At 36.5% G+C, this 248,329-nt stretch overlaps 4 long non-coding RNA genes across 5 annotated transcripts, besides 3 other annotated features; 3 read left to right on the forward strand and 1 right to left on the reverse strand.

The window, feature by feature from the left end:
* Positions 1 to 21,896: 21,896 nt before the first annotated feature.
* On the forward strand, positions 21,897 to 23,290 carry LOC107985821 (uncharacterized). The gene is made up of 3 exons (XR_001739214.1): positions 21,897 to 21,993; positions 22,118 to 22,235; positions 23,206 to 23,290. It is a non-coding gene; the product is annotated as an uncharacterized LOC107985821 (long non-coding RNA).
* Positions 23,291 to 75,866: 52,576 nt separating this feature from the next.
* LOC105373643 (uncharacterized) lies at positions 75,867 to 220,339 on the forward strand. Of its 2 annotated transcripts, NR_188040.1 has the most exons (10): positions 75,867 to 75,982; positions 165,117 to 165,262; positions 171,928 to 172,419; positions 180,448 to 180,529; positions 183,797 to 183,911; positions 200,647 to 200,761; positions 205,647 to 205,764; positions 208,133 to 208,222; positions 209,488 to 209,678; positions 220,104 to 220,339. It is a non-coding gene; the product is annotated as an uncharacterized LOC105373643 (long non-coding RNA). The 2 variants fall into 2 exon arrangements; NR_188041.1 differs by lacking the exons at positions 183,797 to 183,911; positions 200,647 to 200,761 and having other exon boundaries at positions 180,448 to 180,601.
* LOC105373641 (uncharacterized) lies at positions 100,620 to 105,346 on the forward strand. Its single transcript, XR_923372.2, has 3 exons — positions 100,620 to 101,190; positions 103,113 to 103,321; positions 104,459 to 105,346. It is a non-coding gene; the product is annotated as an uncharacterized LOC105373641 (long non-coding RNA).
* Positions 100,633 to 100,927: an enhancer, noted in NCBI's record as "tiled region #11055; HepG2 Activating DNase matched - State 8:EnhW". NCBI's record gives its function as "activates a minimal TATA promoter and a strong SV40 promoter by Sharpr-MPRA in HepG2 cells {active_cell/tissue: HepG2}" and the evidence as "EXISTENCE:reporter gene assay evidence [ECO:0000049][PMID:27701403]".
* Positions 210,678 to 211,217: an enhancer, noted in NCBI's record as "OCT4-NANOG hESC enhancer chr2:140127054-140127593 (GRCh37/hg19 assembly coordinates)". NCBI's record gives its function as "activates a minimal SCP1, AML or CMV promoter by ChIP-STARR-seq in primed H9 embryonic stem cells {active_cell/tissue: H9 hESC(primed)}" and the evidence as "EXISTENCE:reporter gene assay evidence [ECO:0000049][PMID:30033119]".
* Positions 211,218 to 211,756: an enhancer, noted in NCBI's record as "OCT4-NANOG hESC enhancer chr2:140127594-140128132 (GRCh37/hg19 assembly coordinates)". NCBI's record gives its function as "activates a minimal SCP1, AML or CMV promoter by ChIP-STARR-seq in naive and primed H9 embryonic stem cells {active_cell/tissue: H9 hESC(naive and primed)}" and the evidence as "EXISTENCE:reporter gene assay evidence [ECO:0000049][PMID:30033119]".
* Positions 220,340 to 225,918: 5,579 nt separating the features above from the next.
* Positions 225,919 to 230,092, reverse strand: LOC105373644 (uncharacterized). The gene is made up of 3 exons (XR_923377.3): positions 229,419 to 230,092; positions 227,617 to 227,793; positions 225,919 to 226,067 (listed from the first exon to the last, which is right to left on the reverse strand). It is a non-coding gene; the product is annotated as an uncharacterized LOC105373644 (long non-coding RNA).
* Positions 230,093 to 248,329: the final 18,237 nt, after the last annotated feature.

Genomic DNA, 248,329 nt, shown 5'->3' on the forward strand with positions numbered 1-248,329 from the left:
AAGAAAAAAGCTAAGTAAGGCATGACTGGAGATGGATAAACCTATCTGGCTTAGGCAATGCTATATTTAGTGTCTAAATTTGGAAGGCATTAAGTGGAAGGCTAAGAGCTCAATATTTCTCTTTTAGGAAGTAGGGAGCCATTAAAATTTTAAACAGAGAGGTGGAATAATGCATGCAGTGCTCTAGAAAGCTTCTCTGCTTGTGTACACAGTATATATTAAAGGTGTAAGGACGGTAGTATCAGTTAAGAAATAATTCTGTCAATAGTCCAGGTTTCAGGAAAAAGCCTCTCTTGCATTGTCAAAGTTTCAATCAAAAGTCTTGAAGATACATTTGGATTTTAGCTGATATTCAGGATGTGCTAATATGAAAACATAACCAAAATGCACCTCTATTAGTTTTTCTAATAAGGAAGTTTCTATCTAATTGTAACTTTTTACCTGTTGACCAAATCTCACGATCTCCCCATTCTCACCACACTGCCTAGCCTCCGGTAACCACTAATCTACCCTCTACTTCCATAAGATCAGCTCCTTTGGCTCCCACATATGAGTGAGATGATGCAATATTAGTCTTTCTGTGCTTGGCTTATTTCACCTAACAAAATGTTCTCTAGTTTCATCCACGTTGCTGAAAATGGCAAATTACATTTTTTAATGGCCAGATAGTATTTCATTATGTATGTATACCATTTAAAAAACTTATTTAACCTTTGAGAGAAAAAAAATTTGGTATTCTATTATGCTGCAATGTGACTATGGTTAAAAGAATTGTATTATATATTTCAAAATAGCTAGAAGACAGGATTTTGAATGCTCTCACTATAAAAAATAATAAATATATAAGATCATAAATACAGCTAAATACCTTGATTTCATGATTATGCAATATATGTTTGTATTAAAACATCACACTGTATCCCATGAATATGTACAATTGTTATGTCAATTAGAAACAAAATAAAAATCATGAAGTCCCTGAGAAGTAAATAAATCCTGTTCTTTTGGTATTAGTTAAGCTTACGAATAACCCTTAAAGGTAAAATAAATAAGAAAGCACACACATTCAAAACTGTGTAAAATGATAAAACAGGCAACAACAGTAAATAGAAAAGAAAGATAAGGTATATTACATTACTATGATATGCTGTGAAGTAATCGTTACTCTCTCTGGTGGACTAAGCAATCCAGCTACTGAATTTATTGGTGAGCTACAGATGATGGGTTACTCAATGGTATGACTATCTATCCTCAACTATGGCCTGGCAATTAAAGTAATTTTGATTTCTGTAGCTGGCCCATCCCCTTTCTTCCAAACATTCGAAGATATATATTTCTCTTTTTAAAATATTTTTCAAAGTAATCTTGACAATCTCAAAATGTTGATCAATTTTTACTTTTGGCAGAAAAGACGAAATATATAATAAGAAGACTCTATGCATTAGCTAAAGAGTGGGTCTACATTTTATATCTCTTAGAGTGCAGGGTTCTCTCTCAACTGTTCTTTTGAGGGAAATATGTTCTCGGCCTCCAAAACAGGAAAAAAAAATGGAAACAAGTTATGGACTTACAAACTCAGTGATGAGATTCCAATCAGGCACCTGGGCATGTTTTAGATTGGCTATAGCCATTATCATTATTTTGGACTTTGCAGCAGACATGGAAGGAACAGGGTCACATGCCGGGTTGATAGTTACAGCAAACCACCATGGCACATGTATACCTATGTAACAAACCTGCGTATTCTGAACATGTATCCCAGAACTTAAAGCAAAATTTTTTTTAAAAAAGAAAATGTATGTCAATTCATCCATCAATGGACATTTGCATTGTTTCCTATATATCTTGACTACTGTGGATAATGTTGCAATGAATATGGGGTATAAATATCCCTTCAAGATCCTGATTTTAATTATTTTGTGTAAATACCCAAAAGTGGGATTGCTGAATCATATTGTAATTCTATTTTTAATTTTGGTATGTACATGGAGTAAGATATTATTGAGCCATTAACAAAAGGAAAATCTGTGAAATGCAACAAAATGGATGAAGCTTAAGGATGTTATGCTAACTGAAATAAACAGGTCACAGAAGGACCAAAAAAAAAAAAAAAAAAAAAACAGGGTCACATCCCATGAGTCATTCAAGAGTAGACAGGGCTGGAGCAATATTTGTCAAAGTGAATCCCATGATGACATCAGAGATCTTCTTAAAATGGATTAGGCTCTCTGAGGTTGGGGCCTAGCATCTGTATAGTTAATCAGATCCTCAAGGGAATTGAATCATGCTGAAATCTGAAACTTACTAGTGTATCTTTTCCTGACATACATCCTTCTTTTCCTCTTAGGACTCACTGTATTTTTTCGTCACTAAAAATAAATACTTACTAGAGTGGTAGCTCCATCTGAGACATTCAAATTTGTAAATGTCAAATTATATGTATGTGTGTGCTTTTGTGCACATATGTGCATATTAAGTCTATAGAAAATCCCTCACCAACTGTTACTTTGGCTCTGCATAAAAGTTTCATCTGTTTTGTACAACTTTTTATGTCTTATTTTAAGTGACAAAAAGTAGGTAAGCCAAATGAAGAGGACATTTCCCAGGCTTCCTTGCAGGAGGTTGAGAACTTGCAGCTAGGTTCTGACCAAAGAAATAGAGGGAGAATTTATATGTAGAATGTCCAGGATTGATTTATAAACTATTTTTTTTAACTCTGTCTATGTGTGTCAGAGCCAGTCAATGAGGGATTGTACTATGGAGTCATAACTTGTGACTTATCTGTCTGTCAAAACTCACTTCTCTTCAGGTCCTTGAGGTTCTTAGGTATTCCTAATTATTCTCATCATACACAGAAACTTGACTTTTTCATACAATATACTATTCTATGACCCCTTCCATCAGTGTCATTACCCTGGTTAAATTTACTTATGTCATTGTTTGTTAAGGTAAAGACTAACTAGTCTGATAAACTTAATGGGCAGTGAGAGTTAATGGCTTAATTTTCTCTCATTATTTAATTAATGTGTTAAGTATTTCTCATTAATTAAATAATAAATGGATTTAAACAAAGTTCTTTAACTTGAAGCCGTTTGGAGTTTTTTCCTGACTTTCTTTCTATCCCCAATTCCCATTAATGCTCAAAACCACACTTTGCTCAAGCCAAAGTCTTTGTTTATTCACGGTGTCTGTTTCCCACTCTAAACTTTCTTCATGTTGGATGGGCTGCTCACTAAGACTCTTCCCCAAATGTAATTCCTTCCCAGACTTCAAGGTCTACCCTTATTCTCAGCCTTCCTTGATAAACCCTAACAAAGGCCTCTCTCTTGCTACATGATACCTCTAATAGGATTTTTCCAACAACTATGTGCTGTCCATATAAGACACACCAGGCTGTGGGGGTATAAGAAAAATAAAACTCACTTAATCTCTCTCGTCAAGAAATGCGTCATGCCCTGAGTATAAATAAAGAAATATAATAAAAAGAGATGACATATAAGGAGTTACATTTAGTGGAGAAGTGCAATCTATAATCAATTAACATCTAAGGTGTATGACTTTGTTATGCTAGGTATCTATTACACATGCTTTTCTAAGGTGTACTATGTGTGGAAATTATGGATTACCCTTTATTAGATATGCCTAGGAATGTGTTATAAATCTAGTGAAAGCTAGAAAGAAACAGGGACAACTGAAGAGGAAATATATTTTTTAAAGCATCAGGGGAGAATAAACTAATATATGTATGAGTGGTGTGCTATTTATAAGCTTAGAATTCAAGAGGCTTAGCCCATTTCCACAAACCCTCATGGAATCTGCCTCTATCATGTGAACAGGCCCAAGCTAGCCTGCTGGATAATGAGACAGAAGACCCAGAACCACTGTCGTCCTGATGACAGCCACTGGCCAGACCCCCTACCAGCTGACCAAAGACACAAGAGCAAGCATGTCTTGCATCAGCAAAGCCTGCCACACATCCACAGAATTGCTCAGTTGCTCCATAAACTTGCTAACAATAATTAATAATTTTTGATTTACGCCACTAAATATGGAGTGGTTTGTTACTCAGCAAACAACAAACATTAACATATATTTGATTAGTAGTTTAAAGGGCTTAAAATGGGAAGAAATGATATAATAATAATTATTAGTAATAGCATACATTTACTGAGCATTTACTATATGTGAATTATTGTTTGTATATGTACTGAAGGATACTGTGGGTGGGAGTGTCTACTGAAAACCATCCTGAATGGTAATGCATTATTCTTCTCCTCTTTATAGATGAGGAAACTCAGACCAAAGGTAGTTAAGTAATCTGAGCTAACACGAAAAGCTCTAAAGAGCAAAGTCAGCATTTGAAGCAAACTTCTTATTTCCTATCTTTGTAACATCTGTCTTGTATCTTGTATTGCCTTTTAGTAAAAAGAGCAGATCAGAACTAATGTCAACATGTGTTAAGATGCTCCTTTAATGTGCTTCTCCTGCATGTTCTCACTAACTTCTGTGGCTTCTTAATGAATCATATAAGCCTTAGTATGCCAAATACCTGTGACAAATTCCATTTTTGAAGAAACATAGTTCCCATCTCAGTTTCTTGTTTTAGTTACTTAATCCAGAAGAGAGATATTGATGAAAGTTTCATGCCCAGTGGTGAACCATGGAGGAAGACTTTGGAACAGGCTGAGACTGAGGTTCTTGAATACATGGTTGTACGAGTAGAACTTTTTTGCCTTTACCCAAGGCAGTCCCTAATATTCATTAAGATAGCTCTGGAGCTTTGAGACAACCAGGTAACAATAATGACATTTTTCATAAGTGGAAACTAGTATGCCATATAGGCCATTCCAACACTCACAAATTAATGTTCTGTTTCCTTTTTAACACATAACAATTTTACTGGAGTTACAGTTGATGTCTATTAAAAGGAGTTTTCTAAGGGCATCCTGCGATCATGTTAGTCATCTAGGTATTTTTTAATGCTAGCTTTTTTTGAGGTAAGATTTTTATATAGATGCAAAATTTCATGCATTTTAATAAATGTATATAGTCATCTAACCACAAGTACAGCCCCTGGAAAACACTGATTGATTTCTGTCCCTATAGTTTTGACTATTCTGGAATGTCACATAAACAGAACCGTATGGTAGTAGCTATCTATGCCTGCCTTCTTTCACTTAGCACAATGCATTTATGTGACAACCACATCACCCACATTGTGACATGGATCAACAGTTTGCTGTTTTCATTACGGAGCAGTGTTTCATTTTATGGATGTACCACAATGTATTCATTCATCCCCCAGTTAAGACATTTTTATTGTTTCCATTTTTTTTGTGATTATGAACAAGGCTTCTATCTATAAACGTCTATATACAGATCTTTCATTTTGGGGAGAGTAAACATGTAAGCATTAGATTTCTGGGTTATGGTATTATGGACTGAATGTTTGTGTCCCCTCAGAAACAATCATGGGTTGAAGCCATAACCTTCACTGTGAAGGTATTAGAAGGTGGGGCTTTGGGCGGGGGGTGTAATTAGGCTTAGATAAGATCATAAGTGTGGAACTCCCATAATGGCATTAACGTACTTAGGAGACATCAGAACTTCCTCTCTCTTCCTTAGGAGAACACAGCAAGAAGATGATCATCTGCAAGCCAGAAAGAGGGCCCTCATCAAGAACTGAATCTGCCAGCACCTTGGTCTTAGACTTTCCATCTTCCAGCACTGTGAGAAATAAATGTCTGTTGTTTAAGCCACTCAGTCTGGTATTTTATTATAGCAGCCTGAGCTTACTAAGATATATGGTAAGTATATATTTTATGTAGATTTTTGACATACTTATCTTTTAATTTTTCTGCGGAGGACCAATTCACTTATTTTCATCAATTACATTTTATTTGTACCTAAAATTTAAAATCTTTTCAAAAGTAAACTAAATATTAATATATTCTAATTTTTGCTTGCTATATTAATGTTCCCAAATAACTCTTAAATTCAAACATATGGTCTATACCATATGCCAAATACATGTGAAAAATTCCATTATTCAAGAAATAATTACATATTACTTTATTTTCTCCCAAATATTTAATTTATATGTTAAAACTTATGCTTCACATGCTGAAACCAAAGTAAACATCCTATGAAAGAAAATGGCAGGCAGGATTAGTGGAAGAAACTTACATAAATGTAAAATTTATTCAACACTTTTTCACGAGGGCCTAATTTAATCAATGCACCTGCAGTTGATTGCTACCTTTTAATGTGTATATCATATATCGCACGTAGAGTGAGGGGAAGGCACATCACTGTTACACCTTAAAATATGAATAAAGAGATAAAAATAGGAAAGAGAAAAAAAGGAGTTAGATGATTACAACATTTTGCAGGAAGCTAGCCAGACAGGCCCTAACTATATTTTAGATCTATTGAATTAAATCATAAATGAGTCATTGTCTGGGAGAATAATTTATAGTAAAGTATCAACTTGACTTTGTTGGCATAGAAATTACTGATATAATGCATTCTATAGCAATCAGGACAAAACATTTATTTGGAGTGCACTTATATCCTAAAGGAAAGGTAGATAGTGCTTTGCAGAAGAAAAGAATAACAAAATGGATACCATTAGAATAAATTTCACAAGTTTAAAACTGCATTAAAATCCAGTAATGAATGTATCAATTTAGAGACAGTCAAGAATAACTGCCCTAAAATAATAAGAAAGCTGAATCAATTAATTGGAATGTCTATCTCACTATCTATCTATGTGCCTATCTATCTATCATCTATCTATCTATCTATCTATCTATCTATCTATCTATCTATCTATCTATCTATCTATCTATCATCTGTGTATTAGCTCAGAAGAATTCCCTTTGGAAATTATCATGTTATCCCATTCATTCAGCTTTTGGGCCACAGCAGATGGTGGAGCCTCTGTGTTTCTTACAATCCCAGGGAGGACGGAGAGCCAGCATGATGGCTGGCATTGTGACAGCCTGGGCCCTGGAGTTCCTGAAGTGATGCCTGCTGGCACTGGATCTATACAGTTATTTTCTAAATGGTTAAGTCTCAGTAGATTCTGATGAACATCTTTCCAGGATAATTAGACATATTTTAGAGATTACCATTTGCTTTTCCTTGAAATAAATCTACTCTCTTAGCTGCATGTCTGCACGTAAGTCCTCCACATCACAGTCCATTGTACTCATAACAGAATGATAACAGAAATTTCTCCTTTTTCTTCTCACTAACTTTTTTGGAACAGGTGACTTTGTCCCTTTATACATGTCATACTCTGTGCTAAATTGTACCTATATATTATTTCCAATCATCATATCTATCCTGTGATTTGTAATTCTTATTTTAAAAATGAAAAAGAGAGCATCAGGCATAGATAATTTATAATATGTTAAATTGGTTGATTTGAATTATATAGTCAGGTATGTCTTGAGGTTATTTCTGGTGGGCACTTTGGACCTTATACAAGAACAATCATTTTTCTCTTCTTCCTCATTAGCAGGTACCTTGATATTATTCAGGTATTCTTTTTCTTTCCCCCAACTGATAGCACTGCAGAAATAGAGCCCAGTAACTTTAAAGCATCAGGACAAAACTTTCCTCTGGCAGCTTGTGTTAGATAGGGAATTTACACCTGATTAAGGTAGACTCAACCAAATCCAAGAAAATTATTAATATTCAATGCTGAGGATTTTTTTCCCCAATGATTATGAACGGGAAGATTCTGCCTCTATTGCTCTGGAGCAGGTATCTTGTGACAACAAGCAAAACTAGGGTAAGGATGATGCCAACCAGGAATGATGGGTAAGGAAAGAGAGCTAGAAAGAAACATGGACCTTGGTAACACCATTGAGCCACTGACTCAATCAGCCCTGGGACACACCTTTGCCCTGGGCTTCTTGTTACATGAGATAATAAATATATTTGTATTGTAGGCCAGTTTGTCTAGTACTTAAATGTAAAAGCATGCTAACTTATAGCCAGTATAGTGTATTCTCCTCAATAAGCAAACGCCAATCAATAGCTGTCTCCATCCCCCGTATAGAAGCACATTAACTCTCAATAATGTTTCTGCGTATCTCTGTGAAAAAGAGCAAAAGATGGAGATCTAGCATGTGGCCTATTTCAATAGTAAAGCAGTTTAAATAATGATTGCCTGTGCAGGATTCTCATTTTATGGAACTAAGTAAAGCTATATACACATGTTTAGGGCCATGGCCATATATTACAGTTTATCCCTGCACAGAGCTCTATGTAATTTGAAGGCAGTAGCAGATAAATGATGAAGATTGCTCTCCTGGAACATAACTGCAATGAAGATATCCAGAGCTGAAGCCCTCGTCACCAGCAGACCACCTAAGGTGAAAGCCTGATAAATTAATTCATCTTGTAGCAGAAGGTGGCATTCTTTGCGTTTAAATATATTCAGTTTATCTGCCATCATCTGTGGGAATGGATCACTGGACAAAAAGCTATCTCCAGAAACATTTTGAGATAGGATGATGATTTTTCTCTAAAAATTGTATTTTTATGTAAACCACAGCCCAAATATAGTTGAATTGCAGTCAGAGAGCATATTCATCTCCAAATTATGCATTGAGATGCAGCTGATGACCTTGAAAGTATATCTATTTGGAAGGGTTTAGTGCTGCTCTTAAATAGGTCTATATTTTTAAATACATTATGTTTCCATGCAAAATATAACAAAATATGTGTGCCTATTAAAAACTTAAAATCAATGTTTCAAGTTTAATGCTATAAAAATGAATTTTCATAAATATGCATAACAGAGACATGGATGCTAAAGATAGAAAAGCAGTTTTTTTGTTGAAATACAAAATGCTTATATCACTCTGAGGATTTTTTTATACGTGAAGTTTTTTTCCCCCTTAAGCTGCTGAGGCAGCAATGCATATTTTTATTACTGTTTTCTAATTTTGAAAGGAATGACAACACTGTGGACAGTCCTATTAAAACAGTCATCTTTTAATAGTTATAAGTAGATAAATTAATTGAAATTTTTTCCTTTCCCATGTTAAGAAAGCTACTGGTTCTAGGGCCTGCCCCCAGCATGTGGACTTTCATGTATATGTTCGGAGAAATGTTCGTATACAATTAAATTCCCACAACTGGTAGTTTTTAAATTGTATTAATTAGTATATTGATGTCTGCTATTTTCTTTAAAAAGCAAGTTTTCAGTGAACCCAATTCAGTGTTGTTTTCTGCCACAGCTTGAAAATGGGAAGTTATTTTTTGTCTCCTTTAGTTATAAATTAAACAATTGTAAGCACTAGAGAAATTCGACTCCAATCTAGTATTTTATTACATGATACTAAGAGAAGAAAAGTAACTGGGTCATCTCATTATTACATCCCTGAATTTCGAAGATGTCTATAAATTCCTTGAGAATATGCTGAGCTCAGTCCGTCAGGTACCTTTTAAGTCTTTTAAGGACTCTTCAGGAAGAGCTTCTTTTTTTTTTTTTTTTGGACTAAAGGAGACATTTTTCGCAATTACTCTCACAAATGCAAGACGTCTTTAGAGCAGCTCAGAGTGGACCAATCCTATTTATTACCATAACTGCCAAATTCTTGTTAAGGCCTTTATTTTCCTGGTTGGAAAAGACATCTCTGCACATGTGACTGATGTGCAAAGTACTCCCTGAGAATTAATATTGACCAGAAATTTTAGAAAAGTTTATTTAATTTTATCAATCAAATACTCTCCAAGACGGGGAAGTCTCTAATTTGTGGTTTTGAAAATAAAGTAGAAGTATTACACAAAGTAGGTCAAACCTACATTCTGGCTGGTTCTCTGCAATTTTAATTTGGAGTTAATTTTTGTCCTTAGTGAACTCCTTAGATGCTTCATTAGTTCTTTCACCATTCCAGAATTGTGAAATTTTGTGATCTTTGCCCAAAATTATTTTTCATATCAACCATTTATTCAACCCTTTATTCACATGAAGCATAGGCATGGTTCATTTACTATGAACAAGGAACTCATTTGGACCAAATAGGCAAAAAAAAAGTTAAGGAGAAATCCTAAGTTTTAGAATTGTTTAAACTCCTCACAAATGAATTCCATTGGCCTAGAGATTCCTGTAATACTTAAGAAAGGTTTGCTTTGTGCTGGACACTGGTCTAAGCATTTTGACTATATTGACTCAGTTCACAGCTCTACAAGTTAGAATTTATTGGTGTTACTTCTACTATGTGTTATAACTCATCTTGCAGGTGAGGAAACTGAGGCAGAATCAGAATTTAAATTCTAGCAGAACAGCTCCAAATTTTACATATTTAATCATTACCTAAACTTTCTGCCATAAATATTTCTCTGCAAGTGAAACTTGACTTACTGCATAGACAGAACTAGCAAAACTCTATTTGCCCTTTAATTCTTTCTTAGTCTGGGTTCTATTTTAGAACAATTCTTTGCTTGTTATAATTTCAGAGGTTTTAGATGCATTCCATGAATTGAAGAGAATGGGATCCCCTTCCCCTTGTGGAATATCTCTCTCAGTATTTCCTCTGGGTGGCAATGGAGTTTTCTAGAAAAAGAAAATAAATTATATATGCAGACCCTTCTTGTATGTCAAAAAAGATATACAATGGGTAGAGGGACATTCAGTGATGCATTTAAACCATACTAAATGCTAAATGGAAAGGTGACTATTTGCCAAAGTTATGTATTATTTTTTGGCTGTCGTCTTAAAGTTGCAATTAAATCCCAAGGTTGATATTGTCCTCTCGAGATACTGACCTATTTAGTTAAAAGTTTGTAGTGAAGCAATTGTATGTTGATTACATTATTAGGTATGAAAGATACTGTCAGTAAGTGTAAATCATGGTTTTTGTCCATGTATAGTTCAGTAAATGCATGAACCACACCACACATGCAGAAATGAGAGAATATATGGCATGACTGTATTTGCCTCTAAATGTTAGAAAATCTAGGAAGAAAGTACTGAATGTATGTGAATCTTGGGCAAGGGATGGATAAAAAGAAGTCGGCATCAAAGGGAAAAACTGTAAGGAGAAGTGACACTGAAGTTGTCTAAATCCAGATTTAGAAGACAGGACACTTCTTGTTTGTGTGAAAATATATGAGGAAAACTATGAATATGAGGGTAAGCACAGTTCATTTAGAGCATATTTAAAGTAGACGATATGAGACTGAACAAGTACAGTGGAGCTAGGGTGAGCAAGATTGTCTTTGGTTCAAGACATTTGGCTGTGCTGTGTCTTAAATATTCTGTTCCCACCTTGTCAGCCTTACCTGAACACATCAGATACACAAAAACACCTCTGCACCTTTGATCAAACTATTCCTGTAGCCTACAATTATCTTTTCTCTATCTCCAGCTTATTAAAAGTCATATACCCTTCAAGGTTCCACTGAAACTCTTCTCTGAGTCATTTGATAATAGCCCCCCAATTAAACTTAATTATTCCATCACCTGCACTCTATAGTATCTGAAAGCTGCTGTAATTGGGCTGTTCTGTTCTAACACATTAAATGTGGTTTGCTGTTTGCAATGACTCTCTTTCCCAGAGAGCAGAGTTGGTGTTTTGGCATCACTCCATGGCATAGGTATATGTTTTTGAATAGATTTTTCTCGATACTATGTGTTGAATTGAGAGGAAACAGTTTGAAAAACAGCTCTGGGGTAAGATGTAATCCTAAGGGTAGATGGTGTCCAAAAATAAAGTGGAAGAAAGATAGCTTATCTATGGCCAGCTCATTCTTAGAGCATGCAAAGTACAGACATCATGGGCCTGGAATGACATATCCGATCCTTGTGTGATGTGCTAGCTTTATGCTGCCCCATGGTGATAAACAGAACTCTTTCCATTCCAGCCAACCCTTTTATGTATTTGTGTTCCATGAACAGTGCAAATCATTTCCCAGTATTCCCAGTAATGAAAAAACAAAAATTACAAAAAAGATTCAATCTCCTGCCTTCTTTAGAACATAAAAGTCTATTGCACATAAGAAGGGCTGTTCATTGTTATAATCCATGTTTTGTTTTTAAGTTTAAATCTTCCAAAGTTGGATGATTTTTAAAAGTACATATCATCTCAGAGAAGCCACATAAAAACTTTTATGAAATATACATTTATTTATTTAAGTACCTCTTAATTCACATTTGGCCTACTATATAAATGGATCAAAATGTGATTAAAGATAGTCTCTTTCTCTCAGAGACTAAGAAAACTAACTGAAGCATACTGTGGAGAGACCTTTACTCCTAATAAACGACTTCCTGAGCCCAATGCAAGCCCACAGCACCCTCATCTGTAATATATTCAGCAGAAATGCAATGTAACACAAATTTTAAAAAATTATTATTAAATATACAAAAGAAACTATAATACTAAAATTAGTAGGTTGGTGCAAAAGTTAATTGCGGTTTTTGCCATTGAAAGTAATGGCAAAACCGCAATTACTTTTGCACCAAAATATTTCCATTTTTGTTCCACAGAGCTGCACTCTATTTTTGATTTCCTTGCAATTAAATGAGGCTTTGTGACTGAGTTTCAACAAAGTCACCAGTCCCCATTTCACTAGGCATGTGGATGGATAGCTTGTGCTCCAGGTCCAGGCCTGTCTAGTGGAAATCTACCAGCCATGTTCTTCTCAGCTCTTTTCCACCTGCTGACTGTGTGCCAATGGTCAGGGCAAACACGAAAGTGGCAGGGCCCAAGTAACCTCCATCATGGCATGAGACAAGCCTTACAATCCAGACCCATATTAGACTCTTTTTAGAGCAAGAAATAAACTATTATGTTCAGCCACTGGATGTGTGTGTGTGTGTGTGTGTGTGTGTGTGTGTGTGTGTTGGTAACAGTAGTCAGCCTGCCTTAAACAACAGAACCTCAAAAAAGCTTATCTGTTATGAACAGTGGCTGTCCATTCAGGGAAATTTTATCCCCCAGGGAAGACTTGTTAATGCCTGGAAACAACTGGGAGAAAGTCCTGTTGGCATGTAGTGGGTAGAGGCCAAGGAGGCTGCTAAACATTTTACAATGCATGGGACACACCCCACAGCAAAGAATGATATGAACCCAAAAATCAGTGGTGCAGAGGATGATAAACCTTGCATAATGAGGGCGAGCACTAGATAAAGTGTCACTCTTATTAACTGTTGAAAAACACATCTTTATCTTAAAGTGAGTTCTATTGCAAATATATTAGCAATTAAAGACCTTGACCTAATGGAATTTGAAATTTCAGGATATTCTTTATGGTCTGAGTCTACACTATACCACAACAATTGCTGGATAAAACTTGAAGTAATTTGAATTTGTCATCAGAGCACTTCTTATCCTCCCCATTGTCTTCCTGAACTCAATTTTCAGTGCTTCTTTGTCATAGCATGCATGCATGCATATATACACACATACACAGAAATGCACACACCGCAGTAAAACATCCCTTGCTATCCTAATGTCTTTTTGCTTACTCCTGACAAGCTGTGATATCTCACTGAAGAACCATAATTGAGTAAATGGTCAGGCATCAATCTACATTTTCTATCATTCAATATGTCACTTTTCATATATTTGATTATCCAGGTCCCATTCTCTCAAGACTTTGCACTCTTATAAGTATCTAATACAATTTTAAAAACCACATATTAATGATTTCATGTTGTTTTTCTTCCATAAGAATACACTAAGTTTTTCATAGGGTCCTATTATTCCAGGAGGACAATACCGTGTTATGAAAAGAGCCATGGACTGAGGATATGCAATCTGTAGCACTAGCTAGATGACTATTGATTAACTAGCAGAGTAAAAGGTAGGCAATATGTTCTCTATAAATCAGTTTTGTTGCTTGAATGGGAAGAAATTTAACTGCATGGTTTCTAAGCTTCATTTTAATAAATTTACTTGAGCACATTCACGCCACAAATACTAAACACTGCTTTTTTTTTTTTTTTTTTTTTTTTTGAGATGGAGTTTTGCTCTTGTTCCCCAGGCTGGAGTGCAATGGTGCGATGTCCGTTCACTGCAACTTCCGCCTCCTGGGTTCAAGCAGTTCTCCCGCCTCAGCCTGCAGTATAGCTGTGATTACAGGCATGCCCCATCATGCTTGGCTAATTTTGTATTTGTAGTAGAGACGGGGTTTCTCCATGTTGGTCAGGCTGGTCTCGAACTCCCAACCTCAGGTGATATGCCCGCCTCAGCCTCCCAAAGTGCTGGGATTACAGGCATGAGCCACCGCACCTGACCTAAACGCTGTTTTTGTATAGGCACTGTGCTGGTGTTGGAAACTTGATGATGAATAAGGTAAACATGACCTTTTCCCTAATGGAAATCACAGTCCCAATTCCTGTGTGCAGAGCTTGGTTCAAGGCACTATGGAGGCTCCAATGATGTCACAGAAGGCACTTGCTTTTAAGGACTGGAAGTGCACTAAGAAAAATGACAGGTATACCTATGACTGTAGTATGTGTTGGGCTGTGGTAGTTACTTTATTAGAGTCAAAAATAAAGTGCTATTGGTGACCAGAAGAAGGATTATCTCCAAGTTCATGAATCTGAGATAACTTTCAGAAAGAAGGGAACATTTGAGCTAATTATTTAAGAGTACAACAAATTCAGAGACAGAGAGAAACATTAAATATCAGCAAGAATGTACAAAATGGTGAGCAGAAAATATTGGAATAATGTTTCTGTAACTGGAAAATACTACAATGTTATTAAGCTTCAAAGTGTATGTCTTTGTTTGTTAGAGTTGTTATAACAAAATATGACAGACTAGGTGGCTTAAACAACAATTTATTTTCTCAGCTTGGAGGCTGGCAGTTCAAGATCAAGGTGTTGGCAGGGTTAGTTTCTTCCGAGTTCTCTTTTCTTGACTTGCAAATGTCTGTCTTCTCCCTATGCCTGCATATGACTTTTCCTCTGTTGCACAAGCATATCTGGGCCCTGGTCTTCTTTTCCTATGAAGAGATAAGTCAAGGCCGGGCATGGTGGCTCATGCTTGTAATCCCAGCACTTTGGGAGGCAGAGCAGTTAGATAACCTGAGGTCAGAAGTTCAAGATCAGCCTGGCCAACATAGCGTAACCCCATCTCTAATAAAAATACAAAAAGTTGCCAGGAATAGTGGTGGGTGCCTGTATTTCCAGCTACTCTGGAGGCTGAGGCAAGAGAATCACCTGAATCTGGGAGGCAGAGGTTGCAGTGAGCCAAGATCACCCCACTGCACTCCAGCCTGGATGACAGAGACTCTGTCTCAAAAAATACAAAATAAAAACAAAAAATAAAAAATAAAAATTGGCTGGGCACAGTGGCTCACGCCTGTAATCCCAGCACTTTGGGAGGTTGAGATGGGTGGATCACCTGAGGTCAAGAATTCGAGACCGGCCTGGCCAACATGGTGAAACTCCACCTCTACTAAGATACCCAGGAGGCCAAAGGTTGCAGTGAGCCAAGATTGCACCACTGCACTCCAGCCTGGGCAACAGAGCAAGACTCTGTCACCAGAAAAAAAAAAAGAAAAGAAAAGAAAAGAAAAGAAAAGGAAATACAAGTCAGATTGAATTAGATTGGATTAGGGCTCATCCTAACAGCCTCACTTTAACTGAATCACCTCTTTAAAGGTTTATGCTGCAAATACAGTTATTCTGAAGTACTAGGGGCTAGGGCTTCAACATGTAAATTTTGGGGGGACACAATTCAGCCCATAACAGTGTGTGAGGGCTATCGTGAGAGATGAGGCTGGAAATGTACCAAATAGGGATTTAATAAAATTGAAGTAGATGGGACTTTCTCTGTAGGTCCCATTCAGGATGTAGAGCAAGGCATTAACATCATCACATTCTACTTTAAAAAGGTAAATCAGGCAACAGAAAGAATAGTACAGATAAGAATGAACAGACAAATCTCTTTGAAAGGTAAAATGGAAAGACATTCAAACTTATCAGATGTGATTTTTAGAGGACAGAGAAGGGTCAAAACATAACCCAAATTTCCCTGCGTCTATCATTGGAAGCATGGGATCCAGTAATAACAGTATGAGAGTCAGAAAATACATGGTTTTGTGTAGGATGTGATGCCTTGGATTTCAGGTACATAGACATGGAGGTTTTGCTGACTGTCAGAAAAGGTGGCCAGAAAGCACTTGGTACACATATTTGGAATTGTAGGCAGGTGAGGAGGGTTGGTCCAGCAGCCTAGAGGTGATGTAAGCAACTTCAGAATGAGTTAGGATCCCAGTGCTTCCCATGTGTCCAGAGGAAAGGAAAACTGGCCTGAGACAGGGAGTGATGGCATGATAGGTTCTGACACCATCACAAGAAGGGGTTTTCAAAAGAAGGGGACGCTTTACATCCTCTAAACTGTGATACCATCTCTGCTCACAAGAGTGCTGTCCACCTGATGAGTATTGAACTAGCCAGATCCCATCTGTCTCACAGTGGAAGCCCTGCAGTTTGAATTTCCCAAATTCCCAAGAAACTTTCTAACATTTGTCAGAGAGGAATGGCCCAGCTAGTGTTGATTTGGAGATTTCCTTTAATCAAGCATTTTCATGTAGAGTAGACACAACCCAGAGATTCTTATCCAGTAACCCTGAAGGCAGGTGGTAGTGGTCACCCTCTGAACTCTCCTCTCTGGTTTCCAGCAGGGCAAGTCATGTTTTCAATGAAAGTTCTTCTATCTGACCCCATTAGCATTATCCTAGTAGATCTGGCATCGACAAATTATTATTTAGTCTGCTGGGGAATACACACTCTAGTCTATTTAAACTGCAGGAGACTTGGACTCTTGCCTTTGTTAGTCTCTGAAATGCTATTACATTAATTGTTTCACCCCGCCCTATTTGATATACTATTCACAATGAGAAGTGGGTGCCTTTATGCAAATGCATGCAGCATTATCTTTCCATTTTCCCACTCAGCATTCCATGTCTTTTCTCCTCATCTGTTTCCTGTTTTTGAATGCAATTTATTTTTTAAGTACCCAGAAGAGATACTTCAACATTTGTTGATACTAACTAGTTCTGATCTTTCCCGCCCCCATCCAGAAGCTCTGTGGAAAAACTCCAATTGCAAAATAGCAAATGAAAACGTTATGAAATCTCTCAGGAGAGCTAAATAAATGATTAGATGCTCAGGCGGCAAACTAAATTACCAGAATCCTCTCAGGCATATGTCTGAATTTGACAATCTTCCTGCTTCTCTGACTCTCCTATTGAACTGACCTCTGGACACCAATTCCAATGTATAAGTCTTTTCACACTGAACCAGTATATACATTATTATAACTGGAAGTCCTAGACTTGGATTACCAAAAAAAAAAAAAAAAAAAACTGAAAATAAAAGCAGTGTTTATCACTCCATTACAAGTTTAAGTGCTATGCAGACACCCTCGGGATTTAAGATCAGAAACTTTCCCCAAATTAGAATTGACAATGTCTTCGTTGCTGTATTTGGGTTTACCACTTTGGAGCACTGAGCTATATGATGAAATTATTGAGCAGGTAGAGCGATGAAAGCAGTTGAGTTGGAATAAAAGGCAATAAAGAAGAATATTACTCTCTTTTTGAACACAAACAGAAATCTGTGTTTGATAACTGTGAGATATGTACATTTCAAAGGTTAAGATATGGAGGGCATAAGAAAATAGCTCTTTCATGATTGTTTAAGTTAAAACTGTAGAAGCCAGCAAATATAAAAGATGAATCCTAAAAGGACAATTGTATAGAAGTCAACAACATCCTTCCCCTTAATAAAAATAAACTGACTAAAGGCAGTATGCGGCATTTCTGCTCTTTTAGGTTGAACTATATGTTTCCAAGTACTATATAATAATAATATTTCCCACACTTCAACACAGGAGTAGAGAAATCTGAGTGAATTGTTATCTAAATGAACAGACCTCAGGAAATGGAAAAGCTGTTCAAATCTAACATGGCAGCTTAAGAAACAAATTCCTTCCTGGGAAAACTTTGTAAGCATGATGAATGGAAACTTCTCCATTATCTCTTGCATCGCTGGAGCTGAAGCCTCTCCATTTTTAATTTTTAATTGGCTGTAATAACCTGAACTGTTGGTCAGCCACACTAAACAGCTTGGTTTAAAAGGAAAAAATAAATAAACTCCTACTCAGAGCAGATGTAAGTTCTCTGTAGGGAGAAAAATAGTCACAAAATGTTTGTGGAATATAAAATTCCAAATAAAAATCCTTTTAATTTGTTTTGGATGTTGAAGTAGGGGGAGTGCAGCAAGCAGAGTTTGTGTGCTTTGCAAGCAATTTCTGAAAATGACAATGCCAAGCCTATTTAGCTCTTATAATTACCTGTCATCGTGCTTCCAGGAAGTGGCTGGAGACAAGGGAGCTACACGCCTGGCAGTGCAGTGCTGCCTGGGAGATAAAAAAATGGGGACATGCCTGGGGCTTGCTCATCCTGATTGTGTTGTGTGGGAAGATAAGCCCACTGACTCAGTCCTCCACTGTAGGTAAAGCAGTTATGTGGCCCCAAGCAACTGCACCTCTGCTCCAGGGTGAAAAAAAAAAGCGTCAGACAAGTTTGACTGCACTACCAAGACTAGAAATCAGAGATACTTCTATTTTTAGATGCACTCAATTTTTTTGAAAAAGTATAAATCTTATAAATTGAGTTATTTGATTTGTTAATTCCTGCTAATATCTGCCTTTTTGATGTAATATTTAGTTTGACTTTAAACTTTGAGACCTTCCTGCCATCCTATGTCTCCTCTCAATTGCCAGCCCGGTTGTTGGGGAATATGAATGATTTCTTGGAGTGTCTTATCTCACTCCTTGGATATATTTGGCCATTTTCATGACCTAACCCTACCTCCAATTTTTGGTGTATTATAATATGGGTACATTAACTTTAATAAAGATATTGCTGTAGCAAACAAAAGATATTCTAGGAATACCCAAGGCTGTCCAAGCTCCACTGGACTTATCTTTCAGTTCTCTTCCAAAATATGAGTTAAGTGAAAGGTATTAACTCAAGAATCAGAAGACTTTATTTTAGTATATGCTTTATAGGGTGAATTCAGAAAACAAAACAAAAAAACAAAACAAAACAAAGAAAGACAATTTTTTTTGTTTCTTCATTTGTAAAACATGAAGTATATCTTTTGCCCCTCTGCTTCTGAGTGGGCTGTCAAGTATAAATGAGATACTATAAGTGAACTCATATTTTGATCTGTAAAATGCTGTGCAAGGCGTGCATGATGATAATAGTAGATATGCAAAACCTTATTCATGGTAAACAAAAAGCGCCTGGATGACAGGGGAGTCACACACGTTGTCCTGTTCTGGTTTGTCGTTTGGATGTGTTTGCCTTCTGTCCAAAATAAAAGGTTAAGGTACATTGTTGCCGTACGTGGTTGTGAAATCATTTTAATAAAACTGGCTAGAATAAATATGTGTGTTTGATCATTCATTTATTCACTTAAGATATATATGTGTATTTATTCATTTACTTATTCATTTGTTCTGGAATGGAGTTTTGGCCCTCCAGAGATTTTAAATCCCTTCTTCAGGTCCCTCTTATACCATTCCAGAACTTTGTTTGAGATTGCATGGAAATCTAGCCTCTCAATTAAGACAACAGCTGCTTTGTACAAGAGAATAGATAGGACATCTGCTTTTCGTACTGAAAGGTAATCCTTCTGTCAAAGGGATTTGCAATGTGTTGCAAGGAAATGATATTTATTGAGAATAGCGTTGGATCTGTATCTGTAGGGAGAATAAGTAAATAAAATTATACTAACACTTTGGTTGAGATATGGGGACAAAAAAGAGAGAGGCATATATGGGATTGTTACCTCATCATGTGTCTGTCTGTTTCTGCATTTGAGGCTTTGCCTAATTTGGATATGACTTTGTTTTGCAATTGAACTGATATGGTACATATCATAATGAGTTCATGGAATGCTAAGGGGCTGCATTGTGAAGCTTTGGACCCCTAGGGAGCCTTTGGTGTCCTGATATAGAAAGGATTTCTATAGGTGAATGGCCTCATGATACATTTCTTCCACAAGAAGAGACTGGTGAAACTACAAATTACTTGCTTCACAAGATCAGCATATTTTCAGAAGAACAGAAGATATGCAATGTTGTCAAAGTAAAATGAACTTCTGAGCCAAATTAATTACTGTCTGAAGTGTTGACATGCTTGAAACTTGACATGAATATACAACTCGATCAGACTTCATTTTGGCTTTTCGAAGAGTTGTATGCAATAGTTTTACTGTTCACTTGAGATACAATAAAACTTGAAACGAGAATGCAGTCAATTAAGCTGCCTGAAAATGAGATGATGACTATCGTAGAAATATATTGGAAAAGATAGAAGGGAAGAAAGAACATTTCTTCAGTGCGCACTGGATTCTTTCATGAATCAAATCAAGTGCTTACATGCTAGAATTAGGACCAGGTTCAATCCAAGTAACAGTCATCTTGAGACACTATGTATACATCAGTAGGACATGGGTAGCATTCTTCAGAAATCACAGCCAAACTCTGATCCCTCATATTCTGTATATCGATGGTTACATAGCTCAGCTTCTTTTTTTTTTTTTTTTTTTTTGAGATGGAGTCTCTCTCTGTCTCCCAGGCTGGAGTGCAGTGGCACGATCTCGGCTCACTGCCAGCTCCGCCTCCCGGGTTCATGCCATTCTCCTGCCTCAGCCTCCCGAGTAGCTGGGACATAGCTCAGCTTCTTTAAGGGTATGTTGGGAGTGCAATGCTCATACAGGGATGGAATAAGTAGAAATTATCATCCTTGGAGATGTACCACAAGGAATATTGACAAGAAAGATATTTTTAACTTGCTGAATTAATGACAATCATAGAATAATTTATGCCAGAAAATTCAATATTTTATGGATTAAATACTTAAATATAATTCTCAATTGTTATATCTTTTCTCTGTCTCTTTGTTTCTCTCTCTCTCTCTCTCCCTGTAAAATATGGATATAACTTTATTATGTGTGATATTAGAAACCAGGCTTGCCACACTAGGGTATTAGTAAAACCTTATCTTTGTTCTTATTCAGGTTCTCTTGTGTACTCTGAAAACTATATCATCCACCAATATTGACTAGAATTTATAGCCAAGTGAGGTTGGCAAAGAAAACCACTTAACTCTCCAAGTACTGATTTAAACCCAGCTGACCATACATTGACTTTCCAGCACTTACTATGGCAGTAGGCACTCAATATATATTTCCAGAATGAGTTAATCAGCATCTTACCTTTGTCTACATTTATACATCTCAGATTCATCATTTTATTCCTTTGCATTAGAATGGATCTATCAATGACAAAGCATTTCTGTCACCATTGCCTAGATGTGTCCAACATTCAGGCCTCAAATTACAGAAGTTTTACCACCCCAAATTGTATTTCTGAATGTTTTTAGTGCCCTGTCTAGGTATTTCCAGTCCTTTCTTGCTGTGTCAGATTCTGGGCAACATAGAACATGTATGCTATTTTGCTTTCCTCGAATGTGATAATGATGTACAAAAAGCCTGCAGTTTATGAACACCTGTAAAAGGCTGATGCAGTTGCAGAGGAAAAATATTGGTTGTTGTCATTTCCTAGACTAAGTGTTCACTGGACAATTTCTCTGTTTCCCTCTATTAAGTGATCCCTCTGCTGCTGCAGCTGGTGTTAAAATCTATTCCTTTGCAAACAAATGCTGCTTTCCCATGGTATTGTTGTTTATCTAATTTGGTCTGCTTTACATGTTGATTATAGCAAAAAAACCTCAATGTCAAAAGATCCTGGGAATAAGAAACAGAGCTTGTGACATGCTTCTTTTCTTTCTACAGTATCTATCCTTTTGCTGGCACCTCCTGTTCATTTTGGGAAAGACTTTTTTTCACCTGCTGAATTATATTCTTCTGTGACTATTCTCTTTATTGCAGTTGCTTGTTTTCAATTCACCACAAATGGGAAGTCATCATGCTGATAGGTGGGTATTACTTTGCTCAAGAAGAGGGTTACTGTGTGGGGAGGATAGAGCAAAGAGAATGCAGCACTAAGAAGGAAAAACCTTTTCTATGTATGTTTACGTATGTTTTCATTTTCCTCTGCAGATTACTTTCAAAGCCTTTGAGCTCACATTATGACCTTTTGTTTAGACATGGTTTTGTGGTTCTGCATTGATCGAGCCACTGCTGCATTTGGTTGACTTTTCTTCCAGCTGAGAAGCAGGTAAGGCACAGCAGTACAATAGAACAGAATTGGAATTAGGCAGCATGCAAATTGTATAAGTCAGGCCCATGGCCAGACAATAGCCCTTCACTCTGGCTGTAGTTGATAACCTAGTGAAGGAAAGCTGTCCCTTGATTGGATGAAGCCTGCTATTGCACATGCACAAAAGACCAAAATTAAAAAGAATTGACTGTGAAACAAAAGGAGGATTTCTGAAAATAACCAGAGAAAAGCACATTTTCTTCAACACCTTTTGCAAAGGAGAGAGCCAGTCTAAGAAGAGCTTGCATAGTCATTGGAATGTATATTTGACAGTAGGCTTGTTCTTTGACCAAGGGTAAACTAATGGGGTGAACTTTGGTCAAACAATGGAAATAATGGTCCATAAGGAAAACAAAACACTGTTCTATATGAGGAAGGAGCTTGATTTGGTTAGCAACCTAAAGAACTGAAATATCATGAGAAGTTCCACAGAGTCACATTTTTTAAAGGGTATTTTAAATTTCCCATGGTAAAGCCTTTTTGCTTGGGTTTGATTTATGTTTGCCCTTGGAGCTTAGCTATTAACTGTAAGGTTCCTTAACACAGGTCTCAATTTGTGGGGAAAAAAAAATTTCCAATTGAAGACTGGCAGAGTAGAAAGAAAAGCTAAGAGCCAGGAATAAATAATACTAAGATAACTCATAAGATCAAATCGATTCAACTAAAAATTTTTAAAAAATTAGTATGCTTTAAATATTTGACATTATGATAAATACCTCACATATATTATGATATGTGGTCCTTACAGTATAATCATTTGTAGCTATTTTGATTCTTATTTTAAATATTATGAATCTCATTAGGGCTATTTTAAGGTTCAGTTCAATAATTTACATAAGGTTTCACAGCTAGTAAGTGGCAGAGATAGATTGAACACAGCCCATGGTCCAAATTCCATATTCTTGACCACTGCACTATATTTCCCCAGATGAAGTCTTTGAAACTCGGTCCTTGGAAGCAGTCTGAAGAAATATGATGGCAATATGATGGCAAAATAAATTAGAGAAATACTGTGAGATACAACAAGTTCTCCTATCCCTTGGTGATCCACCACATTAGGTGATTGACAAACGTGCCATACATTTATCAATTGAAGCATGGTAAATTCTAAAGTTACAAAGTTTATTATATACTTTTAAGAAATCTAAAATTTTCTCAGGATAATTGATGATAAGATTCTTCCTTTCTCTATTACACCAAGCTTCAGCACACTCATTTTGCTATACTTTGGAGAACGATTCCCCATTTTAACAATGATGTTTCAAGCACCTGTAAAATCAAAGACACTGTGCTAGGCTTTGTTTATAAATTTAGTCTCTGCCCTTAAAGAGCATATGATCAAGTGAGGGGTTCAGGGTACGGAACACAGTGCACTAAAATCCATAATGACGACTGTAATTGGATAGAGAGAGGCTAACAGCTATGGGAGAAATAATAAAGGGGCAGTTCAGTGATTTTGAAGAACTGTTATCAACTGTTGATAGTGGGTGGCAAATAATTTGCAGAAAGACTGTCATTCCAGTATCCACAGCATAGGTATATGTTAATTGCCAATGACTTCAGTATCTTCTAATAAGGATAAAAATTTTAAATTTTGTTCAATCAAATGGGTTACAACCAGTAATGGAGCATGATGACTATATGGTGTTCAATCAGAGATTAATGTTAGGAAGATGATTGCTACCATTAATATGTTGGATCCATTCATAATATGTATGTTGACTATGCCAATGATTTTCTTATAGGATTAATAAAGAAGCTAATTCACAGGCCAGACATTATTATCTTTACATAGGAAATAATAATTATGAACAATTTTATTCCACCAACAAACAGGAATCCTTGCATTCTACTTAATAATGCATTTAATGTGTTTACCTATGTTGATCTAAAGGAGTACATAAAGGTATACATGCTTAAATTATACTACATAATGTAATGATTATAAAACCATATCGGAAATTAGTCTCTCTTATTAAAATTAAAAATATGTTTTAAATAGATAACTCTCAAGAATTTGTGATTGAGGTCAAATAACAGATTAAGAATTAAAAACCAACATCCTAAATAAAAGAACTAAATCAGATATTATGAAAGGCGTGACTCCAAAAATAAAACTTAGATGCAATGGAAGAAAGAATTGCATAAGTCAGATGATATGCAACAGAACGTTCATTATACCTTAAACGTTCATGTACTAAGGGTCTGTTTTGGCAAAATCTGAGAATAATTAGTCAAGATAAGCCTTAGAATTTTGCAGTGTATTCAATGAACAAAAATTTTGTTTTGCAAGAACTGATAGGAGGAGGGAAGGTAGTTCCTCAGCAGTTAAAAGTAAATTGGGCAGAAAAACACAACAGATGTCTAATTCTGGCACCAATTTGCAGTGCTTCCATTTTTGTGACCATTGGGTATAAGGCAATATACTGTCACAATCATGAATTCAGCTGGTTGACTAATACTAAGACCTATGGCAAGTAAGGTGTCTCTCTCTCTCCTGCTCTCTCTCTCACCCCACATGCCTCTCCCTCTCTCTGTCTTTTTAGACAGAGTCCCACTCTGTCACCAGGCTGGGTGCAGTGGCGCGATCTCAGCTCACTGCTACCTCCACCTCCCTGGTTCAAGCAATTCTCCTGCCTCAGCCTCCCAAACAGCTGGGACTACAGATGCGTGCCACCACTCCCAGCTAATTTTTGTATTTTTAATAGAGACAGGGCTTCACCATGTTGGTCAGGATGGTCTCAACCTCTTGACCTCCTGAACCGCCCACCTCGGCCTCCCAAAGTGCTGGGATTACAGGTGTGAGCCACTGCGTCAGGCCAGTAGAGTGTTTTTTGAGGGAAAGCTGAGAAGTCAAACTGAGTCTCAAGGCATCATTTGAAACAACAAAGATGTATACAGCATTAGCCTCAGTCTGTGACCAAGTTTTAGTCCTGTGGAGAGTTCCCTTCAGATCATTTCCCCAGAGACCAGGGCCAGCTTCTTGTTACTTTATATCCTCTGAAACAGTTGCATTGAAGCAAGGTTTTATTTCACATTGATGTAATTCTTTTCTTAGTGAAATTTAGCAGCTAGAGAAACTAACACATTTTCTGGTAGGCAGTAATGATTACAAGCCTGTTACATCTGCTTTCTTATCACAAAACTTGCAATTCTAGAAGCAACTGGATACTCGCTCTTCTTTATCTCTGGAGGTAAGATAATCACAAGTTGAGTACTTAGGAGTTTTGAATACACATGCTTCCTTCTAATGAATTTTGCATCTTCCTCTGATCTCTGTGATACAGAAATTGTGATGTGTTTTGTTCATAATCTAGAGCTTACCAAAGTAGTTTAAAATAAACTTGAAGATAAATTAAGATATTCAAGGCTGCTTCAGCAGTTGAAGTGTATTTACAGATCTGTTAATTAACTGAGGGTACTTCCAACTTTGGACTTCACATGCAAAACGTCTCTCAGTCCTCTGTATGCCTTTGGAATGTTCACTTTTTGATATCTGTCTTTTTAATTTTATAAGAATTTACTTCATTAATTTGTATGCGTAAGTCCCCATGTGAATGGAAAGTAGAGTTAAAGATCAGGAAGTGGGTTTCTTGTTTCAATTGTTGCCTTTATTTCCATCTGTTTTAGTGACTGGATTTAGAATTGTCATGAACAGCACACAGCTTTCTCATCTAGCCCCATTATATATATATATATATATATATATATATATATATATATATATATATATATATATATATATTCTCCTAACCCTTTTGCAAATTTAATTGAAGAAATAAAAGAGGAAAAATATCTGTCATATCGCTCACTGTAGCTAAGGGACTTTCCCAGAACCTTAATTTCTCTTAAGTGGACTATGTCTTCAAGATTTCTTTCCATCAGCATAAGAAATAAGAACACTGTAGTACAACACTTTTTTTTTTTGTAAGGAACTAGAGAAGATCCCAATACTCATAGAGGACTGTCTAGCCTCTTTTTCATGCTTTAATAATAATAATAATAAAAAGGTGGAGGTTTTATGAGAAAAAAATTAGAACAGGACTCCGAAGTTAAACATCAAGTACCCAGTACAGGCCTACATGTAATTGGCAGTTTGAAAATTGCAGTTTATACAGACAAAATGAACATACAATTGGGAATATATACTGAGCCATTTCTTTGCATTAAATTTTAAGAATTTTGTCTTTTTTGATATGGGCATTATCAGGATGCCTTTTTATCACTTCTTTCTAGTGGACATATTTGTTGTAGGTCTGTAAATGACCTTCCCTTGCCTCTGGCTACAAATTCTAGATGTGGGGGATCCCAACTAATGTTTATCTTTAGGTGTCAGTGTTTCTTTAACTGTCAATAGACATCACAATAGCTTTTATTTCATTCTGTTATATGCTATGCTTTATAACATTCAACATACAGTGGGGTCTCAGTAAATATTGCTGACAAAATGGGTTGCCTGCAAAAGCCAAAATTTTCAAAATGCCAGCTACATGTAGTCCCTGTGCTGGAGCTTTTTTTTTTTTTTTTTTTTTTTTGAGATGGAGTCTTGCTCTATCACCAGGCTAGAGTGCAGTGGTGTGATCTCAACTCACTGCAACCTCCAACTCACTGGTTCAAGCAATTCTCCTGCCTCAGCCTCCCGAGTAGCTGGGATTACAAGCACGCTCCACCACGCCCAGCTAATTTTTGTATTTTTAGTAGAGATGGGGTTTCACCATGTTGGCCAGGATGGTCTTGAACTCCTGACCTCGTGATCTGCCTGCTTCGACCTCCCAAAGTGCTGGGATTACAGGTGTGAGCCACCACGCCCAGTCTGGAGCCTTTTTGTTTTGTTTTTTTTTTTTTTTTGGCCTGATTGCAGGGTGCAGTTTAACATTCTTCTCACAAGTTTTTCAAAGTTTGCCTGATGGCCAGCTTTGTGACAATGTCTGTCTCGGTGACATCACTTTGCAATTAACATTAGTTCTTACAGTTCTGATAATGGCTCCGAGATTTATCCGGAGTGAAATGAAGGAATGACTATTTTCTTTGAAAACTAGTTTGTGAATCCAACAGAGCTCTTCTCAATGAATGTCCTTGATGTGGTTTCAGACCATGATTTTAAATTTGTCTGTCTCAAAGGGGCTGTATTGTGAAGGTTGCAAGCCACTGTTCACATACTATGTTTATTGTAGTGCTACAACAAGTAGTTTTCTTAATATTGCTGTTCACCTCATCTTTGTTGTTATTGTTCATGCACCTGGAGGCTACTTGGCAATGGGTGTACACATAGAAAATAAGAAACCAGCAAATTTCATTGCATAATAATAATCTAGGAAAGGCAAGCACTGTGACAGAAATTATTCTCATCATATTACTCTGCTTTCTATGAAATACACATGCTCACATTCACAAATTGGGTTGCCTCAAGCTTTGAGGATAAGCATTGCCCTGTTCTGTCTCCAAGGAGAAACACAGTAAAAACCTGAGATAGTGCAAGCATTATGCATGCTCAATTCACTCAGCTGCAATTTGGGGGAAATTATAATTGTATTCCAGTCATAGAGCATATTAACTCACTTTTACAAATTATTATATTTGCTGTGTTTCTGTGTGTGTGTGTGTATACACATACAGGCATGCATGTGTATGTGCAGTATTGGAAAATGAAAGAAATCACTTTTTTCTTTTTTTATTAACAAGTATCAATTGTATATACTTATGGTGGACAACATATTTTGATATATGTATCAATTGTGGAATGGCCAAATTAAACTAATTAGCATGTGCATTTCCTCACATAGTTTTTTTTTTTTTTTTTTTTGTGGTGAAAGCTCTTAAAATCGACTCTCTTAGCAATGTTTAAGTGTACAATATATTGTTATTAAATGCAGTTACCATAACATATATTAGATCTCTTGACCTTATACCTCTTGTCTAGCTGAAATTTTGTATCCTTTGACAACCTCTCCCATCCTCCCACCCCCAGCCTCTGGTAAACACCATTCTACCCTCTGCTTCTCTGAGTTCAACATTTTTAGATTCCACCTATAAGTGAGATCATGAAGTGTTTGTCTTTTTGCTTCTGTCTTATTTTACTTATCATAATGTCCTCCCGATTCATACATGTTGCAAATGACAGGATTCTCCCCTTTCTAAAGGCGGAATTGTATTTCATTGTGTATTTATACCACATTTTCTTTACCCGTTCATAGTTGATGGCTAATATAATTGGAATATTGCATCCTCCAAATCATAGGTCGAAATTTGCTTTCCAATGTTGGAGGGGGGCCAGGTGAAAAGTGTTTTGGTCATGGGGGTGAACCCCTCATGAATGGCTTGGTGCCGTTCTAGAGGTAATGAGTGACTTCTTGCTCTATAATTTCCCTTGAAAGCTGGTTGTTAAAAAGAACCTGCTACGTCCTCCTCTTTCTTGCTTCCTCTCTCTCCATGTGACATGCCTCTTCTAACATAATTGGAAGCTTCTGGGTTATGTACCAGAAGCAGATGATGGTCCCACGCTTCTTATACAGGCTGCAGAACTGTGAGCCAAATAATTTTTTTAAATAAATTACTCAGGTTCAGGTACTGCTTTATAGCAGCATGAATGGACTAAGATAATGGACTGAGATTGATTCTCAGCTATTGTGATAGTGCCACAATAGACATAAGAGTGCAGATGTCTCTTTGACATACTGATTTCATGTCTTTTGGACTTATACCCAGAAGGAGGATTTCTGGATCCTGTGGAAGTTCTATTTTTAATTTTTTGAGGAACCTCCATACTGTTTTCCAAAACTGTTGTACTAATTTACATGACTACCAGCAGTGTACAAGAGTTCCCTTTTCTCCACATCTTTGCCAACACTTATCTTCGTTTTTTTGATAGCAGGCATTGTAGCAAGTGTGAGGTGATATCTTGTGATTTTAATTTGTATTTCCCTGATGATTAGTGATGTTAAACATTTTTAACATACCTGTTTGCCATGTGTATGTCTTCTTTTGAGAAATGACTACTCAGGTCCTTTGTCCATTTTTAAATTGGATTATTATTACTTTCTTACTATTGAGGTGTGGTTCCTTATATATTTTGGATATTAATCCTTTGTCAGATGTATGTTTTTCAAGTACATTTATCCATTCTGTAGGTTGTCTTTTATCTCTGTTTGTTGTTTCCTTTGCTGTGCAGAAGCCTTTTGCTTTAATGCAATCCCATTTGTCTATTTTTGCTTTCGTTGTCTGCACTTTTGTGGTCATACCCCCCAAAAAATCATTGTCCACACCAATGTCATAGAGTGTTTCTCCTATGTTTTCTTTTAATATTTTATAGTTTACAGTTTTACAATTAAGTCTTCAATCCATTTTTTGTTGATTTTTGCATATGGCATGAGATGCGTGTCTAATTTCTTCCTTCTACATGAGGATATCCAGCTATCCCAACATCATTTACTGAAGAGACTGTCATTTTCCCATTGTGTAGTCTTGGTACTTTTGTCAAAAATCAATTGATGGTAAATGCATAGGTTCATTCTTGGGATCTCTATTCCATTCATTGGTCTATGCATGTATTTTTATGCTAGTACCATGCTATTTTGATTACAATTGTTTTATAATATGTTTTGAAATTAGGAAGTGTGATGCCTCCAGCTTTCATCTTTTTGCTCAAGATTACTTTGGCTATTTGGGGAATTTTGTGGTTTCATACAAAAAAATTGTTTTTTTCCCCTATTTCTGTGAAAAGTGTCAGAAATTTGGTAGGGATTGCATTGAATCTGTATAGCATTTTGGGTAGTATTGACATTTTTACAATATTAATTCTTCCAATCTATGGACAATCTAGATATCTTTTCATCCATTTGTGTCTTCCTCAGTTTCTTTCATCTATGTTTTATAGTGTTAAGTGTACAGATCTCTTACACTGTTGGTTAAATTTATTCCATTTGATGGTATCTATTGTAGATGAGATTATTTTATTGATTTCATTTTTGGAAAGTTTTCTCTTAGTATGTAGAAGTGCTACTTTTTTTGTGTGTTGATTTTGTGTACTGCAATTTAACTGAATTTATTAGTTCTAAAAGTTTTTTGGTGGGGTCTTTAAAATTATGTCATCTGCAAACAGACAGTTTAACTTCTTTCTTTCTTATTCAGATGACTTCTACTTATTTCTTTTTCCTAATTGCTCTGGTTGGGACTTCGAGAAATATATTAACTAGAAGTGATGAGAGTGGGCATCCTTGTCTTGTTCTTGATCTTGGAGGCAGATCTGAAGTTTCCCTGGATCCCCTTAGAAAAGTTGCTGAAAGAAACTAACAAATACCTAATCCTCCTACTTTGTTTTCTTCCCAAGTTGGATGGCCAACTAAACACATTGCTTCTTTTATTCTATCATTCTGTTCATTGATTAATACTCTCTGTCCCAATGTTCAAATTCTGTGATTTAGTGGACAGGCAATGGGTTTTGGCATTATACTGACCTGGATGAGAATATGACACTAATGTGTGTCACAATTATCTTAAGACATGCTAGAGGTAAGCTAAGTATCCAGTTTTGTAGTCCAGCAGGTTGAATGCAAAGATTGCAACATAATCAACAACAGGATACAAAGTGTTCATAAAGAAGAACCAGACAAAGCAGGTTGTTGGAAGGAGAGTTTATTGTTCTTTTTGCTTACTTTTTCTAATTGTATGAATTGAACTTAATTTCTACCATTAATACGCATAAAATAAACATGGTATAACGCATGGAACAATGCTCCTAAGAACATGTACAACATAAAAAATAATAAATTTGTAGGGCTGTTTCTTTTAATTCATTTATTATCCATAAGTATTTAATGCGTAACTAATACATGCCAGACACAGTGTTTAGGACTGGGAATATGATGTTGGTTAAGTCAAGGTCCTAATTTCAGAGAATACAGAGTATAATCAAGGTGATAAACTACAACAGATCATGTCACTAAAGTGACTTAGGTGTAAGGATACAAATAACTATAGGGTTTAATGGGTCCTGGGAAATAAGGAAACAGAAAGAATGGTAGACTGTGATTTAATGGTATGCTACGGAAAGATTTCTGAAGACTGTGGTTTAGCCTTAAGAAATGTATAGGAAACATTCAGTAATAGCAATAATAAAATTTGGTGGAACATATGGAATTTCATATAATTAAGGCAATACTCTGTGAATGTTATTCTACATAACTATTTTTAATACAATTTTGGCATCAAAGAGTTTAATATTTTAAACTTAAAGTAAAAATATTTGTTTTACCCACACAGTTTTTTTTTTTTGCATCAATAGTGAGTAGGCAGATAATTCTGTCATGTCTATCAACAAGTTAGAAAATAGGCTATGTAAAAATCTACTTATTCAATAATTTATTTATTCATTATTTAGATATTTGTTGAGCACCAGTAGGTGCTGTGTCTAATTTCTGTTGGCAGACATAAAATCAAATGCATAAGTTAAAAATATAAATAAGATAAAAGATGTTATTCTTGCAATAATTAAATACAAAATCTGGATTATAATCAGTAAAATTTTGGCTGTACTTTGTATTGATCAAATTGATAAATTGTCATTTAGTAAGGGAAAAATGAAAAAATAGAGCATATTCAAACTTATGCAATCAGAGTGATTACAAGGGAGAAAAACACATTCCTTTAATGGTTGACTCCAGACTCAAGTGATTGAAAAATAAGTCTTTTGAATGGTCAGCCATTCAAATTATTTTCTTACATGCCTGACTCACTTGCTTAGATTTGGCACAAATTCAACCAAATTAAAAATAAGTGTATTCATTAATGCATGTTTTTCCCAAAAGGAAAAACTCAGGGAAAAAAACCCTATTTTATTTATATGATTGTGAAATTAACATGATCTTGTCTGCAAAAGAGAAAAAGATGTTGATTTATTATTTCCTCTCCTAGTGTCAATTTTATATTTTTGGTTTGCTCATTTGTTATTTTATTTTTAATTTTTATCTCTAAATAGTAGGTATATATACTTATGGAATACATGTGATGTTTTGATGCAGGCATACAAAGTATAATAGTGATATCAGGGTAAATGGGGTATCCATCACCTCAAGCATTTATATTTCTTTGTGATAGAAACATTCCAATTCTATTCTTTTATTATTTTAAAATGTACAATAAATTATTGCTAACTATATTCCACCCTATTGTGCCATCAAATACTAGATCATATTCATTCTATCTAACTATATTTTTGCATCCATTAACCATTTCCACAACCCACCCCACTGGTGTTAGCTACTTCAGATAGTACTTTTTCTTAAAAAAAAAAAATGATTTGGCTCCTGATTGGAAAAGAGGTATCTGTGGCTAATTGCTCCTTGAGATAAATGGTGGAGAGGATACCTGAGTTTTACTAACAATGCCAGTGACAATCAATGTTAAATCCAAAGGCAATTTCTGAGCCCTCATCTTATTCTAATTGTCAGTGTCACATTTGTGACTGCCACAATTTTTTTTACACAACACTCCGAGTTTACTTCCTCCTCTATCTCTATTTTTTGTTTGTTTGCTTGCTTTTTTTTTTGTTTTTATTTTCTTCATCCTGGACTCTAGATGCAGAAGCACCAAGAAGTTTGATCTTTTTCTGTCTTTTCTCTCTAGACTTACTCTTTTAACTGAATTCATATAGTCCCATAGCTTTAAATATGACCTCTACCTGATCATTTCCATTTTTTTCTTCCATCTGGACCTCTTTAATAAAATCCAGTCATCTCTATTGTGATGCCTAAAAGAGTCAGATTTAACAAGTTCAAAAATAAACTTTTAATTCAAAATGTACTTAACCTACTCTTTCCCTGGTTGAATAGGTCACTATGCGGATCTACATTCTATCATTTGATGGCAGTAGAAACCAAGGCTACTGTCTGTCTCTCTCACTTATGAACATGTCATCAATTATGCCTTTAAATGATACATAAATGTGACCACTTCTCATCACTTTCAACCAGTTTCAGTTTTCACCTGGCTATTTGCAGTAGTGCCTCAAATAGTTTCCCCAAATCCTCTCTTGCCTGCTATTTTCTTTCCTGCCTACATCAGCCAGAGTGATGATAATGCAACAGATATGCGGTCATATCACTTTCTTCTCAAACCTTCAACTCGCTGTGGTCTTGGTCCTGTATGTTTCAGTTCCAGCTGGTTTTCTGACTACCTCTCTGATCACTTGATAACTTCATCACTCTAATTCAACCACACCATCCTCCTCCTCTTCCCTTAAACACACTCACCTTAGGCCCCTTGAGTGCTAAATGCTCTGGCTAATAAGCTCTTCCCTATGTTTACTCATTGTCTCTTCCTCACTTTCTGTAGATATCTGTATAAATATTCCCTTAACAAAGAAATCTTTGCTGACCACCCCATACAAAATAGCATTCCTCACTCTTACTTTCTATCCAGTTATTACCACGTGGTTCATTTTATAAATGTATTTATTTCTGTCTCCCACCGCTAGAAGGTAACCTCCATGAGAGTGAGGACTTTGATTTTATTTACTGTTGTGGCTCAAGCACCTTAACTAGTGCACTAAAAAAAAGTGGGCACTAAAAACAACACATAACTTATTTTCTGAATCTATGAATTAATAAAAGTATACTCAAACTTAGAGCAGACTTTATTTGTCTCATTGCTTTTGAGTCAGATTAGTTGCATAGGACAATATTTTTTATTTTCAAGTTTAATCAGGGTGGAAGAGATAAAGATACGTTAATTTCAGATTTAAAGGAGTAGTGATGCAGGATTAGCATATTATGGCTTACTGTTTGGGTAGAAGCTTCATGGGGTGAAAGTCCATGCTGACAAAACTCCAGAAATGATTAATGTGGCTCACCTGTAACTCACAACCAGCAATTTCTCATAGTTCTAGTAAGCAAGTCTGCTGACTCTCAAGAATTATCCCAGTAAGTAATAAATCACAAAAGCAATTAAAATCCCCCTTAGAGTTCAGTAGACTTCTTACATTCGACCCCACATCCAATTGTCTAGGAGAAATTATTGACTTAAGTTTAAGATCAGAAAACAGTGCAAAGCAACTTACGTGAAGTATTGTAAGATAGGTTATCTTTATTTTTTTCCCTGTCTGTTTCTCAGCTCCCATGTTCAAGAATATAACCTTGCCAGAGAATGACATGCAAAAATGTTGGTTATAGAATTGACAAGAAATAGTCTACCTTCTTAAGTTGTAAATCTACCCACTTAAAACTGGAAAATAAAACTTGATCTGATATCAGACTTATAATTGAGCCCGTTGTCACCTTAGTCACAAATAAGGCACTGAAAAGAAATGTATTACTAGGGTTGATGTGTGTCATGATACTGGCTCTGACAAAGTCTGTGAGGCAGATAATGTGCTGGGATTCTAGAAGAAGAACAAAACCCTTCAAGTTGCTACTCGCTTTTAGCCTTACGTCTCTTTTTCTCTTCCATGTTTTCCCCACACAAACACTGTAAAATTCCAGGAATTGTACATTGCAGCTTCTATATTCAGACCTATTGCTCTTTTGGGAGTATATACTTGCTCTGAAAATTCTTCTCTTTTACTATGAGGGATGGGGGAAGGTTTTTCATTTCTTTTTGTTTTTGGTACCTATTTAGTTCTTCTAAGGTTCACATTCTTTTTTTTTTCTCTTGGTACCAGGAAGAAGAATTGCTTGGAAGTACAATGAAATAGAAGAAAACCTCAGGAAGTAGCCTTTTTAAGGGTACTGGGCACCCACCTGCATGTCTTATGGCAGAAGTTACAGGGCAGAGACCTGTTGATCACTTGCCTTCCCTATCTCTTATCTATCTATACTCATCCTCCTTTCACCCTCCCACAAAAAATGATGGAACAATTATGTGAACTCTTTTATTGTTCCAGGTTCTCACTATAAAAATTGTGAAAAGATCAACTAAATAATAAATAAGAAAAGACTGTGAGATGCTGAGGAAAAGTGCTGCATTTATAGAAAGTGCCATGTTATGATATTTTTTTCCCTACAAAACGCTCTGCACTGCCATAAAATACCCGAAGACTTTAGTAAAAGTGTTAGTTATTTCTGTACACCTCTCTGGGAATATTTGTAGGTGTTTCACCCCTTTTATTTTTCTCTTTTCTCCCACACCATTTTCTTTCTTCTTAGTCTGTTTTAGTTCCATCCTTCGGAACTCTCATTATAAGAAATTTCTTCCTAGATTGCAGTTTAATATCTAAGTCAATCAGACACTCTCTAAGGTTAGGAAAGAAATTAGAGGTCACCTAAAGTAGAGAAAATGAAGCAAAAATAGATGAATCCTTGAAATAACATTTTATTGTCAAATTATTTATTATTCATACTGGGACAAAACATTAAAAGAGTCAGAAATAAATACTCAAGGTCTAGGTATATATACTTAGAAAGCAAAATATGGCACACACAGCTGGAAACAGCCAAACTAAAAAAGCTAGACAGTTTCTAAGGTAGATGATTTTACTCTCCTAAAGAAATCGTCTCAAAAATTCATCTGCCTATCTTAGGACTGTTCATTTTCTAGTTTTAACGTGGAGTTCACAGCCTGAGTCGGCATGAAGAAAACGACCTCTGGGACTGAGTAGCTAATCTAATTGATGTGAACGTGGGTCCATAGTGGGTACTGTGGTGCCAGTATAGGCACTGGAAAAGGTAATTTGTTAAATGGCTCCCGGTGCTGTGTTAATTTGTCTCACACCAGGAGCTTTTGCTCTCAGAATGTAGCATATACTATTCTCCTGGCTCATGAGGCCTGGGCCTAGGAAGTAATGAAGCATGGTGAATTAAGCCGCTTAGGGCATAATATGCAAGAGGAGGAGCAAAAAGAAAGCCTTGGGGAGGTTCTTATTTAGTATTAATTATTTTTATTAGACATTGCCTTTGAGCCAATATATACCTATATATTAACCAACATTTTGAACTTGTAGCTAAGATTTTGTCATGTTTATAGGGCTAACAGGCCCTTTTTGACTCAGACCCTACAAAATAAATTAGTAACTTACTAGTTTATGGTATATGTAAATATGTATTGTGTGTTATGTATAATATGCAATATTATAGATAATTAAGATAGTCATTCCTTTATTAGTAGAGGGACCACTTATATAATAAAAAATAATTCCCTTATTAGTGGAGTATTTCTGAGCACTCTGACTCAAGTAAAAGGACATCTAAGGCCATATGTACAAAAAATTTAGAATGTTTTTAGTTATTGCCAGAATTGTTATCTTTATTTTGTAGAGAAATTTAAGTTCACGCGGCTACTAAGGGGCAAATTCATAATCCACATTTTTTACTCCAAACCCTGTGCTATTTACTCCAGGCACATATACAGTCTAAGTGAAAAACAACTTCTTACCTGACCAATGATACTTAGCCATACTTTGCTAAGTATCGGGAAGGTAATTACAGCAGTTGCTTGGCATCAACTGGGTTCAAGGCAATGTTGCACAGAGGAATGGATGCGCAGTGAATTTAATACTGACCTATTTCTAACTTCTTGCTCTTTCATTAACAGGCTGTGTGATAATAGAAAAATTACTCAGCTACTCTGTATATCAGGTCACAATTTATTAAATCAGTAAAGGTGTTGGTTTATTCCATTACATGCTAACACTTTCTGAGTACCTATCGTGAATTGGGCACTACACTGTGTGCTAAGATTCAAAAGAGAAACAAGGTACCATGCCCCAAAGTGTTTAAAATATTGTTGGAGAAATTAGCTTAGATGAATCCTGAAGTCCCTTCAGGCTTTACATTCTAGGGTCTAACAGAGTGCAAAAGACCACAATACAAGCTGTTCATCACTGGCAATCCTGACAGGCTTTTGAGAATTTAGAGAAAGTCTGACCAGAGGCATTGCCACCAACAGAAAGATTCCATAGACACAAATGGCCACCTGGTATCGGAATAATTTCTCCTGAGCAAATCACAGCTACTTGACCAAAAGAGTTGATAAAAGAAAGAAGGCTCTAAAAGTGTTAAAAACAAGCTGTGCAATGGAATTGGAATAAATGGAAAGAAAGGAGTCTCTTTGACAGAAGCAAGACACTCAAGACCCTCCAGGCTTGTTTTCATTGTTAATTGCTCTGCCATGTTTTTTCTCTTTCAATGTAGGAGAGTTCTGGGTTAAGAACAAGACTTTCCCCCAATCTCCAAACACCTAGCAGTTGTTTTATTCCCTCTAGCCAGAAAGATTCTACCAGAAAGTCTTCATAGTCCCATAGGCCACACAGAATGTAACACTTTTACTGCAAGCAAGAAAGCAGGATTTCAAGTCTGGGAGGGCTATTTTTCATAAAGTTAAGGGAAGAAAAGTAATACCTATTTATCTACATATCATACATGTGTGTAGTTGTGTGTTTCTGCCATGAAAACAAAAATATTTGCCAGAGGGTGTTCAGAAAAAAGCACTGTGAGAATATGTAGCTGTTCCCTGCTAAAGGCAGACTTCCCTTGACAGATTTGAGCTAGCTAACTAATTTTCCCCTGGGTACAAAGCGGACTTCATGGATCTCAGAACATCTAACATTGAAATGCATGCTCAGGATTTGCCAATGCCAAGACCACAAGACTTTCATATGAAGATGAGTCTAGTAATTCCAAAAGGCAAGAGGCATAGCTGGTGAGTACCTATGCATTTTCTTTTGAAGGGAAAGGACTGCCACTTAATGTTTTTAAATATTAGGATCACCATCCCAGGACACATATTTAATTCTGTTTTCTCCACGATGAATTTGTATGAGTATAGTTAACAATAATTTCTAACTATGGACACACTATTCAGTCTAAATCCAGTTAAGCACATAGGCCCGAGTCTACTAATCATTTTCTCTGAGCATATATTTAGCAAAGGAGTATTTCTACTAACCTACTGGTAGCAAGTGTAAGTGCAGGTTCAGAAATAGGAGTCCGTGTTCTTTGTATAGAGGTGGCTGGCTAATATGCCACGTTATGAAACCAGAATATTAGAGCCAAAATTAATCTAAATGCTCTACTTAATATGTATGTGAGAGAAATACAACTGGTGTCTAGTTTAAAAAAATAAGAAATATAGTAGGGAAATGGAGACCCTTTGCATGATAATGCCCCTGTGAGAGGACACTTTTGTTCTTAGATATCCTATATTAATCTTTAGTTTTCCACTTCCTTAATACCAATGTAACAAGATATAAAGCTACACAAATGAAAAAGAAGGGACTAAGAAAAAAGGAGATTTGGAGTTTTACAGCTATTTTAATTAGAGGATGAAAACTGTTAATTTCATTTCTAAAAGACCATGGTCTTGTTTTGACAGAATTAGAAGACTGAAATACATGGTGATTGACCTTGGAGAAGATTATTGAATATGTTAATGGTTAAACATTTGCTTAGCCCAAGGTATGCTCCTGAAATAAAACAAATATGATGACAAGGCCTTCCTGGGAAACATTAGCAAATATTATACTTCACATAAACTGAGTCTATACAGGAAAAGCTGATTTAGGTTAAGACTAACATGATGTTTTTCTTTTGCTCATATGAGGAGTTTATGGAGTCTATTGTGTAAAAATAAGTGCTAGAATATAGTCAAAATTATTAGATGCAAGGTTAATTTTTGCTGATTTTGATAGCTGTTCTGTGATTATATAATGTCACACACTGAAACATTTAGGATTTTAAAGGCATGGCTCATGCAACTTATTTTTAAATAAAATATATACAAAGAAGGAGTGTAGGGAAGAGGGTATTAGGTGTAGAGGGAGACAAAAAGAGGAAGAGGTAGACACTCATAAAGCACATATGGGTGAAGGGTTTACAAGAATTCTTTGTGCTATTCTTGCAACCTGTGTCTATGTTTAAAATTGATTCAAAATTTAAAGTCTTTATAAAACATGAATTCTTCTATGTGAATATATTACAAAATAATTTTCTGGGAAAAAACAGAGTAGCAAAAGCTTACACCTATTAAGAATATCAATCATGCACATTCTTTGGTTTCCTCTGTTCTATGTGGCTACTACTGATCAACAGTGGCTCATTTCACTAGTGTGTTCCAGAAGAAAAGTTGCACTTTCACTGGCTCCCTTGATATTCCTGAATCACTGTCATAAATACGGACAGAAAATTCCTCTCTATTCTTCTATGTATAGTTTTTATAGAGAATGTGAATTTCTTACTGGATGTAAACCAGAGAAGAAGCTGGTTCTTTTAGAGGTGTGTGTGTGTGTGTGTGTGTGTGTGTGTGTGTGTGTGAGAGAGAGAGAGAGAGAGAGAGAGAGAGATTGAGAGACTGAGAGAGAGAGAGAGTTGCTTTTGAGAATGGTTTGGACCAGTGTACAGTAGAAATAACCCTGTTTTAGGCTTCAGGAGACTTGGAATTTACATGGGGTTGTCTGTCAATCTAGCTGAATAACTTGGGAAAATCATTTAACCTTCCTGAGACAGTTTCCCTAATCATGAAATAGTTGGGTTTCCGTACATTAGCACTGAGCAAGAAAATTTTCTGTGATGAAGTAAATGTTTTATAATCTGTCCTGTTCACAGTGACAACAACAAAGCCCTGTGGTTATTGAACGTTTGAAGTGTGGCTAATGCGTCTAAGGAAAATAACTTTTAATTTTATTTAGCTTTAATTAGGTTAAAATAGTCACACACTGCTAGTGGCTACCACGTTAGAGAGCATAGAACTAGATCATTTAGATTTTTAATAATGACATATCTATGTTTAAGTTCTGGTTTTACTACTTAGTGATTATATAACATTGGGTACATTGTTTTAATTTTTGGGTCTCAGTTTTCTCATGTGGAAAAAATAAAAATAAAGGTGAATCAATATCATATACACTGTTTTAATTCTAAAAAAGTGCTTTCACTCACCCATATTTTCTTATTTCTGAAATCAGATTGCATTTTCTAAACAAAGCAAAAAAAGAGAACACCTTTCTGGCCACCTGAGCAGTTGTAATCTCAGCTGCACAGAGAGGAAAGCTGTTTCTTTATTTTTACCTAAGTTATATTATTTGCTTTGGTAAGGACCTAATGTTTATATTAGGTTTGCATTTGGATCCATAATTCTATCTTAATATGCTTTGAAAAAGATTATTTCCAAATATAAAATAAATAAAAGTTACTGTATTTCCAGAAGGTAACTTCTATTATAAGTCTAGCAGTAACATCACAGGTAGAAATTCCAAGTCTCAAGAGTAAACTGAAAATGTTCAAATCTAGGAGAGATTAAAACAAACAATCTATGTGTCAGGAAGTCCTGACACTTGGTAACTTGGTCTATCTCTTAAAAGCTCCAAGTGGTTTTCAGAAGAAGCTTTTTCAATTTAAGGGGAAAAATAAATCTATAAATCTAATAAAATAATAAATTCCTTAATCTATACTGTCATCCTAAGAATGGTAAGTAGATAAAAACCATGAACTTGCACTGTGACCATCAATGTCACCATGTCATTATTTATGAATACACATGACCAAGAATAATTCAGAAGAAGCTTTGAACTCAGAATGTAAGTGCACAGACTTTGACCAAAATGTTAAAAAAAGATAGAAGTTACATGTAATTGTGAACCTAAATGTATGTTCTTCTCTGCATTTCATGTGCACATATAATCTGTGTTAAATTTGAATGTTTGCTGTTTATTTCCTTTTCTTTACATGTTCCTGTCCAAATTCCCAGGAAAAATATGTGCTGTCTCATGCTAAGTTTTTGCACTGGGCCACACCAGGCCCCCTAATTTGTTATAAATGAGCTATCCAAAAAAGAGGGAAACAAGAAATAGTATGACGTGCTCTTCTATCTTTTAGGAAACAGATTTTCCAAGTGAGGACTAGAGTATACTACTTGTGCCTCAGTGCTTCACAGAACTCTTTGTGAAATGAACTGATGAATTGGCATCTATTTGTTGTTTCCCGAGTCTACCTTTTCATCATTCTTTTTTTTTTATTATTATTATACTTTAAGTTTTAGGGTACATGTGCACAATGTGCAGGTTAGTTACATATGTATACATGTGCCATGCTGGTGCGCTGCACCCACTAACTCGTCATCTAGCATTAGGTATATCTCCCAATGCTATCCCTCCCCTCTCCCCCCACCCCACAACAGTCCCCAGAGTGTGATGTTCCCCTTCCTGTGTCTATGTGTTCTCATTGTTCAATTCCCACCTATGAGTGAAAATATGCGGTGTTTGGTTTTTTGTTCTTGCGATAGTTTACTGAGAATGATGATTTCCAATTTCATCCATGTCCCTACAAAGGACATGAACTCATCATTTTTTATGGCTGCATAGTATTCCATGGTGTATATGTGCCACATTTTCTTAATCCAGTCTATCATTGTTGGACATTTGGGTTGGTTCCAAGTCTTTACTATTGTGAATAATGCCGCAATAAACATACGTGTGCATGTGTCTTTATAGCAGCATGATTTATAGTCCTTTGGGTATATACCCAGTAATGGGATGGCTGGGTCAAATGATATTTCTAGTTCTAGATCCTTGAGGAATCGCCACACTGACTTCCACAATGGTTGAACTAGTTTACAGTCCCACCAACAATGTAAAAGTGTTCCTATTTCTCCACATCCTCTCCAGCACCTGTTGTTTCCTGACTTTTTAATGATTGCCATTCTAACTGATGTGAGATGGTATCTCATTGTGGTTTTGATTTGCATTTCTCTGATGGCCAGTGATGGTGAGCATTTTTTCCTGTGTTTTTTGGCTGCATAAATGTCTTCTTTTGAGAAGTGTCTGTTCATGTCCTTTGCCCACTTTTTGATGGGGTTGTTTGTTTTTTTCTTGTAAATCTGTTTGAGTTCATTGTAGATTCTGGATATTAGCCCTTTGTCAGATGAGTAGGTTGCGAAAATTTTCTCCCATTTTTTAGGTTGCCTGTTCACTCTGATGGTAGTTTCTTTTGCTGTGCAGAAGCTCTTTAGTTTAATTAGATCTCATTTGTCAATTTTGGCTTTTGTTGCCAAAATTGACAAATTTTGGTGTTTTAGACATGAAGTCCTTGCCCATGCCTATGTCCTGAATGGTAATGCCTAGGTTTTCTTCTAGGGTTTTTATGGTTTTAGGTCTAACGTTTAAGTCTTTAATCCATCTTGAATTGATTTTTGTGTAAGGTGTAAGGAAGGGATCCAGTTTCAGCTTTCTACATATGGCTAGCCAGTTTTCCCAGCACCATTTATTAAATAGGGAATCCTTTCCCTTTTCATTGTTCTTATAGCCTCTCTTTCTTCTACCACAATCCCTTCAAAGACTATGGTGCTTTTAGATGCTCGCTTTGGAAAACATACTCATACCTTTCATATCTAATCCCTGACAACCAATTCTGAGCAATAAGTTTTTTAAATCAGTTTCATCTTGACTGTAACATTGTTTTTCCTGAGGTGTGACCATGCACTGTTGACATAAATCCCAAGTGCATCTGTGACAGGCCTGCCAGAGAGACCAGCTTCGCCTCACATGTGGGTTAACAGGAAGTGGGGAAAAACTTGAGAAGCTAAAGAAGAGCCATCTACCAACACTTGCACACACACATTTAAATAACTGTATTCTGTGAAACAACTACCTAATGGGAAAGAAGTTAATAACTAATGTATAATCAAAGTTGGGGATCTAATGGGGATCTAGGAAGGGTTCGGTGTAGCTTATGTTTACTGAATGAAGCTGGAGCTGGTGAGAAATAACTTGTTAATGTATCAGCACATGACTCACTGACATCATAAACATGTAAGGCATTATGTGGCTCATATGATTTAGAGACTGAAAAATATCTGGAAAACAGAATAATTGATGTACAATGTGCATATCTTTGAACTTAAGAAGACTGCTGGACTTTGAGATGCAAAAAGATAGCATATTGTGAAAGACAGTCAATTAAATTCATGCTTTTTGAACAATTTTTGGCAGATGTATTTTTATTTTTAAGGTTAACATTAGTTATTACAAATAATTGGTTGACTACAGCTTTAAATAAATACCATGTAGGTCATGCATGTCTTGAAAATAGATCATGTATATGTTAAAAATATTATACCTCTAAAACATATATCTGAGGTAAAAAAGAACAGTGTTCAAAATGTATATTATGTATAATCATCAGTTGAAAATCTCCTGCATCTATTACAGAAGATTTTTTTTTATTTCAGGGGAAGACTGCGAGATTCATTGTAAAAATATATTTTTATGTTCTTAAGAAGAAAAAAATTGTTATGATAATACTTTACATTAGGTTGATGTGAAAGTAACTGCAATTTTTGCCATTAAAACTAATGACAAAAACCACAATTACTTTCACACCAGCCTAATACATAGTAATCACACTATTTAGTAAAGAAATGAATGAATTATTCAATTTTTCAACAAATTAGTTCAACAAATACTTATTAAATACCTACTGTTTGACTGGAATTGTGTTAGATTTTTGCAAGAGAATATAAATGATTTATGTGAAATATTCTTTGAACTCAGAGAAGTTGTCATTGTTTAGTGGTACTGTCAGGTGTACAGAAAGGCAATTTTACATTAAAAACAGAATAATCCTTGGAGTAAACAATGAAGTGCTAAGCATTATTGACATCAAAATATAGGGTATGTGAAGTAATTACTGTATGTCATCACAAAATGGAGAGATCAACATGAAACATAAAAATCAACTTTAATATTTGTTTCTTAGAAAGGATCACATCCTACTTGCTCTTTTTATCTTGTTCCTAATGTGATTGTCATACTTCTGACCACTATAAATACTAAAGTAGAAATTCACTACCTTGAAATTCCTACCTGAAATATGAAAAGGTTACTGAAGTTTTATAAAGAGTTCTTAGTCTATCAAGTTTTTGACATTATTTTCCAAAAAATCTTTAGAATATTCAAACGTTCATTTTCAGATCTGAATTAACATTTTTCCCGTCATGCCCAATTTGATATTTAAATTAGCAGAAAGCATCGCAGTAATGAAACTGTAAGTCACGTTTTATAAACCAAATAATATATATAGTATTATAAATATATTTAGAAGGCTTTACATTGTATTCAAATATGAATATTAATGATTTGGCAGTGGGTTATGTTTGCAGTCCCCAGGTTAACATTATCACACTCACCCATATATTTTGAATCTCACCAACATTATTATAAATAATATCTTTTTTACCATGGGAACTCTTACATTAAAAATGTTGTTATAGAATGTGCATATTTTTGCATAATACAAATATGCAATCAAAAGGAAAATACCTTGAAAAATAGCTTAGTCAGTTTTTAATCTTAAGTGTGTTGAACTTTGATTTTCCAATTCTCTTTAATCACAATGTTTAGTAAATCATGAAGTGAAGAAGAAAACATGTATTTGATTTTAATTTCATTATTACCATTCATTGCAAATGAAAACATTTGTTAACAGAAAATGTATAAACCTTAGTATTTACTCATTTGTTTAAGAAACACTTACTGAGTACCTTTACAACTAAATTAAGAGCCCATTCATGATTTCCTGGGTGAGTATTCTTTGACAGTTTTGGCTACCACAGGTGGCTGGCTAGTAAAATTGTTTAGAAAATTGACTACAGTAATGTCAAGATTATTGTTCCATTGTTTTTATAGATCAATTAACCTTGATCTTTCTAGTCCTTTAGTCTTAGTTATCATTCTCACAGATATTGGCTTGAAAAATATTAAAGAAATCAAGGATAAAGAAATAGGGAAAATATTATGAATGGTTCAACAAAATTCTGTGATGTTTACAAAAAATACTATTTTAGAGTGTGTAGCCTCTATCTCTAGACAGAGAGCATTACGAGATTTGCAGTTATTAAAATAATTGTAAAAGGTTGAAGCTGATAATCGGGGGAAAATTGAGGTGATTAAAATAAATGGTGTAGCATGAGTAGAAATTTATGCGAGAGAGCCTTGAGTCAAAGAATTGAAGTTAAGCATAAAACACCTAAGCCCAAAATCTAATAAACCTGTGCTTCTATGGGTGGTTGGGTGAGAAAGGAGTCAGGGAATCAATGGAGCTGAGATTATGTTTGAAGGGCTGCTTTAGCAGTCAGAACATTTTTATTTCAGGTCATGGTCTGCAGGCACCATAGCTGACACTCAGATATCTGGCCCTGTGTGAGGAAAAGGATGGAACCACTGAATGGCTGAAACCAAGATGATCACAGGCAGAGTGCAAAGACAAAGATGCCTTGTTTTCTCCGTCCAAATTATATCTTACAGTCAAGCAACAAAACTGTCTTACATAAGCACCATTCTATCTTTCTGTTTCACAGTTAGAATCTATAAGGTTACGAGCAAAAACTTCTGACAAAATAAGCTCACTCACATTCAGGAGGGTAAGCACATGAGGTAGAAAATGTGAGTTAATGAGAGAGTGAAAGTTTTTCCATCTCATGGTGTGCAAGAATTAAAGACTTCTGAATAATTAGAGTTGGCAAGAGCATAATGTTCAGAGGAAGAATGTTCATAGCAATGGAATTAATAAAAGTTGCTTATTTGTGGTACAATATTAGCATTATTTAATATACTAAACTAAACAATTGAATGAGCTGGCAGTGATTTCAATCATATAAGTGATTTGATTCATCTTTTCACTGAGAAACACTAACATAACAAACTATATAAATTAAGTATGAAATAATTGTGCTCTTGCTGAAAAAGAATCAATTCTTCAAAAAAAAATCCATTAACTGATGAGCTTGTAAAAATAGTTCCTACATATAAGGATTTCTTTAAAAATTATGTATAAATTCTATTTTAAATGCCGATAATTTTTCCTTTACTAATTCAATGACTACTCCTCAAGAGCTTGTGTCTTCAAAAGCAATTCCAAATGCAGATTGTTTCAGTGGCTCACAACATGTTTATGCGATTTTCATGGACTCTGTCAGTAGTCTTGCTATTGGTACTGTGTGTGTGCAGAAACTGGGGGGCATGAGGTGTTTGTCAGGAGGTCTTCTGAATTTAAAAGGAAGAGGAATCTTGATTTAAACTGTGTATCAGAGACTGTAAAATGACAAGTGAAGGTGACTTACAGAAGCAATTAGGGTTTCCCAATGTCTAAAACAAAACTAAAACTAAACAAACAAAAGTAGAGAATTAATTGTGAACATTTGAAATCAGATTTCACCCCCACAGTTGGCTAGAACCTAGTGACAGCCATTACCTTCAAAAAGGTACATGTTCTCCAGCCCTGTTGTTTCTGTCATCTCTTGGTCTCTAGACATATGAGTTTGCCACTATCAATATTAGTTTTGGGAATGACTCTAACAAATATTATTAAAGGAGTGATTTATGTACGCTTAGGAATGAAATCGGTAATCATCATTAAGTGTAAGTCATACCAGACTAAACTAATTTCATCTGATGATGGAGAAGCTAGTCTGAGGAATCAGAAATAATCATTCAGCAAACAACATTAACTTCTTTCATTCTATTTTCCACCAGTGTGTTTTGGTGGCATGCATAGATAATCACATTTTTAATAAGAAAATGCTCTCTTACTTTTAGTTCAAGAAATGGATTTGTGGATTTTTATTATATGTTTATTATATTTGTTACTGTGTTTCTTTGCCAGTCATAAAAAAGTGGTTGCCTTGCTCAGTTATAAATGATACTCATTGTGACAAATAGCTCATTGAATAACTTCCTTCCATTTTATAAATTTTCAGAAATTGAATTCTACCAGTTTCTTATCCTTTCCATGTTATTATCTAATAGGAAAGTGGAATAAAATAATTAATACTTATTTTTATATTCAGAGAAATTGAATATTTGTCTTAAGAGCTGCAGTTTCCTACCACTGATTTGCTATTAATGACATATTACCAGGGATATTAAACTAAGATCTCAATATTAAGTGCTTTTCTCTTTATTAACAAAATGAATATGTATAAAGTGGATATATCAGTACTTAATGTAATTAAGTTTAGAATATATTCTTTTATAAGCAATGCTTATAACAATCTACAAGCTTAGCTGTTATAGGCAACTTCTATATGAAGTTTCTCTATAAATGATTTATCCATTTTTTAAATATCATACTTCTTAGCAACATCAACAAAACAATTATTAAACTGTAGTGTTCTTGAGATTATACAATAAGTTCCCAAACCATGTTACCTTGTTACAATTTAATGTCATAATTTTGGTGGTTCACAAAAGAAACACTCATAAAAATTATTGGTAATGGATGTGTAGAACTTTGGCAGCTTTTCCCAACAAATTGGTTTTCAAGGAAATCAAAAGGTATGTTGCTGCTCTACATTTACATTTAACAGATCATTTTTACAGTAAACTTGGTGATTTTACAATTTACATTAAAAATATTTTCATTTTTGAGGAAAAAATAGGAAGATAGAAATATTATATATGGGTACTTACAAGAGGGCAAGAAAACCAGGGATAAAGTCACAGTACTACAATGAGTGAAAAGAAACGGGTCTGAATCTGTTTTTAAATTGGATATTGTGAAATAGAAAGCATTGTGAAATAGAAAGCATTGTGAATGTGAAGAGAAAATGAGAAAGGAATTAAAGATGAATTGAAGACTTTGAACCTGGGGAATCGACAAAGTGTCTATGCTATTGGAGTAATTAGGGATACGTGATTAATCGCGAATGGAGGGAGTCAGTGAAGGATATTTGTGTTTAGTCTCCTAGCTACTGAGATACACAAAATGGATGCACCTTCAGTCAAAAGGACTGAGAGGCATATATGGATTTTCAGTTCCTGGAGGGTAGTGACCATGTACATTTCACCATTTTTTCACTCTGAGCCTAATGCGTACAGAGTATACAGTAAATATTTGTGTAATGATTGAAGGAGACACACACAGTCCGGCATACATACACACACATTACACAATTTGTGTATAATCATATGTATCAAACACATATATTATACTACAACATATCATATATCTATATCCATATATACATTATACTACACTATTTAAAATTAAGGGCACTGAATGTGGCTTTGAGATCATGGATGAAATTAAGGGAAGTATGAAGATGAGAGTAAATTCTTAGAGGTGACTAAGTAATGAAAGTATAACAGTGAAATAGGAAGAAGTGGATTGTTAACCTGACCAACAATTCAGGTCATTAATCAAAAGGCGAAGATTTGAGAAAACTCTTCTAAGGACTAGTTTAACCTAAGACTGACAATGTTTAATACAGCAGTCAGTGTCCACATGTGGCTTTTGAGCACATAGAATCAGGTCAGTCAGACTGAGATGTGCTGTAACTTTAAAATATATACAAAAATATGAAGTTAGTAACAAAATGTGCAATCCCTCATTTATGACTTATATATACATTGTATTAAATATAACATTTAAAACTAATTTCACCTATTTCTTTTTGACTTTTTAATGGGGCTACTAGAAAATTTCAGTATTCAAAGGTAGTTTATGCTTCTGGCTGACATAGAAAGCACAGGCTGAGAAGTGTCTTGAAGCTTCTCTTTTGATATTGAAAACTTCCAAAATATTGACAGGAGTTAGAAAATGTTTTTAGATTAACAGATTTATAATCCTACTGAGTATATTTTTTTCCTGCGAGAATGTGTTTTATTTCTCATTTGTAGAAATAAAACCAAATTTATTAGTGTTAATAACTTTATTTCCCCTATGCTATGAAAATCTAAAGTACAGTGATAACAAATATTTATGATAGCTTTTCATTAAAATTATTTAACCTAAGGAAAATGTTAAAAGTAATCTTAAAATAACAATAAATTGGGGTTGTTCAGTCAAGAAAAAAATATGTTTAAAAGGAAGCAAATTAATTTAGAGCAACTCACTGCTAATAAAAATCAATCGAACACTGAAAATATTTAAGATTTGTTGACAGGTATCACCTCAGAGGGTCCAATGAATGAACTTAAATTATTTTCCCCAGAAGATCACCTGAGTACTTTCAATTGATAAAATAATAAAAATAAAATATTGTTTCATTACAGTGAACATTAATACTAAGCTGGGGGTTAGGTAATCTAATAACTATTCATAGTTTAATTTGCTATGACTCACCATTTCATTCCACTCTATTTAAGTTTCTACACTCAATTAACCAACCCTGAATGCTGCCTCCTATCCATTGAATCATTGTGATGGTTAATACTGGGTGTCAAATTGATTGGATTGAAGGATACAAAGTATTGATTATGAGTATGTCTGTGAGGATGTTGCCAAAAGAGATTGACATTTGAATCAGTGGGCTGGGGAAGGCCCACCAACCTTTAATCTGGTGGGTACCAAATAATCAGCTGCCAGCAAATGTAAAGCAGGCAGAAAAATGTTAAAAGGCGAGACTGGCCTAGCCTCCCCTCCTGGATGCTTCCTGCCCTTGAACGTCAAACTCTAAAGTTCTTCAGTTTTGAGACTTGGACTGGTTCTCCTTGCTCTTCAAGCTTGCAGACAGCCTGTTGTAGGACCTTGTGATCCTGCAAGTTAATACTTAATAAACTTCCATATACATGTGTGTGTGTATGTGTGTGTGTATCCTATTAGTTCTGTCTCTCTAGAGAACCTTGACTAATGCAGATTTTGGTGCCGGGAGTGGTTCTAGAGGAACAGAATATTAAGGATGGAGCTCTTTCATTGGTTTTGGGGTTTCTGGAGTTGGTTGCTTAATATGATTAGACCCCAAAATGCTAAGGACTCTACTTCTATTAGTATGGAAAACACTGATAGTCCTTGGCATGAACTGTTCAGAGAGTCATGCAAAATAAATGCATTTGACATTCCTGATTCACCACTCTGCTTGTGAGAGGCAAGGTGTTTAGTGGCTCTATACATAATATCTTTGATCATATGTGGAGAACCAAGGAACATAATGAAGGTGGTTGGTTTCTCCTAAATTCAGTGGACAAACTGATGAAAGAAAATGATGAACTCAGGGATTCTGTCTCCTGTCTTCACAAGCAAATACTGAACCTCAAACCTCTAAGTTGCCATGAGTGAGAGTCTTATCTCCTGTAGAGAAAAAGCTGAAATTGTGGAAAGACAGACACAAGCTCTTATCATGAGAGTGGCTGACCTGCAATGAAAGGTGCATGCACAGCCTCGCCAGGTGTCTACTGTTAAAGTGAGGGCATTGACTGGAAAAGAATGGAACCCTGCAACTTGGAATGGGGACGTGTAGGAGGACCCTGCTGAAACTGAGGATATTGAATTTGTAAACTCTGATTAAACTTTTTTTTTTTTTGCTAAAAGGAACAGTTTTCCCACCCCCAGTAGTGGAAACATCCCCTCCCCAACCCATGCTGCCATCAGTCTTTCTACCTTTGCCTGAGGAGATAAACCCTGTGCTGCCTGAGGCAACATTGATGGCCTCCCCTGACACATAGTCGCCATGCAAAATAATGTTGATTCTTTTCAGGAGCCACCCCCAACACCCCTGTTTTCTTCTAGACCTATAGCTAGACTAAAGTCCAAGCAGGCCCCTAGAGGTGAGGCTGAGAGTGTGACCCATGAGGAGGTACGCTGCACTTGAAAAGAATTGCTTGAGTTCTCTATATAAATAAAAATCTGGAGAACAGGCATGGGAATGGATATTAAGAGTGTGGGATGATGATGGAAGGAACATAGAGTTGGATCAAGCTGAATTTATTGATTTGGGCCCACTAAGTAGGGACTGTTTTTAATGTTGCAGCTCTGGGAGCTAAAAATGGTTCTAATAGTTTATTTGCTTGGTCAGCGGAAATATGGATTAAAAGATGGCCCACTGTGAGCAAGCTGTAAATGCCTGATCTTCCTTGGTTTAATGTAGAGGAAGGGATCAAAAGGCTTAGGGAGACTGGGATGGTGGAGTGGATTAGTCACTTTAAACCTACTCATCCCAGCTTGGAGGGTCCAGAAGATATACCCTTGACCATTGCCTTGCAAAATAGATTTGTGAGGGCAGCACCTGCATCTTTGAAAAGCCCTGTAATTGCTCTTCTCTGTGTGTCAGAGCTAGCAGTGGGAATCACAGTCACTCAGCTACAAAATTTAAATACTATAGAAAAAATAGGATCCCAAGGTGGCAGGGGCCAAGTGGTGCCACTCAACTGTAAACAGCAAGGTGGGCATGGCTACATAATGGGCAGCAGAGACAAAGCAGCAATCAGAATAGTCTGACCCATGTAGAACTCTGGCACTGGCTAATAAATCACGATATTCCTAGAAGTGAAGTTGATAGAAAGCCTACTGCATTCCTACTTAATTTATATAAGGAGAAAACTTCTAGGTCAAATGGACAAAAGACTAATTTGAATTATAAAAACAGAGAATCACAACCCCTCTATCAATTTCCAGACTTGAGCCAGTTTACAGACCCAGAACCCCTTGAATGAAGGGGAGGCCGGGTCCCCTAGAGGAAGGACCTCACTACATTACTGACAATTTATGCAGTGAATCTTTTCCCTATCCTTCCCCAAAGAGACTTCCAGCCTTTTACTAGGGTAACTGTACACTGGGGAAAGGGAAATGATCACACATTTGAAGGACTACTGGACATTGGCTCTGAGCTGACATTGATTTCAGGAAACCCAAAATGCCATTGTGGTTCTCCAGTTAAAGTAGGGGCTTATGCAGTTCAGGTAATTAATGGAATTTTAGCTCAGGTCCCACTTATAGTGGGTCCCCGGACTCATCCTGTGTTCATTTCCCCAGTGCCAGAATGCATAATTGGCATAGACATACTTAGCATCTGGCAGAATCCCCACATTGTCTCTCTGACTGCTAGGGTGAGGGCCATTATGGTGGGAAAGACCAGACGGAAGCCATTAGAGCTGTCTCTACCTAGAAAAATAGTAAATAACAGGCTGGGTGCAGTGACTCATGCCTGTAATCACAGCACTTTGGGAGGCCGAGGCAGGTGGATCACGAGGTCAGGTGATGGAGACCATCCTGGCTAACATGGTGAAACCCCATCTCTATTAAAAAAAATACAAAAAAATTAGCTGGGCATGGTGGCGGGTGCCTGTAGTCCCAGCTACTCGGGAGGCTGAGGCAGGAGAATGGTGTGAACCCAGGAGGCGGAGGTTGCAGTGAGCCGAGATTGTGCCACTGCACTCCAGCCTGGGCAACGGAGCGAAATTATGTCAAAAAAAAAAGAAAGAAAGAAAGAAAGAAAAATAGTAAATAACAATATTGCATCCCTGGAGTGATTGCAGAGATTAGTACCACCATCAAGGACTGAAAAGACACAGGGATGGTGATTCCCACCACATCCTCATTCACCTCTCCCAATTGGCCTGTGCAGAAGACAGATGGATCTTGGAGAATGACAGTGGATTATCATAAGCTTAACCAAGTGATGACTCCAGTTGCAGCTGCTGTACCAGATGTGGTTTCATTGCTTGAGCAAATGAACACATCTCCTGGTACCTGGTATGCAGCCACTGACTTGGCGAATGCCTTTTTCTCCATTCCTGTCCATAAGGCCTACCAGAAGCAATTTGCCTTCAGCTGGCAAGGCCAGCAATATACCTTCACTGTCCTACCTCAGGAGTATATCAACTTTCCATCTTTGTGTCATAATCTTATTCAGAGAGAACTTGACCACTTTTTGCTTCTGCAAGATATCACACTGGTCTGTTATATCAATGGCATTACACTGATTGGATCCAGTGAGCAAGAAGTAGCAAACACACTGGACTTATTGGTGAGACATTTGCTTGCCAGAGGGTGGGAAATAAATCTGACTAAAATTCAGGGAACTTCTACCTCAGTAAATTTTCTAGGGGTCCAGTGGTGTGGGGCCTGTCGATATATTCCTTCCAAGGTGAGGAATTCCTTCTAAGATGCTACATTTGGCCCCTCCTAAAACCCAGAAAGAGGCACAATGCCTAGTGGGCCTATTTGGATTTTGGAGGTAACACATTCCTCACTTGGGTGTGGTACTCCATCCCATCGAGTGACCTAAAAGGTTTCCAGTTTTGATTGGGGTCCAGAAAAGAAGGCTCTGCAATAGGTTCAGGCTGCTGTGTAAGCTGCTCTGCCACTTGGGTCATATGATCCAGCAGATCCAATGGTGCTTGAGGTGTTAGTGGCAGATAGGGATGCTGTTTGGAGCCTTTGGCAGGTCCCCGCAGGTGAATCACAGTGGAGGCCTCTAGGATTTTGGAGCAAGGCCCTGCCATCTTCTGCAGATAACTACTCTCCTTTTGAGAGACAGCTCTTGGCCTGTTATTGGGCTTTGGTGGAAACTGAACGTCTGACTGTGGCTCATCAAGTCACCATGAGACCTGAACTGCCTATCATGAATTGGGTGCTTTCTGAACCATCTAGCCATAAAGTGGGTTGTGCACATCAGCACTCCATCATCAAATGGAAGTGGTATATACATGATCAGTCTCAAGCAGGTCCTGAAGGCACAAGTAAGTTACATGAGGAAGCAGTTCAAATGCCCATGGTCTCCACTCCTGCCACCCTGCCTTCTCTCCCCAAGCCTGCACTAACCGCCTCATGGGGAGTTCCTTATGATCAGTTGAGAGAGAAAGAGAAGACCAGGGCCTGGTTCACAGATGGTTGACAATATGCAGGCACTACCAGAAAGTGGACAACTGCAGCACTATAGCCCCTTTCTAGGACATGCCTGAAAGGCAGTGGTGAAGGAAAATCTTCCCAGTGGGCAGAACTTCGAGCAGTGCACCTGGCTGTGCATTTTGCATGGAAGGAGAAATAGTCAGATGTGCTAGTATATACTGATTCATGGACTGCAGCCAATGATCTGGCTGGATGGTCATGGACTTGGAAAAAGCATGATTGGAAAATTGGTGACCAAGAAATTTGGGGAAGAGTTACGTGGATGGACCTCTCAGAGTGGTCAAAAACCATAAGATATTTGTTCCCATCTAAGTGCTCACCAATGGGTGACCTCAGCAGAGGAGGATTTTAATAATCAAGTGGATAGGATGACCTGTTCTGTGGACACTGCTCATCCTCTTTCCCCAGCCAACCCTGTCATCTCCCAATGGGCCCATGAACAAAGTGGCCATGGTGGCAGGGATGGAGATTATGCATGGGCTCAGCAACATGGACTTCCACTCACCAAGGCTGACATGGCTATGGCCACAGCTGAGTGCCTAGTTTGCCAGCAGCAGAGACCAACACTGAGACCTCAATATGGCAACGTACCTCGGGGCGATCAGCCAGCTATCTGGTGGCAGGCTGATTACATTGGACCTCTTCCATCATAGAAACAGCAGAGGTTTGTCCTCACTGGAATTAACACTTATTTTGGATATGGGTTTGCCTATTGTGCATGCAATGCTTATGCCAAGACTACCATCTGTGGATGCACCAGACTGCCTTATCCACTATCATGGTATTCCACATAACATTGCCTCTGACCAAGGCACTCACTTTGCAGCTAAACACGCATGGCAGTGGGCTCATGCTAGTGAAATTCACTGGTCTTACCATGTCCCCCATCATCCTGAAGCAGGTGGATTGATAGAATGGTGAAACAGCCTTTTGAAGTCACAATTATAATGTCAATTAGGTGACAATACTTTGCAGGGCTGGGGCAAAGTTCTCCAGAAGGCCATGTATGCTCTGAATCAGCATCCGATATATGGTACTGTTTTTCCCATACCCAGGATTGATGGGTCCAGGAATCAAGGGGTGGAAGTGAAAGTGGCACCACTCACCATCACCCTTAGTGATCCACTAGCAAAATTTTTGCTTCCTGTTCTCTCAGCATTACATTCTGCTGGCCTAGAGGTCTTAGTTCCAGAGGGAGGAATGTTGCCATCAGGAGACACAGCAATGATTCCATTAAACTGGAAGTTAAGCTTGCCACCTGGATACTTTGGGCTCCTCCTACCTTTAAGTCAACAGACTAAGAAGGGAGTTACAGATTTGGGTGGGGTGATTGACCTGGACTATCAAGATGAAATCAGTCTACTATTCCATATCAGAGGTAAGGAAGAGTATGCATGAAATACAGGAGACCTATTAGGGTGTCTCTTAGTATTACCATGCCCTGTGATTAAGGTCAATGGGAAACTACAACAGCCCAATCCAGACAGGACTACAAGTGGTCCAGACCCCTCAGGAATGAAGGTTTGGGTCACTCCACCAGGAAAAAACCACAACCTGCTGAGGGGCTTGCTGAAGGCAAAGGGAATACAGAATGGGTAGTAGAAGAAGGTAGTCATCAATACCAGCTATTATCATGTGACCAGTTGCAGAAAGGAGGATTGTAACTGTCATGAGTATTTACTCTTTCTTTTGTTAAAAACATGTTTGTGCATGTATACACTTGTACTAAGAAAATATCTTCATTTTATTTCTTTTTCCTTTATCATGTGACATAAGATTTATTGACCTCATATCAGCATTTAAGTATTGTTAACTTTATGTAATAGTACTTGGGTTGGGGATTGATGTGTTTCCAGTTGTACAAAGGATAGTTGTATTATGTTAGGTGTAATTAGGACCTTATTATTGCCTTTATTTGAAGATTATGTATGATCTCAGGAGATGTATGTGGGTTCAAGTTGACAAGAGGTGGAATTGTGATGGTTACTATTGAGTGTCAACTTGATTGGATTGAAGGATACAAAATATTGATCCTTGATGTGTCTGTGAGGGTGTTGCCAAAAGAGATTAACATTTGAGTCAGTCGGCTGGGGAAAGCAGACTCACCCTTAATCTGTTGGGCACCATCTAATCAGCTGCTAGCGAATGTAAAGCAGGCATAAAAATGTGAAAAGGCATGACTGGCCTAGACTCCCAGCTAACATCTTTCTCCCATGCTGGATGCTTCCTGCCCTTGAGCATCAGGCTCCAAAGTTCTTCAGTTTTGAGACTTGGACTAGCTCTCCTTGCTCCTCAAGCTTGCAGACAGACTATTGTGGGAACTTGTGATCGTGTGAGTTAATACTTACCCATTCTCTAGAGAACCCTGACTAATACAATCATCTAGCAGTCTAATTGAGTAAGTTGAAATAGCAAGCTCTTTGTACCTTTTACATTAGTCACTCCACTGACCCTCTGCATATTCTCTTCATAGAATACTCTCGCTTTCCCCAGTCTTCCTTAACTACAACTAATGCTTCAGAACTCAACAGAAGTAGCCCTATTCTACTTTCTTGTCAAATTCCCATATTCACAACTTTATTTGTGGAATTTATTATAATTACAATGTTTCTTGCATCTGTGTGGTATTTTTATTAATGTTTGTCTCTTCCAATAGACTCATCCTAAGGTCAGAAATGAGGTCTTTGTGATGCTCAGTGTTGTACCCACAGCATACCACATTGGTGTCTGGCACATAATGGGGACTCAGTAAATATTTGCCAAAAAGTAGAGCATCTATGTTCAGAAGCTTTAAAATAAAGTACCTGAACTCTTTCTTGGGTTTCTTACCTAATGGCTACTTTTAGGTAATACATTTTGTTTAGGCAATTAGGAATTCAGTTGATATAAATTATCAGATCTTTGTATTGTTATATTCCTTTTTTTCAAATATCATTTTATTTCTGCACTTAGGGTTATATATTTTGAAGGGTAATAAAAATAATTTTCTCCTCTTGATGAGTAACTCTTACAAAAATAAATTAATCAAGTCTCCAAAAATATTACATGCTAGTGGTTATAGAGGCTACAGATAGATCTCTTTTTCTCCCTGAGCATATAAAAATAGAGAATGCAGGTATGTAATAAAAATTCTGGTTAGAAAGTGATATTGTTCCTAGAGAGGTCCAGGGCTTTTCAGCACAGAGTCTGGGGAGACTATCTTCAATTAAGGTAATATTCAAGGAAAATTTCAAAATAGGCAGGATTTGGGCCTGCAGAGTGTGTAAGGTAGAAATGTATTTTCTTTGAAGAAAGACTTATAAGTGGTGGCATGGAGGCCAGGCATTGAGGGACACATATGGATGATGATTATTTCACCATCTTTCTAACAGGAAGGGCAAATGAATGCAGAATGGTACAGTTGTCTAGAATGTAGACTTAGAAGGCAAGATCATGATTTCAATTCCTAGCTCTGCGACCTATTGTACATGGGACCTTATGCAAATAATGCCTCCTCTCTAAGCCTCAGTTTCTCCACATGAGAAAAATGAGAGTAAGAATAATATCAATTTCATGAGATCATTGGGAGGACAAAATAAAATAATGTGTATTAATAATTTAGGACAGAATATCCCAAATAAATCATTAAAAATGGGAGTTAATTTTAAAAAGCAGTTTGGGACACAGTTTTATAAAAGTTCTTAAGTGTTTGTCATTTTATTCTGTAGGCATTTTTTCTATGAGGCCTTAGAAGTCATTTTAGTATAGTGATTAGTAGCACAGATCTTGAAAACAGGCCACCTGTTTGATTTCTGATTTGCTTGTTTGTAGGTATATAATTTTAGGTGTTTGTTCTCATTTATGAAATGAGATGATTATTATGAAGATCAAACAATTTTTTATAATGCAAAATCTATAGGTTAGAAGCTGGCATGCAAGAAGTAGTGTAGATGGATAGATAGATGATAGATAGATACATAGACAGATAGAGAGATAGATATGTTATCTATTACTATTGCTTAGTCATCAAAAGCATTTTAGAAGAATGTGTCTGAATCAGAGATGTACTTGATATTAAAACAATGACCTATCCCTGTGTAGAATAAATTGAAAAGAGAAACACATTAGAAAGCATCTGCAATCCTCTTAATTGGAGGGAGTGAGGGCATGAATTAAGATAGAAATAGTGAGAAATTAGAATTGAGGGAAGGATTTACAAAATAAATAAACCTTAGAATAGAGAGTACTTGGAAACTAATTGGATATGGGAAAATAAATACATGAGTGGTAGATGTCAATATTGAGATATTCAGTCTGAGCATTGACAGATGATGCCTCAGACAGAAATAAGAGATTGAGGAAATACACAGATCTGAGATGGATGTATTTTGGACATGTTGAGCTTGTGCTGCTTTTGGCACTTTTCACTGAAGATGCCTACGAGGTGAAAATGAAGATCTAGGGCTAGAGCACTGAAATATAGATTAATAGGTGCTAGTTGAAATTGGAAAATAACAAGGAAGAGAGGTGAGAGACATAAAACAATAAGACTGAGAGAAGTTACACATAAAAAATATATCTAGCAGGATGAAAGAAAAAGTAAAGTTACAGAAGAAAGGGATAGGAGGGAATCTAAAAGGCCATAGTTTTATAGAAACTAAAGAGGAGTGTTTTAAGATAGAATTAGGCAAAATATCAACTGCTACGAGGAGGTTCACATATAATGAGAGCTAAGAAAATGTCATTAAATTATAATGAGGAGACCCTGACATGGATCACATAACATCTCAGCCCTTCTGGTTTTAGCATCCCTGGATGGACAGTTCCAAGCATCATTAACAGTGACACACATAAAAGCCAGGCCAAGGTAGTTCTCTCTTCTTCACTTCCTCCTAGATTACAGATGGTTCAACAACCTGAAGGCCAACCCAGGAGTGTGGAGGAGTGAAGGTCTGAAAGAAAACCCTCAATCAAGGGGGAATGTAGTTTCAGGATGATATGGTTTGGATATGTGTCCCTGTCCAAATCTCATGTTGAATTGTAATCCCCCATGTTGGGGAGGGACCGGGTGGGAAGTGATTGGATCACGCAGTGGATTTTTCCCTTGCTGTTCTCATGACAGTGAGTGAGTTCTCATGACATCTGGTTGTTTAAAAGTGTGTAGCATCTCCTGCTTCACTCTCTTCTTTCCGCTCTGATCACATAAGGAGTGCTTCCTTCCTCTTGGCCTTCTGCCAGGACTGCAAGTTGCCTGAAGCCTCCACAGCCATGCTTCCTGTACAGCCTGTGGAACTGGGGGCCAATGAAACCTCTTTTCTTTATAAATTACCCAGTCTCAGGTAGTTCTTTACAGTAATGCAAGAATGGACTAATACAAAGGATAAATGCCCCAGCTCTACAGTCCTCTGTGGGAAAATGCTGAGGCCTGTTGTACATGTCTTCTCAGAGGATATCTAGCAGGAATGAACCCCAGTTTTTCACATAAAAAATCAGCATATTAGCACACTTTTCCCTTTTCTCTCTCCCAGGAATCAATGGTCCCACTTTCTCAATTCTGTTGCAAGAGACCCAAATGTATTATCTGCATCCACTTCCTTGTCTAAGCGTTTGTTTCCAGGACAAAAACCTAAGTTAAGACAGTTGATACCAGAAGTGGCTTTCAAAATCAGATCTTCATGATGAAATTATGGAATGAATTTATCCCACAGTCAGATGACAAGTAGGGTTTCATTGCTCACAGCAAAGGAAGTGGTTGTAACTCTTGGCATGCATTGACTAACATGAAACTGTGGTGGATTGGAAGGAGTTACAGATTAAAAGAAAAGCATTAGCCAAGCCAAATCTTTACCCATTGGTATTCATGGCCACACAGGTAATTATAAAAATTGTGTGGTTGCCTGGCTTTTATTAACTACCTTGGTATCTTGATGAAAGGTGATGACAATTTCAGTTCAGCAAAATATCTACTCAGAGAATGCTGTGAAAGTTGCATGGTAGTATTTAGAGCTATCTTTATCTCCTACGACTAGATTGCAGACTGTACTAAAAATAAGGCTTTCAAATGAATCATAAAGGTGGCAGAACTTGCAAAGAAGACTGACTTCCTTTGGTTTTAGTATAAATGTAGAAGTTGTCGTCAAGGAATATCATTTTAAAATTGAAGATTTTGGCAGTGGATCATTGCTCAGAGGTGGTGAGATTCAAGGTATAAAGCCAAGATTATAGGCAGCTGACTTGAAACAATAAAAAAAGATAAAGAATTGAGAAGACGAAGAAGCTACAAGACTGTAGTGCTAGAAAATTTATTGATGAAGGCTTGTGACTGTGACCAGAGAATTCAATGCATTTTATCAGAGTGAATGGGGGGAGGAGCTCGTAAAAATATGTAGCATGGGGCCTGTAGGCCCTTTGTTTTGGCCAATTTGTCCCATTTGGAATGGCTGTATTTATCCAATGCCTGTACCTCCATTGTATCTAGGAAGTAACTAACTTGCTTTCGATTTTACAGGCTCATAGGTGAAAGGGACTTTCATTGTCTCAGGTGCAACTTTGGACTGTGAATTTTTGAGGTAATGCTGAAATGAGTTAAGACTTTGGGGGACTGGTGGGAAGGCATTATTGGTTTTGAAATGTGAGGACATGAGATTTAGGAGGGCCAGGAGCAGAATGATATGGTTTGGCTGTGTCTCCACCCAAATCTCATCTTGAATTTAGCTCCCATAATCCCTACGTGTCCTGGGAGGGACCTGAGGGCAGGTAATTGAATCATGGGGTTCGGGTTTTTCCTGTGCTGTTCTCGTGATAGTGAATAAGTCTCACGAGATATAACGGTTTTAGAAAGGGCAGTTCCTCTGCACCTGCTCTCTTGCCTGCCCCCATGTAACTAGAAATCTCTGCCTACTTTACACTTTTTGGGTCAATCTGCTAATGAATTAAATTCTGATGTTAAAACAAGATTTGCTTCCTGCCACTGTATGCTTCTATACATCTTTGTGCTTTCTATGTCCATATCTTTTTCTACACACACACAATTATGCAAAAAGAGATATATATGTAGCGAGAGAGAGAGAGGAGAGAGGCTGGAGAACTAGATGGACAAAAATGTCTTTTCAAGTAAGAAAGTAAGTAATGGGGGCTGGAAACACATTCTTGAATAACATAAGAACATAACTGAAAAAGTAGAGTAATGGAGTAACCTGCAGGAAAATTTCTACCTTGGAATCCTTGTAGAAGTGATATGTGTTCACGATTTCCAGTGAAACATAGAAAATGTGCAACTGAGAGTCTGCATGGTGGTCTGATTCAATATGCTTGGAGACCGCAGTCATTGTAACTGACTACAACTTGCATTCTTAAGGCAGGTGGCAGGATGTAGGCTGGGTTTTCTGCCTCCCTCCAGGGCTCAGTGACCTTGGTGTATGAAGTCAAGAGTAAAAGAACTGGTTTAGATGAAAATGTATGCAGCTTGGGCATTGGCAAGAAATGAACTTGGCTCTTTTAGTTGAATTCTATAATAGCAGGATGAATTTTTTTTAAAGAAAGAGAAAAAAAGAAAATAAACAACAACAACAACAAAAAACCTTCAGGTGCTGAGAGGAATGGGTTTTGTAGAGTAAATTTTCACAGGTTAGGTCAGCATCTAAACACTTATTCAGAATTTTATTTCATCACTTAAACAATGGGGAGGCATTGAAGGGGTTTTACTTTAAAGAGATCAATGTGATTGCTGTGTCAGGGTATGGAGAAAAGAGTCACCGGAAACAGAGGGAACATGAGGAGCTTTTTATATTCTTCCAGAAGAGAAGTAATAAGGGCTTCGGCTCTTAATATTAGATGTATATGTTATGTACCATTTTCTGTTAATTAAGCTTCTTAGTATAACAGTGCAGAAGAGTTCGTTTTATGGATATCCTGGAGTGCTAAGAAAAGGGGAGAATACTCCACCCCACAATAGTTCATTAAAAATTAATTTCTGCAAAATTTCTTAAAAGCTTGAAGGGATTAAATGGTCATATATGTACCTTAGGTAATCATTCTGTGATAAATCTCTTTGGTTATATGCATCTAAGAGTCACTTAGTAAAATGAGGAAAATATAGGTAATATCTATATGTTTAAAAATCTGATCATATGGTAAACTACAGGCATTTGATGTTTATAAATTCTGAACAGGTATCCTCTGTAAATAAGCTATATTATAGAGAATACATACAAATTCTCCTAATGCAGTTGAGTATTAACTTCCCATGCATGGGTGGGCAGATTATTAAACAAATCAGGTATAACTCAGAGACTAGGAAAGTGGGGACAACTGAAATTAATCTGCATCAGATTCTTAAAGAAAAGTCTTTAGAACAATATAAAATGATAAGTTAAATTCCACCTGTTGGAAAGTTGAATTCTGCTGACTTAATTTGCAAGCAAAAAATGTGGATGTAGAAAGTAAATCAGAAAATCACATATTTTCATTTAGCTTTTCTATATACCTTATCAGAAAAAGGAAAAAGAAAGCCATGCAGAAAGGACTGGAAAATAATCCTTGTGATGCCCCTGGTTTGAGCATTCACAGCAAAATCTCAATCTGTAGTAGTGCTTAAAACTAAGGAAATGAAACAAATAAACTATTTTACTTTTTTTTTTTTTGCTTCAAAACTAGGAGTATTTATATTTTAAACTTGTAGTTGGAAAGATGAATAAAATATCCAACAATGCATTCCTTTATTGCTTCCATTTTAAATAGAAATATTTATAAGGGCATGGATATGAAGTTTTGATGTAAAAGCTTTGTTGGAACCTTAAGGTCATGTGCAATGAAGACAAGCTACGCACTGTAGCTTATAAATTAAACAGTACACATTTTTGCTTCTGTGGGGCCCTGGCTTCTACAGCAGGAAGTGAAGAATCAAGTGACTTCTTGTAGTCTTCTATATGTTGACTTTTGCTGTACACTTTGGTGAAAACATTTCTGTTCTCCAAACTAGATCTCAAAGGAATGGTGTTGAAATGCAGTCTACAAGTAGCATATATTTATTTCTGTAGCAGTCAAAGGATGGTTTCTCTTAAAAACACGTTCTTGACCCTCACTTCCTTTTTTTTTTGTTTTTAAATGGGGTCTCACCCTTTCACCCAGGCCGGAGTGCAATGGCATGATCAAGCAGATTCAAGTGGTTCTCCTGCCTCAGCCTCCCGAGTAGTTGGGACTACAGGCACGTGCCACCACACCCAGCTAAATTTTTGTATCCTAGTAGAGACTCGGTTTCTCCATGTTGGCCAGGCTGGTCTCGAACTCCTGACCTCGTGATCCACTCACCTCGGCCTCCCAAAGTGCTGGGATTACAGATGTGAGTCACCGCGCCCATCCACTTCCTTATAAATTGAAAAATTTCTATAAATGCTTGACATAATGAAGGCATTTACTCCAACAGGCACTTTTTAAATTTCTTTTTATATTGAGGGTAATTTTTGTTCCAAGTTTTGCCTTTTCTGAAATGAGATAAAAATGTGATGCAAATTCCTGAAAGTTAAGCAGTTCACAGCTCCATTTATAACTAAATTTACACAGATTTAAAAGTAAATTAAATTAGTATGTATTATTTGCCCGAATGAACCATATGTCTATACTCAATAAACCAAGAAAGATAGTTTTATGATAAAAAAAGTTATGTTTTATATGTAATATCCTCCTAAATTTAAATTTAAATTTTAGGCAATTTAAAGGGTAGTGAAAAGCATATATTTGAAACTCTCAGAAAACTGAAACAATTATAATAAATCATATTCTTATGCGACAAGTAAAATAAATGAAGTATAAAGCACAAAGTACTGTGGAAATTTCACAATAGTGCATCTCACCTATGCAGACTCCACTGTACTGCCCAGATGATGAAGAGAGAAAAGGAGATAGAATGTTTTTAGTATGGGAGACTCAGCTTATCTTTTCACTAGTCACCAGGGATGAACTTGGGAAGAGACATGTTACTTGATTCCTCTCGGAGTGTATATAGCTCACTGTATTAAAGGTAATTTAGTGCTAGAAAATACTTACCTACTTTTCATCCAACTTGGCCCCTAAACACACGCTAACCACTAGATACGATGCGCAATGGAGAAACAGTGACCCACTCCAAATCTAATCGGAAAACAAATGCATGTGTTGGATGTTTGTAATTTGGGGCTAGTACTTTATTCTCTAGAGCAGTGCTTCTGTATGGGATCTATATGAGTTTTCTTGGCTGCCAAAATAAAGTACCACAAACTGGGTGTCTTTAAACAACAGAAATATATTCTCTCACAGTTCTGGAGAGTAGAAGTCTGAAATCAAGGTGTCAGCAGGGCCATGCTCTCTATAGGGAATCTGTCCCCATGCCTTTCTCTTAGCTTCTGGTGTTGCTGGCAATCTTGGGCATTTCATGACATTCACCACTCCAATCTCTGCCTCCACTGTCATGTGGTTTGCTCCCCGTGCCAAGCTGTCTCTCTCCACTTATAAGGACACTAGCCATATTGGATTAGAACCCACCCTAATGATTTCATCTTAACTTAATTACATCTACAAAGACCTTAATTACCAAATACGCTTCCATTCACAGGTTCTTGGAATTAGGAATTCAACATATTTTGGGGTAGAGGGACAAAATTCCACCCACACCAGGGTCTTAGAGTTAATTTTTACTATGGTAGATTTTTATTTTTAACCGTCTATATTGATTTTGGACTTCAATTCCTGTTTAGAATGTGACTCTACAGGACGTAAAAGTAAAGGTACCAGAAATATTTCACAAAAAAAGTTGTTTTATCTTCTGTTAAATTTCTCTTCCAGTAAGAAACATTAATTATTGTGGTCTATGAGTAGATAATAAATTTTCCTAAATATCAACTTGTAGTCAGAATTCTGAAGAAGGTACTAGATAGTAATTACTTCACTTGTGATATGTCCTTAGTTTTTCACCTCATCTGGTGATATTTGTTCTGCCTTCATCTGAGCTGACAGTACAAGAGGCAAATATTTAAGGCTAGTTCAACCACAATTAACTTTAATCCAAGTATATAACTATGCAAAATGAAAAACTGATCCAAACTAATATTAAATATCCTGAAAAGAAATAGCTTTCCTGAATTCAATCAGTTACCACACTTTGTTTTTAGGCAGCTTTAAATTTAGTAAATCTTAAAAAGATAGGGCAAAATCTCACAGACTTATGTGAAAATAAGCTATAAGCAGAAACATTATTCTTCTTTTTCAAAAGACTAAATGAACACTTATGTTCTCCGTAACAGAAGTATTGGTTATAACTTGGGTCAAACAACCCAGGTATAAATTCTAGTTCTGTTACTTACTAAGACAGATTTTACTTCTGTAAAATTGGCATAATAGTGATACAAATATCATAATGTATTAAATGAAATAACGGAAGGAGAAAACTTAGCACAGTTCCTGGTACAAAGTAAGTGTTCAAAATGTTTGCAATAATATTTATCTAAAAATAACTCCAGTGAATATTTATTTAATATGTAAATTTTTCCAGGTGGCTTCAGGCTAGATGCTGAGGTAATTAATAAAAATAATTAGAATATTTTTTTCTGAGTTCAAAGATCTGTTAATTTAGTGGGAAAGCTTATAATTTTAAAAACCATCACAATCAATATGTTGCAAATATGGTAAAAAAAATAAAGTAAGTAAGCAGAGTCTAGAAATATCTTATTTTCTAGGAGCTTTGCAAAGAGCAAGTTATTGGAAATTAAAATCTGAATGTTGTTCTTAATTGCTTCTGAAGTGCCATGAAGAGAACATCTTGAACGTGTTCTCCAGTAAAATTACATTGGCGTATATGCTATTTCCAATTTATTTACATAAAACCAGGCACACTGTACTTTATGAGATATAAAATAATTTCCCAGAGTGGTTTTGGCTACACGTGATCTTTGCCTAATGCCCTGACATTAAAATCAACCTCACTGTATAGTGTAATACTCCTATAAATTAGCCCAATCTTACTGAGGGATAATTTTACATTTTTGCAATTCATACCAGAAAAATACCTTGACATGCAATTCCACTTTCATAAATTTAGACTCAGTAAAAAATTAAGGATATGTACCAGTATTTAGCTATAAGCATGATTATTTCAGGCTTATATTCAATAGTAAATATTGGAAAGACCAACATCAACGTTCAAATACAGAGGATTTACGGAATATGTGTTTTTATTTCAATATAATCAATAGAAATACAGTCTTTTAATAATATTGCAAAATTATATGTAAAAAAATTGAAGTATAATTATGATATTTTCAGTAATGGGAGCAGATTGCAAAATAGCAAACACAGATTCTATTAATATTTATGAAAAAAGTATAAACTATATATACACAGGAAAAAGTCTGTCAGAAGATATGCTAAGAGTGATTTCAATTTTCTTTATTTTGCTTGTACACGTTTTCTAATTTTTCTATACATACTTAACAAGCACAGTTTTAAAATCTTATTACAAGTGAATTGTGTAAGAATCTGTAGCCACGATCTGAAACTATGGATTCATTTAGTAGAACAATTAGGTTTTGCTGATTTTTAAAAACCTTATGGTAAAATAGAGCACATATTTTATTGTGAAAACTTTAACCCTCTTATTGTAAAATAAAACATGGATAAAGAAAAGTCACACAGAAGACATATGCACCTTAAATAGTTCTTATGAGGCAAACACCCTTGCAACCACCAACTTTGTTAGTCACTTCAGAAGCCTCTTGTACCCTGTTCCAATCACAATCCTTGTCTTCTCCTAATAAGTAACCATTATCTTGATTTACAGCACTTTCTTGTATTTCTTCCTCGTGTTTTATCATCCAAATATGCATTTCTAGACAATCTTGTTTAGTCTTGCCCATTTAGATGTTTAGTTTAAACGTTGTTGATGCCGTGAGAATATTTGACATGTTTCTCAGTGCCCCGTATATCCTGAGATTTGGCTGCTGGATTGAAAGTCCTCATTAGGCTCAGGTTTAATACTACTCTCAAGACTGTGGGGTGACGTGTTTTCCCACTGGGGGCTCATAATGCCTAGTTGTCCCACTTACTGTATAATTAGCAGCTGCTGATGCTCTATGATTCATTTATTCACTGACAGTTGCAAAATGGTGATATTCCAGCTCTATAATTCCTTTCTCATGTATTAATTGGACTAATTGCATGTATTGTATGGATTTTTATAAAAAGATGCTTCCCTCATCTATTATTCAGTAACCCAGTGGTAAAATTCACATAGGAAAAATAAGATAAATGCGTGATTCTTCAGTTTTTAGTTTGCTGACTTTTCTAAAGGGGACCAATTCATTTTCTGTCTTTTAAATTATTATTTACAATAGATTTAACCATATTTGGTGGGATTCAATACATTGCAATTCCTTGTTCTGAAGCTCATATTGCCTCATTTAGAGTCTCATGTACTCCACTGTCTTTAACAGTTAGATCTTTAGCAGTTGTAAGAAGGTTCAGGCTCATCTTGCACATTTTCTGCTTTGTAAATGGATTTAGCCATTTCCTTAAGAAGGAGGTAACATTGTGAAATAACTTGGAAAAGAAGCATTTTAAGACCACAAGATATTTGGATGCTAGAGATTCTCATGATATTGTGTTGGTTGTTGCTTCTAGGCCTTTTGAGTGGCCAGGCTAGAAAACATAACGGTTAATTCATACATATTAAAACATACACATATACAGTTATCATACATATATACGTATATATGATAAATTCAAGTTCATACTGATAAGTCAAATTTAGAACTATGGAGTTTTTTTTCTTAATCTCTTCTATATTACTTCTATATCTCCTTTCTTCCACACTAAGAAACCTACTTTTTAAGGACACAGGGGATGGCTGAATCAGACTATCCCGTAATTATTCATTTACTTTATCTCTCATTACACACACACTCATCTGAGAATAACTGTACTAATATTATCCCTGTCAACATAACATTTCTTTAAATATGCATTCTCCATTCTTTCCCCATTGTAATAGTTTTACCATACCCACATTACCTGAACATATAGCCATTTCATATTATATTCTTTGCCTCTTAGCCCTCAGCTAGTCTTCCTTCTGCAAGTAGCCTTATCACCACCCAGCCTTATGTCAGTCAAGCTTGTATGGAATTCAGTCTCTGTAAGATTTGTAAGAAAGATTCACAGAAAAAATATTCGGTGGGTTCTTACATGTTGATATACATTTGGGTCCATATTTTGAAAGTCAATTTTGCTGGATACAAAACCATTTATGCATATTTTAATTTGGGGGGATTACTTTAGTTTGTAACTGTTTTATTCTAACATAAAATGTCACTGTTGAAGTGCTTAATGATGACCTAATTCTTCCTTACTTTGTAAATCACTAAATGTTTTTGCCAGAGGAAAGAATCTTTCTTTCTTTCTAAAGCACATTTAGTAATTTTAGTAAAATATCTTTTTATTAGTTTCAGGTATGTGATTTGCTTTTTCAATATGGAGTTTCTTTATTTTAATTTCAAAAATGCTTTCATGATTTTAGTTTTTATTCTGTTCTCTTGCAGACTCCTGTTTCCATACGTTAGATTTTTATCTATTGTTAACATTTGCCCTTTCTTTCCAGTCTTTCATACCTTTTGCTTTATTTCTTTTTGATTAAAAAAAATCTTTCATCTTGTACTTCTCTTAAGGCACCATATTCTTTGTATTCCTTCTTGTGTTCCCTCTAATTTAGTCTTTATTCAAAAATTGTTTTTTTTCTTTCTGTTCCAATTTTTTTCTTATAGTTCTATCATCTTTCTGAGTTTTTCTAATTTTGAGTTTTGTTATTCTTTAATGTGTTGAATCATTTCATAAATGTCTTTCAACTCATTCTGAAATGGAATGTTGTAGACCTCCAATCGGTGGACATGTCTTTCTGGTGTTTTGTAATCGTTAGTAGGGATTTTATTTTGCTCTTCATTCTCTCCCTCTTTTCTGTGGTAACACTGTTCAGATTTGATTTTGATATTTTTCTGTTGCTCATTTTTATGTGAAGTCAGTTTCCTAAAATTTTAGAAGAAAGCATGGTTTAAGGTAGCTTCTCTCACTTCATAGACATCTTCTGTTGTTTTTGTGAAATGTTCAAAATTATGATGGCTTGCTTACATTTCTGGTTCTTTTCCTCATCCTGTCCCTATCCCCTGCCCAGTCACTTTCATCAGCATATTATTATTATTTTTTTTTTCAGAGTTTCACTCTGTCACCCAGACTGGAGTGCAGTGGCACAATCTTGGATCACTGCAACCTCCACCTTCCAGGTTCAAGATTCTCGTGCCTCAGCCTCTGTAGCTGGAACTACAGGCATGCGCCACTGTGTCTGGCTAATTTTTGTACTTTTAGTAGAGATGGGGTTTCACCCTGTTGGCAAGGCTGGTCTCCAACTCCTGACCTCAGGTGATCCGCGTGCCTTGGCCTCCCAAAGTGCTGGGATTATAAGCTTGAGCCACTGCTCCTGTCCTATCAACACATTCTCTTCCTCTCCTCTAATTGGCCCCTTTCCTGCTCCACTTTAATTTTACACCATCAGTTTCTTCCCGGTGTAAATCCTGGTTCTGGAAGAGAGCCAAGCTGGCCAGTTTCAAGGATTTGTAAGATCTAGACTTCTTCTTTTTGCAGACTTACCTCAGGCCCTTAGCACTGATTGGTTCCTGGATTGGGCAACACCTCTCCTGTTTTAACAGCTGTTATCAAATTGGACCAATGCGATTTCCAATAAGCACCTGCAGGATATTTTAAGATTATTCTGTTCTCACCGGCATCCCTTGCTCTGTTGCTTCCACACAGATATTAATACCATGCAAGTCTCCTGGCTGTTGGTGATTCACCTCACCTGCTTAAATACTGTGGTTTGTGGAGAAACCTTGTGGCCTTGTTTTCTGGTAAATACTGTCTACAGGTTTTATTCTTTTTTTGTTCTTGTTTCTTGCAATATCATTGCTCTATTCTTATGTGGGATTAGGAGAGAGTCACAAATGTGCCATTGCTTCTGCCCCACCTTCCTTAATTTTTAAACTGCACAGAAGTCACATATATATAGATAGCCTTGATAATTGGTTCCTTTCCTCATTATTAACTGGTCAGTCATTATTAACCGGTTAATCATGTACTATGTTCTTCAATATGGACTATGGAATTAAAGTAAGGATTTGCCTTTCCTTTTGCATTTTAATGAAATATGGAATCACAGATTGAAACAGGTTGTATGTTTTCCGCTATGATATAACATATTATGTTTGAAGAAGGCAATAGTCAAAGGACACTAGTATTTTTCCTATATTATATTGTAGCACTTGGGATGAATTTGGGTTTTAGTGTTTTATCTGCATATCTTAATTAAACAAATTGTGATGGTTAATTTTATGTGTCAGCTTGGCTTGGCCATGGTACCCAAATATTTAGTCAAACACTGTTCTAGATGTTTCTGTGTAGGTATTTTTTTGGACGATCTTAACATATTAATCAGTAGATCTTGACACCTTGAGTAAAGAAGATTGCCATCTATAACACGTCATCCTGTCAGTTGAAGGCCAAAGGAAAAAGGCTGACCTCCTCCAAGTGAGAGGGATTTCTTCCAGAAGAGTGCCTTTGAACTTGAACTGTAAGTCTTCTGTGGATCTTCAGCCTGCAGGCCTGTCATGCAGATTTTGGACCTGCCAGCCTCAAAAATTATGTGGATCAATTTCTTAAAATCTCTCTCTCTCCTCTTTGTCTCTCTGTATATCTATAAATATGTAGATATATCTATATCTATATATGTGTGTATATATCACTATATCTATATTATCCATATATAATGTAGTATATCTATATAATATATAGTATATAGATATCTATACTATATGTATATCTATACTATATATGTATAGTATAACTAGATCTAGTATCTATGTATATATACTGTCTATATTGTGATAGATGTAGGTATCTATGTTATATCTATATAAATTAGTCTGTCTATACTATAGATGTACTACACAAAGGAAAGTTTACTAGAAAAGTAGTATGTGCACACCAATGTAAAAATTCTATAATCTTTGACTACATATGAATAATTTGTATATGAGTCAGGATTGTTTAGAGACAGATCCAGTAGGGTGTGTGTATGTGTATAGATAGATACATCTATACTGTATCTATATCTTATCTATAGACATAAATCTATATCTATAGATATCTATATTTACACTATATATATCATATCTAAGATATAGAATATCTATACTATATAGATATTTATATCCTGTCTATACTCTAGCTATATCATATCTATCATATCTATAGATAGATATGATATAGCTAGAGTATAGATAGATATATCTATCATATCTATCATATCTATAGATAGATACGATATAGCTAGAGTATAGATAGATATATCTATCATTTCTATCATATCTATAGATAGATATGATATAGCTAGAGTATAGATAGATATATCTATCATATCTATCATATCTATAGATAGATACGATATAGCTAGAGTATAGATATGATATAGTACAGATGTATCTATGTATACACACACACACACACACACACACACACACACACACACACACACACTCTATTGGTTCTGCCTCTGGACACCCTAGTAGGAATCCATACCAGATAAGAAGAGCACTAGGACAGTTCGGCTTTAGGCTTCGAGAAAAATAATTCTTTTTTTATTTTCCTTTTTAAACTTTATTTTATTTTGGTAAAAACACTTAATCTGAGATCTACCCTCTTAACAATTTTTAAGTGTATAATGCATTATTGTCAACTATAGGTACCCTGTTGCACAGCAGCTCTCCAGATCCTATTCATCTTCTTTAACTGAAACTTTATAGCTACTGATTAGCAACTCCTCATTTCCGCCTCCGCCAGCCCCTAGCAACCACCATTCCACTGTAGAAGCCTGTGAATTTTATTATTGTGGATACTTCATGTAAGTGGAACCATACAGTATTTGTCCTTCTGTAACTGGCTTATTTCACTCAGGCAGATAAAATGTAAGCTGTGAGGGACCTGTAACAAGGTTGAGACATAAGGAAGAAGTGAGGAAGCAAAATTCCCAGCTTGCCTCCAGCCTAGACTCTAAATAAAAGTAACAAAAGGAGTCTACATAGGTCGCTTGTGACATTGCCATGCTTTCCAGGGCAGGAGACCAGAAAAGGATTTGGAGCTAAAACCCCTTATAGCAAAATATAGGATATATTTACGAATCTATGTCTATATCTATAAATTTATATATGTATAATATATACTATGCATACACATATATGTTTATGTATATACACACATATTTGTATATATTATACATATACGTGTGTGTGTGTGTGTGTGTGTGTAACCAAACATAGATAGGGAATTAACCAAGGATACATGATACTGGGATTCTGGCTATTTTCTCCTAGAAGGCGGAATGACAGTCATAAGTCCTGTCCGGAAAGACAGTCATAAGTTAACATGACTGTCATGTTAACAATTAACATGGTTCATTGTTATTAATGATTAAAATGAAAAAGTTTGCCCAGAGGCAGTCCCTGTGCTATTCTATCTATATGAATTTATTTTCTTAATCGTTGCAGGAATTGTACTGAAGGAAGCATTATTGTCAACATTTCATAAACGAAGCAACTGAGTTTCAGAGAAGTTACATAACCAGTCCAAGGTTATGTGTGATTATCTTTGAAGAATCATCTTGACATTTCTCCAAACTACATCATTAGCTTCAACTTCTTTCTGTCTTTATTCTTTTTTAAGGGCAAGGGCAAGTGCCAGGACAGATCTTTTAAAACACTCAAGTTTCTAATCATGCTGCTCTGACTCCCTTTGGTCCACTTAGCTTGATTTCCTGTACATATTTCTCTAATACACTTCTGATGTGTTTTGTAATGTTTCTTGACACTCACCCTGATTAAGCAACTGGCCCGAAATTGCACGAGGATTAATGATAGAACTATAAATTAAAATTTTTCATTCTCCTATTCTTTTAGTTTATTGAGCTATATTGCTTTCCCAAAGATGCATTATAGATTACAACATCTTTTCAAATAAAGGAAACTCATTTGTGTTTCCAGTCCTACAAATCTAGGTGAGAAATGCATGGCCACCATAGGCAAAACAAAGTTTTAAGGTTAATATTTTCATGCTTACAGTACTCTCAAGAAATTTTATCTGTTCTCTTGTGCTCATTGTCCAAGTAATCAGAAGGATATTAATGTTAAAGAGTGAAATGAAATATATTATTATACACTAGTTCTGTATTGCCCAGGGACTGTCACTCCTTACTTTAAAAGTTCATTTGAATATTTGCTGAATAGAAATTGTAGCTAAAATAAAAAGAATCCCTCAGGCAAAATTAAGCATGAGGTATTTTACATGCATAGAAAGAAAAGGGTTAATTAAACCATCACATTTAGAGCCACTTTTCTAGGACATTTCCTTTTACAGGAGCTATTTGGGTAAATGTATGCAAATTGTACATGGATTTGGTGAGCAGTAAAAGGATATTGTAAAACTTCATTAATTATAAATTCTAGAGAAGAGACAAAATGGACTTTGAATGAACTGAGTCCATTTGCTCCATTATGTACATTTATCTGTATAGATGTGGAATTTACAGAATTCAAACTCCATTTATTGGACACCTGCTACATGTCACATGAGGCTAAGTGACTTACATTTGGTTTCTCACTTAACCTTCACATTTAATCCATGAGAGTGCTACTCATATCCCTCACTTTTTATGTTAGAAAAGTAAGGCTCAAGTGTATCTCACACAAAGATGCACAATATGAAGTAGCGACTCAGGCATCCTAAAGAGTTCTGATTTAGTCTCCGGACTTTTCAAGTGATATTCTTTCCAATACACATCCCTTCTATACATTCATGTGCTTATTTTTACATAGATGTAGCTATTCTCACACATCTGAGGTATTTGCATTTCCTTTTTTGATACGAGTAGAAACACCAATGTTTGCTGTATTTTGAACAAATTACTATTAGTCCAATTAATGGACCAAAATTAACCATTTATCTGGCCCCTAATTTCTTGCTCAGCCAATAATGGACAACAGGAAATATGTATAGTGTATTTTATAAATTTTTTTCCATTTCTACCTTATCAAGATTTTTAACAGGAATAGGTAATAAAATGTATTAAATGCTATTATGGTACATCCATTGAGATGAATATGTTTTTCTTCATACTTAAACTTTCATGTAGTGAGGAAAATCAAAAGACTTCATGATGTTAAACCTATGTGGTCATGATATTTTATTTAAAAATGGACTTAATGTCTTATAATGTTAGATTTAATTTGTGAATATTGTATTGATGAGCTTTTACATTTGTGCAGCTATTACAAGAGGGACAGTGACAGACAAAATAATGCAAATATGAATAAAAGATGTAAAACACATAAATACACACAGATGGCTCCTGAGAGCATGACACTTGGTCACCTTACCGTTTGGATCAGCCAAATTACCAGTCTTCAAATCCCATGAAAATGACCTACAGCCTAAATGGAGTGCTGGAGTGCTAATACATTAAAGAATCACACCTTCTGGGGGTGGCGTGTGTGTGTGTAGGGGTAGTTATATGTATCCCTGTGGCCATTCCTAAATGCTCTGAGGAGCATGAAACATGTGACCATTCTGGCTATGAATCCACCAGCTGATTTGGAAACTCAAAAATAAAAAATGTATCTCTACATATCAACTGAAATCAGGGAATATTTTTCTGTCTTGGCAGCATTGAAGTTATGATTAGCCAATTCCAAAATACTAATCAGCAAACACAGACAGAGTTCAATCAGAAGTCCTCAAAAGTCAATTCCACGGGTTCCCCTGAGTTAATGGAATTGTCTTTTAAGACCAATCTCACAGCATTTCTGTTCATTCATGTGGGTATGCACTTATGAATTTTTAAAATCAGTTTTAGGTTTTCTTCATGGATTGACTTATTACAACTATTTCAAATATGAAGAAAAGTACAGGTAATAATATCATGAACACCTGTTGGAAGGAATAAACTATAACAGAATGATTTGAAGTTTTCTTTGTACTCTGCTTCCCATTTTCCTTTTTTAGAGGAAAGCACCACGTTCAAGGTGGTTTGTATTCTTGCTATTTGCATTTCTATACCGCAGTGTTAGTAGTTTACAAAAGTGGTTTTAACTTCTCCTTTAATAACAGCATGTTGTAGGTATCATTTTGCAGTTCACTTTTCTCACTTGATATGACAATTTTTCAAAATTTATTCCTGTTGATATTTGCAGACCTAGTTTCTGCTCTCTAACTTTTGTATCAATTGTAAATAATTGTGGTTGTGGTTATCACACAGTGTTTTGTAACAAGGACATTTGGTTGTTTTTATTTTATATTTTTACAACAAAGGTTGCAAAGAGTTATTCACAAATGGCTTCTATCTCTTGCATGAGAATTTCGCAACTGAAAATAGAGCTGTTGGCGGAAGAGTAAGCTCACATTTAGGTTTAATGTATCTTGCCAAATTGCTCTCCAATAACAAAGGTGGTCCCACTGTGTGTCAGCTGGATTGGGGGATATCTGCTTTGTATTGAATTAAAAATAGCATGTTGATCAATCAAAAGTAACCTGAGGGGACTGAGGAAGTGGTTTAAGCAAGACAAATGGTAAACAACTGCCACTGAAAAAAATCTTTTTGATGTTGCAACTGTACAAAGAAAAGACACTGCCTATGATGCCCATGACAAAATGGAGCCGTGTGCTTTCCCTCATGTTGACAGGCATTTCTATAGCAGTTTCAGTCATGCAGAAGCATCAGTTCAATTTTTACCACAATTTTATAAACAAAAGAATGAATCAGAACATACCTAATCGGAAAGTATTTCATGTGATTATTATAAATTATGTTCCTCTGACCCTCCTCGCTCTGCACAGAGCTTCATCTTCTGGAACAGATCCACCAAACGAGAGCCAGAAGATGCAGCAGCCCAGGTCTAATTTGTATGCAGAGACCCTGGTCAGACAGGCAAAATATCTTTGTCCAAAAAACCTCAGAATTGAATATCCAAACCCCTATCTAGTTAGTGTGCTTCTTAGAATACAAATAGAATTACAAAATGTTTCAGTAATCAAAAAGGGACAGCATCGGCAAACAGTTGACATCAAAATGTAAGCATATTTATTTTAAAACTATTTACCCTTTATTATAGCTTTTATTGGAATTTTGGGCTTTATATTTGAAAGTATGTGTGTGTGCATGTGTGTTTGGAGAGCGAGAGAGAGAAAAAGCCTGAAAGGACAACGGAGATATATAGATATGGGCATTGTTGGGTACTGTCAAAGTTAATGTGTACTAATTTCATTAATCAATTGGCAGCATTTGGGGAGCAAAGTTAAATATATGCAGAGATCAGAAAAAAATCACCACATAAAAGCTGTGAACTTACCTAGTTTCTCTTCAGCCATTTTATTTATTCTGTGGACTTGGAAATCTGACTTTAAAAAAAATTTTCTGCATGATATAAACATCAAAATATTTAACAAACATTTATTGACCAATTTCTCTTTATTGCATGCTTCACTTTGTGCAGAAGATTTTATATCAATAACTACAACCAACTGAGCTTTTATTCTCTGTCAAAATATTTGTATACTTTTTCAATAATCCTAAAATAATTCTATAATAACACTGTAAGGATGGAATTATTAATCTTTCTTTTCAGCAAATGAGAAAGTTGAAAAAATATTCAAGGTAATCCCACGGTAAGAAGCAGATCTGATATTCAAAACCAAGACTATCTGATTCCAAAGTTTGTGTTTTTTCGGCATATAATTTTTTTTCTTAGCTGTAAATATATTTCCACCCTTTGTTCAGGCATCTCAGACACAAATGAGGGGAAATATGTAGAACAAAACAGTATTATGGTATACCTTAGCTGAATTTTTGTTTCTTCTCTTGTATCACTCCATTTGTAACAGCAGCTAGGTGATACTGTTAAAAATATAACCTAGATCTTAGGAAACTTCTTCTCAGACTGTCCGGTGCAAGTCCATTCCCACTCAAGTCAAACCCAATGTCCTTCCAATGGGCTACCTGATCCCACAGATCTTCTCATTTTTCTGATCTCCTGTCTTACTCTCCTTTCTGTTATTACTGCTGCAGTTACACTGTCCACCTTGGTGTGCTTTAAACACACAGCCAGCCTCTTGCCTCTGGACTTGCACTGCCTGGTCTTTTGCCAGAAGGTTCTTCCTGCCCAATCTTTCTTCTTCTCTATATCCTCACCTCCATGAAATGTACCATGGGTTTTTATCTTCTTTTTTCACTATGATAACTCCAATCCTAAAGGAATGCTTGGCATACAGAAAGCATGTATTTAGTATGTGTTGGATGAAGATAAATGGATGAACAAGTAATAATCAATGAATACATGAATAAACAAATACAAACATTGATGTAATTAGGGTATGCACAAAAAGTTAAGGGCTCTCCGAGTCTGATCATGAAGGCTAGGCAAGGCTTGACAGAAAAGACACTTCAAACAGGGACCTGAAAAATGAGTTGTGGTTATTCCAGTGACATATTTTAGATGTTTGTCCTCATACAAATCTCATGTTGAATTGCAATTCCCAATGTTGAAGGTGGGGCCTGACAGGAGCTGTTTGATCATGAAAGCCGATCCCTCATGAAGGACTCGGGCCATCCCTTTGGTGACAAGTGAGCTTTTGCTCTGAGTTCACAGGAGATCTGGTCATTTAAAAGTGCGTGGCACTTCCTTCTTTCTCTTGCTCCTGCTCTGGCTATGTGAGTGACTGCTTCTGCTTTGCCTTCCACCATGATTGTAGGCTTCCTAAGGCCTCCCCAAAAGCTGAACAGATGCTAGTACCATGCTTCCTATAAAGTCTGCAGAACCATGAGCCAATGGAAAGTGTTTTATTTATAAATTACACAGTCTTATGTATTTCTTTATAGCAATACAAGACCAGCCTAACACACTTGGTGAATAAGGAAGAAAAGTGACCTGAAGGCAGAATGAAAAACATAAGCGAATGTATAGAGAGTCTTAGAAGAGCATACTTTTTTGGGGAACTACAAGCATGACAATTTAGTATTGAATAATAAACATGAGGCTTAAAGGAAAAAACTCAAATACTATAAGGAAGCAAGATGATGAAGTACCTTGGATGCCATGCATATCAACCAATGTCTTAGCAAGAGACCCTGCGGAGATGACACACTTGTAGATGATACACTCACCAGGTCCTAGAGGACATATTAATGAAGGGGCCTCTTATAAAGGTATGAACAGGTTAAGGGAAACTAATAAGGTATGGTGAAGTACTCCTCAGCTGGCATCACACATAGGCCTAAAATGGAAAGAGAGAAAGTGATAACAAAAGAGTAATTACAGAGAGCTAATTGCAGCTCTAGGAAAGGACTCCCAGTCAGTAGAGAAATACAACCAATTTACTACCTGGGAGAATTAATACCCTAAACTCATTCTTCTCTCACTTCCAATCTCCTGCCATTACCTCTCATTGCTAAACCCAACCAGAAGCCAGAGGGGAAGGAAGCCAACTGATGATGTCAGTATAGATCAGGCTCCCAGGGCACACAGAGCAGGGTGATGAAGGGTAGACCGTGAATCAAAGTGAAATAGGAAACGCCCAGTAGAGGAATAAGAAATTTCACTGCATAGGTGTTAGAGAATCATTAAAAAAATTTTAGGCGGAAGTATTGCAGGATCAGATTTGAGAAAAGGAAAGATGACTCTGGCAAGAGAAAAATAATAAATGTAGACAACTAGTGAGTCAGTAGAGAGGGGACAGTATTAAGTGGGATTACAAAGATCCTGGTGAGAAATTATGAGGATCTGCACAGAGCAATGACTGTTGGCGAAGGAAGGAAAGAACCAAAATCAGAGACATAATAGCAATTACATCACAGCTAAAGGCCTGTCACGAATGTCTGCAGGCAGAACAATGATCAATCCCCTGAATTGTATATTAGCTTACGTGTCTAATATGAAGGATAACTCCTTTTCAGCTTCAGTAAGACTTTGCACCTTGTGTAGACAGGATATTTTCTCTGAAATTCAAACAGTCCAGAAATGATTTCAGTCTAGGCAGAAGGTACCTCTTTAACTAAATATTTGATTTGATTATTGAACTGTGAAAAGTATCCAAGTTCATTTAATTGCTAGCATTTTTCCTAAGGATCAAGAATTAAGGATATTAACTGTTATTGTACCATTAGCTAGTGTGCTAGCTAGTTGTATAGATAGAGATTCTAAGTACATGCAGCAAGTGTTGTTTTTGTACCCATGCTCCTTGTACAAAAACAAAACAAACAAAACAAAATACACAAAAAACACCAAGTCTTCCAAAAACTTGTAAGTTGAAAGAAGGCCTCTAAATGTAGCAAATAATAAACTTTGTCTAAAAGATTCAAATCATAGTAAAAAAAAAAAAAAGAAAAGAAAAGATAAAAAGAGCTTTGAGTTAGGCCAAACTATAAAGCCTGGTCAAGACATGAGAATTGAGAATAATGAGCTGACCTTCTTGACCAAGATTACTTTCAGTGATTGTGGATTTAGCACACAATGCGAAGGGTAAGCAGGTAAGCAGGAGATCACACACTCATGATGCAGACAGGAGCTGGGGCTCCCCAGTGCCTCTCCTGTTTCTTACTGAGGAGTACCTCAATGTTAGGAGCTTCTGCAGCCTTATTCTCCATACCTTGCCCTATGCATCTCTTCTTCAGGGCTGTCAGCTCAGCAGTATATTTTTATAATTGACAATTTCCAACAGGTTACTTGGTGGGATTTCTATTTCTAGCATTAGTGTTAGGAAAAGTGAAGGAATTCTCATCTTAAGTTAAATGTTATTTAACCCCTGGACAACTGTATGTAGTCTTTGATTATCAGTGGTAAACGGTACTAGAATTTCTAATGCTGTTGTTTTGATATTGGACACTTTTACATTATGGATAGTTTGGGGAGGGGTGTATATCAGCTAATTAAACTCTTAGAAAAGTTTTAATTTCCTAATAAGAGCTTAATGAGACAGATATAAGCATAAAACTAGCCAGACTCCTTTACAATTTCAGAATATTCAAAAAGGGATACAAAAATGTAAGGGGTAGGAAAACCAAGGAGGGAGTGTATAACAAATAATTTGGAAAATCCTTGATGTTTCAGTTGCACAGGTGAAACTTTCAGGCACTGTGAGGGTTAATACTGAGTGTCAACTTGATTGGATTGAAGGATACAAAGTATTGATCCTGGGTGTATCTGTGAGGGTGTTGCCAAAGGAGATTAACATGTGAGTCAGTGGGCTGGGAAAGGCAGACCCACCCTTAATCTGGGTGTGCACCACCTAATCAGCTGCCAGCATGGCCAGAATATAAAGCAGACAGAAAAACATGAAAAGACTAGACTGGCTTAGCCTCCCAGCCTACATCTTTCTCCAGTGTTGGATGCTTCCTGCCCTCAAACACTGGACTCCAACTTCTTCAGCTTTGGGACCAGGAATGGCTTCCTTGCTCCTCAGCTTGCAGACAGCCTATTGTGGGACCTTGTGATCGTGTAAGTTAATACTCTTTAATAAACTCCCCTTTATATATGTATATATATATATATATACACACACACACACACACACACACACACACAAACATATATATGTATATATTATATATATAACATATATAAATATGTATTACATATAAATATGTTCATATATTACATATATATGTATATATGTATATCCTGTATATATATCCTGTTAGTTCTGTCCCTCTAGAGAACCTTGACTAATACAGACATGAACCCATTTGGTTTATACTTTCAACTATGCCAGAGGGACCATAAATTCCTGAGGTAAAAGACTTTATCAGATCTTATCTGATATTTTTCCACCTTAGTATACATTATCTCCCCTTCCAACATGACTTTGTTCTTTCAACCCCAGTTAAGTTAGCCCATCAGATGATGCAAATGTACTCTAAGTGTTCTAACTCACCTTAACTCAGCAGAACTCACTGTTAACAGTAGAAAGGAGACTCAAAAATACCTTACAATCAGACTGGCTTTACAAACTGGTATTTCAGTGTCTAATCATTCTATAGAAGACTGTCATAATAGAAATATTTTAGAGAAATTATTAAAATATTCAAAGAGAGTCTATAGTGATGTGCATGGCATACTTTAAGATTCTATTTTAAACCCACAATTCATGGAAGTAGAACATAAATTATGCATCAATGAAAGGGCCACCTTTTTATCTCTCATGAGATCCATTGAATAATCTTGTATATCCATGAATAGGGAAGAGGTGTATGCCTACTGCAGGGTGTCTCCCACCTTGGTGTCCTTCCCAGGCATCTGGGAATTCTGGATAATTCTTAACGTTAGTGCAATGTTTTTTTTGGATATCTGTAGCTTCTTTGGGTCCTCATTATCTGTTGGGATATAGGATGCCACAGAAAAGGAGGGGGATAGAGGCTGACATTTCTGTAAAAGGAAAAGTACGGCACAAGAGAAACAACAACTTTATTCTACTCATACCATTTACAAAGTTCTATTTGACCTTAACAAAGTAGACATGAGTATTGGACAGAAAATTAGACTCAAAGATATTTTATTATCAGAGCTGTTTTTTAGGATTGTTATCCAAGTTCATAATCATTCTACAGAATGTCATCATTCTGAAAGACTCTAGAGAAATGCTATTAACATATTCCAGGAAAGATTTTAACAACTGTGCACAGCAGATTTCAGGATTCTCTCCACTGTATAATGATGCAGAAGGTATCTAGTAAATGTCTTAAAATAGGCATTTTTTTTAAATCAGAAAGCTAATGAATAATTTTCATTATAATTTAAAGAGAAATTAGAAAAGAGAAATAATTTAAAGCCTACTTAATTCACTCTCATTTCTGATAATAAGTCATTCTCCACTGAGCCCTGTCTCTGCCCTTGCTTTTTAAAGGGATGTTTAGTACACAGTCCTTCTGATTGGGTAACCTAACTGGAGTTGTTAGTTAAGTCATGAGAAAAGAAAATGAGGTCAAGATTCTTAAAGACCATTTACTTGCTGATCCAGAAGATCAGAGTTAAAGGGGCACTAAAATATATGAGAGCGTGCTGGTGATTTGATTTAGTGTCTTCTTTTCCCCTCACATTGCATGAGTATCACTCATGAGTCAGAAAAAAAAAATGATCCCAAAGAGAAAGGGCTTTTGGGCATAGGCAAGGACGAGTTTCTACAGGGCACTCTTGTCGGAACTCGGGGACATTAGCTGGGATGGTCTAACATCCTTTCTGTCAATATGAACACACAGACTGCTCACCAATGCTAAAAAAAAGTAATGGGAAGGGTCTCTTGAAGATCTGGATAAGCTCTTGGTAGAACAATAGGCTTGAGCTCAGGTGCTGTCGTCCAGTCATGAGTGCCAGGGTGTTTTCAGGAAGTCAGACTACTATCCTACCTGTAAATCTGCATAGTTGCAGTGAGGCCAGAGTTAGTCCAAGATAAACTATCTCCGGAGTATTCATAACATGCAGGAAGGAATTGAAAATACATGTGCACTGAAGGGAGATCATTATGTCAGCCTTGTATAATTAGTGAATCATTGGGGTTCAATCTTGATAGTTTAAGACAGATTGGAAGATTTCCATATGCCTAGTATATTCCATAAAAGTGAACTATAACAGAGAATCTGCTACAATATGTTTCTCCAATGAGTCAGGCCTGTTTAGGGTAAGCTACACATAAGGTAAAACATGTCGTCTTTGGAAGCATTCAAGCTTGGAATGACTAGGGTTCATGTGTTGATTCTGGTACTTTGTAAGTGAACACCTCAGATGCATTAATTAAACACACCATTAAGAAATTCTTCATCTGTGAAATAAGATTAGTTCCAATTGTTTCCCTGCTGCACATGACATCAGTATTTCTCTTAAAGAAGAAATGTCTTTACTTAGAAACAGACTCTGATTGGGGTAGAGACAGTGAAGCTTTAAAAGCATGATATTGCAGGAGACGAGGGACGAAACTAACAGCTCATCTTCTCTGGTAAGTTGATGAGAATTGCCAAAGGATTTTATTTGTGTAACAGGAAAATATAATGTTTTGTTTTAAATAATATTCTGTATAATCTTGCAATGAAGTGCTTGTCTCCGTTACCCCCATGAATCTCCTTTCTGTAAAAGCCTATTGCAAACTCTAGATATCCTATGAATGGCAGTTTTTTGGAGGTTTTAGGAATGGAATCAAGAAGTAAAAACTGTATCCCAGGAGGAACTCACTAAATTAACAGAATAAAATGCATAACATAAAATTGAGAATTCATGAAGAACATGAAATAACATCTGAAAGTGCTAGAATTAGAAGAAATGTTGGAAAAGGCACGGGCTTTCCATGTGAATAGGATGGAGCTTGAGATGATTCTCCTCCTGAGGTCACAAAGGAAAGGATGACACTGCTGACATCTTGATTAATTAGTTGATATGATATTGTAATCAAATACCAAATTAGATTTCATTACATAATGCATATATTTCTTCAACAACATGGCCACCATCTCCTTTCTCATAAATTTATTGCTTCTTTTTTTCACTTCCCCTGGATTTCTATGCCCATATGCTAAGTATGGCTATTCATGACTTCTACTCTAAGATTCTTCTTGAATCTGCTCTTAGTGATAATGTGCCATTATGAAACTCTCAGAGTCTGTATAATTGGTTAATATCTTCCTCAGAAATTTGTGAGGATTCCCTAAAATAAGATACAGGAAGAAAGCAAGCTGTAAAATACAGTTTTTATATTTAAACAACAGCTCACAATTTTTCTAATAAAAGAATAAACTAAGGCAGAGAATAGTCTCTAAACAACCCCCTCTCCCTGTGGACAATGCAGCTGGAAAAAACCCTAGAGACTCCCCAGCACCGTCTTCATGTGACTCTGTTTAATTGCACACTAGAACTTGAACTCTGTCTTTCCCTGAGCTCTCTCTGCAGGAAGCTGTGTTCCCAGTGCCCGCAGACTGGGATGTGATGGTGGTGTGATGATAGACTAGAGATAGTCCTGGTTCCTAAACCCCATACGTCCAGATTGTCCTTCAAACGTGACTTTCCACTGAGTAGTTACCCATACATAGAGATAGATGCCAGGCATTTAGAGTAAGTGCTTGGATTGGCTAATCTATCTTCATTTGGTTGTCATGGGAGGACTTGAACTATTTCAGAATTTACTGAATGTGAATAATGGCTTGATTTCCCTCATTTCTTTGTATGAGAATGTGGCAACTTCGATTTAAGATGGGTTGAGGGTGGGGTGGGGGGTGAAGCTTGCCTTTCCTCAGAATTTTTTCTGCTGTCGTTTAACTCAATTTCTCCTGATTGTGGTCAATGGCAACGACACATCTCTTTGATATCCTTTTATATATGTGTTGACAGCTTTGATGTTTCCACTTTGTCTTCCTGTATCCCCCAGACTGCGCACATACAGTTCTCTTAACCTTCCCACACAGATCTTATTTTGTAAATTTTCTACCATCTCGTAGCTAGCTTCAAAGCATCCCATCTGTTTCCTCTGAAGAAAATCCATAAAGAAAATCAAAAGGGCAAGTAGAAATAAAAGGGCAAATATATATTTATAGTTTCTTCCATCTACTTCATTTTTCTCATTTGCCCATTAGCAAGAAAGGTGTACAAAAAAGAAATAAACCTGATATTCAAACCAGCAGTTGATCTTGTGCTATGCGACAGCATGGCTAAGCCAGGTGCTTCCTTCTGAAACATTACTACTAAGCTTTGGTGCACAGTACAGTAAATTCAATGCCCGAGTTAAAAAATAAAAAGTTTCTTACTTCATTGGTACAGAGCTCATTGCACTAGATCTAATCTTCTTGATGTCGATATGAACAGGAGTATGGATGACATGTCTTTTTTTAAAACTGTAGTTTAGATAAATACAAGATAACCATAAAACCAAGCTTTACCAAGATTTTTCTGGGAGACTAAATAGATTTTGAAGCCACTCAAGTATTTTGCATCAAGTTGAGTCTTGCCATGAAGCTTACTTAAGATTGAACTACCCACAATGGAAAAGTGTTACATACACACTCATATACACAAACATATAATCTCTACTCATTATTTAGTCCTTCTGTGTCATGTTCAATAATGGATTTATAAGGTGTTGCTCTCTGAGGTTGAGGTGTTGGTTGTTTCTGCCATCTTATTTGTTTGTTTGTTTGCGATGGATTCCTGCTCTGTCACCCAGACCGGAGTGCAATGGCTTGATCTCCTCTCATCGAAACCTCCACCTCCTGGGTTCAAGCAATTCTCGTGTCTCAGCCTCCCAAGCAGCTGAGACAACAGGCGCTTGCCACCACGCCCAGCTAATTGTTGTGTTTTTAGTAGAGATGGGATTTCACCATGTTGGCCAGGCTGGTTCTGACCTCAGATGATTCACTCATCTCAGCCTCCCAAAGTGATGGGATTACAGACATAAGCCACTGCACCAGACCTTGCTAACCCTTTTTTTTTTTTAATGTATTTTACTGGGAATGCTATATACTTCATCTGTGTCCTGATATTATGTTGGTGATATTGTCCAATACCAGTTTAACAACAATAAGAGAAAAATAAAAAATACTGTGTTTTTGACAAAATCAGTGTTGTTAATGTTAATTTACTTAGTGTTGGCATTTCCATTGTGGACTTTCTCCACCAGAGATTTTAAGAACTCTTAGAATAGGAATTTATTTTTTTCATTTCTCTTTTCTAAGAATATGTAAGAATGGCAAGCAAAATCTTTGATTTTGATTATAATACTAGGGTGCTTTCAAGAAATGGGTTAGTATAATTTTGAATTGTTTGAATCAGTACAATGAATACAGAAAAATGAAAGATTAATTCCAGAATTAAATTGATTTGTAGGAAAATAATTCCCTCCCCATTCCACCCTTCCCAAAAATAGCAGATAAGTGAAAACTTACTAATTTACATGATGTTCTATATAACTATGCATAAATTTAGAATATGTTTTTCCCCCAATTTGGTATCAATAAAATTTTTAAGTGATCTTTGTTAACTTATTTGAATGCTCTACAATAAGAAAAATATAAAAGTGAAAACCAAACCTGTGCTAGTTTTTCAAGGTAACTCATCATTTTTCTTACCTTTATGTTACTTCTTTACACTGTGAACATCTGAGATAAATCTAGGTAATATTGTAGTATAGCAGAAATGTGATTATTTAGATAACCTCACTGCTGCAGATCCCATATACCAATGCCTGAAATTGCATTAATGACATGTAATCACTTATTTCTCTATCATAGATAAGGTTTGAAATGTAAATACCTTGGAAGAGGGTATATATTGATTTTAATTTGTGTGAAAATAAATAGGTAGTCTTAGATACTTTTTTGAATGTTTATTTTCAAACAAAGAATAAAGAGAAAAAATACGGGCAAAAGGGTGGAGTGTATCGCAGAAGGAGAAAGAACACAGAGAAACGATCTTGAAGGCACTGAGTTGCTTCTTTTCCTATTCCACATTAATACGAAGGCCACCCTAATGAAGACCCTCTCTCAAAGCTGACCTGGTATATTTTCACTCTACTTGAACCCTCGGGAGTGATGCCACAGATAAGCCATTACCTGCTTTTAAAAGTTAATTTATTTTCTAACTAGAATTTTAAAAATATTCAGACTATTAAACATAGGGCAGTGTGCCATCTGGGACAGCCTGACCCACTATATAAATTCTAGGAGTTGATTAGCCGGAAGATTCTCTTTCTGTTTGGGGTTATTGTAGGCATCAGTACAGGAATATTTTTTCAATAATGAGTAGAATCATGTCTCAATTGTTTACTTGTCAGGATCAACTTGACTGCTTTCTGAAGATCACTGTGACACGGTAAATGTGAGAAAAGTAAAGGAAATTCTCAAAAAGAAATGGTTTAAAGCCTGAGTTTTTGTCAGTCACTTAAAAGTAAAAATAAAATCCATATACATATTTTTAATATGTACAAAATACCAAATTTGATTTTATGCTACACTGAGCATCCTTATGGGATTAAATAGTTTGGCTGGTAATTTTTGATATTACATAATTTTTTTTATTTTAACTTTTTGTGTGTCTGGTTAAAACTCTCAAATGTCATCACATATTTTAACACATTGTCTTGTCCTTATATTATCTCATCATTTCTAAAATCATCAAGAATGAAGAGAATAATTGATTTTCTTAGTCATATTCCCTCCACCCCAAGGGAATGTATAAATGCTTCAACCTTCCATTTTAAAATTTTAGGAAAGTCTTTTAATTATCTCAAACTTGGAACTTAATTAATAATCTTTTACCTCATAATTAGCTCATTGCTTTATCAGATATACATGTATTTGCTAACTCATGATTGGAACATTTGTTCTAGTTATTGTTTTAGGTGCTGCAGAGGAAAGGGTGAATAACACATGCATTCAGCCCTCCATCAGCTTGCAGTCTTTGAGAGAAAAACATTTATGAAAATTATGAAACCGTACTACCACAGTGCTTAAAAAGAAAATCTGTGTGGGATCTTCCTAGAAGAATGTGTACAAATCCGGAGGAAAAGCCATCAAATTCAGTCTCAGGTGTAGTAAACTAGGCTGAAAAAATCTGTAAGGTAAAGTGATGTAAATGACGTCTTCATCTTGAAGTGCAAATGCAAATAAGAGCTGCAGACCAGTTGGGAGGTTACTACAATAGCACAAGAGACAAATGGTAGTATGTTTCATACCATGGTGATACTTAAGCTGGGGAGATTTATACTGAGATAGCTTTGGTAATGCATTCATTAAGTCTCAGTTAATTGGATTCAAGGGGTACATAGACGGAGTCTCGCTCTGTCGCCCAGGCTGGAGTGCAGTGGCGTAATCTCCACTCATTGCAAGCTCCACCTCCCGGGTTCACGCCATTCTCCTGCCTCAGCCTCCCGAGTAGCTGGGACTACAGGCGCCCGCCACCATGCCCGGCTAATTTTTTGTATTTTTAGTAAAGACGGGGTTTCACCGTGTTACCCAGGATGGTCTCGATCTCCTGACCTCGTGATCTGCCCGCCTCGGCCTCCCAAAGTGCTGGGATTACAGGCGTGAGCCACCGCGCCCAGCCTCAAGGGGTACATATTCTTAATTAAATAATATAATCATAAATAAGCAGAATTCAAGCTCTGAGTTTCTAGTATTTATTAAGAAACTATGCTATATTATGCACAGAAATGTTTATTATGAAATAGGAAATATAATATGAATACTTACTCAGAATATAATAAATGATCATCATAAGTAGGTTCAAAAGCTATAAATCTCCTATAATTTCTCCAACCTCTAGATGGACTCTGAGGCAAGATGGCTGTGAATGACTACAGAGCTTTCTTTCTTTTGGGCAACCTATGTTGGAAAATTTTGTTAAATACATTTTTATCTTGGACAGTTAAAACCCTAAATAGGCTGGACATGATGGCTCACGCCTGTAATCCCAGCACTTTGGGAGGCCAAGATGGGCAGATCACCTGAGGTCAGGAGTTCGAGACCAGCCTGCTCAACGTGGCGAAACCCTGTCTCTACTGAAAATACAAAAATTAGCTGGGCATGGTGACGGGCGCCTGTAATCCCAGCTATTTGGGAGGCTGAGGCAGGAGAATCGCTTGAAGCCAGGAGGCAGAGTTTGCAGGGAGCCGAGATAGCATCACTGCACTTCAGCCTGGGCAACAAGAACGGGGCTCTGTCAAAACACAAAACAAAACAAACAAACAAAACCCTAAATAAACAAGCTTCTTTGTGGGAAAAATATATTTTTTATCTTGGACAGCTAAAATCCTAAATAAATTTATTTGTAGAAAAATAAACTTTAGTATATTTTAAAAATTTCTTTATGACTATCAAATAAAAGTACATATACTAATTATAAATAATTTAAACAATAGACCAAAGTTGAAGGATAGTATTAAAAATAATTTATCTCTTAATAAAATTTACTTCAGGTATATTTATATTGATGGAGAGAGAATAAAAGAGAGTAAGAGAAAAAGAAAGTTATACAGACACTCAATATCGAATCATATCATACTAAATAAAATGTATTCATTTTAAGTCTTCCCAAGTTTACCAAGAAAAAGAGAAATTATAGTGAAATTAAAAACATTGCTGAGCTTTTAATAATTAATTATTCATCTAAGAAATGAAACAAAACAAAACAAACTCCGTCAGATCTTTGGAAAGTTCATCCTACAAGTTTCTGGGAACTTTATCATTTGGCAATTATTTCTTCATCCAGAAACAGATATGCTTGATTATTCTTTGCATTCTTTGTGCATGACATTTCAATTTGTTAACTGCTTTGTCACATCACTTATCTATTTATGCGTTAATAAAACACCTTGTTGGGCATGATGGCTCACGCCTGTCATCCCAGCACTTTGGGAGGCTGAAGTGGGTGGATCACTTAAGCCCAAGAGGTCGAGACCAACCTGGCCAAAATGGTGAAATCCCGCCTCTACTAAAAATACAAAAATTAACCCGGCATAGTGGCACGCACGTGTAGTCCCAGCTACTCTGGAGGCTGAGAAAGGAGAATCGCTTGAACCCTCCCAGCCCCCAATAAAAACACCTTAAAGCAAAACCCAACAGTTTTGCACAATGGTTGAACTAATTTAAATTCCCACTGACAGTGTAAAAGTGTTCCTTTTTCTCCACAATCTCACCAGCATCTGTTGTTTCTTGACTTTTTAATAATCGCCATTCTGACTATGAGATGGTATCTCATTGTGGTTTTGATTTGCATTTCTGTAATTATCAGTGATGTTGAGATTTTTTTCATGTTTGTTGGCCACATGAATATCTTCTTTAGAGAAATGTCTGTTCATGTCCTTTGCCCACTTTTTAATGGGGTTGTTCATTTTTTTCTTGTAAATTTTTTTAAGTTTCTTGCAGATTCTGGATATTAGACTTTTGTTAGATGCATAGATTGCAAAAGTTTTCTCCCACTCTGTAAGTTGCCCGTTCTCTCTGATGATAGTTTCTTTTGCTGTGCAGAAGCTCTTTTATTTAGTTAGATCCCATTTATCAATTTTGGGTTTTGTTTCAATTGCTTTTGGTGATTTCGTCATGAAATCTTTGCCCATGCCTATGTTCTGAATGGTATTGCCTAGGTTTTCTTCTAGGGTTTTTATAGTTTTGGGTTTTACAGTTAAGTCTTTAATCCATTTTCAGTTAATTATTGTATAAGGTGTAAGAAAGGGGTCCAGTTTCAGTTTTCTGCATATGGCTAGCCAGTTTTCCCAGCACCTTTTATTAAATAGGGAATCCTTTCCCTATTGCTTGTTTTTGTCAAGTTTGTCAAAGATCAGATGGTTGTAGATGTGTGGTCTTCTGAATTCTTTATTCTGTTCCATTAGTCTGTTTTTGTACCAGTACTATGCTATTTTGGTTTCTCCAGCCTTGTAGTACAGTTTGAAGTCCAGTAGTGTGATGCCCCCAGCTTTGTTCTTTTTGATTATGTTTGGCTTGACTATGAACACTTTTTTTGTTCCATATGAGTTTTTGAATAGTTTCTTCTAATTCTGTGAAGAATGTCAATGGTAGTTTAATGGGAAAAGCATTGAATCTATAGATTACGTTGGGCCATATGGCCATTTTCATGATATTCATTCTTCCTATCCGTGAGCATGGAATGTTTTTCCATTTGCTTGTGTCCTCTCTTATTTCCTTGAGGAGGGGTTTGTAGTTCTCCTGGAAGAGATTCTTCACTTCCTTTATTAGCTCTTTTCCTAGGTGTTTCATTCTCTTTGTAGCAATTGTGAATGGGAGTTCATTTATGATTTGGCTCCCTGCTTACCTGTTGTTGGTGTATAGGAATGCTTGTGACTTTTGCATATTGATTTTGTATCCTGAGACTGCTGAATTTGCTTATCAGCTTAAGAAGCTTTAGGGCTGAGATGATGGAGTTTTCTAGATATAGGATCATGTGATCTGCAAACAAAGACAATTTGACTTCCTCTCTTCCTATCTGAATACCCTTTAAAAATAACATTTTTAAAATAAAAATTAAATTAAAAATTAAAAAATCAGAGTCTTTTGAGCCAGATCCAGTTGACTACACATTCCAGATCCACAAATTACTTATTATGTTGCTTTGGGAAAGTCACTTCATATCTCTAAACTTACATTTCTTCATATGTAAAGAATAGCAGTACTACTTTATTGGGTTTTTGGGATGATTGAGGAGATAATTTATGTGAAATGCTTAAAATAGGGTGTGCATTATGCACATTCTATTAATGTTACATATCAGAGTAGAGTTTATATGTTTATTTCCTACTATCTTTCAATGGGCATGCCCTCAGTATAACATTATATTCCACAGATGTTTAATTTTATGTCTTTTTTCAAGAGCAGTTAGGTAGTGAACAACACGCTGAAGAATTTGATATGGATTGCTAAATGCCCATGTGAAACATAGCTTATAGGAGGCTGAGGCAGGTGGATCGCTTGATGCCAGGAGTTAGAGACCAGACTGGTAACATGGTGAAACCCATTCTCTACTAAAAATACAAAAATTAGCTGAGTGTGGTGACACATACCTGTAGTCCCAGAAATACCATTTGATGCAGCAATCCCATTACTGATTATATACCCCCCAAAAGTATAAACCATTCTATAACAAAGATGCATGCATGTGTATCTTCATATCAGAGCTACTAACAATAGCAAAGGCATGGAAGCAAACCAAATGCCCATCAGTGATAGACTGGATAAAGAAAATATGGTACACATACACCATAGAATACTATGCAGCCATAAAAAGAAATGAGATCATGTCCTTTGCAGGGACATGGATGGAACCAAAAGCCATTATCTTCAGCAAACTAACGCAGGAACAGAAAACCAAACACCACATGTTCTCACTTATAAGTGGGAGCTGAACAATGAGATCACATGGACACAAAGAGGGGAACAACACACACTGGGGCCTGTCAGGGGGTGTGGTGGGGGGAGGGAAAGCATTAGGAAAAGTAGCTAATCCAAGCTGGACTTAGTACCTAGGTGATGAGTTGATAGGTGCAGCAAACCTCCATGGCACACATTCACCTGTGTAACAAACCTGCACATCCTGTACCCCAGAAACTTAAAATAAAAATAAAATTTTTAAAAAACCAGTTTATTATTTCTCACAGTTCTGTCAGTGAGAAGGGCATTCTTCTGCTAGTTTCCCGTGGACTCACACATGTGGCACCCTTCAGCTGGAGAATCCACTGAACCTCTCTCCTCATGTGGTCATTGTTCCTTAAGGCCACTGGACAAGACTGGAATTTCTCAGCTGGTGGCATCTGTAGTACCAGAGTGCAGTCCATAATGTGCAAACACTTACCAAGCCTCTGCTTGCGTCATGTTTGCCCATGTCTCATTGGTCAAGCAAGTCCCATGGCCAAACCCAGGATACTACGAAAGGGACTACATAAGGGCAAGAATATTGAAAGTGGGATTGATTGGTGGGACAACTGATGATATAATCTACCTCCTTTTTAATAAATAGTACACGCACATTCTAATTCAAATTTTAAAGTAAGATAGACTGTGCATCTTTGCCACTTTAAAAAATATCTTAGATAGGTAAGCTCTTTTTTTTTTTTTTTTAGTTTCCTTTAAAAAGGAGTTAAAGCAAACTGCTGTCAGTCATCTGGGTTACCAAAGAGGGTATCTCATCGTTGTCTCATCTCTTTAGAAAAGGCCATCTGTCTGCACACCTTCAGTGGAGGGTCTCAGCATATCTTGATGTAGGACAGAGTGAAGTTTTCCAAGCTATGTTTTTTTTATTGAAAATATTAAAATATGACAATCTTCTTCTTCTTCTTCTCCTTCTCCTTCTTTTTTTATTGAGACGGGGTCTTGCTCTGTCACTTAGGCTGGAGTGCAGTGGCACGATCTCGGCTCACTGCAATCTCTGCCTCCCAGGCTCAAGCCATCCTTCCACTTCAGCCTCCCAAGTAGCTGAGACTATAGGTATTTTCCACCATGCCCAGCTTTCACCATGTTGCCCAGGCTGGTCTCAAATTTCTAGCCTTGAGTGAGCCACCCATCTCCATCTCCTATAAACTATGTTTTAATTTAAGATAATATCCATTGATCACTGTTATGAAGGTTAGGGAAGTGATCCTCTTCCAATTCTTCCGCCACTTCTTTCTTTACTTCCTGATTCTTATTAGTTATATTACCATTATTACTCAATTATATATATCATTAATATTCTCTAAATTATGTTCTCGAAGTTTGTAATTTTACTTAGCATTTCTTTCAGAAAGTTTAGTATAGAAGAGCCCAAGCCCTGAAGTCGGAATACTTGGGAGTAAAATCCCTCTTCCACTTCTTCTTAACTGTTTATATTTGGATATACACACACACACACACACACACACACACACAGAATGATGCATGCATATATATAGCTAGATATAATTGTGTTGATATACATAGATATGTATATATTTGTGTGTACATGTACACATAAAGTTTTTCCATCATAATAAGTGATCAAATACTATTCTATATTTCCATTATAGTGTGCAGACAACTGATTCTTACCAGTGGCTCTTGTACCCCAATACTTTTTACCTTTAAATATGTTTAATTTGATTCATGTCTTAATTGGTTGAATTTCAACTTTAAGAAATTTACCCAAAGAATACTCATAATGGCAGCTATCATATTACCTTGTATATGATGGGAGCTTGGTAAATATTTGTTGAATAAATTAAAGCTGGATATTACCTGTATTGCTTCATGGCATAGATATTTTATGTTTTCCTTTTTTATTTGACTTACATCTTAATTGGATATGATATTTGCAGTTCAAACTTTATTTCCTTGAGAAATTTGTAGACATTTTTGCTATTGAATTTTAGTATGTGGTAGTTTGAGTCAAGCCAGATTTTTTCTTTTTTTCTTGCAGATAGTTTGGGTTTTTTAGCCTAAATGTTTGAAGAATTATTTTTTAATGTTGGAAGTTTCCCAATTTAACTATTATGCATCTCATTGTTGAGCAATCTGTATCACTTATTTCTTCTTCTTTTTTTTTTTTTTTTTTTTTTGACAGTCTTGCTTGCTCCCTCACCCAGGCTGGAGTGCCGTGGCGCGATCTCGGCTTGCTGCAAACTCCGCCTCCCAGGTTTAAGCGATTCTCCTGCCTCAGACTCTCGAATAGCTGGGATTACAGTCATGCTCCACAACACCCAGCTAATTTTTGTATTTTTAGTAGAGACGGGATTTCACCGTGTTGGCCAGCCTGGTCTTGAACTCCCTACCTCAAGCGATCTGCCCACCTGGGCCTCCCAATGTGCCGGGATTAGAGGCATAAACCACCATGCCCAGCCTATATCAATTATTTTTTCTGAAACATAGATTATCTTTTCTTCTGAAGACTGGCCTTTTTCTGTCATAAAATGTTTCTGGTAACAAATTTTTCAGTTAATATCTGCCCATTTGTTGGGCGTTAGGCCTCAGAAACACCAGTTGTCTTTGTGTTGGGTCCTTTCTGCCTCTTCTTCATAACTACATTTTCTCTGTTAAAATCTTAGGCCAGGCACAGTGACTCATGCCTATAATCCCAGCACTTTGGGAGGCTGAGGCAGGCAGATTACCTGAGGTCAGGAGTTCGAGATCAGCCTGGATAACATGGTGAAACCCCGTCTCTATCTAAAATATGAAAAAATTAGCAGGGCATGGTGATGGGAGCCTGTAATCCCAGCTTCTCGGGAGGCTGAGGCAAGAGAATCGCTTGAACCCAGGAGGCGGATGTTGTAGTGAGCTGAGATCATGCCACTGCACTCCAGCATGGACAACAGAGTGAGACTTCATCTCAAAACAAAACAAAACAAAACAAAACCCTTATTAACAGCCTATTAATAGAAACTGCATGAAGCATTTCTTCATGTTAGAATTATGACTTTCAGCCTTGTCTCTTTGTTATTTTAAAACTATTTATTAGGCTTTAAAAACAATACTCTTATATTTTCAATTAGCAATCTCTTCTATTATCTTTATGTTGTTTTTTGCATAGTTTTTAGTCCTTATTTTAGTTAGATTGTTTTTATTAAAATTTCCTATGACTTAGTGAACTTCTGAGTGATGTTTTTGCTTCTCATGTTAAGTTTTGATCTTTGATATACTTGCAGAATGTCATGCCGTTTCTCATCAACTTGCTCATGCTTATTAAATTCTCCTGCAATTGTATTTGCTGTGTAAAGTGTGGCAGTTTTCTAAAATTTATCTTTATTTTGTTTGAGAAGACTTTGATTCCCCACTAATTTTAGTTTGAGAGTAAGGAAATTTATTGTTCTTTCTACTCTTTTTCCTTTCTTCACTTATTTGGGTCAGAGGAAGCCTCATTGAATGCCAGGACTTTCACCATTACCTAGTACGAATTGTCTATCCTACTAGTGGTAGTGGAGACCATTTAGGAAGCAATGCTAAATGTGTATGCTCAAAACAGTAGAACTACAAAATAGATGAAGAAAACCTGAGAGGACTGAAAGAATAAACAAATGCACGACTATAATTGGAGAAGTTAACAACTGGTAGACCCAAAATAGGAAAGGATGCAGAATAACTCAGTAACACCATCAAATAAAAAGTATTTAATGAACATTTTTAGAGCACTCCACCGAACAGCATCAGAATACACATTTCTTTCAAGTGTCCAGGAAAGATATGCCAAGATAAATCACATCCTGGGGCATGAAACAAACCTCAACAAATTTAAAAGAATTGAAAGCATACAGAGTACGTTCTTTAAACACCTTGAAATCAATAACAAAGATAAAGGATAAATCTTCAAATGCTAGAAATTAAACAATATACATCTAAATAATCCATGAATAAACAAGGAAGTCTCAATGGAAATAAAAAATTACATTGCCTGAATGAAAATAAAAATAAAAAATATTTAAATTTGTAGGGCAAAGTTAACCGGTATTGGGACGAAAATTTACACCACTGAATGCATACATTAGTAAAGAGAAAATGCCTTAAATCAATAGTCTAAACTCCCACCTCAAGAACCTAATAAATAAATAAATAAGTAAGTAAAATAAACCCCGACCAATCAGAAGGAAAAAAGAAATGATAAGGAAGGGAGATAGCAGAAATTAATGAAATTGAAACAAAAAATAAATAACAGAGAGAAACAACGAAACAGCTAGCTGGTTCTTAAAAAGATTGATAAAATTCACAAACCACTACTAAGACAGAGAAAAAAGAGAGTAGAAAAAATTACCAGTATCACAAATGAAACAGGGACATCACTATAGACTTTACAGACACCAAAAGGATAACAAAGAAATACTTTATAACTCTATAAATGTGAATTTAGCAATTTTGGTGAAATGAGCTAGTTCCTAGAAAAACACAAACTACTGCAATTCATGCAATATAAAATCAATAAGTTAAATAGTCCTATAACTGTTAAGGAAATTAAAATTTTAATTTAAAAAATACACCAAAAAATCTAGGTTCAGAAGGTTTCATTGAAGAATTATTTCAAATGTTTAAAAAATTAATATCAATTCTATACAATCTCTTTCTGAAAATAAGAGTAAAGAATACTCCAAATTCATTTTATTAAGCTAGAATTATCCTGAAGCCAAAACCATACAAAGACATAGAAAATACAAAGACAAAAGAAAATAGAAACTACAGACCACTATCTGTCTTGAATATAGACACAAAAATCCTGAGTAAAATATTAGCAAATATAAATCAGTAATATATTAAAAAAAACCATGATTAAGTGGATTTTAATCTAGAGATACAAGGCTGGCTTGATTTTGAAAATAAAGTAATGTAAACCACCATATTAACAAGCTAAAGCAGAAAACTCTCATGTTCATATCAGTTGATTCCAAATATATACATACATGTATGTGTGTAAGTGTTTCAATGTTTTTGCCAAATTCAACATTAATCATGATATAAACTCTCAGAAAAATGGGAATAGAGAACTTCCTGAACTTTATAGAGAACATCTATAAAAAACCTGCAGTTAACATCTACCAATGGTAAAAGACTGAATGTTCTCTCCTCAGATAAACAGCAAGGCTAGCGTGTCTGCTTTTATTCAGCCATTCTTATTTAACATAGGACAGGAAGTTCTAGCCAGTACAATAGAGAAAAGAAAGGAATAAAAAGCATGTTCATTGGAAAAGACAAAATAAACAGTGTCCATTTGCAGATGACATATTTGCCTACATAGAAGATCTCAAGAAATTGTGAAAAACGGCCGGGTGCAGTGGCTCACGCCTGTAATCCCAGCACTTTGGGAGGCTGAGGCGGGCAGACCACGAGGTCAGGAGATCGAGACCATCCTGGCTAAGACGGTGAAACCCCGTCTCTACTAAAAATACCAAAAATTAGCTGGGCATGGTGGCGGGCGCCTGTAGTCCCAGCTACTCGGGAGGCTGAGGCAGGAGAATGGCGTGAACCCGGGAGGTGGAGCTTGCAGTGAGCCGAGATTGCGCCACTGCACTCCAGCCTGGGCGACAGAGCGAGACTCCGTCTCAAAAAAAAAAAAAAAAAAAAAAGAAATTATGAAAAACACTCCTAGAACGAATAGGTGATTTCAGTAGTGTTACAGAATGCAAGATAAACATACAAAGCTGAACTGAACTTTTATATACCAGTAATAGACATGTTGACAATGAAATTAAAATGTCATTTTCAATCACTCAAGAAAAGAAAATACTTACGAGCAAATCTAACAAAACATGAGCAGGAGTGTATGCGGCAAACTGGAATGTTGATGAAAGAAATCAAAGGAAATGTAAGTAAATATAGAGGGATTTCATAGATTATAAGACTCAACATCCAGCCTGTGCAACATTGTGAAACCCTGTATCTACAAAAAATACAAAAATTAGCTGGGCATGGTGGCATGCACCTGTCTGTAGTCCCGGCTCTTCAGGATGCTAACGTGGGAGGATCACTTGACCTTGGGAGGTTGAGGCTGCAGTGAGCCTGACCACACCACTGCACTCCAGGCTGAAAGACAGAGTAAAACCCTGTTTCAAAAAAAAAAAAAAAAAAAAAAAGATTCAACATAGTAAAGATGACAATTTCCCCAAATATATATATATATAGGTTTTAAATAATTCTTATCGAAATCTCACCAAGATTTTTGATGATATAGAAAATATAATTCTAAAATTTATATTAAAAGACAAAGAAGCTTTAATAGCTAAAACAATTTTGAAAAAAAAGAAAAAAAATCAAGTGGGAGGAATCCTTCGACCTAAGATGCATTTTATAGCTACACTAATCAAGACTATGTAGTATTAGTGGAATGAAATACACAGAGACAAATGGAGTGAAACAGAGAATGCAGAAATACAGTATATTTCCATATATATATACCCAATTAATTTATATATATATACACCCAATTAATTTATATATATATATATACACCCAATTAATTTTTGACAGAGATGCAGAAGTACTTCAATGGAGAAAAGACAACCTTTTCAGCAAATGATGCTGGAATAATTGGACATCCATAGGCAAAACAAACAAAAAGACCTTGGGAGAAGTCTCATGCTTTATATGTAAAAACAAAACAAAACAAAACAAACAAAAAACAAAAACCTCCAAATAAATTCATGGACTTCAATGTAAAATATAAAACTAAAATAGTTTTGATTTAAAAAAAAACCCTAGAAGAAAATATTCAGGATCTAGAGGTTGGCAGAGTTCTTAGCCTTGGTACTAAAAGCACAATTCATGAGAAAAAGTTGAACAATTGAACTTGATGAAAATTAAAAACTTTTACTCTGTTAAAGCCCCCATTAATGGGTGAAAACACAGAGTGGGTAAAAATTCTTGCAAAGTACATATCTGACAAAAAGCTAGTGTGCAGAATATATTAACTGCTCTTAAAAGTCAATGGGAAAATAACAATCTGATTAGAAAATGGGCCAAAGATATGAAGAGAAATTTCATTGGTGAAAATACACAGATATAATTAAGCACATGAAAAAATGTTCAACCTTATAAGCCATTAGAGAAATGCAAACTAAAACCACAATGAGATATCTCTATACACATATCAAGGTGGCTAAAATAAGAAAATAGTGATAAATCATGGCAAGGATACCAAAAAAACTCATCACTCACATATTGCTGTCACTCTGGAAAATAGTTTAGCAATTTTTTAAAGAAAACTGAACGTGCAACCAGAAGCTGCACTACTCTGCTTTATCTCCAAGAAATGAAGACCTATGTTCACACAAAAACCTGGACTTGGATGTTTATAGCAGCTTTATTTATAATAGCTCCAAACCAGAAAATATCCAGATATTCTTTAACAGGTAAAGGGTTAAATAAATATGGTATTTCCATACTCTGGAATACTCAGTAATAAAAAGGAATAAACTCATGATACACAGAACAACATGGATGAATGTAAAGATAATTATCCTAAGTGAAGAAGAGTCCTTCTCAAAAGGTTGCATAGTGTAATTTCTTTTACACAGCATTTTTGAATTGGCAAAATTATAAAAATGGAGAAGAGATTAGTGGTTAACAGGTGCTAAAGAAGTGGTCCAGGTGAAAGGAGAGTAGGTTTGGCTACAAAAGAGCTACATGAAATTTCGTGTGTTGATGAAAATATTGTGTATTTAACTGTATTCATGTCATTATCCTGTTTGTGATATTGTATCTTTCAATATGTTACCATTAGGGAAACTGGATTAGGGTACAAGAAATCTGTCTGCATTATTTCTTGATGATTACAAGTAAATTTACAATTATCTTAATTAAATTAAGTAAATTAATTGAAAGCTTAATTAGAAAGAACACAACACAGGACTTATGAGATAAACAGGTTGAGACACAACACTCCAAAACTTAGTAACATATAATAAAGATAGGAACCTAATTAAAATAGTAGCAGTTTTACACATTTTAAGTGGTCACGAAATACATAAACTCTGTGATAAATATTACATTTCATCTTAAAAAAGACAATCCCTTAAAGCCTAAAGAATTCTGTGCTTACTCAACCACTAGGAAAGGTTTAATAATATCATTAATATGGTTTTTGTAATTTCAAAACTATTACTAAGTTCTTATGTGCTTTTATGGGAAGAAAAACATGAGTCAACTTTTTAAATATCTTAACTGTACAATTTTTTTAGATAGGTTATAGGAATAATCAATAATATATTATAAACTTACACTAGGATGAAATCTAGTTCTTATATAATCTTGTCATTTATTCAGTTGATTTGGTCTGTCATGAGGTAGAGAATTGTAACAACTTTTTGAGTACGAGACTGTTATACATTCAGAGTAAAATAATTTGGATTTTTAAAGCATTTTTTTTACAGACTCTGTAGAGACTTGACAAAAATGGGAAAATGTAAGTATCTTAGCTTCATTTTAAGCTGATCTTTGTAAAGTGGAGTTCTTCCAAAGTAAGCATTTATACTACCATTTTGAGGAAAATGTAATATTGAAATCTGTATGACTGTGCATAAACTTAATCCATGTGTGCCTATGTTTAGCAACCAGCTAGAGAATTAATATCCATCCCTTCTCTAGTGATAAAGACTCCAATTTTTTACAACATTGTAAAGCCTTCTTAACTAAATCATGGTTATGATAATAAATTCATATCTTGAAGGGCTTAAACTCAAGAGAATAAAAAACTTAATAATGAAAGTTAATGGATTACAATCCATTTAAACTGTGCATTCAGAAAGACTTTGTTTCATTGGGGAGCTTTCTCTAGGTTAATAAATGAGAATCTTTTGTCCTGCATGTAAAAAATAACCCTGGATAACCACACAAGCAAGGTCAGCTCACTGATCAAAATACTAACAGGGAAGTTATGGACATGAGGTGCTTTAAGGGCACTTTATCTCCAGACCTGGACCATGACCTTGACACAGGACATTTTTTTCCCTCTCTTACAAAATAGCTATTTACAGTGAGTTTGTTTTTGAATGACTCATTTGAGAAAAGAAGTAGCTTTTCACACCTAAAGATGAAAAATACCTGTAAGGGAAAAATGTCAAGTTACTCCCTCATCTACTTATTGTTTGTGGGTCTCAAAAACACAAGCCACTTTGATGGTGGGATTAAATGAGTCAGGAAACACAGGATTTGGCCATGAGTCACTTAAGCTGAGTTTTGGAGTTAGGTCCCGTAAACCCCAAGAGATCCTCTTTGTTCCATAGGCACACCAACTGCCTTACTGCTTTAGAATGCTCTGAAGGTGATTTAACTGACCCGTACCAAACTGACCAGCCACTCTGAACTGGGTGCCCTGACCCAGGTGCGTGTCTAAAGATGCACGTAGGACGAGTTAGAAATTAGGAATTGTGAATAAGAAATACATAAATTGGGAAAATGGACAAGGTTTCACTCAAGAGGTGGAACTGGAAGGGAAAACTGTGACTCCCCTGAAAGAAAATAGCCATGAGTTAGGCGGAAGTCTGGGAGACAGGACCAATCTGCATATTAGACCCTAGAGGCAGAGAGAGCAGGGGTTATGGCAAAGTGTAAGGCTGTGTCTGGCCATTAGAGGACACACACACACACACACACACCCCTCCCAGTCCCAATCCTGAGTATGTAGCTTTGGGAAAGGGAAGACCATGACACATGGCAAAGAGCTACATCACTGTGAGCCAGTGATGGGCAGTGCAACAATGTTGTGTAGTGCAACGTCCTTTAGAAAGAGCTGGTTTTAAAAGTGAAGAAGAAAAAAATAACAACAGTAGAATATCAGCCCTTAAAAAATCTACCATGACAGAGGTAGTGGTAATAGCAAAGATGACCCTAAACATATCTGATTTTATGCATAGGTGGTATAAATCTCAAGCCACATAATTCAGGTATATTGAGAATGATAACTTGTTCTATTACTCAATTTTATATTTTACATCCTCGTTCAGCCGGAATGGAAGAAATTGAAATAATAATTTATCAGGGTCTTTCTTGATCCATGCATCTGTGTTCAAGTTGCAGGAGCCTAATGAACTGCCAAAGGGTCATTTCTAGTTATTTCTTCACTCCTGTGGAATGCCAGGTCATAATTTATTGTTCTTTAACTAGCCCTTTTGTGCCCCAGAGCTCTCAGTGACACATTAGTGACATACTTGGGGTCACAGGGATTAGTTTGCCATGCTCTGCTTTCCTGGGAGAGCAGAAACCTCACTGAGGATGCCTGAAACATAGAGATAGATTGATGTAGATAGACAGATAGATAGATAGATAGATAAGCAGATAGATTGGCAGATAGATAATAGATAGATGATAGATAGGTAGATAGATAAATAGATCAGCAGGTAGATTGGGAGATAGATAGATAGATAGATAGATAGATAGATAGATAGATAATAGATAGATTGGCAGGTAGTTAGACAGATAGATAATGACTCTGTCATATGAGTGAGACTTCCAGCTCATAGTGATAATGACGCTCAAGAGTACCGAGTTCTGAATTACCTTGCATGCTGTAGTAGTATACTACTGGATGAAGCTGAGAAGAGATCACATCCATTTTAACCCATTATTTAAGATCTTGGAGTGACTGCCATGGTGTCCTCACAACCCAGTAAATGCTCATCTTGTAGAACTTTCTACAGTATGGCCATTGAAATGCTACTTAGCACAGATCCAGGTGGTCAGAAATCCTAAAATGTGAGAGACACATAACTTTGTTATTAATAATAATGTTAAATAAACTCGGTCGATACTTGACCGAAGGCTATGGAGCATTAAACAAATGTAGATCAAAAGCACCTAGAGGCTTCATGTATATCTAATTTTTCTTTTTAGGTGCTCTTTCTAGTAACCATAAGACAACTAATATTTAAGATAGTATTTATTAAAACTAAAAACAAATAGCTGTATATTATATCAATAAGGTATTTCCATTTAGTTTGCTCAAAACTTGTGCATATGGCAACAATTAAAGCTAAATATGCAATAGTAGTTGTATAAAGTAGTTAGGTTTACTTGTTTATAACTCTTTTAGGTATACAAGTTAGTGTTAGGGAAACAACTCAATCCCTATAGGAAACTCAAGGTTTCCTACTGCATCTAAGAAAGAGCAAAACTGGTAGGAAACAGGGCAAAAATACTTTAATATCCTCTATAATAGTATCAAACAATTATTATGTGTCAAGTTTTATTCAACATGTAACTCATTTAATCTTTAATGAGTAATAGACTTATTATCTTCATTTACAGATAAGGAAACTGAGGCACTGAGAGGCTGAATAGCTTGTCCAAGTCAGTGGATGAGCCAAGATTTACAACCTGGCAGACTGCTGTAGTCTATGAACTTACCTTCTTCCCTCCACACCCCAGATACTCCAGTTTCCTTGGATCTTGTAGTTAACATGACTTCAAAGGCACTAGGGCTTCAAAGTGGCATTTAAATTTAAGAATAGTCAAAGGTAATAGTTGCAGTGTTGAGTCAAATTATTAGAGATTTTAAATAAATTTGTTTACTTATTTGTAATAATGAAAATATTAATTTGTTCAATTGATTGAAGACTTCACATATCAGGATATATTATTTAGGTATGTATAGTTGCTGAACATTTTTTTATGGCCTTGTCTAAAGAATTTCTCCCTTCTTAGTGACTAGTTGTGGTCAATTTGTACCTGAGTTTATGATAATTTCCAAAGCATCATATGGAAATATGAAGTTCAAGACATTAATTGGGGTCTTTAGGCAAAACCAAAAATGTAAGTTTAATTTACTTTCCTAAAGAAATCCACAGATCAAATCTTCCAATCATATATAATTTTAGAAAACGTGGTATGTGGTATGGAGTGAAATTTTGAGTCAGTAGACTAGAATATGTGTTTGCTTGCAGTGTGAACTTGGGAAAGCTACTTAACTTCTCTAACCCTTAATTTCCTAATTGTAAAATACAAATAAAAACGTGAGTCAGGGCCAGGTGCGGTGGCTCACGTCTGTAATCCCAGCACTTTGGAAGGCCGAGGCGGGCGGATCACGAGGTCAGGAGATCGAGACCATCCTGGCTAATACGGTGAAACCCCGTCTCTGCTAAAAAAATACAAAAAAATTAGCCGGGCGTGTGGCGGGCGCCTGTAGTCTCAGCTACTCGGGAGGCTGAGGCAGGAGAATGGCGGGAACCCAGGAGGCGGAGCTTGCGGTGAGCCGAGATCCCGCCACTGCACTCCAGCCTGGATGACAGAGCGAGACTCCGTCTCAAAAAAAAAAAAAAAAAAAAAAAATGTGAGTCAGATGAGTTGGCTCACACCCATAATCCCAGCACTTTGGGAGGCTGAGGAAGGTGGATTGCTTGAGTCCAGGAGTTCGAGACCAGCCTGGGCAACATAGGGAGACTTTGTCTCTACAAAAAGTTATCCAGGCATGGTGGCATGCACCTGTGTTCCAAGCTATTCAGGAGGCTGAGTTGGGAGAATTGCTTGAGCCTGGGAGCTCGAAGTTGCAGTGGGCCATGATGGCACCACTGCACACCAGCCTGGGCAACAGACTGAGACCTTGTTTTTTTTGTTTTGTTTTTTTTTTTGTTTTTGTTTTTTAAATGTCTATATAGGTCTCTGTGGAGATAAATGAGATAAAATACAAAGGCATCCTGAAAAATGGTGGTACCTGCTCAAGTAATATTAGCTACTATCCCTATTTGAGCAAGAACATTGTAATGGCACCTAGAAAAATGTTTTGTCGTCAAATCACTGAGGTCAGCCAATAAGGTATCTTTTGGGCCTGAAAAGTTCTTGTCATGACTCTCATGAATTGCAGAAAAGTATACCCTCTTTGGTCAGAGTGCCTGGATTTAAATCCTGTATCTGCCACTTACTAGCTTGTGATTCTGGGCAAGTTGCTTAATGTCTCTGTATTTCTGTTTGCTCACTTATATAATTTGTGTAATAATAGTACTCTCATTGGTTGTTATGAAGATAAAATAAGTTAATATTTATAGATTTCGCACAGCAGTGATTTACACACAATTACTACTACATAGGTGTTTGTTAAGTAAATACCTTCACAATGTCTTGCTCATTTAAACTCTAATAATGGTATTAGACTGTATGGTTTATTTAGTCACATACATTTCTGGCATTTTTTGGTTTATGGCTCAAATAGAAAATTATATCATACCTTGTAGAGGTAAGCAGAAGTACAAGCTTTCGGATATTCTGCAAATATTATTTTACATAGCTGAATAGTTCACCTTCATGATGCTGACAAGTCTTGGTTGATTTATTATTTTTGGAATGTGGTGTCCATTGTGTATTTAAACTGAAATAATACAAGTAAAATTGTGAATTTGTTATATATTCTCAAATTTTGAATTTGTTATATATTCTCAATTTTGAATTTGTTATATATTCTCAAAGATGTCTGACATTATATATCATCCACATAATAATTTGAGTTCATACACGAAGGAGAAAGCCTGAATAAAAGTGCAGTTACCTTGGTGGTGAGTATTGTGATTATTACACACAAACACACACACACACACACACATCTTATTTCTGTAATAATGGAGTATTATAGAAATAAGTAATCAAGGGTCCAAATCTGCAATTTCCTGCAATCGTCAAGATTCTTGCAAATCTGCAATCTGTTGCAAACCAATAAAATTGCTCCTCAAATATAAACCCCATTCTCCATGTTGGATTCAGAGATTCTAATCTTGTTTTTCATCCCAGTGTATGATTAGATGCTGGCTGATTGAGTTTCTCAGACAGTGATTAGACGCCTTGTCAAGGTTACAGTCAGTAACTCAAACACTCCATCTCGTATCATTTAGAGTTGGAAGGTGGTAGCTGCATTTATTTCTGTTAAGTGAGCATTGGAAATAAATGGCAGGGTTTACTTTCCAACTTAACGCTTTTGTGAAGGTGAATAATGGATAGCTAAAAGCACTGGTGATATCTTAACAAAAAAGAATGGGAACTTGGATTTAGCCTGCTCTATCTGTCTAAAATAATATTCCCTGTTTTTACCTGTTACTGACCTCTCAGTAGTACCCTATTCTGTAAGCTTATTTTTTGGCAAAAACAAAAAATGTCAGAATTAAAGAAGAGATCATTAAGTATTTCTTCTGTGGAGTGTGAACCATGTCATATACATCCTTAATATATTTTGTCAGAAGGTAACATCTACTTTGAGAGTGAAATTTAAAAATAAATCTTTTAAGAATATAGTTATGAATGGAGGCTTAAAAGGAGTGCTTTCTAGATCAAACCGAAGTCCACAAAAATATGATGTGATGATAATATGTCTGGGCTTCAACACAGAAAGAACAAGCATAGTTTCTTTGTAAGAAGTTACTGATGAGCATCACAATAACCAACTCAGGTGCATATGCCATCAAGAGAGAATACAGCTCTTTCTAGTTTCCTTGTAGAAAAATGGCCATTTTGTAAATAGCAAGAAATGACTTTCAAAACTTTGATGGAAAGAATGTGATCTCTGCCCGCTGCTATTCAGTAGTGATTCTCCTGACTTGTGTTGAACGGGGAGCAGGGTGGTTAAACATGACCAACCCATTGACTTTAAAGCACAACAAAATATGAGTTTTTAAACTGCCTACTCCCTTTGGCCACTCCTGCCTCTTGGTTTAACTATTGATCTCATTATCAAAATCAAGCTAAATTACCCTAGCTGCTAAGGTTTGTGAGAAAGCACAGCAAGGGAAAGGTTAGTGGAACCCATCTCTTGACTGCTGAATGCCTGGGGTCCTTTTACATGGCAGGATAATACATTGTTCCCTATGCTTTCGTTGCCACAATCCTACTGTTCTGCAACCCAGTATATAATTTTTAAATCTATCTCATTATTAGCACATTTCGATAAAGTTCAAATTTGTATAGACTCAAAGCCATTAACATTTTGTAGCACATTCTGGGTGGCACATTTCTCATTCAGAAAAATGTCTACAGAGGAACGCTTTTCTGATAAATTACACTCCTTGGTTCATCATTTAAAACTTGAGACATCCACCTGCATATACATCTTATTTAAAGTGTCAAAAGAGGGCAAAAAATTGCACTGACATAAAGAGCCTTGTTACTTAAACTTCAGGGATCACTGCATCCATTTTCCTTTTTCTCTGTTAACCGTTTTTTCCCCTACTTTTCTCTCTGTTCATTCTTTTTCAAATGGGAACCAATAAGGAGACAGAGAGAATGGGTAAGTGTCTTTTAAAACATAGTATTTAAACCCAATATTTGAAGGAAAAATATCAAAATGATTTGTTCACGCATAAAGAGGGCAACCTAGAAATTATCTAGATACTTAGAAGCATTCTTTTGCAGATTCATAGCATTGCAAAATAATAAAATTATCTTCAGATAGATAAAGCTGAAAAAAACAATCGAAGTATTTTTATTTATATAGGAAGACCCAATAAAACCGTTAAGGTCTGGAGAGGTATTTTTGGAATTTGAAAATTGAATGTTTATATCTTTTACTACTGTTTAGGGATTTGTTATGGAATAAATTATAAAAGAACATCAATGTCATGTGGCTTAGTAGAGGCACTGTATAATTGCTTGCTTTATATACATCTGGGTATATTTTGGAATATAATGGATAATCATCTCCAAAGTGTCATGGGAAAGGCTCTGCTGAATGACTCCATTTTCTTATTTTGATACTGTACAAGTTACCACTTGAGATTTATTGTCTTAGTGGTTCTCAAACTTTGCTGGACTCTAATTTGCTTAGGAGGCTTGTTAACAAGGATGCCCAGAGCTCAAATGCAGAAGAGCCTGGGATACAGTCTTGACTTCTGCAATCTTATACACTTCTTATATGATTCTGATGGACACTAAATTTGGGAAATATTGAGTTCATGGAATTCTTCAGGGAATTTCTGTTAAACACAAATGTTTTTGGATATATTATCTTGTAGCACATTATCACATGCTAGATTTAATACTTTTTCTGATTTATTTCTGCCTCATAAGATGGTGCTCAGGAAAAAGAACAGTGGTGTGTGATAAACTTGCTGGAAGGAGAGGCGGGCATTGGGGAATTGAGTGGGAGGATGGAGAAAACTTTGATTTAAAGCATTTGCCAATTCCTCTGCTGTAAATATTCTTATCATGGCTGACGTTAAGCTGCTAACGGATTGACAACCGCTCATGAAATATTGGAATATCTAACAATCATCCCTTGTGAGCCAATGAGATTTGGCTTCTGCATTCCACTGAGACTATGAGTAATTATTTTTCAGAAGAAGGGAAGATAGGCTCTGACAATATGGTCTAAGGTCAATAAAGTGAGGCCAGAATGTGATGCTGTGTTGAAGACACCTAGGGAAGGACTATGGTTAAAAAAAACACATACACACAAGAAGGGAACTGTGTTTTAAACAGGGTTTTATTTGGGGCATGGTTCTCTGGGCCTTTTGAGAAGGCTGTATGGATGGGGAAACTCCAGGAGGATGGCTGAGGTCAGGAGTCAGGTTAATGGTTTTGTGTAGGCAGCCAGAAAAGAGGCATTTTAGCGAAGAGTAGATGAGCCATTAACCAGAAACCTAACGGGCAAAAAATAAAAAAATAAAAATAAAGAAGTAGATCAGTCAAGATGCCAAAGCCAGAGGATGTAGAGAGCTAAAGTCTCTTGGGCAGACAAAGGCATGCAAAGATAAGACAAGTTACAGATGAGACTGAATGCCAATTCAGGGCAAATATCAGGAACCCAGAGACTAATTGTGCGCTACATTTTTGCAGTGTTAAGAACAAAGGATCTGTTAACAGAGAAGAGCTGTGTGGATAACTAAAACCACTGAAATACAGAGATAAAATCCATATAAAGGGGAAACTCAAATTATCTTAACTAGAGTGATGACTTCCTAAACTGCAATATCAGTGTCATGGTGTGAACTTTCTGACATACACTAAGGATACCTCTTCAATTCTTATGTCTGTGACTTGGAAGCCACTTTTTGATGAAAGATTTTCCTTGTGGTTTAATATTTGAGGTTCCTTTTTCAAATACTATATCAAAAAATAGCTGCACAGCTTCCTGAAATAACACTAACATAACATTCTCTGTTAGGGATCTTCAATTAATTTATTAGCCTTATACTCACAGGGGCAGATCCTTGGAATGTGTATGAGCTTTTGTTCTTTCATCTGAGAGTCACTTATAGAACATGAAGGATTATTACTTTCTCTACTTCCCAGTCCCCTCAGGATGAAGAAGTGAGCCCTCTTATCCCAGGCAGAAAAATGAAGGATCAATGATTCATGACATCTTAAAAGTATCATAGGGGTTCATGAACATGATGGGAGGACAAACAGTTTTCCTTTTTCTCAAAGAAATGCCTGTTATAACTGTATAAAAAACTGATATAATATGTTAGGATAAAGATACTATTTCAAGAAGCAATTTGCCTCTTTGTTATAATGAGAATAAGTCCATATAATGAATTATAAGGAAAAGGAAATAGAGCTGATTTTTATCCACAGAAACAAATGTTGAATGAATAGCCTTATTACGAATGTATACTCATTTTTTTATTTGATTTTGTCCAAATGGTTTCTCACCCTGACACTCATCTTTCAATATGATCCAGCATAAGGATTTAGAGACAAACAGTAATGTCTCTTATTGGTTTTGTATGTGAGCTGCTTCCCCAAACCAAATTGCTTCATGAAAAAGAATAGGAGATTTGATATCACAGAATTAAGAGGAATATGCTATTTACAACTGCCAGCCTTGAGAATCTCAGATCAAAAGCCAATCTAAAACAATACCTTGAGATATTAAGGCAGGGTGTTTTACACCATACATTCCAAGAACATACTTTATTTTCCACAGCTTTCCTCTGTCCTTTAATTTGGATCCTACTAATTTAATTTGTGTAATGATCATGACAAGGGTTGGGTTAGAATGAAATCTTTCATTTACAATAATTTAACAATAGTCAGAAACAGCATAGTACAAAGAAATTTTGTTTGCCTGATAATCATAAAATAATAATATGAAAAGGTAATGTACTTTAAGCTTCTTGGTAATCAGAGGAAAAGAAAACATTATTGATTGTATGATTAGTATCAGAAGTGAGAAAGCACACCAATTTTTCAGATAAAATATTATTTTCTCCTTGAATTCTAAATTAATTTATATGAGAGATACTGAATACCATCACAATTTAAGCCCCTCAATAATTATAGTAAAGGTAGTATGCCCTTAGGTTGATAATTCCACAAAAGACGAATCATGTAGTTCACACACATGGCTTTGTATTCAAACAGCGGATCTTAGTACTCTGCAAAAATCAAATTCTATAATAACTGCCAAAGTTATAATAGATAATAGTCTCCTAATTTCTTCATTCTTGATGGGTTCTCTTTTTTAAAAATAAAAAGCAAAATCTATTAGCTGGTGATCTTAGTATATGAGCACCTGTATACATAAGAATAGCATCTTTTGACATTATTGTACAAGGGGATGACAAAAGACAGCTTTACTTCCTCTCGAGTTTGCCCTATATGAAAATCTATCTACTTTTCCAGAAAAGTTGTATTGGAGTTCATCAAAGCCATTAGAATTGACATGTAAACATATCAGTGAATTTTTATGCATGTTAAAGACAATAATGCTTTAATCATATTATTTTACAATCAAAGAATTATACCAATTGCAGGTAACAGACTTATATATCACTACAAGCATTCCGTTTTTTTTTTCCAGAAGTACATCAAAGAGGTAATCTTTGTGTTCAGAATAGCATAATTGTAACTTAAATTAATTTTCTCAAGGAGAAAATAAAAATAATTACAGAGAATGAGACGGATTCAGTTGTTTTGCAAATAACATTTGCAGTTATTTAAGAAAGGACTTTTTTGAAAAAAATTGTGTGAGTTAAAAATGACTATAGATAATGGCTGTAGTGTTCTTACAGTTTCTAAATACTATATTTTAAATCTATCATCAGTTGTAGATAATTGTTTGAAAGATAAAGACACAGTTCCTAACTATGAAACAGAAAAAGTGATGATTTTTATAAAATTTGAAACTTTTTTAGAGACCAAAAATCTGAATATCTGAAAGAGAAGATTTGAGCTTCTATCATCTTGGAGGTCTTTTTCTAGAAATATCTTTGGGTTTGTGCTGACTAGAGGAGACAATAAGTATAACCCCACCTTGCAGTGACCAGATTGAACAGTTTAAATCCTACCTATTAACAAATGAAGGCTACTGTGAAATAATAACAATACATGTGAATAAAATCGTAACAGCACACTAAATGAGTTCTTTTAGGAGGAAATAGTTCTGTGAGCAGACGCTAAATCAACAATGATTATATTATCCTAAAAGTGTCTATCAACAGCTCTTTTTAGGTTACTGTAACGTCCTGAACAATATAGCAAAATATGCTGAAAAGTAAAAGAGTAAGATTAAAAATATATTTTAAAACAAAACCCCGAAATCCTGAATTCTGACCTTGTCACTGAAAAAGAAATTGAACTAGATAGATTGAACTAAACACTATTATTCTATTAATTTGCATTTGAGATCAAATATTCATAGTTGTATATGGATGTAAATCTGTCTCAATAGCCAATAAAGAAACTAGATTGTTCTGTGCCTGGCTTATTTCACTTAAAATAATGATCTCTAGTTTCATCCATGTTGTTTAAAATGACTGGATCACATTCTCTCTTAAGGCTAAATAGTACTCCATTGTACATAACTACCACATTTTCTTTGCCCATTCATCTGTCGATGGACACTTAGGTTGCTTCCAAATCTTAGCTATTGTAAACAGTGCTGCAATGAACAGAGTGCAGATATCTCTTTGATACACTGATGTCCTTTGTTGGGGGTATACTCCCAGCATTGAGATTGCTGGATCATATAGTAGCTCAATTTTTAATTTTTTGAGGAACTTCCAAAATGTTTTTGAATTCTGTACTCAAAATGGCCAGTGAAACAGTTATGGTGCCTTTATTTGCAAAAATCACAATCTATCGGACTGCTGAACAGCAAGAGCTCACTGTCTGGTTCCTCACTTGGCAGGTGCCATTGGCCTGTGGTTTTGTCTCTGAACTGGGATTTCTGGTAAACAACATGTTTGGAGGGTTCTTGCTTAATTTTACCCCACAGACTCAAAACTGTTGGTCTGAGTTCAGTAAATGTGTAAACACGAATAACTAGTAAAGCATTTGACATCAAGCAGTTGCTTATTTTGGTCTAAGCATTTGACCTCCAAAAGTATATTGAAAGTTCCAGCCATTAACCAGCTTGGGGGAAATAACAGAATCTAATACATTGTGCTTTGCTGAACAGAATCTAATACATTGTGCTTTGCTGAAATACATGTGTACATGCTTCACTATGTACACAGTGAAGTGCATAGGAAGTTTAAGACAACAGATTTTTGTTGTGTTGTTGTTGTTAAATGATAGATAAAAATAGCCGTTTGTCCTCAAAATTAATTTTATGTTTTTAAAATTGAACCATTAACTTTCTTAGTGTTTTGTTTGTGAACTTTGTATATTACACACAGCTTGTCAATACAACTATCATTATCAACTTTAGAAAAGTAAGAGATATGATATAGAGCAGGGATCCCCAACCCCCAGCCACAGACCAGTACCAGTCCTCCCGCTGTGCACCTGGTCCATGGCCTGTTAGGAACCTGGCCGCACAGCAGGAGATGAGTAGCTGGCAAGCACACATAACTGCCTTAGCTCTGCCTCCTGTCAGATCATCATCAGCAGCATTAGACTCTCATAGGTGTGCAAACCCTATTGTAAACTGTGCATGCAAGGGATCTAGGTTTCAAGCTCCTTATGAGAATCTCATGTCTGATGATCTGAGATGGAACAGTTTCATCCTGAAACCATCCCCTATCCCACCACAAGTTTCATGGAAAAAATTGTCTTCCACAAAACTGTCCCTGTTGCCAAAACGGTTGGGGACTGCTGATATAGAGAATGAACAACAATGTTAAAATTAGTAATGTGCCTCCTGTCACTTTTCCTGAGTTTATACTTTTACTGTTTTGGCAAACACAAGTGGATCTCTTTGTCATTCAAGTTTGTTTGCCCCATGCTTTCAGGTACTTCCCTAGACTGCCCATATTCAAATCTAATTCCCTCTGCTTAAATACATATAAAGACATACATGAGACAAAATAGAGAATTGAAGGAAGTGAGAGCTATGGAGGGTGCTTGTATATTATCCCAATTGTCTACTGCTGGGTTACAAACAACCCAACACTCAGTTGCTAGAACAGTAATAACAATCATTTATTTTGTTGCAAATCTGCAGTTTGGAGATGTTTCTGAAGAGATGTTTATCTCAGCTTTGTGAGGCCTCAGCTGGGATTTCTCAGCCACAGCTGGAGGACCCATTCTTACAATGGCTTACACACAAGCCTAGTAAGTTGTCAGGGGCTGTCAGCTGGGCAATCAGTCGGGGCTATTGCTGGGGCCTCCCATCTTGTCCATACAGGCTTTTCCATGGTACTGCCTTTACTTTCTCAACACATGGATGCAAAAGTAAGTGTTCAAGAGGCAAAGTAGAAGCTGATAGTCTCTTATGGGCCTAGAAATTGGTACACACCAGCTTTTGGCATATTCCTATTGACCAAGCAGTTCTGCACCCACCAAGATTCAAGAGGTAGGAACATTGATGCTACCACTGTTTGGGAAAGTTATAAAATATTTTTGACCTCCCTTAATCTATCACATATATATTGCCCACCTTGATATCTCAGAATGTTAAATGCTTCTGCCTGTAGATGAAGACACAGTAGGTGACGAACTACACTGTTATTTTTCTGCATTCAAATTAATTTTCCCAATAGCTTCCCAGGGTCTCTACAGTCTAGTTATTTAATTTGAGAGCTGAAATTTGTCTTAGGATAATTTCCTTGTTTTAATGATGAGAAGAAAGAAAAAATAATAGTTATTTGATGGCAAAATTCAGATGGAACCTAGATTTCTAAAAGAGTTCCCTCTCCTCCATTTGGATTATGCATTTTCTTCAGAAAGTTTTCATTAACCTGTACCTAGAAAACCTAGAATGTCTCAACATCATCACAAGATAAATTTACCAGATTGGCCAGCTGTCTCCTAACGAAGCTCTGAGTGAATAAAATGTATGTATTTGGAAGGTGAAAGAGAAAGAGTGCACTGAATGCTAATCACTAGACCACGAGGGAAAAAAGGTGAAAGAAATCCTAGAATGATTGAAGACATATGTAAATAATTTATGGATAAGGATTGGGGTAGTTGGTGAATAGAATCAGTGAGGTAGCAGTAGAAGGAAACATACAAACCTTGGTTGATTCAAATGTATGGAGGGGAGAAGTGAAAAATGAATTTTGAGGGAAATTTCTGTTTTGCCCTGAGGACAAAAAGAGAAGATTTAACAGGGCTTAGTTTAGTTTAATTCGAGCACTAACCAGAATGAAAGTATAATTATGATATTTTGATCTGTAAATATATAGGACTGAAAGCTCTTTTGCATATGAAATGAAAATGATATGCACTATGCTTTGTTGAAGAATAATAAGAGATGTCTTAAGTATCACATAAGCCCATCTAAATGCCTTTTACATAGTGTCTTCTTTTATTCAATTCTAGAAGATTTTAAAAACTGCTTGAAATTGATTAGGCCACCTTGGTTCCCTAACATAATAAAGCTTAGAAAATAGATTTCACTGTGCTGCAGTATATTGTAATTTAAACTGAGTGATTTTCTAGCCACCACAGGTAAATTATGAGCCAAACCACAGTATGGCCTTAGGTGAACCTATTTGAGAAACGAGTAACTTACATGTTAACTTGTTTTAGCAGAGAAAGCACAGAAGATGCTATTTATTAACCTTGTTCTCTGCAGGTAGAGAATTTGTATGTTACAGTGCATCTGAGTGGTTGGACTGAATTGACCAATTTGGAAAAATTGACCAGTCACCTCAGAGCTAGGCATACACAACCAGGTTTAATTATAATTTAGATGTCGATATCAGCGTTTTCCCCAGAACAGTTGAGGTGATTTGCCGCTGTGTTATATTAAACTAGGATAAGAGTCAACCAAAGCATTCAACTATTTTGTTTCCTGTGGGTAGCACAAAAATAACCTATATTAAAAGCTCTATCTATAATAGTTGTATAATCACCACAAGTAATAATATTTTAAAATTAGCAGCTGACATATGTCAGGACTTTTAGCTGAAAGCAGTAGACATTGACTGTGGCTGATTTTAGAAAATGTTGGGGTTATGCAAAGGAATGTCTGAAAAAATGCCAGAAATCCAGGCTCAGGTGTTTGTGATAAAGCCCCAAACCCTATCATAGATCTGGCCCAGTGATAAAGCCCCAGACCCTACCATAGATCTGGTCCAGTAATGATACCAGGGGGCTAACCTCTAAGCAGACACATCTTCCACAGCTTTTACCATGGGCACACAAGCATGGAACTCTGCAGCTAGGAAGGCTGCCATGGCTTCCCACATATCACCCAAATGAATGGTGATGGGTCCTAGCTTTTGTCTGGATCAGTACAACTCATGGGTGGAGCCAAAGTGTCTTAGTCAGCCAATGCTACCATAAAAAAGTTATAGACTGGTGGCTTAAACAAACAACATTTTTATTTTCTCACAATTCTGGAGGTTGAAATTTGGAAGTTTGGAAATTGGAGGACATACCTTGGAGTGTTCTTGATGGAGACAATTCTTGATGCCAGTTAAGATTGGACTCCTCTCCGTGAGTGGTTTTGAAAAGTAACGTAAGTATTCACAGCAATCAAGAGTTCAGCTCAGAAATAAATAGACGGACAGGAAACAACTTTTTTTGCAATCATTCTGTCCCATTGCCTTGGATCAGGCCTGTCACTAGAGTGGGTAAACAATGGCAGGGGATCCAATGCCTGCTTGTGTACAGTTAAACTAATCCTTATATCACAATTGTGCCCTATAATCAGAAGTCACTTGACACTGGCACGAGAGTGAAAGAAAATGATTTGAACCTGGAATTCTGTAATTGGCTATGCTAGCATTCTAACAAAAGGGATAAATGAGATTTTTCCAAACAGGTGTATACCACAGAAAGAGAAAAAATAAATCCATGGGGAAAAAAAAGTGTGAGTGAATGATTTAGTAAATCTTATATTTAACTCTGAACATTTATTTTGCTTTACATTTAAAAATATTGTTGTCTATTTTCTACTAAAAACCTAAGACATAATCAAAATAAGAAGAAGCTGCACTGAATGAATGCTTATATTTTTATTTTCTGGTTGGGAAATAGACTGTATAAATATTTATTAAGACTTATTTAATAAATGTGTTAGAAATGTGAAAGTAGCCACTAGATTACAATACTATATCTACATATCAGATCATTAGAAGGAAAAGTTAGAATTAAGAAAACAGAGTCAAAAAGGCAGAAAGGTAAGAAAAGGAGTAAGAAAATTGAACAAAAAATTTAAGATAAAATATCAGGAATAATGCAAAATGCATCAATAATCACACTAAAATAGAATGAATTACATCTTTTATTAGAAGTAAATTCTCATTTGAATTTTGGTTAAAAAATAAACACCTCATAAAAGACAAAGTTTGACAATAACACAAAATTTGAATATAATGCAATGTTAAAACATTAGAAGGCAGATGCTGAATAAAATTACAGAGATGTAGCAATACTAACATTAGACTGAACATTTTTCATTATATATATATTCAGCGGGATTTTAAAGAAGGATAAAAAGAGGTGTTTAATAATAATAAATGTTATTATCCACTCAAAACACATTAGTCACAAATATTTATGTACCTAATAAAAATAGTATTAAAATATATTAATAGCTTTGAATTTTTTTTTTTTTTGACACTGTGTCTTGCTTTGTCACCCAGGCTGGAGTGCAGTGATGCGATCTTGGCTCACTGCAACCTCTGCCTCCCGGGTTCAAGTGATTCTCCTGCCTTAGCCTCCTGAGTTCAAGTGATTCTCTTGCCTCAGCCTCCTGAGTATCTGGTATTACAGGAGCACGACACTACGCCTGGCTGATTTTTGTATTTTTAGTGGAGATGGGGTTTCACCATGTCGGTCAGGCTGGTCTTGAACTCCTGACCTCTTGATCCACCCGCCTAAGCCTCCCAAAGTGCTAGGATTACAGGCGTGAGCCCCCATGCCTGGCCAATAGCTTTGAATTTAAAACACCTAGTGAAACATGAAAATATTTGACAAATCACAATCACCGTGGCAGACTTCAGCAAATTTTTCTCAACAATTTTAAGATCAAGAAATTATACCAAAGGTTGACTAATGGGAATAAAGTCTGATATGATAAAAAATTTCCTTCATAGAGTGAAAATTTCTAAAACACAGCTCAATGTAGGAAGGATAGAAGCAGTTCATAAAAGAATACAAGTTAAACAGTTAGTAAGCATTTAAATAGATGTACAAGAGCATTAATAACTAGAGAAATGCATATGTAAACACTTTTTTAACTCTATCAAACTTTAAAGAGTGTGGCTGGACACGGTGGCTCACGCCTGTAATCCCAACACTTTGGAAGGCCGAGGCGGGCAGATCACGAGGTCAGGAGATCGAGACCATCCTGGCTAACACGGTGAAACCCCGTCTCTACTAAAAATACAAAAAAAAACAGCCGGGCGTGGTGGCGGGCACCTGTAGTCCCAGCTGCTTGGGAGGCTGAGGCAGGAGAAGGGGAGTGAACCTGGAAGGCGGAACTTGCAGTGAGCCGAGATCGTGCCACTGCACTCCAGCCTGGGCAACAGAGCGAGACTTCATCTCAAAAAAAGAAAACAAAACAAAACAAAACAAAACTTTAAAGAGTGTGGTAATATCCAGTGTTGGTGTGGATACAAAAAGGAGTGATCTCATAGAGTGAGATCATGATTGGTTTAGCCTAGGAGCAACTTGCCAGCGTGAGCCAAAATTAAAAACCTGAAAAAAACCCAATCTTTGATCCAGCAATTTCAATGCTATGACTGTACCCTAATGAAATATTTGTGTGTTTGTTTAAGAATGCTACTGTAACATTGCCTATATGAATGAAAAATTATAACTATTCTAAACATCTATCAATTAGGAAACCAGTTGAATAAAATTAGAGTATATTAACAAATAATTACATATATTAGCATGTAAATACTAGAAAAATTACTAGATATCTCTTGATGTCAAACTCTTAATTTTAGGAATTGCTGGGGCAGGTGGTGGAAAGCAATAAGGAAAAGGATAAGGAGTAATGTTCCTGTTTTTCTCTAAATATATATTTGAATATTTTTCAGAAAGGAAATATTAATGTGTCCTATATGTGAAATTAAAAATAACCACAGCAGGCTGAATAGATGTTTACCCCATATTACAATTAAGTGAATTGAATTATTAGGGTAACTATTAAACCAGTAATTTCAATGGCCATGATATGAATTTAGGAAGGTTCTTTTCAAGACCAGTTGAACTGTCTTTTATTAGAAATAGTTAAAAGCCTTAAAGATATTAGGTTTTAGTCATTTATATTCTTTCCCACACTTATTTGTCATTAACTAGATGCCTGTGCTTTAGCAGATTCCAAAGTATCAATGTGCCTGATTGAAGTTTGATGAACTGGTACATGTCAGTGCATTTCCAGGGTTTTCTCTATGTTGAATCAAATTTGATAGCAAGTTGTCATTCTTCCTTATGGCTCATGTCATTTGCATTTGGGGGAAATACAATTTTTTTTCTGGTAAGCATAAGTTTAAATGAAAACATTGAATTGTTTTTAGCTTCTTTCCTTTAAAATACTACATGTTAAAATATGTCAATCATGTGCACTTTTTTAAGCTTTACAAATGTTACATAATATGAACAGTTTATTCTGCCAATAACTTTAGGTAATGGAAATTTTATTGTATATTAGTTGAAATCAATCAAGTTTATAAGGCACATGATAAAAATGGAAAACAATCCAGTCATGTAACTGTAAAAACTAAATGCTGTTTTGCCTGCAGAATTGTTTGGAAATAGGTTTATTATTTCCTTATAAAAGTCAGGAGGTATTTATGATTGATGAAGAGAAAAAAATCACTACCTTAGTTAGGGATATGTAATATAAATCTGAGGTTCTGGCTAAATCTGAATAGTATTCATGGCACATAGCCTAGAGTCTTTTCCCTGGTGGTTTTACAGCTTGGGCTTTATTGTTGAACTACATCATTAGCTAACTATATCATTAGAATTGGGAGTATTAGCAATTTAGCAAATCCTAGACTGATTGCTTAGGTGCAAACCTAGATTTGTCACAAAAAGGAACTATTCATTTTTTTAGTCATCTAAACAAATCCTGCCCATCTTGGCAACTTTAGGTGTTATATCTGGATTACAAAACTCAACAAAAATGTGTAATTATGAGATTTTGTTACTGGAGAGTTTATTGTGTGTGTGTGTGTATGTGGGTGCACACTTGTATATTTGTATGCAAATGGATAAAGAACATGGAAAGAGAAAAGGATATCACAAACAGAAGAATATTTTCAGAATTGTTATCTTGTCTTCAAGATGGGGGATGATTCTCTGCACTCTTCTCTTTAATTCTTGATATTTTTGCAATTTGCCTCTGTTGCCTCAGTTTCCATGGATTGTTCAAGACAAATTAGGAAAATTGGAACAGGTCAGTAAAAATCCTCTAGGAATTTTTGTCTTCTAATAAGTGTTGTAAGTAGTGTCTAGGCATCTCCTTCTCTCTCCCACCCCACCAAGCAATTGAAGGACTAAAATATGGTAATTTTTGGAGAAAAACTATGGAAAAATTTCCAGAGTTAATGATGACAATATACAAGCAATAATTCCCATCATCGTGTGACCTCTATAATAGGGCTGTGTAATATTTCTGCTGGTTTTGTTAAGACATATAATGTTCTATGCCTAGGGGTGTTGTGGCATTAGCAGTGATTGAGTAGCTAAATATAGCAGAGGTTTCCACACCACTATTAGAAATAGTGCTCCCTGCACAAAAATTGTGGTGATATACTCATTCATATCAAAAGCTAGTACAAAAATATGAGGCCAATAAATGTCCAATAATATGTATTTCAAATAGGTAACTAGAATTATACCCATATAAGGAGTACAGTAACATCACTAAAAATATTATTGAAGTAAATTTACTGACACTCAATGTATGTAGTGGAAGAAAAAGCATTTGCTTCAAGGCAATCTGTGAAATTAACCATAATCTAGTTTTCTAAAATGTAAGATACATGTGGGTGATTTTGTATATTAAAAATGAATCTAAAAGTAATATCTTCCGTGTTGATTGGTTAGACTGGAAGCTCTGCAGGTGCCAGGGAAACTTTATTGTTAACTATTATGTCCCAGATAGCTACCACGCTATGTGGCATATAAAATATGTTCAATATATATTTGAATAATTAAATTATATTTCTAGAGCAAATAGTTTAATACCTACCAAGTAATATTTGGTTAAAAAAAGAAAGAAATTATTACTATTAATGTATATCAAGAAACAGAACTAGAAAACACCATGTAATTACCAGAAGAGTTATTCAGCTCTATAGCTTGCATGTATGGCACCTTAAGGCAATTACATGAGGTCAGATAATTAAAAGGACCCATGAAACTATATAGAAAGCTTTAATAAAGGTGAAGGATACAGTCCAACTGGAGAAAAAAAGCACAGGCAAATAGCAGAGAAGTTCTAGAAGTACAGGCCCAGATCCAGGCGCCTTGCTCAGTAACACAGGAAATACTTTATTTTGACATCATGAACCCACAAGAAACATACAAGTTACCTTAGTTTCAGGAGAGCCAAAGCACTGGTAAATGTAGCTCAGACTTGGCTAGGCAACCATATAAATCTGACACATTTTCAAAAAACAATATAAACAAGCTGGTACAGGTTGCCTTCCAATGAGTTTTGGTCTTTAAATAATCACAGTATAGTATCATTAATAACTATAGGATAGGAATAACTTTCATTTCTATCTTGGCCAAGGACAGTCAGTACCATGATTCCAGGCATTGTTGGAGATAAGAATGGGACAACTTAAGCCAGGTGCAAGTTAAACTATCCTTGCTCAGCCTTTTCATGGGAATTCGAAAAAGGCACTATCCTGGTATATCTAGTGCTTGATGAGCCAATAATCTGAAGGAACAGGTAAAGCTTTCCTCCTCTGGGATCATAGCCCCATAGACATACAGTCTCCAGTAAGGGACGGATCCAGTTGTGGACAATGACCACAGTCTCAGTCTAGCAGACACGCTTCTTAAATTGAGATTATGGTGACATCTACTCCTGAATGCAGTTGATATCAAAGGGGTCCAAACTACCCCAGTGCTATGGGGCTGTACGGTGTCTCCTTCAAAATATACATGTTGAAATCTTCCTCTCAGTACCTCAAAATATGTCTATATTTAGAGATAGGGCCTTTAGAGAGGTAATTAAGTTACAATGAGGTCTCTAGGGTGGGCCCTAATTCAACATAACTGGTGCCTTTATAAGAAGACACAGAAATACACAGAGGGAAGACCCTGTGAAGACAGGGAGAGGATGGCTACAAGCTAAGGAAAAAGGCCTTGGAAGAAACCAACCTTGCTCAGATTTGATCTTGGACTTCTAGCCTCTAGAACTCTGAGGAAATGGCTTTCCATTGCTTAAGCCACCTAGTCTGTGGTATTTGTTATAGTGGCCTGAGAAAGCTAATACAGCACATCTGTTAGTAAAGTGGAGCTCAATAAGGGTGAATGTAAGATTATTAGTGTTTGAAGAACAAGGTAAGCCGATGATGTCAAGATGGTAAAAAATTACAAAATACTTAATAAGTATAAACAAATGATTATAACAATTTCCAGCAACCATGCCATGTATAGAGTCAGGACACAAGATTCAAGAAGGTTTGTGAGATGGGACTTGACCTTGGTTTTGTAACATTTGATATGAGGCAAGGAGGTTCAAGGCAGCATTTCCAATGTAGAAGAGGCAGAACTCACAATACCAGAACTGGAGTTTCAAGTGAGCATTTGATCCCAGTCAAGAATCACATGCGAAGAAATTACAAGATGGGACACAAGGTAAGCATAGGAAAAGTAAACATAAACTTAGAGAGTAAAATGGTAATTTTACTCATTTAGGATTTGCTTTTTAAAATCCAGCCTAATTAAAATGATATTAAGAAGCAAAACAGAAATGAGGACATGTGCTGGAAGGAAAATGACAGATAGGAGTCAGGACTAAATTGCCGCTCTCACTTGGATGGACAGAGCAGTGTGTGGGGACTCAGATCGTGAACTGTTGCTCCAGAAACTACTGCAGGTACATACCAGGAAAGCTGAGAGAATCCACAGACCATTTGAAGGAAGCAGACTGCTCCTGCAGGACCCAGGAAACAGTCCAAATACTGTGAGTGCCCAAAGTGTCAAAGGGTAAAAGGGGGATCATCTGCCCCTGAACACACACCCTCACTGAGGAACCTGAAGGTCCAGATCATGGGAGAAGGATTTGACCTCACCTGGAGCTGAGATGAATTTATAGAGCCCAGCAAAATACAGAAGCAGCAGCAGGAAGAGCCCTGTGGGCTCTCTTGGTCCCCAGGGAAGCCATTTCTGACTTCGTCTTGAAATTGTCCTTGGGGAGGGCTGCCAGAGGAAATGAGAAAAGACCACAAAGAGAAGAAAACTTCCAGCTGAACTTTGTAATAATTTCAACTGAATGTAAAGTTTCCTTGATGGATCTTGGGGGAGGGGTGAATCTGGAGTGGAGACACAGCACAGAAGCCACAGTAGGCAGCGAGGTGTAAAACCTGAAAACCCTGCTTGCTTTCTAAGCCAGGAGGCTGGTAGCCTGGAACAAATTATCAGTACTGATCATCCGCTGCCTGGAAATAAACTCAGTGCTACTGGTGGGCATGGTGGGAGTGAAACCAGCCTTTTGGGCTGCATGGGAGCTAGATGAGGCCTTTGGCTGCCAGCTTTCCCCGGCTTCCCTGGCAACCTGCATAACGCAGCAGAAGCAGCCATAATCCCTCTGGGAATATAACTCCATCGGCCGAGGAACCATACCCCATACCCTATAGCAGCCACAATAAGCCCCACCCAAGGACAGTCTGAGCTCAGACACACCTAACCCTGACCCACTTGATGGTCTTTCTCTACCCACCCTGGTAGCAAAGACAAAGAGCATAATTTCTTGGGAGCTCTAGGGTCTTGTCCACCTCCAGAGCCTCCCTACACTACCACAGCGATGCTGTCTTGAAAGTGCCACCTCCTGGCAGGAGGCCAACCAACATAAAACTAGAGTAATAAACAAAACTAAGGGGACCCTCACAGAGTCCATTTCACTCCCCTGCCACCTCCACCAAAGCAGGTGCCGGTATGCATGGCTAGGAGACATGAAGATGGTTCACGTCACAGAACCCTTTGCGGAAACACACCCAGTATGAGCCTGGAGCCTGGTAGTTCCACTGGGTGGCTAGATCCAGAATTAAAAATAACAATTACTGCAGTTCGGGCCTCAAGAAGCCACATCCTTTTGGGAAGGGGCAGAATGCTACATCAAGGGAGCACCCCATGGGACAAAAGGATCTGAACAGCAGCCCTCAAACCACAGACCTTCCCTCTGACATAGTCTACCCAAATGAGAAGGAACCAGAAAAACAATTCTGGTAATATGAAAAAACAAGATTCTTTAATACACCTAAAAGATCACACTAGCTTACCAGCAATGGATCCAAACCAAGAAAAAAGCCCTTAACTGCCAGAAAATAATTCAGAAGGTTGATTATTAAGCTGATCAATGAGGCACCAGAGAAAGGTGAAGTTGAATTTAATAAAATCAAAAAGTACACAAGATATGAAGGGAAGGATCCTCAGTGAAACATACAGCATACATAAAAAATAATCACAACTTCTGGAAATGAAGGACACATTTAGAGAAATGTGAAATGCACTGGAAAGTCTCAGCAATAGAAGTGAATAAGCAGAAGAAAGAACTTCAGAGCTCGAAGACAAGGTTTTTGAATTAACCCAATCAAAGACAAATAGAAATGAATTAAAAAAAACAAAGCTTTCAAGAAGTTTGGGATTATGTTAAATGACCAAACCTAAGAATAATTGGTGTTCTTGAGGAAGAAAATAAATCTAGGTTTTGAAAAGTATATTTGAGGGAATAATCAAGGTAAGCTTCCATGGCCTTGTTGGAGATCTAGACATCCAAATACAAGAAGCTCAAAGAACACCTGAGAAATTTATCACAGAAAGACAATTGCCTAGGTACACAGTAGTCTGGTTATCTAAAGTCAAAATAAAGGAAAGAATCTTAAGAGCTCTGAGACAAAAGCACCAGTTAAACTATGAAGGAAAACCTATCAGATTAACAGCAGATTTATCAGCAGAAACCTTACAAGCTAGAAGGTATTGGGGACCTATATTCAGCCTCCTTAAACAAAACTATTGTCAACCAAGAATTTTGTATCCAGAGAAACTAAGCTTCACAAATGAAGGAAATATAGTCTTCTTCAGAAAAACAAATGCTGAGACAATTCTCCACTGCCAAACTAGCACTACAAGAACTACTAAAAGGTGCTCTAAATCTTGAAACAAATCCTTGAAACACATCAAAATAGAACCTCCTTAAAGTATACATCTCACAAGATCTATAAAACAAAAACACAATACATAAATAAATAAAACAAGGTATTCAGGACACAAATAGAATGATGAATAGAATAGTACCTCACATCCCAATACTAACATTGAATGTTAATGGTCTAAATGTTTCAATTAAAAGATACAGAATAGCAGAATGGGGAAGAATTCACAAACTAAGCATCTGTTATCTTCAAGAGACTCACCTAACACATAAGCACTAACATAAACTTAAGGTAAAGGGGTAGAAAAACATATTCCATGCAAATGAACACCAAAAGCAAGCAAGAGTAGCTATTGTTATATAGGACAAAACAAACTTTAAGCAACACCAATTAAAAAAGACAAAGAGGGACATTACATAATGATAAAAGGACTTGTCCCACAGGAAAATATCACGGTATTAAATATATATGCACCTAACACTGGTGCTCCCAAATTTATAAAGCAGTTACTACTAGACCTAAAAATTGAGACAGCAACACAATAATAGTGAGGGACTTCAATACTACACTGACAGCACTATAGAGGTCATCAAGACAGAAAGTCAACAACAACAAAAAAATAGATTTAAAATATACCCCAGAAAAAATGGTCTTAATAGACACCTATAGAGCACTTACCCAACAACTGCAGAATATACATTCTATTAATCAGCACATGGAATATTCTCTAAGATAAACCATATGACAGGCCACAAAACAAGTCTCAATACATTTAAGAAAATTAAAATTATATCAAGTACTGTCTTAGACCACAGTGGAATAAAATTGGAATTCAACTCCAGAAGGAACATTCAAAACCATGCAAATACATGGAAATTAAATAACCTACTCCTGAATTATCATTGGGTCAACAATGAAATCAGATGGAAATTTAAAAATTCTTTAAACTGCACAATAATAATGACACGACCTATCAAAACCTCTGGAATATGGCAAAGGCAGTGCTAAGAGGAAAGTTCATAGCATTAAATGCCTACATGAAAAAGTCTAAAAGAGCACAAATAGACAATTTGAGGTTATATCTCAAGTAACTAGAGAAACAAGAAGAAACCAAACCTAAACCCACCAGAAGAAAAGAAATAACAAAGATCAGAGCAGAACGAAATAAAATTGGAACCAAAAAATACAAAAGGTAAATGAAACAAAAAGCTGATTCTTTGAAAAGATAAAATTGATAAACCATTAATGAGATTAACCAAGAAAAGAAGAGAGACGATCCAATTAGAAAAGAAATGGGAGATATTTCAATCAATACAAGAGAAATAGAAAAGATCATTCAAGACTACTGTGAACACCTTTATGCACATAAACTAGAAAACCTCAGAGATGGATAAATTACTGGAAATACACTGCCATCCTAGATTAAACCAGGAAGAAATAGAACCTCTGAACAGACAAATAACAAGCAGTAAGATTGAAATGTTAATAAAATAATGCCAACAAAAAACGTCCAGGACCAGACAGATTCACAGCTGAATTCTATCAAGCAGTCAAGGAAGAATTGGTACCAATCCTATTGACACTATCCTACAAGATAGAGAAAAAGGGAATCCTCCCTAAATCGTTCTATGAAGCCAGTATTGCCCTAATACTAAAGCCAGAAAAAAAAATAACAAAAAAAGAAAACTATAGACCAATATCCCTAATGAAATTGATGCAAAAATCCTTAACAAAACACTAGCTAATCAAATCCAACAGCATATCGAAAAGATACCCAAACATCAAGTGGGTTTCATACCAGGTATGCAGGGATGGTTTAACATACTCAAGTCAATAAATGTGATACACCCCATAAACATAATTTAAAACAAAAATCACATGATCATCTCAATAGATGCAGAAAAATCATTTGACAAAATCTAGCATCCCTTTATGATTAAAACCCTCAGAAAAATCAGCATAGGAGGAACATATCTTAATGTAATAAAAGCCATTTATGACAAACCCACAGCCAACATAACACTCAACAAGGAAAAGTTGAAAGCATACCACCTGAGAAATGGAACAAGAAAGAGATGACCACTCTCACCACTTCTATTTAACATGGTACTGGAATTTCTAGCCAGAGCAATCAGACAAGAGAAAGAAGTAAAGGGCATCCAAATCAGTAAAGAAGAAGCCAAACTGTTGCTGTTTGCTGATTATATGATCATATACATCTAGAAAACCCTAAAGACTCTCCAAAAAGCCCTTTGAACTGATAAATGAATTCAGCAAAGTTTCAGGATTCAAAATTAATGTACACAAATCAGTAGCTCTGCTATATGCCCACAGCAACCAAACTGAGAATCAAGTTAAGAACTCAACCACTTTTACAATAGCTGCAAAACAACAACAACAACAGAACCGTTAAGAACATACCCAACCAAGTAGATGAAAGACCCCTACAAGGAAAACTACAAAACATTGCTGAAAGAAGTCATAGACAACACAAATAATTGGAAACACATCCCATGTTCATGGATGTGTAGCATCAATATTGTGAAAATGATCTTACTGCCAAAAGCAATCTGCAAATTCAATGTAATTCCCATCAAAATACCACCATCATTCTTAACAGAACTAAAAGAAAACAATCCTAAAATTCATATGGAACCAAAAAAGAGCCCATACAGCCAAAGCAAGACTAAGCAAAAAGAACAAATCTGGAGGCATCACGTTGCCTAATTTAAACTCTACTATAAGACCATAGTCACCAAAATAGCATGGTACTGGTATGAAAATAGCCACATAGACCAATGGAACAGAATAGAGAACCCAGAAATAAAGCAAAATACTTACAGCCAACTGATCTTTGACATAGCAAACAAAAACAAAGTCAGGAAAGGACACCATATTCAACAAATGGTGCTGGGATAATTGGCAAGCCACATGTAGAAAAATGGAACTGAATCCTCATCTCTCACCTTATAAAAAATCAACTCAAGATGGATCAAGGACTTACACCTAAGACATGAAACCATTAAAATTCTAGAAAATAACATCAGGAAAACCTTTCTAAACATTGGCTTGGGTGAAGACTTCATGACCAAGAACCCAAAAGCAAATGCAACAAAAACAAAGATAAATAGATGGAACTTAATTAAACTAAAAAGCTTCTGCACAGCAAAAGAAACAATCAGTACAGTAAACAATCCACTGAGTTGGAGAAAATCTTCACAATCTATACATCCAACGACAAACTAATATCCAAAATCTACAAGGAATTTAAACAAATCAGCAAGACATGACGGACATGAATAGACAATACTAAAAAGAAAATATAAAAACAGCCAGTGGGGCTGGGCGAGGTGGCTCACGCCTGTGATCCCAGCACTTTTGGAGGCTGAGGTGGGCAGTCCATGAGGTCAGGAGATCGCGGCTATCCTGGCTAACATGGTGAAACCACGTCTTTACTGAAAACACAAAAAATTAGCCGGGCATGGTGGCGGGCACCTGTAGTCCCAGCTACTCAGGAGGCTGAGGCAGGACAATGGTGTGAACCCGGGAGGCGGAGCTTGTAGTAAGCAGAGATGGCATCACTGCACTCCAGTCTGGGCAACAGAGCGAGACTCCGTCTCAAAAACAAAACAAAACAAAAAAATGGCCAAAGAACATATGAAAAAATGCTCAACATCACTAATGATCAGGGAAATGCAAATCAAAACCACAATGCAATACCACCTTATTCCTGCAACAGTGGCCATAATAAAAAAGCAAAGAATAATAGATGTTGTGAAAAGTGAACGCTATTATTCTTTACTCAGAGGTAAGGAAGTCATAATACAAAAAGGATATTTGTGCATGCATGTTTATAGCAGCACAATTTGCAATTGTAATAATATGGAAGCAGCCCAAATGCCGGTCAATCAATGAGTGGATAAATAAATTGTGACACACACACACACACACACACACACACACACACACACCCCATGGAATACCACTCAGCCCTAAAAAGAAATGAAATAATGGCATCCACAGCAACCTGGAATGAATTAGACACCGTTATTCTAAGTGAAGTAATTCAGGAATGGAAAACCAAACAATGTATGTTCTCACTCATAAGTGGGAGCTAAGCTATGAGGTTGCAAAAGCATAAGAATGATACTATGGACTTTGGGAACTCAGGAGAAAGAGCGGGGGTGGGTGATGAGGGATAAAAAAACTACACATTGGGTACAGTGTACACTGCTCAGGTGTTGGGTGCACCAAAGCCTCAGAAATCAACACTAGAGACCTTATTCATGTAAGCAAACACCACCTGTTCCCCAAAAATCTACTGAAAAAAAATAAGAAGCAAAACAAAATAGGAATTAAGAGCCAAATTCTGGTGCCAGAGTCCGATGCAAATTATAGGTTATGTGACTTATCATCTGTGTGATCTTAGACATGCTATTAATTTTAAGTCTATTTTTCTCCCAGTTTCCCCATCTGTAAAACAAGTGTAATAACAGCACCTAATTCAAAGAGGTGGTTTTTGAATCAAATGTAATAATAACAGATATAAGATTCTTAGAAGTGTGCATATAACTTTGTATATTACACTTTGTATATAAGATGTAAGCATTGTTGTAAGCCATTCTTATTATTCTTCCCAGAGGCAGAAACGGAGCAAAGCTGCAGCAGAAGGTGGAGCCTGGACTGATGCTTTTAAATGGGCCAGATGCCTCTGCTCTAACGTGATTAGTATTTGGTCAGAACAGACATTTCTCTTCTCATTAATTCCCATTCCTGGGTGAACAGTTTGTTTCAACATCTCCCATTCTGTGCTATTATACAATTCCTAAGCCTGGCTCACCTCTCTGGCTTTTGAAGACTGAACTGTTTTTCTTTTTATGGATTTTATTCAGTAGATTATACTTTGGGATTGAAATATATTTTACTTTCTTGACCATATCTATTAGACTTTTAAGCTCCATGAGGGCAGGAGCTACATCTGTTTTCACCAGTGTGTATTTAATATTGAACAAAGCACCGGGAACATAGTTTAAAGAAAGAAGGACTTACCCTTACCACATGGACCTGGCATTCGATTCTTCTGCTTTGGTAATAACTTCTGGCTCCCTTCTTTGACACCGTTCATGGCTCCCATCTTTGCTGGCTCTATACTCACTTCTGCAAGTTAATATCTTACTCACTCCAATTCCATCCTTAGAACTCAATCACCTATTAGAATTTCACCATTTGTGACCCCTGAATGAGTCCTGGGCATGAGGAGTATTGAGATGTCGGTATGAGAATCAACAAAAGTTATGGCACCAATAACTTCAGAATGCACTGCATACACAAAAAAAAATCATAACTTATCCCAGTATGCCAATTTTGTGCATTGTGTTCATGTCAACATTCATCCCTACTAAAAAACAGTTATTTGGAAAACAATCTTTTCACAGAGTTATGGGATATGTAATAGATAATACCATTAAGCTATATCTAAATGACTAAATGACTCTTCTTTCGTCTTCTTTCATTCTAAGTATATTTTACTATCCCCAACCCATCTCAGTAGTAACTACAAGGTTGAGAATATGCTATCATTGACTCACAATGCCGTGCTGCTAATGGTGTTCTCAAAGATGACTCGGTAGGTGTGAAAACTGTCCGTGGAAAGATGGTCACTTGCCCTAAGTCATATTACAATATAGATATAGACTGTGTTCCGTCTATTGCATTAGAATTCCTCCCTATGGACCTGCCATAATAAAATGAAAAGTTAGTCATTGGAATATATAGTGTACATCCCCATCAGGGTATATTATACCTTATATAGTGATAATTGGCTACATACCTTGGCAATAAGCTTTGTCCTTTCACGTGGGGTGCAACTTTACGCTTGGTGCTTCAGCTATTACTGATTATATTTCATCAATTTATATTTTTTCTCCAAAGTAAGGGCACATAATTATTAGCACTGATGTTGGATTGTATTAAATTAGTTGCAGTTTTGAATTTAAAAATTGCTTTCCAAGCAGGATGGATTGTTCACTTATTTCATCAGGCAGTTGTAGCAGTGAAGATTGAGAAGGCTTTAATGACTTGGAATTTTCCTTTTATTATGCTATTGAACAAATTACAGAGCTAATGAGATTTACACTAAGTGGAAAATCTCTGCATCACCTGCTGTTTTATGGGTCTTAGAAAAAAATTATTGATAATTCTTCTCTTTCTACAATTAAACAAAGTTTTGTTTTTAAACAATATTTTCTCTGAATGTAAAATGTAAAATAAAAGCTCACATTCTTTCCTTGTGGGAATTAAATTTTATGTGAAAAATGAAACACAGAGTTCACATCAAGGGTCTCTTTGTACACTAAATACTTAATCAAAATAATGCAATGGTAGGAACTAAGTTTGATATCAGGAAACCTGAGTTCAAATCACAGCTCTTTTACATTTAGTTTTTAAATAGAAAAAATCACTTACTCTCTCAGCCTTGATTTTCTCAGGTAAAAAATGTCAGTATTTATGTGAACTATAAGTCAAAGTACACCTGTAAAGAACGAAACCAATTGCCTAAAACATTATAAAACCTCAGTAAATGGTAGTGGTGTTGAAGTTGTCATTGACATTGAAAACCATCACTATATATTCTTTTTAGGACATTTTATTTTATTTATTTATTATTATTATTATTTTGAGAAGGAGTTTTGCTCTTGTTGCCCAGGCTGGACTGCAGTGGCACTATCTTGGCTCACTGCAACTTCTGCCTCCGAGGTTCAAGCTATTCTCCTGCCTCAGCCTCCCAAGTAGCTGGGATTACAGGCGTGCACTACCATGTCCAGCTAATTTTGTATTTTTAGTAGAGACAGGGTTTCATCATGTCGGTCAGGCTGGTCTCAAACTCCTGACCTCAAGTGATCCACCCGCCTCGGCCTCCCAAAGTGCTAGGATTATAAGTGTGAGCCACCACATCTGGCCTACAGGACATTTTAAATAGTTGGTGTGGATGGAGATGAGCAACCCTACAGTATTGTAAGAAAATACACTAAATTACCTTTAATCTTTCATTAGTGACTATTACAAGACAGGAAGGTTTAAGAAGAAAAGAAAATTAGAATTAAAAGGAAAATGGATTAGATGAAAATAGCAAATCAGAAAGCATTACCATGACAGGTCAATACTTTCACATGGACTTAATGAATAGGAATAAGACCTTTCTAAATTTGATTGGGCAATAGTTTAGAGAAAAGGAAAAGAAAGAGATTAAATTAGATGATGCTTATTGGTCATAATTCACATGGAGACATTATTTTATTTGGAAGTTTATGGGTTTTTTTTTCTGTTCTCTCTTATTTACCCAAGACACTTTGTTCCACATTGCTAAAGTACCACTGCCGCTCTGAAATAAAATTAGCAAAACAGGCCCACAATCCAACTCTGATCTCAAAAGAGATGACTCCCCCTCTACCCTAGGCACAGTGGTTTTTTTTTTCTTTTTTTCAAGTTTCTAAACAATAAAGGAAACTACTTTCTTATTACCTTGATAGATATTTCTGTGGAGCTGTACGAGGGCACCCGGCTTGCCACTGAAATCTAGATAAATGATTCAATAAAGATACACAAGCATATAATAGAGGTTCATGTGGTCTGCAAAAGATAAGACACACCACATTAACCCTCTCCATGAGAAATAAGAAAAACGTACACATCTATCTAAATACCTCTGGAATTGTGAGCTCAATGCCTTTATATCATTGACTGAAAAATACGTTTCTGTGGAAATATCCCCCTTGCTGGGACTTTTCTATCCAAAGCAAACTGCCAGTTTAAAGTAGTCCTCAGTCAAGCAGCCATAAAGCAGCAAAAGAAAATAAGTCTGTGATTTTAAAACCTGCTGTTTGGTACAGAAAATAAAAGACAGCATATTCTAAAGGAGCTGTGGCTTTCCCCCATGAAGCACCTCTCAGCTCCAGAGACTTGGGGTAGCAATTCTTCAAAACAAGTAACACTGTAACCCAGGCTTGCCTCAAATTTTCCTGAGAATAGGTCCCCCGAACCCATACTTCACCATGCACTTTCCTCCCCTGCTTCTTAATGTTTTAAATTCTTTTATAGAAGTACAATCTTTTAATTTTAAGACTTAAAAGTGTTTAATATGCAAATAGCCCCCAGTAAGATGTATGATCTATCTTTTAAGCATTAGTTCAACAATCATTTATCAAGCACCTACTCTATTTGCTGTCTGCCAGGTACTCTACCAAGTCCTGGTGATAGAGATATCAATACTAAGAGGTCAGAAAGCACCTAAAGACTACTTAGTGGTGAATATAAAAAAGCAAATGAGCAGATACAGAGAGTGAGACAGTGCTACTTTTCCAATAGTGGTAAGAAAGGGGTGTCATGGGAATATGAAGAAGAGAAACATAATCCCATATCAGAATATCAAGGAAAGGTTGAAGGAAGTGGCTTCTAACCTAAGACCTGAAAAAAGGAGGGTTAGTTGAAAAGGAGAGGGGATGAATTTGAAGAGTAGTTCATACAGGGCAGGTGAGCTAGGAAGAAGTAGGATTATCCCTTCATAGAAAGAAAGAAATACAAAGACCAGAGTCCCTGCTTTGAATGCATTCTGTGTAAACTAGGTGGCTGCGACTTGAAGCATAGCTGGGAAGGGCGCAGAGTGGCACAGATGAGGGTGGCGAAGGAAGCAGGTTCTGTCGCACAGGGCTCTGTAAACCAGAGCTTTTCAAAGCATAGGCAGAAGACCGTCACTTTCAGCTTGTTGTGGGAGCTAAGTAGAAATGCAGAACCTGATTTAGGGGACACAGCATTGAGCCTCAGGTTCTACAATTCTACCAGGTTCTCATATACCCATTTTTAGCAGCAAGCTATAAACCACATTAAGAGTTGTTTCTTCATCTTATGGACAATCCATGGATGGATATGATTTGTACTTAAAAAAATTACTCTAGTTGTATCAAGGAGGCCATATTTCTTGACACAATGCATCATTCATGACATTGAATGAATTAATTAATATGTGATTTAATTTATTCTAATAAATCCTAATGTTTAGATCCTAATTTTTTTAACTTAAAAAAACTTTCACTTAGAGGATCTTTCTATGAAGGTAGAGATGTTGAAATACACAAATTGTAGAAAATACTATTGTGCTTGATTTATAGATAATTTAATGAATATTACTGGACATTTTCATTCTGATATACCAATGAAATATAGATCAAGGATTTCTTTTTTGTTAAGTACAGTTTCTAGTTGCTGCGAATTTTTAATATGCTTCTGATGAACTGAGATTGGAGTTGTTTGGGCTGTGGCTGGACAATCCTGGGGGCCACTGTTTGGGAAAACAAGCTCATTAGAGAGAGAGGGAGTATCAGTGCTCACCTACACTTGGAAGTTTGACTTGGTAGATTAGCTTTAGGGGAATTGGCCCTACTTGTCTTATTTGCTCTGAGCCAGGGTTGTCACGAAAAGGAGAAAGTGAGTATTTTAAATTATTTTTTATAGAGAGGGAGATAAAATGAGAATGAGGGCACACAGCTGCCTATTTCTCAAAAATATTGCTCAGCTCAGAGCCTCAGAGTCAAAGAATTCCTCCCAGGCTGTTATTGATTATGACTTATGAAAGGGCACCTGTCCAACCTGACAAGTGTACACAGTGCTGTAGGCTTCAACTTTCCATTAGTAACAAGAGCCCCAAAAGGTTAATTTGTTTTGGCACTTGCTGATTACTTTCTGTGTTCATCTCATTCTGAGACTTCACATTCACCATCTGATTTAGGGGCTCTACTTAGCAACATATTGTCATTTTTCCCGACTTATTGCTAGCTTTGGTCCTGTGATCTCTAAATGCAGGTAAATAGCTGAAATCAATTTTCTGTTTAGAGGGGTTGATGACACCTAGAGGAATTTGCAAATCTCTCTTCTTGGATGTGTTTGGGAGTCATGCTGAAGCATTATCCCAAACGGATGGAATTTGAGGCCTTCTCCTGTTCATGACCTTGGTGCAGGTCCCCTTAGTTTTGGCTTATTTGATTCCTTGTAATGGTTTTCTCAAGTACTTCATCAGCTGCAAACTTTTTGAGGAACATTAATATTTTAATTTATTTCTTTTTGTAAAAAAAAATTTAATAAATTTAGTAGACAAAAAATTCCATGCTGTTTGCGCATATTCAGGACCTCTAATAATCCAACCCTCTTACCTTACTTCTATGAAAGCCCCCAGGTGGGTTAGCCTGCCAAAGCACATCACATCCATAATCTCTCACTCAGCCATCAGACCTTTCATTTAACTACTACCTGGGCTTCCACGAGCTATATACAGGTTTCTATCCTACTTTCTTTCTCTCTTACCTCATTTCTTTAGACTTCCTATCATGAGGTTATTGACCCATGTAGGATTTTGAAACACATACCTGGAATCTAGGGACACACACACACACATATACACACCACACACACCTCACATGGCATTGCAGGAAAAAATGAACTAAAAGTGTTTGCTTTCAAAATCAGTGATAAAATTGAGTTCTTAATATACAATGTTATAGAGAGGTACTGTGTTTCATAAAGACAAGAAGAATAATAAAATAAATTTGACAAAACAATAGTCAAAACACTAAAGCTAGCGGAGTATACAAATAGAAATAGAAACAGTTGAAAATGTATGAGAAGACAGTCAACCTCACTAATTTCTATTGAAATGAAATAATATGAAGAGTTTGTTTTGACTACCATACCGGTCAATATGAAAATGTTAAATTGTCAGATATATTTCTGCCTAGCAAACCATCCCAAAACATGGTGACTTAAAACAACAACTACTTATTTTTTTCTCATGTCTCTACTTCAGAGATTTGTGCAATCACTTTTTCACTCCGTGTGCCACTGGTAATCCTGGCTGGGGCCGCTCACACAGCTCAGTTCAACTGGGTAGCTGGACTGAATTGAAGTTCCAGAAGGCTCCACTCACACATCTGATTCACCGTACTTTTTCATGTGGCCTTTCTCTTTCTCTTCATGTCATCTCGGTATTTATTTGGTAATCTTGACCTTATTTACTTCCTGGTGGCTGGCATTCCCAAACAAAAGTGAAAGCTGCCAGTCCTCATAGGGGCTGGGCCTCCAGCTGGTGTAGGTGGGGTTATATCTGCTGTATTATATTGGTCAGAGCAAGTCAAAATCAGTAGAGATTCAAAAGGAGGGGAAAAAGACTCCTCTTTCAACGGGAGAGGTGGCATACATAGAGAAGGAATCATAAGAGGAAACTTTGAGGACTGCTGCAATTGAAATTCAGAGTTACAAAGAGTGGAAGGAAAGAAGGAGAAAGGTCTCATCAGGTTTTTGTGGAAATGAACAATGAAATAGAATACTAAAAAGGCACATACAATTATGTTCAAATCTATATAAATCAACAAAATCATATTATTTTACTTAGAGATGTATTTACTAGGAATCTATCCTGTAGAAAACCCAAGCTTCACAAATACTTAAAAAAAATTGTTCAGTACAATATTTTTTTTGTAAAACTTAGGGGGAAAAAACCAAATGCTTATCGTTGGAAGTTAGGTTAAATATAATATGGGATGTCTACATAATTAAATACTGTGAAACTCTTAAATACCTGGGACTTTTGCTAAGATGAAAAGGTGTCCAAATTGAAATTCTGTGCCAATTAATTCTTATTTATTCACTGACTTATTTAAAAAAAAAAAGCAGCTAGTGTCTGTTGTACTAAAGCAGTGGAAGAAAGTTAATCTTTGTAAGACTTGACCTCTGATCAGGGTTTTCAGGACCTAGAATTAAATTATTACATTGTGAGTACTAAATCTGAAGTCAGATTTTAATTTAGGATTATTTTCAAACAAAACTTTTAAAATTTAGCACTCTCTTTTCTATAGCCTGAAGCTTAATCTCTTTTGAAATAGGATTAGTAGAAAATTATAGCTAATTCATTTAACTACAACAAATCTGTATCCAATGTACAATTACTTTTATGGTAGGACTTATAGTTACTGATTGTTGGTGTATAGTTATAATGGACAAATTTTAACGCAGAATAAAGTAAGACTGATATATTTTTTTCCTGATTTGTAAAATCTAATTGTTTAATCTTCCTAATGCAATATCAGCATTTAATTTATAGATGGTAAATATTATTCTGTAATTAGTGTTGCTCAGGGACTATCATGACATGTTAACTGTGGTAAGGGAAGCTAGTCATGAACAAGAGAAGTAGTGAACTCTTAATAACCTGCACTCATAGAAGGTAGGGTCTGGGTGTGTGGTCCAGTGCAGTGCAGAGCACCGAAGCATACACACTACAGTGCTAGTATCAGCCCAGAATGACATATTTAGTAAGAAATTAACAACCACATTAGTGCTCTCCTTAACCGTAAATTTATTGTTCTCTAGACTTGGGGCTGGTCTGTTGCTAGCTAACTTGACAACCCTTGAAACTGCCTGGCTCTCCCAATGCTAGAATTCAATCAGAGATTCTGCCTTCTAGATGCCCAGGTATAAGGTAAGGCTAAGGAATGAGCAGCTGTCTTGTATCCCTCTATCAATATCTCTTCACTGAATAGGACAGGCTCTTATGCTGAGTGATTTTATGGACAACCAGAATGGCCCTTGGCACTTGTGAGTAACCTTGGCTCCTGGCCATTTCAGCCCATATCTCACTGGTGATTGTGGCTTATTAGGCTTGGGATGGTCAGAAGTCTAGAGAGTCTCTGGGATGGTGGGAGGCAGGAAGAAAGTCCCAAAGATCTCAAGAAAGATATGACTTGTTATCTTTTTTATGAAGTGTGGTCTAAACTAGCACTCATCCCACCTGAAGAATAGGGAACAGAGGGAAATTCTGAAACATTCTTTCTCTTTTCTGCAACTAGATTCAGAATAACACCTTCAAGATCTCAGCTGAAACCTTAGGCAACTCCAAAGATTCGCAACTTTGGGGGTTTGTGGATATGTTGTTATTGGGTAGAGAAGCCTAGTAGTGTCCATAATCTCTAGAGATACTGCATTGCCACTGACATCACATGATGACTGGGTATGCCAGGCTGTTGCTGTTTTTAACGTCACCACTTGATTACGATGTGGTGAAGCACACTGCATACCAGTGACCAGGTAGCAGCATCAATCTATTTTAGCTCATTTCATTTGACACATCATTGAATAATAATGAGAGCTAATTTAAAACAGTCTAGCAGTCTGCCTTTTCATGGAATATGTCTATGCTGAGAATAGTTTCACTGTGGATTGAAAAATTTACTACTCCTGAGCATGCAACTAATTTTGGAAAAAAGTGATTATGATTTAATTTAACCTTTATATTTGACTAGAAGGGACCTGGCATTTTTTTCTATTATGGAAATACTGAAACTTTCTTCCTGGAAGGAGGATGCCATAGATTAGCTGGAGGAATATCAGGGATTCTATCTGACTCACATACTGTCTTGAGGCAATTCAGAATGAACATTTAATTTGGCAGGAATCAGTCTAAGATGAGCGATTCAGGTGAAGGAGCTATAATTTATTTTTTAACCTCAATCATTCAGTGTCATTTTGGCAGTTCTCTGTTGGTAAATATGTTTCTTCAGCTCTGAGTCCTCTTGCAAAAGCAAATCTAAACAAGTCTGTCAGAACTGAATTGTCAGTGCTAATCACCACGGTTATATTTGGTAATACATCTGTGGTAGCTGGAATTCAGTTGACTCACAAAATCGTCAAGCCTAATGCATCCTTCACTTACAATGCCATGACATGACTGATTGATTTAAGAACAACTTTTCTCTTCTCCACTCTACCCTCACACACTCCCACACACACACCCAGTTGTCTGTATGTTATTTAGAAGAAATCTGTATTTCCTCAGTCTCTATTTCACTAGGGATGTTAAGGAGAGGTAGACAGAAAAAAAAATACACACACACACACACACACACACACACACACACACACACTTTTGCTTCTACATCCAGGACTTGCATCCAGGCCTCTTACTTCTCACAGAAGATTTTTCCCCTCAACCACATTTTTCTCTGACTACTTCTTTCCTTTATAGCCAAATTTCTTTAAAAAGGGGGCTTATAGCTGCCCCTACTGTCTCACCTCCTCTCAACACTTGATTCCACTGTGATCTACTTCCACTTTCACAACTTCACTGAATTTACTCTTGTCAATTATAGACAATGTCCTTCTGGCTGGGTGGGTGGCTCACGCCTGTAATCCCAGCACTTTAGGAGGCCAAGGCAGGCGGATCATGAGGTCAGGAGATGGAGACCATTCTGGCTAAAACAGTGAAACCCTGTCTCTACTAAAAATACAAAAAATTGGCAGGGCGTGGTGGCGGGCGCCTGTAGTCCCAGCTACTCGGGAGACTGAGGTAGGAGAATGGCGTGAACCCGGGAGGCGGAGCTTGCAGTGTGTCGAGATCACACCACTGCACTCCAGTCTGGGCGACAGAGCTAGGCTCCATCTCAAAAAAAATGAAATGAAGTGAAATAAAATAAAATAAAACAATGACCTTCTATGGGCTTAATGTATTGCACACTAGTAAGTCCTTTACTATTTGATCTCTTGCATTACTTTGCAATGCAGTTTACCCACTCTGTTAAAATAAAAACAAAACAAAATATAGAATCCCTTTTCCAACCCTAGCTAGGATGTATTACTCCTACCTGAGTTTCTAACTACCTTCTCCTTATGGCTTCTTGCTGTTGTTTGAGACATTTCTTCCTAACACAGCATCTTGAGTGCTGATGTTTTCCAGAGTTTCATGTTTATTCCTTCCTTTTTATCATTCAGTAAACTACATGGTTAATTTACTAATTACCATGACCTCAATTTCCACAAATGTGAACATTTTGCCAAGTCTTCAATAGTTACGTATGGCCAATTCATACAATGTAAATGTGTCAGAGATAACTAACTGGTGGGTGACACTCAACATTCAATTCACTCATTCCAAAGGTCTTATTATGCCTTCTCAGTCCTGAATGTACCCTTCTTACTAATCTGAATTAAGAGGATTGGTTCCCTTTTGACATTTGCCTTGCCAATAATATTGCCTGCCATTTAACCCAAGGTTTCCAATGCCTGGCAGATAGTCTCTGTCACCACACACAGCACTGGTCACATAGTGTGTTCTCAATACATGTGTGTTTAACGAAACTGAAAAGAATACATAGCAGGATATAAGAAGATGCTAAGCCACATGAAAGGATAGTAATAATGGCAGCTTAATGTACTGGGTGAAATGGTCAGAGAGACATGAGGGCTGGCACTAATCAACTGCATAGTCTCAGAGAAGGTTCTTAATCTGAATTTCACTTTCTTCATCCACAATATAAGAGTATTGGACAACATGATCCCTGTTTTCTCTTCTAACACTAAATAGTGCTGTCTTGACCTATAGGGTGGATGGACCTCATTACAGACAATCCTTGGGATGGTAGCAACAAGGGATTAAGAATCTTGTGCAAGATATATTCCCAAATATTTTCTTCCAAAATGCTTCAGTTGAAGGGGGACAACTGAGATGAGTCTGTCAGAAGCTGATATTTCTCTCTCGATAAAATGTTTTCATTATTTCACTCTCTAACGGAGTGGTCCCAAGAGTTTAGGTGTTTGTTTTGAACAAGCTGCACAGATGCACAGGCACACATCTGAAGCTATATCTGTCTGCCTTCCCATGGAGCAGTTGAGCAAAAAGTAAATGATGTGTCTAAACAGCAAACCAATTCTTTCTATATATAGGAACTTAATTACTTCTCTTTTCATAATGCATGGGGGAGGAATAGTGTCCCTAGGTATTGAAATTCAAGCCACTGTTTCAAATGAGACAAGCATTTCCTAACTTAGCCAACTTTAATTAGAGCTATAACTTTATTTTTCTATAAAATGCTTGAAATCAAAATGAAGAGATTGTGTGTGTATATATTATTATGTGACAATGGGGGTATTTTTAGGCACCACCCCAAATGAGCAATAGCATGATACAGATGTATATATATGGTGGTATGCTATAGGAATATCTGCAGATGCTGCCTTTAATTTGTTGCAATTTTTAGGATTAGACAACTTAACAGGTTAGTCTTGGATATCTACTTTGCTAATCTTAGTTTAGTTCAACTACGACTTTCGGTAACACAAGCTCTTAACTCATCAGTATAGGCCTTATCTATGAACAGAAATATGGAAAGAGAGAAATAATTTTGAACTTTGCTGAGATCAGAGGCAAAACAAAGCAAAACCCAAGGTATGTGACTCCATCATCTGTCTCCACCCACTCCCCCAAAATGTTTTCACTTGGAATAAACCACATAGCCAAACCAAAAACAGCCAAAGGGCCAGCTCATGTAATTTTTATTAACATTGTCAAGGAAAATGGTATGAAGTTACAAATTTCTCATTATTTCCCCAACTGAGGTGCAAAACTAACATAATAATATGAAACTCAAACTGTCATTGCTTTTTCATTGTAGACACACATTTTGATTTTTAAAACAAGCACAAATAAAGAAGAAAAATTTACCAGTTTTTATCAGTCAGTGTCCTAACAAGAAGCAGATGGTTCACTCACAGTGCTTATTCAATAGAAGAGAACTTAACAATGAGAATGCTTACAGGAGTGTGAGGAGGGCAAAGAGAACTAAAAAGAACTCAGAGCCAGGTATCGGTGAGAAATCATTACCATCCCTCTGATTAGATGGGCACAAGAAAAAAAGAGTGTTACTGAAACTTAACTAGGATTTTAACCATGGGAGAATGGCCACCCAACAGGACATAAATTCATATGTGAACCAAGAACTACAGCCAGATTGGGAGAGGACACGAGTAAAAATATCCCACCCTTCCTCTCCTCTACTACTCATCTCTGGCTCTGGGAGGGCTCGGAATTCATTGTCTGAACCCAGTGAGCAAGAGGCCAGAGAGCCTGATGATGGAGTCCATAGCGGTCCACCACCCCAGGGCCATTCATGGCAGAGAGGTCAGGAGAATGGATCTAGAGGAGCAGAGAATCACACACACAGCAATGGGTCAATCATTTGGAAGTATGCACTGTTAAAATGCTGGTATAAATCTTTCCAAGCTTTTCCAAACTTACCTCCTATGATGATTGGGACTACTTTTTTCCCCTTTCTGAGACTTGTATCAAATTGTAAGTATGTGTGTCCACGGCAATATTTCAAAGGATAATGACATCTGTTAGAAGAATCAGAAGAACCTTCTTGTCCTCTTCTTATAAGTAGAAAGTTGCCTTTCAGAAAAGTCCTGCCTGGAGTATTACTTTCTACATGTTGATTAGGTTTTAATGAATTAGATTTTATAGATCAAGGAAAAAGACATGGATCTAAAATCCAGCTACCCTGAATTATCTTTTTTTTCCTTCTCAGAAGTGACTAAGAAAAAATGTTCATATGTAGTATCTAGTGCATTTCCAGATATTCACAGCTGTTGACTGGGATGATAAAAAACAAAGCTTGTAGTTTATAGTTTTTAAGTGTGGAAAGTATAGGATTGTCTTTTATCTCTGACTGTGACATTCATAATAATCACTGCATTTTGCTTGTTTCTGATGATCAGGTGCTACCAGACAGTCTCTCTGATCTGGGGAGCATACCACCACATTGCTCTTGGGGAAGCCAGTCCTTCAGCAATATATGTTGTCTATGGAGGGCAAGACTGGCATAGAGAGGACAGCTCCACTGACTTTACTAACAACGTTGGTGCCCATCCTAGTAGCACATCCCTTAGCACTTTGGTAACTCAAACTGTCATTGCTTTTCATTGTAGACACACATTTTGATTTTTAAAACAAGTACAAATAACAGATGGTACACTCAAAGTGGTCTAGTCAACAGAAGAGAACTTAACATACTTACTCTGGCTCCCCCATGATAGTTAACCAGTTAGTTGTTTGGCTTTAGATAGTATATCCACTTTAGAATGCTTATTCATTTGAGGTATTTGATTACTTCTTCCCCTTTTTCAAGGTAGATTTGGTGTCTCTACTTCTCTTAGAGTGGACCATCTCTTTTACTAAGCTTCTACGGCTCAACCAGTGTGTATAAGCACTGTATCCCAGGGTCCTTTCTAATAGGTTCTAGTTCTAGGATTTGAAATCTTGTATTATATGTGAATGCTCCCATATTGGTACTTTCTCTTGTTTTACTTGACATCTGTTCCTCTCCCTCCTTGATCCAGCATTATCAGCATCTGGCCCCACACATACTCTCCATGTTCTTGACCCAGCATGTTGGCTGGGTCCAGCAGCTCCTTCTGTGCACTGCCTCATTTTCTTCCTTAGCCAGCCCAGCACTTCTTGGCAGGGCAGGGTTATGCTGTGAATTGACCCTTTCATTGGTCCAATAGGAAGATAGATGAGGGTAGATTATGAGGGGAGCACATGTTATCTAACAAAGAAGACTCTTTTCATTATATTTAAGCAAGGGGAGAAAGCTTATGTTTTGATCTGTTGGAGAGGTAGTTTAGGATATTACATGCCTAAAGTGTTCAGAATGATCTGGGTATTCAAGAATTCCAGCTTCCTTGACCCAGATGTAACCATTTCAGGTGTCTGAGTCTTATTCCTTCATAATCAAGGACTTGACCCAGCCCAGCATATCTGCTAAGGTTGGTAATGCATCTATCTCTAGAGTTCTGCTAATCTTAGTCCTGGCACAAGAACATCGGGTTATTTTGACCTCTGGCTATTCTGGAAGAGACTCTTTATATGCTGCTAAGAAGAACTTCTGGCTTAGAAAATTTACCTTATATTGTTGATTAACTAGTACATTGAGGGCTTCCATTCATCTGATTCTATAATCCTTGAGTTGTCCTTGGATCTCCCAAATGCCTACAATGTTGCACCTCCTGGTGCAGTCCCTTCTCCAGGATTCCAGTATTAGTTTCACCACTTGTGAAAGGTTTGTAATTGCCCTCAGACTACCCCAAGTGCTATCTATCCACCATCTACCACCAGAGATAGGGGCTCCGTGGCCAGTTGGTTAGTAAGCCACTCCTCTTCTAAAATCACTTCTAGTACCAACTCTAGTAAGTGAGGTTCTTCAGGGAACAGTTTCTGGGATAAGTGTGCAGGAAGTTTATTGCTGAGAAATTCCAGGAATAACATTTGTGAAGGGTGAGGAAAGCAGGATTGAGCAGAGGGCAGAGTTCATCTGTAATGCAGCTATAACAGAGGCCTCCGTTGATCCAAAGGGAAGCTCTGGAATTGGGATAGTTTTTCAGAGTTGTCCTGAATTGTCAAGGCATTTGTTCTCCATCAGTCATTGTGTGCGGGCTGCCCTCTGGGAGAAGGACAGAGCAGTTCCTGGCAAGGGGCTTAGCTCTGTGTAATTGGCAACTAACCCTCCTGGCCACTGGAGGTGTCAATCCATTGCTTTTGCTACAAGTACTTCCTACATGGGTGGTGAAAGAAACAAGACATCAATGACTTTATTGCACTGAATTTTCTTAGCTAAATGAAATGAGTAATTTAATAATTTAATAGACTACATATCTAATATCAATCATGTCAGGTAAGATTTGTTAAAGGATTGGAAAAACACTGGAATTTCTGCATCATTTTCTGGATAACATTTATGCCATTATGGGACCTTTGGTATAAGCTCATTTCTTTGGTTAGTCATAGAATTTTCATATCTCATACCTTGTAATTTAATTAATTGGCAATGGCTTTTTATGTGGGACTCTTGCTCACATGGAGTCTAATCAATATTCTCAATTTGCACATGTAGTCTAAGTATAGCTTTAAAATGACTCCAGATCCATGAACAGTTGAAAGCTTTTGTGATAAAATAACATAAAATATACATAATTATGAACTTAATATTAAAAACCACAAATGCTTCAAATAAATTACTAAAAGAACACCTTTGCAAAGACCCTCTGCTCCAAAGTTTAGTATACAGCAAGAGAAAATTAAGAAAACTGGACTTGATTCTGACAAATGTGTAAGTGTCCAGTAGAAGAAATAATAGTTATACAAAGGAAGCAAAGCTGGTCCTATCAGGGCTAACACTGGTGCCTTTATGCAAATTACAACAAACGGAAAAATCAGTATCTTCTCTAGGTGGACTTGCCTCCAGGAATACACTGCTTAGGAAATAACTATTTCTTATTTGTATCAGTTAAGAAAAGGACCCCCCATATTGTAGATTGATGAAGCCCTATCCTAGGGAGTGTGCTTGGCAAACAGAATGTAGTCTGGATTCCAATCCCTACCTGCTCTTTCAGTTTATGCCTTCATGCAGTGAAAAACTTGTATAACTGCATGTTGGCCTTGTAAGCCTTGGGTCCATAACGGGTAGCGAAGGCAGTCATTCAAATAGTATGTCTAGAGATCCCGAAGAACGACATACGAGCCCAACATATGGCTTGTATAATTCAAGACTGAATCAGTATTAAATTATTAAGATTCACATTAATAATTATTTTTGTTGTTAAGAATTGGTTTTAATATGTTTTTAGCCATTACCACTTTAGTTCTAATTAAATTTTCATTTCAATTGACTGAATAAATAATGCTTACAAAAAGTAACGGTTAACTATGGGAGAAGAAAATTCTGGTGCAGGAAGTAATGACTGGAGCTGCCAGAGCAACTGCTTTGGAGTATATGCGAAGTAGGGACCTAGAAGAGGGCAGCTCTAGAATATTTTGGTGCAAAACATCAGCCAATAAGGAGCTGTCCTAAAAGTACAGGGAGTAGAGAGTAGTATTGATACTTTTACTTTCTAAAAACAAATCCCTCGTGAAGTCTTAGGAATGATTGTATTAGAATCAGTTATACCAATCATGCTAGAATATGTGGAGGAAAAACATAATTGACTTACATAAAGATGCAGCTCAGGGACACCCCTGCAAGATGGAAAAGAAAGAGAGAGGCATTTCCTTTCTAATTTAGCGCCATGTCACTTTTCCTTAAACATTTCCAATCAATTCATCATACTTATTTAATAACCTTGATCTTGCCACTGATTTAAGTACATTTTCTGAGCAGTTTTCTGTCCAGTATTTTTTCAAAACAACAAACAAATATTGGTAAAAAGGTGACAAGATATAGATAATCTTGTTCAGTGTTTGTAAGGGGCCTTTTTAAACTTTATAATTTTTTGTAAAATTTTTGCCAATTATGCTGTAATGAAATGAAAATAAAAGTAAATAAAGTAAGTGAATAAGCAAACGAAGCCACCCAAATGCATACTCAATCAAATTATAAGGAGATTGAAACAAATAAGCTTATCATATCTAAAAGACACAGTTTATATTGGCAACTTACTCCAACTTTCATTCATAGGATCCCTAGATTTAGCACTGAAATTGTCTAGGTGACACCCTTCAGATTGTCACATGAGCAAACCTCAATTGATTACTGACAAGATAGCATTTTGTAACAATCAAAGAAGGACTCAATACACTATTGATGCCTCATTATTAAACTCAATTTGAAAAGGACTGGTTATTTGGGTTCTAGAACCCTTTAAATGTTGGAGTACAGTATTAAATATTGAAATACTTTAAATACTAAGAGCATCTCTCTTTATTGCCAACTTGCTAATGACACTTCCATATTTGAAATTAAAAAAATAGAAGGTTGACTCAAGAGATCTTTGCCAAATGTTTCATCTAGTTTCAATTAGGCTCTTTCTTTAGACTGGATCTATGCCCCATGTACCTCCTTTATGCTGAAAGACGTAGATGGAAATCACAGGAGCTCAGTACAGTTAAGGTGTAGGTGGGCAAAAAGTTCATGGGCAGATTTCAGGCTCTGTTTCAGAACAAAAGACACAGATATGGCCTGAAGGAAGAAAGCAAGGCTCAATGAATGCTCTGAAAACCAATAGATAAAGACTAAATGTCTTGGGAGTTTCATACCTCTGTTAGCAGTAGGAAAGAAGTCTGAGAACTAGAAAGTCAAGCAGAGGGGCAAGGGACTCCAAAGTGAGTTAAACATTCACTCAATGCACATTTGCTGAGTCTAGGAATAAGCGTAACCTGCCTTCAAAGCCTAGGCTAGTGTCTATCATTATCCGTGAGATGCAGGTCAAACATTTAAAATTTTGCATGAGAAGAGGAGATTGATGGTCTTAAAAAAGGCTTCAAATTTAGTATGTTAAAAATGTAGAACAATAAAGCAATGATTAGAATAAATGACTATAATATTATATAACCAGAAACATCAAAGTTAAGAATAAATGGTCCCTTCTTGTCCTTCATATAACTTGTACCTAATCTACATTCACTTATACTTGAAAAGTAAGAACACGACGTATTCCTGAGACTAGAACTTTGATTGTAACTTTTATCCTAGTTTCTTAGACTTAAACAGTCATTTGGTACCATGTTGCTCTTGTGTAATTTCATGGTGCATATTCCTTAGCTCCTTAAGTAGCTGATGGTTTTTAAACTCAATATGTAATTGTTTAGGAATTTATAAAGGTTGCATTGCTCATAAAAAAAGCACTTCCACCTTTTCACTGTATTTTACTGAAGTCTTCGTCTTCATTCATAAATATTTAGGTCACACTGGAAGAAAAAAAGGCCCTTGCTTTATAAGTCTATCTTGAGAATCAGTACTTTCATTTTTTTCATTCATTCATTAAAAATTGATATTATGGACAGCCTATTTGTAATAGATTCTGTTCCTAAACTTTCGGCAATAGAGGGTCATAAGGAGACAATAGGTATATATGAAGTAAATAGAAAAGAGATGTTAGATTGCACTATATGCTATGAAAGAAATAATGTAATATGATAGAGAGTAAAGAAGAGAGGTACTCAGAGAAAAATGAAGAAAAACATGGGAAAAAGATAAAAGTAATAGAAACAACAACAGGGAGAAGAAAGGGAGTTATATGGCAGGTTGAATCACCGAATAGTAATTCATCCTGTGACTAGGTGAATGGGGCAGAGAAAGTTCTTAGAGAATAGACAAAGAATGTTTTCATGAAAGAGGCAAATAACCCAAAAGGGGAGTGCTTCTTACAATGGACTCTCAAGAAGTTCATGCTTATTCTTCTTAAGTTCCAAATATTTGGAATCTATTTACAGCGAATTGCAGTAGGTTACGGGTGGCTTTCTAGAGGATTGAGACATAAGCACAGAGCCGAGGGTGAGATTTCACTGATATATTACTGAACCTGCCCTAAAGTAACATCATGAATATTTTAGTCATCTCCTTGCTCAGTGTGCACAAAACTTCTCTACGATTATTAAAACATTGAGATGCATTCCTATGTCCTTCAATAGTATTCTTATTTGTCACCTCCTTAAGTTATAGAATAAAATAGAAGAAATATCCAAAATTTAGAGTACATTTATAAAGATGCTGAGACAGGTAAGCATTTATTAAAATTAAAACAAAATGGCAATATCTTATTCTGTCTTTTTTGTTTAATTGATTTTTATTTAATTGATTGGCATTTTAGCAGCTGTTTTAACACATTATTACAAAGATTATAATAATGCCTTTCAACTGAAAATAGTTCTTTGGTAGCTGGGAGTTATAATTTAAACAAGTAATTAATAAATGTTGATTCCCAGAAACATTTTTGTTGCACAATATAAACACGTTCAAGGAAAGCATAAATACTTCTAATACTAATCCTGAAAAATAATGTATATCCTATTAGAACACAGAAAACAAATAATGTGTAATAAACTAGAATTGAAATTTTCCTGGTTTAGCTATCAGACTATAGCTAGCCACCGAGAAGGAGCCTCCCTCCTTTGTTGCAACTCTATTCTGGCTTGTGTACACCTATCACATGCAATTGTCTGATGAGAATTAATTGTAGGTGAAAGAAATGATAGTTCCTTTTAACTGACATACACTGGAATTCAAAGGCAAGGATTCAACACGAAGTAGAGGACAATCATCCTTCACCATTACTTCAAAGCCCCAGAGTGCATGGAACTTATACTTACCAACAGGTAAAGCCTCCTGGAATTTTCTCACTTCGTCAGGAGAATCTTAGTTTATCCCAGAGGTAATCATTTGGTGGTGGTAGCAGAAAAAGAAGAGAGCAGCATGACTAGACTCTTATAAAACCCTATTTTGACAAAGTTAAAAAATGTGTAAATGTAGAAATACATTTTTTCCTCTTTAAAAGTGATGCTTTGTGTTTTATTAATTATACTATCCATTTGTATGTGTGTGCATTCACAATGTGCCAAACACTGTTTTAAGTATTTTATTTGCAATTTTTATGCAACCTTATTAGTTTGATAGCACTACACTCATTTATACAGATAAGGAAACTATGGCACAGATAATTTAAGTCTTTTATCCATGATTTGCTAAGTAGTTAAGTAGTGAAGCTGGGATTCAAGTCCACTAGTCTGATTCTAGAATTTTGACGCTTAACAGGATAGGTATACAGCACAGGTAGTTCCCACTTGTTTCTCCATTTCCAAGTAAATCTACTCTGAATACATACCTTTGCCTATTATCTCATTTTATTAACATAAAAGATATTACTAGGCTATATCTAATTTTAATTTCTATTTTAAATTTTTGTATTTTGTAGTGAAATCATTGTCTTGCTATACACAGTAGCATGTAGATTTCCTTTGCCATTGACATCATTAATGTTTTAAAAATCCTATAAAGGTCAGAAGACATTAAAAAGTTTCCTAGGAGGTGAACAACCTGCTCCTGAATGACTACTGGGTACATAACGAAATGAAGGCAGAAATAAAGATGTTCTTTGAAACCAACGAGAACAAAGACACAACATACCAGAATCTCTGGGACACATTCAAAGCAGTGTGTAGAGGGAAATTTATAGCACTAAATGCCCACAAGAGAAAGCAGGAAAGATCCAAAATTGACACCCTAACATCACAATTAAAAGAACTAGAAAAGCAAGAGCAAACACATTCAAAAGCTAGCAGAAGGCAAGAAATAACTAAAATCAGAGCAGAACTGAAGGAAATAGAGACACAAAACACCTTTCAAAAAATTAATGAATCCAGGAGCTGGTTTTTTGAAAGGATCAACAAAATTGATAGACCGCTAGCAAGACTAATAAAGAAGAAAAGAGAGAAGAATCAAATAGAGGCAATAAAAAATGATAAAGGGGATATCACCACCGATCCCACAGAAATACAAATTACCATCAGAGAATACTACAAACACCTCTACGCAAATAAACTAGAAAATCTAGAAGAAATGGATAAATTCCTCGACACATACACCCTCCCAAGACTAAACCAGGAAGAAGTTGAATCTCTGAATAGACCAATAACAGGCTCTGAAATTGTGGCAATAATCAATAGCTTACCAACTAAAAAGAGTCCAGGACCAGATGGATTCACAGCCTAATTCTGCCAGAGGTACAAGGAGGTACTGCTACCATTCCTTCTGAAACTATTCCAATCAATAGAAACAGAGGGAATCCTTCCTAACTCATTTTAAGAGGCCAGCATCATCCTGATACCAAAGCTGGGCAGAGACACAACCAAAAAAGAGAATTTTAGACCAATAGCCTTCATGAACATTGATGCAAAAATCCTCAATAAAATACTGGCAAACCAAATCCAGCAGCACATCAAAAAGCTTATCCACCATGATCAAGTGGGCTTCATCCCTGGGATGCAAGGCTGGTTCAATATACGCAAATCAATAAATGTAATCCAGCATATAAACAGAACCAAAGACAAAAACCACATGATTATCTCAATAGATGCAGAAAAGGCCTTTGACAAAATTCAACAACGCTTCATGCTAAAAACTCTCAATAAATTAGGTATTGATGGGACGTATCTTAAACTAATAAGAGCTATCTATGACAAACCCACAGCCAATATCATACTGAATGGGCAAAAACTGGAAGCCTTCCCTTTGAAAACTGGCACAAGACAGGGATGCCCTCTCTCACCACTCCTATTCAACATAGTGTTGGAAGTTCTGGCCAGGGCAATTAGGCAGGAGAAGGAAATAAAGGGTATTCAATTAGGAAAAGAGGAAGTCAAATTGTCCCTGTTTACAGACGACATGATTGTATATCTAGAAAACCCCATTGTCTCAGCCCAAAATCTCCTTAAGCTGATAAGCAACTTCAGCAAAGTCTCAGGATACAAAATCAATGTACAAAGATCACAAGCATTCTTATACACCAATAACAGAGAAACAGAGAGCCAAATCATGAGTGAACTCCCATTCGCAATTGCTTCAAAGAGAATAAAATACCTAGGAATCCAACTTACAAGGGATGTGAAGGACCTCTTCAAGGAGAACTACAAACCACTGCTCAAGGAAATAAAAGAGGATACAAACAAATGGAAGAACATTCCATGCTCATGGGTAGGAAGAATCAATATCGTGAAAATGGCCATACTGCCCAAGGTAATTTATAGATTCAATGCCATCCCCATCAAGCTACCAATGACTTTCTTCACAGAATTGGAAAAAGCTACTTTAAAGTTCATATGGAACCAAAAAAGAGCCCTCATCACTAAGTCAATCCTAAGCCAAAAGAACAAAGCTGGAGGCATCACGCTACCTGACTTCAAACTATACTACAAGGCTACAGTGACCAAAACAGCATGGTACTGGTACCAAAACAGAGATATAGATCAATGGAACAGAACAGAGCCCTCAGAAATAATGCCACATATCTACAACTATCTGATCTTTGACAAACCTGAGAAAAACAAGCAATGGGGAAAGGATTCCCTATTTAATAAATGGTGCTGGGAAAACTGGCTAGCCACATGTAGAAAGCTGAAACTGGATCCCTTCCTTACACCTTATACAAAAATTAATTCAAGATGGATTAAAGACTTAAATGTTAGACCTAAAACCATAAAAACCCTAGAAGAAAACCTAGGCATTACCATTCAGGACATAGGCATGGGCAAGGACTTCATGTCTAAAACACCAAAAGCAATGGCAACAAAAGCCAAAATTGACAAATGGGATCTAATTAAACTAAAGAGCTTCCTCACAGCAAAAGAAACTATCATCAGAGTGAACAGGCAACCTACAAAATGGGAGAAAATTTTCACAACCTACTCATCTGACAAAGGGCTAATATCCAGAATCTACAAAGAACTCGAACAAATTTACAAGAAAAAAACAAACAACACCATCAAAAAGTGGGCAAAGGACATGAGCAGACACTTCTCAAAAGAAGACATTTATGCAGCCAAAAAACACATGAAAAAATGCTCACCATCACTGGCCATCAGAGAAATGCAAATCGAAACCACAAGAGATACCATCTCACACCAGTTAGAATGGCAATCATTAAAAAGTCAGGAAACAACAGGTGCTGGAGAGGATGTGGAGAAATAGGAACACTTTTACACTGTTGGGACTGTAAACTAGTTCAACCATTGTGGAAGTCAGTGTGGCGATTCCTCAGGGATCTAGAACTAGAAATACCATTTGACCCAGCCATCCCATTACTGGGTATATACCCAAAGGACTATAAATCATGCTGCTATAAAGACACATGCACACGTATGTTTATTGCGGCACTATTCACAATAGCAAAGACTTGGAACCAACCCAAATGTCCAACAATGATAGATTGGACTAAGAAAATGTGGCACATATACACCATGGAATACTATGCAGCCATAAAAAATGATGAGTTCATGTCCTTTGTAGGGACATGGATGAAATTGGAAATCATCATTCTCAGTAAACTATCGCAAGGACAAAAAACCAAACACCGCATGTTCTCACTCATAGGTGGGAATTGAACAATGAGAACACATGGACACAGGAAGGGGAACATCACACTCTAGGGACTGTTGTGTTGTGTGGGGAGCGGGAGGGATAGCATTAGGAGATATAACTAATGCTAAATGACGAGTTAATGGGTACAGTGCGCCAGCAGGGCACATGTATACATATGTAACTAACCTGCACATTGTGCACATGTACCCTAAAACTTAAAGTATAATAATAATTAAAAAAATAAAAAATAAAAAGTTTCCTAGGAGGTTTGGATTATTCTTTACAAATTTGACCATTGTTATTTTCTTTTGCGACGGCATTGAGGTTATTTCCAACTCTGCAGTGTAGCATGAGTTCAGTAATGGGATATACTGAGTCGTTCACCCCTAGGCAACTGGTTTAGATACAGCCTGAGGTGGGAGAAGCAGAGAACTCTTTTCGTCTGACAGTTTCTTGTTAGTGTGGGTGAGATGAGTTGGTGGAGTCATACCAGTTCCTGTAGTCAGATATCCACACTGTAATTGGCACCAGACATTACAATCTCTTCAGTGAGTTCTTGGAGGACAAATAGAATTACCCTCTCATTAACTCTGAGGAAGCCAACCAGGTGAAGTTTTAATCTCAGAGTGAAAAAGGTACCTACTTGCCTACCCCTGCTATCTAAATTCTATGTACAAATATAGCTGCTGAAATTTATTCAAACATGATCATTAAGTTAATGGAAAACCCAGGGATTAAAAATATCAAATTGTTTCAATGTCTTTAAAAAAGGACTGGTTTCCTCTCTCCCTCTTTTCTTCTTCTTTTTTTCTCTCTCCGTCTCTGTCTCTGTGTCACCACTGTCTCCTTTGTTTCTCTCTTACACACACATGCACACACACACACACACACAAGAAATGTCAAGAGATAATATGCAAAATACAAAACTCTAAATAATGCGTATTTTAAAAATCTAGTCCAATACTAGTAAAGGTCTTTGCATAATGCCTTGTATTATTTAAAAAAAAGAGAGATAAAGAGTTAGTATGTATGCTCTTTTACCATATTTTTTCCTCACCAAAATATGTAAACACCTTCCATTTCACATGGGCATCTAGAGTCTTTAAATAGACAGCCAGAGGGCTAAGAAAGTGAAACTAGCTGGTTTGGATTTATCTCCTTTTCCTTTGTGTCTTGATAATTTAAAAGGCAGAGTAATTTCATCCTGGATTATATATTAATCTTCTGAGTGATTTGTTACATGTTCTTTGGTTCTCTAAATACTCACCAGAGACAATTTCAATTTGTTTCTCTTTCCTGAAGTTGCCCTGTTACTTAGGCTTTATTTCAAGTTCTTATGTTTGGACAGAGGGTAATGGAAGAACAGGCCACCAAATTATCTTTACAAAATGAGACAATTTAAATTTGAGCAGTTACCAAGTTATGACTTACCAATCATTTTTATATATGTTCTCTAGATATACCCCACTTAGTTTGCCTGATGTAAGAGTCAGGATAGGAGCATTTGAAATATTTCCATTCCCTTCCACTGCAGTGTTTAAAATTATGTCAAACACTGCAATCTAGTCTTACTACAGCAAATAAGAACATGACAATGGTGTTCCTTCTACCAAAAGTATAATAGATTGTTATTTTGCAAAATTGAGTAGAGACATATTTATGTTTCATATGCATACTGAATCAAAGAACAAAAGGGATCTTTAGACACCTTCACATTTTGCAGAAGTGAAAATTGAGTACCAGATAGATAAAGTAACTTCTGTAAGATTTTGTTGTTGTTGTTGTTATTGATATATTTGAAAGTTATCTCCTCAAATAAGATCAGTGCTTTACATTTTATCTCCGTGGCAGAAATCACCTTTCACAGTAACTGTACAATGACAAGCAGAGTCTATATTCCACAAATACAAAGGTCAGTTCTAATACAGAATTCAACTCAGCCTGTGTGAATTCAATGCCAAATTCCTATCTTTCTTTGAATAATAAATAATATTAACAGTAACACACAAAAACACCATAAGGTATGTGCTTCTTTCTTATTATATAAGGCCCTTTCTAATATAGAAGCAATTGGGTGGAATGTGTAATGCTATGAAATTAGTCATTCATAGCAAGTAGTCTTGTGGATCTTCCACACAGAATTGATAGATGGCATTAATGTTGTTCTTGCCAAATTCCTCTTCAAGTTTAAAAGGTGAATTTTCTAACTTTTCATCCTTTTTTAAAACCCTTTCCCAAAGAAGTAAACTTAAAGTTCTTTGGAAGCATAATTTAGTCTTTCCAGTTTTCTCTAAAAATTTAACAGGAAAAAAATGTGGCACATATATATTATTTATTGAAAGTGCTTACTTTTGAAATGCAGTATATTTGGAAGCACATTTGGTACATGTTTCATTTAAATAGTTAAATGAAATCATTAATAATTAGCTAAAATATTTGTTCCAATACATTCTTCCATGGGATTCAGGATATCAGCCTGCATATCAGTGAAAGTCCTTTTCTCTTGCTCAGTTTGTTTGTGAGATGTTTTGGTTTCTTTTAAGTACATACTTTTTTAAAAAAACTAAATTTGAACAAATACTTTAAGTCTTATTGTTCTTTCCCTAACTTTAGTTCCACCAATTCTACCATGGAAGTGGAAGTGAAAACTAACTCATTAAAAGAAAAATTCCTTCAGTACTAGGAATCTGCATCGTACCATATTAAACCTATGCTATCATTGGACAAACATAGCAGCTCATTTAAGACTCACGAAGAGACAATGGAGGTAGAGAGAGGACACTGTGAAAGTATCACTGCACTGCTCACCTCCCTCCAAATTCCAAATGCAAACTCTGAATTTAAAAGCAGATTAATGAGCCATTAACAGGTTCCACAAGAGTGTTCTTTCCAAAAGCAATCAATAGTTCCTCCTTTCTTTCCCCCACTATATATACACACACACACATATATATATATAGTTTCTATGTTCTTAGAGATATTTGTTTGATTAACTCATCGTTACTGCTATGCTGGATAATATGCATTTACTAGGAAATAGCTGAAGCCCTAGCTTTTAAGACAGTAATGAATTATTACAGATAATGGAAATTGCATTCAAGCAATAGCACAATAAACAGGTTGTTCTGTGTGGAGTGTTTATTTATTTATTTTTAATTTAATATTCATGGCCAATTCCACATTGTATCTTTTCTAGACATAGTACTCATTAGCCTTCTGGAGTAGAAAAAGTGTGAACTTTAAAGCGGACTCTCAGGAGAACAGCAATTTGGCTCAGGCCCCAATCCAACATTACACAGAGAGTACTGGTGGCTGACAGGATTTCTGTACAAATGGGCTCCTGGAATGCCTCAAACCCTACAGAAATGGCTTTAAATTGTTAACATGTTAGGGCTGAACACAATGCCAGAAAATGTGCTTATATTTTCCCAGATGACAAAGACCACTCCATTATAACTAAGTCTGCACCTGTAAACCTGGTTATGTTAATCAAAATGCCTGACTTATTGTGTGTGGTTTGTTTTGTTTTGTTTTGTTTTGTTTTACCTGACAAGAGAGTTCCAGACTTGAAGGGAGGGGAATGTCAGGATCCAGAAGAGGTAAGATGTAAGTGTGTAAAACATAATTTCTGTTTCTTTTCTGTGTTTATCTTCTATTACTACAAGGGCAAATACTGTGTGCAGTTCTTAAGAATGGTATTGAGCTGAGTGAGGGTTACCAGGAGAGCTGTAGAGCACTTGGGGATATGAAATTAAATGTAGAGGAATTAAAACATTCCCTAGCATTAGCTAAATATACCAAATGACAGAATAATATTTGTGAAAGATTAACAAATATTTTTCCTATATCCTTAGTCCACATTTGGATACATAGGAAATTTGTGTTTTTACTCACTCTGCATATGTATGTAACAAAATAATGCAGAAAAAAAGGAAGACTCTTCCTTGCTTTTTAGTCTCAAAAGCTAAGGGCTCGCACAAGTTATAAATAAAAGATTTGGAAAAAAACCTCATGTCTAAGAGCAAGGCCTTTACCACTTCTTCAACTTGAATAACACAATAACAACAGCAAAAATTCCTTAAGGATGTTCGAGTAAAGAGTATAATAGGAGTTGAGATGTCAGTAGATCCTGGAAGTCCACATAGGTTCAGAACATGAGGCAGTGCCTGAAGGGAAATAAATAGAGGAGCAACAGCATAGAAGCCTGGGGCAGATAGGAGGCAGCAGAATGATACATGGAAACTGTCTGCATCAACGTGGACAAAACAAGGGCCAGGTCAAATAACTGGAGAAGCAGGGTTCTGATGCCACGTTCCTCTAAATGTCCAGACTAACCTGCACTCAATCACATATTTACCTATTGTCTCCTTAAACTATTTGGTCATAAATTTGGTTACTCTTAACTGGAGATTGGAGTAACCATCCTCCTGGAGATAATTAGAATTACACAACAACTTCTAAACAGTAATATTTAAGAAATATGAAATATCTGAGTTTGGCCAGTCATGGTGGCTCACACCTGTAATCCTAGCACTTTGGGAGACTGAGGCAGGTGGATCACTTGAGGCCAGTAGTTTGAGACCAATCAGGCCAACATGGCGAAACTCCGTCTCTACTAAAAATACAAAAATTAGCCAGGCATGGTGGCACATGCCTGTAATCCTAGCTACTCGGGAGGCTGAGACAGGAGAATCACTTGAACCCAGGAGGCACAGGTTGCGGTGAGCCGAGATGATGCCACTGCACTCCAGCCTGGGTGACAGAGTGAAAAAAAAAAAAGAAAAAAGAAAAAAAGAAAAAGAAAAGGAAACATCTGAGTTTTTCTAGAATCATGTTTTACATCACTATAAAACTTTATAGGCCGGGTCCAGTGGCTCATGCCTGTAATCTGATCATTTTGCGAGGCCAAGAAGGAAGATTGCTTGAGGCCAGGAGCTCAAGACCAGCCTGGACCATATCATGATACTCTGACTTTGTGAAAAAAAAATTTTTTTTTAATTAGTAGGGTGTAATGGCATGCACCTGTGTTCCCAGCTACTCTTGGGAGGGTGAGTTAGGGGAATCACTTGAGGTCAGGAGTTTGAAGTTGCAGTGAACTATGATTGCACTACTGAACTCCAGCCTGGGCAACAAAGTGAGACCATGTCTCAAAAAAATATGTATACAGAACCCACACTGAAAACTTACAGGACATGCCAAAGTCTAGTGGACAACACATAAGGATTAGAAAGGTAAATTAATGCAGGAGTGACTGATACTCAGTGCAGGCAGCTTTGATACTTTATAATTATAATTGTAATACTTTTCTTGAATTCCATAAATTACCTTAATATATGAGAATATGTTCAAGTAGTCTTTTAAATATTTCTCCTTAGTCACAATTACTTACTAATAAAAAAGTGACCATAAAAAACTCTTTTTTTTCTTTGCCTGTCCTTTCATGTCAAGATGTTGCTTGAAAAATTGTGGGATATGCCAAAATCTAGCGGACAAAACATAAGGATTTGAAAGGTAAATTAACGCAGGAGTGCTGACACTCACTGTAGGCAGCTTTGATACTTTGCAATTAAAATTGTAACACTTTTCTTGAATTGAATTCCATAAATTACCTTAATATATGAGAATATGTTCAAGTAGCCTTTTAAATATTCTCTAGTCACAATTACTTATTAATAAAACAGTGACCATAAAGCACTCTTTTTTTTTTCTTTTTTCCTGTCCTTTCATCTCAAGCTGTTGCCTTGTTTTTATCTATTCTAATCTCTTCTGCCCTGGAAAGTTCTTCTCTAACCACAGCTTTTTGAGCAGACAGGTTAGCAGGGGGATGAAGAATAGGGCTCAGGTGAGAGACAAGAAGCCTGAAGTCTGATTGACCTGCACTTCATATTTTCTGAGTGCTTATGCTCTGTTGCAGTTCATTCAGTTGTTGGCATTATTTAAGTTGCATCTCAAACACAGTAGAAACAGAAGAGAGATAAAAAAGAATACATTTACTTTGAAATGTAATAACTAAATTCAGTTTTTATTAGATTTTAGCTTCTGGACAAAAACTTGGTATTCAATGGAAAAGAAGGCATTTGTTCACTATTAATTGATTATGACCTGCTAACACCACTGGGTCAATTTCACCATCAGATTCTCAAGCTTTGTATAATTTCTGATGGTGAACTGGCTGGTCCCTGGATGATTTCTGGGCATTTGTCTCCTGAAATGCATCTGCATTTATCTTGGTTTTTCTCTCTTTTTTAAGCACCAGCATTTAGTTCTTTGAAGATTTTTTTTTTTTTATTTCTTATTTTTCAGTGACCTTAGGTTTCTCCCCTGGGTGGGAATTTTTTTTTATTTGATTTTTTTTTTTCAGATAAATTTTTAAACAATTTCCCTCCTTTCCAGAGCTTTTTACTTACTTCTCCCTTGCTGTTAACTTCCCTTTAGTTCGGTGGGGATAATGGAGAATAGGAGAGGTCTGGGGCCACTTTCACTGTTATGGAAGTAAAAAGAAAGAAAACTTGGCTTAGAAAGCAAGTTGTTCTAATGGCAAGGAAAATATTCAAGTTGAAACCTCACAGTATCTGCTTTGCCCTCCTCCCTACTGGGTTCCAATTAGTTCAAAGAACATTTTTTATTTTTTTTTTTTTGTAGCACTGTTTATAAGGCATCAGGGAAATGATGTTTGCTCTCTGCCAGTAACAACGTTTAAATATACGTGTAACCAGAATGAGCCGGTTTCTACCCCCAGAAAAGGGCTTCTTTGCATGTGCTCTATATAATAATATGTCTTTAGTGCTGTCATAATTTATTTCATTATTGCTTCATGCATACATACATTGTAATTATCAAAAAAGTTTATGCTGAGAAAGTCACCGATGGCCTTATTATTTGCATGCCAGTTCTTTAAAATGCATTTCCATTGCACAATTCATTTTAAAATAAGTTTTTGCACTTTCTTACAGTGAAAAAGGATGAAACTTTCCAAGTTGCAGGTCCAAGGAAGAAAGTCCAATGATCAAGCTTGAGAAACCTATTCTCCTTCCCTTCACTAAGATTTTCCAGGGGCAGAGAACATCTGGAAGGGATACAGTGTCTTGGAAATGCTACTTAAATCTTCATTGCTGAGAGGTTTACTAAAGCAGTGGGGTACACAGTGATAGAACAGGTATCGGCAGTGCTTTTAAACAGGTAGTTATGACCTGATGGTTTAATTAAGACTCATACACTTAATTCTACCATACATGACTTGTGGGAATTTATCAAATTTGTTTAGATGTTAATTGTATTCAGTAATCCTGTGTGATCCCAAGAAGATAACATACTAAAAGTAAGGGTAGATGCTCTCCAACCAGTTTAAATTAACTCTGTCCATGTTGAAAAAAACAAAGACTTCCTCTAAAACCTTCATGTAGCCATAAACTTTTGTGAAGGAAACAGTGTATTGAAGGAGTTAAATACAAAGTCATTGGAATCTAATAACCCTCACGCTGAAATCCAGCACCACCACCTATTAAAAATGGAAACTTGGACAAGTGGTTTCATCTTTTTTAACTTCAATTTCTGTGGCCACATAGATGCTATAAGGATTAAATAAAAGAAAATTAAGTGCATAACACTTTATTTGTATCCATTAAAAGGAAATTATTTTAATTCCTCCTATTATGATTATTCTGATAATGTGTTTTTTTTTTAGTATTATTGTGTGCATCATATAAAATAGTTTTGTTGCCTTGTGTCTTTTTTTGTCCCAGCATTGCTAAAAATAAATAGAGCAGGAACTTGGCAAAATCATAACATTAACATAAAATGTTCATCACTTTATATTTTATTGTATTGTATCTTCTATTTTTCAATCACTCCTACCACTACAATACACACATCAAATATTATCTAAAATTATTTGCACACGTTTATTTTGTTTAAAAGTGAAGATAAGACCCACTTCCTACTCCCCCACCCATCTCTTTATTCTATGGCTTCCGATTTTTCTTAATTTCAAAAGCAATCTTTAATTATATGATTAGATAGATGGCCTACACGGTAAGTTTTGGGACCTTACATTCAAAGTGTCTTGGCAATCAAAGACCCTTTCCTGTTTTCCTGAAAGAATGGAGTGAAAAGGAAAGTATAAACAAAGATAAATTTTTTTCTCACAAATTCTCCACTCTGAAGTACCCTGGCACTCTGCTCATACAGTTAACAGTGAAAGTGATTGTGTTGGGATTCCCTAATTTTAATACCATGGCTATTTGCTTTCTAGATTAAAGCTAATATTAGTCGGGGAGTGGTCCAGACATAACTGTGATGAAGATCACTTTTAATGGTTCCCTTCTTTTCTCCTATGAGCAACCCTCTCTATTTACTTCCCACCAACAATTCTGATCCTTTCCCTGTTCTCAAGGTGCCCAAGCCTCCCACTTAAATGTGCTATTCACCTCTCAGAGTACTTAAAGCCCTAATTTGTCTTTTCTCTTCTCCTGTATCTTATGAAATCCAAGAAAGGTACACTCCCTCAGGGATACATTTTAGTTTGTACCAAGGTGGTAATGGATCAATAACTAATATGTCCCCTTTCAAGACAACTTTGTAATCCTAGCAGTGTCTCTCAGTGAGAATTTCAAATATATGGGAGAAGAATGAAGATCTGGGATACATACTGGGACGATACATACTTTTTAGCAATATTTATTTATCCAATAATTTATTTTTCAAATACATCGTAATTGAGCATCTAAGGTTTAGCACTGCCAGTATAACAACAATATAGAATCACTGAACTCAAGCTCTGGCAATGCAGTGAGCTAATACTAGAAAGGGAAACAGTTTTTATGTTGATCAAAGAGATCCACAGAGGAGATTTTGGTCAAGCAGAACAATCTAGCCCACTGAAAAGAATCACCAAAATCTTTATATATATATATGTGTGTGTGTGTGCGCGTGCTTTTGTGAGTAGCTTTGTTCGCTACTTCTAAAGACAAAAATGTGAAAAGATATTGACCCTGAAATCTCTTGGGAAATGTGTTCATACTGCAAAAGCAGGAAAGTACATGCCTAAACATTTGACCATTGGATGAATATCTTCCTAACTCTTTAGGAAATAATTATCTTTTCATTCAGTCAAATGCGTTGCAGACATCTTTAAGACCTTATTAAAGCCAGTTTAAAAGGAAAAATACACACATTACACAAATTAAGGGAAATGCTTGGAGGTATTCATTCTATATTAGAATATCATTGTCACACTTTGTAAGTATCAAGAACAGTTTATCTTCATGATCCTTTCAGAATTACCCAGACTCCTCAGGCAATGACATTTTAAAGAGGATTTGGCTGAGAATAAAAGGCTTTTGATGAAAAAAATTAATTTATGTCAGAACTGCACATTCCAAAAAGTAGCCATCTGGGAAGTTACACTGTTTTGTCGTTGATATTCTCCCTGGCTCAAGTGGAAGCTGCCCTTGGGACCTTTATATCCCACCATTATAGGCCAACATAAAAGTACAACAAGTTTTCTTCCAATAAAAAAATTCTGGATAATTATTATAATTCATTATACATGAACAATGGATTATATTATTATTATTATTTTCAGGGCAGACTATTTGAGATGAGAAAAAACTTTAGTTACCACCTAGTCCAGTACCTCTCTTTACAAATTGGGACCACAAAAGATACCAGACTACTCTCTTAGCTTTGGAGCCAAAATTAAGACTCTTTTCTTTTCTTTTTTTTTTTTTTTTTTGACACGCAGTTTCCCTTTTTGTTGCCCAGGCTGGAGTGCAGGGACGCCATCTCGGCTCACCGCAACCTCCGCCTCCCAGGTTCAAGCGATTCTCCTGCCTCAGCCTCCCGAGTAGCTGGGATTACAGACATGCGTCACCATGCCTGGGTAATTTTTTTTGTCATTTTAGTAGAGACGGGGTTTCTCCGTGTTGGTCAGGCTGGCCTCGCCCTCCCTACCTCAGGTGATCTGCCCGCCTCGGCCTCCCAAAGTGCTAGGATTACAGGCGTAAGCCATCACTCCAGGCCTAATTAAGACTCTTAATTTACTCCTTCTACTGTCCATGGTACAGACCTTATTGGTTTTGATTTATCTTTTCATATTATCGTATCAGTATTACAGCAAAATGAATATAGATAATAACATGAATAATAAAATACCATAATATTACTTCTAGAATTATATTATTAAATAATATATTATTTATACTGTTATAGTATAATAGAATATTAATAATAATTTTAAAATAAAACAAATAATGAAAGGGAAATTGAAAAAATTATCATGATAATGTCTGAAGAAAGATCAGATAAAGAGAAATTTGTGGCCAAGGATTATATTTCCCATATTTATTTTTAATGTTTTACCAATTATTCCTTTTTAACTTGCAAATATACTGAGAAATAATTATCCTACAAGAAAGTTGGTGCTCCAAATTTTTAAATACCTCACCTCAAGATTCATGGCTTCAACAAATGCTAATTTATTTTGCACACAACCTGAAGATTGGTCAGGGCTCCAGCTGCACATTTGATCACTTTTCATGGTTATATTTTACTTTCTGTATATATTTTTGTAGTAAACATGTATGAAATAAGAATCTAACAGTATAAAAAAGTGCTGATTTAATATATTAATCATTAGCTAATTAATGTTGTGTCCAGGAAATCACAGAAGTGATTACCTAATTCCTTAAAAGGCCTCCTAAGTTATTTCCAATAAGTACTTATTTTATCAGACCAAAATGGAAGCATAAGTCAGAAAAATAAACGTATAGACTTATTCCATTCCTGGCATATTACCTGCTACATTGGCACAATCTTGGAAATGTATAGGGCATTCAATAGTTTTTCCTTGATTAACAAGAGACTACAGACTTTAAATTAGGTCTTCTTGCATTGGTACAGTGGAGGGTACCTCGTATATAGTACAGACAGGAGAAGAACAGGCTGAGAACAACTGCAATACAGAATAGAATTTGCTAATTAGCTACTACGACTTAAAACTTCAAATTTTTCTGTTAATTTGATTCACAGAGTGGAGTAGGATGGGATTTGTGGATGTCCAATGCCTCGGAATGTTGGGATGGCTTTTCAAGAAACCATCATTACTATCTAAATAATATGGGAACCATAGTATATGTCAAATTCTCCAAATGAGTATTGTCCACTCTTCCTGAGTGCTGTCTTCATACACTCTTGATTCAGGGGTCAACAAAACAACAGCAGCAGCAGCAGCAGTAATAACAACAACTACAAAAGCAGCATCAAAAACTATCCACTTCTCAGTTACCTTTCTGCCAATAAACAAACGTAAAATATTGATCGCAATGGAAACCTTTTGTAAATAGCAATCCTCAAGTCTTGCGTCTGGCAAAAAAGTGTTATTAACATTTAAAAGTTAAAAATATTTGTGACTTTTGGTACTTAAAACACTTATTTTTCTTAATCTTTTATCTGGAAGTGACGTTCTTAAGAGAATAAATTCAACTTAATTTTGTTCTACCATCAGGTGCATGATTTCAGTATGATGGCCAAGCCATCTGGCTTCCATTTTCACAGGACACTAGAACTGTCTTCTTTCTTCATTCCATACATTTAGTTTAATTCTCATAATAGCCTATTACATGTCACCACTAGACTTCTATAGAAATTTCTACTTGAGATTGCTGGTTTAATTGAGGTAAAATTGAGATAGATAATTACTGCTAAATTTTGACTAGATATTAGCATTAATTTCAATTGACATTTTGTCTAACAAAAATGATAAAAAACAAAAACTTTGATGAAGGTTTCAAATGCTTAATATTTTCTCTAAGTACCAGGTAATTTCCTTTTCATTATTTTTGCTATTGTTTTTATTTATTGTGTTTGTGTGCATGTTTGTATCAACTAAATGGGCCAGTCAATCTGGTGAAAAGGGTAAAGTTACTTACATGTGCATTTTCAGGCACAAACTCAATTTACCTTCAGCGACATAAAACATCGAAGGAGGGAAGCATGAAACATACATAAATAAATGTGACAAGTTGGCCAAAGACCATTTATCATCCTGGGAAATGAAGTCACATGATTTATAGTGCAGTAAGCATTTTCAAAATGTGACTTGCAATTGTCTTAAAATCAACAATATGTTCTATTCTGATTCTATTAATTTGAAAGCAAATCAAAATATAGCAAGTTTGTTTTCTAATAATTATACTTATGCAGGATTTGAAATTTAAATTTGGAAGTAAAGAAAAAGGTATTCCAGAGAATTGTAATTGAAAAGGATGCTTACTACTATAATTTTTTATTGTAAGTTCAAGCATTCTTCAAACACCAAGTTTTATGAGACAGAGTGTAAATGTTGATATCCTGAGAGATAAATAGCCCTACATTAAAAATTAGAAAAAAGAACTTCATATATGAGACTGGATAACCTCATTTATTTTATTTTTAAAAAGGTTGCATATCTGCAAATCAAATATCCTCTGAAGAAGAAAAAATGCATTATTCACCACAGTTTTTTTTTCTTTAATGGTTTTTTTTTCAGAAGCCTTAAGGTTTCAGATTTTGCCTGTAAATAGTAATAAACATTAGTAATGACAATGAATAAAAATGAATGTAAATGGGTTTAATCTGACCGGTGTGATCATGTTCAATCCTGGCTAACCAAATTCTGAAAGGCAATTTTGAAAACGAACGTGGAGTCTGAGAGATAAAAACGGTGAACCTCGGTATCTGCTAGTCTGCTGTTCAAATAGATAAACCTATGGAATGATGAGACAGGGGAGTTTGAAGAGGCTATCTGATGCGTCACTCATTTCTCTACTCACAGATGATGGAGAAACAAAGCCCTGAGAAGAAAAACTATGTCTGCTTTTCCCCTTTGCATCAAGATATTAGAGTCAACTTTATTTGAGCTGATTGTTTTCTCAACTTCACATCCCATTCTATTGCAGTGTCTGCTCATCAAAGAGGAATGACAGATCCTCCTTCATCAACATGTTTTCCTTAGGAATGGTGCCAGGATGCAGGGCATAAGTGAGAGGACAGTTCCCTTGGTTATGAGGTAACTAAAAATAGCCACCTTTGAAAGCCATCAGAGGTGAGTGTGAAGTTTGCAATCAGTTGTCCTCTTTGCCAATGTCAATCTTCTATTTCTAAAATAAACATTTTAGGAGATAAGAAATCATAAGATAGTTTGATCTTCATTCAGTCTAGATGATTGAAAGATTCTAGTGAAGGACAGCAATAATCAAAGGCTAAATGAGAAATACACAGCAGAAGATAAGCATAGTTTATGGACAAGGATAAAAGGACAAAACGTCCATCTGACATTTATTATAGCAAAACCTTAAAAATGTACACATGGATGTTTCATGGAGCCCTGGATGAGTCAATATTTATATTTTCTAGAGGGCCATCTTCCTGAACATCTGTATTAGAAAACAGGTCCTGAGAATTCTGTAATAATGTCTTAAACCCACCAGAACTTTGTAAGGTGAACTTCTGAAATAGCTTTACTTTTCTCACATCATTAGTTTTCAAACAGTCTCTTTTGAGTTTCTCTTTCTTGAACCTGGCAAAACCAGAATATCTTCTTACTTACTTTTATTCAATAACAGTCTCATCGTGAGGTATGACTCAGAAAAGTCTGATATAAATTAAAACATTGTTTTCATATTCAATTTAAAGTCAGGTCATTTTAGGCTTAACTTGGGCTAAGAAACCTAAAGGGGAGAACGGCAGCATGGTCAGATTCTTTACTATTAATTGGCCTCTTCTGTTCCCTCTCCTCTACTTACCTATTGTCTCCAACTCAACCAGTATAAAAGTAAAAGTAAAGAAATATCAATTTCTTACTTGACTGATGTGTCATGTGCTAAAATGTTCTTTTGGTGTGTCAGATGCCAAAATACTCTTTCTTATCTCTTGGGGTGTTTTAGGGGGTCATCAGTGACCACCACCTGCTGTCCTCCTGGAGGGCTTTTGACTTTACTGTGTTCTGTGGTTGATCCGCTTCTCAATTGGCTACTAACTACCTTTGCCTTAGCTCCAGCTGCTTGCGGGACATCCTGTACAGGCTCTTTCTGTTGTGGTCATCCAGCCCTGGGGAGGAAAACCTGTAGCCAGGATTGTTGCCAGATGTTTTAAGTTTGGCTTTTTGAGAGGTTCTCACTGCCTACCAGAAATTGAGATATTTCTGCCTTGAGTAGAAGTGAATTGTGTTCTTCACTCCTTGCTTTGCCATATCAGGCAATTCTATCCAAACGTTTGCCACTAAAGCTTGCCAGGTCAGAGTCAAGCACTAGCTTCTGCATTGTCTGAACCCCAGAACTACTGATGTAGTCGTCCTCCCCAAATTTGATCTGAAATAGATGAGTTGCCCAATACTCATTGACTTCTCTCCAGAGAAATTCTTACTATCTGTCTTGTGAATCCTTAGCCTTCTCTTTAATGATCTGGTGGTGGGTGATATGTTAAAGGTGTCTGACTCAGCTTTACAGTATTTTCATGTGTTCTCTATGGCTATAACCTGAATAATTATGTTCTCTTAAATTCATATGCTGAAGTCCAGCCCCCCAAGATTATGGTATTAGCAAATGGAGATTTGATGTGGTGATTAGGGCAAGAGGTGGAGCCCTCAGGAATGAGATTAGTGCCCATGTAAAATAGCCAACTTCCATCATTTGAGGACAGAACAAGAAGTCACCATATATCAGCCTGAAATGAGGCCCTCACAGACACCGAATCTACCAGTGACTAGATATTGGACTGCCAGGCCTCCAGAGTTGTGAAAAATACATTTCTGATATTTTTGGACACCCAGTTTATGGTTTTTTTGTTATATAGCAACCTGGATGAACTAAGACAATATGGATGGTCCAGCACCAATAGTAAAACTCTGCCAAAGCAGATAATTGGCTTAGTTTCGACTTTACATTATGTAATACATAGGTAGGACATTTTGCAATGTGACACAATAAGTGATAACTATTTGGAATTAGAATTGTCTCTTTGAAAGGGATAACAATCTTAATTTTAAAATAATTTTCATATTTATTTAGTTGAATCTCACGTTCCATATTTCTCTCTTCTTCCTTCCCTACACACCTATACTCACTCTAAACTTATTATCCATGGATAATAATGCAACACAGGAACATGAATCTCAATAAGGTTCACTTGATTTCAAACAGAAATGGCAGGCAGGAGTTGGGGAGAAGCTAATAAATAGATTCAGAAGTACCTTGAGGCATTTAAGGCCTGAAGGTATAAAAACTATGTATCAAAAAACAATAGCACAAGTAAGAGAAAAGTCAAAGGTAAAAGTCACTCATTTCATCTGCTTCAATCTTCTCAGTCTCTTGGGTTATCTTTATCTGAAGTTATGTCTCATTGTTTTAGATAGCTTCTTGCTCATTCCGCAACATGTGCATGTGTCTCAAACGTGCTTGTTCATGGCTTCTAGCAATTCTGTTGGAAGAGGATTTCCTAGCAGCATCTCTAGCATATGTGAGCTAAAAATTCAATAATGTATTATAACTCCTTTTATATAATACTGATAGGATGCAGACAGCAGGTATAACTTAGAGTGGTTATAGGTCCAGTTATCACTAGTATGTTCAATTAAATTATGACAGGTCTCATTCTTTGATATTATACCATGAATGACACGGCTTTAAGGCCATTTTCATGGAGCCCTGAAATATCCTAAAGAAAGGGAAAAATATTAGTAAGAATGCCTACAGTGAGACAAAGCTCTATCTGATGAAGTAAAAACATGGCAAACAACAGCTCATCATTCAATAATTAGCAAACTAAAAATTTGTGTCCTAGTTAACCTTCTATTATTCTAACTATTTGCTTTCAGTCAAAGATTCTTTCCTGACTGTATATAAAAATATATTTCCTGAGTTTTGCTCATGTAAAATGCAACTTCAGCAACACTGTGAAATCTGCATATACATTAATTATCTTGATAGATACAGTCAAAGCAGAAACCCTGAGTTTAATATGTTGACATTTTAACCTTCATTAAGGAGAAATAATTTTTTGCTTGAAATTTTTCTCTCCTTCTATTGACATTAACCACTGTGTTGGCACTTGTAGCCATGTGCTGATCTGTCAGTCAATCCATTCGTAGCATTTTCGTGTCCGGATGTTGGCTGACCCAAAAAGTTAACAATAGTAATATATTCTGATGATGATGTTGTTTGAGATCTTGGTGATTTTTATTGCTCATTAAGGGACAGGACCTCATGTTTACTTGAATGTCCTGCTGTCATCTCATATTTAAGAACTTTTTTTTTTTAAGCACCATTATTGACTGGGCATGGTGGCTCATGACTGGAATCCCAGCACTTTGGGAGGCCGAGGCAGGCGGATCATGAGGTCCGGTGATCGAGACCTTCCTGGCTAACACGGTAAAACCCCGTCTCTACTAAAAATACAAAAAATTAGCCAGGCATGGTGGTGGGTGCCTGTAGTCCCAGCTACTCGGGAGGCTGAGGCAGGAGAATGGCGTGAACCTGGGAAGCAGAGCTTGCAGTGAGGGCCAAGATCACGCCACTGGGCTCCAGTCTGAGCAACAGACTGTATCTCATTTTAACAGTGAGATACAGTCAAAAAAAAAAAAAAAAAGCATCATTATTTCCTGTATAATCAATTATTCCTTCAACTAATGTTTCTTTAGTAAATTTGTACCTCTCAAACAAATAAACATTAAGCCATTATTATATGATACAAAATTTTCAATCTTGTTAACAAGCTACACTTGTTTTCAAAAATAAAATTTCTCCAAGGAAGCTAATGATGTCAGCTATGTTGCAATGAATAAGAACACCTAGAATGATTTGACAAAAACCATACTCAGGTAGTCATGAGTTTGCTATTGAGTTTCACTTCAATATTATTGCCATGTTTTATTTAATGAATCCATATTTGTAAAACTATATGGAAAAATAGCTGACACATAAAAAGAGCTAGATGAATGTTTATTAAGTTAGTAAAAAATAAAGCCTCAAACATGAAAGGCTGAAAGGGAGGAGAAAGACGTCTACAAATATTGATATAAAAGAACATTATGTTAAGACTATCTTTTTATTTCCTTACAGGTGCTCTGTTTAGAAAGATGACACAGCCTTTAAAAAAGTCCAGGCATAGGTATAGAGTGTCTAGTCTATAAGAAAGGCAAAAGGACAAAAAGCTACCCTCTGGGAAAATAAAAAAAAATGTTACAAAGTTCATGTTTCACAATTAATGCATACACCAGTGGACATTATATATATGTTTGGATATGGTCTTTTTATCAGCAGTATATAGGCAATGATTAATGACTAAATTGCAGCAGAAATGCATGGCAAGTAAGATGGATGAAAAAATTCATGAATTTTTCTCTTCTTTAATGACAAATAATCTTTACTTAAAGATAAAGATGTTTATACATTTTGGTTAATTAAGTTGTCTCGATCATAGAGGTAGTTTGATTGAATGTTAGTATACTATTTTAAAAAATAGGAGATCTCAGGCATAAGGACCTACTTTAATGAAAAAATAATTAGGCTTAAGAATGCAAGTGCAAATGGAAGCAGATTCACAATATTATTTTAATATTAAAAATTGTTTAGCTGCCTACCAGGTGCCTGCACTCATTCTACGACTCATGATACATTGCATATATAATACAACTCTGGCCCCATCCTATGAACTTTAAAGTCTTATGTAATCTGGCCTCTGTCTGCCTCTTTGACTTTGGCTGTTGACACTCCCCCACTTACTGACCATGCCTCAGCCTCACTTGGCTTCCTTCAGTTCTTTGAACATTTAGAGCATCTTTTCACCTTAGGCCATTGCATTGCCCATCTTGCTGCCTAGGGTACTCTTGTGCGTACTGTCTTGAAACATCCTTCTCTAACCATCCTAAATATACAGCCACCTTCCCCAACCGTGAAGACCCTTTTTGTCATATAATCCTATTTAGTATTCTTCATAGTATCTATTCCTATCTGAAAATATTTTTATTACAATAAGCATAGAAATTAACATTCATGAGAGCAAAAACTTGTCTAGTTTGTTATACCACTGTATCTCTGGACCCTAATATTGTATCTGGCTCCAAGAGAGTGTCTAATTAATATTTTTAAGTAAATTGAAAAAGAAATGAGATACATTTCTTGTATTGAAAAAGTATGAAAATTATTTTTGCCCCTCTCCTAAATATTTTCTGTTGATCATGCACAGATCCTAAAGCTACCAAATAAATAAAAATCCAGATTAATCACAATCAGATAAGATCTATGATCATTTTTGTAAGGGCAAGCAATTTGGAAAATTTTGCAAACTGATTTTCCTGGGAATGCTGTTTTTTCTTCTCCTTAATCTATAAATCCATTGCATCTATATCCATGTAGGAATCCACGCATGTCTCTCTCCAAAGCACAAGAGAGAAAATACTTCCTCTTGGGATTCTCTATTTTCTGCTGATACCAATCTAACTTGGCGAGATCAGGAAAGTATATTTCGTTCCCAGGCCATATTTTTAGAAGGCTTCAGGCTAAAATGATAAAAAAAAATAAAAATAAAAATAAAAAACAATAAAAATATATTATCTCTATGAAAAGATTTTTTAGGGAGCTTGTACAGTTTGTTTTATACTCCTTGTTCTTTGTTTTCTAAGGATAATGAGACTACGGAGTCCTCACCTCTAGACATATGAATACTTAGGAATATGATATTACTCTTGGGAGCTGGATAATTCTCCATGGTTCATCTTTATTTATCTCGATATCTCTAGAGATATTCTTCATAGTCATTCCTCGTTTTCAAAATTCATCACACAAACTTGTCCTCCAGGGCTCCTTAGGTTTTTCAGAAACAAAGTATCTTCTTTTGTTGGGTAGATATGAGTGGTTTTTATTTCCTTGAAGGAAATCAAATACATTTAAAACAAAATACATCACTCCTTTAGCATTATAGAAAACTTTCAATGCTGTAGGTCATATAAGTATTAATAATTACAAAATAATCACTGTCTTGACAATAGGATGGTTTTCAAATGTGTTTTTATATTACATCCTTCTATATGGAAATGTGTGAAGAATTACTACTCTTGTGGATTGCTTCAAAAACACTTTGCCAGGTCATTAATTGTCAGAAATCAGAATATTTAACTGTATATTGAAATTACCCAATATATGTATTCAGTGTACATGTATTTAATATACTTTTTAGTGCAAATATGGGCACACATCATTTATATTTGAAAGGAACTGAGAAAGACAGAAACCTGAGTATTTTACAGAATTTATGCAAATAAAAGAGATGACTGCCGGAAGCCAAATTAGCATCTGACTTTTAAGAAGAAACCCTCTTAAAGACAGTTTGGGGACAATCTAGAGAGTCTATATTAATTATTGCTGCTAAATATAAATGATAGCCTTTTGATGTGTATATTAAGTATTTGTGGGCACATGATATTCCTAAGACATGATAAGTAATGGGAAAACAGAGCACTGAATCCCATCTATAAGAAGTTTTGATAATATTTTTATCCCTGGTAGTCATAGTAGTAAAAGTTTTATTGAAAGGTGAATAAGTGGATTTGAGATATTTTGCATAATGATAAACAAAGTATATCTTGAAAATGAGAGTTGAGTATTTGGAAAATGTTAATTCTATCAATTCTTTCTGTCATAGGCTATTACTATAGGGAGCAAAATAAGTTTTGAAAGAATGTGAAATGTAAACATTGATGATAATGTTTTTTAGGTCACTTGTTTTGAAGAAAATCATCAGAAGAACTTTGAACTATAAGATATTGACTATTAAATCATGTTATTTTCTTCATTTGTCAAAGTTATTGGGATGTAGCAAATACTTGAGACTTTGAATTGAGTAGATTTTGAGTAGATTTATGAATGAAATCAAAGGACACACAAAAACAGTGTAATTCACCCATCTGGAGACTCCACGTATGAGTTTGAAAACTTTTAGTATGTATGCCAATTAGTCCATCCAGCCAAATAGGCACAACAATTTTCCGATAATAAGAAAAATAAGACCAAGAAGCTAGCTGGAATACTAAGAAAAACAACAGAGGGAGTTAAATTCTTCATTAAAATTGACCACTTCTAGAGGCCTTGCAGGAAATATTAAAATAAGTTCTTCAATGAGAATGAAAATGATATAGGTCAGAAACTTGGATCTGCATGAAGATACACCTTAAAAAAGGAAGAGCATCAGAAAAATGAATAAGTGAAGGTAAAATAAATTTTTTTTTTTAATTTTAATTGATCTAACAGGTAAACATGTATTTAAAATAATGATAACGTGCTTGACTATATATATAGTGTATGTGTGTGTGTGTGTATGTATATGCTTATGTATGAGAGAAATGAATATTTGCATTCAATGCTATAATTTTTTTCTCTAATATTTGCTTTCACTGCCCCCTACAAATTTTGAAAGATTATAGCTCCATTTTCATGTGGTTCAAAATATTTTTTAATTTCTCTGGAAAGTTCTTCATTGATCCATGTGTTACTTCAAAGTGTGTTCTTTAATATCCAAGTATTTTGAGTTTATTCAATTATCTTTCTGTTACTGATTTCTAGTTTAATTTTATTGTGATCTGAGAATATACACCGTATGATTTATATTCTTTCTGAGTAAGGTGTGTTGTATAGCTCAGAATGTGGTCTATCTTGGTGAATATTCATTATGAGCTCGTGTTCTGCTGTGGACTGAAGTAGTCAGTAAATATCAATTATGTCTCATTGACTGATGGTGTTGAACTCAGCTGTGTTCTTACTGATTTGCTGTGAGCTGGATCTACCCATTTCTGATATGGTGTTGTTACAACTCAAACCATAATAGTAAATTTACTTGTTTCTCCTTGCAATTCTATCAGTTTTTACCCCAGGTACTTTCATGCTTTGCTGTTAAGTGCTATACATTAAAGATTGTTATGTCTTCTTGCGATATTGTCCCTTTTGTTTTTATGTAATACCTCTCTTTATCCCTGAAAAATTTTCTTTCTCTAAAGTCTTCTATGTCTGAAATTAATATAATCATTTCAACTTTTTTTGCTTAATGTTAGCATGTTATATCTTTCTACACCCCTTTACTTCTAATTTACAAGTGTCTTTATATTTAAGGTGTTTTTTCTTGTTGAAGAAAAACACAGTTGACCTTTGAATAACATGAGGTTAGGGTCACTGAGACCATGCACAATTGAAAATCCATGCATAACTTTGGTTCTCCCAAAACTTAAGTACTTACAGGATACTATTGACTGGCAGTCAATCAACACATATTTTCTACGCTATATGTGGTATATATTATATATTTACAATACAGTAAGCTACGGAAAAGGAAATATTATGAAGAAAATTGTAAAGAAGGGAAAGCATATTACTATTCATTACATTGAAATGGATAATCGATAATCATAACAATTTGTATCCACATTGTTTTCATGTTGAGTAGGCTTAGAAGGAAAAGCAAGAGGATAAGTTGGTCTTTCTGTTGCAGGGGCAGCAGAGGCAAAAGAAAATTCACATGTAAGTAGACCTGTGCAGTTCAAACCCATGTTGTTCAAAGGTCAACTGTAGTTCAATCATATTTTTTAATCCACTCTGACAATCTCTGTCTTTTAATTGGTATATTTAGAGCATTGATATTTAAGGTGCTTATTGATATAGTTGAATTAATATTACTATATTTGCTACTGTTTTCTATTTGTTGTTTTTGATCTTTATTCCTGTTTCTATCTTCCACACTTTTTCTGATTTGTGATATTAATTGAGCATTTTATATTATGTCATTGTTTCTTCTATCTTAGCATATTAGTTATACTACTTTTTAAATTTTTTATTTTTATGGTTTTCTCAGAGTAAGTAGTATACATTTACAATTAATTCAAGTTAACTTTAAAATAATGCTAAACCTCCTCACAGCTAGTTCAAGTAACTTATAATAACAGAATATTGCTAATTTCTTTCTCTCCTTCCTCGTATCATTGCTGTTATTCATTTCCAATCAAGAATTTCATATCCAGCCAAACTAAGCTTCATAAGCAAAGAAGAAATAAGATCTTTTTCAGACAAGCAAATGCTAAGGAAATTAATTACCAACAGACCAGTCTTACAAGAGTTCTTGAAGGGAGTACTAACTATGGAAAAGAAAGACATTACCAGCCACTAAAAAAAAAATGCACTTAAATACATAGACCAGTGACATTATAAAACAATGAAACAAACAAGGTTTCATCATAGCCAGATAATAACATGATGGCAGAATTAAATCTATACTTCTTATTACTAATTTTGGATGTAAGCAGACTAAATGCCCCAAATAAAAGACATAGAGTAACAAGTTGGATAAAGAAGCAAGACCTAAGCCTTACAGTCTTCAAGAGACTGAGCTCATATGTAGTGACACCCATAGGCTCAAAGTAAAGTAATAAAGAAAAATCTACCAAACAAACAGAAAACAGAAAAAAGGCATGCGTTGCTATTCTAATTTAAGACAAAATAGGCTTTAAGCCAACAAAGACTAAAAAAGAGAAACAAGAGCACTACATAATGGTAAACAGGTCAATTCAACAAGATCTAACCATTTTAAATGTGTATGCACCCAACACAGGAACACCCAGATTCATAATGCAAGTTCTTAGGGATCTATGAAGAGACTTAGATAACCACACAATAATATCAAGAGTCTTCAACACCCAAATGGAATTATCAGACAGATCATGGAGTAAAAAAATTAACAAATATATTCAGGATCTGAACTCAGTAGTTGACCAAATGGACATAATAAACATCTATAGAACTCTCCACCTTGAAACTGACCACAGAATGAGACATAAAATAATACTCAGCAAATTCAAAAGACCAGAAGTCATACCAACCACACTCTCAAAACACAGCACAATTAAAATAGAGCTATATACTAAGAAGATTGCTCAAGACCATACAATTACATGGAAAAACAACCTGCTCCTGAATGACGTTTGGGCAAATAAATAAATCAAGGCAGAAATCAAGAAGTTCTTTGAAACTAATGAGAACAAAGATACAACATACCAGAATATCTAGGACATAGCTAAATCAGTGCTGAGGAATGTTGATAGCAGTAAATGTCCATATCAAAAAGATAGAAATATCCCAAATTAACAGCCTAACATCACATATACAGCAACCAATAAAACAGAGCAAACTAACTCCAAAGTTAGCAGGAAAAAAGAAATAACCAAAATCAGAGGACAATTGAAAAAAAATGGAAAAAATGTACAAAATATTAACAAATCCAAGATTTGATATTTTGAAAAAAATAAGATATACCATTAGCTAGATCAACAAAGAAAAAAGAAAGAGGATCCAAATAAACAGAATCACAAATGACAAAGGAGACATTACTACCAACCTCACAGAAATACAAGAAACCCTCAGAGAGTACTATGAATACCTTTGATCACACAAAATAAAAAAAAAACGAGTTACTGGGTGCAGTGCACCAGCATGGCACATGTATACATATGTAACTAACCTGCACAATGTGCACATGTACCCTAAAACTTAAAAGTATAATAATAAAAAAAAATAGAATAAATGGATAAATTCCTGGAAACATATAATAACCTCCCAAGATTGAGCCAAGAAGAAATTGAATCCCTGAACAGACCAATAACAAGCTCCTGATCTGAATCAATAATAAAAAGCCTACCAACTAGGAAAAGCCCAGCACCTGATGGATTCACAGCCAAACTCTAACAGAAGTATAAACAAGAGCTGGTATGATTCTAGCTTAATTTTGAAACTATTCAAAAAAAAATTGAAGAGGAGGGATTCTTGCTTATCTCATTATATAAGGCCAGCATCATCTGTTACCAAAACCTGGCAGAGACACAACAAAGAATGAAAACTTCAGGTCAATATCCCTTCCTGAACAGAGACACCAAAACAAACAAACAAACAGAAACACAACAAACAAACAAGCAAACAAAAACCCCTCAACAATCTACTGGCAAACCAAATCCAGCAGCACATCAAAACCTAATCAACCATGACCAAGTAGGTTTCATTTCTGGGATGCAAGGTTGGTTCAACAAATGTAAACCAATAAATGTGATTCATCACATAAACAAAACCAAAAACAAAAACCATATGGCCATCTCTTTTTTTCTTTCCCTTCCTTCCTTCCTTCCTTCCTTCCTTCCTTCCTTCCTTCCTTCCTTCCTTCCTTCCTTCCTTTCTCTCTCCTTTTCTTTCTTTCTTTCTTTCTTTCTTTCTTTCTTTCTTTCTTTCTTTCTTTTCTTTCTTTTTCTTTCTTTCTTTCCTTCTTTCTTTCTTTCTGTTTTAAGATGTTTCCTTGTAGTATATATTTATTCATAGAAAAGGAAAACAACTTAGTAAAATGCTATCAAAATTTTATCAGAAAATGTCTTCTCCCAGGTCTAAAATTTCTTAAAGGAGATGTTTTTTCTTTCAAGGTACCACAGGTAACAATTTTACCAAAATTTTTGCCACTACAAAATATAAGTTGCCATTTATTCTATCCTTGCAATAATAGCTTTCTTGCCATGTTTCTTACTTCCCTTAATAGTTTCTTTGTCCCATGCTGTCTAATCTCAAAGCAAGTCCAAAGGGTTCTAGGTTTTGTTACAACAGCATTTCACTTCCAAGTAAAAATTTCTTTCTATAATGGTAATTCATTGCTCCAATAGAGCTGCTCAACAAATCACATCGAATTCAGTGGAATAAAACAATAAACTTTTATTTAGCTCACAAACTCATTGGTTAACTATTTTAGTTGGGCTCAGCTGGGCAATTCTGCTGCTCTGAAGTGAGCTGGATTTACACACATGCACACTCTTCATTTGGCTGTTGGCTAAACGCGGAGGTCCCCAGTTGGAACAACTAGTACAACTCAGCTGTAATTCACATGTTTTTTGCTCCAGCAGACCACTCTGAGCATGTCTAGCATTGGCAGAGATTCAAGAATGGCAAAACATAAATGTCCAAGTGCTTTTTCCTACCTCAGCATGTGGCAAGTATCCTTACATTTGTGGCAAGTATGATTTGCCAGAGCAAGTTATATGGCTGAGACTAGAGTCACAGACAAATAGTACTACTGTGTTACAGTATAAAAGGCTTGGATACAGGGAGGGTAATTTGAACCTTTTTTTGCAATATATCATAGCTGCTATTCTAGAAATGACCTAAACAGTTAATAATATACATTTGTAGAAACAATGATCTTTCAAAACATGAATGCAATGAAATGATAATTAAAATATATATTATGATGTTACTGATTATCCCTTTGTAGTATAAATTGAGATACAGAGACTCAAAAGCCTACAGGTATATATAATAAACGTGCTAGATACAACAAAATCAATAGCTCAAGTGAGATGATTAAGTTATATCTGATCCTTGGTTTTAAGATGAAAAAAATAGGGAGTAAAGAAAAGCTAAATATCAACCAGTCATGGTGGCTCACACCTGTAATCCCAGCACTTTGGGAGGCCAAGGTGGGCGGATCACTTGAGGTCAGGAGTTTGATACCAGCCTGACCAATATGGTGAAACCCCGTCTCTACTAAAAATACAAAAATTAGCCGGCCGTGGTGGCAGGCACCTGTAATCGCAGCTAATTGGGAGGATGAGGCAGGAGAATCGCTTGAACCTGGGAAGTGGAAGTTACAGTAAGCTGATATTGCTCTGGTGTACTCCAGTCTGAGTGATGACAGAGTGAGACTCTACCAAAAAAAAAAAAAAAAAGGAAAGAAAAGAGAAATATCCAGGTTTTAATGTGAATTTTCCTGATTTTTAAAGTGTTGGAATTTAAATGAAAGTACACGGGGCACAAAAACAAAAGCACAAATGCAGAGCAGGCAAATTACAACCACATTAAAATAGAATCGATCAGTAAGACTGAAATAATTCCTGAAAATTTCAATGTCTATTCTCGTGCAGCTTTCTCTGTGCTGGTATTGCTGGCCTACCAACTTAAAACCACTCAGCATTCTAAATTTGTCTTAAAACAGAAGATCTTCCCTAAAATGTAGCCTAGTTTGTAAGAGTTCTAACATATCACCTGTTTTTCTAGAAAAATTATCCAGGCTTCCCACATTTTTATCCACTGGCTTGGGTAATTGCCACTGGGCCATTAGGAACCACAACTACTTGTCTTCAAAAGTTTTGTGCTTTTGTTGCCATATATCAGCCATCAGGTGCCACACTGATCCTTTCTGAATGAATCTCATACTATATTAAGCCCTAATTTGCTACATATCTTTGGACAATTTGTATGAAACTCCTGGCTACTCCTCTCTGAGGGCAGTTGTATGGTGCTGTCATTTTTTTAACAACTTATATTGTTCAATTAAAACTTATTTTTATTTTATTTTATTTCATTTTATTTTATTTTATTTTATTTTTGAGACGGAGTCTCCCTCTGTCACCCAGGCTGGAGTGCAGTGGCCGATCTTGGCTCACTGCAGCCTCTGTTTCCTGAGTTCAAGCAATTCTCTTGCCTCACCCTCCTGAGTAGCTGGGATTACAGGAACACACCACCAAGCCTGGCTAATTTTTGTATTTTTAGTAGAGATGGGGTTTCACCATGTTGGTCAGGCTGGTTTTGAACTCCTGACCTCGTGATCTGTCCACCTCGGCCTCTCAAAGTGCTGGGATTACAGGTGTGAGCCACGGCGCCTGGTCCAACTAAAGCTTATTTTTGTATTTCATTGGCTTACTCAATATATGAGACCTACATTTCTTATTTACAGAATTAGATAATTAAACTAAATCACATTCAAGATGCCTTCTAGCTATGCAATTTTATAAGTATTTCAAACACTCAGTATTTTACTGTTATTCCCATTCTGCTCTTCTAATTTACCTGATTTGCTGCTTTGTCTTTGAGTCTGTTTCATAGGTTTGTACTCAATAACATGATACCTATCTCAGGAGAAGGAAGGTGGGCTAATCACCCACATCAGAATCTTCTACCTTTGAGCTGCTGCAGTTTTTGAGTAACTACATGACTGGTGGTGTTGTCAATGAGCAGGCAGGAGCAAGTGAGCCCATGCTGATAATTTGAAGTTGAAGTTTAGACACAATGTCACCTCTTTGAAATGAGGTCGGCCTTCGGAGAAATACCTCAAAATTGTTGAAAATATATAATATTTTATTAACTAACATAACATAAACAAAAACACATTTTTTCTGTGTGTTATCTTGACTGTTAGTGTAGGGCCCTGTTCTCAGAAACCCTGAAGAAAGAAGCATAACACAATAATCTAACATGCTCTATAAAATTTTCTAGCACAACCCAGAATATTTACATGAAAGATGCTCTAATCATGCAAAAGAAAAAAACTTTCTACTTAGTACTGATAGTTCACATTCAAATCCATTTATCAGTACATTCAAGCATACAGATAACATATGAGCAAAATGAGAAATAATACTGTGATTTCAAGCTTCACTGAACTAGGGTATAGAAATTCTGAACTAAACAATTGTTAAATGCCTGCCAGATAAATTACTGTGGATGAATTGTTTTTATTCACTGTCTCTTCTTAGAAGCAACAAATGAAAATATACATTTCTTTATGATGTAGTCACCATATTTAAACTCACATGATACTTGCTTTAGCCACCCTACTGACTTAGAAAAAGAAGAATCAATAAATGCCTTGTCTGAATATGTTCCAATTGGATAGCAAGAGTCTTTTAAATCACCCAGATCCTACCTAGTTCTTATGTGTGTGAGCTCAGGATGATGACACAAAAGAAAGAAGGCATCTCTCACTGTTGCATAAAAGAAATCCAACAATGACCATTTCAATCACCTTTCTGTTGTTCTAAATGCTATTTTGTGGCTCAAACTTCACTATGACTGAACTACTGAACACCTTCCACTTAACTTAAGGATTGGGTAAATGACACTTCAGAGTGCAAAAATACTAAAGAATTCATGCCTACATGTCAATATATATAATATGCAATTCAATAATCTTTTTGATCTTATTAAGGTCATTGTGATTTTCAAACACTGTAATGGAGGTTGAATGTTGACAAATTTATGGGGAATAATGAATAAAAGATTAAGGAATAGTTGTAATGGGAAGCATATTTACAATGATCTGTAGAGACGCAAACTGAAAATAACTCAATTATGGTTTTGCTTAACCTATTAGATAATGTTATAGATAATAAGCTGTACATTTGGAGCCAGCTTCTTGGTGATGACTTGTTTGGCTTGATTTCTCACTTAGGTCAAGTGCTGTGCTGTACTGATTGATAGATTGTCTCCAGCAGGAAGTTTGACAATGGACAACCTAGAAGCAGATGTGCCTGGTACATATCAGGGGTGATGGAGGTTTCAGGATTATGCTGACTGAAATATGGAGGCTCTGTATCTGTATATAGGTATCTGTATATAGTCTCATTTTAACTCACTTGTATATTGAGAGAGAGAAAGATAGTCTTTTGCTGTAGCTCTTAGCCCTCTGAAGTCCTGGCATACCATGGAGGGAAATGCATAACAATACTCAAATTTCCGGTATCTGTGAAAAAATGTTCCTTTAAATCAGAGTCCACCCAATTCCACATTTCCTCCAGCATATTGTTATCAAAGCCCAGTCATTTTGGGGGTGGCAGGAGAGAGAGATAGAGTGGGAGAGAGAGAGAGAGAGGAGAGTGGGGAGAGAGAGAGAGAAGAGAGGAGAGAAGGGAGAGGAGAGAGAGGAGAGAGAGGAGAGAGGGGGAGAGAGAAGAGGAGAAAGATAGCAGAGAGAAGGAGGGGAGAGAGAGAGGAGAGAAAGAGGAGAGACAGAGGAGGGAGGAGAGAGAGAGAGGGAAGGGGGGAGAGAGAGAGGAGGTGAGAGAGAGAGAGGAGGGGACAGAGAGAGAGGAGGGGAGAGAGAGAGAGGAGGGGGGAGAGGAGAGAGGAGAGAGAGAGAGAGAGAGAGATGATTTCCAGAGGCACTTTTATCAATTTTAAATTAAATTGATCAATTTACCTATATAGGGTCTGGTATATTTATGAGGTAAGTTGTCTTCTACTTCCTCTGTTAACCTGGTACACTGTTGCTTGCACTGATAAATTTGTCAAATAGAAGTGGCTTGATTCAAACGATGTATAAATCGATCTCTTCTTATATATATTTTGTCCTTTGTGCTGAGGTCATTATATTTGAATTGAAAGGCACTATGTAATGTATTAATGATATGTTGGGGTTTTCTTTGGGCCTTTGCAGATTTGTTTTTATGGGGTTTATAGCCCTCATGAAACTTCTTCTTCTTGGCTTACAATAACATAACATTTTTTTTCTAAACAAGCTGTTTTTAAAATGCCAGAGTATTTGAGAGGTACTTTAGTACTTTAAATTGTGAATAATAAAAATACATTTATGTACTTTGTATATCTGAGTATCCTCCCAGAACTGTTCATTAAACTTTGTCAAGCTACCATTAAAATCCACACATTCAGAGGATAAAACTTAGAGAGCTTTTAAAACTTAAGTATTTAATGCACTTGATTTGGTCTTTTAGGCCCAGGAGGGGGCTAGCTAAGTGCCTGAGATGTTCAAAGTTACCATCATAACAGCTAAGTCCCTTTCTCCCCTCCCTAGGGAGCTGGTAGGAGCTCGATCTTTGCAAAGGGATTTTTAATCTTTTATTCATTATTCTTCACAAAGCACTTGCCTGATAACAGGGTACAACCTGACAGTAGGATGTCCTTTTTCCCAACTTCAATAATCTGTTTTTTTCTCTACCTTCTGTCTTTTTCTCATTTAATGTGACCTCCTCTTTCTCAAACCCTGCACACTTTAATTTGGTCATTTTTTTTTTTTTTTTTTTGTCTTCTACTGTGGGGATTCAGAGTGTTCAAAACCCTACTTCCAACATCATTGTTTTTCCATTTGTTAGAGCTAAGGTAAACTGACATTACATCTTGAGGTGACCATGTCTACATCTTTTGCTCATAGAATTTACTGAAATTGATTAAGTTTTTTTCTGGGTTGGCCAGGCTGCCCAGACATGAGAAGGGCTAAGTGCTGAATGGTGTTTGCCGAGTATTTGCATTGTATGATTAGCAGAATCATAGAATCTTAGAATGGAAACAGAACTTATCTGTCTTTGGTCAGTTTCCTATCATGATTCCTTCTCCAATAATTCTATGGAAATGTTTAAATCTTTGCTTTAAGCCTTTCTAAGATTTTAGAGCTCAGTACTATCTACTGAAGCCTTTTACATTGTTGGACAATTATAATGTTATAAAGATCTTTCTCATATTAAGCAGAAATATCATGAGCTACATTTTCCTATTCCCATATTCAGGCAATTCTAATAAATCTAAATGCCTTTCTAAGGCATGACTTAAAAACTGTCCTCACATAACATTTTATTAATTGATGCATTTGTATAGTTTAATAGTATGAGCAATTCACAGTACGGATTAGGTATCTGTATATAGTCTCATTTTAACTCACTTTTATATTGAGAGAGAGAAACAGAAATACTTTATTAGTAATACAAATATAAGAAAATATTGAGGGGATAAATAGCCCCTATCATGTTGTAAGTAAATTAGTGCAAACCAAAATATTAGTGTTCTGTTGTAATTTTTAAATCTAGCTAGTTCCTGGAGTTTTTATAACTTATACAAATGAGAATGAACACAAAGATTGTTACAATCCAGAGTTTTGGTTTAATTTCATCTAAAATAAGTACTGTGATGTTGAATTTTAACAGCTTGCTAAGAGTGAAGAATTCTTTTTGTTGTAATTTAATCACCTCCAAATGTTATTTATTGAGTCCCTGAAAGTATTTTCTTACAGTATCTAGATTTTCCTCAGAGATCTCATTTGTGCACAACCCTTACTTGTCTCAGCTTATGAAAGCTGATACGATCTCATCTGAAAGTAATACTGCAGGGAGTCATTTGTTTCATAGAAATAAGCAATATCATCATAGAATACTGTGGGGCACAGGATGTGATTTTAGGGGAAAAAGCATTTTTCTGAGTACAAATAAAAAAATGAAACGCATTATCCATATAAAATATCAAATGTATTTAAAAATTTACATCTTGAAAATTAAAGCAAATAAAATCTCAAAGAAAAGGGTAAATTACTAATAGATGAAATGTAGAATTTCATTTTTTTACGTTTACTCATTTCATTTTCCACTGTTTATCTTTTATTCATTATCTTTCCACTTCTACTGTAACTTCAATTTTCATGGAAAAGCTCAGATGTGAAAAAAATAGAAATATTATAGTATTGATATTAGAAGCTCTTGAGCTAAGCAGATCAGGGTCCAAATCTCAGAAGCACCACTTTCCAACTATATAATCTTGGCTTAGAGTCACAATTCTGTAACTCCAAATGCATGCAAGTGAAATCATTTTGACAGCTATTAGTGCTCTTTACCAAATATTTACAGTATCTGCTTTCTGGGCAGAGGGTACGATTGCATTGCCTTGCCACCTCATGTTTGGATGGGGGCAAATGATTAGTTCTGGTCAATTGCTTATGAACAGAAGTGACTTGCGTCAATTTCAGATCAGAATATTTGTCTGCAAAGACTTCACAGAACACCCATTTTTTTTCTCTCAAGATAAATGTAAATGGTAGCTTCTTTGTGGCCCTTCCACCAGAAGTGAAGAAGCCTGGTGCAGAGCTTCTACTTGACCTATGATAGATATGCTGCTGGAGAAGAAATCAACCTCCTGGTACGATATGCTATTTAGCTTTGGGGGCTGTTTCTTACTGAAGTATAATCTAGCCTACTAATTATGAAATAGTCATTAGCATTGTATCTCATCCATAGCAAGAGCCTAGTAAATATAATATTGAAGCAGTGTGTCTAAAAAGCATACTTTTCATGGTTTTTGTTTTTGTTTTTGTTTTTGTTTTTTGAGATGGAGTCTCTCTCTGTAGCCAGGCTGGAGTGCAGTGGTGCAATTTCAGCTCATTGCAATCTCCGCCTCCCGGGTTCAAGCCATTCTCCATCCTCAGCCTCTCGAGTAGCTGGGATTATAGGCATGTGCCACCACACCCAGCTAATTTTTTTGTATTTTTAGTAGTGACAGGGTTTTACCACGTTGGTCAGGATGGTCTCGATCTCCTTACCTTGTTATCCGCCAGCCTTGGCATCCCAAAGTTCTGGGATTACAGGTGTGAGCCACTGTGCCCGACCATGGATTATTTTTTAATACAACAAAGAGAAAAGACTTGCAGAAACCTCTCTGCCTTGGTTTAGGTCTGTTGAACATATTGAATCTTTAATATTGTCAACACCATGCAACGTCAAAAAAGGTCCTGATACATTTTAATAGGTCTAACTAGAGTTGAGTGTTCATTTTTATGCAATCTCAGGAGATTTTATGGAGTTCTTTAGGAAATCTTTCTGAGTCAAATTTAGATTGACAACTAGCCAGTTTTTAAAAGTTTTGTATGTATTTTTGGTTTCTCAAAAGGTACCATTTATTCATTTGCAAGTCTGTATTTCAATAACTTCCTGTCTGCCAAAGATCTAGTTTAATGCTGTAAAATAATCCTACACATCACAACCCATCTGTGTTTCCCAGAGATACCATAACAAAGCATCACAAACTGAATGGCTTCAATGGCAGAAATTTATTGTCTCCAACTTCTGGAGATTATAAATTTGAAATGAAGGTGTCAGCAGGGCTGGTTCCTTCTGACAGCTTTGAAAGATGATCTGGCATGTGCCTCTCTTCTAGCTTCTGGTGGTTTGGTGGCAATCTTTGGTGCTCCTTTCTTTGTAGATGTGTCATTCCAATCTGCCTTCTCCTTCATATGATGTCCTCTCTGTGTGTCTTCACAGTTTCTTGCCTCCGTGCATGTCTATCTTTAGTCCAAATTGTATCCTTTTTAAGGTATCAGCTATATTGGATTCGGGCCAATCCTAATGAGGTCATTTTTATTGAATTACTTATGTAAAGACTATTTTTAAATAAGATCACATTCAGTGGTACTAGGAGTTAAAACTTCAAAGTATCTTTTTTGGTGGGACAAAATTCAGCCCATAACACCACTATATTAATTGGCAATACTAGTCGAAGTGTTTACTGGATAGCTCTGTATGTGCATGCCAACAAACAGTGAGTGCGTAACACAAATGTAACTGAATTATTACTAAAGATAACTCCACCATATGCACCATGTGGATTATAATCTATGGTGCAAATCCACTTTCTCTTCCTCACTTTACTGAATCATCTGAGAGATAGAAACAGAGAAAGTGAAGTAGGTGGCTGGGATTTTCATAATTCTCAATATTGAGTGTGTGTGTATGTGTGTGTGGGTATGTGTGTGTGTGTGCATGCACACACCCACAGGATTGTATTTCCTCACCACCTCATGTTTACATGACTTTATCTTGTCTTCATATTTGAATTAGGATGAATAAATACTTGCATTCTTTGAGAGAGTCACAGTATCAAATTACCTTTCGTTTTCTTGACAAAAATAGTTTTCTTAATGATAAAAGTTAAGGTCCATTTTCAAAATTAATTTGCTGAGCCACAGCAATCTTTCCATAAAAGATAACATTGACCTGCAATTTTATTATCAACCACAAAAGTAATACCTTTTTTCATAGCTCTTCCTCAATGCCCAATAAACTGTGGGTTAAGAAAGTTTCAAGTAGGCCGGGTGAGGTGGCTCATGCCTGTAATCCCAGCACTTTGGGAGGCCAAGGTGGGTGGATCATTTGAGTTCAGGAGCTTGAGACCAGCCTGGCCAACATGGTGAAACCCTGTCTCTACTAAAAGTACAAAAATTAGCCAGGTAGTAGTGTCATTACCTGTAATCCCAGCTACTCTGGAGGCTGAGGTGGGAGAATCCCTTGAGCCTGGGAGGCGGATGTTGTGGTGAGCTGAGATCAGGCCACTGTTCTCCAGTCTGGGCAAGACAGTGAGACTCTGTCTCAAAAAAAAAAAGTTTCAAGTAGAGAAAATGGGAGAGTAATAAGAAGTATTCTGCCTGCTGGTACAAGTAGATGATAACAGAGAAGAGATTTACCGTGCCTGCAAGGTCAAAATGTCAGCTTTCCAGCTGGCTCCTAGAAAATTCCTGATGAGGTAGCATCCATATGCAACAGTCATGTTTGGCTACTTAGAGGATTTTCTTTTCTTTATTTTTTGTTTTTGTTTTTGTTTATTGAGACAGTCTTGCTCTGTCGCCCAGGCTGGAGTGCAGTGGTGCAATCTCAGCTCACTGCAACCTCTGCCCCTGGGTGCAAGCAATTCTGTGCCTCAGCCTGGCTGGAATTACAGTTGCCTGCCACCACGCCTGGCTTGGGGTTTCACAGTGTTGGCTAGGCTGGTCTCAAACTCCTGATCTCAAGTGATCCACCCGTCTCAGCCTCCCATAGTGCTGGGATTACAGGCATGAGCCACCACGCCCAGCCTACTTAGAGGATTTTCTAAAAGTTATAATTACATGAATATGGATTGATCGTCTTGAATGAATTTACTTTTTATTAGATAGTCTCCTCTCAGTATGACAAGAAGGTTGAGGTTCATTTTCTAATACAGTATACATAACACACCAATAAGAAGAAGTATTTCTATGCAAGAGTAAAGAGGTGAGTTTGGGCCATCTTTATTCACTTTGAGACATTTCTTATGCATGTAACCTTAAGCACTATGCTGGGAAATGGGGGCTTATAGAGGAAAACAGCATGCTAAACATGTTTAATGACACAAAATGGTACATTTGCAAATTTAATCCTAAATAGTAACACTTGATTGATGAGGTGATTATTTACCTAGAATTGAGTACTTCTCCAGTGAATGTTTAAAATAAGACAGCATACTCACCTTTTAAAGGAAATATTCAAGATTTTCTTGTGTTTAATATTAAAAGAATGTGTTTCAGAAGTACCTGAAAATATTTTTCTGCAGAGGATTTACAAATTATATGCACAAATTTATCCTAAAAGAATCAGAACTGAGAAAGTATGCTAAGAGTTCCATTTTAGGCTTATAAACTGACTAATGAATAAAAAGCATTTATTTCATCCGTGGTCTGAACTCATATTTACCAAGAATATTTATTTTTATCTACAATGCTTGGGAAATACTTTTTCTTAAAGCCAATAGTCTTGTGGAGTGTTCAGCTTAAATTGTTTTGTGTAAATGGAAGCTGAACTTACAACCTTTTCCCACCCCCTCAAGGAAAGGAAGAAATTGAAATCCATTATGTGAATACAGCTATTTAAAACAACACGGAGTTTCAAGCTAACACAGGTGATCCTAAGAATGCAGGGCTGGACCACAACTAAGAGGTCATGCAGTCTATTCCTTTTACTTTTGGAAAGAGTGTGCTTAATCCACACGAGAAAGGTAAAGAAACAATTCTGAAACTTTGAAGCAACGAAGATTCCATAAGTTCTACAATGTCTCATTTCTCAGTTCTTCTTTTTTTATATATACTTCAAGTTCTGGGATACATGTGCAGTGCATGCAGGTTTGTTACATAGGTATGCATGTGCCAGGGTGGTTTGCTGCACCCATCAACCCACCATCTATATTAGGTTTTTCTCCAAATGCTATCCCTCCCCTTGCCCCCCACCCCCTGACAGGCCCCTGTGTGTGATGTTCCCCTCCCTGTGCCCATATGTTCTCATTGTTCAACTCCCACTTATGAGTGAGAACATGCAGTGTTTGGTTTTCTGATCCTGTGTTAGTTTGCTGAGAATGATGGTTTCCAGCTTCATCCATGTCCCTGAAAAGGACATGAACTCATTCTTTTTTATGGCTGCATAGTATTCCATGGTGTATATGTGCCACATTTTCTTTATCCAGTCTAACAATGATGCACATTTGGGTTGGTTCCAAGTCCTTGCTATTGTGAATAGTGCTGCAATAAACATACGTGTGCATGTGTCTTTACAGTAGAATGATTTATAATCCTTTGGGTATATACCCAGTAATGCGATTACTGGATCAAATGGTATTTCTAGTTCTAGATCCTTGAGAATCACCACACTGTCTTCCAAAATGGTTGAATTAATTTACACTCCCACCAACAGTGTAAAAGCATTCCTATTTATCCACATCCTCTCCAGCAACTGTTGTTTCCTGACTTTTTAATGATCATCATTCTAACTGGCATGAGATGCTATCTCATTGTGGTTTTGATTGCACTTCTTTAATGATCAGTGATGATGAGTTTTTTTTCATATGTTTGATGGTTGTATAAATGTCTTCTTTTGAAAAGTGTCTGTTCATATCCTTTGCCCACTTTTTGATAGGGTTGTTTGTTTTGTTCTTGTAAATTTGTTTAAGTTCTTTGTAGATTCTGGATAATAGCCCTTTGTCAGATGGATAGATTTCAAGCATTTTCTCCCATTCTGTAGGTTGCCTGTTCATTCTGATGATAGTTTCTTTTGCTGTGCAAAAGCTCTTTAGTTTAATTAGATCCCATTTGTCAATTTTGGTTTTCGTTACCACTGCTTTTGGTGTTTTAGTCATTAAGTCTTTGCCCATGCCTATGTCCTGAATGGTATTGCCTAGGTTTTCTTCTAGGGTTTCTATGATTTTAGGGCTTATGTTTAAATCTTTAATCCATCTTGAGCTAATTTTTTATAAGGTGTAAGGAAGGGGTCCAGTTTCAGTTTTCTGCATATGGCTAGCCAGTTTTCCCGACACCGTTTACTAAATAGGGAATCCTTTCCCCATTGCTTGTTTTTGTCAGGTTTGTCAAAGATCAGATGGTTGTAGATGTGTGTGATTATTTCTGAGGCCTCTGTTCTGTTCCAATGGTCTATATATCTGTTTCGGTACCAGTACCATGCTGTTTTGGTTACTGTAGCATTGTAGTATAGTTTGAAGTCAGGTAGTGTCATGCCTCCAGCTTTGTTATTTTTGCTTAGGATTGTCTTGGCTATATGGGCTCTTTTTTGGTTCCATATGAAGTTTAAAGTAGTTTTTTCTAATTATGTAAAGAAAGTCAATGGTAGCTTGATGGAAATAGCACTGAATCTATAAATTACTTTGGGCAGTATATCCATTTTCATGATATTGATTCTTCCCATCTATGAGAATGGAATGTTTTTCCATTTGTTTGTATCCTATCTTATTTCCTCGAACAGGGGTTTGTAGTTCCCCTTGAAGAGGTCTTTCACCTCCCTTGTAAGTTGTATTCCTAGGTATTTTATTCTTTTTGTAGCAATTGTGAATGGGATTCCACTCATGATTTGGTTTTCTGTTTGTCTATTATTGGTGTATAGGAATGTTTGTGATTTTTGCACATAGATTTTGTATCCTAAGACTTTGTTGAAGTTGCTTATCAGCTTAAGGAGTTTTGGGGCTGAGATGATGGGGTTTTCTAGACATAGGATCATGTCATCTGCAAACAGAGATAATTTGACTGTCTCTCATCCGATTTGAATATGCTTTATTTCTTTCTCTTGCCTGAATGCCCTGGCCAGAACTTCCAATAATATGTTGAATAGGAGTGGTGAGAGAGGACATCCTTGTTTTGTGCCAGTTTTCAAAGGGAATACTTCCAGCTTTTTCCCATTCAATATGATATTGGCTGTGGGTTTGTCATAAATGGCTCTTGTTATTTTGAGATACATTCCAGCAATACCTAGTTTATTGAGTGTTTTTAGCATGAAGGGGTGTTGAATTTTATCAAAGGCCTTTTCTGCATCTGTTGAGATAATCATGTGGTTTTTGTCATTGTTTCTGTTTATGTGATGGATTATATTTATTGATTTGCACATGTTGAACCAGCCTTGCATCCCAGGGATAAAACCGACTTGATCATGGTGGATAAGCTTTTTATTGTGCTGCTGGATTTGGTTTGCCAGTATTTTATTGAGGATTTTTACACTGATGTTCATCAGGGATATTGGCCTAAAATTTCCTTTTTTTGCTGTGTCTCTGCCAGGTTTTGGGATTAGGGTGATGCTGGAGTCAAAAAATGAGTTAGGAAGGAGTCCCTCTTTTTCTATTGTTTGTAATACTTTCAGAAGGAATGGTTTCAGCTCCAATTTGTAATTCTGGGAGAATTCAGCTGTGACTGTGTCTGGCCCTGGACTTTTTTTGATTGCTAGGCAATTAATTACGACCTCAGTTTCAGAACTTGTTATTGGTCTATTCAGGGATTTGACTTCTTCATGGTTTAGTCTTGGGAGGGTGTATGTATCCAGGAATTTATCCATTTCTTCTAGATTTTCTCGTTTATTTGCATAGAGATGTCTATAGTATTCTCTGATGATAGTTTGTATTTCTGTGGGATCAGTGGTAATCTCCCCTTTATCATTTTTCATTGTGTTTATTTGATTCTTCTCTCTTTTCTTCTTTATTAGTCTGGCTAGTGGTCTATTTTGTTAATCTTTTCAAAAAACCAGCTCCTGAATTCATTGACTGTTTGAAGGGTTTTTTTGTGTGTGTGTCTCTATCTCCTTCAGTTCTGCTCTGATCTTACTTATTTATTGTCTTCTGCTAGCTTTTGAGTTTGTTTGCTCTTGCTTCTCTAGTTCTTTTAATTGTGATGTTAGGGTGTCGACTTTAGAGCTTTCCCGCTTTCTCCTGTGGACACTTAGTGCTACAAATTTCCCTCTTAATACTTCTTTAGCTGTGTCCCAGAGATTCTCGTATGTTGTGTCTTTGTTCTTATTGGTTTCAGAGAACTTATTTTTTTCTGCCTTAATTTTGTTATTTACCCAGTAGTCATTCAGGAGCAGGTTCTTCAGTTTCCATTTAGTTGTGCAGTTCTGAGTGAGTTTCTTAATCCTGAGTTCTAATTTGATTGCACTATGGTCTGAGAGACTGTTTGTTATGATTTCTGTTCTTTTGCATTTGCTGAGGAGTGTTCTTCTTCCAATTATGTGGTTGATTTTAGAATAAGTGCTATATGGTGCCATCATCACTATGAAGAAACTGCATCAACTAATGGGCCAAATAACCAGCTAGCATCATAAAGACAGGATCAAATTCACACATAACAATATTAACCCCAAATGTATACGGGCTAAATGCCCCAATTAAAAGGCACAGACTGGCAAATTTGATAAAGAGTCAAGACCCATCAGTGTGCTGTATTCAGGAGACCCATCTCACGTGCAAAGACACACATAGGCTCAAAATAAAGGGATGTAGGAATATTTACCAAGCAAATGAAAAGCAAAAAAAAAGCAAGGGTTGCAATCCTAGTCTCTGATAAAACAGACTTTAAACCACCAAAGATCAAATGACAAAGAGGGCATTACATAATGGCAAAGGGATCAATGCAACAAGAAGAGCTAACTATCCTAAACATATATGCACCCAATACAGGAGCACCCAGATACACAAAGCAAGTTCTTAGAGACCTACAAAGAGATTTACACTCCCACACAATAATAGTGGGAAACTTTAACACCCCTCTGTCAATATCAGACAGATCAACAAGATAGAAAATTAACAAGGATATTCAAGACTTGAACTCAGCTCTCGACCAAGCAGAGCTAATAGACATCTACAGAACTCTCCACCCCAAATCAACAGAATGTACATTCTTCTCAATTCTTTATACAAATATGAAAAGATAATTTATTTCTCAGTAGGTTAACTCTAATTTCTTTTTTTCTTTTTCTTTTTTTTTTTTTTTGATGCAGAGTCTCAGTCTGTTGCCCAGGCTGGAGAGCAGTTGCACAATCTTGTCTCACTGCAACTTTTTCCTCCCAGGTTCAAGCAATTCTCATGCCTCAGCCTCCCAAGTAGCTTGTATTACAGGCTCCTGCCACCACGCCCGGCTAATTTGTGTATTTTTAGTGGAGATAGGGTTTTGCCATATTGGCCAGGCTGGTCTCGAACTGCTGACCTCAGGTGATCTGCACAACTTGGGCCTCACAAAATGCTGGTATTACAGTCATGAGCCACCATGCCTGGTCAAATCCAATTTTTATATCACATCTTTTAGTATAAGGCTTCTCAAATTTTAAAGATTCATAAAAATTACCTGAATATCTTGTTAAAATGCACTTTCTGAATCAGGTGGTCTATGGTGGCAGGTTTTTCAGGTTTCTCATTTCTAACAAGTTCCCAGTGATGATGCTGCTGCCTGGTCCAGGGACCACATTTGGGGGTGTGGTAGCAATGCTCTAGAAATGGGAAATGTAGATCTAGAAGTACACTAAGAAGACGCTTAGCCTGACACATGTGTTTTATTAAAGGATTTCAGCTACTTTGGTAGATAGCTTTCTTTTTCTGTTTCACGTATTCATTAAAACAATTGTAAAATATTCAATGGCAAACAGAATCCTAGTATTTTGTATTTTTGTATGTAGCACAGAGGCTGTACAACCACCAAACAAAATGTTACAGAGCAGTGCAAGGATTTGGCCAACAATGCATATGACAATGTCATATTGAATAATATTAGGCAAAACATATAGACTTGAATTAGCCAATAGCCATATCATTTGTTACATACAGCCATTATACACATTTATACGTTTCTGTCACTTGTTAACTATTGAGACACTGGAGTTTCAAATCCCTGTTGATGGCTGGACATTAAGTTGGTAGTTGGCAAGATAAGTTTAGATTCCTTTTTCAGTTTTAACATTCTATCATGTGGCATGACAGTATTAAAGAACTTGCTCACATTCACGTAACTGTCTTGCCTTAAAGATGGGAACATAGCAGCTTTCAGTTTAAGTTAAGTGCATTATGTAGCCTCTAAACCTTCAGTCATTCAAATGGTCCTTTCCTTACCAAGAGACCATAAACATATATATAAAATTGGATCTTACATTTGATTTTTGAAAACATTGGAAGTACTTTTTACAATTTTCTTAGCTTGTGTCAAGTGGACCAAACACTTTGATAAATAATTAACATTTCACTTTGTGAATGTGTCATCATCTAGGCAGAACTATTAAAAATGCATTTTATCTAGGCAGGTTTTGGATAGTCACATTGTGGAAAATGTCCCTTAACACATGAGAATTTTTAAAGAAAAATGTGCTTTGTTGGTGTAAATCTCTTATCTAGTAGCAGGTTCTTGTATTTCCATTTGGATTTTTCTTAATGCCCATTTTCTCTATAGTATGAGACTTCTTACCACTATTTGTTACAAATCATATTATACATGCATGCTATTACAATCCCCACTTTTCAAACAGTTATTGTTTTCATTGGGGAAATTGGGTTTATATTCTCCTGGATTTTTTAATTACTTGAGTATGTCTTCAAGAAGTGGGGCATAGAATGTGGATATGTTCTAAGACTGCCTGCTGCCTAATCCTTTCATTCATCTTACATTGGTATGTCCAGGAAATATGGATGCTATTTCCGGATCATGGAACTAAATGACTTAAATTAAATGTCCATTTTTTTCAAACAGATGTCACTACTGATACTCATCTGTATTTTGTTCTATTGAATATTGTCTATTCTCTTCTTTTACATCTTATAGATTAAATATACATAATAATAAAATCTGGTTAACAAAAAGGTACTTGATGATACTAAAATAATTAGACGCTTTAAAAATCTATCATTTTTAATATGAATTACTTTTCTATTTAAAAGCACCAAGCTGATTATGCTATAGTGAATCTATTAGTCTGAAAGTGTACAGTCAATGGAAATTGAATATAAGAGAATATCAAATATATATCATAAGATTGAGAGGTTACATACTCAGTAATTGATATGGTTTAGCCGTGTCCTCAACCAAATCTCATCTTGAATTCCCATGTGTTGTGGGAGAGACCTGGTGGGAGGTAATTGAATCATGGGGGCAGGTCTTTCTTATGTTGCTCTCATGACAATGAATAAGTTTCATGAGATCTGATGGTTTTAAAAATGGGAGTTTCCCTGCACAATCTCTCTCTTTGCCTGCTGTCATCCATGTAAGATGTGACTTGCTCCTCCTTGCCTTCCGCCATGGTTGCAAGGCCTCCCCAGCCATGTGGAACAGTAAGTCCATTAAACCTCTCTTCCTTTTGTATACTACCCAGTCATGGGTATGTATTAATCAGTAGCATGAAAGTGGACTAATAAATTGGTACCAGTAGAGTGGGGTGTTGCTGAAAAGATACCCCAAAATGTGAAAGTGACTTAGGAACTGGGTAAAGGCAGAATTTGGAAGAGTTTGGAGGGCTCAGAAGAAGACAGGAAAATGTGCAAAAGTTTGGAGCTCCCTAGAGACTTGTTGAATGGCTTTGACCAAAATGCTAATAATGATACAGACAATGAAATCCAGAGTGAGGTGGTATCAGACAGAAATGAGGAACTTTTTGGGAAATGGAATAAAGATGACTGTTGTTATGTTTTAGCAAAGAGACTGGTGGCATTTTGCCCCTGCCTTAGAGATCTGTGGAACTTTGAAACTGAGAGAGATGATTTAGAGTATCCAACAGAAGAAATTTCTAAGCAGCAAAACATTCAAGATGTGACCTGTTTGCTGTTAGAAGCATTCAGTTATTGAGGAAGGAAAGCATAAGAGTTTAGAAAATTTGCAGCCTGACAATGCGATAGAAAAGAAAATTCCATTTTCTGAGGAGAAATTCAAGTCGACTGCAGAAATTTGCATAAGTAATGAGAAGCCAAAAGTAAATCCCCAAGACAATAGAGGAAATATCTCTAGGGCATGTCAGAAGCCTTCACAGCAGCCCCTCCCATCACAGGCCTGGAGGCCTAGAGGGAAAAAATGGTTTTGTGGGCCAGGTCCAGGGTCCCCGTGCTGTGTGTGTGCAGCCTAAGGGCTCGGTGCCCTGCATCCCAGCAACTCCAGCTATGGCTAAAATTGGCCAAGGTACAGCTTGAGCCATGGCTTCAGAAGGTGCAAGCCCCAAGCCTTGGCAGCTCCCATGTGGTGTTGAGCCTGCAGGTATACAGAAGTCAAGAATTGAGGTTTGGGAACCTCCAACCAGATTTCAGAGGATGTATGGAAATGTCTGGATGCCCAGGCAAAGTTTGCTGCAGGGGTGGGTCCCTCATGAAAAACCTCTGCTAGGGCCATATGAAAGGAAAATGTGGGGTTGGAGCCCCCACACAAAGTCTGTACTGGGGCACCACCTAGTGGAGTTGTGAGAAGAGGGACACTGTCCTCTAGACCCCAGAGGGTAGATCCACTGACAGATTGCACTATGTGTCTGGAAAAGCAGCAGATGCTCAATGTCTGCCTGGAATGCAGCCAGGAGGGAGGCTGTACCCTGCACAGCCACAGGGGCAGACCTGCCCAAGACCATGGGAACCCATATCTTGCATGAGCGTGACCTGGATGTGAGACCTGGAGTCAAGGGATATCATTTTGGAGCCTTAAGATTTGACAGTCCCACTGGATTTCTGACTTGCATGGAGTCTGTAGTCCCATTGTTTTGGCCATTTTCTCCAATTTAAACCAGCTGTATTTACCCAATGCCTGTACCCCCTTTGTATCTAGGAAGTAACTAACTTGCTTTTGATTTTACAGGCTTATAGGCAGAAGAGACTTGCCTTGTCTTGGATGAGACTTTGGACTGTGGACTTTTGAATTAATACTGTAATGAGTTAAGACTTTGGGGGACCATTGGGAAGGCATGATTGGTTTTGAAATGTGTGGACATGAGATTTGAGAGGGGCCAGGGGCAGAATGATATGGAAGAGGTAAGGAACAGATTTTCCTCCTGAGTCTCTGTAGGGAGTGTGGCACTGCTGACACCTTGATTTTGGCTGGCCTCCAGAACTGTAAGAGGGTAAGTTTCTGTTGCTTTATGCTACAAGGTTTGTGGTTCTTTGTTATGAGAGCCCTAGGAAACTAATACAAATGGTATTCAAAGCAGTAAAGAAGTGCTTATGAGCATTAATAATGATCAGAAGGTGTCTAGGAAAGAGGGCAGGCAGAGAGTGGAGGGAACAGCATTGCCAAGCCCTGGAAGTGAGAAGGGATAATGGCACGTTTAAGGTAGAGCAGTGAGAGAAGTTCAGTACAGCAGATCCTGACAGTTCTGAAATGATTCTTTTTTCCTTCCTGGCCAGTGTTCCAGAAATTATACTTTACTCTTTACGTAATAAACAATATCAACAAACTATGCAACAGAAAGCTTCACAGACAGTTTCCTACACCAAGGAGAAGTATAAAAATTCACTGCTTTTTGATTGTTTTAGAGCTTAGTCTCCAGCTCTTTCAGAAAAGAACAACGTAGGAGGTAACAGTGAAATCAGTAAGTATTGTGTTTTTTCTGAATTGAGCAAATTGAAAGCAAACTCAACCCAGTTCCTAGATCACAACTCCCAGAAAATAATTGACTGGGTAACTCGAGCTCAGCCAAGGGGTCCTTCTCAGCCAATCAAAGGAGAGAGCTTCAGGGAGACTTATGACAGCCTCCAAATCCAGGTGGAACACAAAAGCCCCTGCAAGATACTCTTAGAAAACAAACTCAGAAATTCCAATCTTTGCTTGGGGAGCAGAATATCCTCAGAAGCAGGGAATGCACACCCACAGCACTTACGGCTGAAGGCCTACATTTTATTTTCACTTGAGGGCTTTCCTGGTTGGAACACTGCTGTCATATTATACCTGCCCCTTATGGATACCACTGTGCTTATAATACTCTCTACTATGAAAAAAATACTTGTTCATTCGGCATATTGAAAAGAGGGAAGGCATAAATATAAATGCTTTGCAAAATATTAAGAAGGAAGTGAAGTGAATTTAAGAAGTTAATAACAACCTTGCTGATAAGGCACAACAAATGGGTTATAACTAGAGTTTGCAAGCTATTAATATTCTATGGATATTCAGGAAAGGGAGATAGCTGCAATGGGCTAGTTATATTTTTCAGGCATCTCACAGCAATTCCTTCTTTTTTAATATCTGGGATGCAAACCCACATGTACTGTACAAGACTTCATTTCTTGATCAAAAATAAGGTTGATTTCTGTTCCAAGATTATATTTGCTTACTGAATAATTGGTACGGCTTTATTGATGATCTTTTAGAGACACTCATTCCACTTATTCTCTCTGTCCAGAATGTGGCTTATTTAATTTCTTAATAATATAGCAATAGCTGAACCATGCCAATTCGTATAACAATCACAAAGCAAAAACAACACACACACACACACACACACACACACACACACACTGTATCCAGTTATCAACTTTAAAGCAAAAACTATCCTCCCCACGATATCTTCACTATCTTCTTTCTCTTATAGTTTCAATTCCTAGCAGTAGATGTACTCATAAAGGAATCACTGAGAATAGAGTTTTAAAATGCATTACAATTTTTTCAAATCCTGAGATTTAGTTCTTTTCTAATTGTCACATATTGTGAAATGAGAGAAAGAAGCTTTGAGCAAATGAAATAAGGGAAGGGCTAATTTTGATTAAGGAAAATTACATGATTCCTTAAATCTGTAATATGAGGCCTCCAGGGGATGTCATCTTGTAGAATTTTATAGCAAGCACTGGGTAATTTTACAGCAACCTGAACATATTGAAAGCTGAAAATAATGTTGAGTTGTTCACTAGGGTGCTGAAAAGATGAATAAGAAGCAAAAAATTAAATTAAACTTATGTAATTTACTAGGATGACATAGTTTTTATATACATCCAATGGATTAGTTTTTTTTTTACAAAGGTTTATCTACTTTGTGTTTGGAAAATCATGGGAAGAACCTTTTCAGTTTCTGGCTGAAAATCATGACTGAGTCTCTAAAAATATCACAGCTATATTAAGAAGTCACAATAAGAGAGGGAATTTATAGGCTAGTACGTAGAATACATTAAATGTAATTCTATGGCATTCTTATTTTTTACCAAAAATCACAAGTGAATATATTCTGAGTCCATGTAGTATCACAAATAACCTTAAGTTGCCATCATTTAACTTAGTGTCCCACATTTGTATTAGAGGCATCAACATGAACATTACCCTCTCTTTGTATATCATTAGTTCTAATTTGTCAAATTTCCCTTTGCACTTTGATTTCTTGGTGGAGAAAAAAATATGACAAGATGATATTCTGTCCACTGTATAAAAACCTCCTGAGTAAAGGCTCAAATTAAGAAATTGAAAGGGAACTGGTTGAGGGAGGCATACAAAGGCCCATATCTTTTCTATGTAGTTAGCATACCATATACTTAGTTTGTGGAGAGTTGGTTTGTTGGTTTAAAATCATAGTGTCAAAGCATGCACAGCTGTTCTGTTTTGTTTTTCAGAAGCCTGGGGTTCTCTTTTATATTACCCTCTCTTATGACCCATGTTAAGTAAATATTTAAGTTATCAAAAGGGTTGTCTAAAATATAACTGGTCTCACCAGGCACGGTGGCTCACGCATGTAATTGCAGCACTTTGGGAGGCTGAGGTGGGAGGAACAGGAGGTCAGGAATTCAAGACCAGCCTGGCCAACACAGTGAAACCCCATCTCTACTAAAAATACAAAAATTAGCTAGGCACGGTGGTGTGGACCTGTAACTCCAGCTACTCAGGAGGCTGAGGCAAGAGAATTGCTTGAACCCAGGAGGTGGTGGTTGCAGTGAGCCGAGATTGCACCACTGCACTCCAGCCTGGGTGACAGAACAATACTCTCCATCTCGGGGGGAAAAAAAGAAAAAAGAAAAAATATATATATATAGTGATCTCTACACATCCATGTCACCAACTTTCCACATAGAGATAGTGATATTTTTGAAAGTTAAATTTCACATTGCAGATGTTCTGTGTGGGATACTTCAATGTGTTTTCTCCTGCTCTTAGGGTCAAGTCCAAAATTTCTTACATAACTTATAAGCCCAAAAGAATATCAGCCCCAAATTCAACTTTATGTACTCCTTGCACTGTTCACAGTGATACCTGGGTAAACTGTTGTGGTCATTGATTAGAAGATGGAACTATTACCAGAAGAATATTGGATGTGGAATTAGGTATGCTGGAACAAAAAGAGCATGAATGGTTACAAAGCCCAGGTGGTAGTTATAGGTCACATCAGTTTACATATATGTATTTTAGTGACATGAACCCAGTTCTTATAACTTTGCCTGGCAAAAAGAGTTGGAAAGAAGGAAGCGTCTACAAAAAGAATTGAAGGTGCTTCCCTGAATTTTACGGTAACAAATGGAAATGAAGCATGATTCAATATAACAATGTGGTTGGTAGTTCTTACCCTGGCTAGTTGTTGGTAATAGAGATTGGTTCTGTGCTCTGCCCCTCTCTGTGTGTTCCCTTGGGTAGTCATTCCAGATCAATTTGCTGATTTATAATGCTGTGGATAATAATGCTTGCTTTCACCAAGCCATTGTAGAAGATGAATGTTTACTGTGTGTTTAAGATTAGAAGGTAAAAGGTGGTATGCAATCAGAAATGGTGTGTTGAAAGGTTATTAATGACGCTCAAAGCTAAGAGGAGAGGGACAGGCAATTCTCTTTAGGGCTCAGTAGCATTTAATGCCAGGCAGGAGCACACTTATTTTTAGATATACATTTCCCTGTTCATTGAAGACAGGATTCATAAAGAAAAACAATATTTTGACATGTAATAGGATTACAATTTTTTAGAAATTAGGTTAAAATCGTCAAGAAAAAGAAACATCCGAATAAAGGTCAGATGCGAGGCTAACACCTATAATCCAAGCAATTTGGGAGGCTGAGGCAGGAGGATCTCTTGAGCCCAGGGGTTCAAGACCAGCCCGGGAAATATGGCAGAACCCCATCTCTACAAAAATATATAAAAATCAGCCAGGGATGTTGATGCATGCCTGTAGTACCAACTACTGGGGAGGCTGAAATAAGAGAATTGATTGAATCTGGGCTGCAGTGAGCTCTGAGGCACTGTACTCCAGCCTGGACGACACAGTGAGACCCTGTCTCAAAAAAAAAAAAAGAAAGAAACATATTCATTGAGCAATAAAAAGTTGTCTGTGTGATCATTAAAAAAGTATTTTAGTTAAAAGATGCATAACACATTTGAGTTATAAATAAATTATGTATATATGTTATACACACACATAAATTTACTTATTTCCATAAGAAAGAAGTATGCCAATTAGGTAACATTACCTTTTTTCCCCATCCCCTGTTTTCCTAAATCATTTTTGTACAGATTCCTGGCTGATCAGTGTCCCCAAATCATTCTTATTGAATCTAAGTGGAATTATAACTATGTAATTCCATGTAGCTTCACCTGTTTCAACCCTAGTTCATATTGCTGCACTGAGAGAACCAAGTCTGGCAAAAATCAGGGCTCACACTCTGGCTGCCATGTAAGAAGGCTCACGATTTCAGACATCTAGGATGCTGCTATTTAAAATGCTCACTTTGGTATCTTCAGGGCTTTGGAGGACTGTACTTGTCCAGCCTTCAGAGAACAGAATAGACTTAATCGCAATCTAAGAGAGAAGCAACAGGTCTGCCTTATTCCAAAGCTCTCAAACATAGATGATCAATTTTACACATTCCTATGAAACCCTGGACCCCATTCTCGTTGCTTCTCTTTTTGACTGTCCAGGTTCCCACCCATATCTTGCTCTGGTTAGTCACAATCAGAATCTTCACAACCACAATCAGAATCTTCCCACAGCCCTACCTGCAACACCTGCTTGTCTCTGCCATTACAATATAAGGTATGGTTTGATTCTCTTATGTACTGTGTTTGGTGCCCATGCAGTCCCTCATGAGTACCAGCTGATTTTCTTCCGTGTGTGTATAAACAATATCATGTTCCTTTAATTCAAATAATAAAAAGATATATAATCAGCACTGAATCTTTGAGTCACAAGGTTTAACATAGACTTATCTGAATTATTCTACATCCTTGTGACTTGGGAGGGGGACATGTTTATTACTTTTTCTTTTACAGCTTGAAAGTATTCTTTTCAAGTGTTCATTTTGTCCTGTGCAGCAATCTCTAATTCACTCCCTACCCAAAGTTGACTAGAATACTTTAATCTATCATGATTAATATCAAGGATTCTATAATTAAAACACCTCATTTTGATGGGTGGTTTCCTCACTTCCTATCTGTGACGTTGGGCAAGTTACTTAACCTCTCTAAGCTTATCTGAGCCTATTTTATAGCATGCACCAAAAAGCTATTACATTATGGCCATTATTTTTACTGTAGCTCAGCATAGCTCTGAAGACTGTTAAACATTTCACTTTTTATAATACTGTTTCTTAGACTTTATTTGAATATAAAGTTTATACCTTCATTAGAAACATTATTAGATCACTTTATCAGTCTGCTTGGGCTGCCATTAAAAACATACCATAGACTAGGTGGATTAAACAACAGAACTTTATTTCCTTACAGTTCTGGAGGCTGGAAGTCCAAGATTAGGATGTCAGCAGGATTGATTTATTCTCATGCCCTCCCTCCTTAGCATGTAAAGACTGTCTTTTTGTGGTGTCTTCATGTGGTCTTTCCTGTGAGTGTCTGTGTCTTAATCTGCTCTTGTTATATGAAGACAAGCCATATTAGAAAAAGGCCGGTCCTAATTACCGCATTTAAGTGTAATTACCTCTTTTAGGGCCCTGTCTCCAAATACAGTCATATTCTGAGGTATTGGGGGTTAGGACTTCAACATATCAATTTTAGGGAGACACAATTTAGCCCAAAACAATCAGTATCTCTGAAATGTCTAAATTCAGGAATTTAAGATTTTTTTTTTCATTGAATAGAAACAAAATAAAACTAAACATCAATGACAAAGAGAGGCAGAGAGAATAACTACTAATGTAAATGTAATTTTTTTTTCTGCATTGGCTTCCCTTGTCTCTTCTTTTCAGTGAAGTCAATGAAGCCGTTGCCCTACATTTACTTGTATTATACCACAGAAAACCTTCCCTTTGAACCCCAGAGCTTATATCAAGGCTAGTTTAACTTGAATATGACTAATTTACCATGTCTCTTAACAGCAGCTTTTACAATCTGGCACCTGACCCAGAACCTATTTCTGGAAGATTTTAACCTATGTGTAAACAGCACATAACAGACACTTTCTCTAAGGCCTATGAAGGAATATATAAATTGTTCCATATTAATAATGATGATGATAATAGCAAATCCTTCTATAGTGCTTTCTACATGCCAGTCACTATTCTAAGCACTTCACAGGTATCTGCTCTTTATTCCTTTTGTGGGCTTTAAAGTTCCTATTGTTGAGAAATGCAACATTAATTTTTGTACTGTCAAGAGATTCCAGGAAGAGAAATTTTAAAATGCTGTGGCTTTTGTTGACTGTATGACCAACCTCCTATCAACTTAAGAATATCTTGCGGAAAAATGTGAGGTTTTATAATTTATTCATGAGTTTTTAGTCACTTTTAATTGGAGACAATGAAGTGGTTATACCAAATAAAAGGCCTACAAATTAAATTTACATTTTTCTAGTCATTATACTAATATATGCTTATCAAGTGCTAAACTTTTTAAATCATCTGCAGTAAAATGCTTAGAGAGAGGAGGGTGATAGTGCTAAAACTGGTTGAAAATCTGACACATATTAGACATTAAGGTAACAGACTTGTCCAAGGTCACAGAACTAAAACATGGTGGAGCTCCCTAATTCCATGCTACAATTTTAAGCTATTGATAATATCCTGCAAGTTGTTTTATTACATATAAATCCAAGTGGAGACACTTAGAGAAATTGATTAAAAGAAAAACTGTTGAGCATAATCAAACAGTACTGTTGAAAGGCTGTTTTATTTTATTTGCAGAGCATTTTATGTTAGCCACTATCCTGTTATAAGGACTTGTTCATTGTGAGTATGCGGCACTATAGTAATTGGTTATAAAGAAGAATGTAGAACAGCAGGTGTACAATAGAAATTGCTCTTTGTAGTTTAAATAAATTTCTAAGAGCTACCATATATTTAATTCTTATTCCATGATAGGTACAAGGACTTAGATTTCTTAAATCTCATGCAAATAAGTACTTTTAAAACCAATTTTCAGGCTGGACACAGTGGCTCACACCTGTAATCCCAGCACTTTGGGAGACCTAAGTGGGAGGATCATCTGAGGTCAGGTGTTCAAGACCAGCCTGGCCAACATGGTGAAACCTTATCTCTACTAAAAATACAAAAATTAGCTGGGTGTGTTGGCATGCACCTGTAAGCCCAGCTACTTGGGAGGCTGAGGCAGAAGAATTGCTTGAACCTGGGAGGCATAGGTTGCAGTGAGCCAAGATTGTGCCACTGCACCCCAGCCTGGGCAACTGAGTAAGACTCTCACTCAAAAACAGAAACAAAAACCAAAGCAAACAAGAAAAAACAATTTTCTATGTCTATGTTGGATAAATTTAAATTTATTTACTTTCATATCAAAACAAACACCTTAATTTGGGACTAATGTAATAGTTTGTAATTGATTTTAACCTCCTCCAAAAGATACTGTAAGAATAACTCGTATATTAATCATCCTAAAATATAAAATGTGGTGTCATTTTCCAGTTTTTAAGATTTCATCGTCCTAGGAATTCAAGTCCAGGCAGCACCGAATGTCTCTTAACCTTAGTCCACTTATCTTTCATGCCTTGGGGCCCACTGTTTCACTTGGTTTCAAAAAAACAACCTGGCTCAGTGTATTATTGTAGATTCCCTAGAGAAATCCATCTGCTTTTTCCTCTCTTTTTTCTCACATGATTGTCTTGCCTCACAGACCCTTCCATCATCTTCCAAGTGAGGAAACCTATTGAGGTATCAAGGGCCAACTTCAATGAAAACTTCCCCGACTTCCTCTGAATGGATTTGAGCTCCTCTTCTAAATTCCTCTAGCTCTTAGTTGTTATATGCTAATAATATTGATCACATACTAAAGCATCTCATTACATTTCAGTGCAGAAATAATCCTGCTTATTATCATATAGATCCTATCATATAGATCTATAGATCATTAAGCACTGTGTCTGTTACACAAAGGAAATTTTTGATAAATATTTCTGGGGAAAAGGCAATCAGAAAATGGGAAGTAATAAAAGAATGACATTTGGTGCTGTGTCCTTCCTCTTATTTCTAAAATAAAATACATAAAAATTTGGTTTTTGCTAACATAACCATCTGAAGTGATATGACAGGCCTTTGGCTAACTATCTAATGATATACTAGCAATTCACAAAAATTTGGGGAAAATGAACATATATTCACTAATTCACAAGTAGTCACCCATGCTAGATTAGAAGATGAAGAATTGAGTAAAAAGTGGAACCTATTTTAATTATGTTACAGCCTACTGATAAATAAATAATCCCAGTATGGAGTGGTAAGTCCCATAATAAATATCTACAGAGAGGTCTCTGGAAGCACAAGGAAGGACCGTCTGGGTTTGACAGGGGATATTAGAAAAAGTTTCAAAGAACACATGACATTTGTTCAAAATCTTGAAGGATGGAGATGAGTTTGCCAAGCAGAAAAGAATAAAACATTATTTTATCACTTGAGAAAGGGCCTGCCCATAGTTGGTAAATTCAGGATGTGATATTTGGAGAGAGAGGATATTATGGGGTGAGAAAGGAAGGGAGTAGCCATGTTGGGGAGGAATCAGAGAGCCATGCTAACAAGTTTAACTTTAATTGCATGCAAGACTGACAGCCATTAAAAGGTTTTAGGCAGGAAAGTGATGTGATCAGAGCTACAGTATGCTGAAGAATAAATTAATGTGATGAGCCAAAATCAGATGCAGGGAGGTTACGGGACTGCAGCAAAGCTTCAGGGAAAGGCAGTAGTAATAGGATGTGCAGGAAAAAGTAATGCAGATTGCAGAAACTTAAAATGGGTGAAAGAAAGAGAGAGAGGCAAAAGATTGACTGTGGCTTACAGTTTTTGATAAATAATAATGCCAAAAATCAAGATCTGGATTAAGAGGGAGATCTAGTGTGAGGAAGAAAGAAAATCAGTTAGCATTGCAGGTTTTTATCTGATTCTGTAAAATCAACAACTGTCCAGTAAGCAGTTATAAATATTTTTCTGGCATGAGTTGAGACTCAGCTAAAGATATATATTCCAAAACCAATAGTTTAAGCGTGGAGGTAAAAACCTCCATGCATAGAGGTATATGAAATTGGCTATGGACATTTTTGAGAGAGAAAAGGGCTAAGTATAGAGTCCACAAAGAAGACTAAAAGGAAGGTTTTGAACTCAGCTGAAAACTAAGGAAAAAATATTGTCATGAGAAAGAGTGAAGACAGTTTTAAAGAGAATGTGCTATGGTTTGGATGTGGATTGCCCTCATCAAAATTCATGTTGAAATTTGATCCCCAAAATGTCAGTGTTAGGAGGCAGGACCTAATGGGAGGTATTTGGTTCATGTAGGTGGATCCCTCATGAATAGATTAATGCTTTCTCCCAGGAGTGAGTTCTTTCTTTCAAGGGAATGGATTAGTTTCCACAAGAGCAGGTTGTTAAAAAGAGTTTGCTTCATCTGTTTCTCTCTCTTGCTTTCTCTCTTGTCTTGCAATCTCTGCACATGCCTGCCCCTCTTCCATTATCTTCCATGAGTGGAATCAGCCTGAGGACCTCAACAGATGCACCTGCCCAATCTTAAACTTTCCAGCAATCTGAATTGTGAGCCAAATAATTTTTTTATAAATTATCCAGCTTCAAGTATTATACCAACAAAAAAAAGGTAAGCAACAAAAAATCAAGTGAGACAAAAAGTCTCCATAGTTCTTGATACCATGAAACATACAAAGGAAGAATTAGGAAGATACAAAGGGAAGACAAGGGCTTCAAGGACACTTTTACAGGTGATATATACATATAGACTCTCAACTGTGATTATGATTTTACAGGTATATGCATATGCTCAAACTAATCTAATTGTATACATACATTTAGTTTTATATGTTTGATATGTGAAGTTCTGAATATCAATCATACATCGATAAAGCTGCTTAAAAAATAAAAATAAAAAATAGAAGCATACAACAAGTCAACTGGCACTTAAATTAGATAGTGGAATTCTGTGTGTCACTTAATCTTTATCACTTATTTTAAATTTAAAGTCATATTATTGTCTGTATCTAGACCAAGAACTTTTCATAAGACAAGATGTACTATTACATCTTGTATATATAAATGTATATATAAAAATTCAGCAGAGAACATTTATCATGTATCTATTTCCTATAGACTTCTGGACATTTGGAGGTATTTTAGAAAAAATATAATAGTCACAAACTCAATTCAAAAGAAGTTATTATTCATTAAAAAACTCTCCTATTTTTTCCATGTGGCATGGTAATTTAGTTTGTATCAAGAAGCTCTGATATAGGGTCCATTTACTTCATCAAGCATCTAACTAGCATCTAAAAATGGATGCTTTCTGTCCTTCACACAATTGAACTTATCTGTGGCAACCGTCAATCTTCCTAAGGTGGCTCCCAGGAGACTACCAATCGTCACACAAAGCAGAGCCCCAGAAGTCTTTGTGTGCTACTAACTGATCAGATTATGTTATTTATTCCTGTCATTCTCCATTTCTTTCACTGCTACTGACCGTATAATAGGCTGGCAGACAGCTCTGCATTTATCACTCCTCCATCTATAAGAAAAAGGATCATAATTTAGAGTAACTCATGTAACTGGTACGATGAATTTCACAGGGGTTTGCTTGACTCCGTTTTACTGATTCTAACATTCATATTGGTCTGAACCACCCCTTTATTCCTAGGAACTTTTCAGTGTATGTGGAGGATCTTCATATTTTCTTATGCAACACAAGCCAAGTCTCCACGATGTGCATGAAAAATTATAATATATCTCTATTGTTGTTTTTTTTTGTGTTTAACTCAGTGAGCTATATAAATTTTTTTCATTTGAAGATAATATTCTATTTTTTTAAGCTGAAGAAACTTCAAACTACAACTTGTGAAATGTTATTACTTCAGTGAAACTCATTTATTCTTATTATTCCATATTTTTTTTTTTTTTTGGGACGGAGTCTAGCTCTGGCGCCAGGCTGGAGTGCAGTGGCATGATCTTGGCTCACTGCAACCTCCACCTCCTGGGTTCAAGTGATTCTCCTGCCTCAGCCTCACAAGTAGCTGGGATTACAGGTGTGCACCACCACACCCAGCTAATTTTTGTATTATTAGTAGAGATGGGGTTTCACCATGTTGGCCAGGATGGTCTCAATCTCTTGACGTCGTGACCCACCTGCCTTATCCTCCAAAAGTGCTGAGATTATAGGCATGAGCCACAAGCCCAGCCGACATTATTTTTTATATCGTAATTGCTCTCCAGAGCTTTATACAAGGTGTGCATAATTACCCACTATGTATACTTCTCCTGTTATAATTTTTATGGCCAACGTGATCAACATGTGCAAATTGCATGTATCAGTCTGATTCCTTAACTGTGATAATTGGATTCTCCATGCAATTAATTACAGGTAGCAATGACGTTTTGAGCACCTTATACGGGTGCTGGACAGTTTTGTTTTGTTTTAGTTTTGTTTTCTAAATATGAAATAGCATTAAGAAAGTCTAAGTTCTTGGAGCCACACCAGATTATAGGGGTGCCTTTCAACAGTAAATAGCAATTTTCATTGTCACACCAACCACCTCAGGACAAGGAAATCCCCAGAGGAGATTCAATGTTTTTAACTTTATAAGCCAAGAAATTAAACATCTCTTTATTACTAAGTGATGTTCATTGGTGTTGGATTAGAATGTGATACAGTTTGAGTGGTGTATACACTCTGGGGTATCATGAACAGTGACTGCCCAACTGCAAAAAAAAAAAAAAAAAAGGAAAAAGAAAAAAAAAGGAGTTTAATCCATTCTACATGATCAGGTAATCAGGAATCAGACTCTGCATGCTTAAAGCCAAAATATGCCTTCCAAATATGTGCATGTGTGTGTGTGTGTTTGTGGGTGAGTGAGTGTGTGAGCCACTTCTGAGCAAAGTGGCGGACTGGATGGTTGATCTACTTATCCACTTATGGCCACATTAATTATACTTCAACCCCTTGTTTTGTTCATGTGTGCCAGGAAATGCAATGAGTCAATATACTTACTGAGATTGCAGAAGAGACTGAACACTGCGCTAGGCTCTGAAGAGAAAGATGAAAAAGAAGAAAGGTGTGATTTACCTTGATAAAGAATGGTGACAATTGTATAGGGTTTTTGTTAAAAATTAAATGGCAGAATACACGTACAGCACTAACATCATGTCTACCAAATACCAGGCAGTTGATAATGACAGGAGCTGGTGTTATTAAGGAAAATGACATCATAGAGGAGATAGACACAGATGTTGGTGTTTGCATACCAACCAAAAATAATGTGCAGCTTGATACTGTGAAAACGGGTATGTAATATAGTTAGGAAATGGCATAGAAAAAGACCAGCCACATGTATACCTTGAGAATTTTTGATTTTTGTTGAGGGTGCTGTGACAAATGTGAAGGATACTCATTTAATTCATTTTTAACTTGGAATTCAGAGTGCAATTTTGGCTAGGCTCATTTCTTAAAGTAATGGGAAAATACACACCCAGCTTGTAATGCCCTTTCGCCTCATTACTCATGTATCTTTATCCCTCTGGTAAATGTCAGACAGTAAAATCAAAAATACAGTTCGTTTGGTGTGTAAGATACAGCCAGGCATGATTCTGTGTGTCTGAGGGAGGCACTGCTGTTCTTCAGTTCACTCTGTCCCCTTTTCACGCATTTTCAACGGGTCCAATTCCCAATGCAGGTAATATTGGCTGTCCTTGTCTGAGGGTGGTCATGCAATCCCTTGACAGAAGTGAGATTAAGGAATATTTGACCTGCATGCCGGGGAACTGATGGTATTTCTGTCGACATACTCATCTTTTATGGGAGAACTTCAATTCCCCAATCAATGACTGTTCTTGTCTTATGCTTTTCATAACAAGAAAGGTTAGCAGAAAACGAGAGACCTGTGAGAGTTAGTCATTTTCACAGAGTTCCTATGATACAGTGGGTATAATAAAAGCAGATACAGAAGCAATACTAATTGTTGTTTTCTGCATTTCAACAAAGATTGAATTACAGCATCAAGACAATGATAAATTACTTGGTTTCATCTTTAAATGTTTCTGTCTTTTGAAAGACTGAGATTTCTGTTTCTGTTTTTCAGAGCATACTTAAAAGGTGATTATTAAAGCTGCAGGCATTGCTAGATATTAGTAGTCTACTCATCTACTAGTCTGCAGATGTCCTTAGTATTATCCTACACAAAAATGAGATCAGTGAGCAATAATAATTCTCTGGCTTAGAATTTGCAACATAAAGGCGACTTCTATACTTACTATTTTTGCCCAAATGAAACAAGTGGCCAAATAATTCATTGCAGTGTCTCTGGTCTTTTTCTTTCTACAGTGCTCCTGAGTATATGACTACTTGTACTTGCTAGCACTGAGGCAAGTACAAACTCTAGGCATCAGGCTTTTGGTCTCACTCTTAGCGAATTTGAACACTGGCTTTTTTGTTGGGCTTCCATTCTTCTCTCAGCGCAAGAATACCAACGTTTATGACCCAGGAAGCACCAACTTATACTTCACAGAGCTAAGGTAAGGATACGTTTAGTCAATATAGTTCTCATATCTGCCAAATCAGTTAAAGTGTGTTCTGCAGATGAAACTACCAATCCATTGTCTTTTGTACTTGTCTACCATGAAAACTTTTGTCATGTCAGTTAATTATCTTGTACAGCATGCTGTGGCCCTGATGACATACTGGACCCAGACACTACTCAATATGTGAAGCAGTGATATATAATACAATTGATTAAGAAGTATCTATATTGTGCTTAGCTTCTTGCCAGACACTAGGAGGGTATGAGAAATATAAGACATGAATCTTGCCCCCCAAAAGTTTTTAATTTCATTAAGAACTCTGACCCTAATGAAGTAACTACAGATAATCCAGACTGCATTTTAAAAAGGTGGTTCATACACTAGAGTTACACAGGGTTAAAGTACTTTCAGAGTTCAAGGAATGAACAATTAATAGTCCATTGGGATAAAGTAATGATGTGAACAGATGAGCGCAGAAAATGAAGATTTGGAAGAATAAATAAGTACATCTTGATAGCAAAGATAGGGACCAATTATAGTGGTCTCTGAATTCCAATACAGCACATAATCTGAGCTTGTGAAGACTTCTGAGCCAGAAAGTATAATGTTCAGATTGGTGTGCAGTGACTTTGAATATAGAGTATATTGTTGAAATGAGAAAAACTTCACTCCAATTTATGTTTGAAATCAGATAAATCAGGCTTGACCTACCTACAAAAGGTAACAATAAGTACTATCTCAGTCACAGTGATACTGGGGGAAAGGGTGCTTCGGACTCCCCTTGATTCACATACAAATTCCTGAGTGGAGAGAACGGTTCTAGTCTTTAGTCCATGATGGTGATTCCCTACTCACTCTTATTCAAGTTTGTGTGGTCCTTTTAAAGTAGCCTGCTACATTCCTGTTCTTCCAATATGATGACATGCTCTTTCTCCTTGGCTCCAAAACCATGGCCTTTTTGTGTTCTCTCACCTTGGTGAAGATCTGTACTCTATTACGGATCCTTTTGCCATTTGGGGCACTGTGTGGGAGGGGAGAACAGTTCAATTCACTCTAGAAAACTGTCAACTCTGATCACTCCATCACCTTGCTAAATGATGTCTCCACTATAGAGCCAGCTCTGCTTTCTTCACCCTAAGTATTATCATTACCCCATTGGCTTATTTCTTAACAAAAGCTTGGATAGGGAACAGTATTTCCTGGATTTCTCCACATTTCTGCCTATGGCCTTGCTTCATAGCAATCATTGCTAACCTAACAGCCCAGGATTGGAACAAAAGACTTTTAGGGCTGAACATAAAAACTACCTTCAATTAATTCCCATCTTCAGTATCAAGCAGAATAGTGTAAAATTAACATCTCAATAATTACCCAGTCACAGGTGTTTAAGCGAGTTAATTCTTGTCAGCAGGATGCCCTGGATGAGGGGCTAGCAGGAAAGGAGAAAGGGAGTTTAAAGGCTGTGTCATATCCATATCCACAGGTGTCTGCTGAGACACCCACCTAGGATGATGAGAAAGTGACTCTCTAAAACATAAATTGATGAGCTACAGTAATAGAAAGAGAGGGCCATATTGCAAGGCTGTAAAAGGTGTGGGTCAAACTTTTAATCTTCTACATTAGATAATAAATATCCTTATTAGGAGATCTCATAAAAAAAAGAATTTGACATCCAATCTCCTTGTTATTTCACTTTCCTACTCTCCCCACAGTGATTCCTGCTGTGAGATTGTCAAGCAAACATGTAAGACTTAGTGACGCACTTGTAGCCTGGAGCAGTAGAGAGCAGTTTCTAACAATCTTTGCAGCTTCCATATGGGAGTTGCAATGATTAGTTTTTTTTCCTCCGACAAGCTGTATTTAGCATAGAAAAAAAAGTGGCACTATGTTGAAATAGCTGAGAGGAGACAACTTGGGTAACAGGGAGAATGGCATTAGGTTCGGGAGATGCAAGGAATGTAGATAATGTAAAAAATTGTAAGTATAACCAGCATCAGTTGAGTTTAGATGTGGGGGTGGGAGGAATCAGGAAGTTACTAACCACATGATTGCAGAAAATAAGCATAAGAAGTTCGGAATAGATACCTGGAAGGGTGTAAAGCAAACAAGAAAATATGGTTTTTCTACTTACCAAAATGTCTTCAATAGAATTATAAAATATACTTTTTGTTTTTGAGATGGGGTCTTGCCCTGTTGCCCGGGCTGGAGTGCAGTGGTGTGATCACAGCTTACTGCAGCATCGAACTCCTGGGATCAAGTGATCCTCCCACCTCAGCCTCTCCAGTAGCTGGGACTACAGTCTCATGCCACCACACCTGGATAATTTTGTATTTTTAAAATTTTTGTAGATACAGGGTCTAGCTATGTTTCCCAGGCTGGTCTCGAACTTCTGTGCTTAAGCCATCCTCCTACCTTGGCCTCTCAAAGTGCTGGGATTACAGGTGTGAGCCATCATGACTAGCCTAAATATACTTTATTTTTACCCCAGACCTATAAATGATAACTAACGAAAAATTAAACCATGATATAGAAACATAATATTTACTCTTTGATTAAGCTAATATACTTTAAATTCACACTGTGTTTGTAAATGAGTCTTAATATATACCTGTGATAGTTATTATTTTCCTCTCTGTGGATAGCACTCAGTAGAAAGAGAAACGTGGAAAGTGCTACCATGGGAATTCTGAAGCATCGCTCTACTGAGAGCCAGATTGGGGAAGTGGAGTATTCCAAGGGGTGATAGCCATTAGCACTCTTCACAAACATTCTAATTCTCCTTTTTCTGAGCTCATGCAGTGTTGTACCTCCCCACCCACTTTGAAGTTAGCTGTGGCCTTACTTTGACCAACAAAATATGAGCAGAAGTGCTAGAAATTGCCTGCGTCTCCCTCCAAGAAGCAGTATTTAATTGGCCCTGTGAGGCAATGTAGTGCTCTGTTCTCCCTACCCAGGTGATGGAAGTCTGTGTTAAGATGAAGCATTGCGCACATGTACCCTAAAAGTATAATAATAATAAAATTAAATAAATAAATAAATAAATAAATAATAAAAAATTAAAAAAAAGATGAAGCCTATGTCAACCTGGGTCTACAATGAGCAGAGGCCCATTGGCCCATATTGGATATACAATTAGAGTGAGAAGTAAATATTTTGTTTTTAGACATGGTAAGATTTGGGGGTTATACTGCAGCATGAAATACTCCATCTTGATTTTTATAGGTGGTCTGCAAAATTTGCCTTCACATTTGGAAGACTCAAAATCTAATTTTTGAAGGGGTAGAAATTTGAAATTGGAGCAAAACCAAAATGATATCAAAGCAAGGCAGGTCCAGAGTGTGTGGAGCAGTTCCAAGACAGCATCCTTGAAAGACCCAAGCATCCCAATATGAACTCTCAGAGAAACAGAAGAGTTTTACCAAATATTTTGGCTCACTTTTAATGATAAAAGCATCAGAATTTGTGTTAGGCTTCAAATATATACATCATTTATGCTTCATGTATTATCTGCAAGTTAGAAGCATTTCAGAGAAAAAAATAAGAACTTACCTTAACATTCTATTGGCCACACAGCTTTTCTGAGAAGATTACATTGATTTGGGTATGACATCAAGATGGTGAGACATGAAAATTGGCTAGCCATATGTAGAGACCTGAAACTGGATCCCTTCCTTACACCTTATACAAAAATCAATTCAAGATGGATTAAAGACTTAAACCTTAGACCTAAAGCCATAAAAACCCTAGAAGAAAACCTAGGCATTACCATTCAGGACATAAGCATGGGCAAGGACTTCATGTCTAAAACACCAAAAGCAATGGCAACAAAAGCCAAAATTGACAAATGGGATTTAATTAAACTAAAGAGCTTCTGCACAGCAAAAGAAACTACCATCAGAGTGAACAGGGAACCTACAAAATGGGAGAAAATTTTCACAACCTACTCATCTGACAAAGGGCTAATATCCAGAATCTACAATGAACTCAAACAAATTTACAAGAAAAAACCAAACAACCCCATCAAAAAGTGGGCGAGGGACATGAACAGACACTTCTCAAAAGAAGACATTTATGCAGCCAAAAAACACATGAAAAAATGCTCACCATCACTGGCCATCAGAGAAATGCAAATCGAAACCACAATGAGATACCATCTCACACCAGTTAGAATGGCAATCATTAAAAAGTCAGGAAACAACAGGTGCTGGAGAGGATGTGGAGAAATAGGAATACTTTTACACTGTTGGTGGGACTGGAAACTAGTTCAACCCTTGTGGAAGTCAGTGTGGCGATTCCTCAGGGATCTAGAACTAGAAATACCATTTGACCCAGCCATCCCATTACTGGGTATATACCCAAAGGACTATAAATCATGCTGCTATAAAGACACATGCACACGTATGTTTATTGCGGCACTATTCACAATAGCAAAGACTTGGAACCAACCCAAATGTCCAACAATGATAGACTGGATTAAGAAAATGTGGCACATATACACCATGGAATACTATGCAGCCATAAAAAATGATGAGTTCATGTCCTTTGTAGGGACATGGATGAAATTGGAAATCATCATTCTCAGTAAACTATCACAAGAACAAAAAACCAAACACCGCGTATTCTCACTCATAGGTGGGAATTGAACAATAAGAACACATGGACACAGCAAGGGGAACATCACACTCTGGGGACTGTTGTGGGGTGGGGGGAGAGGGGAGGGATAGCATTGGGAGATATACCTAATGCTAGATGACGAGTTAGTGGGTACAGCGCGCCAGCATGGCACATGTATACATATGTAACTAACCTGCACATTGTGCACATGTACCCTAAAACTTAAAGTATAATAATAAATAAATAAATAAATAAATAAAAAGTTGGTGAGACATAATGAGAAACTATCTAGATGTTACTGAGTTTATTATCCCTCATAGAATCAAACAGAAAACTGAATTCTAATGTAACTTTTTTCAATTTTTTAATGAACTTTACTATATGCTGTGAGAATTGTAATAAGAAAATTAGAAATATATTTCTCCCAGAATTGTGAGTGTCTGACTCTTTTGTAAGACCCAAAATATATCAAGAGTAAGGTGACACTTTCTTGATCTTGGAACTTCAGAATGGGAAATTGAGATGCCTACAATTTAGGTTGAATTGAATTTCAGAACGAAGTGAACTTCCTTTGGATGAACAATTCTCATTTAAAATGTTAAGCAGCCAATAAGCATTCAAAAGGCAAGGAAGTTCTCACAGATTCAGTATTGCAATAGCTCTGCTATTTAAAGTGGAAACAAATCTCCACGAATAATGTTTGAAAGACTGAGAGGACAATCTCTAAACATGAAGCCACATAGCTATTGTTTTAGATTTGAGATTCCTTAGAAATACTGAACAAATAGATGTCAGTCTCTGTGCCTAGTGAGTTGGGTACAGCAAGACATGATATTTGACTTATGTTTATAACACCTAAAGCACTGGTGAACTAAAAAAAGTTCCATAAAACATAGAATATATCCAGTGTTCCTGGAAAAAAAAATACCAACACCAAATCAAAAACTAATACCAAATAAAAGCAAAACCATCCCAAGACAATCTTACTCGTTCTTTGAATAAGTTTAGGACTTGTCTATTCAATTAAAATATCTGATCCAGGTTTCTTATGGCTCACTGCTACATTGCTTAGTTCCAAGCATATCTTATAGGAAGAGGCAGACGGATTATCTTTTTTTTTTAAATATGTGTAATGAACATGTAAAGGATGATGATAAGACTAAAGAATGTTACGTATGTGTGGAGTGAGTGTACACTGGTGATTTTGGTCTTGGCTCATGGATTACATCTTTTATAGCTTAATAGGTAAGCACATTTGGACTAACAAAAGAAGACGCTTTAGTTTTATAGTAGTTGATGTACCATCTTTGGCTTTCTTTCCTAAGGGCCAGGGCCTGCATAGGACGACTGCACAGTGCAACTTGCGCATATAAATCACAGCCTGCCACCTGTTATTTAATAGCTAGCACTGCTGACTCAATAACAGTAAGATTCTGTAAAATTGTTCCCTCCAGCCCTGGGTGTTCCCCATAGAGGTAATTGTCTAGAAAATAAATTTCCTGGAAAAAGAACAAGAAGTTACAGACCTAGGAACATCTTTTAATGTCTCAGAAGTTAACTTTCAACCATGCTGATGTGTCTGGTTCCTCATTCTTTAGAGTTACTGTAAATTTTCAACACACATAAGTGGATTTACGTAATTTGTTTTCAAGTAAAGGACTCTGAAATACCCATCAAGCATCTATAATGATTGCAGAGGCTACTGATTACTTAGACTTTCATTTTTGTTTTCCTTTCCAGCAGGTTTGTCAGCATCCAAGTAATATATCAGATACAAGAAAAAAAAACACCATTGCAAAACCAATTTGCTAAGGGGCTTGTAAAATTCAGCTTTAAAAAGTTACTGAGGCATCAAAGTAAAGTACCAAAGAGCCAGATATTTTGATCAGTTTCTCAAGGTCAAACACATTACTAATTCATCAAATATTTCTTTCTGCTAAAGTTATTTGAAAAGCAAACAACCTGTTCTGTGCAGATGTTGCACTTAATAACCCTAATACTTTAAGAAAAAAGGCAGTGAGAGAACAAACAGAATTTTCTACTGTTGTAAGAAATATCTTCCTTGGTTTGCAAAACACTTGCATCATTAATAAATATGTTGAATACTTTTAATAATAGGACCTGAGAAATTTTGATTGTCGTAGTTTTAGCTGATTGTCTCTAATGTCAGTTATATATGCTAACTTAGAGGACAAACAATTACAAATTAATTATAATTATAGACTCAATTGAACCCTCTTTCTGTCTAAGATATCCTGATTGCCTTTGTCTTGGAAATAGAAGTTGCCCAATGTATGCCTTTGTATAGATGAGTCCTGACTGATCTGGCCTCTAAAGTGGAAAAATAACTCAGCAATGAAGTCTGGACACCTATTACTACTTTTTCAGTAACAAGTTTCTCGGATCCTGGCCATGGGACTTCTCCTCTTTGGCCTTACAAAACGTGGCCTTAGGAATTGAGGATGCAAACATCTCATTTGGTTCTAAAGTTTATCTTTTTCTCTTTAAATTTATTCAGAAATATTGTATAACGGTTTTACACTCTACATGTAATAGAAAAACTTTTGTAGGTATTCTGCTCAAGAAATGACTTCCAAAGGGAAGTTAGCATAAATTATTGAGTAGATGCCACCATTTTGCATGCCAAAATCGAAGGAGGCCTTAACTTGAGAAACAAACATCATGATCTGAGACAACAGTGGGCCACAAGTATTTATCTTCTGCAGCTTAATCTACTCACATATTGATGTGGGGTTGCTCTACCACCAACCTACATAAACGAATTCTGATTGTCTAATCAACAGGTTGAAAATATGCATGAGAATGAAGGGTAAGTACAGAAGCTTAAGGAAAGAAGAAGGAGAAAAAGGAGGAGAAGGAAGAAGAACTAGTAGAAATAGCAGTAAAAGTAGTAGCAGTGGTGGTAGTGGTGGTGGTGGTGGTGGTGGTCGTGTGAATGATCCCTCCTGATGTCTAGAAAGTATGAAAGGTACAAGCTATAGTAGAGCTTTTGTATCCCTAGCAGGAATAAGAGGAGCATTATTGCCTTTCTTATTCTAAGTGTTGTCGCAATCATATGAAGGTGGCACTGGGCTATGCCTGTAAGAACACTTGGCAAGGGAAAGTCACAAGGTCACCCATAAGTCATGACATGAAATGTAGTTTTAGTGCAAAGTCCAACCCTATAAGAAAATTGAGAGAAACTAATCACTTAATAGGGCTGACTTCATTGAATTTTTTGAACCACAGTATAAGGCAAATGGATAAACTATTCCTCATGTTAGACTACACTAGAGAGTGGACCTTTTACAGTGATGCCCGTGACTAAATGGCAGATGCTTAGCAGGTCCTCTCAATACCTTGGCTCTAGCCTAATGAGTTAAAATCCACTTCTAAATCAGTTTCAGTGAGGTGAGTCTATCTGGTAGTGTAGTCCCCCTGGAGCAGGTGTCAGGCAAGGATGCCAGCAGGTGGCTAGATGGGCACTGAGACAACAGGACTGGATTTGAAGTCAAGCGGATATTGATATTCAATCTTCTCAAACACCATGGAGCTCCAGTGTAACTGATTCCCTTCTTGTCAGGCTTTCCTTCAGGTAAAATCAAAGGAGGTGCCAAAAACAATTTTCTCGCCCAATTAGTTTTTGATCATGTATTAGTCCGGACTCTTGCTGCTAATAAAGATACACCCAAGACTGGGTAATTTATAAAGAAAAAGAAGTTTAATGGACTCACAGTTCCACATGGCTGGGGAGGACTCAAAATCATGGCAGAAGGTGAAGGGGTAGCAAAGGTATGTCTTACACAGGCTAGAGTGCATGTGCGGGGGAACTGCCCTTTATAAAATCATCAGATCTCATAAGACTTATTCATTATCATGAGAACAGGAGAAACCCACCCCCATGATTCATTTACCTCCCACTGGTTCCCTCCCATGACATGTGGGGATTATGGGAGCTACCATTCAAGATGAGATTTGGGTGGGGACACAGCTAAACCATATCAGATCACATGTAAAATAATATCATCAATGGTAGAACTGGAAAAAAGTGTGCATATACTAAAAATATTGCTGATAATTTCCTTGCGTTATTCACCACTTCCTGCCCAGAACAAGAAACGTGGACATGCTGATTGGAAGAGCCAGTGGGAGGGTAGGCAGTGCCCAGGGATTAGACACTAAACAAATATCTACTAACTGCTATATTAGTTAGGGTTCTCCAGAGGGACAGAACTAATAGGATACATGTGTATATAATAGGGAGTTTATTAAGCAGAATTGGCTCACGTGATTACAAGGTAAACTCCCATGATAGGCTGTCTGCAAGCTGAGGAAGAAAGAAGCCAGTAGTGGCTCAGTCTAAGTCCAAAACCCTCAAAAGTAGGGAAACCAACAGTGCAGACTTTAGTCTGTGGCTGAAGTCCTGAGAGCCCCCGGCAAACCACTGGTGTAAGTCCAAGAGTCCAAAGGCTGAAGAACGTGGAACCTGATGTCCAAGGGCAGAAGGGACAGATGGAAGCATCCAACACAGGAGAAAGACAAAAGCCAGAAGACTCAGCAAGCCAGCTTATCCCACCTTCTTCCTCCTACTTTGTTCTAGCTGCACTGGCAGCCAATTGAATGGTGCCCACCCATATTGAGGGTGGGTTTTCCTCTCCCGGTCCACTGACTCAAATGTTAATTTCCTCTGGCAACACCCTCACAGACACACCCAGAGACAATACTTTACCACCCACCTATGCATCCTTCAATCCAATCAAGTTGACACCTAATATTAACCATCACATCTGCCCACTGGAGAAATTGATCCCACCAAACCATTGCTTCACAGAAACAGATATTTTTCACTTAAATTCTGTGCAAAAAAACCCCACAAAAAATAAAAACGAAAACAAAATCTTACTTTAAGCTGCTTTATGAGGCTATTGTCTGGAAATCAGTGCTCGCCTTTGTCTTTGTATGAAAGATCCTCAAGGGCATGGATTATGGATGCATCTTGTTTTGTATATCACCTGTCACCTTGCCACAAGAAAACAGGACATGCATTTTCAATGATGATAATAGCAAAGCCACCTACACCTGGTGTGCAGAAATTTTGACTACATGCTTTAAGCAGAATTCAGGGGAGCAGTTTCCAGATTGCTATGCCTGAAGTTTTACTGTGCAAAGGGTAAATATTCACAGGTGCCATGGAATTCAATACAAGGTAAATGATCATAATCCATTCGGCTTCAAATCTCTCTGGGTTTACTGTCTCTGATGAACCTGACAGAATCAAGAATTTGTGTGTATTGCAGACTTAATCTACATTCAGGGTTATCTTTCTTTGTGTCTGGCTAAGGCAGATATCTATTTTCAACAGACTCTGGCCAGCATTCCCCATTATTTCTTATAGCAGATTCTATTTACTGTCAGTGACATTTGAATGTAACATCTAGATAGGGGCTGCGGAAGTGTAATCCACATTATCCTAATGGCAGTCCTGAAATTGCAGAAGAGGAGTGTGATAAGTGTTACATTACAGAGAGGAGAGACAACAAGTACTGTGAGTGACACCGACAGGCATTAAGGCATTCTTCTTCTTAGTGTTCCTTCCCAATAGGGGCGGTCTTGAGTCTTTTTGGTTTTTTGTTTTGAGATAGGGCCTTGCTCTGTAGCCCAGGCTGGAGTGCAGTGGCACGACCAGAGCTCACTGCAGCCTCAATCTCCTGAGCTCAATAGATCCTGCCTCTGCAGCCTCCCAAGTAGCTGAAACTACAGACACATGCACCACCATGTCCAGCTAATTTTTGTATCTTTTTGCAGAAACAGCATTTCGCCATGTCACGCAGGCTGGTCTTCAACTCCTGGACTCAAGCTATCCACGGGCCTCGGCCTCCCAAAGTGCTAGGATTACAGGCATGAGCCACTATGTCCGGCTTGGAGTTTTTAGTCTCATCAAACCAACTCACCCAAATGTCCCTTGGTGACAAAAAGTTTTCTGAAAGATTAAGTAATCTTTGTTTCCCAAGCCTGACAAAATAAAAAGTTTTCTGTCTCTCTCTTTCTCTTTTGCACTGTTTCTCTTTAAGTCTTGTTAGAATACAGAACTGTAGACATTTAGACAGAGCCAGGGTCATTGTCTTGACTGGCCCACTGACCAGATTAGTAATTCTTAAACTAGGGTCCCTAGACCAGCACCACAGGCATCTGTGGGCTTGTTAGAAATGCACATCCTTGGACCACTGAATCAGATATTTTGAGAGTGGGCTCAATAATCTCTGTTTTGAGAAGACCCCCAAGTAAACCTGATGCACAGTAATTGTTGAGAAACACTGAATAAATTGTATACCATTAGCCTGTTTTTAAAAATCATCTGAGCCATTCCTTTATTATATGAGATGACCATTAAAATCTCACTCAGTTTTATCATATAATGAAACATTTGGTGATAGCATAAAACTCTATTTTGATGGCTCAGTTTTTATGATTTCCTTTGATATAATTGTTTCCTTAAGAAGGTGCCAGTTTTGAAAAGGAAACTGTTTTGTTCCCTTTTGTACAGCACAAGCTAAGGATCTATGATGGAATGATAATTAATCTGTAAACTATAATTATGTTGTCGATTCTGGCTGTATATGGGGCATACCTGATTCATCTGCTACTTGATGTCCTGCATGACCATCACCAGACACCAAGCAGCAGAACAAGACCATGGACCACAGAGTCCTGGAAATGTCTACCTCCTGAGCTGAGCCACCACCAGGAATGGTGTCAGTAAATGCATGAGCACCAGAGTATTTTGAATGAAAGGAAAAAAGTGCAATTCAGGATATGACTCCCTACCCCAGCCTACTAGCAGATCCCAAATGTTGTCATAATCCAGTAAAATATAACACTACCAAGTTGTGAGGCACTGAGAAACCATTGCAGGTGATAGCCAACTGTGTGTTCCCAACTCTGAGCAGTTCTGCCTGTCAGAATCTTCCCATCTCAGTCCCCACCCACCTCTTCAGCCTCATGTTTCCTCAAGCCTTTCTTCAGATTGACCACACTTCACTTCTGTGTCTACGAGGATTTGCCTTGTCACTAAAATTGTTATGTTACAATAGGGCCCCATATCCATTAGGTAATTGGCTTTGTCATCACCTTCACTTCTAGTTACTTTCTTGGAATGTTAAATGAAACATTCTTGCCTTAATAGTAACATCAGTTCCTACATATCTTCCTTGTGTGTGTTTGGTTGGCTGATTGTCACTTTCTACTCTGAATGTTGAATCAGACTGCCACTTTCTACTCTGAATGTTGAATCACCTTCTTGCTCTGCCCTCTACTTGCATTTTCTTGTCTACTTACCTGTCCACTTATCTTTTGATCTTTTTGCCTCCCCTTCTTTGGGCATCCCTGTCCTTCAGCTTGCCTGGATATGACTTCTAGCCTTGTGTGATCTTGGATATGTGTGCGTAGCCCAAAGTTATACCATTCAACAGACTCCAATGTCATTAAAGGGATCTTGTTCCACCATGTATTTTTCTGCCTTTTCCCCTAAATTACCAAAATTTTTGGCCTGTTAACATTTCTGTCTCTGTATACAGATCATAGTCCTTTAATGTACTTTACTACATGCAGAAATTCTATTGATTTGGATTCAAGTCTTTCATATTTGGCATTGCTTTGCAATTCACTTGCTCTTTTATAGACCCATTTTGACAGTTCTCAAGAAGGCTGGTGAAACAAGCCTGGCTGTGATTTGGGCTGCAATTCTTTCTTTCTCTCCGTGAGAAATCTTTGTAGCACTGTAGTCAAAGCTGCATACAGAATTGTCTGACCAGCTGCTGTCCATGGATAGAGCCAAGGCACCAGGCTGACCTCATACCTAAGAAGCAGTTATTCAGAAGTTGTACATGATTATCAAAGATGGAATTTATCTCTACCTAGGGCTAAAAGTTTAGGCAGTTCTGTACTGATTACTTTTTTCAGTCACATCAAACTCATCCTCATACAGAATAAAATAAAATAAGTTTTTCGTGTGCCTGTCTTGCTTTGGGAAATGAAGAAATGAGAGTAAGTATCATCTTGTTTATGAAGAGCAAATACTATGATTAAAAATCAAGATTAAAAACCTCACACTGTTCAGGACAACTGGATCACAAGAATATTTTGGTTTCAAGTATCACTGAATTTTATTAATCTCTCTAAGAAAACTTTATACAAATAATAATTAAGCCTTGGATTTGCTGAATGGATGTTGGAAAATAGTAAGGTAAAGAGAGGCCAGCAATCTCTTTTGAACTACTAGCCTTCTGGACCAGTGTGACTCTGCCTTTGATGAGGAGTACAGGAGGAGGAGAAAGACTTTTAAGAAGATTGAGCACTTGTCATAAAACAAGACTGCTAGGGACATACATAGCATGGTTGAAAAAATGACTTTTGGAGTCTCACTATGGTCTGTACTAGCGCTAACAACAAATGAAAATACAATGTGGGCCAATTTGTAATGTTTAATGTTCTAATAGCCACATTAATATATGTGAATAATCTGATAAAATTAATTTCAACAATATATTTTATTTACCCAAATATGGATGAAATTATTATCCAACATATAATCAATGTAAAATGTTTTTAATGAAATACTTTCATTTAAAAAAATTTGAACTAAGTTTTTGAAATCCAGTATGCATTTTAAACTTGCAGCACATCTCAGTTCAGACTAACTATAACTCAAGTACTCAATAGCACCTGTAGCCAGGGGCTCCCCTATTGAACAGTGTAATTTTGGTCCCATAGCATCCTCCATTGACCAAGCAATGAAGAAAAAAGTCCAACTATGGTCCAGGAAAAATATCCAGTGCTGGCTGTGTCTATATTCTAATAGTGAATGCATAGGTCATCATACATAGTACATGATAAGCACTAGGAATTGGGAAGACAATAGTTAACGTCATATCTCTATTTTGCAATAGAACTCTATAAACAGACATCTTGATGTTACAAATTTTCTATGTGGTTGATGATGTAGTTAAGTTAGGAAAAGTAGAGCCAAGCCGTGCCTCCAGAGATAAGTCTTTTAGTTAACTTGATCCTCTGGAAAAACATTCTCTATGATGAAAGCTCAAATGGTTCTTGCCCATGTCTAATACATTGTGAGGTTTGGCTCTATGTCCCCACCCAATCTCATGTTGAATTGTAATCCCCATGTATTGGAGGAAGGGCCTGGTGGGAGGTGATTGGATCATGGGAGCGGATTTCCCCCTTGCTGTTCTTGTGATGGTCAGTGAGTTCTCATGAGATCTGATGGTTTAAAAATGTGTAGCACTTCCCTGTTTGCTCCCTCACTCTCCTGCAACCATGTGAAGAATGTGCCTTGCTTTCCCTTTGCCTTCTGCCATGATTGTAAGTTTCCTCAGGCTTCCCAGCCATGCTTCCTGTTAAGCCTATGGAACTGTGACTCAATTAAACCTCTTTTCTTCATAAATTACCCAGTCTCGGGTAGTTCTTTATAGCAGTGTGAAAACAGACTAATACAAACATCAAATGTAGAACTCACTAGTGAATTAAATTAATCCAATTCAGCTGTAAAGATGGTTTAGCTTTAAACCATCTTTCAAGTTCCTGAAATTAAAATTTTCAGTCCATTGGTTATTTCATCATCTACTCATGGAATTCAACAATATTTTTATCTGATAGCCATTCCAGTTATTGTTTATATCTACAATATTCCTGTATGAGAGCTTTAGATCTACCCACTTCAAAATATTTGGCTTGGCAGATTAGCTCTCCTCTAGTTTCAAAGATTTCTTTGAAAAATAATAGTACTTCATTCATTCAGGGACAGAACTGAAAAATTCTGGGGTACTTAAGGTAGAATGATTCCTAAAGATGTCATCATCCAGTTGTTTTCAAATGGGGCAGGGATATGTGAGTAGGGAATGCTCAAATACTCGATGATAGGCAAAGATTTCCAGGGCATTGTTTTAAGAAATTTAATGTCACAATCCTGAAAAATAGGTGTATCCAGCTCAAAATTAATTCTTCTGGTAAACTGATTGTTTCATAACCTTTTTTTTTTTTTTCAGAAGAAAGATTCTTAATGTTACTATAGTACGTTGCTTTCATGCATTAAATTACCAGGGCACCAAAGAGAGGGAATTTCTCCTTTCATGGTTAACCCGAGTCTCTTAAACTCACAGGACTTCCATATTCCTGTTCTAGAGTATAAATTTATTTTAAGAATAAAACAAGGTCCTAGAATTTGGCTGGCAGAATGACCTGGGTGTATGTAGTCAAAAGAGCTTTAGCCCTCCTGATCTTTGCTCTTACTTTTACTCCCATGTATGTTCTATTACATAACAAAAGGAACTTTGTAAAAGGAATTATGATTAAGAGTCTTAAGATAGAAAGATTATCCTGGATTATCTGGATGAACGCAGTGTAATCACAAGAGCCCTTAAAAATAGAAGAGGAAGGCAGAAGAGTCTGTCAGGGAGATGCAATGGCTGAAGAACAGGTAGGAGAGATTTTAAGAGTGAGAGGGACTCCATCTACCATTACTGGCTCTAAGATGCAGGGGCCACAAGCCAGTGAACATAGGTGGCTTCTAGAAGCTGAGAATGACTCCCAGCTCACAGCCAATAAAGAAATGGACTTTGGCCCTTCAATTGCATAGAAATAAATTCTGTCAACCACCTGAATGAACAATGAGATGGATTCTCCTCTGCCTCCAGAAAGGAACATAGTCTTGTTGATTCCTTTATTTCAGCCTTGTAATACTTAAGCACAGACTACAGTGCCTACTGGAATTCTAACCTACAGAAACTAGGCAATAATAGATGGCAGTTGTTTTAAGCCACTAAGTTTGTGTTATTTTTTTACAGCAGCAATAGAAAACTAATACAGGATGGAAATAAAAATTTCTTTAAATACTTGGCCTATTTTATTTCCTGACCTTTGTTAAGGAATAAAATTCCCTTGAGGGACAGTCCTGTGAAAGAAGAAGAAAACAAAAAAAAATATATTGATAGGAAATAATGACCACTAAAATGCTTTCTTTTTTTCCACATAAAAACCTAAGCAGTTATTTTCAACTATCATTAGGAGAGTAATTTACTCTTCCATTAGAGTCAGTAATTGGAAAGAAAACCACCCATGAAAAGCTGAATGAGTCAGTGATTCTGAATCTTTTATGTGATACTTGAATGTTTCCTAGGACTGCCAACATTTTCAAGATAAAATTTTTCAGTCATGCTGGAATATGTTTAGTATATTGTTTCAGCAGTATCCCAACACTGAGGGCTTTTGTCTTTGAAATAGTGCCATAGCTGATCCTTTAACATGCCATTCCACATTTTGAATTAGGAAGCTTTTATGAATGATGATGTGTGGGGGGCATGATGAGGTAAGAGCCACTTAGCAAGACCAACGGATCCTATGAGACCTTCCCTCACACCTCTGTGGCTATAAAATGGTTCTGTTGGCCTAAGGCAATATTATATACGATACCATGTCAATAAGTTAGGAAATCCTATAAGTCCTCTGAAGATTTTTCCTGTTCTGGCAATTATAGGATGGAAAAAAACACACCATAATTATAGTAGATATCAGTTTTGGTATGAAAAGTCACTGTCATATTTCTGGGGGGTTGGGTGGTGCTACATTAGAGGGGTCCAATACATTGAACTTACTACCAAGTGGCTGGTCTCCTTGAAGAATGGTGATGCTTACAAAGTTTATTATTGGTCTCAGCTGCTGGAAAGTTGGACACTCAGCAATGGTAGTGGCTCCATTAGTCTTGGTGAGAGGAAGATCATATTATTAGGCATGTGTACAACCTTAAACCACATCACCACGCTCACTCTTCTCATGGGCTTATTGCATTACCACTAAGATAACCAAGAAGAAAGCCTTTCTGGCTTTCATGAAATGAATCATCTTATCATCTCATTGTAAGAAGACTCCTACACAGTAGATATTTTTTTTTTTAGACGGAGTCTTGCTGTGTTGCCCAGGCTGGAGTGCAGTGGCACGATCTCGGCTCACTGCAAGCTTCACCCCCCAGGTTCATGCCATTCTCCTGCCTCAGCCTCCTGAGTAGCTGGGACTACAGGTGCCTGCCAACATGCCCGGCTAATTTTTTGTATTTTTAGTAGAGACGGGGTTTCACTGTGTTAGCCAGGATGGTCTTGATCTCCTGACCTCATGATCCGCCCACCTTGGCCTCCCAAAGTGCTGGGATTACAGGCATGAGCCACTGCGCCCTGCTCACAGTAGACATTTTTTTAAGGATATTAACTTAAGATACAAAAATAGACATACTTTCTGTTCACTAAATAGGTCAATTCATATACTTCTTTTCCTTTTCTTTGTCTCTGTTCTCTGAATCTCATTGCATCCAGGTCCCTGGGTAACCCACCAAACTATGCTACTTCCCAAGAGCTCATGTATATATGCAATTCACACCACTTTTTTCTGTGTATAAAGAAGATGGCTAAAGGATTCTTTACAGCTCTGTCTACTGGGAGGATCTCCCTTCAACACACTCCTTTATCACTTTTCCATGAGTGTGGTTAAGATTTCCTAGTAGTCCATTTGGGTCAAGCTTCAACATCAATGAACTAGGCTGAGTTTTTCCTCCTCCAATATCTGGTTAATGTTAATAACCAATAAAATTATAACAATAAATTGAAGAGAGACAATGATGCAATATTGGCTTCTGAACTGGTTTTTTGTATAATTTAATGCTGGTTTTGGAACCGCATAGACTCATTCCCAAATTTTCTCTATGTTTATAGACCATGACTGTGTCTGCCTTACCTATGACACAACGGAATCTACAATACTCAGCCAAAGATGGGCAGACCCACTTCCACTATCACTGGATGTTCCAAGGTCAGGTGATCAGCTCTCCTCCCACAACCGAGAACCCAGTAGCATACCAGGACCAGTTTTCAAACACAGAGATGTTCCCTGCCCCAGAATGTATAGCCTTGCTGAAGAAGCTTAGGAGCCTTCACTCTAACTCTCATACTATGGCTTGACAGAAACTACCTCTAGCAATATTAGCTTAGCTGAAATGTCCTGAGTGGCAGAACCATTTGTAATGCAGACTGGATTTACTGCAGAATTTTAACTGTCTGAGTGCCTCAAATATGGAAGCCTCCCATATCACCCCAAAATGGATCAGAGCTGTATTACCAAAAGCAGTCTATGCTACCATCAAAATCTAAAGAGGCCACTTTCTTAGCGGTAGGTGGTGTGAGGGGCAACAATTTATCATTTCTTCTATAGGGGATAAGTAAGAGGATTACCTTTGATAGCTCTATCCTAAAAAAATACTCACAATAGTGCAAGCTTCTGAATCTTCATAGAGTTAGATCCCTTTTCTGACATGTGTGTCTTGCTGGGACATCTAGAGTACCACCACTTACTGCTCACTGAGACCTAATAGTATGATTCATCATTTAGTGGGCCAGCACCATATTGTGAAATTCCAAGATGACCAAGTTCTCTGCAGACACTACAATGACAGAAAGCAAGAGTGTTAATAATGCCCTGAAGCAAATGAGCGCTCATGTGCTGCATCACTGTCATGTGAAGGTGTATGGCTCCTACCTTCCTTACTAATGCAGTCAAGAACATATTTGCCAGATCCCTAGCTATAAACCAAGAGCCAGAAGCTGTGTTGATCTGCTTCTGTGAAATTACTGTATCCAGTACAACAGGCTTTATTTCCTGCCATAATTCATCTTTTCCTTGTTTTTGCTTTGTTTTGATTTTGTTTTTGAGACATGATGAAATCTCTTTATGATTTTGTTGGAAGTGATAACCTTTGCAGTCCTTTCTAGGATATGACATTTTTTTGTTTTCTCTCTTAACTGGGGAAAGCCTCATGAGCTTCCATTTAGGATTTTCTGGCATGAGTCTTAGCTCAGAGGTCAAAAAACCAGCAAAATATTTATGATAGCCGATAAGTATATCTATCCTGGTCACACATATGGGCAATGGGAACCACTTGGGCTCTGTTGAGATGCACATAGACCAAAAATTCATTCATCACCTGGTTTCCGTAAGTTTCTCTCTGCCTAGTGAAGCACGATGGCATTTTCAGCTTTCTGGAACCAGTATGAGCGCAAACCTTGCATCTATCAAGCCTCAAAAAATCTAAATATTCCCCCTTTCCCAATGCAAAATTATTTTAACAAATGGCTTCAGATTTCTTTCGGGAAGGATTGAAGGAATATTTACCATATTTCCTTGCAGTGGTGTTACAAAGTGCTTTCTCAAAGACTTTTGACTTCAGTTTCAATCTGCATCTGACAAACTTAGATCTAGAATCTGAATAGATCTAGAACATGGATGAAATGCTCCAGTTCTCAGCATTTGATTTTTCAAAATTCTGCTTATCAGCATTTGATTTTTCAAAATTAATATTAGTACACAACTCCAGCAACACCCAGATTGACTGCCCGTTTGTCTCACTATTGGGACTATCATGGTCTGCTATTCATTGCCACAGACCTCTATGGATCAAATATCCCTTTTTGCTACTCTGCTTTGCTGCCTATTATGGAAATTGCATTTACTTTACCTCTGACGGTTATACACAGCCTCCAGATCACCACCATTCCAGAATCTGCTACTCCCTTTATTACTAGGGAGACAGTACCAAGGAAGCATCTCCCATTACTGTGCTACAAAAGACAGACACTTTCAAGCTTTTCAATGATCACCTATTTTCTTAGTAATAATAGTATCGCTGGACCTACTAAGGAACATAGCTAGGTGGTGGATTCTCAAGTCTAACATAATGATTTCATTATAACACTCCCACTTCTCTTGACCTCACTGACTACTTTCTCAGTATATTTCAGGAAGTATTTTATCTATTGGCCATCTTCAGAGCATGTTTCAAGAAGTTATTGCCAAAAAAATATATGCCCTTGTTAGAACATCGAAGCTCCAGTCATGGGTGAGTGGCCCATGTAAATAACTTACTCTATAGCCCACATGTAGTCTAGCCCTATTTTCTAACCCACAAGATTTACTCTTACATTTGCTTCCAGTCACCAGCAGTGCACACAGGCAGAGTCTAATTCCTTCAGCATGTGAGTGACTTCTTTCATTAACTAGAGTTGTACTTACCCACTGGGCTTGTCTGGGATGTGATGTCGAATGCCAGCCTGAAGGCAATAGGAGTGGCATGTGAGGATTCTAAGAAGAACAAGTGCATTTTGTGAGTTGCTGTCACAGGCTTTCTGTCTTTCAGAGTTTGCCTTTAGTTGGAAGCTGACTTTCAGAGCCTATTTTTGTAAAATTGGTGCTTTCAAAGTAGTTAAAAACAAAAGTCAAAAAATATACTTTACAATCCTTCAATTTCCTATTGCTGTCATGTAGTTCATATGCCACATCCTCATACTAGACGTTGATATGCTCCTTATAGCAATTAGTCTCAGGGGCAAGCTTTAGTCATTATAATATCACCAGCAATGGGGAGTTTTTGCCATGCTATTGGTGACTAGTCTTTCTGCAAAATCCCATCCTGAGGTTTTTTTATTGCTGTTCCTCTTATCAACTGTTTTTGCCTGGGTGCCCCAGAAGGAAGAGACTGTGCTAAGGGCTCAGGAATTACAATCCTGGGAAGTGAGAGGAAAGGAAAGCTATTATTCAGGGTTCTCCAGAGAAACAAAACCAACAGGATATATACACGTAGATATATGAGATTTACTTTGGGAACTGGCTCCTGCAATTAGGGAGCCCAAGAAGTCCACATATGCCATCTGCAAACTGGAAAACCAGGAAAGCTAGTGGTAGATGTCAGAGTCAAGAGGCCTGAGAACTGGGGAGTCAATGGCATCCTTCTCAGTCCTGAGCTGAAGGCCTGAAAATCTGAGGTGCTGCTGTGTCCTGGAATCCAAAGGCCTGGAAATATGATGTTCTGAAGTGTCAAGGCAAGAAAAGATGAATGTTCCAGCTCCAGAAGAGAGAAATAATTCACCTTTGATCTGCCTTTTTGTTCTTTACAGCCCCTCAATGGACTCAGTAATATCCGCCCATCTTGGCGAGAGTGGATCATCCTCACTCAGTCTACTGACTCGGCTGCTAATCTCTTCCTGAAACACCCTGGCACATACACCCAGAAATAATATTTTACTGGGATCCCTCAATCCAGTCAAGTTGACAGACAAAGTTAACCATCACAGAAAATGAATTAGGAACATATGAAGAGACAATATGAGATGCATTATCAAGCTGGACACTGCCAAATACAGTTGATTTCTCAATCCATTGTGAGAGTTTTTCAATAAATGATATAAACTGTATCTCAGGTCTGCACATGCAGAGTAAGAAGAAAGAATTTATGCATCATATTCCATTTCACATTGGTCAAAAATTTTCCAGGAGTTAATAACTGCCTGCTTTTTCCATCTGCACATGTGCAATCTCTGATCAGGACCAGCATCTATTGGAAGCACCATGACACAAGTGAGAAGTACACAGCATGGGTATGAGGCACTGTCCAGCACTCCTGCCTGAAATTAGGTGGAGCCCACACAGACAGGTAGCTGGAAAAAGGGACAGGTGGGAAAATAAACTGTAAAATGAATGAAATATGTCCGGCATATTCACCAACATCTATTTGTACATTTTGAGAAACTGAGGCCCGTAGAAGAAAAATTAATTGCTCAAGTCCTCACATATAGAAAAAATAGAGAAAACTGATCCATTGTACTGGCTCAACAGAAACTAAGTTTTGGGCTATTCCCTCTGATGTTAGGGCTTTAGAGTACTTGTGTTTTTTAATAGCCTGCATTTGTGTGTACAGATATATCTTGTTTTTTTCTTAATGGACTTGTGTCTATATTTGTATTTGTGGTTTTTAATAGTCTGTCAAAGATTAGCCAGATCTGATAATGGTAAAAGAAAACTGCTAGACTCCATATCCTATAGAAGAATGATAGTAAAATTCTACTTTAAAAATGGAAAGGGGAAAAACGCTATGGACTTATTTGTAACAATGTGATCAGTTATGTTGATTCCTGGCTCAAGATTCTTTGAAGGGCAATGAGAAGGTGAGTCCAAAATGAGGTAGTTGGTTTCACCTTAATCTGAGATTTCTAAGTGGAACATTATCAGTTTATTTAGGCAATAAATCAGATATAATTCATCATCACAGGCAGGCGAGAGTATGTGTTCTTTTTTGAGAACTTTCTGAAGATATTTTATTCATTAATGGGAAAGAAACTAGTAATTATTGAGTGTTTAATATAGGCTAAGCAGAGATTTTCACCCTTTAAAATACCTCACCAAAAGGAGTTGTTACACTTAAATTTCAATTACTTCTAAGGTGGAAAAAAATCACTAATTTGTCTTGAATTAGAGTTTTTTTCTTCAGCAAATTCTAAGTGGGTTAGAATCCTTGATGTAAGACTGAAACTGCTGTAGACCTGTGACCCTCTGGACTGGAAGGGAGTCTAAAGAAGCACTGTGTGTACAGTGAACTAGCCCAGGAAATGCTGGTCTGATTTTAGAGCCTTGGGACATGGGATTGCAATTGACTGCCTGTATTGATGTCTGCACAGTGAGTCCACTAGTCTAATAGCTGCCTAATGAGCTGAGGCATCTCTCTTTCACCAAAAATAAAAAAAAAAATCAGACTTTTTCAGCACCTGGACAAACCATCTAAAATTGAAAGATCAAAAAAATCATTTTAGTTGAAAAATAGTTATATTTACCATTTACATTTACTATGGTTTTTGGAAAACCTGAAAAGATACCATTTTATCTTAAACATTTAAAATAAATATATTTAATTAAATGTTTCATTTTTAGATCATTGCTGCCTCATATGCAGTGATAAAATGATACAGAGTGATTATAGATACATTTTCTAAGTTTTCTCCAAAGGCAACATCTTGGAAAATTACACTGCATTGTAACAAACAGGATATTGGCCCTGAGACAGTCAAGATACAGAACATTGCCATTGCCACAAAATTCCCTCATGCTGCTCTCTATAGTCACCCACACTTCACTCTCTGCCAATCCCAGGCCCTGGCAATCCCTTATCTGTTCTCCATTCCTATAATTTTGTCATTTCAAAAATGTTAAGAAAATGAAATCATACAGTATGTGACCTTTGGTGATTGGCTTTTTTTATCACTCAGCCTAATTCTCTAGAGATTCGTCCAGCTTCTTACATGTATCAATAGTTATTTTCCTTTTATTGCTGAGAAGTAGTTGGCAGTGTGAATGTACCACAGTTTGTTCCTTGTTCACCTGTTGAAGGCCATCTGGAGTTATTTCCAGTTTTTGTCTATTATAAATAAAGCTGCTATAAATAATTTTGTACAGATTTTTCTGTGAGCATTTACTCCTCTGGGATAACTGTGCAAGAATACAGTTGCTGAGTAGTGTTTAGTTTTTTCAAGAAGCCTCCAAACTGTTTCCCAAAGTGACTGTACCATTTTATATTCCCAACAGCAAAATGTAAGTGATCCAATTTCTCTGCATCCTTGCCAGCATTTGAAATTGCCACTAATATATAAAATATATATTATATATATTCATATATATGATCTATATATACACATATATATATACACACACACTAGTGGCAATATATATACCAGTGGTGTGTGTATATATATATATAATATGTGTGTGTGTGTGTGTATATATACACTAGTGACAATGTATATACTAGTGGTATATATATATTAGCTATTTGATATGTGTGTACAAATATATATGTGGTTTTCAACTTGCATTTTCCCAGTGATAATGATGTTGAATATCTTTTTATGTACATTTTTGCCATTCGTGTATGCTTTCAGTAAAATATCTCTTTATGTCTTTTCCCATTTTATTATCCAATTTTTTTAACTTTAGTTTTGAGAGTGTGTATATATTCTAGATACTAGACCTTTGTCATACATGTGGTTAACAAATATTTTTTCCTACTCTATAGCTTATCTTTTCATCCTCTTAAGGGATTTGTGTATTTATTTTTTTACAGACAGAGCAAAATATTTTTAATTTTGATAAAGTACAATTGATTTAGTTTCACTTATATAGATTGTGCTTTTGGTGTGCCTTTTTTCTAGCCTTAGATTCTGAAAATTTTTTCCTATTTTGCTTTGGCTTACAGTTTTACATCTTGAATATAAGTCTGTTCTCCATTTTCAGTTAATTTTTGCTTGAAATGTGAGACTTAGACCAAGCTTCTTTTTTTCTTCTTCTTTGTCTATGGATATCCACTTGCTCTAGCACTATTTGTTGAAATCTATCTTTCCTCAATTGAATTGTACTTTTGTCAAATTTGTTTTGGGCATGTTTGTATTGGTCTATTTCTGGTTCCTGTGTGCTGTTCAATTTATCTGTGTGTTTGTCTCTGCACAAATATCCTGCAGTCTTGACTGCTGTTGCTATATTATACCTCTTGAAATTAGGTAGACAGAGTCTTCCTATTTTATTCCTCTTTTTCACTTTTGTTGGCTTTTCTATTTTGTATATTTCCATATAAATTTTAAAACAGTCTTGTTCATATCCAAAGGAATTTGATAGGAGTTACATTAAAACTGTATATCATTTTGGGTAGAATGCATGTCTTTATTAATTTTTGGTCTTCCAATTCATGAATACCATGTCTCTCCATTTATTTAGATATTAGGTGATTTCTGTCATAAACATTGTGTAGTTTTCAGCATACAAGTCCTCTACATTTTTGGTAAATTTACAGTTAAATTTTTTTGAGTGATGTAAATATTATTGTATTTTTAATTTTAATGTCTATGTATTCATTGTTAGTATATAGAAATGCAACTAATGTTTTCAGTGTTTACACATATGTGTTTAAAGCATCAATAATTATGATAGTAATCCTATGTATTATGTATTTCTATTGTTCTCATTTTGGAAACTATTTTACTCAGATGTAGAAACTGGGCCTAAGAATGATTGAGTTACATGCTGTATCAGTTACAACTGCTGCATAGCAAACAACTTCAAAAGTTCAATGGCTTAAAACATTTATTTTCTCTCATGCATTTGTCAGTTAGCTGGGGATTACCTGAGAGGCAACTGCTCTAGGCTGGGCTTGGTTAAGCTGCAGACTGAATCCAGCTCTATTCTGTAGCATCTTTCTTTGGACAGTGGGCTAGGAGAGGAATATTCTTCTCTTGGTGGTAACAGAAGTATGAAAAGGCAAGCCAAACCATTTCAACCATGTTAAGCACATGTCAAACTTCTGCTTGTATCACAAATGTTAATATCCATCGGCCAATGACAGACACATGCTATAGTCCAACATCAGTGGAAAACAGTGATATATTTCATCTCTACCGGGACAAAAGGCAGCTTGGCACAGGGTATAGATACAGATAGATAAATTATTGGTGCAAATAATTCAACCCTCCACATGTACCCAAGATCCAGCTATTATTAGTATAAGGTAGAACTAGAGCAGAAGTCCAGGTCTGTCTGAATTCAAAGTACATATATTTTAAGTGATTAATATTATTCCCAATCAATAAAATAAAATGATCACAGGGTAGGGAATATTTGTTGAATAATGGATTGAATGAAATATTCAATTCTGCTCCTTGCTAAAACTTACTTTGGATATGTAGATATGAACTTCATTTTTGTGGCAGTGGTGTAAAATTTTTCATCAGGTAAGCAGACTCAGTAATGACTCTGCTTTATTTCCTGTTCCTTCAATATCCAAATATCCTCTGATCACACTGGGTTATGGAACCTAAAAATGAAACTTTCTCAGTGTTGCAATGAAGTTGTTTTCAGATTTCAGTAAATAATGTTCTCTCTGACATTGTCCTGACTTCTATTTCATACCGTTCTCTAGCAAACAACATTATCATCAAAGATCTCCTGCATTTTCATTACCTCCTCATCCCTTAATGTTTTCAGAAGACCTTTTCAAATGTCTTTTAGGAAGTTAAGTTATCTTTAATGTGTACATTATTTTTACAAGTCACTTGTGTGTTTATAACAAGTTTCGTAATTGCTCTCATGAGGAGGAAGTCTCTATTTACTATTCAGGGAGTGAAATTAGTACGAAAGAACATCAGAAAGAAGAAATTGAACATTTCTTCAACAGACTTTCAATTATAAATTTTTCCAAAATGGATGAGAATTCCAGAGGATTTTTGTTTTTGTTTATTTTTTAAGAGGAAGTTGGCAGCTTCTGAGGACAAAACTTGTGATAGAATCTTTAATGTTCTGGAAGAAACTGTCATAGCAGACAGTAGAAATCATGCGCGCATGGTCTCATGATGCTGGGCCCTCCTATTTTGTCTTTAGAATCCTAGAATAGATAATTAACAGCTTATTTTATGCAGGAAAATCATGAAACCCATACATGATTTATGATGTATTTTTCTATCTTAATCATCTTAGTCAAGGACGTCGTCACTAAATGTAATAGCCAATGAGGTGGGAATGCAATCCTCTAGCCTGTGGAGGTCTTTAGGACTATTGATGATTGATGTAGCAAGATAGCCACTGAGCTTATTCAAATTGATGTAGAAGGACATACTCTCAGCCTCATACCTGTCTTGCCGGCATCAGATTCCAATACATTATCAGCACCTGAAAATACAAAATTTTACGAGCTAAATTTCTGTAGAAATACCTTGATGGGAAACAAAAATCCTTATCTAATGTTTCAATGGCAAAAACAGATGCTTGGCTACTTTTGCTAAGTATCTGGAACATTACTGTCAGCACTCCTGTCACTTATTAATAGTTTTCAAATGATGTGAGTATCTGACAGGAAGAAAAAAAAGAACAGTCTGTTTTGAATTCCTTTTAAAATAAACTGTTTCCTTTGAGGGTTTCTCTTGGGTAGGTGGTGTTTAAAGCTGTCCCTGTGGCTCCGATTTACCCACTGCTTCTTTGTCAAGGAAATTGGTTCTTTCATATTAACTGTTAAATCTGTCTTACCACTCAGTTTCTATCTGTTTGAAAATAGCTTTCATTTTCAAACTTTGCCAATTTACTAGAGTCACGCTCAAAGTTATTAACCAAGCACCCACTTGGGCCATGAATTGAGCTTGCTTGAAACAAAGGGTCCCTGCCATCTGGTAGTTTATCCTGTAAAATTGGAAATAGTATTGCATAAAAATATATTAAATGTAGGGAAAAGCAAACAGCAAAGCAAATGCATTTATGAGATCAACAATGCAGACTGACAGAAAGAAAATTAAATCTATTCAGTCATTATATCAAAAAAGAAATTTTTATTTGTGAAACAAACTGGTACTCACAGGTGCTCATGTTTGGTTTGTTCTGTGATCGAACACATAGCTAAAATGTAAAAACCTTAATTAAACCTCAAATGGACGTTATTTTCTTGTTTGTCATTTTTAGTTTGCATTTGGGTAGACAGAAATAGAGTAATGATGAATTGATAAAGTATAATAATTTCTCAATTTTTCTTCTGTGGATGATTGTTATATTGCCAGTGCTTGTTTTTTCTGTTTGTTTTTTTGTTTTTGTTTGTTTGTTTTTGTTTGTTTGTTTTTTGTTTTGCTTTGCTTTTGAGACGGAGTCTCACTCTGTTGCCGAGGCTGGGGTGCAGTGGCACCATGTCGGCTCACTGCAACCTCCGTCTCCTGAGTTCAAGCAATTCTCCTGCCTCAGGCTCCCAAGTAGCTGGGATTACAGGCACTCACCGCCACGCCCGGCTAGTTTTTATATTTTTGGTAGAGACAGGGTTTCACCATATTGGCCATGCTGGTCTCAAACTCCTGACCTCAGGTGATTCACCTGCCTCAGCCTCCCAAAGAGCTGGAATTACAGCACTTTAGGAGGCCAGTGCTTGTTTTATACCTGGAAAATAGTAGACCATCTATATACAATTTTTGGATAAATTAAAATATCTCATGTGAGGCAGTTTCAGGCTGCATGAATATGATTGTAAACTCTGGTGTTACACTGCCTGATTTTGAATTCCAGCTTCAATACTTTCTAGTTTTGTGATCTCAATAGATCTACTTAACCACTTTGGGCCTATTTTTTTTTTTTTTTTTGGTCTGAAGAAGAAAATAACGATAGTTTTTTTCTCATAAATGAAATAATATACAAAAACAATCAAGAGTGATGAATGAGGCATAATAAGCACTCAAAAATTGTCAGTTATTGTTATTTAAGAATTAATTGACCAGGTGTGGTGGCTCACATCTGTAATCTCAGCACTTTGGGAGGCCGAGGTGGGTGGATCACCTGAGGTCAGGAGTTTGAGACCAGCCTGACCAATATGATGAAACCCCATCTCTATTAAAAATACAAAAATTAGCCAGGCGTGGTGGCATGTGCTTGTAATCCCAGCTACTCGGGAGGCTGAGACAAGAGAGTCACTTGAACCTGGGAGGTGGAGGTTGCAGTGAGCCAAGATCACACCATTGCACTCCAGCCTCGGCAACAAGTGTGAAACTCCATCTCAAAAAAAAAAAAAAAAAAAAAGATTAATCACAGAAAATGTTTCCTTTGCTTGTCTTGGGGACATTTTCCTCACATTTTTTTCTGAACTCTGAGAATTGTAAGCTAATTTCATTAGCCACAAGGTACAATGCAATAATAAATATTTAATAAAAGAAAAGCCACACACTGAATTAAATTTAACATAAATTATTTGTGCATAAGTTCGTGTTTAAGATTACCTACACTTCCATTATCACAACTTATGGAATGAAAAATTGCTTCATGCTTATTTATTTCAAGTTTCTGCCCTCGTTTTACATTAAATATATCAGGTAAATTAAAAAAACACATATTAATATTTACTGAAAACAAAACATATTAATATTTACTGAAATACATATATAAGAAAAATTTCAAGATTGAGGGAAACAAAATCAAAAATATGATAGCAGTAAAGAAGCATATAGTTCTTATGATTGTTCTCATTTTTGTCTGCGCCCCAAATGAGATCTCTTCAAAGTGCTGCAATCAGTTATACAGGTTTTTATTCATTTGCTTAACATATTCTTATATAAAACCTACTGTGTGCACTATTGAAAAGTAGAAAGCATAATAATTCTGCTGAAGAAAGACTTTTTCTAACATTGAATTCTTAAAGTAATTCATCATGGAGTTATTACAAAAAGGACATGGAAGAAACAGAATCAGCAGTATCTTTAACAAAATCTTTACTACAAATGTAATGATCAATTTATATGTCAGTTCTTCGTATGACCTTTGAGAAAAGCTAGAAGCAATAATCAAACTTTGATTATATTTATAATGCATTATGTTAATATTATATATAATATAATAACTTGAAAGTAAAAAGCAAAAATAATTGATCCTTTGTCAAAGCAGCTGAGGGAGGATTATAATAAAAATGAAAATCACTTCAATAAACACTTATTGACTGTCTGTTGTGTACCTGAACCTGAGATAGGTGCTGATGTTTTAAAATTAATGAATTAGAGCAGTTTCACCTCTTTTGCTTGGTGAGACTTCATATCGGCCAATTACTTTACAGAAGTGGTCATTTTAATTTTACTGAAAAGCAAAAATTTTTTTACACTGCCAGTGATAATTTTCAAAACATTACATTGAAGAATTAAGTATAGGTTACTTGCCCCAAACCACACAACTACATAGAAATTGAACAACCTACTTCTAAATGATTCCTGGGTAAAAAATGAAATTAAGACAGAAATCAAGAAGGCCTTTGAAACAAATGAGAACAAAGAGGAAATGTACCAGAATCTCTGGGACATAGCTAAAACAATGTTAAGAGGGACATTTATAACACTAAATACCTATATCAAAAAGCTAGAAAGATCTCAAATCGACACCCTAACATCACAAGTAAAAGAACTAGAGAACCAAGAGCAAACAAACCCCAAAGCTAACAGAAGACAAAAAACAAAACAAAAAAACAAAACAAAAAAAAAAACAAAAAAACAAGATCAGAGTGGAACTAAAGGAGATAGAGACACAAAAAAACCCTTCAAAAAAATCAATGAATTCAGGAGCTGGTTTTTTAAAAAAATTAATAAAATAGATAGGCCAGTAACTATACTAATTAAGAATAAAAGAGAGAAGAATCACAATAAAAAAGATACAATAAAAAATGACAAAGGGGAGATCACCACTGATTCCACAGAAATACAAACTACTATCAGAAAATATTATAAACACCTCTATGCAAATAAAACAGAAAATCTAGAAGAAATGAAAAACTTCCTGGACACAGGCACCCCCTAAGACTGAACCAGGAAGAAGCTGAATCCCTGAATAGACCAATAACAAGTTCTGAAATTGAGGCAGTAATAAAAAACAAAAAAAAGCCCAGGATCAGACAAATTTATAGCTGAATTCTACCAGAGGCACAAAGAGGAGCCGGTACCATTTCTTCTGAAACTATTCCAAACAACTGAAAATAAGGGACTTCTCCCTAACTCATTATGAGGCCAGAATCATCCTGATATCAAAACCTGGTAGAGATACAACAACAAGAGAAAACTTCAGGAAAATATTCCTGATGAATGTCAATGCAAAAATCCTCAATAAAATTCTGGCAAATCAAATCCAGCAGCACATCAAAAAGCTTATCCATCATGATCAAGTTGGCTTTAACCCTGGGATGCAAGGCTGGCTCAACATATGCAAATCAATAAATGTAACCCATTGCATAAAAATAACTAAAAACAAAAACCACATGATTATCTCGATAGATGCAGAAAAGGCCTTTGATACAATTTAAATCCCTTCATGTTAAAAAAAAACTCTCAATAAACTAGGTATTGATGGAACATATCTCAAAATAATAAGAGCCATTTGTGACAAACCTACAGCCAATATCATATTGAATACTGAATAGGAAAAGGCAAAAGCCAGAAGCATTCCCATTGAAAACCACCAGAAGACAAAGATGTCCTCTCTTACCACTCCTATTCAACATAGTGTTGGAAGTTCTGGCCAGCGCAATCAGGCAAGAGAAAGAAATAAATCATATTCAAATAGGAAGAGAGAAAGTCAAACTGTCTCTGTTTGCAGATGACATGATCCTATATCTAGAAAACCCCATCATCTCAGCCCCAAAGCTTCTTAAGCTGATAAGCAACTTCAGCAAAGTCTTAGGATACAAACTCAATGTGCAAAAATTCCAAGCATTCCTATACACCAACAATAAACAAGCAGAGAGCCAAATCATGAATGAATTCCCATTCATAATTGCTACAAAGAGAATAAAATACCTAGGAATACAGCTAACAAGGGAAGTGAAGGACCTCAACAAGGAAAACTAGAAACCACTGCTCAAGGAAATCAGAGAGGACACAAACAAATGAAAAAACATTCCATGCTCATGGATAGAAAGAATCAATATCGTGAAAATGGCCATACTGCCCAAAGTGATTTATAGATTTAATGCTATTCCCATGAAACTACTATTGACATTCTTTACAGAATTAGAAAAAACTACTTTAAAATTCATATGGAAGCAAAAAAGACCCCATATAGCCAAGACAATCCTAAGCAAAAAGAACAAAGCTGGAGGCATCATGGTACCTAACTTCAAACTACACTACAAGGTAACAGTAACCAAAACAGTGTAGTACTGGTACAAAAACACACATAGACCAATGGAACAGAATAGAGATCTCGGAAATAAGACCACACATCTACAACCATCTGATCTTTGACAAACTTGACCAAACAAGTAATAGGGAAAGGATTTCCTATTTAATAAATGGTGCTAGGAAAACTGACTAGTCATATGCAGAAAATTGAAACTGGATCCTTTCTTTACACCTTATACAAAAGTTAACTCAAGGTGGATTAAAGACTTAAAATCCAAAACTATAAAACCCTAGAAGAAAATCTAGGCAACACTATTCAGGACATAAGCGCAGGGAAATATTTCATGATAAAAATATCAAAAGCAATTGCAACAAAAGCAAAAATTGACAAATGGGATCTAATTGAACTAAAGAGCTTCTGCACACACACACACACACACACACACACACACACACACAAACACAAACTATTATCAGAGTGAACAGAAATCCTGCAGATCCAGAATCTATAAGGAGCTTAAACAAATTTACGAGAAAAAAAAACAACCCCATTAAAAAGTGGGCAAAGGACATGAACAGACACTTCTCAAAATGGCTGGAGTATAGTGGTCTAATCATGGCTCAGTGCAGCCTCAAACTCCTGGTCTCAAGTCATCCTCCCACCTCAGCCTCTGGAGTAGCTAGGAATATGAATGTTTGCTACCACACCCAGCTAATCTCTTTTTAAATTTTTTATTTGGAGACAGGGTCTCACTATGTCACCTAGGCTGGTCTCAAACTCCTGGCTTTAAGTGCTCCTCCTGCCTCAGCCTCCCAAAGTCCTGGGATTACAGGTGTGAGTCATTGCTGATAGCCTAAAATTAGTTTTCAATTTTCATGCCATCACCAACAAAAGGATAAAGAGACGACAGCTCCAAAAGTGTGGGCACTAGGGAAAATCATTATTGTATTAAGAATTCTCCACAAATAAAACATGGAGGTGAAACAGTGTGAAAAAAACAAGACTTGACTCCAATTGTGTTTCAGTTATTTGTCTCCATGAATCTGTAGCATTCATTTAAAATAAGGATTACTGAAGAGAGAAAACATTTTAAATGAATTAAGTCCATTTTATTAGAATATAATCCTGATTAAGGCTAAGGATCTCATTTGATCCATATTGTTCTTGAAAGATATTGATAAAGCTTCAGAAAATTTAAAGAAGAAAATCCTAGAGAAATTTTTTTTTCAGTTTTTCCCGTAATTGAGGCCACATTAAGCTTGGTATTTCTCCCTAAATTTATTATTCTTCTGTGAATAATTTTTGTTTCAACTTGTCTTTTTCAGAGGAAAAATTATCCCACTTTTTTGCTCTCAGATATTTACATTGAAGTTTAAAGGTTTTAAATAAAGATACACAATAGAGATAAATTTTTCTTTTATCGGTGGCATTTGAAGTATTTTTTTTTCTCAAAAATGAGTGCTTTGTGTTCAGTTCAATTATTTATACATTATATATTGCTCCAGTGTGCTGTCTCAAAGATATTTCTCCCTGGAAATGTATATAAAATGATTATAATTTAATTGCTTTTAAATGTTACATGATGAAGTATGAAATTATAGTCTTGCTTTTTGCATTTGGATTGCTAATGATGGCTGTTTTTGGTGTAAATATGTGTGTATATACTTTTCAAACAAGTGCTGGTAATGATTTACTTATAAGAATTCTTTGGCCAGGCACGGTGGCTCACGCCTATAATCCCAGCACTTTCGGAGACTGAGGCTGGAGGATCACAAGGTCAGGAGTTCGAGACCAGCCTGACCAACATGGTGAAACCCCGTCTCTACTAAAAATACAAAAATTAGCTGGGCGTGGTGGTGCGTGCCTGTAATCCCAGCTACTCAGGAGGCTGGGGCACGAGAATCACTTGAATCTGGGAGGTGGAGGTTGCAGTGAGCCGAGATCATGCCATTGCACTCCATCCTGAGTGACAGAGCAAGACTCCCTGTCAATAACAACAACAAAAAAATTATTTGACCATGCTATAGGATAACATAATCATGTTTTGTTTCATATATCCAATCACTTAAGCACAGTTCTAGGCATTGACCAAGGAAAAAGAACAAATGAACATATAATGAGGAAAATGTTACAACAAGACCTTGGCTATATTTATGGTCCTTGGCTGTATGATGCTCTGGGGAATTCTGTGTCCTAGTAAGATTTCTCTTCTCTATACATTCTTTAAATTAGGAGGAAAAAAGATAAGAGCTGAGAAAAATAAAAATAGGTATTCCTCTGCCTAATGTAAGACTGTAGTTTTTTTATTATTAGTTTTAATTTTTTTCATATATATTCATCCATCAAATACCTAGTCTAGTTTCAATACATATGTGGCCAGTTGATTTTATGTATTTTTTTATTGGTAATACATTATGTCTGCTCACTCATTTTCAAATTTGAACTACTGATATAAATGAATTTGTCAGACATATGGATAATTGGCCACCAAATACCCAAAATCCTAGAAAAGATTCAATTTATATATAATACCTTCCCATTGAATGGATAATCTGTTAGTAGGTCAATCTTTATAGACTAATAGGAACTCACTATTCCCCTAGTTAGAATGTGGTCTTTTTATATTAAAAGGCCAAACATATTATCTCTTCATAGGCATATCTTAAAATACTGTTTTTAAATATATGATATAAAATATACATATTATATATATATATGCTTATTTTTCTCAGTAGTCCCAGAATAAGCCAGACATTTTGCTACTGAAAATAAGATGTTATGTAAAGTTAATACTAAAATAAATAAATTTCTTCACAAATTGTTCCTAATTTATCTTTGTATTATTATCTCTCTAATGGCTATAATTGTTGTCATCTGTATTCATGAATATTACTTGAGTTCTAAACCTCCATTTTATGACTTTGGTCATGCTTTTTTTTTCCTGCCCTGAATTTTTCCTCTTCCCCTTTATTTTCTTTCTAAGACTGTGCTTTTAATTCCAAACGATAGTCTCAAATGACCGATGAAGTAAACTAAAAATACTTTAGCCTGCATCAACATTTCTTTTTCTTTGCATTTTATAGTACTTATACTTTATACCTGATTTATTCATCCATTGGTTCTTTAAATAAGTATGTCTTAAATTTTACGAGTTACACTATAGTCTGGGAACATAACAATGAATAAAGCTCAATCCCTGTCCTCAGCAATCTAATAGCCTAATGTCTCAGCTGATAAAAACATACTATGAACTTTCCAAGTAAACAGAAGTTTCTTCGAGTTCAATTATCTTATTTTCCTTCTTTACTCATCATGGTATCATAGTACTTATAACTCTGAAAAGCACACAGTACGTTCTTAATTAATATTTGACAAAATGAATGTATGAAAGCATTAATGCATAAAATTGTGTGACGGTGCAAGTGCTATAGTACAGAAGTTTACAGGAAAAGGAACCTAGCTGCTTCAAAAGCACCTGAAGAAGAGATGTTGGACTATTGAGTTGATACTTAGATAGCAAGGGATGGCTACTAGGTGTAAAAAAAGAAGAAAGATGTCACAAGAAATGGCAAAAAGACATGAAAAAATGCGGTATATGGCACTTTAGAGAACTGTAAGGAATTTGATATAATTCATTCCAAGCTTCAAACCCTTCTATATTTCTCTTGACAAACTCCCAGATCTTTTAAATACAGAAAGGATTGTTGGTTGGTTGGTTGGTTGGTTTTTAATTTAAAGCAGATCCAATTTCTTTGCTTAAAACTCATGCTGATGTCAAACAATAAGTAGAGAATAAATCTTGGATTAAAAATCAGAACATGCTAGTTATAAAAAATATAACTTTAACTCACTGTAGGGCCTTTGAAAGTTAACTTTCACTCTCTAAGCCACAATTTACACACAAATATAATGAAAATGTTGCAATAGATAGTCTCTCTAGTCCTTCCCGCCACAGAATATTCTATGATCCTTGACTCTGAACCTCTAAAATTTCCCATTTTCAATAGGCTGAGCAAGAGAAGTAAAATACAAAGGGAAAGACATTATGAAAATATTACAGAGATAACATATTAGGAAGACCGCAGCACTGCTTTCTCAGAAAAAGTGAAGGGAAATGATGGCTATATATCTAATTATGAAGAGTATAATCATTATTTTGGAGGCAAGAGAGGTCAGATCAGAGGACTCTGAGTGTTATGCTATGACCTGGCCATTGTCTTTTAGGAAATTTAGAAGCGGCAGAGTCTCAACAAAAAGGAAAGAACTGGTACAGTGAATTAAAAATTAAAAGACTCTAGTTATTGCAGTGCTTAGAAATATCACAACAAGTGCAGTCAGGAATTTAGTCTGTGCTACACACATCTTTCTAACTTTACAATACTACGTTGACAGACAAGCACCTTCATTAACGCAGTGAGGCACCTGGTCTTGAAAAAAGGAGGCAGTTCAGGACATGTGAAAACACTCATTCAGTGCCATAAGCAAGCTTCCACCACTGTAGTTACCAGTCTGTGTGTGTATGAATTCTTGTGATGTGTTCAGCTCTGTCTTAGAGCTGCTTCTATGGCAACTGACATGGATAAAAAAGGATAAACATTTGATAAAAGCAAACAGGAAAAAAATCTCTTCCTCTGGGGTGTAATAAATATGGTGAGTTTTGTAATGGGAAGCTTTCACAGCATGATGTTTTGGAAGGAAAATCCATATTAGGCAACCTGCTCATGGACGGTCCAGCAACTTACCAGAATGACTGTGGGGCTTACAAAACGATCAGCTCATTTGCTCATCTATACACGCGTGGGAGCAAACCCTATATATCGTATACTGTGCTTGGCACTATAAAGAATGCTAAGACACATGCTACTAAATGTTGCATCTTAAGTGGAAAAACAAATAAAATAAAAATCCAGACAGTTAATTAAATTACAGAGATGTATGTAATAAACATCCTAAAAGCTGTAATAAAACAAATTTTAGAGATTTTAAAGGAGCAAAACATAATTTCAACTGAGTATATTAGGAGAAAAAGCAGAGAGGAAGTGGTGTTTGAGTCAATAAAATAACGCATACGTTAAAAGTCAGATATTCATTGAATATTATTTCAAATACACAGAAAAATAATAATAAAAAAATTATTTGGAATCACCAAAATATAATTACTGTTTAGCATGGTGGTATATTTTCTTCAAGTCTTTTTACATATAAATGAGAGAAAAAGTAATATTTTATTTAATGCATTTTTTCTGATTTTTCTCCTTGTCCCTATTCTATAAGTATTTTCCCACATTTTCCCCTAGCCTTAATGAATGTGATTTCTTACAAACACATTGTGATTACTCCTTGGAATCCCTCCTTCTTTAATGGTTGAGGTCTCCCTGGGGGATCCAGGGCAATCAAGAGAAGATAGAGACCGAGACCAGTCAGTCTTATAGAACCTAAGGAAACTTTATTGAATTCATAATGCCTAGTGTCATGATAGAAACAGACAGTCAGGCAATGTGATTTCCAAAACCCGGCTAAATGGAGTAAAACATTTTTCCTACTAATATATCAAATGGAGTAAAACAGTTTTCCTAATAATACATCATTTGAGTTTCAATCAACTTTATTTCTTTATCAGTGCAACTTCATCCCATTATAAAAATCCACATCCCACATTATTTAGCAAGGGTCATTAACGGAGAGGCAGAAGAAAAGCTTTACGTTTTCTTTGGGTTTCTCATCTGGCTTTTTCTTAGTAGTTTGTGGGCCATGAAAATATTGGATATATTTCAGGGCTTCTGATAACTAGGTAACCAGTATACTGTGATAGGCCATTTTGCCTTGTTATAAAGAAATATCTGAGGCTGGGTAACTTAAAAAGCAAAGAGATTTAATTGCCTGATAGTTCTTCAGGCTGTACAAGAAGCATGGTGCCAGCATCTGCTTCTGGTGAGGACCTCAGAAAGCTTCAAATCATGGCAGCAGTAGCAGATTTCTCATATGATAGAGAGAGGGAGCAAAAGAGACAGAGAAGGGAGGAGCTTCCTGGCATTAAACAACCAGATATGTAAACTAACTGAGAACTCACTCATCACCAAGATAATGGTGCCAAACCATATATGAGGGATCCAACCTCATGATCTAATCACCTCCCACCAGGCCTCATCTCCAAAACTGAAATCACGTTTCTTTTTTTTTTTTTTTTTTGAGACAGAGTCTCGCTCTGTCACCCAGGCTGGAGTGCAGTGGCATGATCTCAGCTCACTGCAACCTCTGCCTCCCAGGTTCAAGAGATTCTTCCGCCTCAGCCTCCTGAGTAGCTGGGATTGCAGGTACCCACCACCACACCTGGCTAATTTTTGTATTTTGTAGACATAGGGTTTCACCATGTTGGCCAGGCTGGTATTGAACTCCTGACCTCAGGTGATCCACCCAACTCGGCCTCCCAAAGTGCTGGGATTACAGGCATGAGTCACCGTACCTGCCTAAAATCACATTTCAGCGTAAGATTTGGAGAAGACAAACATCCAAATCATATTATTGATGCATTATGTTTACTGTGTCCACGTGAGCATCTTGGAGTCAGCATCTACATAACTAAATATGATTATGCCAACTTTTGGATTCAACATGGCAGTGTAAAGGATATGCGACATCTCTCTTCCCCAAAACCACACCTCTATATATTACACACAAATAAGAAATAGAAGCTTCACCACTGATGAAAACAAGGAGTCATTTGTAACTTGCACCAAATGTAGAGAGCAAATGATAGATAGGTAAATGACTTGGCAGAGAATCCAACCCAAGTGTTTGCAGGGGAAGTACCAATAAGACCCTGATTTCTCCACTGGAATCCATTTTGAAGTTAGGTGATAAAGAGTCAGGAATTGCTGGTACTGCAGAAAGTAGGAATGGCACAGGAAGTGAAAACTAATCAACGGTTTGATTGTTGTAGAAAGGAGTGCTCGGGCTCCGTCTTTGTTTCCCGTCCCTTTAGATTGATGTTCTTTTCTTCTCTTTTCTTCTTTTTTTTTGAGACAGAGTCTCACTGTGTTGCCCAGGCTGGAGTGCAGTGGCGTGATCTCAGCTCACTGTAACCTCCGCCTCCCAAGTTCAAGCGATTCTCCTGCCTCAGCCTTCTGAGTAGCTGGGATTACAAGCACGCACCACCACACCTGGCTAATTTTTGTATTTTTAGTAGAGACAGAGTTTCTCCATGTTGGTCAGGCTAGTCTCGAATTCCTGCCTGCCTGGGCCTTCCAAAGTACTGGGATTAAAGGCATGTGTCACCATGCCTGGCCTATTTTTCTCTTAAAAACGGAATCAGAAGGACTTCTGACATGGGATATCAGGCATTAGAGGAGGACAAATTGAGAGCTCCTACTGGGAACTGAATCCCTAAATAAAACTCTGCCTCTAATACGGAGGCCTCTTAGCACTTTTTCCCTATGCAACTCCAGAAAATCAACTGCCATGTTAATAAATATAAAGAAAAAGGAAGGAAGGACCTTCTC

Source organism: Homo sapiens, chromosome 2 (assembly GCF_000001405.40).
Source record: "Homo sapiens chromosome 2, GRCh38.p14 Primary Assembly".
NCBI lineage: Eukaryota > Metazoa > Chordata > Mammalia > Primates > Hominidae > Homo > Homo sapiens.